At 37.1% G+C, this 254,072-nt stretch overlaps 17 protein-coding genes and 1 long non-coding RNA gene across 23 annotated transcripts in view; 8 read left to right on the top strand and 10 right to left on the bottom strand.

Moving 5' to 3' along the window:
* Positions 1 to 11,268: 11,268 nt before the first annotated feature.
* Positions 11,269 to 21,147, bottom strand: crispld1b (cysteine-rich secretory protein LCCL domain containing 1b). The gene is made up of 15 exons (XM_082174404.1): positions 20,987 to 21,147; positions 20,187 to 20,496; positions 17,564 to 17,682; positions 17,316 to 17,448; positions 16,300 to 16,415; positions 16,104 to 16,204; positions 15,088 to 15,249; positions 14,781 to 14,841; positions 14,629 to 14,695; positions 14,333 to 14,463; positions 14,195 to 14,238; positions 14,034 to 14,106; positions 13,831 to 13,900; positions 12,335 to 12,468; positions 11,269 to 11,986 (listed from the first exon to the last, which is right to left on the bottom strand). Exons 2-15 carry the CDS (start codon positions 20,442 to 20,444, stop codon positions 11,935 to 11,937), a joined length of 1,521 nt encoding a protein of 506 aa, XP_082030530.1. The 5' UTR covers positions 20,445 to 20,496; positions 20,987 to 21,147; the 3' UTR covers positions 11,269 to 11,934.
* Positions 21,148 to 22,750: 1,603 nt separating this feature from the next.
* pi15b (peptidase inhibitor 15b) lies at positions 22,751 to 27,439 on the bottom strand. The gene is made up of 6 exons (XM_082174397.1): positions 27,323 to 27,439; positions 26,900 to 27,195; positions 25,128 to 25,246; positions 24,749 to 24,881; positions 24,549 to 24,664; positions 22,751 to 24,389 (listed from the first exon to the last, which is right to left on the bottom strand). Exons 2-6 carry the CDS (start codon positions 27,164 to 27,166, stop codon positions 24,254 to 24,256), a joined length of 771 nt encoding a protein of 256 aa, XP_082030523.1. The 5' UTR covers positions 27,167 to 27,195; positions 27,323 to 27,439; the 3' UTR covers positions 22,751 to 24,253.
* Positions 27,440 to 40,713: 13,274 nt separating this feature from the next.
* jph1b (junctophilin 1b) lies at positions 40,714 to 58,399 on the top strand. 3 transcript variants are annotated; one of them, XM_082174401.1, is made up of 6 exons: positions 40,714 to 41,373; positions 44,029 to 44,791; positions 50,715 to 50,833; positions 53,911 to 54,572; positions 56,148 to 56,245; positions 58,173 to 58,399. In XM_082174401.1, the coding sequence occupies exons 1-5, from the start codon at positions 40,995 to 40,997 to the stop codon at positions 56,226 to 56,228; spliced, it is 2,004 nt and encodes a 667-aa protein (XP_082030527.1). In that variant the 5' UTR covers positions 40,714 to 40,994; the 3' UTR covers positions 56,229 to 56,245; positions 58,173 to 58,399. The 3 variants fall into 3 exon arrangements, with proteins under 3 accessions (XP_082030527.1, XP_082030526.1, XP_082030525.1); XM_082174400.1 differs by having other exon boundaries at positions 40,715 to 41,373; positions 58,014 to 58,399; XM_082174399.1 differs by having other exon boundaries at positions 40,715 to 41,373; positions 56,418 to 58,399.
* A 2,848-nt stretch (positions 58,400 to 61,247) lies between these two features.
* On the bottom strand, positions 61,248 to 70,690 carry ly96 (lymphocyte antigen 96). 3 transcript variants are annotated; one of them, XM_082174411.1, is made up of 10 exons: positions 70,443 to 70,690; positions 69,670 to 69,753; positions 69,407 to 69,529; positions 69,269 to 69,321; positions 66,063 to 66,119; positions 65,696 to 65,779; positions 65,344 to 65,466; positions 65,196 to 65,248; positions 64,795 to 64,947; positions 64,310 to 64,492 (listed from the first exon to the last, which is right to left on the bottom strand). In XM_082174411.1, exons 1-5 carry the CDS (start codon positions 70,564 to 70,566, stop codon positions 66,114 to 66,116), a joined length of 390 nt encoding a protein of 129 aa, XP_082030537.1. In that variant the 5' UTR covers positions 70,567 to 70,690; the 3' UTR covers positions 64,310 to 64,492; positions 64,795 to 64,947; positions 65,196 to 65,248; positions 65,344 to 65,466; positions 65,696 to 65,779; positions 66,063 to 66,113. The 3 variants fall into 3 exon arrangements, with proteins under 3 accessions (XP_082030535.1, XP_082030537.1, XP_082030536.1); XM_082174410.1 differs by having other exon boundaries at positions 65,696 to 66,119; XM_082174409.1 differs by lacking the exons at positions 64,310 to 64,492; positions 64,795 to 64,947; positions 65,196 to 65,248; ... (1 more) ...; positions 65,696 to 65,779; positions 66,063 to 66,119 and adding exons at positions 61,248 to 62,092; positions 62,714 to 62,766; positions 62,867 to 62,989; positions 63,125 to 63,208.
* Positions 70,691 to 77,408: 6,718 nt separating this feature from the next.
* On the bottom strand, positions 77,409 to 79,441 carry tmem70 (transmembrane protein 70). The gene is made up of 3 exons (XM_082174407.1): positions 79,097 to 79,441; positions 78,180 to 78,279; positions 77,409 to 78,024 (listed from the first exon to the last, which is right to left on the bottom strand). Exons 1-3 carry the CDS (start codon positions 79,295 to 79,297, stop codon positions 77,579 to 77,581), a joined length of 747 nt encoding a protein of 248 aa, XP_082030533.1. The 5' UTR covers positions 79,298 to 79,441; the 3' UTR covers positions 77,409 to 77,578.
* A 113-nt stretch (positions 79,442 to 79,554) lies between these two features.
* Positions 79,555 to 81,363, top strand: elocb (elongin C paralog b). Its single transcript, XM_082174412.1, has 4 exons — positions 79,555 to 79,679; positions 80,051 to 80,081; positions 80,263 to 80,406; positions 80,619 to 81,363. Exons 2-4 carry the CDS (start codon positions 80,078 to 80,080, stop codon positions 80,807 to 80,809), a joined length of 339 nt encoding a protein of 112 aa, XP_082030538.1. The 5' UTR covers positions 79,555 to 79,679; positions 80,051 to 80,077; the 3' UTR covers positions 80,810 to 81,363.
* Positions 81,364 to 82,034: 671 nt separating this feature from the next.
* Positions 82,035 to 86,498, top strand: ube2wa (ubiquitin conjugating enzyme E2 Wa). Its single transcript, XM_082174408.1, has 6 exons — positions 82,035 to 82,358; positions 82,917 to 83,008; positions 84,032 to 84,134; positions 84,238 to 84,393; positions 84,482 to 84,557; positions 84,689 to 86,498. The coding sequence occupies exons 1-6, from the start codon at positions 82,344 to 82,346 to the stop codon at positions 84,700 to 84,702; spliced, it is 456 nt and encodes a 151-aa protein (XP_082030534.1). The 5' UTR covers positions 82,035 to 82,343; the 3' UTR covers positions 84,703 to 86,498.
* A 7,873-nt stretch (positions 86,499 to 94,371) lies between these two features.
* Positions 94,372 to 97,252, bottom strand: rdh10b (retinol dehydrogenase 10b). The gene is made up of 6 exons (XM_082172552.1): positions 96,610 to 97,252; positions 95,702 to 95,937; positions 95,494 to 95,592; positions 95,231 to 95,376; positions 95,010 to 95,141; positions 94,372 to 94,925 (listed from the first exon to the last, which is right to left on the bottom strand). Exons 1-6 carry the CDS (start codon positions 96,908 to 96,910, stop codon positions 94,802 to 94,804), a joined length of 1,038 nt encoding a protein of 345 aa, XP_082028678.1. The 5' UTR covers positions 96,911 to 97,252; the 3' UTR covers positions 94,372 to 94,801.
* Positions 97,253 to 97,321: 69 nt separating this feature from the next.
* On the top strand, positions 97,322 to 100,829 carry rpl7 (ribosomal protein L7). Its single transcript, XM_082172553.1, has 7 exons — positions 97,322 to 97,387; positions 97,981 to 98,083; positions 98,205 to 98,371; positions 98,579 to 98,716; positions 99,908 to 100,017; positions 100,108 to 100,325; positions 100,775 to 100,829. The coding sequence occupies exons 1-6, from the start codon at positions 97,374 to 97,376 to the stop codon at positions 100,314 to 100,316; spliced, it is 741 nt and encodes a 246-aa protein (XP_082028679.1). The 5' UTR covers positions 97,322 to 97,373; the 3' UTR covers positions 100,317 to 100,325; positions 100,775 to 100,829.
* Positions 100,830 to 101,021: 192 nt separating this feature from the next.
* On the bottom strand, positions 101,022 to 120,259 carry kcnb2a (potassium voltage-gated channel subfamily B member 2a). Its single transcript, XM_082172551.1, has 3 exons — positions 119,989 to 120,259; positions 117,261 to 117,927; positions 101,022 to 104,682 (listed from the first exon to the last, which is right to left on the bottom strand). The coding sequence occupies exons 2-3, from the start codon at positions 117,834 to 117,836 to the stop codon at positions 102,784 to 102,786; spliced, it is 2,475 nt and encodes an 824-aa protein (XP_082028677.1). The 5' UTR covers positions 117,837 to 117,927; positions 119,989 to 120,259; the 3' UTR covers positions 101,022 to 102,783.
* A 10,335-nt stretch (positions 120,260 to 130,594) lies between these two features.
* Positions 130,595 to 140,189, top strand: trpa1a (transient receptor potential cation channel, subfamily A, member 1a; the record flags this gene model as incomplete). Its single annotated transcript, XM_082174398.1, has 27 exons — positions 130,595 to 130,717; positions 131,456 to 131,606; positions 131,710 to 131,885; positions 131,999 to 132,106; positions 132,402 to 132,510; positions 132,599 to 132,744; positions 132,843 to 132,979; positions 133,062 to 133,110; positions 133,182 to 133,281; positions 134,362 to 134,462; positions 134,642 to 134,811; positions 134,977 to 135,141; positions 135,279 to 135,393; positions 135,864 to 136,030; positions 136,111 to 136,201; positions 136,284 to 136,343; positions 136,413 to 136,508; positions 136,643 to 136,713; positions 136,788 to 136,941; positions 137,037 to 137,126; positions 138,147 to 138,316; positions 138,424 to 138,553; positions 138,657 to 138,839; positions 138,929 to 138,997; positions 139,093 to 139,197; positions 139,324 to 139,433; positions 139,551 to 140,189. The coding sequence occupies 27 exons, from the start codon at positions 130,595 to 130,597 to the stop codon at positions 139,765 to 139,767; spliced, it is 3,363 nt and encodes a 1,120-aa protein (XP_082030524.1). The 3' UTR covers positions 139,768 to 140,189.
* Positions 140,033 to 150,042, bottom strand: dnajb6a (DnaJ heat shock protein family (Hsp40) member B6a). 2 transcript variants are annotated; one of them, XM_082174406.1, is made up of 10 exons: positions 149,921 to 150,042; positions 147,822 to 147,907; positions 147,552 to 147,661; positions 145,314 to 145,370; positions 145,061 to 145,177; positions 144,801 to 144,950; positions 144,296 to 144,476; positions 142,268 to 142,338; positions 140,458 to 140,601; positions 140,033 to 140,371 (listed from the first exon to the last, which is right to left on the bottom strand). In XM_082174406.1, the coding sequence occupies exons 2-10, from the start codon at positions 147,887 to 147,889 to the stop codon at positions 140,304 to 140,306; spliced, it is 966 nt and encodes a 321-aa protein (XP_082030532.1). In that variant the 5' UTR covers positions 147,890 to 147,907; positions 149,921 to 150,042; the 3' UTR covers positions 140,033 to 140,303. The 2 variants fall into 2 exon arrangements, with proteins under 2 accessions (XP_082030532.1, XP_082030531.1); XM_082174405.1 differs by having other exon boundaries at positions 149,872 to 150,029.
* LOC309502148 lies at positions 145,377 to 147,639 on the top strand. Its single transcript, XR_014207172.1, has 2 exons — positions 145,377 to 146,592; positions 147,116 to 147,639. It is a non-coding gene; the product is annotated as an uncharacterized lncRNA (long non-coding RNA).
* Positions 150,043 to 176,626: 26,584 nt separating the features above from the next.
* Positions 176,627 to 181,920, top strand: shhb (sonic hedgehog signaling molecule b). The gene is made up of 3 exons (XM_082172453.1): positions 176,627 to 177,475; positions 179,083 to 179,344; positions 180,152 to 181,920. The coding sequence occupies exons 1-3, from the start codon at positions 177,167 to 177,169 to the stop codon at positions 180,829 to 180,831; spliced, it is 1,251 nt and encodes a 416-aa protein (XP_082028579.1). The 5' UTR covers positions 176,627 to 177,166; the 3' UTR covers positions 180,832 to 181,920.
* A 3,113-nt stretch (positions 181,921 to 185,033) lies between these two features.
* Positions 185,034 to 213,582, bottom strand: rbm33b (RNA binding motif protein 33b). Its single transcript, XM_082174403.1, has 11 exons — positions 213,510 to 213,582; positions 213,139 to 213,187; positions 208,863 to 208,936; positions 208,312 to 208,492; positions 199,093 to 199,210; positions 198,201 to 198,469; positions 196,317 to 196,565; positions 195,113 to 195,721; positions 190,689 to 190,844; positions 185,416 to 185,450; positions 185,034 to 185,294 (listed from the first exon to the last, which is right to left on the bottom strand). Exons 1-11 carry the CDS (start codon positions 213,569 to 213,571, stop codon positions 185,216 to 185,218), a joined length of 1,881 nt encoding a protein of 626 aa, XP_082030529.1. The 5' UTR covers positions 213,572 to 213,582; the 3' UTR covers positions 185,034 to 185,215.
* Positions 213,583 to 215,668: 2,086 nt separating this feature from the next.
* On the top strand, positions 215,669 to 225,726 carry cnpy1 (canopy FGF signaling regulator 1). The gene is made up of 6 exons (XM_082172270.1): positions 215,669 to 215,915; positions 217,043 to 217,151; positions 219,615 to 219,730; positions 223,230 to 223,439; positions 223,968 to 224,064; positions 225,204 to 225,726. Exons 2-6 carry the CDS (start codon positions 217,052 to 217,054, stop codon positions 225,242 to 225,244), a joined length of 564 nt encoding a protein of 187 aa, XP_082028396.1. The 5' UTR covers positions 215,669 to 215,915; positions 217,043 to 217,051; the 3' UTR covers positions 225,245 to 225,726.
* Positions 225,727 to 229,918: 4,192 nt separating this feature from the next.
* en2b (engrailed homeobox 2b) lies at positions 229,919 to 233,767 on the bottom strand. Its single transcript, XM_082173751.1, has 2 exons — positions 232,903 to 233,767; positions 229,919 to 231,069 (listed from the first exon to the last, which is right to left on the bottom strand). The coding sequence occupies exons 1-2, from the start codon at positions 233,372 to 233,374 to the stop codon at positions 230,753 to 230,755; spliced, it is 789 nt and encodes a 262-aa protein (XP_082029877.1). The 5' UTR covers positions 233,375 to 233,767; the 3' UTR covers positions 229,919 to 230,752.
* Positions 233,768 to 253,396: 19,629 nt separating this feature from the next.
* The window catches only part of htr5aa (5-hydroxytryptamine (serotonin) receptor 5A-a), a gene marked incomplete at its 5' end in the record, with an annotated part of 2,464 nt that continues 1,788 nt past the window's right edge, over positions 253,397 to 254,072 (bottom strand). Inside the window, one exon of the mRNA XM_082171818.1 lies at positions 253,397 to 253,830. Within this exon, the coding sequence (XP_082027944.1) occupies positions 253,495 to 253,830 (336 nt within the window). The 3' untranslated portion in view covers positions 253,397 to 253,494. The remainder of the gene's footprint in view (positions 253,831 to 254,072) is intronic.

The raw sequence follows: 254,072 nt of genomic DNA, 5'->3' as shown, positions 1-254,072 counted from the left end.
ATTCATACCAACACAACGCTTTAGGCTACGGTTGAAAGTAACTAACATCGGCAGGAATGGACAAGCTTCATTTTCATATAGCTTCCTGTACCGGTTCCAGGGTTTGTTTGTTGTTTTGCCCCCCTTGTGTATCCGTTTCCTCCTGACTGGCACTGTTACCCTGGGGCCTGTCTGTTTGTGATATTTAAATATCTAGGGAAAGGGGGATGCTGCCATCAAGAGGTGTGATAGCATCTCCGTGGAGGAATTAAATATTTAAGCTGCGTAGCTGTTATGCACTGCTGTGAGACCGAAGCGCTTTTGCAAACTGCACAGTTTTATGCGAAGAATGTGTTACGACTTTGTGCGAATGCAAACTGAACGAAAATGTGCAGAACTGTGTGGGCTAATAAAATGTATATCACAGTTGTTAGTCATCTATAAATATCACACAGTCAGTATATTTCAGACATAACTTTACTGTATGTCACAATGGCAAACTTGTTTAGTTAACTTTAATTCATTTTTAAATAATGAAAGCAGGTTTTCTGTCGTGATATACATGTCGATGTGTGGTCGACATTGGGGCAGGTCGGGGAAATGTTTGAAAAAATTCTTATTTATTAAAAAAAAAATTATAAAAAAAAAAATATATATATATATGGAGCCTGTCATTACATGAAGCATTGCAGTGTTTTTGATGTTTGCTTAGTAAAAAGTTAATAGTAATAGTGCAATGTTTCTGAAATTAATAAACAGAACATAGGCCTATGAAATCAGTCCCTCAAATGCCTAAGATTGTATCACATCAAATTATATTAAATTATTAAATTAAATATATAATCATAGTGAATATTACTATATAGATATATGTGTGTACATTAATATAAAAAAAAAAAAATTGCTTAACACTCATTTCACAGTGTCCACGCAGTGTTCAAATGAAATATATGCCACTGAACAGCTGTCTATTGCTATGTCTCTAAAGAATATTTGTATGCATCTTAAATGAAATTATCTTTTTTTTAGATCTATTAATAATTAATAAACAATAGATTCATTAAGAAATAATGGTAACACTTTACAATAAGGTTTGTTAGTTAACATTAGTTAACTACATTAGTTAGCATGAACTAATAATGAACTGCACTTATACAGCATTTATTAATCTTTGTTAATGTTAATTTCAACATTTACTAATACTTTATTAAAATCTTGTTAACATTAGTTAATGTACCGTAAACTAACATGAACAAACAATGAACAGCTATATTTTTATTAAATAACGTTAAAAAAGATGAACAAAATAATACAGTAACAAATGGATTGTTAATGGTTAGTTCATGTTTGTTAATACATTAACTAATGAACCTTATTGTAAAGTGTTACCGAAATAATAAAATTAAGGTAACATCAACGTACATATCCATGTCAAAAACAGATTAAGACATTAATTGCACATTTAACATCTACTCACAATCCATGAAAGTATGACTAAATGAGTGACCGTAAATAATAGTGTTTGAGATCTTTACAGGTCATGCCATTTTTAAATAAGACATGCAGAGGAAATGTGCTTGGGTCCCAAATGCTGAAACTGCCATTAGTTCAGGTGGTTACAGACAGGAAAACATGTCAACAACCACTGAGGGACTCCTGCCAGACATTTACCCCCTAGGTTTAATAGGCACACTGGTGCATTGCCATCCACAAATGCAAAAATCAGGTAGTGAGTAAATAATCACACAAGTCATTTGTGATTATTTTGGCTGTATTTAATGGACTGTTTGTGTAAGCAAACCTCAAGATTTTTCTAATCTTCAATAGCTGGCCTAGAATTGATTTACCTAATATGATATAGTGGACTAAGCAAACTAGCACAAATAAGAACAGAGACGAAAAGTGGAGAAATTTAAACTTGTTGGAAAATTTAGGAAATGCATTTGCATCAAAAGGAATGCAAAACTATCATCAGCACCCACAATGAATATATTTTGGAGCTGAACGAGTAGCTCAGCTGAACATCTGAGGTGCCACAGTGGGTCTATGAGGCCATAGGCGTCCAGTCTGTTGAAATGGGGTTTATTTTCTTTCTGCTTAGCTTAACCCCACTGGTTCCCTGTGGTCTACACTCACAGTTCTGCTGCATTTGCTCTTTCTTTGATTATCAGGAAGAAAGCAGTATATACTGTGCCAAACTTCCCTGAAGCGAAACGAAATTTGGCTTCTTCCACACAGACCAGCTTTGACTGTGCCCCCAGTGTCCCCTTATAAAGGGTTCCCTTGTTATCCAAGACTTTGATGAGACTAAATTTAAAGGTTGAAAACAGGTCCAAAAAAAAAAAAAAAAAAAGAACATAATGTTTCGTCAAGCGTATAGGTAGACCTGACAATTTGAGCACTTTCATTACATTCCTTTGTGGAACAAGCACGAGTGAATGCAGAACAGGTTATGACTGTTCTCTTTGGCTTTATAATATGAAACACACTGCAATAGATATCTGTTGCAAGGTTTCTTTTATGAAATGATGTGCAAGTTTGAACATTTCTGTAGTGCAGTCACGGTCGGCTTATAACATATTGCTTGTGGGATTGAGATGGAATAGTTCCAAACCACCCAGTGGGTTTCCTTGTGATAATGAATTATCACATCTGTAGAACAATAGGATTTTTGTGCTTAAGGCTAATTGAAATGAAAATTGCAATGACAACAGGAGGAAATGAAGTCAAAGAGTCCAGTAGAGGGCAGTGTTGCTTTTAAACAGCGGTTGGGAAGCAACTGAATGGCAATGCTAATACGTCCATTATGGGGAATGCTGACAGACCATCAGGAGTTTTACAAAATGTTTGGTGGCCACATTATGAAAAATAAAATAAAAGATAAAAAAAATAACATTAATAGATTAGGCGAACAGGTAGTTTGTGCTTGTATATAACACATATTTCGTCATATGTTTTCAATTGTAGCGTGAACACGTTATGCTAGATGAAACAAGCACTGGAGAACTGATCTGAATGACACAAACATGTCCAAATCTTATGTCCAAACATATAAAACGCATAAAAATATATGTATATTACTTGTGAGAAGCACTTTACATATAAATCAGAAGTTTATTGAATTATTTCTGTTCAGGTAGCCTATATCCTGACCTAATTATAGCCTACTCTGTCAACTTAATACAAAATAAATAATTTCAGGTTATATTAACTGGAAATGCATAAATCATGCATTTACATCAATTTAAATATGAAGACTGGACTGAAATGATGCACTCAGTATGTGTCTTAAACTCTTAAGAGGAACAGATCAGAAGGTACAATAATTTTGTACCTTCTAAAACTAATCTAAAACTGATTTTTACTGGCGTTCCTGCTGGTTGTGTGCCATGCTTTGATGCCTTGACTGCTTCACCTCCATCAGATCAAAACAAAGCTACTATTTTACACTCACCCACTGTCCACAATGGTTTATGTGTGAACGTGAGAAAAAAAAAGGTGAAATCAAATACCTCCTCCAAACAGAAAAAAGGTCAGAGATGACGTGGAGAGTGAGGATTAGCACCTCTCCTGACCGTATCATTAAGCAGTCCAGTTCTATAAGCAGCACCTCTTGCTGTTTACCCTTGGCGAAAGAAACCCCAGCACCCATATAAACACCACGACTTGGATGAAATCATGTCATCGCATGTGTACACACTGCACAGTGCACTTATGTAAGTATTGCACAGTCAGCATTCAGTCACAGGGCATATATTTGAAGACAGAGCAACACATCCACAGCAAAAAGTTTGTTTTCTGAAATGGTTAGTAAATCTTCTGCTGTAGAATAATTGATAGTGTGGTTTGAAATGCTCCCTTGCATACAAAATCTGTAATGTTTTGCCAGTGGTTTAGGACCTCACTAATTCAATACATGAGAAACCTGTGTGCCAGTAATGTTATAAGCAGTTCGACTTTAGGATAGTTTCCTATAGGATATTGTGGATGTCTGTTTCTGCCTCAGAGTAAAAGAAAAAAGGTTATTGTGATAAGTTTAAAATGAGAAAGAAAGTCACATTGTGGATATAAATTCATAATTGTGATGTATACATCATAATTTATGAGATTTACATTCATAATTGTGAGATAAAAAGCCATAATTATATGAGATAGTCACAATTGTGATATATAAAGCCTTAATTAAATGAGATATAAAGTCATAATTGTTCATTAAAATGCAGAATTGTGAGATGTAACATTACATTGTGAGTTATAAAGTCACAGATATGTAATATATACTCATGTTGTTGGATATAAAGTCACAATTGTGAGATAAAGTCACAATTATGATAAAGTCATAATTGTGAGATATATATTCATTTACATTTATGCATTTGGCAGACGCTTTTATCCAAAGCGACTTACATTGCATTATCATACATTTATACATAGGTATGTGCAATCCCCTGGGATCGAACCCACAACCTTGTGTTGTTAACGCAATGCTCTTACCACTGAGCTACAGGAAATCCTGATATAATCACAATTTATGATAAAGTCATAATTTTGAGATATAAAGTCATAATTATATGATATAAAGTCACAATTGTGAGATATAAAGTCATAATTGTGAGATATAAAGTCGCAGTTATTGGATTTAAATTCAGAAATGTGAGATATAACATCACATTGTTAGATATAAAGTAACAATTATGAGATACAGTATAAATTAGTAATTGTGACATTTTATATATATATACATATACATACATATATATATATATATATATATATATATATATATATATATTGTGAGATTTAAAGTTATAATTTTGAGATTTAGGCTAAAGTCACATTGTAAAGTCAGAGTCACAAGAAACAAAGTTGAGATTTAATTCATTTAAAGCAGCAGATCATCTATGTTTGTACTGCTGATAAATGTAAGAATATTGATGAATAAAACAACACATAATCAGTGCCTGAATTAATTCAGGACATTCTCATCAAAATGACCCACTGAGGCATCCAACCCAAACAAACCACTCTCTTTCGGTTGGCTTCACACAAGCTGACAAAAACGAACCCTCTGTCGTGATTTCAAGAGATGGTGTGTGCTCCTAATGAAGCAAAATATACAATTTAATGAAATTCATAAATATTAAGATCAAAATATAGGCTCGGTTGTGTGCTCAGGTCAGCGACAGGAGGGCACCAAGGGCTCGTGCCAAACGTTAGCATGCCTATTTTAGCCATGGCGGAAAATTTTCCTCAGGTTCTTCGAGGACATACAGTGGGGGTACAGGGAGTGGGCAGAAAGCTCTTTGCTTTACTACTGCTGTGTGAACATAGGGAAAACTTGCACAACCACCACACTGGCACAACCTCAGTGTGTGTGGGATCTTGACAAATACATCTTAGAACACAGCCAATATCGCAACCGGGAGGGGGAAACGCAAAAGATTTAGGGTAGTGAGAAACGGGAGGGTTGGCATAAGATGAGTGTGTGGGTGAAAAACACACACAATCCTCTAAGGCGAATAATATTTCAGCATATCAGCAAATGGTGTGGCCTTAGTTTGAAAGATTTTCAGAATAATTCCCTCTTTGTGTATAGAAACTATATGTAATCAAAATGACCCACACTTTCCACCCATCAGAAAGGGCATCAACATCTGCAACCAACATTTTGGAATCATAACGTTTCTCAGATCAAGTTACAACAGTTTTCCTGTAATTCTGTCCCATGCAAGCCCATGCACAATGTCTTATTTTCAGAAATACACTTACATGTATAGAATGAAAACATCTGGAACCAGATATGACACTTCTGTGGGTTAGGAGCTGGATATTTATGTATATAAGCACTGTTAAAAATATTCCATTATTATTATACAAACCAGCAATGCAAAGAAAAGCACCCTCATCACCAAGTTCCTGCTGTAAGTATGTTAGAATAATACTCATTAAAATCTGCTGTGGTGGTGAGCTCGCACACGGCCTCTGCAAGCTCTTATGTGAAGGTACTTATTGTCGACCGCATACACATCATATACGTCCACTCAACAGAGTGGCTTCTGAGGAATTCATATGAATGTGTGAGGCATTTCTAGAAACTGTCTTACAGTGAGCGGGCTGTGGATATCAAAAATGGATTGGTCACAAATAGACATCCTCACTATTCAATGCTGTGGTCATCTCTCTCTGGACCACTGGCTCTCGACTGGTGGGTCACAGGTTTGTTCTGAAAGGACTGTGTGTAGCAGGGAAAATCCAACGCTAAATACGAATAATGAAATGCAACTATGCTTACAATCATGCATAGTTAAGATAGGAAAATGGCCATCAAATCTAAAGGCTATATGATGGGCAGCAAGGGCAGGCTGCGTGACATGTCCTGATCTTTGAAAACTATAAACACAATTACACAAGGTAACAGAATATTTGACCCAGGCTTGGATTAATGTGGTTTGTGAAACCCACAATGTGTTTTCCGCTGTGATTTATTGGCTGCTGAGAGCATGAAACCATTGAAATTACATGTTGTGCAATAAACAGTTTTGGTAGCCTACTGTTCGGTAGGTTGTCATCAGATGCTCACTCTCCTAAAATATAAAGGCAATTATAAATGTTTTATGTATAAAGACACATTTAACTGATATTATAAATATTGTTTGTTATTATAAAGACTAAAACTATATTATTACTAAATAATATTGCAAATTTTTTTTTGGGTGCTTTTTACAAAAGCCTATACACTCACCTAAAGGATTATTAGGAACACCATACTAATACTGTTTGACCCCCTTTCGCCTTCAGAACTGCCTTAATTCTACGTGACATTTATTCAACAAGGTGCTGAAAGCATTCTTTAGAAATATTGGCCCATATTGATAGGATAGCATCTTGCAGTTGATGGAGATTTGTGGGATGCACATCCAGGGCACGAAGCTCCCGTTCCACCACATCCCAAAGATGCTCTATTGGGTTGAGATCTGGTGACTGTGGGGGCCATTTTAGTACAGTGAACTCATTGTCATGGTCAAGAAACCAATTTGAAATGATTCGAGCTTTGTGACATGGTGCATTATCCTGCTGGAAGTAGCCATCAGAGGATGGGTACATGGTGGTCATAAAGGTCAGAAACAATGCTCAGGTAGGCCGTGGCATTTAAACGATGCCCAATTGGCACTAAGGGGCCTAAAGTGTGCCAAGAAAACATCCCCCACACCATTACACCACCACCACCAGCCTGCACAGTGGTAACAAGGCATGATGGATCCATGTTCTCATTCTGTCTACCATCTGAATGTCTCAACAGAAATCGAGACTCATCAGACCAGGCAACATTTTTCCAGTCTTCAACTGTCCAATTTGTGTGAGCTCGTGCAAATTGTAGCCTCTTTTTCCTATTTGTAGTGGAGATGAGTGGTACCCGGTGGGGTCTTCTGCTGTTGTAGCCCATCCACCTCAAGGTTGTGCGTGTTGTGGCTTCACAAATGCTTTGCTGCATACCTCGGTTGTAACGAGTGGTTATTTCAGTCAAAGTTCCTCTTCTATCAGCTTGAATCAGTCGGCCCATTCTCCTCTGACCTCTAGCATCAACAAGGCATTTTCGCCCACAGGACTGCCACATACTGGATGTTTTTCTCTTTTCACACCATTCTTTGTAAACCCTAGAAATGGTTGTGCGTGAAAATCCCAGTAACTGAGCAGATTGTGAAATACCCGTCTGGCACCAACAACCATGCCATGCTCAAAATTGCTTAAATCGCCTTTCTTTCCCACTCTGACATTCATTTTGGAGTTCAGGAGATTGTCTTGACCAGGACCACACCCCTAAATGCATTGAAGCAACTGCCATGTGATTGGTTGATTAGATAATTGCATTAATGAGAAATTGAACACGTGTTCCTTATAATCCTTTAGGTGAGTTTATATTTCATATTGTTAAAAACTAGGTCTGTCAATAGAATGAAATAATCTTGAATAACCTCATGATTTCTGTCTAATATTTAGAATTAATTGAATAAAACTGTTAAATTGTATTTACATTTTTTTTTTTTACCTTTACACACATACATCGGGTCTTTAGTGACCGGGGACGTCATTCACACCACCCTCCTCCTCATTCATTTTTTTATGTTAGACATCAACCTTCTTAGTATTCCTCAATTAATTAATTATAAACAATATAACAAGAAAAATCATAAATGTTTGTAAAAAACAAAAACAAAAAAACAATGTAAGTATATTTTTTCTGCCAACAATAATTGAATCTTTGATGACTGAATAAGTGCCAATCACCTTTATTCCACAATGTGGCAATGTCTGATACACAATGATGAAGTGACGTTTCACTCATAGTTACCACAGGCAGAAAACAAAGAATAGGAAGTATCATCAGCAAAACTTGAAATGGCTCCGCCAATTACTGCAGAGCAAGTATTGAACGCAAGAAAATATTAGTGTCACTGTCAGGTGATGGATCTGGTGGAGAAGCAGCCAGCGATCAAAATATTGATTTTGAAGAGGTTGAAAATTAGAGGTTGAGAATATGTTTGAGATCACAAACATGAGCCAGATGCTGAATGTTCTGGGAAATAAGCTCTGACGAGGATTCTGCTCAAAGTGAACCCTTCCAAGCTCCAAAAGGTAACAAAATATGCTTTATTTGATTCTTCTGTAATTGTTACTCTAATATCAGGAGAGTTTTATATTATCGCGACAGGTAGAGATCCTTCCGTGTTAGATATAAATCCGGGTCACTAAAGACCCGAATATGCAATAATAATTGGCGAAACATTCATGCATTTAAGGGTTTGATATTAATTAACATCAGATGTTAAAAATAAAGAAAGTACTGCATTACACATGTGTATTTAATATTTTAAGTTAACATGGTGAATTTGGCAGTCCTAAAAATACATTTTGTTCTCTCAAATTTCTCTCAAAAATTCTCTCAAATTTTCCTTAGACCCCCTAGCACCCCCGTGTGGCCCCCAGACCCCTTTGAAAACCCCTGATCTAGACCGTAATCATGAATATAATTTAGTTAAGGGTCTTTTTCAGACTAATAAATGCTTAAGATAAATCATATTTCTTAAATTCATGGCAGTGAACCACATTATTAGGAAAAAACAGGGTATGCTCATATGTTTGGTGGCATAGTGATCATTATTCATTTTGACCGCAATATGAACCACAAAGATTTTTCATTACAGTTTATATGCATCCAGCCAATAGTCTGTTGGGTGCAAATATAAAATATAAAGTCACACTGTTTTCAGACCTTGGATCTAATCCAAGAACACATGAGCATGTGAAAGCTGTGTTGCTTCACACTCACTGCCCACGTTCAAAGGTCCACAACATATCTTGAGGATATATAGGAATGTGTTTGCTGGGGTTGACACTTGGGAGACTTAAATTGTCAATGTGAAAAAAATATGTAGAAAAAAACCTCCAGGAACAATCCCATTGTTTTTTTGTATTTGCATCACTGTGTGTGCAGAATCAGTTCTCTGATTGGAGTTCCATCCTCTGTGTCTTGAGTACAGACATGTCCTTATCCCGTTCCAGCTCCAGCTTCTGCCACACTGGCCTGTGAATTTTGACAGAGCTCTGATGCATGCCTCTTCTCTCTGGATACCATCATACAGATCTGCTCTGGTTCCTCCACAACACAGCTTCCATCTCCAGGTAACTGTCAACACGCTGGTGACTATTGTTTAGAAAGCTTGCTTCAAAGTGTGGGTTGACAAAAGATGGATGCAATGTGTAACTTCTATAGCAAATTGTTTTGCAAAAGCTGATAAATATAAGCAAGATGTGTGCTGTAGTTAACATTTGTGACCTCACAAAGATTCTTGACTACGGATCTTGTTTTTTATGTTTTCTGTTACAAATGCTTTTGTAGATAGATCAGTCATCATGACTTTATTCTACCATCAGAAGTCTCCAATAACGATTACGAAAAGAGTAGTGTTTTGCTGGTCATGTGATTTCAACATGGTGTCCTCCATGAGGTGAACATGCTCTATGTAAAATAAAACAGCTTTTTAAGGTTACTTTTATGACTGAAGTCTTATTCTCATAATGAATGTAGCCTACATCATTTTTCATAACACACACTATTGGGGTCAGTAAGATTTTTAAAGAAGTATCTTATGTTCACTAAGAGTGCATTTATTTAATCCAAAATACAACAAAAACAGTAATATTTTAAAATATATTATTACAATATTTTTATTTTATTTTTTACTGTATTTTAAAATGTAATATATTCATGTTATGGTAAAGCTACATTTTTAACATCCATTACTCCAAATCTTCAGTGTCACATGATCCTTTAGAAATCATTCTAATTGGTTGATTCGGTGCTCAAGAAACATTTCTTCTTATTAACAATGTTGAAAACAGTTGTGCTGCTTATATATATATATATATATATATATATATATATATATATATATATAATAAGAATCCTGGAAAAATGATTTATATATATATATATATATATATTTATATATATAAAATCATTTTTCCAGGATTCTTTGATGAAAAGAAAGTTCAAAAGAACAGCATATAATTGAAACAGACATCTTTTATAACATTATAGATGTCTTTACTGTCACTTTTGTTTAATCAGTTTAATGCTTCCTTGCTGAATAAAAGCATTCATTTCCTAAAAGAAAATATTAGGGCCCCCAAACTTTTGAATGGTTTTGAATGTACTGCTCATTTCTTCCTGAGTAAAACTTTTTAATAAGGAGAAATTTAATGAGTGCACCTCTATATGAACAAGGCAGGAACATACTTGTGATTTTGTGATAAACTAGGGTTCTAAGCCTGGAGGCAACGATCTTGAGAGAGCCTGAGAGGGCAGACAGGAAATGAGAGAGGTCAAGGTGAGTGACAGAGAGCCTGCTACTACCACTCAACCACATCTGTGCCTGACATGGAGGAAATGCACTCCAGGAAGTGAGATTAAAACCATCACACACACCAGCATTCACACAATGTCCTTCTTTGTCTGTGGTGCCGGTGCACTGCCAGCAGAAGTTGAGTATTTTCACATGAGGCACGTTGGGTTTTCATTCTTCAAGGTGCAGAGGCTCCGTCTGTGCTTTTCAGAGTCTTGAATTTGAAGTAACCTCACAGCTGTGTTCAGCCAACAATCACAGAAATTCAAATACATAATACATCAAAACTGGACATTTGTGATGGGACCATTGTGAAATATTTCAATGTACTTTCTCCGCAATAAGATGTACTCAAAATGTTATAGTAATATTTGCAACAGAAGAATTATGAGTCTAAATATCTTTATTTTAGATTGCATGATAATAAATAACACAAAAAAAGTCTCTTCTTTTCCATATTGCTCCTTTTGTGGTACATTTTTCAAATTCTTCTAAAGCAATAATGATTTCCTGGCCTGCCAGGTTGTTACAGTATCAAATTCTGAACATACGCAGCATAATATACTGTAAAGCGCAATACACCAATGAGCAGCTTCTGAACACTGATTAAAAAAATATGTTTACAAAAATATAAACTGTAATATTATATGGCCTTTTCAACACATTTGACATGTTCAGAGATTAACACTGTTTTGTTCGCATGCACAATTGCCTATTTTGTTACTTTAAGGAATGCTTAATATCTTTATGTGCTTAAAATAACAACATATACCTATATAAAACATACAAGAATGAATGCAATGAATAAAAACTGTATTTACAACTCGTATATACATGACATTTACATGCAGACCAAAATCATGGAGACTCAGTTTTCTCAGGACCAGATGGTGTCAAAGTCAATGTCTTTTTTTCCTGTTGAGGATATTTTTCGTGACAGCCCTGGCCTTAAATCCAGCCCAGCAAGACCAGCAAACCAAATGCACGGTAATTACCGGCTGTTACATTACCAAGAGCTCTATTTCTTTGCATCCGTCCTTGGAGGATGGTTTCAAATGACCGCAAACACTCTGAATGCTTTGCCTCCTGAGGGATTCTGTAGGCTAAATGGAAGAATAATGGCCAATATTAATCCAAATCCAGCAGGATAGAAATATATATGGTTTATATGCTAGTATGATTCATTAATCACTTCTTCAGATACTCATGATACCCTCAACATGCTATGTAATGAAGCAAAATAAAACCAGGCTGTGTTGGTGGTCTGGTTTTATTTTGCAGAAATGCAGAGTTTATAACATTACGGTTCAGCCACCCATGACATGATTACATTATCCAACCAAGCTCATATACAGGGATATTAGATAATTAGTCTGAAGACCAGAAGCCAAGAAGGAAAGATCATCTACACAGAAGTAGAAGCTCAAAAGCTGACTCAACACACTCAGTACCTCTCTGAGGTGATGCCATTCTGGTAGGAGCCCTTGTACTGCCTCCTTTTGTCTACAGGCATTACGTCCAGATAACCTCCAGAGTCGCTTCGAATCACCCCTGCGTGGATAGCTGCCCTGCATATACTGGAATTCTGCTCAGTGGGACAGAAAGAGGAGATATGGTTCATTTTCTACTGCAGTTGTAACAAAACAGTGACTTAATAGCCACTATATAGCGACCCAGAGGAACATTTCATTGCTCAGACATCGTTCTTTTATAGCTCAGGAGACTTATGTTAGTAATCAATTATGTTTAAGTATCAACTTTCAAAATTCCTTAATGGAAATAAAAGTAGACACAACTGAGACATTTTTTTTTTTTTTTTTACATATAATATTGGTATACAGCTATAACAAATAATATGGATAGTTTTAGTTAAATTAAGTTTTGGTGTCAGAGCAAATCTGAGCAGTTTGAAATCGTTTTTGATAGTTTACAACTTGTGAGATTGCTATGGTTTGTTTCTCAGAAGTAGAATCTGAGAAGCAGAAAATGTTGGTAAAAGTCTGTATTTGCTCTCCACTTCAACATTGCAGGCTAGGAGAAACAACTGAGATATTAAAAAAGATCTATCATATGTTTTTTTCAATGATATAATGGTGTTCTAATGTAATTAGAAGATAGCAGTGACTTCTTAATATGTATAGCAGGGCAGATAGTTGTAGAAAACACAGAATCAAAATTGTTCACATAACATCATTTTTGTGCTTAAAAACACAATGCCTAGGCCCTAAAAGCTAGCCTGACTACGTCAGACTTCCTACTTCCGCTAATTTCATTTCGCTCCTGTAGTCAGTCTGAGATAGCAGCCTATCTTTCAGTTTTCCACCGGCCTGAAAACAGCCGGGCCAATCAACGAACAGAGGGCGGGCTGAGAGCCGTGACGTAGACGCTGATTGTACCGTGGATGCGTAGATTTACTTCACATAATCTCCAAAAGTCATTCACAGCCATGTTCACTCCGGTATTTCGCTCGATGGTTTAGTTTTTGCATCATACATGCGTTTACAGTGGAAGTTAGATGCGGCTGAGCATGCGCATAACACACGCCATAACCAAACGTTATGTGATTGGCTTACGGGTAACCAATGATTTTAAACTTCAGACAAGCGCCCCCCCGCGAGAGAGAAAACACTTCTCTATTATGCCCTTCCAGACTCTGTATACGAAGCAAAGTGAAGTAGCAGAGTCTGGTATTACCAGGCTACCTAAAAGCAGCATCTAGGGACATTGTTTTTTCATTTCTAACACAGTGTCCCTAGATGCTGCTTTTAATTTAAGTGCCACGCTTTTTTTAACACGTATCATGTGCGAGGCACTTTGAAAGATACAAGATATGAGAGCTATAATCAAAGATGTCCATCTAGTGCATGTTTACATAGAAAAACAATGGAAAAGAAGTGTGATGGAATGCAAAAACATGTTCTGTGTGAAAATGGGCATGAAGACTTACATCTGAATAATAGCGGGTTCCGATTACTCGGGCATAGCTGCCATACAAGCAATTACGAGGACAATACAACCTGAAAAAAATTAAAAATAAAAAAACATCTTGTTAGCTGTTGCGTTATTAACGACAAAATGCTTTTTCCAAATTTACTACATGGTATCTTGTGTAATCGGTCAATAATATTTTTTATTATAAAGTAAATTCACCTGGGACAGTGCTGAACTGGTTTCTTGAAAGGGCAGAATTGGGCCACCGTAGTTTCACAATTAACTGCTTTCACTGGAAATCACAAAATATTTGTTTTTAAATTTCTTTTCTGAAACTCTAGCAACTTTATCTCATTATGAATGATCATCCGTGCACTGACCTGGGACATTTGATACGGTGAAGGCATTGGCACTCTGATTTTTCCTGAGGAATAACATTAATTGGAAAAAAATTGTGAGAACAGTGTTGAACCTACATCCAGCAGCATGAAACAAGCATGTTGGGTTCTATGACTTACGCCAGAGTCTTAACTCCGTTTTTGAAGGACTTTGAGAATCGTTGCCTTCTGCCCACTCTTGTGACATCCAGCCAGCCTCCATCATCATCTATTATTCCAGCATGCAAGCCGCTGCCACAGATACTGGATTGCTGGAAAAACAGCAACATTAATAAGAGAGACCCTGAGCTGACCACAATATAAAAATACAGAGCTGATAAAGTATAAATGTGTAACTGGAAAAATCTACTTGAAAATCTTGACAGTTGATGCCACATTGAGATAAAAATTAATACAAAGCAAATGTATTCACCTACCATGTCATAATGACCTGATCCAAATACTTTTCCATATTTGTACAAACAGCCTGGCGGGCACTCGTACCTGATTAAAGATTGACCAGTCATGAAAATAATTCATAGTAGCATGACCCAACCACACTGTTTAGTAACTGATGTGTGAATTATACCTGTTACAAGTAGTTCCTTTGCACTGATCACGTAATCTAGTATCACATGCTACTTGCTGAGCTGCAGAAAAATATATACAAACAAAGATGTGTTATCTATTTTCTGGTTAACCTTTAAGTAATGGGTTTTCATGTGCTAAATTAGGGGAATACGATTCTCTTTCTTCAATATTACACTGCTTGTAAACATACCCCAAGAGAATGTACATAGAAACATACATACCTTCTGATGTCGCCCAGCAAAGACATTACAGCCCCGCCCACTTTTGAATATCTTAAGTCAACCAATGAGCTTAAAGTAGCTTACACATCTGGGAAGTACTGATGACTTCATTCCTCTCAATGTTCTCATTGGGAGACGGAGTCGGGGTCTCATCCCGGTAATGAATGTCGTGGCTTCGGACTGGCTCTGGTTCGATATAGTTATTTTCCTCTGCCTCAGGGGTGTAATGATGATGACTGCCATCATCTGAAGAGAGCACAATTTAATTACTTTTTTTTTTTAATGATTTAAGACTTGCAGCCTTCACAAATGTTAGCTAAATATTGTTTTCATAACTAGTTTAGGGATGAAAATAGTTTAAAATGTTTTAATTAAATTAACTGCATAATACAGTAGTGGCCAAAAGTGATGTCTGGCCCAGGAAAATTGACTTATTATTATTGAAGTATTATTCAAAAAACGTGTTAAAGATTTTGTAAGCATATTGCATAGTTGTGCTTTGCGTCAATTGTTTTATTTGTGATAACACAATGAAACATGCCAAATTATGCAAACATCATTTTTGGCCAGGCTGTCATACAAAGAAATTAGGCACACAGGCAAAAACAAGAGAGAACCGTCAAAATAATAGCTGATTATGTTGTAGTAAATGTATGTTTTTTTTCTGAGAGGTTTTTGTTTTTCTATGCCTTTTGTTTTGCATAGTAAAATAAAAACCGTAGCTGTAGTTTGCCTTTTTTGCCAAATGATTGTATCAGATAAATACCTTAACCAAGTTTAGTGTTTTATTCTTCCCTCATATTTAAAATATAAAAAAAAAATGTTTTCCTAATTTTTCATTTTAACCCCTCCAGACATCTCTTTCAGCCATTACTATACGTCATGATAATGAATCAAATTGATCGCAATTAATCACATATCAATTTGCTGCCAATATAATTCAAGATAATTAATTGACATTGAATTGAAATTTGTTTATCTTTCTTTCTTTTCATTGTATTTTTAATCATGCTAAATTAACACATTATGTTACTATATTTAAATACGTAACAAAAAAAGGAACATTAAACATCAATTGAATAATAAAGTCAGTTTAGTACCTTTATAGCAGAGGTTGTTTCTGCAACCGCCGCCATAGCTGGGTGGGCAAGCAGAGCAAGGGGTCCCGTGCTTGTATGGTGCATGTCCCCACCAGTTTCCTCTGAGAAAAGGATGGCACAAGGCAAAAGCTAATAATAGTGCTTTATTAGAACTATGTCATATTGCAAATGGAAAAAAAAAGATGAACGTTCATACGGGGGAGAGTAATTGCAGACCAGATACACGGCTTTGGTCCAGATCATCCCCCATACATTCATGTTGTAGCACACATTGATGGCACAGCCAATTTTGCTGCTTGTGGCCCAAACCAGCTGTGAACAAATCATAATATAACATTTAATACATTGCATATCTCACACGCTTGATTGCTTGTACTGTCACAAAATGTCAACTATATTATCACCCAGCTCTAACCTGCTAAATACGACTATAAGGCATGAAGATATTAAGATATTATAAACATTAACTTTCCCCGCCATTGAGAGAATTTTCCGTCATTTATGACACAACGCTTCCCTGCTATTGACTGAAATTTCCGGCAATCCATGTTTTAACTTTTATACGGTACAATAAAAACACAGCGAAGAAGAATCAGACACAAGCAATAGAAGCATTGCTTACACAGGCCATCAAACATTAAACAGCATATAAACCAAAACTGCCTAATGTTACTGAATGAAATGTCGACGCAGGACGAGTTATAGACTGTGCAAGCTTTGAGGGTTTGATGGACTCGGATCTACTATATTTTAATCATTGTTCTGAATCTGATCCAGATGAATCCCTTTTTGTTCAAAATGTAGCTTTTTTTTTTTAAGTTATGTTTTTGGCCTTTTTGTGCCTTTATTGGATAGGACAGTAGAGATTTTAACAGGAAAGCGAGGGGTAGAGAAAGGAGCTCGAGCTGGGAATCAAACTTGGGTCACGGGAGGCACAGTTGCACTATGTCGGCGATAACCACAAGGCTATCGGCGCCAATGTTGTTGTTTTTTTAATGAAACCTACCCACATTCAAGTGTTGATTAAAAAAAATGGTAACAATGCTGGCAGAGAAAGAGTTAACATCATGTGTTTCTGTAAAGGTGCTTTGAAACAATGTATATTGTGAAAATACATTTGAAAAGAAAATTGACTAAATGTAAACTGGTGACTATTTTTCCTGCCAGGGTTTTGAGGATATTGTTGATTTGGTAACGTGAATGTGTTTTTACCTGTGTGTAATGCGTGCAGACCGGTCCAGAGCATCTGTAGGGGCAGTGAGGGTTACACTCTTGTGGATAGGGGTAACTGAAATCTCTCACCTCATCATACCAGGCTTGGACATGAAATGTCGGGGGTCTGTCTCTGAAGAAAATCATATTTAAAGATAACAGTTAATGCACTGTATAAGATCTGCATGAGATGCAATTGTTATTTGATGTGACCTCAATATTGTTTGAATCCATTTTTAATACAGCACCTGCCCCAGTGAGCTCCCAGGTTCTGACCAATCCGGGTCAGTAAGTGAGACGGTCCATGTTCCCAAAGACAAGTGTGTGCCCAGTGCTCAGCACTCCTTTCTAGTTCATTGTCCCACACCTGTAACAGTGTAGAAACACAAGCCACGTTCACAAAGCAACATAAAATAATGATCTGTCCTGTATTTGAGTGCTCAAAACAGTTTGGTTATTTACAAGAGGGACGACCTGTGAAGGTATTTTCGAGTGAATATAACTGTACTGGACTACTGTACAACATACACGCGCATCTAATTTGTGTTGCGTGTTTTCATGTGTGGTTTTGGTATTTTGCAGAGACCGAATGAGCTACGGTTTCACTGTTTTCCACCAGAGCTACTCCCATCAGTTTTGTGATAACATATACTAATACATAGGTTAATAGTAGCGACTTCAATACTGTACTGTATGTACTGTACAGGTTGAGTCACACCTGTTGTGAAATGCGGTTGCCGATCCCAAACACTGACTGTGTGAATATAGGTAACACAGCAGCTGAATCTGTCGTAATTTTTGCAGAAAAAGCACCTCAGAAAGATTTTCTGATAACATTTTTGGCATACGGTTGAACCTGCTTCTGTACGTCAATGCATGGTTGTTTCTGACCAGTAGATTGATACAAATCTACAAGTGGGGCAGTTGAAGTTAAAAACCATAAAGCATTTCTGTTTCACTAACTTGGGACAGAAGACATTAAACCTACTATTAAGATTGCTACAGGTTTAAACTGTTTTGTATGAAAGAAAACACAGTGTACTGTTCTGCACAGGGCTCTGATTATTTCAATACACAGCAGTTTCATTTAAAATGACATATACGTCGTTTGCTGCCCTGCCAGTGCGCTAATCTGTTCCATGTGTGCAGAGCTGGTGCATTCCATTCCAGCAGTCCTCAACAAATACTATTGCTGAACCACCTTGATCATTCTTTTATATTGCACAATAAATAAATAAAATATTTTTCATTTTAATCTAACTTAGATGCTACTTAAATTGCATTCCAGCTGTTTATGATGTTAATGCGAGCAGTATAAAATATGTCTTGTCGTCAACATGCACTTGAAATGTTTACCATTATTATAAATGTAATATCGGTCTTTAAGGCACATAAAAGCCTAGCAAGCTTTCTGAATATGAGCAGAACCAGCATAGAGATGCAAAGCCTGCTGGCATTTTATGTGGCCTTTGAGACCCATCTTGACATTGTTTATTTGTTGTGATGCCTAATTTGCTGTTACAGCGACCATCTGGGTGCATTCCAAGGGAGATATGCATCCTCTGTGACTCCCTCCACTTCCTTTTCAGAGTAATTACCCAGAGGACTGCACAGAATGGAGGTAGCTAATGTCTCCTCCCCTACCTGCGCCCCACACAAAGACACATTCTGTTCAACTTTGCTGAGGGATACAGGCTGGAGGCATTTGACAGATTTAACTCTGAATTGTTCAGAGTCCCAGAGCGCCACAGATGTTATCAACTCAAAAGTAATTGACTAAGAATGTTTTGAAACGGTTCTCTTACAGCTGATTGCAAGTGTCAGTCATATGGAATGATCCATGCGCAGTGCAGAGAAATTAATGATATATTGAACATTTAGAGTGTTCTATTCTATTCTGTCTTTGAAGTGCGAGTCAATATTTGCCTCCATTGCTGCCAACTGCAATGCAGTGGGAAGAAGAAGAAGCAGCAGCAGCAAACCATAGACGGTTCTAAGAAGAATCAGGTCATTTTTGGCCAGAAAGCAATTGAGAGGTCTGGCTGAGTGCCATATACAGTAGGTGAGCCACAGAACGTGGGAAGGAGAAGCTGCAGTTTGGCCTCCCTGATGGACCTGATGAACTATTTGTTGTAGACCACAAACTTGACTGTAGTTCAGTGTGTTTGAATGCATTTGTTCAAAGTGCGGTTATGGTTGGTTACCCAATACTGGTTGGCAGAGCCATCTGATAAATTTATGAGCCCCCTCATGACCCCACCAATGTTTAAATAGACTTTTAACTCCCAATTCAAAGGAAAAGTTGCACTTAACACACTTTTTTGTCTTTTCAAAGTCACAAGACAACTTATAGAAGGTTTTCACATTTGCAGTAGCCTAGTTTTTGAAATAGCCTACATTTGATATTTTATTCCGGTAGTTTGATTTAATGAAGGGATGAACGATATATTAGTACCATATTAGTTATGCGCCGATATGAGAGATTTTCAATTCATTGGTATCTGCCAATAATATTTGATATTAATCAGCAGATAATGTATATTTAAATGTACATTCCTTTTGCCATTATCTAATGCTCAGTTAAAGTTAAATCTACGTTTTCAACACTATAATAGAATGATGTCTAAAATCACTTGTACCATTGAGAAAACAATTGTTTTAAGTTTAGTGTTTTGTTTTTCATTTATTTAGACAAAATGATAATGGTAGTAGACAATTTACTTTTATTGACTATTTAGCAGGTACAAAGTCTGACGCTAAATTTCTGTAAGTCCTTCTGCAGTAAGTATATATTGGATCATGATAAATCGGTTGTAGGTTAGAAATATGATTCAGCAGGATTGTGACTGAGGGAGAATCATGTGATCTTACCATGTACTCCATGTTTGAGGCAGGGGGGTACACTTGACCCCTAAGCTTATTATGTAGGTCAAGAATGAGTTGCATATCACTTTGTGAAATTGCTCTCTTGCCCCTTGGCTTGGATTGCCACCACGCCTCATCCTTATCCATGTATTTTTCCAGGATGGCTTCTAAGTGGGTGGCATTGGGAATGACCATGGAAACCACCGTTTGGACAATCACAAGCAGCACAAACCCACTAAATAAATCTTCATGTCCACACTTCATGTTTCCTTCACATCTGTCAGCTACAAAATCCAAAGTGGTATCTGTCCTCTGCCTGTGAAATCAAAATAATTGTAATCAGATCTACATTTTAACGCACATAAATGTATATTTTTATATACATTTTTGTATTAAATGTATACATAATGTGGTATAACAGAATGACATTATAATTAGATTTGATTATGTGGATTGGTTCGCATGGATGCTCAGCAATAGATCAGTTCACAAGCCTGACTGAAAAGTGCAGTTTCAGCATTTTCACAACTTGTCAAAGACTTGTGTACGCCTTTTCCCACACACATGCAATATTTCATACAGTCGTGTCCTGCATTAAAACCAACCACACAAGTCTTTGAAGTCTGCATATTATCTTTAGCTATAGGCTATATATTATGAGTAACTCTAATGCTATCTCTTAAAATAATAATATTATTATCTTTACTAGAGTTACCCTTATAAAGTTTGTAGTAGCATCAATTCCTTTGACATATTGCAGAAAAAATGTTAAGTTTTCTTTAGACTGAAAGTAAGCAGCATTTTACCTTATGCGGTTCTGCGCGTGGACGTTTAGATCCGGTGTTGACCTACTGAAATAATGTTTCTCTGCAGTTTTTGCATTTCAAAAACACGAGCCCATCTGTTTTGATCTGCTTGCAAGTTTCTTTATGAATGAGTCATCATGGGTCATTGTGCGGCTGAATAATGAACGTTCAAATGTTTAAATTTGTGATTCTGCGTTTCTCATTTATAGTGTACTTTTAAGCCACGCCCACAAACACACCCACAGCACAGAAGCGTTTAGGTATATATACCGGTGCATTTGCCTGTATTTCTAGTAATTTAGTCAGAGTGGAAAATAATTATTTTCATTTGTGTTTCTATGTGTTTTTTAGTGTATGTTTTTTTATTGCCATAAATGCTTTTTAAAAAATCAAGACTGCCCAATCGTATGAAGATAGATCTATCTATCTATCTATCTATCTATCTATCTATCTATCTATCTATCTATCTATCTATCTATCTATCTATCTATCTATCTATCTATCTATCTATCTATCTATCTATCTATCTATCTATCTATCTATCTATCTATCTATCTATCTATCTATCTATCTATCTATCTATCTATCTATCTATCTATTTGACTTTTTGCTGTACAGTGTTGTGTATCTGTGTAATAGGCCAAACCAACACTAGATGGCAGCATTGAGTGATTTTTTAAGCCTTCGCTATATGGATAAAATTAACTGTGAAAACTCTCCATAAACATGACATTTGGGCTGGATGATTATATTTTATTACATTTAGCCTATAGCAAACTGATTTCCACAGCTTGAATTTTAATTTGAGAAGCTTTCTAATTTGTCTCATGATAATCTAGTATTTCTGGCAAAGTCACATAATAGGCCTTTATCTTAGTACTTTAAAGGGTATTCTTTAAAATGTGCACATCTGTAGAAGAGGTCATGCAATTGGTAAAGGATGATTTTTCTTTAGTGTGAAAATAAATAAAATAATGATTATTTCGATGTATCTGTTGGCAGAGAGGGCCTTTAGCAGGCCCGGTCAATGTATGCAGTGGTTTTGACCTATATTTTGCTGAGAGAGCTGGATTGTTATGTTTGTTATTTGGTGGTAGACATGGGGGAAGTCTTTCAGTTTTGTTTTGTTTTTGTGCTCACATCCACTGCCAATATCGAGGGTCTGCAAAATTATAAAAACAGGGGTATATTGTTTTTTTCCTAAGCAAACATACTATTGGTTTACCATTTCTAATATTTCAGCTTTATCAACATACAGAAATGCTGAGAATGTTTTCACCAGATCAGTCTTGCACAGAGATCAGGAATATTTTCAGGTGTCTGAAAACTATTATAATCGAGTCCTGCAGATTTGAAGACAGCTCTGAATTTTTCAACAGAAACAGAACAGAAAGGCATATATTCAAAGTAACACAAGAGGTTGACAAAAGAAGAAATAATGCAAAACTAAATCTGAAAAGTGGATGAGGAGAATCGCTGAAGAACTGTCCAGGAAAACTGGAACCATTTAGCTTCATGGACACATGTTTACACAATCCATAAAGTAATGCAGCAGTCTCTGAAAGACACTGAAATAATGTGAAGTAACATGTGCCAGGAAAATCTAAGAAATGTGTTTACATATGAACCCAATACATCTCTTGAATGTCACTGTGCGTTTGCAAATACAGTTTTTCAGTAAACTTAAAACTACCTTTGAATGACACTTATTTTCACACACATACAAAGCACCTTAAACTGTACCCAAAAACAGACACTCACAAGTAGTAAAGAATTCTTTATTTGTATATATTTTCAGCACAAAACACTAGAAACACTTAAACTACACCAACTGCATATTGGGCTAAATATAAACAATCTCAGTGCAATATGTGCTAGTAGTGCTACTGTATCTTGTGTTTAGGGAGATAAAATAACATAAGAGCATACAATATATATCTCTCATTTAAAAAGAAGAAGAACATGAAGAAAACAATACCGCTACTATGTGCTGGGAATGTATAACGAAAAATTCTCAATCTCAGTGAGCCACCAATTGAAAGAGCAGTTATGCTGGCACAAAATAATGCACTATATATCACTGTATATGAAATGACACAATCATAAATTGAATAGCTTAGATGCACCTCCTCTCTCCCAGAGAACTAAAAAACTAGGATGTGGAGTTTGGTAGAGGTCACAATCTGAGGTCATGTTAGTGTAACCATGGCAACATCACTGTTCAGCAAACATTACGTAAAAAGAAAAGCGAATCAAATTCAGAGTAGCAATCCTCGACACAGAAAAGCACCACTCCATGATCATTTATCATGAATTGCCAATTGATATAGTTAAAGCTACACTGTGTAGGATTTTCTCCCATCTAGCGGTGAAATTGTTTATGACTACCAACTGAATATTACTTTCTAGCCCCTCCCATTCCGAGGGCATTTTAACTCCTACGGTGGCCGTATTATTTCAAATCTGCCAGCAGTCGCGAGTAATCTCCCCCTCGCATTCGTCACGGCGCCACTGAGTGTAAAAACGCTTGAATTTCCAGGTATGTCCCTCTTTGGCTAATGTATTTTCAAGATGGAGGCGCAACATGGCTGCCGTCATTCGAGCGACTCGCTCGTATGTATTCTTAAATGGCAGATTCTACGCTTACGAGAATACTTGATTAGTTGGTAGAAGTAATTACACATTAATGAGCACATATCATTTTGAAAGAACAAAGTGTTTTTTTGCTAAGAATCAACTTCAAAAATTACACAATGTAGCTTTAAATGTAACACGCACACAAACACCATATAATATAACTAAACATGAGAACTTTACATAACCAAATAAAAATGTTGAAAATACATTCAACGTTATCATTACAAAAACCTCAGAGCGGTTTTTGCTACTGAAAATACATGTACAGCTATAAAAACAAAAAATAGCTTGAATGTTTTATGTCTAAGCACCTTGGAAAAACCCTGACGTAACGGATGTAAAAAAAGAAAAGTGTATAAAAGTGGAATATAACCATTCTTACATAGAGTGATCAGTACAGACTTGATCTGTGAACCAGAAGAAACTATAACTACTATCCATGAGCATCAATATGATGGCTGATCCTAAAACAGTCATGTTAAGATTGTATTAACATTAGCACCATTTCTGGAATCGATAGTATCACATACAAAAAAGCAGCTAAATCTGCTGTACAAAATGCATATATATTTAAAAGATATATTACACAGTACATTACTGTAAAATTGCATTAAACATATGACAGACAGCTTATTTAAACCAGTACATGAAGTTTGAGTTGATGGCAGGAAAGCACATGTTGTTGCTGCATGAACCCCCATAGCTTGGAGGACAGGTTGAGCATGGCACACCGACTCTGTAAGGTGCTTCGCCAATCCAGTTGCCCCTGAAAAATAGGATTCTTTTAAAAATATGCCACAAAGACAAGCATGCGTAACACTTTAGTCATGCTCTGGCATTATCAGACTAAGAATGGCACACTCTGTGCTCTTGTAGAGTGTAAGGTCTGGCTAGAGTCACATTAAAGGATAAAAACATGACTAACTTTGGGGAATAATTGCAGACCAAGTACGTTGCCTCCCTCCACACGGCACCCCACACTACCATATTGTAACAGGTTTGGATGGCACATCCGACTCTGTTTGATGACGCCCACACCATCTGTAACATTCAGAGAGCATCAGACATGCAAGTTTTTGCTGTTTGCTTAATCTGAATTATGACTTGCAACCAAACTCAACTCACTTGTGTGTAATGTGTGCACATGGGTCCATAACAGCGCATCGGGCAGCGGGGATTGCAGTCGCGCGGGTATGGAAATGCATAATCTCTGACCTCATCATACCAAGGTTTAACCAGCTGAAGAATGGAGCGGTAACTGGCAGGAGCACAATTTGGGCGGGTGGGGGGTGGGGGGACAGTATTATACACTGGACTGTATCCAAAACACAATTCTGGTCTGGCCTGATGCCTTGAGTCTTGTTCATCATTTGTAATTTGATAATGCTGCCAAAGTGACATTTTTAAGTCTTAAATGAGCACCATTCTTCTTTATTCAAGGAACACTAAAGATATGAGAGGTTTTTCTGTCAATGGCAAACAACTGTTCACCTGCAAGACTTACTAGCCAGTTCGGACTGAGAGGTTTTGACCCAGATATCTGAGAAGGTAAGGAGGTCCATGTTCCCAAATACAGGTGGCTGCCCAAGCTTCTGCTGACCTGGCCAGGCCTTCATCCCAAAGCTAAAAAAAGTATTAAAAACAGAGGTAATTGTGTGCAATAAAAAATATTATAATTATTCTTATTATTTTACATTTTTTACATTTGAAACCATGGAGGAAAGCATATAAAATCCATGTCAAATAGACATAAGATTAAATTGCCCTACTTTCTGCTAATGTCTGCTCTCTAATTGCTCTCGTGGTACTTTGATGTCATACACATGAGGTCTGCGCAGTGCCACTTCAAGTCAAACACACCTAGGCTGCGTCCGAAATCACATTCTCTTGAGTAGGCCTACTTATTTTGAATAAGTAATTATTTCACGATTACTAAAAGTAGGCCTATGTTCTATATAGTGTGTATGAATGTAATCTGGACGTTCTACATTCGACAAGTTGTCATTATCACGTGACCTATAGTAGGGAAGTATGAGATTTTAGGTGTGTTCGACATCGGCTGCGGCTGGATGTAACCGATCGGCGAGAGTAGCCGCGTGCAGGCGGGGAGGAGCTGCAAACGGAGACGTGAAGTCGGACACTTTCTGGTTCCCGTAGTGACCGCTCACGTGGTGTTTGCATACTTTACCACAGCTGCAGTGAAATAAATGCAATATTTGCCAAATAATACACAGATGTTTCATTTCATGAGACATGTTCATTCAATACTTTATGTACTGCTTCATACAGCGTCTGTTTGAACAAGAATAAAGTTCAACATAAGCAACTATCAATGAAGTGGAGTCTACGTTTTTTAAGCAGTTTTAATTTGATAAACATGACACAATATAACATGACAACGACATGAAAAGAGTGTTCACTGTTATAATAAACTGATTTGAGAGCATTAGAGGAACTAAAGGTGTTCGAATAAACACGAAACACACGTGATCGTTGTCATGCGGTGAATCCGGCCAATCGTGGAACAGCTGTGTCGTCATCAGCCCTCCTGCAGCCCAGTGCAGCCGCTCTTGAGAAGCTGCGCTGGCTGAGTTCTCCGGCTACTCTCGAAACGCTCTCGCGGTACTTTGATGCCATACGTCACAGTCACGTGGCGTCGGCGCTGTATCAAGTCGGACAAAATTTCTAACCGGCATGCACTGCTTCAAGTCAGCCGCCGATCGTTCTGCGCAGAGCTGCATGAAGTCGAACAAGCCCTTTGGATGCAGCCCTAGTGTGATGATCATGTGAACATTTAGTCACATGACCAGAGATGTTTAATCCCGTGTACGTGTGTGTGTGTGTGTGTGTGTGTGTGTGTGTGTGTGTGTGTGTGTGTGTGTGTGTAAATGACATACTTGTTTTACTTTATAATAGGCTACTTAATTGTAGTAATTGCAAACAAACTGGGATTAAACTGTTCTGGTCTTGTGACTATTTACACCACCCACGTAAAAATGTTTACATTAAATCAATATTTTATACTCGCAAATTCTGTGTAAAATAAATCAACGACTATTTAATACCCTTTAAACTCAAAAGTACATTTACCGGTGGGATTAAATGATTTGAAACTATTATAGTAAACTATTATTATATTTTATTGTATCCAGCAGGAGGAGCTGTCGGATGAATTAAATGCAGCACCGCATTTCAATCTAATCTGCTTCATTTAATGTTGATAGTGAGGGGTAAAATGCTTCATATTGTTTCTTTGGAAATGAGTAGGATGCTTACCATGTACTCCATGTTTGCTGCAGGTGGGAAAACATTCGCGCGCACCTTGTTGTGATAGTCCAGAATTGCTATCATGTCATCTTGAGAAATGTACCGTTTTCGCCTTGATTTGGGTATGGATGGCAATCCGTCATTACCCATTTCCGATTTATTGATAGTGAGATTGGTTCCGGTGAGCGTTTCAGTCGCATTTCTGATAATCCAAGCGCTCGCATCACTGGCTACGAATACAAGAAACAAATCGGTAAAAAAGTTGATGGTCTTCATCCCTCTTTTGGTGACTAATCAGTGATTATCTGCAAGTAAAATATGAACATTTACATGAAATATAACTGATACAAAGAGAGACACAAATATATATTTTAATTATACATTGTAGGCTATTTAAAAAGTGTGTGTAAGATTCCTGCATCAACATCGTACCGTTGAATCGTTCGTTTCTGAATGAGTGTGCGGAGCAGCTCTGTGAGTCTCAGTTATCCTGATGGAGATCTCTCATCCCGTCCACTGCTGCCTCTGGCTTTTATACTGTGCTGCTGGGATTCAGGAGGCAAGCGCAAGGTGCTCTGACTGCGACCGGTCACCTGAACACCAGAATGAGGCCAGCTCACTATCTTACACTCTGTATGCTACTGTTTTAATTGCAATATAGTGAACTTAATTTAAAAAATATATATAATTACGTGCTGGCTGTAGCTACATTATTACACTGCTACTTAACTAATAAATACATAAATAGACATTAGAAATATTTTTTGAATATAAATACTTGTATTAGCTTATTAGGATATAGACCGGGGAAAGACGGGATTCCAGGGGTGGATCTACAGTGTTCTACAAAGGCAATCATTCAGAAACAAGTATTAAAGGAAATATAAGCAGTTAATTCCAGACATGCTTGTAATAACACTAATTAAGTTTGCTATTAGTTGCACTGAAAATATACCATGCTACTGGATGCATTTTTTGTCTCCTTAAAAAAGACAAATGTTACAAAATCAATGTATAGCATAACCTTTGCGGAGACTAAAATCTTGTTAATAGACACAATTAACCTTTCTCAGTATGGCTAACAGCTTAGAAAGTCAGTGAGATATGGTTTTTGTATTATATATGATTTTCTTCTATTATTCATTATACAGATACACTTGTTCAGTGTTTGAGTCCAAAGAGCCCATTTGCCAGCATGTGTGTGGAGCCAAGTTAAGAAGCCCTTTGGAAGCATATCGTTTTCTTTGGCAGGTGGAAGCTGAGTAAGAGCAACGTGACGCACATACGACCCCACTCCCCCGTTAACTCTCCTCCCCTTTTCCACTGAACAGTGAATTTGCAGGTTTTCTTGGAACTGAGTGTTACTACTTATGCATTCTTTGGTCCAGAAGTGAGATTTTTACTATGTCCAAGAAGTAATTAGCCCTAAGTTAGAAGTTACGTTTTTGGGTAAAATTTTAAATTGGGTTAAATGAAGGCAATGCATTACATTATCTCATCTCATTGCAAATTTTCAGCTGCTTCCTCTTCACCAGGCCAAATGAGTGGATTATACCATAGATAGAGGATCTTATTGGGTCCCCCTTTTCACAGGACCCTGGTACATTTTCCTATTTAAAACTCTCAGTGATAGCCTTTATAAAATGAACAAATGTTATTTTGCCTTCACAAAATAGTAATTTGCTATAAATCAGCAAAACGGAAGCAAGTGCAGAGATACTGGAGTGACACTCATAGCTTGACTCTCACTCATAGAAAGACCCTAAAATAGAATAACCAAAGTATGTCATATACTGTATGAGGGACAAAACATGCTTAAAGAATAGAGAAATAATTGTAAACTGCATAATTTGAGATGGGATATTATCTGTGGTAAAAGATAAAACAGCATGCAAGAAACCAGATGAATAATGTGAATATCTAATCTTATGGATTTCTTTTCCTGTGCATAGTATTGGATTTTAAAGGAGGAACGATTCGGGCTGTTTAAGAATACATTTCACACAAACTGAGCAATGCAGTAAGATGATATGAAATGAAATCTTTTGCAGTTCTTCTGTATGTTGGCCTTAACCCAGTCTTATGCTAATTAAACCCCTATGTCCCCTCATTCATATTTAATAATTAATTAATATTTGATTATTTTACAGTGCATATTCACTTCTTGGACTGGTGCTGTTTAGCTGAAGAGTGGGAGCTGGAAAGAGAAGGTCTACTGCCAACAACCCATCAGTATCCTTGCTTAGCATTTGTGTGCTCCACCCAATGATGTTCTTACTAACTGGCAGCTCATAGTTACAGCAGAACAACTTCATTTCCCTGTGCCTTAGGAGGTAAAAACTGTCCCAGTGAAACTTCCAAATGACAAACCTGTAATCAGAGGTTCACTAAAGCCAATGGCTTCTATATATAACTATTGTTTATTTTGTTCTAAAAAGATTATTCGAGCGACCTACTTATGTGCCTTGTATTCTGTGAATTCTGCAGTAATAAAAAAAAAGTCCCAGAAAAGCTACATATAGCCATGCTTACTTTGCATTCTGAAAGACTGCTTTGTGCATATGCATCTTCATTACATGGAGCCATGCATTTCATCCCCACTGTTTACCATTATTTTATAGTCAAAATTCATTCACACACTTAAATCTACCCTATTTAATTAAAAAAATCCATGATGGTCAAAACACAATAAATACATTTAAAGAAACAAATGATCAAGTTCAATATGCAGGTGTGAGTATGAGGAGATCTTAGGTCATTAAGTCGAATGGTTCATCAAGATTCATTCAGTCTTTAAATCTTGAACTGAAAGTTTTTGGCTAGAAACACATTTGTAGCAACAACTTATAATGATAAAAAGAGACATACTATTGAATTATTCATCAGGGACCTATGAAAATCTCAAACAGGAACATTGTGTTCATTCACCTATTCACCATGCTGAATCGCTGATATCTGCTCATTTCCATCACTGAACAGCTCATATACTGACAGTTTATTGTTTGGTCACTTTTTTGTTGTAACAAGTTGTCCTCAACATTATTTCAGTAAAGAACACCTATTGTGAATGTATATGCAAATAAATGCATTTGCGAACATGCACTATCATTCAAACGTTTGGGGATGTGTGATCTGTAATGGTCGGTATGAAAATCTCCTTATTCACCAAGGCTGCATTTATTTGAGCAAAAATATGCTAGTAAAAACAGTAATTTTGTGAAATATTATTACAATTTAAAATAACTGTTTTCTATTTGAATATATATTAAAATGTAATATATTTCTGTTATGGCAAAGCTGATTTTTCAGCATCATTACTCTCCAGTCTTCAGTGTCACATCCTTCAGAAATCAGAAATTCTTGCAGCTCAAGAAACAATTATTATTATTAAACATTTCTTATGAATATTTTTGTGGAAACCAAGATTAGGATTTAGGATTCTTTAACGAACTGAAAATTTGAACAGAAATTTGGCGCGCTCACAGACATCTGAGAGACAGAGACGTGTGGTATCGATCAGCAACAGGTCATTTGAATGGTTATCAGAGACAAATTTACAACTTCATTTGCTATGAAGAAATATATCTCACTGCAACAGGGTGATATGTTCCTTGACAAAATGAAGAGATCATCCAAAATACATCCATCGAAAATACATCTATATCTTAAGCGAGCTTTGTTGCATACAGTTAGGGTGGGTGTTTATAATGTTACAATGATTTGTGACATAATGGAGTTGTGCAACATTTCTGTAGATGATGTGCCAAAACATTGTCTAGTTCAGGAGTCAAATTGTTGTTTGATCCCAAACCAATTTTTGTTGTACCACAAAAAAATACAATATTAGGTCATCTTTAACATGCTAATGTTCAGCTAAACATTCCCTCTCACATTAAAATGTATAAAGTAAATTAAAATGAAATCAAGTTTTTGACTAAATACAGTACCATACGCATGCTATAGGGCAGGCCTAAAATGCAACACTATTTTATGCAATATGTAACAGTTAAAAGGGTTCTTCGTCTGTCCAGGAGAGCTATCATTGTAAGGGGGGGAAGTACCATGACAGACATGACAGCTTGTAATAAAAAAAACTTTGTCACATGCACTCAAAGTGTGCGTCAGCCATGGCAAACATTCTTGTGTATCTGATATTTGCTTAATCAAATACATCTATTCTCTGAAAAATCTTCTGTTGCAGAATGTCAAAACATCTCTGACATCATTTTTTTGTTCTTCATTGTTTACTTGCTAACAATTGTGCTCAGAATAAACTCATGCTCAAGGATGACAGTGAAACTAGCAATTATGATACAAAGTATAAATAAATGTTTGCTTTTATTTTATTGACATTTTAAAATGTCAGAGTAGGGAGAGAAAATTTCCCCCTTAAGGGAACCTCCAAGCACAACAACTCTCTCAGTACTCCATAAAAGCACTATAGCTCAGATATGAAAAAAGAGATTAAAAACCTCCCTTTCTATCATGAGTCACTTAACAGAATTCCCTGGAACACAAAGAGAACAAACTTCTAATGCACTCTCTTAAACTGCAGTGCTGTTTATAGGAAGATGATCACATCATCATCTAAGATACACTTTTTTGGGGGGGCAATTTATTAACGTGTGAGGTTTATGAGCACTGTAATGAAAACAATTTCAAATGAAGCACATTAATGTCTATAACTGGGGTCAAATCTCATAAAGCATTATTGGGAGATCACCAAACAGCCTCTGGAGTCTCTATGCCGAAATTCATTAACACTATTATATTTTTCTTTAAAAGAGACATATGGTTCAGTGACGTTGGCTCAGACTAATGCTGTGATTAACTATCTGTTTGTTTCTCTAGTCCATATGTAATCCTTGATTTAATTTCTTACGGTTCATGCTGATATCAATAATGGACTCCTGTATTGGCTATCATTTTGTGACCCCCATGATGCAGTGCAATGTTTTTCTCATCAGGATTTTAATGGCAAATTAGATGGCCAAACCTCCCAGAGATGAATCCCACACAACCTCCAAAAATCATCCACATGTGGGAATCTATAATTAAATGAAGAAAATTAAATTTTTAAGCAATAAATTGTTAGTTTGTGGCTTGGCAATCTTGTGTCTTTGGCAAGACCAAGATAATGGTAGTCTAATCATGTGGAGAAGGATTTCACACATAAGATTTATTTACAAGACATTCTTTGTAAACCCAGTGGCCCCAAGTGTAATACATTTTTAGGCTACAATGCAGATATTGGTCAAATGAACAAACAGCATCTCTTCTACTTACTTTTAAAAACGGAATATTTCCGTTTGTAAAACTGATGCAATGGAAAATTGCTGCACATTATATTTCTGTGCAAACGAGCAAAGATGCAGTCACAAAGCGGCAAATCCGCTTGACCGACTTGAACCGAAATCTGCGATGGAAAGACTTTTGTCCTCACGCAAAACTCCTGGTCTAGCTCCACCTCTCTGGACGTCTGGGGTGGAGGGATAGAGTTGTGGGTAGGGTTAGGACAGGGTTAGGGTATATTCTAGCTCCACCCATTAGGCCCAAATTACATTCGCTCCTCCTCGCTGGACATCTAGCGAAGAGGAGCTAGAAATGACTGGATTTTGCCAGCGAAAATTCACCAACAATGATGATGAACGGTATTCAATTATCAACCAATTCATTATAAAACACTGGTTCATTCAAGGCAGAACACTTATTCAAAAGAAGTAGGCCTACCTACTCAGAGAATATGCAATTTCGGACACAGCCGCTCTCTTTATGAATGAGCAATTGAGTCATTTACTATTCAGCCAATTTGTTCAAAACAGATTCATTCAGAAATAAACAAGTGGCTTTATAAGTAAGTCATTGGGTCATTTGTTGTGATTGAATGGCATAGTTACATTCTTGTGATATGTCTGTTGCTTTACTATGTCAGAAGTTAAATAATTGAATCACAGTGTGTGTAAAACGCCAATCTCTTCGAGAGGCTGCTCGCTGCAGAACAAATGGGTGGAGCTAGACATCCAGTGAGGAGGTAATTTGGTCCTAATGGGTGGAGCTAGAATACACCCTAACCCTATCCTAACTCTGTCCCTCCACCCCATTAGACGTCCAGAGAGGAGGAGCTGGACATCATTTGACTCTGCAGCGAGTACCACTTAATCTCTTTAAGGAAAATACTAAAGGACTATAACCAGCATATCAAAGAGAACAAGAGGGCAAGATCACCAAAAACCCTGCAAACTAAAAGTCTTGAAATGAAATTAGGTTAATGACATGTACATGAAAAGGGCATGCAGGACCAGCTGCCTCGGTCAAGCACTGAATGTCTTTGAATGACCTTTGGGGCGATCCCGTCCTAAACCTATTGTTAAAAGCAAAGTGAGATTGAATAACAAACTGTATTGTTGGTGCTCTGGCCAGAACATTGAACAGTGGAAACCATAGCAGCAAGCACTTTAAATAAAAGTGAATTATAGTGTGCAGCGTGGACTAATGCACAAACTAATGTTGAATGTTGTAAAATGTCATGTTGCATCAAAGGGATTTTTAATGTGGTCTAGACCGAATGGAACAGGAGTTGTGCAGTTGTGTATTTTTTTTGCAGTGATTAAAGTGATGGTGCACTGGGCTGGTCAGTTGTCTGGTTTAGACAGGAAGTGGCAATGGCCCGCATTTTCAGTGTGGGAGGAACATGTGGACACTTGTTTTAAATCTTCCATTCATTACAACACCATATTTGAACCAAAATTATAGTGTAGAATTGTTTCCATATCTTTAGTGTTGCTCCAAAAGAAAACTTAAATGCATTGTAAATTGCTTTGGATTAATGTCAAATGCATTAATATAAATGCAAATGTCTGAATCTATCTCCAGAGCCTTTGGAAACATCATAACAAATGGGTTGCACTGTAGGTATGAATTTCAATGAGAGCATGGTAACTGTATGTGTCTATGAGTGTTCTTGTGCTTGTGTAACAGTTCTTTCTGCATTCCAACATCTTTTTTCTTCCTCAATTCACATGTATGCCAGGAGAGAAAAGAGCTCTCAGTACCATATATAGAATTACACTACAAAAATAGAACTAACAGGCGGCATTCAAAAACATTCGAACTAATGCAGAAGATTATTGCATGGCGATATCATCATCCACCACTACAACTGTTTATAGGAATGACACAGTATTATGACATGCAAAACCTATAAAATGAAACTATGACTAAAATGTAGGCTATATTATAAATTAGCAATACATTTCATTCTTATGCGTCAGAGACCATCAATGAAAAGAACAGTAACAGTCAACCCTTACTTTTAAAATGGTTTGTTTGAACAATAACAGCTGACATAATGGCAAGAGCTCATGTTGTACTGGTTGAAATCATAGTTTTAAAAAGGAGATGATGTCATGCAACCATGTTTTTCAAGCTGATACAAGGGGTCCGATAAGGAATAGCATATCAAATGTTCCCCTCCACCTGAATGATGCAATCCATCAGCACAACAGCAATTTATGACTACACTTCACAGATAGATTTTGTTTTATCTTTGTGTTGTGTATAATTATGGAAACATTGTGCAGTTCGCTTATAATTTTTGTGCACATGATGAATAAGTGTAAAACTTGACTTAAATTGGATAATGACCAACTGTATAGAGAAACAGCTCAGAGAGATAAAGACCAAAGACACAGGCAGATTAACCATATGGGCCATTTGGGCAAGTGCCCAGGGGCACCACGCAAATATTTTTTTCTCTTTTAAACTCTCAAACGTATTTCTAGGCCTATATAGACCCTTTCATCAGAACGTTCTAAATTCCCTGAATGTTTTGTTGAAAGTTTATTATTTTCATTATTTTATAGTTTTTTAGTTTTTGTGGACGCGCGATCTACCGCCAGATTCACACTACTGCGTGAGCACGCGCGTTTCATTTCAACGCCCATATTAGGCCTACACTAGCGTGTCCACTGGCACGGAGCAGAGCGAGTGTTTTCAGCGTGAAGCTAAACTTCTTTAGGCTATGAACTGAAAACGCTCACTCTGCTCTGCGCTAGGCTAGTGGAAACGCACCATTCAGATTCTGGGAGTGTGCTGTGCGGTTTCGCGTCCTTTCAATCGAAATTAAACTGCTTCGCAACGCTCATGTATGTGTGAATCCACTCCAGAGCATCTGCCTTGCACTTTCACGTTGTACTTTGCAAAAAAGTTGCACTCTAGGTGTCAGTGCCGAAAGCACACGAAAGAACGTCAGAACCCAACGTCAGACTGACGTCAACATCCGATGCATAGGCTACATAAAGTATTTTATGTGCCCTATTGTATATGTATGTATTCATACGGTACATGTCCACAGAATACAACAAATCTCACATTCACACATGGCAAAGTCCATGCCAGCTGTGCTGTATCAATTACATTGTTTTAGCAGGGAAAGAAAACCACTTGCGCACTTTCACTGTTTTTCTGAGATATTTGAGCACCCGATCTTTGACGAGGGGTTACTGTGGAAAATCCACTGCAATGTGGCACTGTCTTAGTATGTCATGATAAGACTTTTTTTATACTTCTTAACGCACAGTGGAATTTAAATATATTTGATATGCGTTATCTTCAGCAATATTTCTTTAGGCACATATAAGCACAGGCACTTTGTGGAACAAAGCGCCTACAAAGACACAGAGTGAACTGATGGCTTTATCTATAGGAATAGTCTGGCTTTGCAATGCACTCTGGGACATACTGGCAGCCTTGGTTTTGTCTTTGTTCCATCTAAGTGCTTAGCAAGTGTTATTGTTGGCTTTCTGTTCCGTTTCCCTCCCGTTTGAGGCCTGAACTCTCTGCAGTGCCCCCAAACAAATACAGAGGGCCCAGCCTTTGTGAGAACCACCATGAACTACTGCCTCGAGAGGCACGAAGCACGGTTTTAAATGACCAGCTGGTGTGCCCAAAGTGCTTTATTTTGTCAGGTGGCCATGTATATAAGAAAAATATTGTATTGGATAACCATGTTGGCAACTATTGGATAACCATGATGCAACCAAATTAGCTCCTGGTGCGAACAGTCATGTAAGCCAATTTTTCAAGTGATTATAAATGGTCATGTTTTGTTTATGACGCAGGGAAGAATCATTCAGCTGTTCTGCTGTAACCTACAACACACAAAAACTTCCCGTTTGAACAAAACAGAGATATGACTATTGCATAAAACAATGTTCTTATCATTAAATAGAGTTAATTTTTTCTTGTTGTTGATTGAACTTTACTCTCTCTTGCTTAACGCATCAGCTTTAGGTATAAGAATATGCGCTGTTGTTTTGGGGAGTGGTTCTTCTGTCTCTACTTGTTTATTTAAACACAGCTGCTGTGTGGGGGAAAGGACACTGACATCATAACCACGCTTGCCCAAATGAAACCAGCAAGAGGCCTACTTCACTTCATATAGTTTTTTTGAAATGATTGAAACAGTCATTCGGACATGGCAATAAACCAAATGTGTATTTAGAACCAATGGTTGTGTTCAAAATGAGGCATAAAAGAGGAAATCTGTATTAATAGGTTTTCATACTTCACAAAAGAGATGTACTGTAACAAGTGACATTTTCAGTCTATTCCACACGCAATGGGAAATGTACCAAGCACACAGGGACACCTTGTGGTGGATTATGGGAAAATGTCCTGAAGCAAGATTTTACTTTTCTTATTGGCCATAAAGCAATTATTTTGAACAATTAAATAACTTAAGCAAATTAAATAACATTAGGACAAAAATAATAGAATTTCACGATTCTTATGTTTGTATCCCCCAGGCAGAGGTGGATAGTAACAAAGTACATTCACTTGAGTACTGTACTTAAAGGGATAGTTCACCCAAAAATGAAAATTCTGTCAGTAATTACTCACCCTCATGTTGTTCCAACCCTGTAAGACCTTCGTTCATCTTCGGAACACAAATTAAGATATTTTTGATTAAATCTGAGAGCTGCATCACTCCTCCACAGGCTTCTAAAAGAATTGAAACTGGCTGGCCCAGAAAAGTTATTAAAGACATTGTTAATATAGTCCAAGTGACTACAGTGGCTCAATCTTAAGTTTATCAAGCGATGAGAATACTTTTTGTGCGCAAAAAGTAAACAAAAATAACAACTTTATTCCACTATTCATTTCCTTCTCTCTGGGCCTCGAGTGTAGCCTAGAAATCTAGACGCACCCTAGTGGCAGCAAAAATTATTTTGCAGCCAGGGTAGTCTAGCAACTCTCCATTGACTTTCGTGCTGGAAAAACCTAAATTGGGTCAGGCCAATCACGTCGTGTATAGAGTAGGCGGGGCGGGCTTAACATAATGACGACAGAGTTGCGACGGTTCCCTGCTACTTGAAAACAAAGAATGGCTGCTGCTGGAGAACAGTCTTTTGAATCGGCTTTGGCCGCAACTCTGGAGGACTTGGAGTTAAGTTTTTCTTTGAGAAAAGAGCAAAGAACGGCACTTAAGTCATTCTTAAAAAAGGAAGATGTGTTCGTAGTTTTGCCGGCCAGATTCAAAAGTTGAATCTATCAACTAATGTTAGCTCCGCTGTTGGAAAAAACGCTCTGGTTGGTTGAAGCGCTGTCCTATTGCGTGCAGAGTGAATTTGAAAGACAGCCGTTTATCCCGCCCCTCTTGAGCGTGTCTATGGTAAGTTGCCAGACCTAACATCTTGATGTAGGTCTGGCTTGCCAGGCTACCTCGAGTGAGTTCACGTAGTGTAATAGCGCAGAGCTTCTGTGTTGTACGTCACACGCATCACACACATGACCAGCGTCGGCCAATAGTGAGCCTACGTGTGACGTACAACACAGAAGCGCTGCGCTATTACACTACGTGAACTCACTCGAGGCTCAGAGAGAAGGAAATGAATAGTGGAATAAAGTCGTTATTTTTGTTTACTTTTTGCGCACAAAAAGTATTCTCGTCGCTTTATAAACTTAAGATTGAGCCACTGTAGTCACTTGGACTATATTAACGATGTCTTTAATAACTTTTCTGGGCCAGCCATTTTCAATCCCTTAGAAGCCTATGGAGGAGTGATCCAGCTCTCAGATTTAATCAAAAATATCTTAATTTGTGTTCCGAAGATGAACGAAGGTCTTACGGGGTTGGAACAACATGAGGGTGAGTAAGTACTGACAGAATTTTCATTTTTGGGTGAACTATCCCTTTAAGTACACTTTTTGAGTATCTGTACTTTACTTGAGTATTATTTTTTCTGGAAACTTTTTACTTTAACTTCACTACATTTGAAAGACAAATATCATACTTTTTACTCCACTAAATTTCTATCAAGGTCCTTGAGTAGAAAGTAGTAAGATCAGTCAGGGGATGATTTTGGTTCCAGGGGTTGCATTTTGGTTGGAAATGAAAGTCGGTTTGACGTCAGAACCCGACAGACGTTTGACGTAAGAACCCGACGTCAATCTGACGTCAGAACCCGACAGACGTTTGACGTAAGAACCCGACGTCAATCTGACGTCAGAACTCAACGTCGGACTGACGTCAAAACCTGACGGACAGACGTTGGATTTTGGTTGGAAATGAAAGGCGGGTTGACGTCAGAACCCGACGGATGTTGGTTTCTGATGTCAACCCGATTTTAATTTTCAACCACAATACAACGTCTGTCCAACGTTGGAGATTAACGTCAATCTGATGTTGATTCTGACATCAACCTGATTTTCATTTTCAATGTTGGGTTTGGTGTTCTAAATGCGAATTTTGTCATTGTTTTGGAGCACACTAGCTTATAGATAACAGTAAGGATAACATATTCATTCTAAAAGCCAAAAAACTTTTCATAGAGACTTTATATAGGGCACTATTTGAGGGAACAGCCATTTGGGTGTCCAAAACCATTGTGGATATTATTGAGTGCACTTATTCAATCTCACATTCAGTCCCACTACTGGAACTGTGTTCTAGAAATAAATTTGATATGAGGGTGTAGGGGCGATTTCTGACACAACCAATATCTGATTAACGTGAATATTATTACTAGTCTTCTCGACTAGATGTCATCCTTTTTTTCTTTTTTTTCTTGTTATTACAAAGGGGTCCCTGCCCCAGGATACATTGCCAATTTGGTGGTATAAATTAACTGAAAAAAGAATGCTTGTTTGGCAATGTGTGTTACAAAACCTACCCATCACACAAAACTTTCCACATTTTTACGTTTTTAAAAAGCCTTTAATATTTTTTACTAGTTTTACAAATGAGGACGTCTTAGTATTAGACAAATTAGGTTTTTGGAGATTTTGTAAGGTTTTGGTCACTTCTGGGTATAAATTTGTGCCCAAAACATAGTTAAGCAGGTACACACACACACACACACACACACACACACACACACACACACACACACACACACACACACACACACACACACACACACACACACACACACACACACACACACACACACACACACACACACACACATATGTGTGTATGAAATTTGATATGCAACCAAAAATACATACAAACTTGTATATGCATGTGTTTATATGTGAAATATCAACTTTTATCTGAATGTGAGTAGATTTCCCACTACAAGTGACCATGTTGTTTTTAAATGCTACCTACGAGCTAAACAAGGAATGTATGAATGAACACACCAGATCTAAATATTCACAACAAACACCCTTTCAACATGAAACCAAGAAATGAGACCTACACTTTCACTGCCTCTCCCCACAGCCTCTCAAATGTTTGTATCCCCCAGGATAGTAACTTACCACAGCAGGGGTAGGCTATGTACTTCTGCGTTCATTGTTTTAGTGTTGTTGTAAAATACTGTCCACATGGATCAGTGTTTCTATTCTGAGGACTGATGACGTTCTTTGTCACCTTTTGCATGGCACAAGTTCATTCATCTTTCAGCAAGTGTCTGACATCATCTGAGCATTCATTATATAAAGTGTGTTCAGATGGCACACGTGGGTTAAGGTTTTGGCAGTTCTGTAACCTAAATTACTTTGATGCCACAGAGAAATTATACATTTTCAGGATCTATTTTTGGCTAGAAGAGTGTAGTTGCCAATCACTTCCACCACTAAAGCTGCCATAAATCCACCCAAGCGTGGGCCACATCTGATCACAACGGTGGCCGGCTATTTTGTTGTGACAACATTACCAATGTTTTCTTTAGTAGTTACAATAAGGTAAGCTGCATAATTATAGACTTAATTGTGGACTAAACTGGTCTGACTGTTGGTGGGAGAACTTAGAAACAATAAAAGTCTATGCCAGATCCATAAATCTAAAGGTCCTCTTGCAGGCCATTTTGTCACAACAAATCTATCTATCTATCTATCTATCTATCTATCTATCTATCTATCTATCTATCTATCTATCTATCTATCTATCTATCTATCTATCTATCTATCTATCTATCTATCTATCTATCTATCTACAATTACAGTATTCAGTATACAAATCGTACAAATTACAAAAATACGGTGTATAGAAAATAATAAATGGAAAAAAAAACATTATAGAAAAAAAAAAGTTTAAAAAATGCGAAATAAAATAAAAGGGACGAGCTGAAAAAAATATGGAAAGGGAAATAATGTTATTTACTAGGGAAATAGATATTTACTAAATATGATTAAGCATTCGATTCTAAATCTGTCTGTCCCCCTTCTGGTCCTATTTTTGATCAAAAACTAAAACTTACAGGTTCACGTTCACCCACCCATAATGTGAAACGATGTGAATATGGTACAGCGTGAGGGCGGGCTTGTAGTACTGACGTCATCAGCTGGGTGTCTCTCGCCCGACTTTGGGCTCCTGTCTCCTCGCTCTCTCCCTCCCTGTGAAGCGAACAGGGGGGAGAGGATCATTAAAAAAAGCCAGGAACGGCGACAGTGACAGCGCCTCCGGCTCCGGCGCCTGTGCGCGATCCTCCAACACTCGCACCAATGCGCGCGCTCACCCATCTCCACCAGACACCACCACATCACACCACTGCGCCCGCAGTCTGATATTTACCCCCATTTTATTGTTGTTGAGCGTCCGACATACGACCAACCAACCATCGAGACGCAAACACTTTCATTTCAACCCTTCATCTGAATGACGGGCGGACGGTTCGACTTCGACGATGGCGGCACTTTCTGCGGTGGATGGGATGACGGAAAAGCCCACGGACACGGCATCTGCACCGGCCCCAAGGGCCAGGGCGAATACTCCGGGTCCTGGTCCAACGGGTTTGAGGTAGTCGGGGTGTACACCTGGCCCAGTGGGAATACATACAAGGGCTACTGGGCTCAGGGGAAGCGGCACGGGCTCGGAGTGGAGTCCAAGGGGAGGTGGCTGTACCGCGGGGAGTGGAGTCACGGATTTAAGGGTCGGTATGGGGTTCGCCAGAGTCTCAATACACCTGCCAGGTATGAAGGCACATGGAGTAATGGACTGCAAGATGGATATGGGGTCGAAACATACGGGGACGGGGGTGAGTTCAGCTAAACATCACTTGACCTATTTAATGTTCTTTAAAGTCTTGCGTATATGTGATGCTGCTGCTGCTGCTGAGTGAAATCAGGTCTCTGTTTTGTAATATAGGCTATCATTATAAAACTAAGGCCTCTTATGTATAATATAAGGATTCTTGTTTTGTGAAAGATCAAAGCAAGATTGTGCCTTGAGTTATTCCCAATGCCTGACTGTTAGATTCTGCCTATAAATCACGGTCTACAGATTTATGAAGCAGTTTGCCCATGCAGTTGAGTTGATGAATGGCGTATAACTGGACTGGTCAGCAGAAGTTGCTCATAGAGGTCATGGCTAATAATAGTTACATCTGCAACATGTCAAATGAAAGTTCTCCAGACTAGTAGACCAGCAGACAAACTCTTGTCTCAACTTATTCCTTTTGCAAAACATATTGTAACATTAAAGTTATGTGCCCTCATTTCAGTCACTGGAAGTTAAATATAGGAAAATGGGCATTTATTTAAAAATGAAGTTAAAAGTGTGGAATTGTCCACCAGTTAATTGAATTTATACTTCTTCAAACACCTAAAAATACAGTGACAATGTTTCACACATTACAAGTGGCATTTTGGTGGCTGTATATTTTACAGTTCATAAGCATAGGCTACTGTATATATTGTTAACTAATATCATGTTAATCTACAAATGTACTTGAATGTGCTTTGTATCGTAAAATAAACAGACAAATAGGTGGTAAAATAGAAGGCCACAAGATGAACTGAAATTAATTAAATAATGCTATAACATTAACCAAGCAACATATTATAAATCACAACAAAAACATAATTTTAGCATTAATTTGTGGTAAATATATGTGTTTTGCCTTGTAAAATATTATTGTTTTTACAATGTATATTTTAAAACTTTTTATTCTCAGAATTTCACTCTATAATTATTGTCCTATTAAATACACACATATATAATAATACATGTTATACATATATAATATAAATGTTATAATTAATAACATTACTTACAGTGTATGTTACCTGAATAAAATTAATACCTGATATTGCAACATCTTTAAAATAGCTAAATGTATAGTCAAAATGTATTTGCTTACATTAAGAAATTGGTTTATTAAATATAACTAAGTTACAAAGTGCATAAACAACATTACTATTCAAATAACTTAAATAACATTGCACAGTATTAGGCTAAGTCTTTAAAGAAGAAATTTTAATCCAAGGTAATTTGATATTTAGACAAGACTTTGGCAAGAACCATGAATTTTTCTTGAAATGTGGTGGCGTCAGAGAGTTAGGCCTACTGTCGAATTTATTAGGCAGGGTCACTAATTACCTCTTACTCATAACTCACTTTCATCTTCTTCAAAAAGTCCGGAAAGAACTGATAGCTCAGCTAGGCTGCTGAGACAGAGTGCTGCTGTGCACAGTATATATACCATAAGTCACTTCCATTCTGCCATTATACCTGTTATTTGAATATTAGCTTCTCAACATTGCTTCTCTTGAGGCAATGACATACGCCGAATGGAAAAAAGAAGTGTGATGTCCGCACACTGAAAGTAACAGCTCCAAACAACTTTTTATTGAAAGCGCAATGTTTCGACTATCAGGTCTTCATCAGACACAATGACATTCTTGACAGTGACATCCTTCTTTTTTTCATTATTGTTATTTTGTTGTCCTGCACCTGAGCCCAGTTAGGGTGCGTGGGTTGTGCTCACCTTTGTATTTTTGATTCTTCAAAGACATACGCATATCATAAGGAATGAATGGATAAATAAGAGTTATGGTTGGCTGGAGCCACAAACTTCACAACAGCTCAGATTACTCCCATGTTTTAAAATAGTGCTGGCTCTGCTGTTGAAGCTGTTAGGTCTGACAGGCGGGCGTATGAGATATAGGAGGGAGAGCTGTTCACTTCGTCAATTCACCGTCATAACGTGGATAAGATTACACCTGTATATTACTTGCCTGATGATAATTTATTCAGTTATAATCTGATATTTTTTTATTTATGCATTTTAGCACTTTGCATGTTTGCTGAAGATAAAAATAAAAAACAACAACAACAACAAACTCATTCCTAGACATGGTGGCAATAGAGAAAAAATGTGTGTTAGCATTAGTGTGTTTTGAAAGATTCTATTCACTTTTTCTTATGGTAAATTGTTCTTAAAATGATTTATCAATTAGTGTATGCTTCCCTCCAGCAAGCTGTCTTTATTCTTGAATAAAGATTTATTCTCAGTCTTTTAATAGATTCTTTTAAAAGATTTTAGGAAATAATAAAATAAGGTCTATGATTAGTACTTGCAGTTTAGAACTCCTTAAAATAGGAAATGGAAATACCATTCACTAATACTGGTGAATTCATGGAATGCAAATAAATAAAATATAAATAATGAATAAATTATTTATTTAAAAAAACATCTATTTATTTTAATTATTGAAATGTATCTAGGTCATTAGTTAATCTAATTAGCTTGGAAATATTGTGATGCCTCAATAAAAAAAAATCTAAACATTCCTTCAAAACATCAAAGCACCTAGACATGTTAGTTTCTCTAGTGTTTTCTTTTGTATGTAATCCCTGTATTATGTGTTATGCAATATCTAGTCTAAAGTCTCTCTAATCCCTTTGCCAGGTACATACCAGGGCCAGTGGATGGGTGGCATGCGACACGGCTATGGCGTACGTCAGAGCGTGCCTTACGGCATGGCCACTGTCATCCGCTCTCCGCTGCGCACCTCACTGGCCTCCCTCCGCAGCGAGCAGAGTAACGGCTCTGTCCTGCACGACCACATGTCCGACAGCCCCGCTGGGACCCGCGGGGGCTTTGTCCTGAACTTCCACAGCGACAGCGAAGTGAGCTCCGGCAAAAAAAAGGGCCTCTTCAGACGGGGTTCGCTGTTCGGGAGCCTCAAGCAGCTTAGGAAGTCCGACTCCCGCTCCTCCATATCCAGCAAGCGCAGTTCGGCGCGAAGTGACGCCACCATGAGCCGCATAAGCTCTAGCGACGCAAACTCCACCATTAGTTTTGGTGATGGAGAAGTGGCAGACGAGTACATGCCGACTGAGGACAACGTCGATGCCACCACGACCGAGTCGTACATGGGCGAGTGGAAGAATGACAAGCGGAATGGTTTCGGTGTCAGCGAACGCTCCAATGGGATGAAATACGAAGGGGAGTGGATAAACAACAAGCGGCATGGCTATGGGTGCACATTGTTCCCTGATGGGACGAAAGAAGAGGGGAAGTACAAAAATAACGTTTTGGTGCGTGGTATCAAGAAGCAGCTTATTCCCCTCAAAAACACCAAGACAAAGCAGAAAGTGGACCGTGCCGTTGAGGGAGCCATAAGAGCGTCTGCCATTTCCCGAACAAAAGTAGAAATCGCCACCTCAAGGTTAATACTTCTTCCAGATTAATCCTACACCACACTTTCAATTGCAATTGCATCTATTTATGAAAACATATTTATCTCACTCTCTTTCTGATCTCTTTTTTTCCTTTATCTTGCACATAAGACATAAGTTTCTACATCTAACTAACAGTTTTGCTCACAAGAATTACATTCCTCCAACCAACATAGCACATGCATGCTCTATCCCAAACTGTAAAGGAGCTAAATGCTGCTCATTCGCCCTCATGTGAATGAGTGAAACGCAGCAGGTAAGTGACCAGGCGAACAGGCAGGCAGCTATTGTGCAGAAGAGCCCCAATGAATAGTCTGTTTGCATGAGTGCCATCACATGCCCCCCGGCCATAGCTCTCATGCTGATCACATAATCAATGCAGAGCCAACAGCATGTACTGAATGGATGCACTGAATGAAGTCACAGAGGAATCAGGGGTGCCAGTCGTAACATTTATAATCATTTAAAAAATGTTTAGAGGAGTAATTGCATGGTACTGCTCATACGCCGATTAAGCATATACGTTCCTAAGAGAAGTTAAGCACAGATGTATCAAGCTCAGAGGAGATACTTATGTAACTTCATGGTGTGGTGGGATGTGCAAATCAAATTGCAAATGCGTTTTCAAAGGCGACGCTTCTTTCATACCTCTGGGATTGAATTACCATCAGTTATTTTTATATCTATCATACATAACACTTAATTATCAATTAAGTCACACATGGAATGATTAAGGGAATGTCCATTGCTGTTTTCTAAATGGCATTTTCCCACTTTAGATAACCACTAAAAGTTCATTTTTTCTCTTGTAATGCATTGACAAAGCTTGCTAAAGGCACAGATCGATTTTTGCAAGTTGAAGCAGGTTGTGAAGATCAGAGTGTGTTAAACAGGAACTCAATAATGTTGTGTGAGCTGAGTGGTACCTCTGTTTTATGTTAGGACATGTGAGCCTTTGTGCTAGTGCTGGCATGGTGTTGATTCTGAAGTTTAGGAAAGTTTTCTCACTTGTGATCTCCTTTCAATTTGAGACACACATTTAGTTATTCATTTTTGTTCTTTTCCTCAGACATTTTTTTCTCTCTCATGAAAGGTACCAGATAGTAGTAAGAATGACAACGTTATGCTTAGAGTGATAACTCAAAAGTCATAACCAAAAATGGACATTCTGTCATCATTGAACCCTCACGTTGTTCCAAACGTGTACTGTTTGAAATCAGTGAAACACAATATGTGAATCTTTTAAGAATATCCTCGGCTCTCTTTTTAGTATGGGTGAATGAGGGCTGGGGCTGTCAAGCTCTAAAATGGTATTTAAGCACCATAAATATCATAAAAAATGATCCATATTACTTATATGCTGGAAAACATTACACTCACCCCAGCTTTCCTTGCTGTGTTCAAAAGAGTTCAGTAGGGATGTCAGATTTGTGAATGAATTATTCTTTTGAGTCTGAGCTTTTCTGTGAATCAGTTGATTCAGTTCACAAAACAGATCTGAATGATACAGTTCAATGATTCAATGGTTCTCCATTTCAGATCTTTTTAAAGCTTGAAGGCTCCAGTCCTAATTCTTTGTAATTTCAAGAGCGACCAGTGCATTATTTCTCCTTTTTTGATTTATGAAGGAAAGAAAGTAATGACACACTATTCTTTTTTGTACTTCTTTAACAGTATTTACTTTATTGCATTTTTCATTGTTTTCTAGCTTGAACATTCTGCTTAGCTCTATTAATGCAGTTATTTACTTCTTTCTGTCATCACAAAAACCGTGTCCATGTCCTGTTCATTCATTACCATGGGCTTCTTTCTTATAGCTGAAAGAGTATGAATTTTAATGAAATCTGCTGTAATGAGGCTTGCACAGTCCATGTAGCTAATGAAATAGTAATATGTCCCAGAGCTACTGGATGAATAAAATATCTCAGTGCCTTTGAAGATTGTTAGGGAGAGAAGTGATAAGCCCTGTAAGGGTTCAGGGAATGTTCGGAGAGTCTGAGGCTTCAGATTGCCTTGAAGGAGTCTAGAAAAAAAGAGCGAGAGAGGGTTCTCCGGCTCTCCGGCCTGTGCTCTCTCACACATGTGCACACTGTGTCAGCACTGAGCCTGACTAAATAAGGCAAGGCAGGAGCTGGCTTCTCAATCGCTGACAAGAATATAGTCTTGCAGCCGTCACTGATACAGTAGCCAGTCTGCGTCCTGTTATCATCTGTTAGAGCACTCAGGTTTAGAGCCGTGTGTATGTGTGCGTTTATCCTGTCATCACAGACTTTCTTTTTAACCTGGCAATCATAATTCCTGCCAAAATATAATAGTTATTATTGTATACTGTATGTTATTTAGTTTCATTTTATTCAATACTTTTTGTTAATGACAATGGTGAGGAGACTGTGGAGACTATTTTGGTGGAAACGATTAATTATTTAATTTTTTTTGAGGTGATTTAAAAAAAAAAGTCGATTTTATGAAAGATCCTGCAAATTTGTAGATTTGGTCAAGGCTTTAACAGGCAGGATTACCTGAACAGATTAACCATCTTTCTTAATCTTCTGTTTGTCCTCCTCAACAGTTTATGTAGATAAATGTTTTCTTCTACTTTATATGCTCCGTTTTGTAGTGGTTTGATGACTGCCAAATTAATTTTATGTTGTAAAGTTCCCATAGATAGGCACACTTATGCTTGTTTGATGTCTGTCCAAGGCAAACATTTTGCATATGCGATTAATTAAATATGCTACCATTTCCAACGTTTAAGGAAGGATTTTTTAAAATGTTTTTGAAAGAATTCTCCTATGCTCACCAAGGCCACATTTATTTAAACAAAAATACAGTAAAAAAAGTGATAATATAATATAATATATAATTATTCTTCAGTTAACACATTCAGTTCATTATATATAATGAACTGGATGTGTTAACTGAAGAAGAATTATGAGATTAATCACGATAAAACATTTTTAGTGATTTGCAGCCCTCTAATGTGAAAATAACTTATCAATGTAGTCCGGCACATCAATGTGAATATCTTATAAACTAGTACTATAAGGATATGTACAGAAATGTACGTTTGCAAAAGCTAACTGGACAGATCAGAATCGAGACACGTGTTGAGTTGCTGTGAGCTCAAGCTGGGAGGATGTGCTCCTTTTCACATCTTTATCTGAGCTCTTGTGTGTGATAGAGTGGGCGAATGTGAGGAGACACTGCCAAATTAAAACCCTCAGAATTTCTGCAAGTGCTCCATCTGTCGCCTAGGAGATGTTCCCTGGCTCAGACTCCAAAGAATATTACATTAGGTCTATTAACGCCTAGAGAAGATACTGCTTATTACTTGGCTGACAAATAGAGAGTAGATGCTCTCTTAATATTATATTAATATTATACATGTCTTGTGTGTTTAAAGGAGCCATGCTTGTTTATTTTAAATAGTTTGGAATTCTAATCAGTAGTAAGTAATCATATTTAAAGGGACAGTTTACTCAAAAATGAAAATTCATGAACATTGACTTATTATTTTTCCTCCCATCTCATACTTTTTCCACCCGCATGTCATTTTAGGGCCTCCGTAGCATTGTTATACCAAAAATTAAGTTCATTTTCACTGATAATCTATACCACTAAATGTTATTGATGTCTTTCCACATGCATAAATGTGGCAACAATAGTAAATAAATGACTTTTGAAGATTTCATGTTTGGGTAAACTATTCCTTTTAAATTCCTTTTACATGTTTCATTTCACAATATGCACCACTGTATTGAGTCTGTAAGATTTTGTTTTTGAAAGAAGTCTCTTGTGTTCACCAAAGATGCATTTATTTGATAAAAAAAACAGTAATATTATGGAATATTGCAATTTAAAATAACTGATTTTCTATTTTAATATTTATTTAAATGTTTTATTTATTCTTTCAGCATCACTTCAGTCTTCAGGGTCACATGATCCTTCAGAAAATCATTCTAATATGATGATTTAATGCTTGAGAAACATTATTATTATCAACGTTGAAAGCGGTTTCGTAGCTTAACGTTTTTGTGGAAACCGTAATACATTTTCCTCAGTATTCTTTGAATTATAGAAAGCTGAATAGAACAGAAAAAAACTGTTGTTTTTTTCTTTCTTTACTATCACTTTTGATCAATTTAATGCATCCCTGATTAAAATGGTAAATTTAAAAAAAATTTAAACTGACCCAAAACCTTTGAATGTTTAGTTCAACCTTTGAATGTGAGCTGATCTTTGCTGGGATGGTTTGGGCAGAACCATAATAAAGCATTCATCTCGCTCTCACAGAGTATTAGAACTGCTTTTGCTCTATACAAGCGCCAGACCCTCAGTATATTTGTTTTAGTGCTACCACACCATGACATGACGCTCTAAATCAAGCTTACATTATATCTTCCTCCTATTTAATGTTTCATTTATCACCATTATTGCAATTCTTAGCAGAGGACCAGTGTTATATGTCTCAATTATACTGTGCCATGTATATACAGTGAGACCTTATTACTCAAGCTTTGATTTTTAAAAGGAAAATAGAAGGCTGGCTAGTTTAATTCATTCAGCCAGAGCTTTAGATTCAATAATTTACTCACACAGCTCTTCTTAGAATGTGTCCCGAAAGCTCCTCACCGCAGTTAAAGACTATGATCCCTTAAAAGCAAGCTTAGCATAACAGTTGCAGTGTGGATGGACTTCAAAAGATACTTTGTCTGGATTGGAATGTTTCATGACAACTCAAGTAACACTTTATGACTTCATTCATGTTAAGATTACATGGCCTGGTAAAATATTGGTGCAAAGAATACAAAAAAACAATAATGGTTAATGCAATTTTTTTGCAATGAAAGAGAAGATAGTATTAATATTCATATTTTATTCTGTATATGTATTGGGAATTTTTGAGTAGGACACTGCCTAAAAGAAGAACAGACCAGTTTGACTGATATGACTACCCCTACAAAATGTGTTCACTCTAGATGAAATGTTTAAATCAACTAAAAATAGGTTTGATGTCATGAGGCCTTTCAGTGCTCATGGCACTGCATATCTGTATATGAAGGCATTATACTGTAACATACATCTGTATACAAAACTGTCTTAACTGACTTACTAAGTTACTAAGTTATATTTAAACGTTTTGTGGATTAAATATGGAGTAGTTTGCTGTATGTTAAATATTGACACTATATTTACAATGGCTTTGGAGGCACCATAAAACCTTGTGCATATTACATTGATTTTAATGCTCTTATAGTGTCCTAAAAAGTGTATTTTTTTCTCGACAAGTCTTAGGCTATGTACTAGACCATTAATACAGAGACGGTTTGATCATTTATTTGATTTGAGCTTTAGTAGGAAAACCAGTGTTTAGAGTATAAATCTTTTGTAACATCACATTATGTCTTTACTGACACTTTTGATCAATTTAATGATCCTTGCAGAATAAAAAAAAAATATATATATTTTTTGGGATCCCAAACTTTTAAACTGTAATGTATGTTGAACACTGTAAAAGTGTTTATCAAATATTATCAAAAGACTGAAAAAGCTTAAGATCTTTTAAAATAAATATTTATATATTGCTCAGCCCTAGATATTTGTATATTGACAGAGGATAGTCTTGTACTCTTTCCAAAGTTTAATGCCAACAATTAGCTCAATTTGCAGCATCATTCGCTTTTTATAAATAGGAAAATGAAAGCAGTACACAGTATAGTAACTTGATTCTTAGCTTGTTAATGAATGCATCTTTGTGTGCTTGTTGTGAGCAGCTCTGTGGACTCTGGCCATGCAGCCACTGCAGTGGTGGTGACTGACAGTGCCAGGGGCAGTGTTAAAATGATGCACTCTTCTCCCATATCTTATCTTCCAAGCTGTCTGACTCCAGCTCTGTGTCTTTGCTTTACCCAGAACCGCACACGCCAGGGCCAAAGCAGAGGCAGCTGACCAGGCCGGTCTGTCTGCCAGCCAGGACTCTGATATCGCCAGAGCAGTGGCCAGAGAACTGTCCCCCAACTTCCATCAACCAGGTATCCCACCATCCATGCACACATTCGCTTTCTCTCATGCAGACACACACGTTTTATATGCCCTTTCACCCCTCCCTAATTACTCCCTTTGTGTCCTTGTCTTTGTGTCTGGGTCAAGTGTCTCTTTTTTCGCCTCCCTGTCAAGCAAAGAAAAAGAGAGCAGATGCAATTGCAAATGAGTTGTGAAGGGGAGGAATATAATTTGCATAAACTTGCTTCCCTGAGCCCAGGTCCAACTGCTTTAAATGCCTGCAAATTATTTAAGAAAACATTAGGGTCAAGAGGTGTATGCGTGACATTGACTGTTTATTTTATTATATAACATTTCATTTTTATCCTAACCACTGGGTACGAAGTGGTGGACAAAGTACACATCAAGTGCCTGAGTAAAAGTACAGATACCCTAATAAAATATTACTACAGTAAAAGTACAAGTACACATTTTCAGTTTCACTTGAGTAAAATGTACTTAAGAATTAAAAGTAAAAAGTACTGATCCATGAACCATGTTTATTATTTATTCTAGCCAGCACTAGTCTGAATAGTCATTAGATTAGTGCAGACTATAAAATATGTATTGATTTGCAAATAAGCAAACTTTTTATTATTTTACCCAAACCACTTATACACTAGCAAAACATAAAACTTCAGTATACTAAAATAAGTTACTGATAATTTGAGTATGCAAATTGAAATAATATACCATTGAGTAATAAAAAAATGTGGAAAAACTAAATTTGTGTAGCTAAACATGTGGCTACAAATACAATACAATGTACAGACGAGACACAGGGCAAACTACGTTAACATTTAAAGATGAACACTATTGCAAACATACTAGTTTATATCATTTGAAACTTGTACAGCAGCGGGGAAGATGCCTGGACATACATTTCAGTTATTTGACCTAAATTAACCATACAGACGGTGACATGTCCACATTGAAGAATTTCAATGGGCTTCAAAAGCTTTTTTTAGTAGATTTAGTTCACAGATAACTGACAGTCATGACCTTAATATGATTTAATTTATTGTAATCAATTTACAGTTAATTCGGCATTATAACTTACTTTTCACGCCATCAGTCTCGCGCATATTCAAGCGCTGAAGATATCCTGGTGCTTGGCTCATTTTGACTGGATCATTAAATCAGTGAGTTATTGATAAAAGAACAGCTGCAAGCAGATCAGTCCGGTTCACAAAGGAATTGTTCTGTGTGATTTGTGAAACAATTCATCAAGTTCATTGGAAAGAAACAGCTTGGTTATGAATCGGGCATCGCTTTCATGTCTCAGAGGGGGTGGTGTTTTTTTCAGTTTGAAATGAGGAATATGTTTTTTTGAAATATAGTAAAAAGCACAATTAAATGCTTTAGTGTGTAGTAAAAGTTTTGCGAAAAAGTAGAGATACTAGAAAAATATACTTACAGTAACAAAGTAAAAATGCTTTTTTACTGTCCAGTGTCCACCACTGTACATTAGCATTTGATAAATGTAACATGGCCCATGCATGTATGATTCATATAAAAAAATATCACATCAACCTCAGTTCAGGGAGGCCAGAGTTTCTTCAACCACTTTCTGCTCATATAAAGCCAAAAAGCCTTTGGCATTTGTCCATACATTACCAAATGGTTTCGGGATAATTCCCAAACACTCCAAGTGGACTCCTTAAATCCCCAACTCAATTGCAGGTCTGCATGGCTGGCCAGTGACATCTTTCTTATGAAGTTAAATGTATTTTACATATTGTGGATCACTACGGATACGGCTGTTCAAAACTATTCTTGCTTCCTGAAATCTCTACTTCCAGGATTCAAAATAGCGGCTGTCAAACATGGAATGCTATTTGTAATTGATTTAAACAAACAGTCAAACATGTTTATTACAGCAGTCAGTTATTTGCACAATAGCCAGTTTTGACAGAACAATCACAGTGGGATTAAATCTGCTATTTAGGGGGAAAATTCTTTATAAAGAGTTTTCCCCCCATCACCATGTCACTTATGCTCCGTCATTTTCAGTCTACATTCCAACTCGTGAATTGAAATGGAGACGATTCTTCGAACTTGTGTTGCCTGCACATGTTTTTTGTAAATATTGTCCAGGTCTAGTCAGGCTCATTCATTTTTCTTCAATATAATCTTTCTGCAGAAATCACGTCTTAAAAAAATTGGGATAAAAAAGACAAATATTTATATTAGTACGACACACTCATTTTAGTTTACAATACGTTTTATTTCACTTAGGCTGCTGCAAGTACATTTGAAAGCCACATTATGATATACAACCTTACAGACTTAATAAAAATCATCTTAATTCAATGCAGTGAGGCTGATAAATTCTCATGTGACCTGCAGGCTCTCCCAGAAATATTAAAATGATTTTCTTTGCCTCATCATAGCATCAACATAATGTTCTCAGGGGAACAACATGGACTGAAAGGGTCCTGAAATGTACTTACAGTTTGTTTGTTTTTTGAGAGTGCTTGTTGTCAAGGCTCTCCGCAGATGAGCTGTTCCACACTTCAGCTTTGTAAAAAGGCTGATAAACGGTGTGATTTATTCACAGTCTTAGCCTGGCCCTGGACACGATCCAGTGCAAGTTCTAGAAAGCCCATCTGTGTCAGCTGTGAGGCCACTCTGGCCATACCCGTGGTCTAGAGAATCTGGAGAATGACTGGAAGCTCAGACTTGAATCATAAAAGCAAGAGGCAAAGTTCTTAATGTCCATCCCTGTATATACACTAAGAGACTGAGACTTTGAAAATGTGAAATTGCATCTGTGCTGGCAGTTTATTCTGAGCTTGATATTCACAAGCAGCACTCTTGAGTATTGAGCATTTGAGCCGCATTTAGATCTATCAAGGTCTTTTTGTCAGACAGTTATAATTTGATCTTATTACATTTGGGTTTTATTAAGATTCAGATGTTGAGTCTATATAAAATGTAATAGAAATAAAACAAAATATTAAATTGATATAAAATACACATATTAAATAAAAAAATTATATTGATATCTAAAATATAATATAATAAAATATAAAACTAATTCTGTCTTTCTTTATAACTTTTTAAGGCCCTGACTATATCAAGCAGAGATTCTCCAGTGAGCCCATTGAGATTAAAGAAGTACCAGAAGAAAAGAAAGAGAAATCACCTTCAGGAAGTCCACACTTTTATCGCAAAGGCACAACCCCAAACCAGTCCCCTTCCCAAAGCCCCGGTCCTACACCACCTCCCTCACCCCCCCTCAGCAAGAAAAAGCCCTTCTTTAACAGAAGTGCCCCTAAAGCCATCAAAGAAAACAAGCCCCCTGCTGCCGAAAACCTGGCAGCGGGCGTCACCAAGGCTACTTCCAGGATATCAGAAAAACAGGAAGTAAAACAGGATGTAGTACCTGTAGCCAAACCCTCCAAGCCGCCGGCGCCGGTCGCCAATGCCTCCAGCCCTGGGAACGGTGAGCTGCACTCCCAGTATCATGGATACTTTGTGAAGGCTGAGGTGATGATTCCACCTGATGATCTGGAGGATGAAGAACACCATGTAATGCCGACTGCTCTTGCCAGGATGCCCCCACCTGCAAAGCAGAACCGTGCACCGACACCCAAACCAGTAATGGCCAAAGAGAGCAAACCCGAGCCCAAACTGAAGAAACAAGAATCATTGAAGCCAAAGAGCCTAGCAGAAACTAAGAAAGCCAGCATGGAAATTACTACTGACATTGTTGAGGAGGAATCAGTAAGTAGCTGCAATATGCATGACATTTATTGCTAAAATGACTATTCTTGACTGCATACTGAATAACATAACTGTGCTCTTTGCACAGTGTGTCGAAAATGTCATTTTTCACAGATGCATGATATCTATATAATCAATATTAAAATTCTATATTATTTATTTTAAAAAAAGAGATTTTTGAGATTTCCTAAAGATTATATTTAGCTGTGTTATTAATGTTTTAAAGAGTTAGGGCCCTATTTTAACGATCTGAAACGCAAGTATCAAACGCGAAACGCAAGTAACTTTGTGGGCGGATCTCGGGCGCTGTTGCTATTATACCGGCGGGATAAATGACTCTTGCGCCCAACGCAAATCTAAAATGGGTTGGTCTGAAGTAGCTACATTACTCATAGGTGTGGTTTGGGCGTAACGTGCAATAAACCAATCAGAGCATCATCTCACATTCCCTTTAAGAGCAGGCGCGTTTGTTCCATGGCGGATTGCTATTATAACGGCGGATTTGCCAGGCGCAGCCGAGGAGATCGACGTTCTCGTCAGGGCCGTAAAAGACAGAGAAGTGACATTGTATGGGGATGGGAGAAACCCACCCAAATAAGCTTCGGTTAAACAGGCGTATAATAATTTGGGTAAATATGTAAGCTAGATTTATGCCTATTTTTTCACATCTTCATGGACACCACAATGATTTCCCCCGTGTGGAATATTTTTCCTTGTAATTATGTATGGATTGCAAAAATGTCAGCTGCTGCATCTGTGTAGATGAGAGAAGGAAAGTGTATGCGCGTTGTGCACACGCTACATTATGGCCAAGCATGCGCCCTTAAAATAGCATCTGAACGTGCCACTGTTTTTTCTGGTCTGTGGCAGAATTGTTTTCTGGAACTGCAAAATAGCACCAGGGAATGTTTGCGCCGGAACACGCCTCCTCTTTTCGCTGAACCGCCCCCGGGAGCACAAGTTCATTTCCTAATTTACTGACGTGCGTCTGCCGAGGGAAAAGTCCGCTGTGCGTCGGGTGCAAAATAGGAATGAAACATGCGTCGGCCTACAAAGTCAATTGTGCTGGGAGTAAGATAGGGCCCTTAGTGTTTAAAATTAGTTTCAATTAGTTACATGATGGTAAAGGTATGAATAGTAATACTGCAATTAAATATACAATATTGGCTAATACCAATACATTAGAAAATATCTAATTTCGGCCAATAAATCAATATGGTACTGATATATCATTCATCCCTTCACTACTAATATGCACCCTTTAGGGGTAAATAAAGTACAAAGGTGTACCTTTTGGGAAGGGTAGCACCCCAGTGACAGCTTTTGTACCTGTTTTTTTTTCTTTTCTGAGATTGTATACAAATGATTTAGTTGTTAGTTTTACATTTACATTTATTTAAACACAATATTATAGAATTTAAATATTGGCCATTTATCAACCATAAAATGAAAATGATTATCGGCTTTTCGGTATTGGCCAGAATATTTTCAGTTGCTATTTGAGAGCAGGTGGCGTTTTGAGTTTCTCTACATTCAATTGCTAATCTACAGCTTTGTCTCTTGTTGGTTCTTCAGGGTCCCAACTCAATATTGGTCATTCTAGTGATGCTGATAAATATTGGACTGGCAATTATTTTTGTCCATTTTCTCACTTGACGGAACATTAAACTCAGGTAAGACTCTCGCACTCAAATGGAGGATTTTGCAGGTTGCCATAGAACCTGATCTTTGCCCCATGTCAGTCACCAACTAATGTAGTCTACCTTACTCTTGCCATGTAATTGCAGCTGTGCCTGAATGTTATTCAACATAATTACTTACCCTCTAACTGTTTCGACCCTTCAGTGAGCTCATGAAAACTAGCGGCATAGGCCCCTAATTCTCCGCAGTTGCGTCAATGGCCTTTAAAACAAAATGACGCCAGTCAGACTCAGACACAGGCAAAGGACTGGACGACTGGAATTAGAGCAAATCATGGGAGAAAGACGAAACCCGGACCATTCGACCTGAGCCAACCCAGTTCCTCTGGCGATGATTTGTTACTCGCTTGGGCTCTGAAAGCTGAAGCAAGCAGTCGTTGGGAAAGAAAAAGAATCTGCTGATCCAAGCCGTACCCAGTCAAGTGCATGTCCACCCCCGCTGCTATGGGGAGGGGTGGAATGGGGGGACTTAACTGGATATGTTCGGAGATGCACTTTTAGTTGACAGAAGCAAACAGCTGCCTTACTATTTTACCAACTGACGTTTTAAAGGGGAGATGTGCAGTGGGTTGCCAGTGTGTTTGGGCAGCAGGAGTGTGTACCAGTGTCCGCTTTCCACTTGGTTCAAAACACCATGCACATTTTGAAAGGGTCACTTGCCAGTCTTATTCCATTACCCATCTCTACAGCCTTGTCTAACATCTGCTCCTGTTTTAGGAGATTCATCCATGACACGCCTGTGCATGGTACTCGTTTAACGACTTTGTCTTGACGTTTTTCTTTCTGTTGTGTTCTTTTTTCTGCACCTGTAGCTAAAGATGATGAAAATATCTCTAGCCTGTTGTATTCTCATTCTCAGAAATCAAACTTGAAAATAACAGCACGTTACAGTTGTAACTTTAAGATGACATACTGAGAAAACAAAATCAAATATTATTTATTTAAATATTGGCTTTTGAAAAATGCAAGTACAGTGCGTGGTTTGATTAAAAAAAAATATATTTATTTGAAGTATTATTTTAAAATTGTGTGTATTTTTCTTAAAAAAAAAAAAGAATGGTATGTTTGTAGTATGTTTGACATTGTACTTACTGTAGGGTATAATGCATGGCTTTTATTTTTTGAGAAATGACTAAATGTTACATTTTGCACCTTTAATCTTCATGGCCTGATATACTGTGCCCTCTAACCCCCCACCCACCCCTACACCCCCTCGCTCTACCCCTTAACTTGACATGTGCAGAGCGGTACCTGCCTCAATATTATGCCTGCAAAATTGTGTTGAATACATTCAGGTCGACCCACTGGTTATAAATGCGAATGTAGAGATGGCTGCCTTTAAAGAATTTATAACAGTGTTATAGTTTACCTCAGACAATATGTGATTTTTGAAATGCTGTCTTAATTAGGAATTTTGTGGAAATCTGCTGTTATTCTCCATTATTTTAGTCTGGTGGTGCATGAGGATGTGGTTGCAATTAATGTGCACATGGTGCGTTTGCACCAGTATTTAAATGACAAATGTATACATATTAAATAGATATATTTTATATACAAAGTCAGAATATATTTAGTCAACAGTTGGACACTTAATGGCCTTGACTAAAATTACAGCACAGCATCTTTTGCTGATTGATTCGAACATCCTGCATGCGCGTTGTATTTGGTGGCCACGGATGTGGGGCTGTATGTGTCGTGTGAAGAATGAATTTCAGCAGTAACAGGCTGACTATTTTTACAGAGGTTTTGTCAGACTGCGAGAGTATGTGAGAGGGAAGGAGGAGGGAAGAGAAGAGCATCAGAATGGATGATGGCTTGTCATTTGACAAGAGAGATTAATCTTCAAATGTAGAACAGACTTATTTTTAAAGAATTATTTCTTTTTTCCTTTTTGTGGCAGGGGGAAACGCCATTGATTTACACTCATCGGCTATGTACATGGCTATTTTTAATTTGTTTGTTTTCTATTTCTGTTTATATTCCACCCTGACCTGATGCATATTAGATGTAATTAAAAGTTCCCCATGAAATTTGGCATTTGTTAAACAAATAAAGATTTTTGTCATTTTGTTTCTAAGCATCTTTTTACCAAGCAAAGTAAAAATTTCTGTATTAAAAAAAAAAAAACAGCAAGTATTTAAGATGTTTTGGTGTAAAACAGCATTTAACTCTTTCGTGCTGTCACGATTGAAGATCCAGCGTAGCTCTTACTGGGTCAAATTTACCGTACAAAACTTCACAGCGGAAGAATCCAGGCTGCATTGAAGTTTTAGGCTAAAAAGTTGCAGTAAATCTGTGTTAAAGAATAAACCGGGTAAAAAAAAAAAAAAAAAAGGACCTGCAACAGCACGGAAGGGTTAAATGCGGCATTTGAAATGGCTTTAATATGTCAATGTAATATCTTCACATTTTCAAACTCATTTGAATGTATTGTTTTCATTTTAAAGGTTGATGAAAGTTTTGATATGAACTGTCCCACACACCTTAATGACACTGAAACGTATATATGAAGAAATGTTTTTTGGGGGGAAATTATTGATAAAAATTGTAATTAAAAAGGTGACTTTGCAAAGTCTTGATGCATGTCCTGACATTATTTTATCCCATTTCATTGACCAGCACCCAGTCCAAATCATATAATAACCTATTATAAGTCAAAGAAGAGTTTTAAATGATTATACAGATTAATACAGACAATTATTAGACAGAGTACAGCTCAGACAGGGGGCTCCCATTACTGCCTCTCTAAGTGCAGGTATGCTTTATTTTAGAGTGGTCCTTCCCCCTCGGGTGTGAAAATTGTTCCTTGTCTAGAGGATTGCTTTGGTGATCCTAAGACCAAAATAGTGCGAAGCAGCTGCTGTTGGCTGGTAGAGGGTCGTATTTGAGCACCATGAGAGTTGCGCCAGCCTATGTCGTCTCTCTCCTCCTCTGAGCTCACTGGAGCGAGTGGAAGGTCACCCACCAGCTGCTTTGTTCTTCTCTTTTAGTATATGAACATGGACCCCATAGTGGACTACAGTTAATATAGAAAGAACCTTTAATAGAGGCTCGATCAACAGACATAACACTCGGAAGTTCTGTTGCTCATCAGCCACAGCCAATAGCGCCTAATCTCACGTGACATTTTACCTCAAAAACCTCCCGCTGACGCACGAACAGGAAGAGGATCACACAGAGGTACTGTATGTCACGTAGTCACATGACAGAGTCAGCCGTGTTGGTATTTCCTCCAATTTCAGTAGGCCGTGTCATTGTTTGCATCGTTTTTGAAAAAGTTCTCTCGCACAAATGGTTGAGACAAACTTAGAACCTGTGTAGTTTGAGAAATATTTTGGTGGGAATTGCCAAGGTTAAACATTTGTGGCATGTGAATGGGAGACAGTGAGAAACCTCAACCATCTCAATACATACACCGGCTCATATTTCACAGGTCATCACTTCTAAAGAAAAGGCTTGCGGTAAAGAGCCATTTATGAATGGAGTGGATTTTCTTCAGTGGTCTTCTAACAAGAAGCAAATTGTTTTAGATTATGCTCCAACATGTTTTCCCCCCCAAAAAAGTTATTAAATTGTTAAAGTAATTAACTTAAAGTCCTATCACAAACGCTCGAGGGCACAGACGATGATCATTCCTTAGTTCAAAATGACATGGAGTACATGTGACAAATGAAAACATTTTTGCACCTCAACTTCCCTTTTGAAACATACAGTGCAAAGTGGAGTTCCCTGATTAACCCTGTACTCTTAACCCTCCTTGCCCCCTCCCTGCCATTAGATCTAGATTGATAGGTCCCAAGGGTCAAAGCTGTGAGGTCAGCCCGTCCTGAGACACCTGCTCTCTCTTGTCAGGCCTGCAACACCCACACTCCCACTGTGAGTATGCCACCTCACACCCAACCCTCTTGACAAGAGTGTTTCCAGCACACATACTGTATATATTACACTGACAAATACAGCATCTGTCTGCTATGTGGTCATTTCACTTGTCTTTTGTCATATGAGGAATATAGGGCTGCAATTCTCTCTCTCTCTCTCTCTCTCTCTCTCTCTCTCTCTCTCTCTACTAAAAAAACCTTTTTGACAGAATATTTTGGTTCAGCAAGGACAAATTAAATTACAAAAAAATGACATTAAAGTCATTACAGATAGAATCCTGAAACATCCTGAAACTTATTGTATGCATTATTATTTTTAACTTCGATAATAATAATAAATTATTCTTTAGCACAACAATCATAGAATGATTTCTGAAGGATCATGTGACACTGAAGAATGTAGTAATGAAGTAATGATGCTGAAAATTCAGCTTTGCCATCACAGGAATAAAATACATTTTACAATATATTAACGTAGAAAACAGTACATTTTCTTAGTTGTTAAATTGTAATAATAATATGCAATAATACTAATTTTATAATGTATATGTGTGACCCTGGATCACAAAACCAGTCACAAGTAGCACGAGTATATTTGTGGCAAATGGGTCAAAATTATACATTTTTCTTTTATGCCAAAAATCATTATATTAAGTAAAGATCATGTTCCATGAAGATATTTAGTAAATTTTCTACTGTAAATATATCAAACATTTATTTTTGTGAGTGAATGCAGCACAATCGTGAACATAAATGGATAACTTTAAAGGTGATTTTATCAATGTTTCGATTTTTTTGCACCCTCAGATTCCAGATTTTCAAATAGTTGTATCTCAGGCAAAAATTGTCCTATCCTAACAAACCACATCGATGGAAAGCTTATTTATTCGGCTTTATTTCCAAAAACATTTTTACCCATGTGACTGGTTTTGTGGTCCAGGGTCACATGTTATATATATAATTTACCAAAAAAATGTCCACACAAGGACAAGGATTTTGGATACTGCCACCCTTGTCCCCATAATAAAGGGTTTAAGACAGACAGACAGACAGACAGACAGACACACAGTACATATATACACTAGTATATGCTTTTATAATTATTAAAGTACTTTATTACTTTTTATGTTTTAGAATAGTGGACAATCAATCAATACACACAGAAACACTTTCAAAAAGATATACTAACAAGTTATTCTCATTTACATTCATTAACATAACCATAACTTTTAACTTAATATATTATATGGTGACTCGTGTTTCTGTGATCAAGTGCCATAAGGTAATGTCTCACAAATCACATATTTAGAAGAAATGAGTAAGAGCAACTCTTGGTTGCTGGCAGACACTGTGAATGAAGCTGCCCAGGGCTCTTATTTTAACCTCCTTCATTTCAGTCTAAACTTCAAATAGGACGGCGATTCTGAATGAATGATAATACTCAGCAGCTGATGATGCGCCATTCATGAAGGAGAATCAAGTTCCTAATTGACAGACTGCTGTGCGGGCTGAAGGGGTGCAGTCTTTCCTATTTGGCAGAATCTAAATGTTATTTAGAATTCAAATGTTTGATACCTGGTATCAAAACAGTGTGCGTGCCACTTTTTTTAAAATGAATTTACTAGAATGACTAAGAACTCCAGAGCAATCATTACAGTGACGCTCATATGCATTAACCACTGACTTGATCTGCTCAGAAAACAAAACCGAAAATGCAGAAGAAATAATGACATCTACTTCAAAAAAAGAAGAACAAAAAAAAAGAGAAGAAGAAGAAGCTGTATACTCCATGTAGTTTGCCCTATAGTCCTCCCAGCTGTGGGACAAAAAAATGATTCTTATTCCCATCATTTTTTGCTTCTATAGAGACATTGAATTGTAATGTCACTTTGTTTCCAAGGTCATCAACAACGTTCACAGTCAGATAAATCTGATACTCTCCCTGGAAAGTAAAATACGGCAATCTGTTTAATTATAGCTTTTAATCGTATTTGTATTTTGTATTATTATTATTTATATTAATATTGTGTATATGTGAACCTGGATCACAAAACCAGTCATAAGTTGCACGGGTATATTTGTGGCAATAGCCAACAATACATTGTATGGGTCAAAATTATAGATTTTTCTTTTATGCTAAAAATCATTAGGATATTAAGTAAAGATCATGTTCCATGAAGATATTTTGTAAATTTCCTACCGTAAATATATAAAACATTTATTTTTGTGAGCAAATGCAGCACAATCGCGAACATAAATGGACAACTTTAAAAGCGATTTTCTCAATGTTTCGATTTTTTTTTTACACCCTCAGATTCCAGATTTTCAAATAGTTGTATCTCGGCTTAATATTGTCCTATCATAACAAACCATACGTCAATGCAAAGCTTATTTATTCAGCTTTCAGATTATGTATAAATCTCAATCTCATAAAATGTACCCATGTGACTGGTTTTATCATCCAGGGTCACATATTTTAATATACTTCATTTCTGAGGAATCAAATTAAAATAATACATCACATTTAAATTGGAGCGGATAAAGCATTATATTGACTGCTCACCTCAGGGCCATTAAACTTTTTCATGTAGAATGGTAAGGTTGCATGAAGTGTTTCTGAAACAAGGAAGCAATCTCATTGATATCCCGGCTGCATCACTACAGTATGCAGCTGGTAGATGTTAGATAATGCAGTAAACATTCTAACATGTGGTACCTCCTTTGATGATGTAACATATTTTGAGATCCTCACAAGGGACATCTGGCTGCTCGTGATCCAACCACTGCTGACCTTTGTAGTAAACATTGCCATGATAACCAATACGGTTGATTGTGAACACTGAAACACAAAACCAGTCAAATGTCATCATCTCACATCAAAGTTAGTTAAGCTATATCAATATAATTAATTAAATTAAACAGGGGCTGTTCCATATTATGTAATATAATCAGTATTAATCTTTCATAAACTTACTTGGGATTACTGTATAAGTTATAGAGAACAAATTCACTCCTAGAGAGCAGGGAGAAGCAGTCATTGACAGGTAATACAACGGTCCTGATGAAAGAGAGAGTTTTAATGAAAATACATCTCAAATACTGAATGTTGAGATATATATATATATATATATATATATTGTGTATTAATAATATGTAGGTTTCCAATTATATTTTTTAACTAAACTGTCAAAACTTTGGGGTCAGTAATTTTTTTTTACTTTTTTCAAATCTATATTTTTTTATTTTCAGACAGGACACATTAAATTGACCATAAGTGACATTAAAGACATTAAAAATATTTATATTTATTTTGAACTTTCTATTCATCAAAGAATAAATCTATCATGGTTTCCACAAAAATATTAAGCAGCACTGTTTTCAACACTGATAATAATAAGAAAGCTTTCTTGAGCCCTAAATCAGCATTAGAATGATTTCTGAAAGATCACGTAAAACTGAAGATTAAATGAAAATTCAGCTTTGTCATCACAAGAATACATTTCATGTTAAAATATTCTAAAATAGAAAACAGTTATTTTAAATTGTAATATGTCACAATATTACTGTTTTTACTGTACTTTTGATATGTACTATTAATATCTGTAATATTTGTTTTTACAAATATTTGATATTCCACCTACCATCAAATGTGTACCAGATAGTAAGATGTTCTGAGGAACATAATAATATTCTCTCTGCAATCACAGATGACACACAAGATAATGCAATAAAACAAAGAAAAGTAGAAGGGCACAAAAGCACCATATCTGTAATCATGAACAACACCAGTGGCCAAAACTCTCATGGTCAGAATGGTTATATACAAGTTGAGAGGCTGGGATTTAAACAGAACAACTATTCTGTAAAAAAAAAAGTTCTTGCTTTTAACAATGCACTGTAGTGTAATTTTGTAAAACACATTTGGTTTGAAACCCACCGCAGGTGTTTTGTTTGTGTGTGTGTGTGTGTGTGTGTGTGTGTGTGTGTGTGTGTGTGTGTGTGTGTGTGTGTGTGTGTGTGTGTGTGTGTGTGTGTGTGTGTGTGTGTGTGTGTGTGTGTGTGTGTGTGTGTGTGTGTGTGTGTGTGTGTGTGAACAGGGAACTGTTGAAAAAAGGAAGTTTGTCCATGAGATGAAATCACGAAACAATGTAGTGGGTACTGTATGTGCGTGACTTTATTCAGTTTTATACTTCAGCATCACAAACATGATGACATACAATTTCTGCAAATATTTAATGTATTACAATAGTCCACAGAAACAACAAATTGGTATTTCCTTTCTCCTTGCTGTTCACATGAGGAAGTGTGGCATCACACTGCTGGACTAGTCAAAACTTCTCACCTATAGGGAAAAAAAAAAGTTTATAAATCTCATTAGGTTGTTTTATATCAAACACAAAGACATTAGAACCATCGACCAGTGTATAATGTGTTTTTACAAGTCTGATCAAAGCCAGCCCATGTCAATTTTACTGCCATCAAAATGCCATTAAAACATTATCAATACTTTGAGATGGCTTTGCTTTAATGATTTATGAATATGAATTAACCACTGACAATCACTTGATCTTATCAGAAAACACAGAATGGAATATCTGCTCCAAAAAAAAAAAGGAAAAAAAAAGAGAAAAAGAAACAGCATACCATATTTAGCTTGTCCTACACCCCTCCCATCTGTTGAAAACTTTTGCTCATAACATCATGATTTTTCACCTGCCCAGTGATACTGAAATGGACTGTTTGCATGTTCTCAAGGTCATCAACAAATGTCAAATTCACATAAACCTGAAATTCACCCTAGAAGGCAAAATACATAAATATTTTTTTTTTTATCTCGACTTGATTATAAAGATATAACACATTGTTTATTTTGGAAAGAGTTAATTGTTAGTGTTGAAACCTAGACCGGAAAAAAAATGTTTCCTGTGGTGAAAATTTGTTATATGACATATATTATTATATCATTTTGCTATATATTTTTATACATCCCAATCATAAAAGTCATTTGTATTGGAAAAGATAACGCATTACTGTTGATTGCTCACCTCAGGGGGATAAAATGTCCTCACATAAATTGGAATTGTTTCATGAAGTGTTTCTAAAACAAGAATGTGGTCTCATTAGTGAGATTAATGCAGTGCTGAAACACTAGGTACTGTAAGGGATGTAGTAAAACAGTCTAATATGCAGTACCTCCTTTGATGATGTCACATATTTTAAAATCTTCACAAATAATATCTGGCTGCATGTGATCCAACCACAGCTGACCTTTGTAGTAAATAAGAGCATGAAACCCCATACGTGTGGTTGCGAACACTGAAGGACAAAACAAAGCAAATAAATGATTAATAATTTAAAAATATATATATAATTATTGATAATAATAATGATTAATAATAACTTTTTTATTATTATTAAGTGTACTTATTATTATAAATATTAAACAGGATAAGTTTTGAATTGTGAAGGGCAGTTCCATAAAGTAAACATTATTATGCATAATGTAACCAATATAAAGCATTCATCTTTCATCTTTTCAACTTACTTGGAATTACTGTATATGTTACATTGTATGAGGTCACTCCTATAGAGCAGGGGGATGCAGTCACTGACAGGTAATACAATGGCCCTGATTTAAGAGAGCATTGGCTGTTTTAAATTACATAACAATGACATCAAACAGAATCATGAAAAGAGATTTGTAACAACATCATTTGTAAAATAAGCAGTAATTAATACGTAAATTGAAATAAAAAAAAATCGAAAGAAACGTTTTGGGGAAAAAATCTATTTAAAAAAAAACATTCATTGAGTTTTTAATAATTATCACTTATCTTTTGCTGGTAGCTAAGGATCTGAGGTAGATCAAACTGAGTAAATAAGTAAATCATTGAAAAACAAAAAGATCTTACCATCGTAGCTGCCCCAAATGCTAACACTTTCTGAGGAGCAAATCAATTGTGTCACTGCTGAGGACATATAAGACAATGACACAATATGACAAAGAAAAACTAAAAGGTACAGATGCACCATTGCTGATCTCCTTTAATGAAACAAACCAGTGGCAAAACCTCTCCTTAATGGTTTCGTACCGTTTGTGTATCAGTCTTCAAATCATGATCTAAAAATAACAGGACACAACAATGCACTGCATTATTGTAAAACTTCTCTTTTGGATTGAACCATGATTTTGTTTCTGTTTTTTTCTGTCTCTGTAAGTAGCCTACCAGTAATTATGAGAACAAAGAACTGCTGGTAAACAGAAAGTAGTGAATGCAGAGAGTATGTAATTTAAATGAAATTTATTTATACTTCCACAGTTTCACAAACATACTAAAACCATTTCATGACTCTCCTCAACAGTCCAGACTTAGACAATTACTTTATTATTAAAAACAAATCGAATAGAAAATATAACATCTCTCCTAAGTCACACACCACAGAAAAGGTTATAAAATAAGAAATAAAATATAATATGTTTATCAATGTTTATGCTTAAAACATTAACTGTCTTAATAAATCTTGTTAAATACCATTCAAAAGTTAGGGTCAGTAAGATTTTTAAATAAACCTTTTATGCTCCCCAAAGCAGCATTTACTGTATTTGATCAAATATACAGTACAAACGTTTTGGTTACTTACATAACCTTGGTTCCCTGAGACATTGTGCAGTAGCTGACGCTATGGGGAAAGTCTCTTTCTCCAAAATACTGAAGCCTGATTAAATCACCTCTGTGTAACAACACAGACAAATGGCGTTTTAGCGCACCACAATGGGTATATAAGCCACCGCTGAGTGCATTTCATCATCATTTTTCGACTGAGGAAAGCGGAGAAGCGACCGCTAACAGTGCAAGCATAACACGGCAAGGGTATGCAATGTCTCATTCCCGTCCATCTCAGGGAACCGAGGTTACGTTAGTAACCAAAACGTCCTTTCAATAATGGTTCACTTCACTCGTGCCTGACTTCAGGCTCTGCTTTGGGCTGGGCTTGAGCAGATGCTGGCATCAGATTGACGGGCTGCTAGGTCGACCTGGGGCGAAGCCCTCCACTACAGAGCTGAAAAAGGCACATCGGAGAGACCGGGGAGTCAAGGAGGGCTGTCTTGTTGGCCACATTGATCTCTGTCAAGTTCAGCCAAAGGTGGCGCTCAAGGACCACCAGGCTGCTCATTGCGCGGCCAATTGCTTGGGCCGTCATCTTGGCACGCAGATTAAGGTCGGTCACGCTCCACAGCACCTTAAAGGCAGATGGATCCAGGCCTGACTCGTCCATAGACTGGAAGGAGTTTGGCCTGTAAAACCTGCTGGACCGCCATCGTATGGAGGGCGGATCCTGCTTGGCCAGCTGCTGTGTAAGCCCTGGCTACCAGGGGCGATGTGGCCCTGCAGGGCTTAGAGGGATGAGGGATGAATCATCAACAGATCTGACGAATTGGTCAGCTCTTCATGCACCTCTGGAAAAAACAGGTCTGGCCTCTGGTGGGGAGCTCGCTGGCAGCGCCCCGGGCTGCAGGAACCATTCATCGAGGCAGTTGCGGGAGGACTCAAACCTAGCAACCCAGACAGTCTTGGAGAGGACCCGACTGAGCTCGGAGTCAAGCCCAGGCCGGGAATCATCTGGCTTGTTATGTGGCAGGGTGGCGGAATCCTCAGCTGGGTTCAACCACTCCACTCTTCTGCATCTGAGGTGGCCAGGGACATGGGGAGCTGGCCTTCGCAGGTGAAGAGCACCGTAGAATCCTCTCGCTTTGGGGAGAGTGAGGCATGAGGGATCATGGCCAACTTAAGCTCACTCTGTCCCGTCTGCTCAGCCCCGCAACTCTGGTGCTTCTTCCTTCTAGGCTTTTGAAGGAGTGCCATGAGAATGGGGGAGTGTGAGATTCCTTTAAAGAAAGTGAACCACGAGCGGCCCAGGCAGGCAACACACTCAGAGTGCTCATCCGAGGGGTGCCCTGCAAGTGCCACAGTCTTGGCACGACATTTTGCAACAAACACTGCTGAATCTTTCAATCGAGAGTTTACTCGCTGGATAACTCGCCAGGGAGGGGAGAGGCATCGGCTTCTGCGAGTTCATTTCTTCAGTGCTACCAAGTCCTGGGTTTTTCAAATCTTTCTCCGTCAGTGCGAAGATCATCTCTTTACTGACTAAGAAGGAGAAGACGCCATTTTTCTGTGTAGTTACACACACGCAATTCAATCAGGCTTCAGCATTTCAGAGAATGGAACTTTCCCAATAACGTCAGCTACTGACGCAATGTCAAGTGAACTATTATAGAAAGGGAATTGACATTTTTTAACTTATTAAAATTTTAAAGAACTGTTTTCTATTTGAATATTTTAATATATATATAATTTATGTAATTTATTCCTGTGATGGGAAAGCTGCATTTTCAGCAGCCATTACTCCAGTCTTCAATGTCACATGATCCTTCATAAATCATTTTAATATGCTCGATTTGGTGCTCAAGACACATTTCTAATTATTATCAAATTATAATTTTTTTGTGGAAACCTTGATATATAAACCATTATAAATGATTTATGGTGCATCCTTTCTTAATAAAAGTATTAATTCTTTAAAAAAAATTCTTTCTGACCCCAAAATTTTGAACGGCTGTATAAATTTATCTTGTGTTTTCTCTTACTGTAAGTAATTTTCCATGTCTAAAACAAGAACTGAGCAATCATTACAGTGACGCTCATATGCACTGACGATCACTTGATCTGCCCAGAAAAAAGAACCAAAAATATGAATAATGACATATCCCTCAAAAAAGCAGAAGCTGTATACTCCATGTAGTTTGCCCTAAAGTCCTCCCAGCTGTGGGACAAAATTTTTATTCTTATTGACATCATTCTTTAATTCTATAGAGGCATTGAATTGTAATGTCACTTTGTTTCCAAGGTCATCAAGAATGTTTACAGTCAGATAAGTCGGATACTCTCCCTGGAAAGTAAAATAGCGAAATCGATTTAACTATAAGATTATGGCTTTTAATCTCATTTTTGTATAGTATAATATATAGTATATATTTTTAATTTTTTACGGATCATATTAAAATAATACATTGCATTTAAATTGGAGTGGATAAAGCATTATATTGATTGCTCACCTCAGGGCCATTCAACTTTTTCAAGTAAAAAGGAACGGTTTCATGAAGTGTTTCTGAAACAAGGAAGCAATCTCATTGATATCCCGGCTGCATCACTACAGTGCAAGATAATGCAGTAAACATTCTAACATGTTGTACCTCCTTTGATGATGTAACATATTTTGATATCCTCACAAGGAACATCTGGCTGCTCGTGATCCAACCACAGCTGACCTTTATAGTAAACACTGCCATGATAACCAATACGGTTGATTGTGAACACTGAAACACAAAACCAGTCAAATGTCATCATCTCACATCAAAGTTAGTTAAGCTATATCAATTTAATTATAAAGATTAAATTAAACAGGGGCTGTTCCATATTATGTAATATAATCATCATAAATCTTTCATAAACTTACTTGGGATTACTGTATAAGTTATAGAGTGCAAAGTCACTCCTAGAGAGCAGGGAGAAGCAGTCATTGACAGGTAATACAACGGTCCTGATGAAAGAGAGAGTTTTAATGAAAAGACATCTCAAATATTGAATGTTATACCCTATTTTGTGTCTTACTAATTAAGTGGGTTTCCAATTATATTTTTTGTACACACACTATACCTTTCAAAAGTTTGGGGTCAGTAAGAGTAAAAAAAAAAAAATCAAGGACTCATTGAACTGATCAAAAGTTAGAGTAAAGACATTCATAAAGATAGTTACAAAATATTTCTGTTTCCAATAAATGCTGTTCTTTTATATTTTCAAGACCTCAAAGAATCCTGAAAAAAAACTATCACTGTTTTCACAAAGATATTAGGCATCACAACTGTTTTCAACATTGTTAATGATAAGAAATGTTTCTTTGAGCATAAAATCAGCATTTTATAATGATTTCTGAAGGATCATGTGACACTGAAGACTGGAGTAATATTGCTGAAAATGCAGACTTTCCATCACAGGAATAAATTACATTTGAAAATATAATACAACAGGAACAGATATTTTAAATTGTAATAATGTGTCACAATGTTACTGTTTTTACTATATTTGTGATCAACGCAATGAAGTCTTGGTCACAAGAGACTTTAAAAAACATAAAAAGTTTGTGTTAATATATAATATATATATTTGTGTGTATGTGAGTTTTGTGTATGTGTGATTTAAAAAAATTAAATAAATTGATATTCCACTTACCATCAAATGTGTACCAGACAGTAAGGTGTTCCGAGGAACATAATAATCTTCTCTCTGCAATCACAGATGACACACAAGATAATGCAATAAAACAAAGAAAAGTTGAAGGGCACAAAAGCACCATATCTGTAATCCTTCACAACAAGAAAATGTAAGTTGGGAAGCTGTGATTTAAACAGAACAGCTATTCTATAAAAACAGTTCTTGCTTTTAGTAATGCACTGCACATTTGTAAAACACATTTGGTTTGAAACTCACCACAGGTTTTTTGTTATGTGCCAGTGGTTTTGTGAACAGGGAACTGTTGAAAAAAAGGATTTTTTTTAGATTAAATCATAAAACAAGCAGGAATGTAGTGGATACCGTATGTGGATGAGTTTATTTAGTTTTATACATGTTTAGCATCACAAACATGATGACATACAATTGCTGTTGTATTAATATATTAATGTATTTTATATTTTAATATTATATTTTATATTTTTATATTGTTTCAGTCCACTGAAACAACGAAATCGAATTGAGTCCATATCATAAAAGTCTGTTTGCAAAGCCTGTGCTGAAATTGCGACTGATTTATCAAAGAATCCACAGTGAAATGTACCGAATAGAAATACAATAATATATCATAATAATAATAATAATGTAATAATAATACTCAACTGAGTAATTCACATTATTGAAAATAAATAACCACATTCCTAGCATTAGGATCCTTTGGAAGGAAATGTTATTTTTAGTCCAGTGATCCTGTATCGCTCTTCATCATCTCACTAACACGCCAGTGGGCGGGGCCAAAGTTGCGATGATGAACTAGGTGTTGATCTTCTTCTTCAGATACTTATTTCACCTATCTATGATGTCATAAATGTCGTTCTCTGGGCTTGGTTACAATAAAAGCTGTTTTTGGACTAACAAGGAAGTTTTCCGTTCTGAAACTTACAGGATATTCTTATAGTATGATGACCTCTTAATATGTCAAAATCTGATTTCTTAAAGGTTGTATCAGCGATTTCAGGCCCAAAAAAGGCCCAAACATAACTGATCACATTCATCTAATCTTTCCTAACGATCCGCTAGCTGCCCGCCCCATAAGCAGGCCGTCAAAAAAACGCGTCTCTGTAGGCAGCCTAGGCTCTGAGATCCGCACACAAAAACAATTGGTTTCACCAACCACTCAAAACCAAAATAAATAGTGTTCCAACCAATCACCGACAGGGGATGTGTGTTGTGAGGTTTTGCACTCGTGCACGGCTGCACGCGAAGTCAGCACTAGCAGCTATTCACTTGTCCAGGAGAAACAGCGCAACCTCGGCGTCCGATTTAAAAAAAATTCAGTTCTTTAAGTTCTCTCCACCTTTCAAAAGCCTTCCCGATAACTATTCGTGTCTTGGAATAAACACAATGGTATTCCCTCGCCCTAATCCTCCTCCTCATCTTGGGGATTGACTCAGCCATGTTCAATTTATCTTGTTCGTTGATAGACGCTGGCTTCTTCTTCAGCTCCGACTAGCATGCAGCCGTCACCGTGCACGAGCGCAAAACCTCACAACACCCACCCCCTGTCTGTGATTGGTTGGAACACTATTTATTTTGGTTTTGAGTGGTTGGTGAAACCAATTGTTTTTGTGTGCGGATCTCAGAGGCTGCCTAGAGACGCGTTTTTTTGACGGCATGCTTATGGGGCGGGCAGCTAGCGGATCGTTAGGAAAGATTAGATGAATTTGATCATTTATGTTTGGGCCTTTTTTGGGCCTGAAATCGCTGATACAACCTTTAATTCATGACCCCTTTAAGCCCTAGTGTCCACAGTGGATATGTATAAAGTCGATGTCCTGTTTTGTAACATAAAGTCATATTTTGATTAGAAACCCTATTACATTTTCCTGAGAAGTTGATTTATGATAAACGATTTGAAAATTAGTCAGATTTAAATAATAATTACAAAATATTACCATATTTAAATTTAAATTACCATAGTGCTCAATTTGATCACTAAATTAATATCAGTCATTTTTAAAGACCAAGGAAAAGTTGTTGTCATGTGAAATCTCCAAACTTTTGGTATCGCTGAAAAGCCATGAATGGGCTCTTTACAGCACATATGAAAACTGTGACGTGTATGGTATCCGAGAAATTCACTAAAATATAATGTCCTCTGCAGTGGACAATGCAAAACAGCATAGAATAGTGCATAAGTACGCGAACTGGAAGATACTGTACATAATAACTTGAGGAGTTTTTCAACAAACTACTTATTTACTCTTACTTGAGTCATATTATTTTTAGTAGCCTACTACTAAGTAAATAATTTCTTAAGTAGCAGTCATTTTACTTAAAGGTACAGCTAAACTTTATTAAAAAATTAAATAAATATAAAACTGCATGCATCTTTGGAAGAACACGTAGGGATGTCCCGATCAAATTTTTCGTGCCGATCCAATCTGAGTTATTGAATATCGAGTAGCTGCCTGTCGATACAGAGTCCCGATCCGATACTTGTATTTTCCAAGTTATTGGTGCACACTTCAACTACATTAAAGTTATATATCAATTCAATGCATAAAGGAATATGCAGAGAGTTTTTTTCAAGGGCAGAGGCTCAAAATCTAAATCCAAATTTTTATATAATTTTGGAGATCCTGATTACAAAACTAAAAGAATCACAATTAAAAGCCATGTCCTAAGAAAACAAATATAATGTTCTCATTATAATTTTATGTAGCTTGTATGACAGACTTGTGCTGCACATGGTGCACTCTTCTTTTTTCAAGCAATTCAAAACTATCATGGGGAACAGTGCGCATCTGAAGTGTCTCAGATGAAGGAAATAATCCATTATTTATCTGCTTTAATATACCGGCCACATTTTCTTATCGGGCCGATAACGATAACATTAAAAATGAACATATATCAGCCGATACCGATATGGTGGCCAATATATCATCAATCCCTAAAACATACTCATTTTCACAAATACACACAGTAAAATAAGATATAAGATAGTATGAAAATAATGTCTTTAATAATATGAAAGAAATGTTTTAAAAGGTTATGACATGTTTGTGATGTTATGTTTTATGTTATTGCATCTTGCTTCGGACTTGACTGACAGACTGGCATTCTGAAACCGCAAGATACTGTCCGAATGCAATGATGTCCTACCTCCCTGTCAACATATGTATTCCCATAACTCCGCACACCCTGCACACGCAGATTGTTGAGCATCACAAAATAGAAAGTGGCTGTAAGAAAATAGCTAAAGAATTGAAAACCCCTATTTTGACCATCAGGGCAATAATTAAGAAGTTCCAATCAACTAAAGATGTTACGAATCTGCCAGGAAGGGGAAGTGTGTCTATATTGTCTTAATGCATGGTGAGGAGGAAAGTTTGAGTGGCCAAAGACTCTCCAAGGATCACAGATGGAGAATTGCAGAGATTACTTGAGTCTTGGGGGTCAGAAAGCCACAAAAAAAAATCAAACCACCCCTACACAACCACATGTTGTTTGGGAGGGTTTCAAGAAAAATCCTCCTCGCTCCTCCAAAAATAAACTCCAGAATATTCAGTTGTTAGACATGACTGGAACTTCAAAAGGGACCGGAATCTATGGTTCTTTTTGGCAGCAAACCCACCAGATGTGTTTGATGCAAACAGGGATAAAAAGTACCCCATGCCTACGGTTAAATATACTGCTGGATCTTATATGTTGTGGGCCTATTTTTTTGCTGGAGGTCCTGGACATCTTGTTCAGATACTTGGTATTATGGATTTGGTATTTAAATTTCCTCCACACTAGCAAATACCAACAGATAAAAAATCTAAACCTGACTTCCTCTGCTAGAAATCTTATAATGGGCCGTGGTTGGATCTTCCATCAGGACAACGGTCCAAAACAAACATCAAAATCAACACAAAAATGGGTAACTGAGCACAAAATGAAGCTTCTGCCATGACCGTCCCAGTCCCCTAAACTGAACCCTATAGAAAATGAGTGGGGTGAACTGAACAGAAGAAGCACCAACATGAACTTGTGAATCTGAAGGATCTGGAGAGATTCTGTATGGAGGAATGGTCTCTGATCTCTTGTCAATTATTCTCCAAACTCATCAGGCATTATAGAAGAAAACTCAGATCTGTTATCTTGGCAAAAGGAGGTTGCAAAAAGTATTTAATTACAGGGAGCCAATAATTATGGCCAGCGTGTTTTTGAGAAAAGCATTTATTTCATAATGTGACATTTTTAATGAAAGATCAAAAGGATAGGCAATGCAGATTTATTTTTTACAGCCATTTTTGATCATATTTACCAGGGGTGCCATTCATTCTGACCACAACTGTACTTGATATTATTAAAAACAAATCGAATAGAAAATATAACATTTCTCACTTAACATAATATATAAAATGAGGTTTCTGTTTACATTAACTGTCTTAACAAATTGTTAATTTTGCTGTCGGTTACAATCATAATTTTTCTGAAATCTTTGAAACATTATAAATGCTTACTGGATGTGTTTTTTTTTTTTCTGTATAAAAGTATTAATTCCTTCCAAAGAAAAAGTCTTACTAACCCCAAACCTCTGAACGGTAGTAAATTGATCTTATCCTTGCTGTTAAACTGCACTTTTAACAATAGGATTTTCTTGTTCTACAACCCTCCTCAAAAAAATCCATTCTTACTACCACCTTTTATTTCTATAGTGATGTTGAAACGTATTGTCAGCCTTCTTTCAACATCATCAACAATGTTCACATTCATGTAAATCTGATATTCTCCCTGCAAAGGAAAACAAAATAAATACAACTTTTTTCATAGCTTTCAAAGGATCATAGCTTGCATCCAAAGCAACAGTGCATGTGTATACATGTTCACTTAGAATCGAACACATGACCTTGGTGTTGCCATGCTATACCAGTTCAGCTACAGGAACAACTTATAAAATCTAATTTATAATAGAATGGGTACAACATTAGTCATGAAACCTCACCTGAGGAGTAGGTATTTTGCTTCTTTTGTGATAAAATGGACATGTTTCCTGCAGTGTTTCTGAAACAAGGAAGCACTCAAATCGATATCCACAACTGCACAATGAAAGATAAAGTGCAGTGCAGTAAACATATTTTAACATGTACCTCCTTTGATGATGTAACAGGCTTTAACATCCTCACAAGGAATATCTGGTTGTGTGTACTCTAACCATAGCTGACCTTTGAAGTAAATTTGAGCATAATATCCAGCACGAGCAGGTGTGAACACTGAATGACAATAAAGTTAATTCCAAATTTAGAAAGCCAGCTTTAATGGCTTTAATAGAAAGCTCAAACATTATTCCAAGTTGCATGACACATAGATTTTATACATAATGTAATGATTCAGAAGCATAACATTTTAATAAACTTACTTGGGATTACTGTATAAGTTATAATGTTCCAGGCCACTTTTGGAGAGCAGGGGGAACCGGTCACTGACAGGTAATACAACGGCCCTGGTTAAAGAGAGACTGAGCATTGACTAATGACAGAATAATGACATCTCAAAAATAATAATATAAAGAGTAAAATACCTTTTATCATTTTACAAAACTTAGTACACATGGGTGGTGTTGCTAGAGGTTTGATATCTGAGCAGGTAACCAAAGTGCTGCAGGTTTAAACTCCACAAGAGGTGATCCATGAACTTTAGCTATTGTGTCCTTGAGCAAGATACTTCACCATGGGTTGCTCTAATACGGTGCCCCTAAAGGGACATGGTGATGGGGGAGAAATGAGATGGGAGGAAAAATTATATATCAATGATTTTGCGTTCTCTCACAAAATGTTTGCGTTCCCCCAAGGAACTTTGCATTTGCTCGCAAAACTTTAGTATTGTAAATAATAAAGGTTGGAGGAAAAACTCTCTCAATGTGGTCCCACTTTATCTTCAGTATCCTTAACTATTATGTTCTAACATTTGATTTAATTATTTGATTCAATGATTTAATACTTATCGTTTATATACATGTTTTACATTGTACTTATATATTTTTTTAAATACCTGCATGGAATTACAGCTTAATTTCATACACGGTTGACCCTTCTCTTTCCCCTTAAACCTACCCATATACCACCAAACCAGTCCCTACCCTTACCCACATCACACCTCAATAGAAATACAACATAAACACAGCAAGTACATTTTTGTGTGATGCAAGTACATAGTGGTTAAAGACACCTAATATAAAGTGTGACCCAATGCTTTTGCGAATGAACACAATGATTCATGGGAGAATGCAATACTTTTGTGAGAGAAAACCATTGAAACTAAATATAATGTATCCTCCCATCTCATATATATTTCCTATATTATTTCCCTTTATGGGCTCCATATTCCATATGATAAGCTAAATTACCTAATTAGTTGTTTAAAACTTTTCTTTATGTAAACATCTGTGGAAATGTTTCTGTCTTCTCTTTTTCTGATAACGATTTGAACCACGAGTCATTAAGTTAAAAAAGTAATATCTTTATACAGGCTTTGAACTGACCAAACAGAATCATTTAGCATCATTTAACAGCACATTAAGAAAAAAATATTCAACCCACCTTCGTAGCTGTACCAAATGCTACAATACTCTGAGGAGCATAATAATCTTCTTTCTGCGGAGGCAGAGGACACACAAGGCAAAGCTATAATACAAAAAATAAAAACTGAAGCATACAAAAACACCATAACTCTTGTTTTCCTGAATAAAACTAATAGGCAGATATCTCTCCGTCTGAAATAATAACAACAGTTTTTTGTTTTAATGATCAAAATTATCATAGTGTCACACTAATAAATACTTCTGTAAAACATCCCCTTTCGATAGATAGGTCACTGATTGTTCCCCCTATAAATGTCAATGGTTGTGAGAATAAGGAAGAAAACAGAAGTTGGGCCACAAGATAAAATCATGATGCAGGAAGGATATTGAGATATAGATGTGTGCAGATGGTAAATATCCATTTATTTACACTTTTATACACGTTTCTACATCACAAATATACTGGATGACATATCATTCCTACAAATATTTAATACACAACAACAGTCCATTGAAATTTATACATCTTGGTTTCCCAAGCTAAATCGATCCAATGTTGGTGGACAAGTTAACTTTTATCTGGTTTGTTCAAGTCATCTGTATCAAAGGAAAAGGGCCGGTCGTAACCCATGAGGTGATTGTAATCGTTGGGCAGAGCAAAAAGCATTGGGTTGACCAGCATTGAGTGTTTCTTGGCGTAAAAACTAGTGAACATCCTGCTCACAGCAGGGATAATGACATCACTCTGATGGAAAACAGTCCGTTTCTCCACTAGAAGGGCACTGTAAGTGATGGCTGTGTACATGTCGTTCTCCTTGTTGTGGTACAGGCGTACTACATAGCCTTTGGTGATCAAGTGGAGGAGAACAGGAGTCAAAAATGTGAAGAAACCTATAAAGCCACAGAAAGCCACTTGCAGTACAAAGCTGTTCACACCAATGCCTGTTTTCATGAGGACATATGGCATCACACAGAGACTGAACATACTGCTGGAGTAGGAGAAAAACTTCACACCTACAACAAAGGAGCAGATTTAGATCATAAGGTTAGGTTTTAGAAGCTAACATTAAAAAAATCATGGCAACAACTGATAGCTATATCAGTTTGGTAGTTCACGTTGTGTTTTAAAAGTATAAATGATGTATGTGCTATATATGCAGGCAATTTACCGAGGACAGCTTTTCCCAGACTGCCTGTGTAGATTAATTCTCCATCTCCAGGCTGAACTGGTGAGGATGTATACCATCTAACAGCACAGTATGGTTGAACCTAAAGTACAAACAAACAAAGCAATTAAAGGGTTAGTTCACCCAGAAAAAAAGTTCATAAAGAGATTGTAAAACTAAAAGTCAAAATTTTCTGAAGAGACTCGATAGCTTTATATGATGAACAAATTAAATATAGGCTTTTATTTTATCCACGTGTAACTTTTTGAAGCGTCAACGTGATAATATCTCAGATTTCATTAAAATATCTTTATTTGCGTTTCCAAGATGAAGTAAAGCCTTGCGGGTTTGGAACAGCATAAGGGTGAGCAAATGATGACCGAATTTAAATTTTTGGGTGAACAAACCTTTTAAGTGTAACACTTTTGAACACTGAGATACTGTACCTGCTTCTCAATTCAGTGTAGACATTAACATTTTTTAGATAAGATTAAAAGTCAAATTAATTAATTTACATTAAAAGAAATGAATTTGTATTTTAATTATAGTTCATTTGAGATATCACAACTGTAACAGATTTTCAGGAACACCTCATTATAATAAAATAATTTATGAAAAAAGACCATACTTTTTTAAAAGCACATGCAGGACAATTTCCACATTTTTCTGAAATATATATATATATATATATATATATATATATATATATAAATAAAATATATAAGAATTGCTCAAAACAAAATAAACCAATATTTAAATTGAACATTTTATGTTTATACACAGGATCCATGTTCTTCTGTGCTAAGCCAAATTAATGATGAAATCTGTCCAGGTATAAACAAAGTGCAGAAACAATCGTACCATTTACATTAAGGTAAACAGCAAGCAAACGGCATAATTAAACGCAATCTACTATGTACCTTTTTTGCATGGGCTTTCAAAAATGACCTTCGGTTCACATGCAGCAAATTATCCTGCCCCTTTAACACTACAGCATGAGTGTGGCAAAAACTCCCACTGCTGTGTGATACCGGACAAACACCGACTTGGATTTTTCTGATGATCTGTTCTTGGTTTTTTGACAGACGCCGCAACCCATGCAAAATCCCAATCTGATACATTTTATCATGTGGAGTTTTCCCACTTCCTTAGGTAGCAAAATGACAACGCACCGGAAGCAATTTGATGCGCGAGCACACACGTGCGAGTTAAAGATTCGCAATCGATGATGAACTGTACAAAAACCTCACAGATGTGAAGAAGTATATATCTTTCACATCACACTTTAATGTCAATTCAACCAAAGCATGCGATTCTGATGTGATATTAATTATTAAAGCATATTGAGGAGGACTCTAAGTTTGTAATATCTGTAACGGAAGTGCATGGATTCTCTGCCTGACAATTGTTTCCTGTTGTCCGCACTGACAACAGAAGCAGTTGCCAGAAGATCATCGGTGAGAAACAGAAAAAAACTGCCCTGACCAGCTCAATCTTAGTGAGGTGAGACGATATATCTTGTATTTAATTATGATTATTTAATCTTGATTCGTGCGAATTCTGTCTCCTAAAATATGTTTTGGAAAAATACGATTTGTACATAGTGCTGCTTGAGCTAACTGGGAAGGAAACTCATTGCCTATGATTTACTGCTCTACATGCATGACCCAGACTGCATCAGGACTCGTGGATCGTTTTTATTCTTGTGCCTAATATTAATAAAAATATCAGTTTAACAATATAAATCAGATCACACACATATATATATATGGTTCTTGTTTGGTTTCAGCAGCCCTTTTCATGAACATTATGTGCGTTATTACTAACGCTACATTATTACGTGGTAACTGTTAATTTCTCTCTTCATATTTCAGAGAGAGAGACAAGGGAAGGCAGTAAAAATGGGTAAGGTTTTCTAAGTTTTTTTTTAAACAAATGAATTAACTACTTCTAGACCTAGTCATTTTGTGTTATTGGGAGAATAAACCATAGCCTACATTACTTGGATTAAGGGATATCTGTATGATGTATTTCTGTGTATGTTATGTTGGTAGTTTGAGTGTATGATCAAATTAATACATTTTAGATGGAGAAGAAAAGACCTATGGTGGCTGCGAAGGGCCAGATGCCATGTATGTGAAATTAATCTCCTCTGATGGCCATGAGTTTATTGTGAAGAGAGAACATGCTCTGACATCTGGAACAATCAAAGCTATGCTTAGTGGTCCTGGTGAGTATTAGTTACCAAAGGGAATGAATAAAATTCGAATTGCATCTAAAAATAGGATCTTCCTGAATTTTGTCCAACAGTAGTTATTCCACATATTCTTTAAATGTGACATTTTACATGTTGTAAGTGTGTATTGTATTGGTTCTTTATTTGTGTTTTATTTCATTGCAGCTTTAAGGTGATAGTAACATTACATTATCTCTGTTTTTCAGGCCAGTTTGCTGAGAATGAAACGAATGAAGTCAACTTTCGAGAGATCCCATCTCACGTTCTTTCTAAAGTGTGCATGTACTTTACATACAAAGTCCGCTATACTAATAGTTCAACAGAAATCCCAGAATTTCCTATTGCCCCAGAGATAGCGCTGGAGCTTCTGATGGCTGCCAACTTCTTAGATTGTTAAACATAAAAAAAGAAACACTCATATACACGTCTGGCTGCAGAATAAATATGAAAAGCAAATTATTATTGGTTTATTTTATTGCTTTTAAATACTTTAAGTTTGCAAACAGAGGTATGCTGTGCTGAATAAGAAAGTATAACAGTTTTGGTCACTTGTTCTATTTAACCTGTAATTGCTTTAAAAAATAAAGTTATTTTATTTTACTTTATTGTTTTAAGCTTTGACCCAGTATTAACTTACATCATTTCTGTATTGCAAAATAAAGTTGCCTGGAGTGATGAATTCCTATTAAATGTTTTCATGACTAGAGTCAACCAGACAGACATGTAGTTTTACAATGTATCTATTTGTCTTAAGTTCAAAATTCAGTTCTTCTTCTTCTTTTGGTTTTATGGCGGGTTGTGAACCAACTTCATAGGTACATACCTAAATGATAGATTTTGTAGATTTGTCATACCTTTTCTGCATGTGGATTCATCAGACAGAAGTCTTGTAATTGTCCGCAGTAGTCATTCAAAAGTTGTTTAATGAATAAATTCAGTTGTTCTTGAAAATATTTTGTTCATTCATTTAATTCTGCTTTGTGGAGATTATGTGCACTTAAACCTTCATTTTCAAATAGTGAATTCTCCAAAATAAGGGTTTAAATTGAACATTGTTTTTCTGTTCTCCATGGATGACTGCATCTACAAATATTTTTGAAAGTTAATAACATTTTGAAGGAGAAACACCACACTCACGAACAACAAGGTGCCAGACAAACAAAACTGAAGATCTCAAAAAATAAATAAAACTGTCTGCACACTTGAATCCTTTCAGCAAATTGAATAGCCAAGCTTTCGGTCAAACGACCATCCTCAGGGCATAACACCAAAGGATAAATCTAGATAGGTTTACTATAATAGCAAAGGGAGGTTATCAAACTTTAATAAAATATCCAATGATGCACTTAATTAATAGGCCTGTATTAAATATTTAAATTATATTAAATTGTATATATAACATTATATAAATATGTATTTAAAATAATATATTATTGGTCACAACAACAGTGTGACATTTTAGTGTAACCTTTTAACATTTTTATTTTTTCCAGTTTACATTTAGCTAAAATGGCTAGCTGAAAATGGGCAGGTTCCATCACGTTACCCCATATACACATTTTTTCCCTGTGTTATAACTGAAGGAATGTTAGATGAATTCAAGGTATGTACATAACATAATAAACTGACATTCAAAAATAACCCCACCATGAGTAATATTCGCTAGAGTAAAGTATAGCAACACGCTTCTTTCTCCCCCATTTAAATGATGCATGCGTAGTTTGCACATCACGTTACAACACAATTGTTTTGTTGTTTCTTATTAAAAGGTGTATTTTACACAATTTTAGCCTGTAAAAGAGGATTTTAGCATTTTCACCTGTAGTGCCTCCCCCTGTTTCAAACAAACTGAATGTTGTTGCATTGCGGTTCCGTGAAAAACCTGATTAGACGTCATTCGGCCAATCGCCTCTCTACAGGGGCTTTCCATCATGGCGTCTATGCAGGTGAATATCTCCCTTCATACACAAGCAACTATTTTCAAATAACAATGTAAACCATTTTTCGCATTTAGCTGTGACACGTACCGGGTTTCGTCCTGTGTCCCTGCCTGTGGTGATCTGAACACAGGACAGTCAGCTGTTTCATTCGTACGCACATTTGTTTACTTTGTAAGCTAACGTTCAGTCAGTCTGACAGCCCAACAAACTCTGTAACGTTACTGTCACATCACAGTTGTAGCGGTGGAAGACGATACTTATAATAAACGGGATGTGAAACGAGAATTATTATGTAGCAGAGTTCTTCCGGAGCTGTAAACAATTGCAATGGTGCTTAATCGCTAGTTTCTATAGCACTGCAAATCGTTTGTTTGACTAGCTCGTTGTTAGCGGTCTGCTTGCTAGTTGTATTTTTCAGACATTAGAATTTAATTTAGGTGAATGGTTTAAAACCACGCACACTGAATTAAAATGATGTATTAATAGTTTAGATTAATATTTTAGGAAGGCTGTCCTGTTTTTACTTTCAGTTGTGCCTTAACCCAAGTTATTTTCACTTCCCAGAAGCGATTACAAAAGGAGTTGATGGCATTACAAAGTGATCCACCTCCTGGAATGACACTAAATGAGAGAAGTGTACAGAACACAATCACTGAGTAAGTTGTGAGATGTGTAAATGTGCAGTCAGTTCAGTTGGATTATATTTGGACAGTTTGCAACCTTTCCTTAAAGTTGTTGACATGAAAATGAATCTATTTTCTAAATGCATGCTATAGATCTTATTGTGAACAATTAATCTGTGCATGTTTCTTTTTTTATTTGACCTTGTAATGTTTAATCCAAAATGTCATAACTGGATCTTCCGGTGAAAACAACAGACTTCTCTCTGGTGACGTTTGTCAGATTCTCCAATCATTTAGTCCACTTAAACCCCACCCCTGCAAGCGCACGCTTATCTTCCTCCACTTGTTTTGAGCAATGGCCACGTCTCTAAACCTATATATTTTTTTCAATTGTCCGATTTACTCGGATGTACATAACAATATGTAAGAAATAATCTGTCAATTCTTTTGTTTCATTTTCGACTTTAAATGGACAGTTCACACAAAAATGAAAATGCTGTAGTTTACTCACCCTCATGTCGTTCCAAACCCATAAGACATCATCTTTTCGAAAGCAAATGAAAATATGTTTAATAAAACCTGAAAAATGTCTGTCCCTCCTTTGAAAGTCCTTGTTACCAAATCTTTTCATAAAGAGAACATTTCTAAAGAGAAATGATTGCTTTATAAACAGATTTAATTTAGGCTTTTATTTACTTATAAATATTAACCTGCATGCATACATTGAGCACATCAAATATGGTAAACATACTTGCATGACCAAACCTTATTTATTGTTGTTGCACATTATTATTATTATTTTTTTTTTAATCATCAACGTTTTGGTGGAAAGGACTTTCAATGGAGGGACAGAAATCTCACAGGTTTCATTAAAAAAATCTTAATTTGTGTTTTATGAGTTTGAAACCGTGACATTAGGGTGAGTCAATGATGACAGAATTTTCATTTCTGGGTGAACTAACCCTTTAAACCAGTTCATTTCTGTATTTAATGGGTACATTATATTTATTTCAGTCAAAGCAATTAATCAATGATTTTATTCTTGTATTTGTCCAGGTGGTTTATAGATATGGATGGTGCTCCAGGTACTCTTTATGAAGGAGAGAAGTTTCAACTCCTGTTCAAATTCAGTGGTCGATATCCTTTTGATTCACCTCAGGTAAATTGTGAATCTCCTTATATATGGTGGTGTTTTTGTTTAGTTTTTTTGTATTTTTGTATCAAAGCTGAATGCTTGTTGCTAATAAATATTGTTTCTATAGGTAATGTTCACCGGAGAGAATATACCCATCCATCCGCACGTCTATAGCAATGGTCACATCTGTTTATCTATTTTAACGGAAGACTGGTCACCAGCTCTGTCTGTGCAATCTGTTTGTTTAAGCATTATTAGCATGCTGTCAAGCTGCAAAGAAAAGGTAAACTTAACTTTTTAGTTAACCAAATTGATAAAAGTGAAATTCATTATGGTTGTCTAATGAGCTGTTTTTGTTGTCGTTGTTTCAGCGACGTCCTCCAGATAACTCATTTTATGTAAAGACATGTAATAAGAATCCAAAGAAAACTAAGTGGTGGTATCATGGTGAGTGTATCCCATTATCTTCTCAATAACTTCTTTTCATGTGAGTTTGTATAAAAAACAGATATGATCAAATAACTTAGTTTTCTTTGCTCTGTATACTTATTTCTTTTTCTTTTTCTTTTTTTTTACAGATGATACATGCTAGTAGCAGCACCATTTTGATAAATAAACAAACTTTTCCAAGTGCATCAAGTACTTTATGACAGTCTTTGGGTTAAGACTGAACCAGCAGACCCTAGGATGGTGATTTATGTATGGATTAGGCATACACTTCTGCTGACTGCAAGAAGTGCATAAAACTGCAGGAATGTAACCCACCCGGCAAGTATATTTTGATGGAATCAAGATGTGGAGCTTTTTTTGTTTCTTTTTTCATTTTGGTTATTTGATTTATGTTGTAATGTTTTCTTTCATAAGCTTCTAAGGGTTTTTTCCATTTTTGCAATAATATCTTCATGTGGGTTTGGAAATAAAGGGATCATGACATGAGAAATAAAATTTGCATTGATATTTTGACATAGAGGTTTTTGTACCATTAAAGCATCCTAAAAAAGTTTCATAGCTTGAAATGTCCTCCTCATTATAAACAAATCAAGCTCAAAAAATGGCTTGTTCTGATATTGGGTGACCTGGGATGTCACATGGGCAAATATATTTGCATATGACTGCCTACAGAGCAAGAAATCGATGAACAGTTTATACATCACCGCACCATAGGCCCCATTATAATCACTGATGCTGTCTACACTGGATACAGAATACATGTGCCCGTTCACTTTCTGACATAGGCCTTCTCTACGCGCTTGTGTCTGTTGACAACAGGACAAATGGAAGAGTGAAAGAAGGTTCGCTCTGAGGCGTCCAGTAAACAGCTCATTTGCGTCTCTGTACAGATCTCAGCATCAGAAACAGATGGTTTATTTTAATGGTGTCCTGGATCATGTCAGAGGGTTATATTTTTGTTTGGAACATTTTCTTTTGTAGACGAGGCACAGTGTAATGAATAATGTTTTCAAAACACTTACTCGCGTGCAGTGGGTGTTGATACTGTTTCCTATGCAATGACGTTAACCAATCAAAACAGTGGCCGTTCGTTGACAAGCCTTAAAGGAGCCGCCCCTTAAAAACTTGTCATTTCGGGGTCAGAATGAAGGTTGAGAATAATAGTTTTTCGACATATATATATATATATATATATTTGTGTTTTTTCATGTGTAAAACACTTTGTTAACATTATAAGTGAACCTCGAGGAACATATTAAAATAATTTAAAAAAACATCCATGTCATGATCCCTTTAAAGGAAAACTACTGTAATGTAATGGATCAATAATCAAAAGCAGAGACAGATGTCTATCATTTCCTTGCTTGGTTATGCACTGTGAAATTCGAACAGGGCACATTTGTACATGAAGATTTTATCTGTATACTTAAAAACTATAGTTTCTTTAAAAACAAAACTATGCCCTGCACCTTTGGTCCTTGTCCCCTAATAAGCCATTTTAAGTTGAATTTTGTAGCTGGGTGTGGGGTTTAGGACTATTCTGATAAATGTCATATTTACGAATATGTACAGAGTATATGCAGTGTGTTGATCATATTACATGATCTTAAAGGTAATTTTGAATTACACAAAGAAATGCTTTATGGGTTAAGGTTTAAGCACTGGTTTTATAGATAGGCCCACATTTTGTGTAGTTAAAACAATAAATAACTTTAGATATAATCACTTTATCTTTTATGTGAAGCTCTATTTAGTTCTATTAAAATTGTATGTTTGATTTATTGGTTGTATCCTGCTGTGCTGGGTAAGATTCTTTTAAAAAGACAACTTTTTCATGCAGTTAGCTTTAGAAAACGTAAAGTTTGTCTTCATTGTTTTGTTAACTTTATTTAACTTTATTTAAAACAAATGTTCTTATTAAAGTAATATATTTTGAAATGCTGTCATGTATTTTAATTAGACTACTTTGTAAATGCATATTGTTTGACTTCAGATATTGTTTGAATAATGAAGTTCTCTTCAAAATTGTCAACAGACTGTGTTTGGTATAAGAGAAGTATGTAAATGACACACTTCACCATTTATGGTAGTTTGTGATTGAATACTGATCTGTCCACTAGAGGGAAGTACAGTAATGTCATGTAAGCAGTTACATCACATTCACATTCATGTTTGTTGCAGACACTTTCTCAGCAAAGCAGTAAACTACTAATCTACACAGGGTTTTTTTAATGCAAGGCTGCATTTATTTGATCAAAAATGTTTTCTATTTTAATATATTTTAAAATGTAATTTATTCATGTGATGACAAAACTGAATTTTCAGCACCATTACAACAGTCTTGATCCTTCACATGATCCTTCAGAAATCATTATAATATGATGATTTTCTGCTCAAGAATAATTTCTTATTGTTATCAGTGTTGAAAACAGTTCTGCTGCTTAATGATTATGATCAAGATTTTTTGATAGATGAATAGAAAGTATCTCTCTCTCTCTCTCTCTCTCTCTCTCTCTCTCTCTCTCTCTCTGTATATATACAGTAGTCAACATTTGAAGTGGATCAAAACCTTTCATCAAAGTTATACATGAATTTTGAACAATACCCGTTCTTGTCTAATGACAACTTTGATTAATTTTTTTGATCCACTTCAAATATAGACTACTATGTGTATATATATATATATAAGTCTTCACTGACACTAATGGAGTCTTGCTTTAAAAAAAAATATTTACAAATTTTAATGGTAGTGTATGCCTTGATAAGTCAAGTTCTGTAAGAACAATAATACTTTGTAAAAATCAGAACAATTAATGTATTAAAGCAAGTTAAACAGAATATAAATAGAATAGTTGGAGTGCTCTTTACTAAGTATTTTTGTTTATTATATTGCTTTGACTGAGGCCAGCGAAGAGCAAAATGGAGCCTGAATGAGTAACTGTGAAGATGAAGGTTATTTTTGGGAATTGTTTTCTTATTATTTTTTAAATAGTAGAGAATGAAGTCATGGGAACCAACAGTAGTTACAGTGTGATTAGGAGTTTACTAGTCATCAAGAATGATTTTAGTGAATCATCTATTCAAACTGAATAATGATAGTGAGCCATTTCATTTAAAATAAAAAAATAAAAAGTCTGGAATGTTTTTCTGAACTGTTTATACAGATGTGATTCTAAAGTCCTCTGTCTGATGAACAGTACAGTCATCGGTTTTTCTCTTCCGTCAGACGGAATTCCACTGGACTACGGATGCTTAGGATGTTCCTCATAGGATATCTGCTCTTTTGAAAAATGTCTGTGACATCATCACATTGGTAATGTAATGGTATCATCCAAATGAGCATGGTGGGAGTGGGAGTGGGTGTAATTTCCTGGTAAAGGGAACGGGATTGATTGTGGATCTGTGATCTCTCATGCTTGTTCATTTTCAGGGGAGTTAACAGAGCAGGTCTGAGCCTATTAGTCAGAGGGAATTTGGGGGAGCCTCACAGGGGGAAAAGCGGTCGGATTTTCGTGTGTCATTGTAATGAGTTGCCAAACCAACATTACTGAGATAAAAGGGCAGTGATGCAAATACTATGATATAAACTGGATTTTTTTTTTTTTATATATACAAATAAAATAGGTAATCCAAAAATGTTAAATTATATAGCGAAACTTAGATTGTTCTTAAGACTTTGCTGCAAACACCCACAGAGCTAAATAAGGTAGAGATTTCTCAAAGCAATTCATAGAGAATCAAAATAATCGTCAGTGCATAATAACTGATACAACAGATTCCAGTGAAAGCACATCACGAACACCTTACAATGAGCTACACATTGACCAATCAACCAATGCTGTCATCTCTAATTAGGGATATGCTGCATACTTTTTGAGTTTGTACAAGGGGCTCATTATTGCTTTGTGGTATTTAGGCTGGAAGTGGAGTTATCTAACAGACAAGTGTCACTTGTTGGCTTTTATTCTCTGAACTGTCAGTACAAGTTCCAGGTTGTTGTTAGGCTGTGACAGTTTAGTTTAGTAACACTGGTATCTCTGTCTGAAGTAAGATTACGTAAATGTCATTTTGATCATTTCATCACTTTCACAAAATTAAAGAGAGAAAAAAAATCATGATTCTTTCCTGTCTTTTTGAACTCTTTTGGTTACCACTTTGTAGTCAGGATATTCTGATAATAAACAGCATTATTTGCTATATTTAAATGGATATCCATTGTCAAAAACACTTCCTACTGTAAATATATTTCTGCAGCCGATGTGAACTAAAGACCAAACTCTAATGTGTGCTTATTCCTGATTTGACTATCACTGACAATTGAGAGAATCCCTTTTTCCCTCTGGCCAGAGGAACAAGTGAATGTATTTAGAATCAGTCTGATGACATTTGAATGTGATTCCCTGCTTCTCTCATTCCATTGATAAGGATGTCTGATATTTCTCTCCGATGGTCACTGGTATTTCCGCAAGTGAGTGGGCAAGGAAATACTAATTTAGGCTTTTCATTATGTAGTTACATCCATAAACAGGGGTGTTGGTGATAGGACTGATAGGGTGGCAGAGGATAATTTACTTGTACACACAATTAATGAACGAAAATGAGCTAAAATGAACTGTATTTTTATACGTTAATGATTAATAAATACATACAGCATGTATTTTCTTGTTCATTGCAATTTAACAATTTGCAGATTTTTACATTTAAATCAGCATTTCTGCTATAGAAATTATAATTCTATTATTACAGCAATGTTTTCACTGCATTAACTGCTGTTTTATTTTATTTTATTTATTTATAAAAATCATTTCCCTAAGGGGCCTTATCATTCTGTAAATAATTTTTATGAATTTTCAATTACATGATACAATTTTTTTCAGCCCATATTTTCACCTGAAATTATATGTGCCTTGTGAAAGTATTTGCACACCTTCATTTATTTCACATTTTGTTTGCTGCCTTATGTTAAACTTATGTTCACATCAATCTACACTCCTTACACCATAATGACGAAGCAAAAGTACATGGCAAGTATTTGTACTGTTGTACAATAAACAATTCTGAATAAGAGACAAATGTTCAGTTAGTGATTATAATGGTTTATTTCTTGCAAAAAAAGGCACACAGTCAGTCAGCAGAATGTGAGAGTGCACACGTGGAGTGGAGGCTCCCTCTCTCTTTTATATCTCTACTCATAACAGATAACATAGGGCCATCATAGCCAATTGAACCTTTCTCAACCTTATTAGGAAAATACATTATCACTTATAGAAAAATATAATGAATCCAAAAAAAACAATGAATAAAAACAATTTCCATGACAATTTCCCGCTTTTGATTATTATCTTAATCACTCACAAATATAATATATTTTTCCATATACATATTACATCAGACATGTTAGTCCTCTCGGTTTCAAAACATATCTTCACCCTGTAGGAAGAAGTATCCTCAGAAAGACTACTGTCATAATTATTGATTTATTTGTCATGCAGGTCCCTTAGGCATCCAAGGATATAATTCTGAAAATTCTATACTTTTTTATATTTGATACTCAACACTAGATTTCACCATTCTCTTCACTAGGCTTGATAAACATTAGAATAGACATGGTAGACATAACAATACCAGGAGCCCTATCACTAACACTGGCAAGAGTGTGTGACATAACCAGTAACCTTTTTATCATTAATTGATAACTAATACGGCAAATTTATGTTACTTCATCACATTTATTCTCTTCATATCCAATTTTCATATAAATAATCACTCTGAAATTTGTGAAAGAAGAAATTGTAAGGCTGTTTATTTATAAACAAATAAATTCAATCATTATTTCCACTAAAACTTAATATCTCTTTTGTTAAGCTTTCTTTTCAACACAGGACCCTTTACAGTCATGATAGCCCACATAAGGGGAAAAAAACATAAATGAACATAAACCTGAACTTTGTAAAATGTTAAAATCATTTAATCAAAATGATTTAATCATATGTATCAAATCATACAAATTGGCTGCCACTGACATCTGTGGTCCTCTACTCTTTCGATTCCTTTTCTCGCTCTTTGGGTGGAAACTTTCTACAGTGGCTAGCGTGGACCCAGCCACCTCTTTGCTTTCCAGCTCTTTCTCCTTCCCTTATCACCACAAAATCTCCCTTGAGCTACTTTCACCTCCACACAAATGTTAGACAGGAGAGAAGACATTTCTTTACAACATGTCATGTTCACACAATTCGGTTGATGGCACTCATTGTTTAGCCCCTTCCATTCCCATAAATGTGGATCTTCCAAACAATATCTCAAAAGGGCTTAAACTGGGTCTCTTCCTCATTCTCATATGCATTAGGACTATTGTCAGGGCCTTTACTTGAGCCCATCCTCACAGCATTTGGCCAATTTTTTTTTTATCTTTAAATTCTGCTCATGTCACTGCCTAACATTTTTCCCACCTGTGCGATGGCTTTGTAATATCACTTAACCCATCTGTAATGATAAAACACTCATTCCAGAGGTTAATAACACAATATACACACAATCACGACATAATATTTCCCCAAACACATACAAAACATACAGTGCAGTCCCCATCACACACATTCATACTAGACACACATGATTATGAACCGCTCATTTTCAAGGTTTGATCTTGGTAATACCTCTAAAAATATTTGAACTTTTAAAAACTTTTACATTCATTTTTGCTGCTTTATAACTACTTAGGGTTAGGGTTTACATGGTCTTTTAACCAGTTTCAAATAATTTATTTTCATTATTCATTTGTTTTTAGAAAAGTCAGCTGGGTTGTTTTGGTTCTAATACTGTATCCTTGCTTTGTTTTGTTTAAGCTTGCTTTAGCAGGGTGATAATAGACAGAAAAAGTACCATCCCTGCCTCCACTCAAGTCTCTCTCTCTTACTGCGCAAATAATCTTTTCAACAGCCTCATAAGACTGTAACTTAGACAGAGTGTAATATTAAATTCATTATAATATAGAACCTTAACCTTTGTTATCCAGACTTTCTCTTGAATCTTTAAAAGCGGTCTTCATCTTTACCACCATGTCTCGGAATTATCTAAAACTATAAAGACATATTAGTTTAATATTAGCACTTCTATACATTTTTCTTGCCCATAAAGCAACCAACATCGTGTTACTGTCTCCACAACAAATAATGACAATCACCTTTTTTCCCCAGAAAAAAAAACATTTTTGCTGCTTTATAACTATTCCTCTATCAAATGGTTAGTCTGCATGCGACGCAATAATATCCGTATTGTCTCAGTCCCACTTATCTCTTCTCACAGACAGCCTTATAACTTGCTCCTTCAATTCTTATTATATAAATTCTAGACATCTAATGTCATGCATCCAGGATGAAAAAGTAAAATCCCTTATTTTTTATTTTATTAAATTGTTTTCATTTATTTTCCCTACTTTCCTGCTGCATCAACTTTCTTTCACTACTTTCAGCCTAGTGACACTTAAAGTTCATTCTCTAGGAAAATCATAGAATTTGATTAACCCTTCAATACATACATGTATACATACATACATTACTCTCCTCATCAGACAAAACACCGGTGTATCACAGCTGCTTGTTTTACTGTGAGATTTTCCCATGCTGATTATACTGTGTCTGTGGAGTTATTTCGGTGTATCTATTGGACGTCTCCAATAGACCCTACACTGTAAAAAATGTCTAACCTAACCTCTCCAAGTAAAAATTTTCTAGTGACTGGTAACATCTAAAAAATGTTATTGGCCCAAGTGTAATTCTTGTTGCAATAGTCTGTTAACATTGGCTCAATGAGAAATAATACGTCAGACTAATTGAAAAATTTAGATGTAACCAGTCACTAGAAATTTTTGTCCAGTCCACACCCCACATGAACAGATTTGGTGCCCAACCTCGAGTTTAATTACACGTTAAACTCACTTCTCTACCAGAGACCCAGTCATCAGCATGGTTTAATATCCTAATTTCCCCAATAGATTTTTAGAATAATTTATATTTGTCTCTTTACCCAGTTCTTATAGTGCCACTTGAGTTCTTTTTCCAATTCCAGTGGTGTTTCTCCTGGACTCTCAATCTATTCGGGGTAGGGCTGAATCTCTCGATTTCAGGATGATCAGTCACTGTCCGCTCTCAGATCCAAAAGGCACATTCAAGGAATCCCACTTCTGATACCAAGCTGTTGTGGCAAATAAACAATAAACAATTCTGAATAAGAGACAAATGTTCAATTAGTGATTATTATGGTTTATTTCTTGCAAAAAAAGGCACACAGTGGAGGGGAGGCTCCCTCTCCCTTAGTTTTTTGTATGATGCGACAAAATTTGCGCATCTGCATTTGGTGATTTTCTGCCATCCTCCCCCCTTAGTTCCTCTCAAGCTCTGTCAGCTTGAATGGGAAACCTTCGGTTTTTCATTTTCAGGTTCCTCAAGAGATGTTTGATTGGGTTCAAGTCTATGCTCTGGCTGGGCCACTCAAGGACATTCACAGAGTTGTCCATACACTCTTGCGTTGTCTTAGCTGTGTGCTTAGGGTCATTGTCCTGTTAGAAGGTGAACCTTCTGCCCAGTCTGAGGTTCTGCTCCAGACTTCATTATGGCCATCTCTATATTTTGCTGTGTTTTCTCTGAGGAGAGGCTTGAGTCTGGCCACTCTGCCATAAAGGCCAGATAAGTGGAGTGTTGCAGTGATGTTTGTCCTTCTGTGAGTTTCTCCCATCTCCAAATATGATCATGGAGCTCAACTAGAGTGATCATCAACTTCTTGGTCACCACTCTAACCAAGGCCCTTCTCCATCAATTGCTCAGTCTGGCCAGAAGGCCAGCTAGTCCCTCCTGGTTGTTTCAAACTTCTTCCGTGAAGGATTATGGAGTCTACATGCTTCTGTGAACCTTCAGTGCAGCAGATTTTTTTTGTTTTGTTTTTTGTCTTCCCCAGATCTGTGTCTTGACACACTCCTGTCTCTGAGCTCTGCAGGCAGTTCTTTTGACTTTGTGGCTTGGTTTTTGCATTTTCAGCTGTTAGACATTTTATTGAAAAGTGTGTACCTTTCCAAATTAAATATTTGGAAGATATTCATTTGAATATATACACCCATTCAATTGAATTTGCAGAGGTTAACTCCACCCTAAGTGTAGTAATGTCTGCAAGCGAAACTGGAATGCTCCTGAGCTAAATTTCAAGTGTCCTAGAAAAGGGTACGTATGTACTAGGATCATTTCAGCTTTTCCTCTTTAATACATTTGCAAAGTTGTCACAAAACTGTTTTTTGCATTGTCTTCATGGTGTATGGAGTGTAGACTGATGTAAAAAAAAAAAAAAAAAAAAGGTAGTAGATGTAGTTAAAGTAAAATGAAGGGGTACGAATACTTTCGCAAGGCACTGTATTGCAAAGTATATGCAATTTATAATACTTAATATATTTTAAAAGGCCTGCTTTGTGCTTTCAACTGCCTCAAATATTATTAACAGGGTACATTATTACGGAGATTAGTTGTCAAATGCTTTGAAATGTTTCCTGCAGTTAAGTGCATACAGAACTGGGAAGATACCATTCAAAGTGGAGATGTAGATCATGGAAACAAGAAATGTACTCCTTTTCTTTTCCCCCCACATGGGTGGCCCTTGTATATTTCCTTATTTTCATATTATCTTATCTTTTCAAACTTTGTCAATGCATGACCGCATTTTAAGCATGGATTAAACCTACACCTTGTTTGCTCACCCAAAAAAAACTAAGTACCTTTTCATCACTTAGACCTTACTTTAATCAGGAAAAAAAGGCAACTGTACATGATTATAGGAAGACTGTTTATTTAACAATAAGCACTTATGGCATTCTCTGATAATCTTTTGTCAAAATCACTGGTGTTATCCAAATCAAAACCACAACAAGAAGAAATACCTTCAACACATGTAGTGCATTTTGTAGAGTTATTAGGAGGATAAAACCTCTAAAGTGACAAAGTCATAGAATGTTGAGGAAAGCAACAGTACACAACAAATAAAGTGTGAATACATATAAATAGGTGACAGGCCTTCTTATGCAATCTTACAGTAACACAGCATTTAATAATTAAGGCTAATCGCTAATGTGTTATACAGTTGTAATTCTTGCATTCTCAAATTTGACAGCAAAATGTCATCAGAAAAAACTTGTAATGTACAGCTTTCATCGTTCCAGAGGAACTACACAGATTTTAGCAGCACTGCTCAGTCAGAACCAGTTAGATTCCAGTCTTTGATTCATTGTTGTTCGTGGACTCCTTCCGTTGAGCCAGAAAGGGGTACATGCACTTATCAGCACCAATAAATCTGTACATGCACACAATGGCATCAAACGGCAAAATGCTGCAAGATATAAGAGATTATAGACCATTATACGTACACAGATTAAATAAAACAAGAATAGTATGACATATTACACTAACTTACGTTTTCATGAAAGTGACCATGTACATGATTCGTGGTGTGCAGATCATTGCTTGGTCTGTTAGTATGGCTCTCATGGCCTGTTTTACACAGTACTCTGGCTTTAGCGGTGGGAAAAGTGGAGCCATTTCTTTCCTGTTTAAAAAGATTGTAAGGGAACAATTATAATTAGAACTATAATTTATCATCAGAAGTAAATTAAAGATATTTAGTCAAACACAAACCTAATTTTGCAGCCTTCGAACATGCCAGTGTCAACTAGAAAAGGACAGACAAGCGTCATCTTTATTCCATCCTTATCAGCTGCTTTCAGTTCATGGCTCAAAGACTCATGGAAGCCTATGGCTCCAAACTTGCTTGCACAATAGTCCTACAACAAAGAGGAGAAACGAGTGGGTTACTGAACTTCAAAAGCATCTTTGCAACACAGTACATTACATATAAGATTTTTTTTTTCTAAGTGAGACTTTTTTGTTTGTTTGTTTACCTCCACACCAGCAGTAGTGAACAAGCCCAATGAACTAGCAACAGTTACAATATGTCCGTGATTCCGCTCCAGCATCTTGGGAAGAAAAGCTTTCGTAGTCTGTGAATATAAACATACACAGAATCAAAAGATGAACACAAATTGTCAAGTGTGAATAAAGACTGCACAACTTTGACATTAATGGTACTGATCAAAGCCTCATACTGACCCAGAAGTGAGAATGGCAGTTGACCATCATAGTCCTTTCGATAAGCTCGTCTGGACACTCAAGAAGATGACGTCCTGAGACAACTCCAGCATTATTGATTAACAGGTCGATGTTGCCCACCTCTTTGCGCACCTTTTCTGCAGTCGAATACACACTCTCGCGTTTACTAACGTCACAAAAATATGTGTAAACTTTCAGCTGGAACAGAGGCAACTCTTGAACACTGTCCGAAGACCCTGTAAAAAAGAAGAAGAAAAAAAGAACAGATTTGATAACAGAACAGTTTTGCAAACATTTAACCCCACTAGTAACAATTAACATTTATGTCTAAAAGGGTTGTTGATGTATTCACCATAAGTGTTAACTCAAAATAAAACCACAAAATAAATTTTACAAAATGACTCTTAATATTGGGTATTACCAAAGTCCTTTTAGGCCTTTAAGTCCTTTTATATAAACTGTCTCTGGTATTACTGACCAACTGAGCAAAACGCTGTAAATTCCCATCAGCTACTAGTAATAAAACACACACTTTAATAAAGTCTAAAACTTTTTAGAAAAGTAATTTGTTTGGTTTTATTTGGTTATACTTTTCCTGGGAAAATCTGGGATTAAAGTTGTTAAGAACTTCACTTCTAAAGCACTTATTCAGCTTTCTTAATCGTTTTCAACATTTTCAAATACATTATTAAAATCAAAAGTTGTATCGGTTAATAATTAATGAACTTGAGCTAACACGAACAGTATAAATATTTGTATTAACTAACGTCAACTAAGACTAATAAACACAGTAACAAATGTATTGCATTAACTAATATGAATTAATTGTACCGTATTAGCCTACAATAAAGAATCTTGTGAAAGACTAAAAAAATGGGGAAGAAAGGGTCGTTTACCACTAAACTCACCAGCGGAGGGGTTCATTTCTCGGTAAATTTCACGCACTATCTCTGCGGTCTCTTCGTTAGCCTGTCGGTTAATGTCCCACAAAACAAGGATCGCTCGTCTCCGGGCAAACTCCAATGCAAAGAACCGCCCGAGACCGCTTCCAGCACCGGTAATAACACACACCTGGCCCTCCACACTCTTCTCCCGTGGACGAATAAACCATTTACCACCGGCCAGCACAAACGACCAGATTATTTTAAAAGTGACCACGAAAAATTCAGTGACGATATTCATGATGTGCGCGTGCCGCTGAGCTTCCATTCGCTGAACTAAACTGACAAATTACAGAGACATTCAGATCAAACTGCAGATGTGCTCAAAGAAAAAACCCGTCGAGCAGTAAACAAAATCCGGACCCCTCAGCTTCCACGACGGGATGAAATCTGCCCATACCAGTACGGTTTCGTGGCTCTTTAAATATGATCGAACTCACTTGACTTCATAACTTTCCACGCGTGTGTCCGCCTGCTATGCAAAGTAGTCATAACTTTTGCGTCATATCTATATGCATTGTTACCAGCCAATCTACTTCTCAACATAATGTATTTTAAGAATAAAATATCAATTTAACCAGAACGTCTCTTCAACGTAAAATAAACACGGTATTATTTTTTTTAAATGCAGGCAGTATGTCTAGAGACCTAATACTTGACCGGAAGTATGAAGGACCTATCTTATAAGACCTCACCGCGCATGCGTAGAAGCCTCTTTTACTGTGGGGATAATGGCGGGTGAAGCGTAAGTTGGAAACTGTGCTATTTGAATCTTCTTCCATCGGTTTAAATATAGCTCATACGATATTGTTCCGAGTCTAAATGAGCAATATGTGTATGTTTAAGTGCTATGAAGGGGAAATTGGGAGTATCGGGGAATGATGAATCAATAAAATTTCATATGAATGTCGTGTAGTCTGCCGGGTGGAATCGGTTGAGCAACGTGTGAAAAAGCACTTAATATAGTAACATTAAAACGTGCCCGAATAAGTATTTCTTTACCAAAATATCCAAATGTGCTCTGGAGTTATGGAATAGTCTTCTTTGACCTAATATTTATTTATTGTCATTAGCTGCTAACTTCAAGCAAAGGCATGATGCTACATTGCTAGTATTTTTATGAAAACAAGCTTTAGTCTTAAGGTTGTGCTGTCATATATGTGCGTGTATATATGTATACGTATGTATATATATATATATATATATATAATATATATACACACACACAGTGCTTTTTTTTTTAACGTAAAGTAACGTTAGCTGTCATTATGATAGCCTGGTCTGCAGGCCTAATGTGGTTACCAGAGAAATGACAAATGTGCTACCATTTCTCATCAGAAAGAAGAAGGTTCCCTCAGTCCCCGAAAGCCTCTTGAAGAGGCGACAGCGATTTGCTGCCATCAGGGCCGTGCGTCTGAAGAAGGTGCTGGCTGACAAGAAGGTTGGTGGTTTAGACTTTACCTGCTAGCTTTGTTGTTTATAAACAGTGGTCAAGATAATCTGATGATAAAGCATCAATATAGAGCCCAAATTGAGAATGCATGTCGTCTCTCACCTATTAGGCCCACAAAGTCACCAGGAAGCTCATCTTCAAGAGAGCTGAAGCTTACCACAAGGAATACAGGGAGATGTACAGGCGTGAAATCCGCATGAGTAGGATGGCTCGCAAGGCAGGCAACTACTATGTCCCAGCTGAGCCCAAACTGGCTTTTGTGGTCCGGATCAGAGGGTAAATGTTCCACTTTCAAATGATCTGCCATGCTGTAGGCAGACTTCACAGATTGTGGTTAATGATGTTGCTCTTTTTTCCCCGTCTTATCGACCATGGTGATTCCTCTTGAAAATAAGCCAAATCTTCTGAAACCACCACTACATAGTATTACTTTTAGTGAAACTGTTTTGAAAGTTGTTGATGGGATACCTTTTCTATCCTCAGTATCAATGGCGTCAGCCCCAAAGTCCGCAAGGTGCTTCAGCTGCTCCGTCTCCGCCAGATCTTCAACGGTGTCTTCGTCAAACTGAACAAGGCCTCCATCAACATGCTCCGAATTGCAGAGCCCTACATTGCCTGGGGGTACGTAAAGCTGTGTTTTGGGTTGAACGTAAAAATTGTGATTGTCCACGGTGTATTTATAGCTGTCTTATGGTTCAAGGTACACTACTATTTGAAAGCTTCGGGTCAGTAAATTTGTTTGTCTTCTAAAAACAATCTTACTGACCCCAACATTTTGAACATTAGTGTATACTTGGCTCAAAAATGAAAGTTTCTCATGTTGTTACAAACTAATTATTTTTTTAAATCCATAGAACAGGAAAGGAGAATAGTTGTTGAATGTACTGGCTTCCCTTTTATATAATTAAAGTGAATGGGGACTCTGGCTTCCAGAGTCTAAATATTAGAGAGCTTTGATTTGTCATTACATTACATCATTACATATGACCAGTTGGCTTTGACATCAGATCTAACATTGACCCATTAAAGGTGTCAATTTGAATGCATTTTCTGTTTCTTGCTCAAGGCTATTGTGTTGGCTTCAGATGATTTTAAATATAGTGCATAATAAGAAAATCAATCATATGGGCTACTTTTTTGGTGGTGCTTTGTCCTGTCATTCCCCATTTACTTTCATTATATGGAAAAGAGTGGCTGTTATCTCAATACTTTTTGTTTTGTGTTCAGTGGAAGACCAACGGTTCACCCAAAGATAACAATTGTCATCAGTTACTCCCCTTCATGTCCTTCCAAACCCATAAGACATTTGTTCATCTTTGGAACATGAATGAATATATTTTTAATGTTTATATGTGTATAAAAGCCCTGTTTAATCAAAGTCTTCTGCAGAGATCATTTTATGATGAACAAATTTATCACGTCTCTTCAGAGGACTTGCATTAAACCACTTGATGTGATTATTTTTTTTTTACCATCTCTTTATAAACATTTGAACTGTCAAGTATTCTGGGTGAATAGACTAAAATATCTGTTTTGAAGATGAGCGACAGTCTCATAGGTTTGGAATGACATGTAATTGACCTTTTTAACTTTTGGCTGAACTATCCTTATATGGTTCTGGAAAATCTTATGTGAAATGTAATTTGTGTCACGATACAATGGCTGAATTTGGAACCATGTATCACTCTTACCATTTTTGTCATAGAAAGATATTGTGAAATTAGTAAAAGTGGTTCTGGATACAGCAACTGTCTCCTAATTGTATTAAAATGAACTTTACCTGCTTGCTGAAGTCCCATATTGCTTTTTCAGCTACCCCAACCTTAAATCTGTGCGTGAGCTCATCTACAAGCGTGGTTTCGGCAAGATCAAAAAGCAGCGCATTGGACTGACAGACAACTCCCTCATCGAGAAGACCCTTGGTAAGACCAGGCAGTGCACACCCTTATTGAACACTAGGTATTGCAGTAGTGGCGTTTTAGGATTCAGTAACATGATTTGCATATATCCAGGTCAGTGTGGAATCATCTGCGTTGAGGATCTCATTCATGAGATCTACACTGTTGGAAAGAACTTCAAGGCTGCAAACAATTTCCTCTGGCCATTCAAACTGTCCTCTCCTCGTGGTGGCATGAACAAGAAGACCACCCACTTTGTCGAGGGAGGTGATGCAGGAAATAGGGAGGACCAGATCAACAGACTCATCAGGAGAATGAACTAAGAACATTAGGTGAGCACCTGACTTAAACAGATGGCCATTTCTTTTTAAGTTTGACAATTATTTATTTGCATTTAACTTGTCCTTGCATATCATACCAACAATGTGTGTGATTCAGGTTATTAGATTGAAGAAAAGTGTTATCAGAGTGATGTTTGTGTTCTGGAATAGCTGTTACATTCGCTGTAATGCATCAAGCAACCTCATAGTAGTGTTGGTAATACTTTGTTCATTGTTAATTTGTGTATTATGTGGGCTGTTTATTGTATTTATTAATCTCAGAAACATGTCCTTTAGGCATTATTTGCTTGATACTGATGCTATTTGTTGTTGTACTGGTTAACCTCATAGTAGGATAGAGGCCTTTTGGGAGTGAGACCCATTTAAAGTAAATGTCAGGGGGGACCAACTGCCTTTCAAGTCAAATTTCTAATCTAAAACTTTTGTATTTGTCTCTACAGGTTTTTGGAACATTTCTGCTGTTGGTCTGTGTGAAAATAAAATCATTTACACAAACACTGATTTAGAGATTTATTTCTTGGCATCCCTTTATTGTGACACTTTAGTCTGCTCATGATATACTGTAAAAGTATCTCAATTGAGTTCTCAATTGCATCAAAAAGATGCTACAGCTGTGTCCTTTCATCACATCTAATGAAGCTTCTCGCTATTAAACCACTTAAAGATGAGGTTGAAGGTCTACTGATGTTTTAACTTTAAAGAACACGCTCGTAGTGTCCTGTACAAACATTTATTTGTTTAATGGTTCTAGGTATCTGGAACAATGCAGTCACTATTTCAAAGAAAAGATGTACAACTATAAACATCACATTGATATACAAACTAGGATCCAAACTTAATGAGGAAAAAAAAGTTTGATATATGCAGAAATGAAAGTCTGTTTTGGAATGTACATACAATAGTCAAGTTGTATTAAAGATAAATCTGCTCAAATCTTGTGCAAGTTGATGATCATGCAGCTTATTGTTCCTTTTGATTTGACATCAGCAAAATAATTTTTCACATACAGAAATATTAGGGCTTTCAAGATTACATAAAAAAAACCTGAGAACTTAATTGTATTTGCATATTTTACTCTATAAAAAGTAGGACTTTCTGTACAGACTTGTCTGAACCAAACCATAGATCTTAACGCCTTCTCATAAATGACTTTTTATGAAAAGGCACCGATTTGAATACTTCAAGCAGGATTTGTTCCTGCCTAGTTTGTTTTAAAAATCACTTGAGTATGATTAACATAACACAACTTGCGTACCTGTGTTTCTACACTATATGGATGTAGCAGATAATTTCTTGAATGTACAGTTAATATACAAATCATACACTCATTCAAGGTTCTACTTTAAACTGTTGACATCCATTGACCTCTTTGTTACCTGTGCAACGGTGTTGCACGTCAGGGAGAGGAATGTTAAAATAACAATCTTTAAATGTACAATATTCCCATCCAGTCAAACTGGCATCATACAGAAATAAAGTGCCATTTCCTTCATCCAGCAGAGGGCATAGTTGATTTACTGTATCATAGGTTTCCCTCAACTGATTCTGAATTGAAGGCAACTTAACCATCTTTCCATACAGTTTCACTGATGTGGAGAGTTGCCCACAGCAGTAAACATCCTAAACTATTTATTAAAATAATGTATTTCTAGGTTGGCTATGGCTCAACTATAAAGTGATGCAAATGGAAACACTTGAACTTGCGCTTCACTGAAACAGACATGCTCATTTAGATATCAGAATATTTAGTACTGACATGTTTTATTTTTGTTTAGAGTAGGTTTTCCTCTTGTATTACTTGCTCAAAGGGACGGTTAGGAAAAAAAAAGGAATTTGATTTGATTCACATTTGCAGTGAGAACTGAAAACTTTGTGTTGCTTCACATATGACCACTGAGGAATAATATCACTCAGCAAGAAAACATCAAATGAAGGCATATTTTGGTCAAAAATATTATTTCAAGTCAAATGCTGACTACCAATTTACACTGGTAGCACTTTGATCAGAACTATTAAACAAACCCAGCACAAATGTTACAGTGGTTAGTCTTTTTAAAAAAATGTGTATGCTTACAACATCTGCTCAGGGCTGTTAATCTACAATGAAGAATTTGTGGTCTTATCACAGTTGCCTGAATCAGTCGATGATCCAAAAGATATATGATTCAACTAACTAATCCTTCACATGGAGGGTCAAAATAATAATGCTAGAATAATAAGAGTATGTTTTGTTCTTTAATGTGTTCCCTCTGAATGAAGCTCCTGAAGTTGAGAGCAGACGTTGTCTCTCAGGATCTTTAAGTCAATCTCTGCGGCTATGCAGTTCAATAGTGTCGAAGAAAGACAAAAGTCCCCTTCACTACATCAGTTACTCTTTCTGTCCACATGCTTAGATGCATTCATTCTGTGAACATGTTGCACAGATAACATGTTAATGCATCTCGGCACATCACATGCTAGTTTCACATGGCGGTGAGCGACCTCCTTCCCCTGAAGACTTCAGAATATCAGGGGAAAGGAGGTGGTTGTCCACCTTCTGTCCACTTTGAATGCCGTCTTCCGCTCCAATGGCACCTACCGTTGCAGAAGCACAGTTTGGTGCACTTTTAGGGGACGTGGGAGTAACAGCGGCTCTATCGACGTGGTTTCTCCCTCTTTGGCTTTCAGAAGACGACAGGCTGAACCCTGGAGAGCTTGTGGCTCCATCCCCTTCGAAGCCTTTCCCTGGGGACCTGGGACTCTGCCGAGGAGAACCCACCAGCAGTAATGGGTCAGATACCGGTAGCTTTGGTGTCAGTGTGGCCGCATCATCCGTCACGACTAAGTTCAAGTTGGAAGCCCCTTCGTCTGCAGATTCGGTGAAGTTGACTTTGAGTCCCTTGACTTTGACTTGGTTTCCTTGTGGTGGGCTCCTCACGTTTTCACCGCTCGGATCGAAGCTTTGGTTCTCCTCGCCCTGTGACATGGTGCAGCTGTCTGACTTGCACTGGACAAACTCATAGAGGCCTTCTTTAATGATTGTGGTCGGCTTTGCTCTCTCAGGTGCTCGTTTCTCCAGGGAGGTGATCTGGCTGAGGTCGAGTGGCGGAGGAGCACGTGGATGTCTGGGCAGTAGCGCGCTTCTTTCGACCTCACTGATGTCTGTGGCACAGCTGGCGAAACTGTCCACGCTGGACACGCTTCGGATCTCAGTGATGGGTCTCTCTTTGATCCGTGGTTCACATTGCACTACCTTCAACTCCATCTCTTCTTCTTTACCAACTGTGCTCGCTTTGGAAGCCGAAGGTCCACTGCTGCTCATGGATGAGGCGGCAGTCATCTGGTTGTACATTTGCTCAAGGGATTTTGCATTTAGCCTCTGAGGGCTTGAATTAGGTTTGAATAACCGAACTGGAGAAGCCAACTGTCCTACTTCTTGATATTTTGCGTCACAGCCTTTGGAACCCAAGTCTGGGCTCTTCTGATAGTTCCAGCGACTGGGTGAAAGATGATTGTCTGCGCCCTTTTCCTCATTCTTTTCGATCACAACGTCCAGAAGTTCCATATTGCGAGTGAAGGCATCTTTCAGGTTCATCGACACGATGCTCCCGTTCCTCTTGGCCCTCTCAAGTGCTTCTCTTCGTTTGATTGCCTTCTCTTGTCGCTTCTGTTCTTTGTAGAACTCAGAGAAGTTGTTCACAATAATAGGAATGGGCAGAGCAATTACTAACACACCAGCGATACAACAGAGGCCACCCACTATTTTACCCAGGAGGGTTTGGGGATAGATATCCCCATAACCCACAGTTGTCATGGTAATTGTTGCCCACCAGAATGAAGCGGGAATACTTGTGAATTTCGTAGCATCTTCGTCTTTTTCAGCAAAGAACACAAGACTGGAGAAGATCATGATGCCCATGGCTAAAAACAATATCAACAGCCCGAGTTCATTATAACTTCTTCTCAGAGTGAACCCAAGAGACTGAAGACCAGTCGAGTGTCTCGCGAGTTTCAGAATTCTCAGGATTCTCATGATCCGGAAGATCTGAACTACCCTGCGCACATTCTGGAACTGAAGGACACTCTTGTTGGATTCTGTGAGGAATATTGTGACATAATAAGGGAGGATAGCCAACAGATCAATGACATTCAGAGGCCCTTTGAAGAACTTCCACTTGTTTGGAGAAGATAAAAAGCGGAGGATGTACTCCATAGTGAACCAGGCGATGCAAATGGCTTCAACGTGGGCCAGGTTTGGGTTGTCGTTGGACCCTCCGAATTCATCAATCACTTGTAATTCAGGCAGGGTGTTCAGTGACAGTGCAATGGTTGAGAGTATGATGAACAGAATTGATATTATGGCCAGAACCTGCAAAAAAGGAAAAAAAAGAAAAAAAGTGGTTTAGTGATGTGACATTAAAAGTATAAAGTATATATATATATATATATATATATATATATATATATATATATATATATACATACACACCCACAAGATATCAATATATGTATACAACAAGATATTCAATTAACACACACATTGATCACTGCATTTACATAAATCTTTTCACTTTTAAGAAATGTTTTCTCAACATTGCATCATTGCATATCTAATCAGCGAACTGAAGAACACATTAATTATTATTTGAATCGTCACTCAGTCATTTAACCATGTATTACTGTCTCTGGAAGGGATTTGTCTTTCAAACAAATATGCAAATTTACGTAATTTCATATTTACATTTTCATATTATAACTTTACCCTAATATATTTACTTGAAGTATGGATTTTAAGTTAATAAGTTAGGTCAATAATAAAATGAAGTCAATAATAAATAGTACTAAAAAGTTCACAGTTTTTCAGATGTCGGGTAATGGTCACATGACAGGTAAACAAATCTTTTTTTAATCTTTTTTAGCAAATGTAAAATTACTTAAAAGTAATCAAAATACATTAACAAGAAAACATGCCCTAAAATGAGTACTCTAGATAACATTTCTAACTATAATTTTGTCATTTTGTAATTTGGAATGAGCAACTGACTACAATTTGTAAGTAATCTACCCAGCATTACATATCAATATTATATACAGTATATATGATATGTCCAAATATAAGAGTGTCCAAATAATTGGGACCACTTTATGCTCACAAAGAATACATAAAACACACCATATCAAAATTTAAAATTCTTAAACTTATATTTGAAGTGTTGCAGATATTCAAAACATTAAGCTAAGAATGAGTGACATTTCTTGGAATTAATGCAAATGCTAATGAGACTGAGTGGGAACAGAAATGAAAGTGAAAAAGAGACTGTGCCCTCATCCTTATTAGGATAATGTGATCTGCATCGCCTGTTCTCTCATTCTCCTACTGTGCATCAATTCACAAATGGCTTTGACAAGACTTATTCATCAGCTACTTTGTTCGAATATGGAGGTTGTCCCGTGAGGTTATCTAAATCATCTTGCAAGGTAATCAAATAACACTGATCAGACTAAGAAACTTGTCAGGCTATTATATTGTGTTTCATTAGATCAATTTCCCTGTTTGCTGCATTACATGTGGAGAAAACATCACATTCTTTAAAAAACATATGTATGACAATGTCAGTCTGTGAACTTTGTCCAGGTAGACATTTTTTTGCAGGTTTTCGTGATATCTGAGTTTGAATTTCACTGTTTTTATTCATTTTGAAAAATACTGATTCTGTTTTTGTGCAAGTGAGATGAGTAAATGCATGCTCACTTTTAGTCTAGAACTACAACAACATAAAGTTCACAGTGCACTCAATGCCTCTGCACCTCATGATTTATCTCAACAAGGAGAGAGGTGTCAGTCAATAAATAAGAATACAAAGTAACTTTTTTGAAAAAGTAACTCAGAAATTTTGTTGTAAATTGAAAAGTAATGCATTACTTTAGTTACTTTGAAAAGTAATGCATTACTTTAGTTACTTTGAAAAGTAATCTGATTACATAACTCGCATTACTTGTAATCCGTTACCCCAACCCGATCTCATTAAATGCGTATCTATAGCACGCATTGTGTTTATCGTGCAATTTATACGCGAAAATTTGTTTTTACGTGCATATGATACGCACTGTAAACCCCTTGGGTAGGATTAGGGTACGTGCGTATTATACATTTGGGTAGGATTAGTGGTGTGGGGTACGTGGATATTACACGCAATAAAGTGCGTATCATAACCCAACATTGTACCTAACTGAAAAATAGTCATTGATCATGAGATGTTTGTTAATTGAGCCATTTGAACGTTTTTCCAAAAGTGCATTTACTAGACCATGAAGAGCTGTTTTTATTTTACAGATGTCTTTAACAGACTCTTTACACTGTCTTCAGACATTCATTTTTCTATAGCTATCCCCACTGTTGTAAAAGAAAACAAAAACAAGGCTTAAAATTGCTGCATGAATTATAGGCCTCTTCAAACGCCTTCAATGATACGAAATTGATTTTTTATTTTTTATTATGGCATCAGTCTCAAGTTACTTACTTTCACTTACTATTTTGAGTTTAAACTGTAAGTGTTTATGGGAAACTTTTAGATTATTGCACTGACATTATGTCCTTATAAATTACAATCTCATCCACAAAGATATAACAAACTATGATGTACTACAAAAGACACTGAGCACTCCTTCACTGGAACTGCATTAAGAGGGGATTAATAATGATCCAGGGTGGAGAATAAAACAGCTGACCTTGACAGTGTCCTGTCATTGTGGATGGCGCAAATACCGTTATGAAAGAGATCTCATAACACACTTTTACATATTCGGCACATTTGATCAACTTCTTCACGATATTACACCAGAATTGTTTGACAAATCATATTAAGTCATTCAAATTGTTCAAATCTCTTAAAAGTATATGATCCACAGAGGAATGGATAATTTAGCTAATTTCACACGATCAGCACTATAACGCAATTTGCCAGCCCACTATCCTTTACTAGAGTGCTTAATATTACAATGTTTAAGGAAGACTAAAGAGATTACAGGTTGATTCTTCCCTTGTGGGGGGAGGGGTGGGGGAAAGACTGAGTAACTGCTCCTAACCTTTCCATATCCTTACTATAGATAGAAACTCAATCCTATTACAATTATCCTGAAATGTCCTCTCACACAGACGACAATGTGAACACCTTTTGCAAGGTTCATACAGTTCTCAAACAAGAGTGAAAATGTGTTACAATGTTCCGATTACAACAATACCATTACGTTACAATGAATGCTCTTTAAGTATGAGTTTTTAGACAAGGTTAATTCAAAAGTCTTGTTGATGGCTTGAATAATGCAGGGTCTGAAACTATTTCTACACTTGCTACACCAATGTCATTTGTAAAACACTCGCTTTGTTGTCACTGATTACCCAAGTATTGATTGTTGCTAGAGCATGTTAAACAACTGGCGAGGCAGGCTAAACTAATGTCGGGGTCAAATTTTATTTGTACCCGCACAAATAAAAGCATATGCTTGCTGATAGAGGTGTTTGACATTGTGTAATGAAGTAGAAGTATAAGGAAAGGATTCTGAATAACCTCCAGGGAGGCTGTAATTGCCATGGCTTGACGCAGGGATTGTCCCCGCCAGGTAGGGTTGAGTAGCGTCTGGCTGTGACCAAGAGACCTAAAGTCCAGTCAGAGGTTGGCGCACCCACGAAGATGAGAGTAAAAAAAGAGCTGATTTTAATCCCTAGGGAAAGGGTTTCTGAGGTAACTCTACAGGACACGTTATATTCCACCCAACTGAGATCCAATTCAGTTCGCGTGATTTTTTAGGTATTTTTTTTACGTTCCAAACTCATTCTGAAAATAAAAAACGAACAATACTTCTAAATGCCACAGAATCAAATAACGCACTTCGTCCCTACGGAACAAACGTAAACTAAAGTTTTGTGACATCAGCAAGGTAGTGCCCTTTCTCTAAGACCGAGTTAAATTAGGGTTAGGTGACTTGAAGGATCTCTTGGTGCTTCCTGTGCTTCCCTATACGCATAAGCCCTGGCCTAATGCCAGACATCTCCCTGTGTTGAGATCATTGCACATGTAATCACGTTTATACAGATCCACCGATGAGGACAGTTAACTAATCCTCCTGCCTTTCTCCTTCAGTACTTATCGCTCCTGTCTCTCTTGTGTTGAGAACAAATACATGTGTCAGCAGAGGCATTACACTGAGGCCCGTATGACGTGCCTTGATATAAATGTTTTTTTTCCAGAACCTCAAACTGATTAATGAGCTGACCACGCAACACATTGAGCTGGGAATTCATGCCCTTCAAACTTAAAGTCAGAACATTGCTTGGATTTTAGTGTCGTTACACTTTTCTGACACAGCTGATGACAGCAGGGGGATTGTGATGTTTTCAGAGAATTTAAAAGTAGCTCTTTTTAATGGTTGCATGTATACATTGTAAAAATGTAATTTTAATAGAAAAATAATGTAAAAAAAAATACAATTAATATAGGTTCATTTGAATATTTATTTGGTTAATTGTAAGTTACTTTAATATTTAAAATTAACCTATATTTAATTGTATAATTTTTTACATTCTTTTTCTGTTAAAATGACTTTTATTTACTTTTAAATTATTCAATTTATTGCAACAATCAAAAAGAGCCCATGCAGATTTCATACATTTTATAAAATAGTTTACTTTTTGGAACAAACTAAAAACAAAGCATGCTAAAAACTTTTTTTTTCTTTTTTTTTTTCTGACAGCTAATATTGTTAATAATGTGATTTAAAAACTTTGTGTTTTTAAATCTCGCATTAAGACCCATCTTTTTAGGCAGGCTTTTACGTGAGTACTTTTATACTTGTATCCAGGCTGTAATAATGAGTATTTGTTTCATGTTGATTGTTTTATATTGTGTGTAAGGTGTCCTTGAGTGTCATGTAAGGCGCCTATAAATAAAATGTATAATAATAATAATAAAATGGTACAATAGCAGTTGAAACCAACATTATCGCAAACTATACCCAATGCATACTTGCCAAATAAATAAATATGTGGACATGAAATTTTGATATATGTTATCATTTCATAGTCTTCTTACCTGTAGCTATATAATTATTGAGCTACCGCTAAGAAAAAAAAATCAGTCCATTACAATGTACAAAATAACAAGAAGAAACCTGCAACAATATTACGGTAATATTAAAACTAAAGTACTGTTTTGACAATCGCAAACTGAGATGCAAGACGGCGTTGCATTTGCATGAAAGAAGAGAGCGTATCTGCGAAGGCATGCTATGGACAACGGCTAATATTATGAAACATCTGACCACTAGATAGCGCTATTAAACAGATTCGAGAATCCCAGAAAGGTGTGTAATAAATGAAAATACATAAAATACAAAAAAGTAATAGTAAAGAAATTTTACTGTACATCATATTTAAATTTCCTTTTATGGAGCTGCAGCATCCCACCGCAAAAGACCGCTAAACCAGAACATACTTAATTTTGTTTTAAAAACACTCTGTTTTTTAAGGTTTTTAAACAGTAAATCTTATGTAAACAGAGGGCAAAATGGGTCAAGTGAAATGTATTGTAAGACTGGTTTAGGTTTCTACTAGCGCTGCTTTGGTCCTTGAAACATCTGGCTCTTATGATGAGCTTGTACAAAAATATCTGGACGATTTTTCTCATTCAAATTCACTGCCCACAGAATTATTGTCTCGGCACTGAACTGAGGATCTGAAAATAATCACAAATAATACATATGGGGAAAAACTGAAGGCAATCTGGCCGAACATGAGGATTTGCCTTTTAATCTGCCTGGTGAGGTGGATTTACCTGTATTGCAAAAAATCTGAGATTCACATGCGAGTCAAAGTCCAGGAAAACAGAAAAATTAAGGATTTTTCTACTGAATATTTGGTAAAGCCGATTCATTTTTCAGACCAGCACCACGGACAGTTCCTCATCGTTCAAACCACTTATCCAGCAAACGCCCTGTGCTTCAGGATTTAGAGTGTTAAATCCATCTTCCTTTATCTGCAAACCTTGCTGGGATGCTCAAATGACTCAGTAATGTGTTCTCTCACAAACAATTACAACAGACCCAGCTTTCAGCTCTTCTTTCAGGAACATCCCAGCACAAACAATATTGACATCTACTGTTTGACAGACCCTTGTTCCTGTTTTCTCTCTGCTGAACTTGTTGAGAAACACCTTTCTAAGTGAGCAAACTTATAAAAACACCCTATTCTTTTGTCAAAGAAATTGAGGATTGAGGAGTGCATTTTGATACTGTCAATTAAACTGTTATGCGGTGTTAAACTCTAAATGAAGTATCCCATACAGCTCCTCAGAAGACACCTCTCTTCCAGAGAGGAATTGAAGGTTAAATTATTTCTGGAGAACATTGTTATCATTACAGCCATGACAGGAAGAAGAAACTCTGTCTGGAAACCCAAGAATGTCTTGATCGATACTGAAGGGTTATTTATAAAGGAGAGTCATGGGATCTGTTTGATTGTGTTTTTTTATAGGACAGGTTAATTTGGAGCCTAACTCCCACATTTGTCAAGTAGCTTTTGCTGAGTAAGAGACACTATATGATATCCAGTTCCTCCATAATGCGCAGTGTTGTGTCCAACACGCATGAAAGAAGCTGAGCTGAGCTACAAGATGACTACTCTGTTTTTGACAGTGTCTTTGCGTGCGCGGGGGTGGGAGGAAGCAGGATTTCATGATTATAGTGATTAGTCAATAATATGACCCTGATGATTGCTTGTGGTTTACAGGCTAGCCCTCAGCCTACCACTTACTCGTATGCAAAATCTTCAGCCTCACAAGTGGGGTAGGCAGGCAACCTCTACTTAAACACAGTGTAAAGCCTGCTATTCAGTCTGTCCAACTGACACTGTCTATTTTTAACACAATCTAACATATCTGCCCTCATACCAGATCCACGAGAATTTGCCCGACATTCGTCCCCCAAAATGGAAATCACAACTGGGTTCAAGGTGAGGTAGAGCTTCAGAGGATAAAACTCTAAGTCTTATCCTTTCAAGACTGGCAGTGCTCCTGCCCGTGGCAGGGTTTTAGCTCTTGTGGGTTGGGAAGGTGGAGCTAATAGCATGTATTTTGTTGTCAAAATGTAGGAATAGTCACGTCAAGTCAAGTCATGTCATGTCACATTTATTTATATAGAGCTTTTTACAATACAGATTGTTTCAAAGCAGCTTTACAGAGATAACAGGAAAATAATGCAAAAAAGTTTGTTTCCAGAAGAAAATAGCGTCACAGTCCAGCTTAAGTAAGTTCAGTGATGGTTCATTTTTGTTTTTAAAAAAGTTATTAATTTAGTTAATTCATATATATATATATATAGCCGCTCTGAAGTAAACCGTGATGTCATCGTCCAGCTCAGAATATTAAATTAAATGTTAAATTTAATGTCCCCAACTAAGCAAGCCAAGCCAATGGAAACAAAGGTGGAAAAAGACGACAGTGGCAAGGAATCAAAACTCCATCAGGTGGCAGAATGGAGAAAAAAACCTTGGGAGAACCCAGGCTCAGTCGGGGGGCCAGTTCTCCTCTGGCCAATGAACGAACAGTGTATGATTATGATTCAGGCAGCATTATAGGTCAGAAGTCAGATTGGTTAGGAACAATCAGAATATTATCCAGTTCCCTCTGGTTGAAGATCAGAGCACAAAGATGGCCTAAGAATGAGCATCATTAATACAAAAGAATGGGATCGGAGCTACTTTTACAAAAAAAAAAAGGCTTTCTACTTTCAGTACTATACCCTAAATGTATGCATATATATATATATATATATATTATTTTATTTTATTTTTTATTCCCATTGTCTGTTATTAATGAATATTCTCTATATTGATCCACCACATGTCATGTACTGCATCATTTTAGTAAGGATTCTTTCACAGCTCAAAACTGAGTCTGACTGGCAGATTCATCCTCCCCTTGTGCACCTCTGACTTTGGCTTTACATGTTGCCAAATACCACAAAAGGGAGTTTTGTTTCACCACAGCAGATAAGCGTCTAAAAAGTTTTCTAAGCGCTTATCAGTGTGTAATCTTATCAATAATCAGTGCTACACTTTTTGCCTTGTTCATAATTGTATGTGCATTTGAACATCCCTCTGTATGCAGTGTCTTTTAGGATTAAAGGCATTATGAAAAAGCATACAAAAATTGAATTCATTCAAAATGAATTGCTTTTTTGGAAGTTTAAATTAGGAAGTTATGAAATATCCTGAATATGAAAATGTGACAATGTCATACATGCTAAAAGAATACTAGACACACTACTAATGGACTCAATGCTTATTGATTGTAGGTCACGCTACATTAATAATTGGCTTTAACCCTCAATGAAGCTTCAATTACAGGATCAGATCTTGTATATAACTTCCACATCCACTAAGTGGGATTGTATCCATCAGAGTGGAATGAAAGGTGGAACTGTAGCTATTTTGTTTGTTCATTACTCAGATTAAAGATAAATCCCTTTAGGTTTTCCAGGCTTAACTACATAATTGTGTGACATTATGGGGGATGGAAACTCCTCTGAGTCGGCAGAGAGGCTAAAGGACTTGTTCCACAGTTCAACGCCCACGTTGGGCCTATGTACAGTTTGCTCCCTCTGGGTCACAAGCTCAGCACTTCCTTTTTGAAAGCACTGGATTACATAACATGACAATTACTTCCAATGTCTATTCCGATCTGAGGATATATCAACTTTGAATTTCATAGTTTTAACCTACGTCTGAACTCTCACATGGATTTGATTACTGAACCGGAAAAACGCTTTTTCTTTCTGATTTTTTTTCTCTTCTAAATCTGTGCACAGTGATAAACATATAGACAGTAAGTTCTGAAAAACGTTGTACCTTTAATGGTCTCTTTTAAGATTAAATGCACCATTGTTTTGCAAATCAGTTGTAATTGTTTTCAACACCATTTACTCATGTTTGAAATATAATTCAATTAAGTTGAAACTTAAGTATAAATGCCACATTAAATAATCATCTGTCACCTTACAGCACATCATTCTCATAAACATAGCTCTGCTCAGTCCATAATAATTGTAGACGAGATCAATTTACCAACCTCACTGTAAAAGTACATTGAGAAATAACATCTTTACTGAAGTGGACAAGGGGTGAATTGTTTTAAAATGATTAATGCAATCTCACTGTAGTTAAAAAAGCACTGGATGGAACCTTCACTCATCTTCACATTCACTTTGTCTGTTGACCTCCATGGCTCTTGAGGTGATGGCTGAGGGGAATTCACCAGGTATCTTCTTGCACCCAGAGTCCCAGCCAAAACCCAAACCTCTTTATTTAGTATCAGAACCTCCACTGACAAAGAGCTTTTCTTTCTTTTTCCCTTTTTCCCTCCTCCCCCCTTTCCCATCCCTGGGCTTTGTGCAGAGAATTTCAGAGCTAAGATCATAGAGTATCATGTCATGATCAATCACAGTAAATACACATAAATTATTCACACCACCGACATTTCAGAGGAACAGTGATCTCATCAAAACAATCTGCAGTGAACACCTCTTTACAAATTATGATATCTGATTAGATGTCTCTCATTGTCAAGTATGAATCCTGCAATTATTTGACATTCATAAAAATGCAATAAAATCTAAAAGATGTTGTGTTGCATTTGAAATAAATCTGCAATATATATTGCAGTGTGTGTGTGTGTGTGTGTGTGTGTGTGTGTGTGTGTGTGTGTTTGTGTGTTAAAATATCCCTTTCAAAAGAGATGCTCTACATGATGATTCACTTATTATGTGGGCCACATTGAAAGGAACATACATTTGAAATATATTTCCTTTGCAAAATTGTAAGGCACTTCATTTTGTATGAATTTCATTTTGTATGAATTCAACTTCATTTCATTTTCATTTCATCACTTCATTAGCAGAAATCTTGTTTAAAGAGTAAATGGAATGGTTTAACTACCAAATGAAGATATCGTAACATGTGAAATGAACATGGGAGGAAGACAAATTCAACCTCCTGAAGTATTAATTACCTTCATGTATTGTTATACTGTATTTTATGTTTCTTTGTGTTGCTTACTAAAAGCTCAGGATGTTTATGCATGCAACACAAATCAAGGTGATGTGACGGAGCTCTTTAAATTAGCTCGGCCTGACCATACGATGACCTTTTGAGAGGAACAACACTACGCAAGTCCTCTGAGATAAGAAGAGAATCAAGGGGAAACAAAATGGTTAAACAGGAAGGAAAACCCCAGATACACCAGATCTCCTCATCCAGCACATTAAACTATGGAGATGTCACAAAGTTTTTGATCTAAGAAAATAGCTGGTTTAAATGGATAAGGTTCATCTTCCCAGGCCATTCACAATATTCGCATTGGCATTCTGAAACAGCGGAAACAATGTGGAAAAGTGCTAATGCTCCTAATAACTTCCGCAGGGTGGAAAACTGCCTTCACTAATTGATTAACTGCTAAACACGTGACCACATTACACACTGTAGCCATAAGCCAGACAGAATGCCAGCAGTCTATTTGTAGGAGCAGACTAGGTAAATCACCAAAGGAGATTAAGTCTCCATTGCCTCCCAGAGAGCAGTGTGCTGACCACTGAACAAGCTACTGTTAGCTTTATCTTTACCACCTAGCAACTGTCCAGTTGCAAATATGTTATCTTTTGTATAGTATGATAAAAATAACAATAAAATGTAGGCTAACAGCTTATTTATAACAACTTATTTGCCATAGGCTCTGCTGAGAATTCCTGCTGCATTCCAAGCCATAAAGCAAAAAATATATATTTTCAGATATGAAATATATTTAAAAATAACAGGAATGTACTGAAACTGACATTGCAACAAAGTAACGTATTATTGGCGATATTCTGCCTGCAATATGCTATCAACATGCTTTGGGAAATACCTCCTCAGTTACACACCAGTCTTTACCTGCTCAAAATCCAGTGTCCAATAACCAAACCACTGAAGCCACAGAAGTGAAGGTCGAGGTCAAGGTTAGGAACCACTTGCCATTAATCTTGTAGCTCACATGCAATTAATTATGACTGGACCCCTGTAATGTAAAGGGGTTCACTCTGTTTTCCCCAAAACCCAGATCCAAGCATGCAGAAACTCAGAGTTGGATTAATTTCCAGACAATAAAGTGGGGTTTATTGAAGGGAACTGCTTTGTAATTTAATATACTGCTATAGATTGTGAGCGCAAGTCTGCCATACCATCTAAATGGGCTTGTTGCAATCCTGAGAGTTGTTTCCCATCTTCCAGTGATCACAGCAGTGATATGATAAACTGAACTAAGCTGAAGGTGATTTCGGTAAATACAAAGCTGCTTTTTGCCTGTCAGAGCAGACATTATAGCCGATTGGTGTAGGCTGAATAGATGCTGACTCACTCAAACGATTGACTGGCTACAAATCATTGTGGCAGTGACTCAACCTTCATCTTCCTCTCTAAGAGCAGAACGTGCAACTCCACCTGCCCAGTCCCGATCCCACATATAATGCTAAAGCAAATCTGTCAAATACAATGAATCAGAGCGAGATGATGTAGCTTTTCCTTTCTGGTCAGGTAACAGTTGTTGACAAATATGCCCAAGCGAACACATGGATGCAGTTTAAATTGAAAATGAGAGTTTACTGAACCGGCTACAGTGGGAATATTTATAAGGATTACCATTTGTCCTTTCTCTCCTCACTTTTTCCCCCTAATTTTCCATTTGTTTCTTTCCACTGTGTTTTTAGACATATTCCATCCGCCTTTGCTTTCAGTTACACTGAGTTCACTACCAGTTTTGAACCAAATGTTTAACATTAAATGTTTGGAATAAAGATCTAACATCTAGTTTTGTGTGGCATTAAAAAACACAAAAGGTAGTTAAATTATAATCTATAATGAATTTATGATTCATTTAATGAGAATGTTAGTTGCCATGATTGCAATGCTAACGTCTTTACTATAGCTATTACGATGCAAAATGTCATTTTTCAGGTGAGTTTAATCAGATGTATGAACTTTTTTCATTTATTTAAAATGCTTTTTTATTCACTCCTTGGAAAGACACTTTTCTTAAGAGCCAAAGGGTAAGAAAAAGAATCCTGTACATTAAAGCATTTCACTAATGGCTCCTCTGACTGCTTTTCCTGTCTGTATTCTGGGAAGTAGACGATCTGTGTATTGGGACTGGGCAGTGAGTGGAGACAAAGCATCTGAACAGCTGTGAAAAAGCCTTTCAATAATCTCAGCAACCTTCTACGGGGACAATCTACTAATGCGTAAGAAAATATAATTAGTCAAAATGTACTTGAAATTATATTTAAAACCCCATTTTTTATTTAACGGACTTATTGTTTTAATGATTCATTCTTAATCATTCTTATTTAAGATGTGCGCATATTACTCATCCATGCAGCATCTCCCCACATCAACAACAGCAACAATCTCGGATGGAAAATGCTGCCAAAAAGGTTTCACATACTGACATGCCGTTCCGTAAATCTTCCCTCAAGCAAGCTATATACCACAAAAATATGCCTCTTCTTTTGTGGCGTAAAAGCCTGGGCTAATATGTCAATCATGGCATCCGGGAAATGCATATGGGATGTGTGTATTTATAAATTCATCTTTGGGTTTTATATTTCATCACATCACTGCTAGCATCAGTCTCAGAGTTTTGCAGCCCAAACTTTACCCTTGAATTTGCCCCTAGTTATTGTAAGGCAAATTAATAATTCATTTCAAATTGAATATTTGGATTATCATTCTTCATTGTTTTTTATAAGTGCTAGTTTGTTGATGCTCAAAAAGAACATTCTAAGTGGAAATGTCAGAATGTGATCAATTTATGTGGCTATACTCTGATGTTTGGTACTGTGGGTGTGTGGGCCGCGTGCTTGCCCTACCTTGGCCGCCACAGAAGAGCTTGGTTTCTCCAGCAAATCCCAGAGCTTCTGCCTTTTGTCTGGACAGCAGCCCGTCTCCACCTGATCTCCGTCCTTCTCCCTGAGAGTTTCAGCCTCTCTTCTTAGCTCTTCATTCATCTGCTCCTTCTTCTGATGGTACCGTGCCTGGCAGCACGACTCCAGATAGATCTCATCGATGCCCCAGTAGTCAAGCTCCTGGCCAAAAGACAGAGCGCACATCTCTTCCATCATGTGTAGCTTGCCAGTCCGGTAAAAGTTTAAAATGGAGGAAAAGGCACCGGGGTGCCTGTCAAAGAAATACTCATTGTCATTTAGACTGTAGTCATCGCAGATCTCCATTAAGGTTTCATGAGTGTTGCAGTCTCTGAGTTTCCCCAGACGCGTTCGCGGCAGTCGGTCCAGGGTTCTCCATAGCACCTCATGGACCAGCCCACCAACATTGATCCGGACTCTTCTGGATCTGGCTTTCGTCCGGATAATATCGATGGGTTCTGGCGGGAGTGAGCCTTGTGGCCGTGAGACCCTCTGAGCCCCAAAGTTTGCCCTTTCAGCCATGACTGCTGCTACTCAAATTTTATGCTAATTCGGATGTCAATTAGGAGTACTATGATGAATCCACCTCAGACAAGGCCCTCCATGGTTGCACCTGAAAATAAAATACATTTCAGGAAGACTTATCATGGAACAGAAGAATTACTCCAATTACTGATTTTTTATTTATTTCAATAATTCACATGAATATGAATAGGCAAAGTAAAAGTGGACAATACATAAATAAAATTATTATAAATAATATGTTATAACATAAAAAAAAAAAAAAAGTATAATCATTGATAGATGAATAATAAATAAGAAACATTTTATGGAATTCAGGGCTCAGAACTCCAACACTATTATGACCTTATTTTATGCTCCAAAAAAATAATGAACCAATACATTTTGCAGGCTAAAACCAGTCTCCAAAAGCACACAGTTTTTGGAAAGGAAATGATTATAAAAGGAGGAATCTCTTAACAAGGGCCCTGCACTTCATTAGTTTGCAATGGGGTCAACATTTTTTTTTTTTTATCTTAAAATTTTTAATTCATACAGAATATGACTTAAACACTGCTCTGATATGACTTCTGAATAAAAAGTTTGACAATAATTATGGGGCTTAAAGAAAAAAAAAAAAAACGTCTAGGTGCTGTGAATAAAAAGAGTGTAGCCTACTGAACTACTAAAACAACAATTAAATGTTTGAAAGTTGTATCCACTAAATCAAAGTTCTTGTGGCATTACCAACATGTAGGAGGCCATCTTGTTGTCATGTGACAAGAACACCTGTGTGTGTGCGTGTGTCAAGGTCATTAAGATTTTTGTTTGTTTGTTTGTTTGTTTGTTAATTGAATATTCTGACATTTTTATGTATAGGTTTGTTTTGGAGTAAGATTTAGAAAACTTGATATTCAAAAATGTGTAAAAGCCTAATGATATTTGTTCAAAATCGTTGTCATAAAAACATGCTTAAAAAATATTTTTATGCCACTTAACATGACTATTACACCTTTTGACATTTCCAGAGTTACGAAATAGTTTCCCCCCCCTAAATATATAGCCTATAGGCTAAACGTTCGAAAAATGGTTCCAACCAAAATGGACACAGTAATTACTTTTCTAAGAACTTAGAACACAATTATTATTATTTTTTTGTGTGTGTTGTTGTTGTTTTAAATCATCTCGAACATGCAAATTCAACATAATGACAATTGCCATGTTCTTGTATAGCATTTGGATGTCAAGTAGGCTATACTTTTGGCTCTGAGGACAGACGCTAATGCGATTGAGTATTTAAGAATGGCTTGATGATAAATCCCGGTAGGACTATTTAGCGGGCTTCTATTTCCTGCTCTTAAAAGACTTCGAAACAGCCGGCTATTTAAAACTCCCTTCATGAGAGGAAACTATATAGGCCAGCATTTCATAATGCTGCAGCACTGCGATGTATCAAAAACTATAATGTCCCGTTGTGTAGTTTGCATTGCGTTAACACCCTCCCACATAATATATCCGCAGCTTTACGCTTTATCCCCACAAGGTTAAGTTGGTGTGCCCTAATATTACCGATATCACTCTGTAAACTTCGGAAAAAATCAACTCAACGGTGCACAAGATCCACGGTCAGGAGATAAACAAAACTACTATCGCGAGACACGTTTGTTATACAGTTAAAAATAAAGATAGTTATCATAAATTAAATATGCCTACTTTGTATATAGTCTAATAGCCAACATGCATTTTCCCATTATCAACTTTGCATTTCAAGCTGTTCAAGTAGGCCTACAATCATTACAGACTAATCCTTAATCAGAGAGGTAGAGTCTGTACTTTCCAGTGCACCTGTTTCAGGACAGCTGACAAACACTCGTTCACACAAAGGTTATTCGGTTCTTATCAAGAACCACTTGTGCTGTATAAAAACCTGAGTTGAGACTGTAAGTTAATGTAAAACCAATTGCATCAAGCTGCAAAACCCTTTCCCGTTGCTGTCAGGGACCTTTATTTGCGAGATTGAACACTTAATAGCTGGGATACGCTGAGAGCAGCAGAACTGTTCTGGCATCCCTGTCCGCGGAGTTTCTGAGCCCAATGAAAACAGTGCAATCTTACGCACAACGTATCCAAACGACCTCCGGTTCTTAAAGCGGATAAAGCAACGATATCTTACCTTCCCGCCGTTCAACTCTTCTTCCTTTACCTCTACAACCAAAAGGAGTCAATTAGCCTCTTATTTCCCTCTCCATCTGCTCAAGGGATAGAGGTATCAGTGGTACCCCTGCTGAAAGGGCAGTCGTTCCTCTTCATTCTGTATGGACTCAATTTCACAAGTAACTCGTGCGAATTAAGCAGAAAGACTAAGGTGGGGCGAGGAACCCCCGAAACTGTTGATTATTCTCGCCACGAAGCCATGCCCTATGTTTAAAGTGAAAAGCAGCGCGTATAAGGACTGTCACACTTAGCGCTTAGTGGAGCTTCGACTGAGCAGGAGCGCGCGTTGCATCACAGCACGGAGGTGAAGCCTAATTGGATTGAGCTGTACATCACCAAGGATAGCAGCAGCATCAGATCCCTCCGTCCCATACAGGAGTCAGTGTCACTGATCTCTAGCTCTCTGTCATAGTAAGTTCAAATGAGGTGGGGACATGACACAATGGAACACGATGATCCACATTTGGGAAAGGCGGAATAGCATGACAAGGAACTTGATATAGTTTGCGTGATGTATAAGATGATATTTAAGATTCTCTTATAGAACTTAATCAGGGATCACACAACTGAAAAGATTAAAAGATTTAGATCGTGAGAGACTTATTGTCTTAGATATAACATGCATTATTTGTATATTATATGGGCCATAAAGAATTGGTGTAAACTGCTGTCCGACAACCAAAAAACACATTTAAAAAGCATTCAAGTATTCAAATTTTAGATGTTTACTAAGATCCTTCTATTATCTATTGAATCCCACAATAATATTTAAAATATCAGTGTTTAATATATATAAAATCGTATATATATATATATATATATATATATATATATATATATATATATATATATATATATATATCTCCCTGAAGGCCAACACAGAGAGACTGAGGAGGAGCTTCTTCCCGCAGGCGATAAGATCTCTCAACCACAACACAACACAACACAGGACTAATAATATATTTTGCAATATCCAACACTGACTGGGTTTCCATGGTCACCCTGGACATACTCATGCACACTTTGCACTACATATTTATGTTTATATTAATATTTTCATTTATATTTTCATTTATATCTTCATGTCTATATTTTCATATTTTTATATTTTCATATTTTTATCCTATGGACCACTGCACAAATATATAAATATATCATATTTATATTTTCATCTATGGACCACTACGCAAATTACTTTAATTAAGACACCTATGAAGTCACTTTTTAAGCATATTTGCACACCAGAGCCATTTCAAACTTCTATACTTTTGTTTTTGACACATTTTTATTTCTATATTCATATATCTGTTATATTGATATTTTTTCTATGGTCAATGGCAGTCGTGTAAGCATTTCACTGCATATCGTACTGTGTATGACTGTGTATGTGACAAATAAAATTTAAATAAAATTAAAATTATATATATATATATATATATATATATATATATATATATATATATATATATATATATATATATATATTTTATATATTAATAAAATTGGTGGCTGTCCCGAACCCTAACCCCTAAATTTCAACTTGTGAAAATGATATTGAAATATATTTCATTTTTAATTCATAATTATTTTATTTTTAAATCATGAAACTTTATGTAAAAAAATGTGTCCCACATTTTCATGTCACTACCAAAACAGTGTGTGTTTTAGTCCATTGGCTGAGACTGATTTTAACCATTTTTTTGATCAGGAAATATTATTGTGTGCCTCTCTCTCATTATAGGTACCATCATTTTGAGGGAAATGTGTTCAAAAGTCTGAAAATCTGTGTGTAACTTTAAGGGACGTCAATACCAAACACATTTTTTCTGCAATTAAGCAAACTTTTTTTGGGGTGTAATTCCATATGTGTGTATAACTGAACGGTGCTAAGTAACCATGTGCTGGCTATCATCTTTGATCTGGGCTCAAAAGTATCTAAAATTATCACTACCGAAACAGTCACTACCGAAACATGTGGTGAAGTTTCGGTTGTGACATCATGTTTTTTTTTGTGTTATTCGATAAAATTTAGTTTTTGTGTGTGTACAACTGTTCAGAACTGTGTTAGGTAACCATGTGCTGGTTATCATCTTTGAACTAGGCTCAAAAGTATCTTAAGTTGTCACTACCGAAACAGTCATGACCGAAACATGCCATCACTGTTTTGGTAGTGACAAAAGGGAACACATAATCATTTATTTGGGGGAAATAAACAAAATTTGTGTACAGTTATGCAAATCATTAGTATCTTTGTATGTTTTAGTAGTGTTTTAGTATGCGAGATAAAATCCTGTAATGTGATGTGGTCGCTACCAAAACATTACTGTCACTACAGAAAATGTGCTGTCACGACCGAAACATGGATGTTTTGTCTAAAATAAAGTATACTGAATTATCAACTAAGATGTTATTATAGTATTTGATTCAGTGTATATTCAAACTAATGAATCCTTAACTTTGAAATCAGTATGATTAACTTAATGCCTTTTACAAAGAAAGATTGGGTTCAAAATACAACAAATCTTATAAATTACACTTGAAATATTGTTAAAATTGTAATTGTTATTGATTTACCTGTGAAAACTTTTTTTTTTAAATAGCAAAAAATATATTTACAAGGTAGATGTAAACAAAATATGAATAGGTCAATATAAGCCATTCTTTTTACTTATTATTGTGTTTCGGTAGTAACAAATTTGGGGAGAGGAAACATATTCCAAAACTTTCTGAAAATACAATATGATAATTAACTTACTGCACAATTACTAGAAATGTGTACCTTGGATATTATACAATTTGCAAACATGCAAAATTTGTGGGAAAATACCTTTTTTTCAAGACATTTCCAACTCTGACTTTGAACCAATTCTGTAGAATGGCCCATATAGTCTACATAAATATTATAGTCTTGGCTTGAATTCCCAGATAGATAGATAGATAGATAGATAGATAGATAGATAGATAGATAGATAGATAGATAGATAGATAGATAGATAGATAGATAGATAGATAGATAGATAGATAGATAGATAGAAAGAATTTAAGTGGTTAAACACAAGACCTCTATCACGGCCATTAGTTGTAATAAGACAGATTGGGGCAAAGTGCTGTATTTCAATTGGCCACTGGATGGAGATATGATCCTTCTCTCTCTCTCTCTCTCTCTCTCTGCACTTTCACACACCCCTTCACCCTCCCTCCACTACAATATACTCAATACTTCCTGTCAGCATTCTTCTTGACAACTTTAACTGAATGGGACAATAGTTCCTTTGGGATCCATGTCAAAAGAGAAACTGGCTCTTTCTCCCCCCTCCTTATTGTGCTTTCTGATCATGAACCAGCTCAGATGCAAATTCATTAAAAATACAGAGGATATGGTTTTATACCTGCAAACCAAACACTCCCAGCTAAATGAAGGTCACATGTAAACTTTTAAGAAGTCACTCTCAGAGAGAAGCAGAGAGTCTTTGTTAAAATTAAATAAATCAAACTGTGAAATGTTTCTCTCAAGTTAATAACTTTCTTGTAGTTCTGTACATTTTACAGAATAATGTGTTTCTGTAAATACCTGCTAATTGCTTAACTGTAAGTTCCCTTAACATAGTTAAAACTTATAAATGGTTTAAAATCACATCATGTCATTTTACTGTAAAATGCAGTATAAACATGATTTTGGAAGTCAAAAATAATGAATTATCGTACGAAGAAAAAACAAGTACTTTTACAGTAATTATTGTTAAAATTATGTCTTTAAAGTACTGTAAATGACACCTTATAATTTACAATAAAATACAACAAAAGGATATTTCTATAGAAGCCCCCGAGTGATTATATTTTAGATAAATGGATTTGTTTCTTCTTATTTTTCATATATTTTATGTAGGCCCACATTAGGGTGTTTTGTGTTACATTTCATGGTTAGATTTAACAAAACACTTTTTACAGTGGTATGAGATTGTTGACCATCTGGTTTTTTTTGTCCCTTCTTTCTAAAAGAACAGGCCTCTGTCATTGGGTTATACTGGGTCACTTGTTTTTTGTTTTGTTTTTTTGGGTCATTCTTGTGTCTCAAACTACCAAGCTAGACGGGAAACAGTTTAAAGCTTTCTACATTGTGCCACTAATGCCACTGGAACAAAACCGTGAGGCAGATGGTCACCGTCTGTCTGGTCAGAGAGGGCTCAGTCACTCGCACTCTCAAACTGTACATCACTGGTGCACCAATGGAATAAAAAAGATGCAAGGAAAAATGTCTTGGGTGTTGATTTTGACAAAATAGAGAGACAAACCTATTGTACCAATAACAATAGAACCAACTGAGGTGGTAAAGGTTCACCCAAATCTCTCACAACGCAGAGAAAATCAGAGATTATGGAGAGTAACAATACCATTTAGTCTCTGAAGAGAGAGAAAGAGCCTGTAATTAGTAAGAGCAAGATTAGTTGGCATGAAACACATGATGTAAATATAGATAAACAACTATGAAGTATATAAACACATGACATTATGTATTTTATATCTAATTGTGACAATGTTAATAATCAAATTTAATTATGAATAATACGTTATAAAATTATTATGTCAGGCTATTAGCATCAGGTTATGATTTGGGACTTCTGATGCTTCCATGTAAAGTCCTGGTGTGCCAGAAGCGCATGCTGTTCCTGTCTGCATCATGCATCCTGCTATTAGGTGCTGGATTGTCTCAGGAGGATCGGCCCTATTGATTTAGAGCTGAGTGCTTGTTCTTGTCCTGCTATGATTAGAGCCTCTGCGCTTTCCATCGGTCCTGCTATTTTAAACCAATTTCCCAAAGTCAGCCATACCAGCTACAGTATCTGGCAGTGGTATATCCCATTGAGAGGTTTGTCTTCCGATGGCGCTTCCTAAATTATTCTGAAAATCTCCCTTATTAGAGTTAGTCCCTTGGACCTTCAACACTGTGGGCCATGTGATTTCTGTTTCAATCAGGATGCTTGGACCCTGTAAAAATATAACACAAATATGCCTTTCATTCTTGGCAACTGAATATATTTTTGAAGGAAAATTTTTTTTTATGTAATTGAACAGAATGTACAAAAATAATGTCTGTGAATCAAAAAACTACAGTAGTTCATGATATTTTTCAGACAATTAAATGTGATAAATAATATGATGAAGTTCAGAATCCTATTGATTGTCTTAAGTGGTGATGATAATAGACAAATGTCTTTAGTTTTTATGGATCATACATTTACCTTTAGATCAGTTGATCAAAAACAAAACAAGCCTATTCCATTTCTTATCACACATCTGCAAATGTTTATAATAAAGATAAGATTAAATCCTAAAACTGAGAATTCTCAAGTAACTATAGCTATTGAAAAGTTTTACAATCATTTTAAACCTTGAGTATAGTAAAGGAACTGAACTGGACTATATGTGCAATCATGAGAAGGAAACTCTGAAGTTCAAAACTGTATATGCAATGTTTATTATGTTTAAAATGTATCTTCAAATCATTTTAGATATTACCTCCAATATTGGTTTTAAAATTCAAAAACATTTTATGACTTAGTGTCTCTATTAAAGCAAACATCTACATGTTACTAAACATCACAGGCTCGTAATTGGTAGAGCTGTTTGCTTCTGTCACGACCGCCAAGGTAATAAGCACAGGATCCAAAGTGCAGCAAAGTGAGGTGTTTAATATCAAAAGGGTAATCCAAAAAGCGAAATCCAAAACAGGCAAAGGTCAGAATCCAGGTAGGCAAATAACAAAAACAAGAAACGGACAAGGCAGGACAAGGCAGGACAAGGCAGGACAAGGCAGGACAAGGCAGGACAAGGCAGGACAAGGCAGGACAAGGCAGGACAAGGCAGGACAAGGCAGGACAAAACTCAGGCAACAGACGCGGTGTAACGTTAAACATTGATTCACAAAGAACACAAGACAAACAGGGCTTATATACATGAATGACAAGGGGATAACAAGAGACAGCTGGTGATACAAAATACAGACACCTGGGTGCAATCACAGACAGAATTGTGGGAGATGAAGTTCCTAGTGCAAGACACCGTGGGGGTAAGGAGGACATCTAGTGGGTACCCGGGGAAACACAACCAGACACTGTGACATGACCCCCTCTCTACGGAGTGGCTCCCAGACACTCCAAGACGGAACACAGAACAAACCAAGAGATCAGGAGGGAGGTAACACGGTGGAGGATCCAGGGGAGGGACGGGGGACCAGGTCCATGCAGGGGAACAAACACGGGGGAACTAGGATAAGACAGGGGCCAGGGAAACATGGACAATAGGATGGGGAAACAGGGGAAAACCAAAAGTCTCTCAGGTGGCCGGGGCCAAGCGAACAATCCATCGGGTGGTCGGGGCAAAGCGAACAGTCCATCGGGTGGTCGGGGCAAAGCGAACAGTCCATTGGGCGGCCACGGCGGTGAAGACCCCTCGGACGGCCACGGTGGTGAAGACCCCTCGGGCGGCCAGGGCGGTGAAGACCCCTCGGGCGGCCAGGGCGGTGAAGACCCCTCGGGCGGCCAGGGCGGAGAAGACCCCTCGGGCGGCCAGGGCGGAGAAGACCCCTCGGGCGGCCAGGGCGGAGAAGACCCCTCGGGCGGCCAGGGCGGAGAAGACCCCTCGGGCGGCCAGGGCGGAGAAGACCCCTCGGGCGGCCAGGGCGGAGAAGACCCCTCGGGCGGCCAGGGCGGAGAAGACCCCTCGGGCGGCCAGGGCGGAGAAGACCCCTCGGGCGGCCAGGGCGGAGAAGACCCCTCGGGCGGCCAGGGCGGAGAAGACCCCTCGGGCGGCCAGGGCGGACACTTTCCCCCGGGCGGCCAGGGCGGAGACTTTCCCTCGGGCGGCCAGAGCGGAGACTTTCCCTCGGGCGGCCAGGGCGGAGACGACCCCTCGGGCGGCCACGGCGGAGACGACCCCTCGGACGGTGGAACTGGCACCACCGGCTCAAGCACTGGAACTGGCACCACCGGAACTGGCACTGGAACTGGCACCAACAGCTCAGGCACTGGAACTGGCACCAACGGCTCAGGCACTGGAACTGGAACAGACTCCACCGGCTCAGGAACTGGAACAGACTCCACCGGCTCAGGAACTGGAACAGACACCACCGGCTCGGGCACTGGAACCGGCACCACCGGCTCGGGCACTGGAACCGGCACCACCGGCTCAGGCACCGGAACTGGCACCACCGGAAATGGCACTGGAACTGGCACCACCGGAAATGGCACTGGAACTGGCACCACCGACTCAGGCACCGGAACTGGCACCACCGACTCAGGCACCGGAACTGGCACCACCGACTCAGGCACCGGAACTGGCACCACCGACTCAGGCACCGGAACTGGCACCACCGACTCAGGCACCGGAACTGGCACCACCGACTCAGGCACCATCGGCTCGGGCACTGGAACTGGCACCACCGGCTCGGGCACTGGAACTGGCACCACCGGCTCGGGCACTGGAACTGGCACCACCGGCTCGGGCACTGGAACTGGCACCACCGGCTCGGGCACTGGAACTGGCACCACCGGCTCGGGCACTGGAACTGGCACCGGAACTGGCACCACCGACTCAGGCACCATCGGCTCGGGCACTGGAACTGGCACCACCGGCTCGGGCACTGGAACTGGCACCACCGGCTCGGGCACTGGAACTGGCACCGGAACTGGCACCACCGACTCAGGCACCATCGGCTCGGGCACTGGAACTGGCACCACCGGCTCGGGCACTGGAACTGGCACCACCGGCTCGGGCACTGGAACTGGCACCACCGGCTCGGGCACTGGAACTGGCACCACCGGCTCGGGCACTGGAACTGGCACCACCGGCTCAGGCACTGGAACTGGCACCACCGGCTCAGGCACCATTGGCTCGGGCACTGGAACTGGCACCACCGGCTCGGGCACTGGAACTGGCACCACCGGCTCGGGCACTGGAACTGGCACCACCGGCTCGGGCACTGGAACTGGCACCACCGGCTCGGGCACTGGAACTGGCACCACCGGCTCGGGCACTGGAACTGGCACCACCGGCTCAGGCACTGGAACTGGCACCACTGGCCCTGGAACAGACACCACCGGTCCAAGCGTGCGCGCAGCCCACACACACCACACGGCTGTGGCCATAATGGCCAGTGTCGCGGTCACTGAGGGCTCAGGAATAGATGTCACCGGCTCAGGCCCAGGAACAGGAACAGACACAGACACAGGAACAGACACTGGCTCCAGCTCAGGAACAGAGACTGGCTCCGGCCCAGAGACTGGAACAGACACCACCGGCTCAGAAACATACACTGCCAGCTCAGGGACTGGAACAGACACCACCGACTCTGGAACAGACACCACCGGCTCAGACACAGGCTGTACGGCCATCTTGTCCATGGACACCGGCTCGGTAAACGTGACGGGAACACTTTCGGCGGCGGCCATCTTGTCCGAAGACACCGGCTCAGCAGACGTGACGTGAACAGTCTCTGGCTGGGCAGACGTGACGTGAACAGTCTCTGGCTGGGCAGACGTGACGTGAACAGTCTCTGGCTGGGCAGACGTCGTGACGTGAACAGTCTCTGGCTGGGCAGATGTGACGTGAACAGTCTCTGGCTGGGCAGACGTGACATGAACCGTCTCTGGCTGGGCAGATGTGACGTGAACAGTCTCTGGCGTGACAGCAGGCTGTACGGGCATCATCTCGGACCCGTGGTCGAGGCCGAGAGGTTTCCTCCTCCTCCGCCGTCTCTGATGGTGAGTGGACGGCTCTGGACTAGGTGGAGCCCGCTGCAGGGGAACCTCTGGATCGATGTGCGGCCAGAACGGGTAATGGAACGGGATCTCCTCCCGCCCACCTCCACCTCCTCTGCGACCTCCGCGGGTACCGCGAAACTTTACCAGGCGGGTCCCCACGAAAGAATGTTCACGGGGGGGAACCTTAACCGACTTGGTTTGCCCGGTGTTCTTGCGCTGTGGCTCAGGGGAGTTGACCGCCATTCTCTCCTCCATAATCGGAGCCCACAGTGCAAAGCATTCAAAAATGCTCATTCTGGGTTCTGGTGCTGATGGTCCTCCTTGTTCCCCTCTGGCAGCGGGGAAATTGTGGCGGGCGCTCATACTGCTTGGATCCTAGAGGGTGAATCAATCTGTCACGACCGCCAAGGTAATAAGCACAGGATCCAAAGTGCAGCAAAGTGAGGTGTTTAATATCAAAAGGGTAATCCAAAAAGCGAAATCCAAAACAGGCAAAGGTCAGAATCCAGGTAGGCAAATAACAAAAACAAGAAACGGACAAGGCAGGACAAGGCAGGACAAGGCAGGACAAGGCAGGACAAGGCAGGACAAGGCAGGACAAGGCAGGACAAGGCAGGACAAGGCAGGACAAGGCAGGACAAGGCAGGACAAGGCAGGACAAGGCAGGACAAAACTCAGGCAACAGACGCGGTGTAACGTTAAACATTGATTCACAAAGAACACAAGACAAACAGGGCTTATATACATGAATGACAAGGGGATAACAAGAGACAGCTGGTGATACAAAATACAGACACCTGGGTGCAATCACAGACAGAATTGTGGGAGATGAAGTTCCTAGTGCAAGACACCGTGGGGGTAAGGAGGACATCTAGTGGGTACCCGGGGAAACACAACCAGACACTGTGACAGCTTCAACAACAAAAATAATCCTCTTTTAATTTGTTAGTTCTGCTCCAAATGAAATGTTTGAAATGAATAAAACAAGATTTTGTCATATTTTATACGGAGACACTACAATATTGTCTAGCTGGAGATGCTTTGGTTTTACAGCTCACAAATAATGCTTTTGATGTGGTCATGAGCTATAATGTCCCATGAACACAATCAGGGGGTTTATGCCTCTGCAGTCCCCACAGGAAATAATCTTAGACCTGAAACGGACCACTCTGATGCTAATGTGTAACCCTTTAACTCCTAAATCCTTGATTGATATTTACAAATCTCACAAGTAATGCTTCAGTTATTGAATTAGCTGAAAAAAAGAAGGTTGATGTAAATACAATATAATTATAACGTGTATTATACAGAATCACAATTATATCATCTAGTACATAAACCTTCATAATGTAATGTATCTAGTGGAACTTGATTCTCAGCCTCCATGAGCGTACATTTTTGATCTTTTCTAAGTGCCCGCAAGTCTCATTAGGAGCCGGCTGGTTGCATCAGAAAAATAGTAAAGGCTCTATCCCTCTCTCTCGCTCAGTGAAATAGTGTAATCTGATAACTAGGACATATCTAACCACACTATAAAAACCCTCTCACTAATAGCAAAGAAGCCACATACAAGCCAATATAGAGGAGAATCCAAATGGGTAAGAATGGGCCTCATCAAAAGCCTCTTCAACTTTTTCATCTCGTGTTGTTTATATCTGATGTTATGATGTTTCATATAATTACTCTTTAGTTTGAAGCTTGTGTGTTTGAAAGGCAATCAGGCAAAAATGTTTTAGAAAGGCTAACATCATAAGAAATAACAATAAAGGGCAAATTTTCTCTTGTTTTTCATGGTCCACTTACAGGATGACTAAAAAAGGTGCAGAAATGACACACATCTCCAAAACAGAGTCAAAATCTAGACAGCAGTCATTCGACAGTGTCATGGATGGGGACGAGAGCAACCAGATATCTGCAAACGTGTTTGAGGTACTCTGCTTATCTAAATTCACTCATTTATTCCGAAAGTTTGGAGTCAGCAAGATTTTGCAATGTTTATAAATGAAGTCTAATTTTGCTCAACGAGGCTGAAATTTTTGGATAAAATAAAACAGTAATGATTGTGAAATATTCTTACAATTTAAACTGTCTGTCTTCTATGTTAAAATACACTGACCGGCCACAAAAAAAAGTTGCTGAGTCTATGATTGGATAATTAATGCAGTGATTATGTTTCTATTTGTTTGGCACCAGTTCTTCTAACCCTAATTGGGAGTGTGTAGCTTTTCATTTTTTAAACAACCATGTAGGAAGACAGATCATGATGACAATGTCAAGATTCATCACGCTCAAATTGTGAAAGAATGGTTGGGATGGAGCATGAAGAAACATTTTCACACATGAATTGACACCTCTGAGACCAGACCTTAAATTAATCTTTGGGATGTGCTGAAGTAGACTTTACAGAATGCTTAACTCTTGCATTGTCAATACAAGATCTTGACCAAACATTTATGCACCTCTTGATGAAAATAAACTTGTCATTTCCATCATGAGGCACATACATATTTGGTCACGATCTTCAAGCACTCTGTAAAGTCTACAAATTCTGAGCAAATTCAGTGCCATTCATTTCAGGTGTGTTTAGTTTCCCCAGTCTGATGAGGACAGATTGTGCAGGTGGTCTAATGTTCCTCATGACTGAATTTTAAACTCTGTTGGTTTCAGTGGGCTAAGCAAGGAAACGCAGTGGCTCTGGAGAAGCACTCCAAGTACTTGGACATACGCGACCACATCGGTGCCAGCCCACTGCACTACGCCTCATCCAAGGGATACTTTCGCATCATCAGACTTATTGCGCAGGTCATAGGACAACAAGGTAATAGAGCCACACCTTTAGACATTTACTCAAGCTTGAATTCATGATAAAATATCTGTTGCTGTAAATAAAATAAAACAAAAAGTCATTTTTGACACCGCAGAGCTCAATGCCAGGGATGAGGAGGGGAATACCCCTCTTCACTGGGCCGTGCAGAAGGACCAGCCAGGGATCTGCTCTGTGCTGCTGACTCTGGGAGCAGATCCTAACATCCTAAATAACAGCCAGCAGTCACCGCTACATACGGCAGTCAGCCTGGGCAAAAATCTGGTGGTAGAGGTGCGTCATTCTGCTCATAAGATCCTAAAATAAAACACTAAAGCAACATACTTTAGGAAGAAACATACTCCTCTCCATGTAGCTAACATGATTATTCTTTTGGGTTTACTTAGCAACTTGTCTCACATAAACAAACTGATGTGAACCTGGAAGGGGACATGGGAAACACCCCTGTCAATTTAGCTGCTTCTTTGGATAACCATGAGGCTCTGGTTATATTGGTAAGTTGATTTTGATTTTAAATCAGTGGTGGGTGAATGTTAATTGAATTGAATAATTGAATAGAAACATATTCATTATATTCAAGTATGTATACATCTTGCATGTATCAAATCCATGTTCACCCACCACTGTTTTAAATTTAATTTAATAATAATATTAATATAAATAATCATATAATCTTATTGTACCACACACACACACACACACACACACACACACACACACACACACACACACACACACACACACACACACACACACACACACACAATCACTGTAACCTCTCTCCTCCAGAACAAACATGGTGCAAAGTTCTGTCATCAGAACAAACTTGGACTTTTTCCAATTCATGCTGCTGCTTTTTCTGGAGCTAAGAAATCCATGGAGGTCATCCTTCTGAAAGGTGAGATGTTGTATCACTGAACCTGAAACATTATATTACATAGATAGTACCTACAAATCCACTGTCTTGTATTTCTCCTTTTTCACAGGAGAAGAAGTTGGTCTGTCCATTGACAGCCATATAAACTATGTGGATAAATCTTGCAGCAGTCCACTCCACCTGGCTGTGCGTGGAGGGAATCTCGACATCATTAAACTCTGCATTGCATACGGAGCAAAAATTGATCAGCAGCAGGTAAAAGAGGATCTTGTCATGAAAATGAATACCTAGAAAGAATCAATTCTAATCAATTCAATTCTATTTTCATTTGTAACATATTTTTCTCTTTACAGTGTGATAAATCCACTGCTCTCCACTTTGCATGTAGTCAAGGTGCCATTGAGGTTGTGAAAGTCATGCTTTCGTCTTACCATAAAGTGTGTGATCTTATCAACATCACTGATGGGGCCAACCAGACACCTCTACATAAGTACTTCAGCTTTACACACTAAACAAGACTAAACAAGGCTAAACAAACAAACATAACTAACATATTTATTTTCCATTTGCAGAGCAGTGATTTTTGATCACTTTGAACTCTCTGAGTACCTTATATCACAGGTATGGCAAGTGCAGTTGTTAAATGAATAAACTACTGACAGTTACTGTAAACCCGGACATTATTGTTCCAGGGTGCTGACATTGACTTTGTCGACTGCAAAGGCCATTCTCCACTCCTTCTGGCAACAAGTTGTGGAGCATGGAAAACTGTCAGTCTACTCCTCTCCCATGGTAGGTAACCTTAATAAATTATTATTATTATTTATTTTAATAATGATAATAAGAGCTGGGTATTGACACACATTTCACAAAATTTCGATTCACAATGCGGTTCGATTCGGTTCTGATTTTTATTCAATATTGATTAATTGGGTTATGTATCAGTGCAGTATGGCTAATTTTCTCAAGGAACAAATATCCCTCAACTAATGCTGTAAACTCCACAGGGAACCCCAGTTAGTACATTACTATAATATTAAAGGTTATTATAGGCTACTTACATTTAAATTACACATAAGGACATTTTTATACTTTTTAATGACATAATTGCATTTCTACTTGTTTTTTTTAAATATAAACATTTTAACTGGTGGCTGTCATAAAAATATTACAGATTTATCGTACATACGTTAAGAACAAGTTAAGTAAAAATACAATGAAATAAAATGTTTGACATTTAAAAAAATTCTTGACATCTTTCCGCGGTTGAAACACTGATTGAGCGATTACACGAGACTTGATACAGATTTCAGTAAATTGTGTATTGTATCTTTCAACATACCTTCTGATGTTTATTTTGTGCTGTAACTTGTAGCAAAGCGGAAGAGATAAGATTCGATATCGGTTCATAAAAATGAGAATTGATCAAAATTGAGAAATCTGTCTTTTTAAACCCAGCCCTAAAATGTATTATTTGTATTATCATTTCCTATCAGTGGTTCTCATCTTTCCCTTTTTGACTTCAAGTAGACAACAATATTTGAAGGCCCCGCTCCTTTTTTTAATTTACAGAAATTAGGATGTTAAAATAAGTAGCCTAACTAAAATAATGATAAATTAAATCAAATTGTAGTATTCCAGAAATTTAGGGATGAATTAAACTAAGAAATATATTGATTTGTATTTGTTTCAGCTTATGTTAAAGCTTGTTTTGTCTTATTTTAAAACATTGTAAAATATACTTTGGATGTTTGCAGAGATCCCCTATGGGACCCGGCCTCTGGTTTAAAACCACTGTCTTACAATATTATTTATTATAATAATCTAAATAAGAATAACACTTACAAGCTGATGAATCTGTTTGTTTCATAGGAGCTGATCTGAAGAAAAAAGACACATCTGGATGCAACTTCCTGCATCTGGCCATCCTGCAGCCCAGGGGTCTGAAAAACCTGCCAACAGAGGTACTGCAGGTAAAACGCACAGGGCTGTAACCCATCTTTCACTGTAGTTCTCATTCCCACAGCTTTTTTATAGGGATTCAAAAGGAAAAGTCACTGCTGCCCTCTACTGTTAGTGTCATTAAAAAGAGGTAGAACTGTGTAGGAGATTGTGCGAAGTTCACCGTGAGGCTCTTTTGGTTTATCCACAGCACGCGAGTGTGAGAGAGCTCCTCAATGATGAGGATATTGAGGGCTGTACTCCTCTTCATTACGCCTGTAGACTGGGAATACCAGATTCTGTGAAGAACATGCTGGGATTAGAGGTCTCGCTGGACCAAAAGTGCAAACAGAAGAAATCTGCACTTCATTTTGCGGCCGAGTAAGTCTGTTGTCATTGTGAAGATTCAGAAATGGCAATAAGAAAACCGTAAAGAGCATTTGCCCATCTCCTCAACAAATTGAAGGAAAGCTGCAGTTATATAGGCCTACAGACAGTATAATAGCTTACTTGTAGTTATGTGCATCATTTTCTGTATCTGTTGAGATTTGGGAGGATCAACACATGCCACAGGATCCTGGAGATGGTGACAGACACCAGACTGCTGAATGAGGGGGATGAGAAAGGACTGACACCGCTGCATCTGGCGTCGCGTGGAGGTCACGTTAAAGTAGTTGAGCTTCTCCTACGCAAGGGGGCGCTGTTTCACAGGTACAAGATTGCACAATTCACTTTTTGTCAGAAGTTTAAAAAAACAACAACCCTGCTTTACACAGTTTCAACCTGATCCAAATGAGCAACGTAAAACTCCTAAAATCCTAATGCGAATCATGTATATATTTGTTTAGTGACTATAGAGGATGGTCATGCCTGCATCATGCTGCATCTGAAGGATACACACAGACCATGGACACTTTGCTGACATCCAACATCAAACTTCTAAACAAAACCGATGGAGAAGGAGTAGTCTGTCTAATTTGCTAAAACACTTATGACACAGCTTGGTCATAGCTACTGATTTACATTGGGGTCCAAACGTCCGAGAAGAGCTTTAATTTAGCATTTTAAAAATCTAATTGAATTTTTTTCTTGAATTTTTTTGAGTAGCAGTGAATGAGGCTGAATATTTTTTTCTGAATATTGTAGCATTTGGTTTGTCCTTTTTATTTCTTTACATCATGTGACACTGAAGACCAAGTAAAAATGCTGAAAATTCAGCTTTGTCATCACAGGAATAAATTACATTTTAAAATATAAAACTTATTTTAAATTGTAATAATATTTCACCATATTACTGGTTTTTTTTTATCACAATGGGGAGCAAAAGTGCCTTCATGACTTCAAAAACATATTTAACTAAACATGATTATTTGAGAAACACTTACATTGAATTTATTGCTGATGATGTTGCTCTGAATACTGATCTCTTACAGAACACAGCACTGCATCTGGCTGCTAGAGCAGGTCATGTGGCAGCAGTAAGACTTCTGTTATACAAAGGGGCCAAGATCGTCCTCAATAAGAATGATGCCTCTTTCTTGCACGAGGCTATACAGAATGGGAGGAAGGAGCTCACTAACACTGTGATTGAGAGTGACAGGTCAGCTTAGCCATTATTTTTATAAATATTAGAAATGTCTTTTCCAGTTTCTTCATTTATCTCATCTTTGATGAATACAGATGTGAAGAGGCGATGACAACGTTCAAACCAAACTCAGCAAAACGCTGCATTGTCATGGACATGATTGAGTTTCTTCCAGAGTCCTTTACAGTGAGTTTTAACTGTTGCTTATGCCCGGCACTTAAATTGAAGGTTTAACACTCTAACCAGCAAAGCAATGCAATTTCCCCAGCATCTTTTAGACACTTGCATAAGGGAATCAGAGGAGGATGTGAACAGCCCCAATTACTATGTAAGTTTCCTTTCATATTGAATGTTTAAAGTAACAACCTCTTCAACTAACACCTTGTATGTTCACCAGATTGAGTACAACTTCCGGTGGCTTCAGCATCCACTGCAAAATCTTAAACCAGACATGAAAAAAGACACCAACTACAAACCTCTTAGTGCATTAAATGTAGGTATATGTAGGCTATAATAATATATACTATATATATATATATATATATATATATATATATATATATATACGTATATTATTATTATTATTTTATTGTGAATGGGCATGTTCATTAAAAATCTCCCCTATAGGCTATGGTGAAATTTAATCATGTCAGCTTGCTAACCCACCCAGTCTGCAAGAAATATTTGGAGATGAAATGGTGAGTATTTGCTATTGTATTTGCCATTTTTGATGTCTCATCATCCTGAGTTTTTGGAACCCCTTTTTCAACAGGAATGCCTATGGGATCAAAGCACATCTGCTCAATATGACTGTCTATGCACTGGGGGTGTTTCCTTTAACTTATCTCATTGTGAACCTGAAGCCCACATTGGTCACTGCAAGAAATGTCACATCAATCAACATGGTCTGCACTTCCATGTACAAGGTACAATACTACTAAGGCAATTCATGAAAAAGATGTTGTGACACTATATACATCAAGAAAAAAAAACTGACGCAAATTCTCTTTAATTTACACAGCAATCCTATATGACAACAACATGCATGCTCTTGGTTCTTGTTATGAACATGTATGCAGTTGGGAAAGAGATCCTGCAAATTTTTCAACAGGTTTGTTTACGCTGCACTTACTATTGTCAATCTTACCTGTATTTTGCCCAAAAATAAATAAAAAATACATCAATAAATAAATGCAGCCTGTGAGGGAATCAGTCAGAAGCTCATATAAATACTGATCAAACCAATAAATGCTTGCAACCAACTTGATTTATGCATAGCTATTTATGATTATTATCCCGTGCACAGGTGATCTTGATCATTCATAAAGTGTTACAGCCTCGCAGCGTCATACTGTATGCAGACACTTGGCAATTATAAGCATTTAAACATGATATGAGTGGAGAGCTCTATTCCATCTAACATTTACTCACCATTGTTGTGTAGATTAGAAGAACTCCATCCTCCTTATTGTGGTAAATTCATATATAGCTCTCAAGTTTATTCGTGTGTTTAGTCAACTTTAATGTGTCATTTAATTTTTTGGCAAGATGTGAAAGTTTCTTTTCACCTGCTGTCGCAATAAAGTGATACTTAAAGCGGATATGCTTGAATGGTTAATGAATGATTGGTTATATTATGCGAAGAGGCAAATTTCATTTTGCTCCCTTTTCGCCCCTATTATGGACAGAAGCATAAAATGCTGCATTATTTGAATATTAATTCTAATTGGTCAGTGGAGTAGCTACACAAAAAAAAAAGATGTAATCCTTTAATGGAACGGGAAGGGAAGGGAATGGACCATTTAGTTTGTGAATTGTCTTTATATAAAATAATAATAATAATATATATATATATGTTTAAATGTAAGTTTAAGACTTAAGTTTAATATTAATTGAAATGTGTAAATCTTGAAAAAAGTACACTTTTTTTTGTGTAATAAGAAGCACGACTAGACTACATCGTTAAAAATAAATAAAACAAAAATATAGTATAATATCATATAATACCATTGTGAGGCGGCTCATCTTCCCTAGACTCCTCTGACAACTTAAATCTCTCCATTTATCAAATATTTGCATCCTGAAAGTTCAAGTATGCGCAATCATTTTAACCGTGGCTTGTTTTTGGAAGCGGTCGAATTATTTGCGAGATCCGTCAAACTACATGGACTGGTCCGCTGCGATCTGTGCTCTGCTGTTCGTGGTGCCGTTGCTGATGAACGCGAAGAGTTCCTGGCTCTGGCAGGCAGGAGCACTGGCAGCTCTGGCCTCCTGGATAAATCTTCTCCTCTATCTCCAGCGGTATTGGACTAGATGACAGTTAATACATCCACAGAACAGAATTATATAACAGAAGCATTACATAACATTTTGAAGGACTTACCATCTGTATTCTCTCATGGCTGTAGGTTTGAACGGATTGGTATATATGTGGTCATGTTTCGGGAGATCTCACGGACACTGCTGAGCATTATATTGTTGTTCTTCTACTTGATACTGGGATTTGCTTTGTCCTTCTATGCCTTGATGATCGAACAGGTGAGCATATGAGTGTTCATAAATCATTGTTAAAAATTTAAAAACGATTAATTTGGGAAAACTAGCTTTATTGCCCAATTTAAAATATGAATTTACTTTACAGCAACATTTTGGAAGGATGTTCCTGTCACTGCTGCAGACCTTTGTCATGATGGTTGGAGAAATCAACTACCAGGACAATTTCCTGAAACCCTACCTGCAAGGAGACCTTCCTTTCCCAAACTTGACATTGGCCATCTTTATTTGGTTTGTCTTACTCGTACCTATTCTTCTCATGAACCTTCTGGTAAGTCCAAAAGAAAACACAGTCTGAATTGAATGTAAAACAAGTCCAGTATGTCTTTATACAGTCAAACTCGTGTATTTTGAGTTCAGATTGGTTTGGCTGTTGGTGACATCGCAGAGGTTCAGACAAACGCATGTTTGAAGAGGATTGCAATGCAGGTGATTTCACTCAAACTCTCTAATATTGTGTCCTAATAAAAATAATAAGTCATTTCTCCTTAAAAACAATGGTTTACTGTCAATCTACTCCACAGATTGATCTTCACACTAATCTGGAGGAGAGGCTTCCCTATTGGTTTATGAAGCGGGTGGACCAGGTCATCATCAGAGAATTCCCAAACAGATGCTTCAGAGGAAAGGTCTGACAACACGATAATGCTAAGAATATGTTGATGTTTCAAAAGGCAATGCAACTGATAATTGTGCAGTAAGTTCACCTTGCTAATACCCAGCTATTAAGGCTGATTTAATGTGCTTGTGCACAGAAAAGATGGTTTTTCTGTGGGAATGAGGTGAGGAGATCCAGGACCCGTCTCAGTCCTACCAGCCACCAGTTATCTCCACTGGAACGGGAGCTAACCAAACAGAAATATAGGTAACACCAATCTGACTAATAAAAAACAATGTTTAACTGAACCAAGTCATTCAATTCAAGTCCTAAATTAAACCCAATAGCCCTTCATGTCAGACCATGTGCTGTGCAATTTCTCAGGCTGAAGGAGATATCAGAGACTATGGAAAAGCAACACAACCTGCTAAAGCTCATAGTGCAGAAGATGGAGATCAGCTCAGAGACCGAAGAACATGACGGACCCCCGGTCTTTCAGGAGCTGAAAGAGAAACTCCTCAGCAAGAGCAAATGGGGTCCGTTGCTCAGGGCAGTGACCGCCAGAAAGAAGCGAGTCTGCAGTTTCATAAAAACGTCATGAACACAACATTGTTTCAACGGAATTGTTGTATTTACTCATAAACTGTGATGACATGGCTAATATTTCTCAGTATGACTTTACGTTTGTACAACAATCAAGGCTAAAACCAAATACCAAGCATTTAGCATTGTGTCTACATTGGTTGAATTTATAGTAATAATAACCCAAAGGTAAAACCTGTTTTACTACTGGAAAAGCAAACTGGTTGTTCATTCATTAATAAATTGTGTGAATCATGCGAATAAGAAATGCTCGCTTGCACATATTTTCATTAAAACTATTCATCCTTTTTTATTCATTTGGGTATCAGTCACAGTTCTTCAGAGCAGTCATCACTTACTGTTTGTAATAATTGATTAGTAGCGGCAGAAAAGAAATGTAAAAAAAAATTTATAAATTGTAACTTTGCATCCAAAAAATAACAGATAAAAAACAAACAAGAAAACGCTAGAGTGTTTTTCCGACCTCAACACAGAATATCCACAGCTACAGTATGTCAGACTATCAGTACTACGAGTTCAGATGCAGCAACAAATTTAGGACTCTTTGGCCTTTTTGGTCTCTCCCTTCACCGTCATTCTCTTCCTCTTGACTCCAGTTTGCTCTGTTGGGATACATAACTTTTAAGTATCACAAGCATCATGCTTGAGCTCCAGGAATCTGACACGATATATAAAATTGGCTTCTGACCTTTGCCTGCAGTTTTATTTTGCTCCTCTCTCTGAGCTGACTGCCTTGCAGAGTGTGAGAAGGAGGAGGAGGAGGAGGAAGAGGAGTCAGGGAGCTCCTTCCTCTGTCTGTGACCCTCCAGCATGCCCATCTCCTGGGCTCTTCCTAGAGAGAGGGGTGCGGTTTAGTTTAGAAACTAATTAAATAAGTGTAATAATATCTACCTTTAATTTAAAATAGATATTTTGCAGACCTATTACACTATCTATTACCAGTCAGTTTTCCCCAAACTGTTTTGACGGTGATAATTCTGCACTATGCATACTATACCTCTGACATCCAGAGGTAGAGATGCATTTAGAGAGCATAAAACAAAATCACAAAACTTGTTAGTTTTGTTAGCCATGCATTCTGGTAGCACTGCAGCCAGCTTCATTTGGCAGGCGAAAGGCATCGATGAAAGGCAGTAAACAGCTAAGAAATGTCGTTCTACATAATAGAGAATAAGACAACTTTAACTGATAATTATCCCAAATTTAACTAAATTGTTTGAGACATTATCAAAATTATAATCATTATTTAATAAAAGTTACCTATCCACTCTTTACAACATTTCTTTATTTTTTTAAAAAGAAATTACACTTCTACTGATCACTTAATTTATTTGATTAATAATATTAAGAGTGTTGCATTATAGCACAGTTTATTAATGTACATTTAAATAGTTAGAAAGTTGATTAATACGTTTTCATTTCGGAATGTACATTACGTAACTGTACTATCACATGATATTTGTTAATGGCTTAAGAAAGTTACTATTCGAGGAAGATAAATTGCCCCCTGTCTGCATTGTTTCTTGCTGGAATATACTTGATCGATTATGATCTGCTTTAAGTATTAATGATCATCAATTTAAGTCTCATAACAATATCACTCACTCTAAACTCCAGAAAACGTAGAAGAATCTAATCATATTTTGTTATAAAAGAGTGTTAGTTAAACAAACAAGCTGCAACACACTCCCTTAATGATTGGATTTGGAGGAAAGTCAAAGATCAGTCTCAATTAAAGCAAAACTACATAGACTGCAGAGCTGCCACATCCCCAAAAAGGATGAAACTCATTTATTTAGGTTCAAATTATTTTACAAAGTACACAAAGTTCCTTGAATGGTCATAAATCAGTTATATTATTAACTCCGGTTCTCATCAGGTTATTTAGTAATAACATTACAACTATGAACAACATTTGTTGTCTTACATGCAACAATGAGGGAAAAAAAAACATTTTCATTAATTAAAAATAATAAAAATTGCATATCAGTACAATGGATCTAGCACTCTACCAGCATTTACAAATGTTAAACAAACGAATCAGACAAGTTGCCATAAGGTTTGAACAGCAAGTTACATACTCCAAATCCACACTCAGTTGGTAAAGTCATGCACAAAGCACAATTCTCTTTTCCTTTTAGCCCAAAGCACTATTCAAAAGGCAATGTGCAATCATGAGGACACAGCAACACAAAGTGCTAGCGGAAAGAAAAACTAATCTCACATTATGGTCCCAAATCAACGTAAAAATTACACGCATTCTGCGCAAAATACTGACAGTCCTCATTTATAAATATAAACCAAAAACTTGTCCAGAAACAACAGTCTAAAAAAGAAAAAAAAAGGGGGGAAGGGGGGAAAACAACAAACAAGCAACAACCAAAAAAACGCAATGTACAGACATCTGAACAACAGTACTAACATTGTTTGAGCTCAAGTTTGTGCTGAAAGGGCTCCATTATCTTACTTGTGTTCCAATCGCAGGAGCTGTTCCTTACCATTTATGGTTAGAGATTTTAACTGTCCATCTTCTTCCACTTCTACCCGTTCCTGTCCATTCTCGACGATTCTACAGAAACAAATTAAAACCACATCTATGAATTACAAAAAATAAACATTTGTAGGGTTGGGTATCGTTTGAATTTTAGCGATTCCAATTCTTATCAATTCCCATTTTCTATTCCAATAAGGTAATAAGCATTTTTATGCAGTTGCTGAAAAACACGACCAAAAATGTGCAGCCTAAAGAAAACTTACACAGGCAAAAACTACTAGCCTAACTAATGTAAATTAATAACATTATTAAAAGACAAGTAAAGTAAACAGTCAGTAAAAAAAAATAAAAACAACTGAACAAAGATACAAATGAATCAGTGTTTTAAGTTGTTCAGGTAGGTGGACTGCAGTCTTCACTTTATAAATAATATCTAGATTAATCCTAGTACTGGGCGGTATGAGCAAAAATCCATATCACAGTATTTTTCAACAGGATGCCGGTTTCACGGTATATGACGGCATTTTATTTTTTCAAGCATGACTGGGTGTTAACCATAGACTGTGGTGTTAACCGCATTTTCTAAGAGTTTAGAAAGAGGTGCCAGCAGGAGGCGCTGTAGGCATGTAAGAAACAGCGGTTTCCCCGGTAACGGCTGTACACAAAGCAGCTGAGCTCATAAACACTGCTTTATCAGGAAAGATAAAGATAAAGAAAGATTAAATGAAAATAACATCGAAACTTTTCTAAAGGCAGTCAGTTCCCCTCAAAGATACATTCATATAACAAAACCCGCGCCGTGTTTTGACTTTGAAACGTGCAGTGCTCATGTTTATTCAATGACTACGTTTACATGCAGCCAATAACCCGTTCAAAACCGGGATATTAGCAATAACCCGGTCGCGCACGGCCATGTAAACACCGGCAAAAACCCGGATATGCTCATATCCCGGTTTTTAAAAACCCGGATATTATACCTGGGGTACCCCCTTTCTAACCCGAATATTTGGTCATGTAAACGCGTATCGGCATATCCCCATCAAAAGGGACATTGATTTGTGTTCTGCGCATGTTCTTTTCGCAAGGAATCTTGGTCTTTTGAGTAGGGACGGCGCATACAGAAACCCGCGTGCAGTATACCGGAAGTAAACAAGAAGTAGAGGTAAACATGGCGAGACGCAGCACAGCACCACACTTTTGGAGCGAGGAGGAAAGCGCAAACAAAGGCGATCGCTATCTGTCCCGAACTATTCATTATCCGCGTGCTGCTGCTGTTGTTGTTGTCTTTGGATACAGGAAAAAGAATCGGAAATGACGCATATTGCGTCTTAAGGAAGTCCGTACGTCCAGACGCTAACCGTGCGTCGCCGTTTACATCGGGAAATTGTAAATTCCATGTATACAGGAGTAACTCTCTCTGCTCACGCATGTAAACGCGTTATTCCGAATGTTTCAGAAACCCAAATAGTGACTCTAACCCGACCATAACCCGGATATTGGCTGCATGTAAACGTAGTCACTGATGTCAATGCAAACTACAAATACATTTTCCATAAGGCTGTGTTGATATTGTGAACCAATGAATGGGAAACAAATTTGACAGCTATCAATAATAGTTTAACCTATCCATCTTCACCGTCATGCTTAGTAGCCTAACACATCCAGCTGTGCCCTCACCACAGTGCAGCAGTGAAAAGAGACACTCTCAAATAGTGTCGCGCAGCGTTCCGAACGTTGTTTAATCGTATTGCAGTATATTAAATATTCATATCATAACAAAAATAAAAACCAGTATTCGGTATGAACCGGTATACCGCCCAGCACTAATTAATCCTTTTGTAAAAGTTATTCAGTCAAGATTAGTGAGTGCTTTTTTTCTCTTTTTCTTTTGTTTTTTGATTAACATTAATGACACATATGGCAGCAGTATTTTGCCGGATAGGGTTGTAGGCTAGTTGTATAATATAAGTGGGATAATTTTTTTATTAATAATACGTTTTTTTCTTAAACGTATTAAAAAATGGGTGCCTACCTTTTTGTAGTGATTTTCCTCCCATTGATGAATTTAGTGGAGGTTGAAACAGAGCGGAAGCTGCCCATGCCTCCGCCTCCGCCTCCACCTCCACCTCCACCTCCACCTCCACCGAATGAAGTCGAAGAAAAGGAAGAGAAGCCACCTCCTCCTCCTCCCATATGACCAAAAGGCGTGAAACCTACAGTTAAAATAAAATAATATATGTAAATATATAACTTTATCCATAATATTCATGTTAGTCGGCAAACGTCTGCACAAAATGCTATGAAAACATGCTTAATGGCACCAAAAATACAATTTCAGTTTCAATTGTTGTAGAGTTGTCCTGAACAACTATATAGTCTTGAAGCCTGTGAAAGATATCATAAACCCTGATGTTTGACTTTTAGTACAAGTTTTACGGATTTTTAGACAGGTTTTAATTTTCAGCAGTTTTACGATTGCTGTTTTGCATCAATTGAAAGGATTTTGAAATGAAGTGGACATATTTGCAACACCTGACCTGCATCAAAAGATGAAAACCCTGCCCCAAAAGGTGGGAATCCTCCAAAGCCTCCAAAGAAGGACCCTCCTGTCCGGCTCCTGCTCATGCCCCGCTGGTGGGGGTGCCGCCGACCGCCACCAAAAAAGTCATTGCCAAACGGATCTCCACCTAAAAGATAAAAAACAAACAAATTTGCATTTAACATTTAAAGAAATGCCTAAAAAAACTGCTCTGCCATTGAATGCTCACAAAAAACAGCGAGGTAAATACAAACTTACCAAAGAAGTCTGCAAATGGATCTTGTCCACCAAAGAATTCCCTGAAGACATCCTCTGGATTGCGGAATGTGAATCCAAAGTGGTCGCCATTAAAGTGCCCTCTTCCTCCTCCTCCTCCTGTCCAAATGATAAAGTTACAGGTTTAAACATGGTACACTGACATCATATTGGCATATTATTTATATACATTTATTTAATCCAAAATAAGATTTTGACCAAACCACATATTACAAAAATATCACTGTAGTATTACCTCCACCTGGTGTTAAGCCTTCTTTTCCATACCGATCGTATAAGTTCCTCTTGTTTGCTGAAGAAGAGTAAAGCAAGAGTTAAGCAACTACGTTTTGTTCACCAACTCATAGAAAAGCAGAAAAATGTGAGAGACCAAACAGATTTATTGCACAGCAGTTGTCCATAATCTAGTAATTATATTACTCATGCACCAGACCTGAATCACACCTGGAAAGCACCAGACACACAAAGTGGAACACACTTCACAGTGGGTACAATATCATGAGTCATCGTTCATTTTTTGGAATTTTGAGGAAAGTCTGCCGTTAAGAGTGACAGCGCTAACCTCTGAACACAACCCCTCCTTCTGAAGGAGTGTCTCAAAAGTGCAGAGTCTGTGCAAGGCTGATAAGGCTGGGAGGGACATAATGGCATAGGAAATGTTTTACAAATGTTTGTTTAGCATGCGATTTTCTACAATTTGTGTAATCAGCAGTCACGTTTAGCTTCAGAAAAAACCCCAGCTGACTGTTACTGCTAGCACAAAGAGTAGGGGTGATCAATTCATACTGGACGTGACGAAAAATGAAACAAATGCAGCTATTTTAAGCTAAATATTTAAAATAAAATGCCATATCCAAAGCATATTTGTTATTACACTTTTTATTTTATTATATTATATTATATTATAAATATAGATTTTTTTTTTATACAATTTTTAGCTGTAAATTACACAGCAGGGCTCTTCAACCCCAGTCCTGCAGGGCCAGTTTTCTGCAGACTTACCAGTCCCAATTTAGCCCACCAGTCTGTAATTTGCTGAACACCTTAATTAGCTTGTTCGGGTGAGTTTGGTTAGGGTTAGAGCTAAACGCAGATGGACACTGGCCCTCCAGGACTGGATTTGAAGAGTGCTATAATATACAGTTTTAACAAGGCACCCTAAAGGATAATTTAATAAAAACATGTCATTTATACAGAAAACAAGATGCTGAGTTTCACAAGAACAGCAAAGTATATAGGAGTGTACACACAGGATGCATTCCTATGTTATTTTTGGGCCTGTTTATACCTGGTAACCAAGCGTTTTTAGTGATAGGATTTGTTAAAACCATTCCATTTACACTCGCCCACATAAATGCGTCTCCGCAAAACAGATATAAATTCGATCTTCAATTCCCGTGCTATACGCAAATTTAGTTAACTTCAACAGAACCAACAGATATGAGCTGCATTTTATCAGCTAATTTCAAGATCAAAGACCACAAAAGGAGAGAGAGCACTGGTAATATCATTAAGTTGCATTACTTTTAAAGGAGAACTTGGTAACTTTTTTAACTTAATAAAACTGTCTAGAAATCATTTGGATGGTTAAACAACCTGTTCTGGTGATATTGGTGACTTTCCCCGCTCCCCCCAGCGTTCCCAGGCGGAAAACCAACCTTGCAACTTGCGCACTGCCGTCCCGGCAAAGTGAAATTGGAAGTCTCGTGATAAGCGAGAACTAGAACGAGAACGAGCGCGAAACACAAATTGCTTTACGGCAATTCGACATAAACACACACGCATGTATGATGTATTACCAGATTACCCACCTCGGTAGACATAGCTCCACGCGATACAGTTGGCTTGCTCCGATCAAAACAAACGCACATGAGAAGCGGTAGAGAGGGGGAGGAGGCCGCCGCAAGTGAGTTTTTTACGACTGTGTTGTGAAATATACGCCCCCCCACAGCTGTAGGGGGAGCTCGTGGGGAAAACATGCGACAACAAAAGGGAAAATCAGCGAAGAAGTGACTAGAGTTCGCTAGAGTTACAGAGTTCTCCTTTAATGAAGATTATGCTGTGTTGAGCGCCTGCGACTTTCTTTCAGTTTCATTTGTGGCAGTTTGCTCATTTACTTGCTCGGCTACTCATCTGCGGCGATGCATGTTGCAGTAGCGCTGTCATATCGGACTATAACGTTCACGCTCTGACACGTTTATTTTGTAAACATTTTGGGAGGATTAAAATTTACACATGTGGTTTCAACAACCAGATGCATTTACACTTGTCCGGTTTTGTGGTTTGAGTGATCGGATTTTAATCCGTCTCGAAAGCGTTTCGGAGGGCCTTTACACCTGGTCTATTCACGATCGGATGGCTATGAGTAGATGCGTCAGTTATGGCCGTTGACTGGCCTGGACCTCTCTGACACATGCCCTGGGCCACCCTTATGGTTGAACCCTATTTTAGTCTGGTGATTGTTAAGACTTACCATCAGACAGGACTTCATACGCCTCTGAAAGCTCCTTAAACTTCTTCTCTGCGTCCTCCTTATTATCTGGGTTCTTGTCTGGATGCCACCTCAGAGCTAGTTTCCTGTAACTGTAAGGGATATACAGCATGACAAATGAGCCTAGACAGAAGAATTATCATATTTAACACCACTGGAAAAAAATGCTACTATTTTCTACAGCTTAATTTTGAATAACAAGCATTGTTGAGGATGTAAAGAGGACTAAATTAAACCAAAGATGAAGCTTACGCTTTTTTGATGTCATCTGGAGATGCATTTTTCTGCACTCCTAGAACCTGGTAATAGTCATCATCCATGGCCACAAACTACAATGGCTGGCGAACAAATGGGGAATAAATAACAACAACAAAATAATAATTAGCACATACCTGCAGGCACTTTAACGACTGTATCATATCAGATGCATTTCTACGGCCTCTAAATGATCTACAAGATTAAACTGCAGAACCTGATGTACACAATCTTCCACATGCCCTTTGCCCTCTGATTGATAGCTCAGTTTTAGTATGAACTATCAATTTTAGTACCTTTTAGCTATTTACCATTACAAATGTCCACCTTCAGGGTATGGTACATGTGACTTTGCTGTAATAATATCTTTAATGAATTGTATAAAGTAAATATGAGAATAACTTTTATATTGTTATTAATGTTTCAAGAGGAACATTTACTACAATCAAAGCACTGTATTGCATGGTGTTGTATTGAATTGCATTATAAGTTTTGCCCCCTCTCCCATGGATATATAAATGCCTCATTCATTCATTAAAATCCTGATGTATCGTCATGATACAGAACAAAACAAACAGTCTATGCAAAACTTTTAAAAAATATATTTTATCTAAAGGTTCTATCAACTTTCAAAAATGATTTCTCAGACTATTATTTCTTGTCAGACTTTACAGCTCAAGACATTTTCCACATCCTACGTGAAAGAGCTAAACATAAAGGCTCAAGAAGAACAAAGAAATAATTAATTAATTAATAAAATGAATAGACAAATCACAGGACGCTCAAATTTGCACAATGCCCTGTAGGCTATTTGTTCAGGACAACAAATGTAATCAAGTTGTCTAAAACCTTAATTAAAAACTTAAAAAAATAGCCCACGACTGACTGTACAGCCAAATTTACAAATAACATGATGACATAAGGAAAATCAATGTTAACTGCAATTTGACAATCTGCCTGTTACTGTAAATACAACAGATTTCTTTCAAGCTGAATTCATTGTTATATCTTAGTAATATATGAAAAACATTAATAAATAATTTAATATATGCTTGGTGAAAAAAATCTGGTGTTTGCATGTGTCCGGGCAAATAATAAAGTAGTTCTCGATCTGATTTTGATGTGCACCAAATTGAAATCACCCTGTGAGCCGGTCACATCACAGCAGCAACTGCTACTACCAGGCTGTTTTCATTTCAAAGCCATGATAGCTGCATGTGATGACCCAGAATCAAGCTCAGATCTCATTCATGTATGACAAACATCTTGGGGGCATTAACTGCATGTTAGATGGGTTTGTTTTCTCACATCTAAACCATCAGGGAAACTGTTTTGAGTGTTGTTAAGGATGTATGTGCAAAGTAAGAGACAGGGAGCTGCTAACAAAATAATAAAACATACATTTATGAAAATAAGCAATGTATTTTGGTGCAGTACAAATAGACAGCCACTGAAAAACACTGAATAAATGTAGTAGAGGGATAGTTCACCTTAAAAAATAAATAATAAATCAAATGTATTGGCCTTAATGTTGTTCCAAACCTGCACTTTCTAAAGTGGAACACAAAAGGTGACCATTCACTTCCATTGCATGGACAAAAGATGCAATGCAAGTGAACAATGATTGAGGCTGTCATTATGAAAAGCATAATTTTGCGTTTCACAGAAGATGGAACATCATCAACCAGATTCGGAACAAAATGAAGTTGAGTAAATAAACAAAGACTGTTCATGTCATGATCTCTTTAAAGCTACGCTATGTCAACAAGCTAACCAACCACGGACAATACTATTAACACGTCCAATTTATGTTCTATTTATGAATAATTAAAACCGTTCTTTTTTTTAACCCACATCAGACCAAAACGTCAAAACAACGATATACCTTGCTTTTATTCATGTTTCCATCTGGCAACCTTGTCATCTTTTAGATGAGCTAACCAGCTAGCAACAATGCTATGATCTGGCTAGCAGGAATTATTCCTATTTATCTCATAAAGAAAATCTCTCACGTAAGCTTGGCAAACATACTGAACGCTTAACATACCTTGTGTTTTAACTGCCAGAGGCAGCTGCTCTGTTTTTGGTCGACTAACCTCAGCCTGTGGGACGCTGTATTGAGCTGATGTGACAAGCAACGAAGCGTCCGGAAACAACACGAATCTTCTGGTTTTTGCGAGGATTTGACGTCACGTCCTGTTTGAGGTATTCAAAGCATTCGCACCTTTTGCTCCAGCTATTCGGACGGTGCTTTTTCGTTTTCGACTGCAGTATGAAAAATACTGGCGATATATCGCTGTAGAGTTATTCAACAATATTCAGCAATAATCTCAATCTCTCTCTCTCTCTCTCTCTCTCTCTCTCACTCACACACACGAATACAAAGTATGAAATACATAACAGCAAATAAGAATTACTATATGTCTGAAACAACAGAAAAAGTGAATTAAATAAATTAAATAAGCAATTTTTCTACTTAAACAACAAACCAGTTTATTTTCTGAGAGTCCACCGAGCCGTTGCAACACACCCATAAACGATAAATTACTTGAACTTATGGAGAGCTATATAAAATGCTTTTGATGACAAAACTCGATCACATAATTATTTATTTATTATTCTTTATTTATTTGTATCTAGCGATCCTTGGCGAGAGGCGTAGCCTAGCCTACTGGGTCCCTCTGCTGGCTTGTTTTTGCATTGAGCTTCGCAGGTGCACAGAGTTCAAATAATAGACACATTATAATAAAATAAAATATTTCCTAAAATATTAAAGTAGCCTACAAATATATTAATTAATTGCAAAATGTCCACAGCAGAGTAGCCTACTACGAAATACTTCACAGTGTCAATAATAACATAATGATGATAATAAGAATAAGATCAAATGTGTGCATAAAACAGAAGTTGAAGATTATTTGTGCCCGATTAAAAAAAAATACCTTTGTAGCTATAGTCTAGCATCATAGCATGGATAACTTTGATAGAACATAGAAGCAGGCAGGGCCGTAAGTAACCACCTTAGGCATTGAAGCCCTCCCACTCCACCCCAATAATTATGTGGCCCAAAAGTTTAAGGCTGGTCTGCCTCAGCGGTCTAACAGCGCTCGTCAGTGTCACAATGATCGAGATGACCAATCAAATCAAAGAAGGCACTATAGGCCAACTGTTCACTGAAGAGAGATGATGATGATGAGTGCAAATTCCAACGCAAATAACAGCGAACGAGTGCGTGGTAAGATTTAAGTAGCTTTAATATTTGACAAATGATTTACTATATAAAATGTTCAACAACCGACAGTAAAATCCAGTGAGGCAAACTACTCAACTTATTTAATGTCGCATTTTGAATGGCTATCATTTAGATAGGCTTCATGTAATTTATAAATCACTGTGATGAGACATTTTGCGTTTTCGACTTATTAGACATACATAGGCTACGAATAAGAGTGAATGTAGGCCTATGCATGTTTTTTTATTTTTATTAAATTGATTAACCTACTTCATAACTAAGCCTATAGACCTAGAAAAAATAGGCCTTCCATTTGACCATTAGTCTCCATTTCTCTCCATTAGTCCCAATGTTGAAGACATGGTTACAGCCTTGGAAGCAGGTGCTGGTCTTAAGCCTTGTCACTGACATTCACCTGTTTCTTATTAAGCTAAGCCTGTTAGTTGTTCAACAGCAAGTGCCCTGTCCAGACCCATCAATTAGAGCCCAGATGCAGCTAGCATGTCAGTGGCAAATGATGAAGTTCCCCTTGGCATTAATCCCGTGCCAGAGAGATAGGCCTACTATTAGGACGCTATCAGAAAATACTTTGGTAGTTAAATCATCCCATTCAATGTTTCAATATAATTTATTGCCATTTTGTATTGATGGCTTCAATTAAAACAAACTGGCTAGGTGACAATGCAGTTGTTATTTTGGCATTGAGAATTTATTTTATTGGCTCCTTTTATGCTGATATTTCAGTATTATTATACATGGGTGCAGCAAGCTTAACTCCATTTTTATGTCCGTCTGTTTTTCTTGTAGCCGTGTCTGCAATGAGGGGGTGAAATAAAGGAAGTGCTGCTTCATGTTAGCTACACATTCAGGCATGGGGTAAATGATGGTGCCCTGCTGTGCAGGATGAAGAAGCTTTAAGTTTGTGAAGTTCAGCCTGTTGAGACAACCCTTGGAAGAAACCATGACCTGCTAAATCACAGCCATACATTCTACCATCTCTCTCTCTCCCCCTTCTCTTTCTGTCCCATTTGTCCCTTCAGGATTGTGATGTCTAATTTTATCCATGGTTATTAAATAACAGTTCACGAGAAGGCAGAATCAGAGTCAGGTTGAATAATCGATCGTGCCACTCTGGCCGCTATAAATAGAAGTGGGCTAAGTGCTTCATCAGAGGGATGGAGAGGCCTGTGAAAAGACTTCACTGTGAACAAGGCTCAATGCCTTCAAGAGGAAAATCAGAAGATAAGGGTCAGGAGTCAAATTTGTTGATTGATGAGTGATATAGTGACATTAAAGATTATTTAGAGGAATATCATCACACTGGCTCTAAAGCAGCGACGTCTATTTAATCGTAAGTGTTTATTGCACTACAGAGGTGAGGTGAGTGTCACTGGCTTTAAAGTCATTTGCAACTTAACACCTGAACTACCTCACCTCACCACTTGAGGGCTTCACAACACCTCAGACATCAGTTTGGCAGACAATCATGGTTATAAATCACTGCACACCCAAACTTGGCTGGTCTTTTTCCAGCACATTCTGATGTACAATATTACCAGAGAGGATTATGCATCTGTGGATTCATCACTAATTGTTACACATTTTATTAAAGTTAATAAATGTTGTAGAAAAATGTTTTTATTTTATTTAATATGATCAATATGACAACGTACGTTGTTAGGTTGCTTTAACTCATCTAAATACCCTTGTAAAAGTACAAATGCCCCTGAAAATCAATTACAAGTGGCAATCTGAACAAATAAAATGGATATAGATTGGCATCTTTGATTGTCAGTAATCTCTAATCTTGTTTCTATAATGTGTGTTTAAAGAGGTATCAAAGGCTGCATTTATTTGATCAGGAAAACAGTAAAAACAATAATACGGTGACATATTATTAGAATTTAAAATAACCGTTTTCTATTTCAATATATTCTAAAATGTTATTTATTGCTGTGAAGCCAAAGCTGAATTTTCAGCATCATTACTCCAGTCTTCAGTGTCACATGACCCTTCAGAATCATTTAAAATGCTGATTTTGCTTAAGAAACATTTCCGAAAACAGCTGTGCTGCTTAATATTATTTATTGTGCAAACATAATAATTCTTTGATGAATAGAAAGTTCAAATAACTGCATTTATTTAAAGTAAAAACATAACATTACAAATGTTTTACTATCACTTTTGATCAATTTAATACATCCCTGCTGAATAAAAACGTATTAATTTCCTTCAAAATAATTTTTTACTGACCCTAAACTTCTGAACGATTGTTATTTTTCAAGTTCATGAAAAATATTTTCTTTTAATTTGAAGTATTGACAATCCAATTTTATGCTAAGGCTGTGTTATCATGAACTTGCTTTATGAATGATTCTCTTAGTCCTTATTCATGATTTTGTGCTCATTCACTCAGGCTGAAGCAGTCGAGCTGAAGGAGGAAATGATAAGAGAAGTCCTGCTGTTAATAGACAGCCTCAGATACATGCATTAAATTAACTGTAGTCACGTTCACATGCTCTGCGAAGCACTAATGGGGAATGGTTGCTTTTATTCCAGAGAGGAAATGGAAGGAACTGGATTCAGTTTTGTTAATTTAAACGATATCTCAAAACATATCTTTACTTTTCAGGTTTACACAAGCAAATAGCTGAGGACTAATTCCTATTTTGTGACCCAACACAACATTTTACCAAGTAGGACAAGGATAATACAGTTTATGTGCATAAACCATGTGTATTTTATCAGTTAATCACACAGCAGCCATACATCAACATACTAATGCATGAACTTTGAGCACAGAATGAGATAGAATTCATGAAAAGGCTGCAGCTGGGACTGAATGAAATGGATTAATCAACTATACACAAGATCTTGTGGTGTTCCACAGGAATCCCTTTTTAACTTCACTTGACAAGTCACTACAAGCATGTTCCTTGCAGAGAGCTTACAAGACTCAGCTCACAGTTTTCCATTAGTCATTTAGAGTCAAGAATCAAGTGATCTATGGAGTGATTTCAATGTGAATATGTAAAAAGGTTTCATTTGTGTGTAAACCTGTAAGCAGAGGGACAGTTACCTTGCCTGTGAAATCATCAAAGAGTGCAAAGTGACCTGGATCATGTACACATAGGGATCTCCAAACTTTGACAATCTTCTCTCTGGACTTTGGTGGCGCTCGCTGTAGCAGGCCTCCTCTTTTGGAGGTGCATTATTGATGGCTCACTCGGTGTTGCTGCTGCTTAGAGAGGGATACAGAGGCACTTAGGAAATTGAACTAGATGCAAACTTCATTGCACCAAACCTTTTAGTGATGTCATTAATTAACTGCATTGTGAATATAGAGTGTGTTTGGCAGGAGAGTGTGACAGCCATCGGCTGCTGGACTGACTGCTTCAACTGAAGCACTTAGACAAACACGCAGAGTGATGTCATCCAAGCAACGCACTGCTGAGAGTTTTGGGAAAAGTAGTTTTTAGTCGGCCATGAATTTACTATTGATTTGAAGCCAAAAATAAAATGATCCTACATTTGAAATGAAAGTTAAACCAAAAGCTACAGATAGACAAATAGATTAAGATTTGTAATATAATACTAGATATATTAATAATTATTAAAACCAAAGAAATGTCTATATTGAGAACACTTATATAATCAAAATGTATAGATGTATATAGATGTAAATATAAATAATAGATGACCGCAAAATAGAAAGAAAGAGGCAGGCAGACAGACAGACAGACAGACAGACAGACAGATAGATAGATAGATAGATAGATAGATAGATAGATAGATAGATAGATAGATAGATAGATAGATAGATAGATAGATAGATAGATAGATAGATAGATAGATAGATAGATAGACAGACAGACAGACAGACAGACAGACAGACAGACAGACAGACAGACAGACAGATAGATAGACAGATAGATAGATAGATAGATAGACAGATAGATAGATAGACAGATAGACAGACAGATAGATAGACAGATAGATATATAGATGGATGGAGACAGACACAGATAGATAGATGATAGAGACAGACAGAGATAGGATAAAAATTCTTGTTTTGCCATAATTTTGACTTTTGTCATGACTTTTTAAATCATAATTTAGACTGACTATAGATCTCAAAATGATCTCAATTTAGACTTTTTATGTCATAATTTCAACTTGTCATAATCATGACTTTATATCTCCTAATAATGATTTACCAAAGCATGAATTTTTATTATTCTTTTTTCTTAAACTTGAATTTTAAATTTTTGTTAATTTTATATAGCCATAATCACCAGATGCAAATGTTCTGAACATTTAATGCTTGTTTGAAGAACTTTCGGTTATCTGAAGGGCTTTTATTGGCTTCTCGTTGAAGAAACTCTCTGTTTGTCATAAAAAGCTTTCCAGTATCCCTGCCACTCATGGTTTCATGGGAAAGGTGATTTCGCTGCGGCCTCGGCTCTCACTAAAGGTGTTAGTTAGTTTACAGTCACATTGCAGGTACCTGTGGAAGGTGTGCTGTCCTCCACCCTCACATTGACTTGTTTCTCTATATCGTCAGTCTGACAACAGAACTGACACCCTCATAAAAGCCCTGAGCTTGTGAATTGGCACTGCTAGAGCTCCTTTCTGAACCTCCTTCAATCCCTCCTCTATCTCTCCCTCCCCTTTCTCTCCGACCTTTCTTCAGGCTCTGAATGCCTCATTTGATCTGACCGATGTTTGTTTATGGTCTGCGCAAATACAAATTGAGTTTTCCCCCCACCTTTTCACCAAAGATGTGAAAGAGCAGGAAAAGGATGTGCTCTGTTTGGTTTGCATGGTGTTCCATTCATTTGTAAATGGCCGTGGATTGGAGAGGCTTGTCCAGGAGCTGTGACAGTTCAGTGAAAGGACTTATCCACAAAGAAGAGATCCAACTAATAAGCAACTTCAGAAGGACTAATTGCATAAGGAATGCATTCGGCCAGATGAGGTGTGAGGAGGTACGTGTGTGCGCTCCATCCATCAAGCTGCCCCTGTGAAAGGAAAAAGAAGGGGGGAGCTATTCTTTGTGGGAAATTGCTGTCTTTCAACGTTATAATTTTCAAATGTGCACATCTGAAATGTTTATGTAAAAACACTACACCTTTTTCTTAAATAATAGCTTAGGGCAAGTGATTTTCAGTGTAATAATGCTGAATGAAGATCACCTACACCAGCTCATATGGACCATCTCTGAAAGCTGGAGAACCACAATCGACTCGGTACCAAGCCTCCACCCAAAAAACTGTCTAGACGTCTGTTCTATGACCAATTTTTGGTTGGTTTGTCAAGAGCTTTCCGAACAAGGAGGAAAAGCGCAGGATGGCAGGACCACAATGGGCCTGATAAAAGTGTGGAGTGGAGATGCAGCTGTTCAAATAACAAGCATGTTGCATCTAGGCTACGATGAGTCATATAAGCCCCTTATGGGATATCAACAGGTTCTGCCTCCCAGGATTTGCCTGCTGCAGTTGAATAGATGAAAAAAGGGCAAATACCTTAAACAGTTTCCTAAAGCCTCTGTGAAAAGCCTACTTGAGAGAGGAGAGGGTGGTCGGCTGCGTTTTAAGTGTGATGGGAAAGATCCACAAGCCTTCACCGTTGGTCCACACGCATGTGAATTAACTTGTCAAAGGATAAACAGAGAGATATAATTGGTGACAGACAAGCCACCAAGGAAGGAATTCTAGGTAAATGAGCAGTGTTTTTTTAACAGTTTTTGACGACTAAATCAGACAAAATGTTCGATAACAACACAAACAGTCCTTTCACATGATCAAGAGTTCAGCTTAAACGACAAACACTACACTGAAAACAATTAGGAAACAATGTTCAGTAACACTTTAGTTTAGGGTCCAATTCTAACTATTAACTAGTTGTTTATTAGCATGAATTTTACTAGGATTTTGGCGGTTTATTAGTCCTTAATAAAGCACATATTAAAGCCTTATTCTGCGTGACCATTTTCTTCATCCCTTAATCCTACCAAATTCCTAAACTTAACAACTACCTTACTAACTACTAATAAGCAGTTATTAGGAGTATATTGAGGCAAAAGTCATTTAATATTGAGAATTGGACCTTAATCTAGAGTGTGACCCAATTTTTATTCAGAAATCGCAAATAAATTTCACAAATAATTACAAAGAAACTGCAAGTAGTACATTGAATTAAAATTGGCATTTAGAGAGACTGAAATAGTATTTTCTTGTAAAAACGTACTCTAATAATCTGTTTGATTTACAACTACAAACAATAATAAAAAATAAAAAAGTACAACATGATCAATTTATTTATGACTAAGCAAATTATGTTCTTAATCTGAATAACAAAATGCTTTGTTAGACTGTTAAAACAGGGATCTTTCTGCTGAAAGAAAGAAAGTTACAAATTAGTTAATTCTGTAATAGTACATACTCTAAAAGCCCAACCCCAATGGGAAAAGCTTATCCATCACGCTCAATTCAAATCCCCCAGTGACTCCAATAAACATCTTTGGCTGGTAAAACAATTCAATCAACATCAACTGAAACATTTGTAACTCATTAGAAGAGAAGGTTTCCATGGTGCCTGATTGAACTTTTGACTGAATAGGAGAGCTAGACGAGTTTGTTGAATCCGGCTGGGTGACCCTCTGTTTGCTGTGCAGCTTTACATTCCCACAATCCTTCCCATGCGCCATCCTCCACTTTGATACAACGGCATAGCAACCGTGAAGACTGGCATTTTAGTGACAGAGACACAAGAGAGGCAAACACAAGATACAAGAATCTGCTACAGACAATTCTCAGTTCTCTTGCTCCCTCTTTCTCTCTTATGCCAGATTCATTTTTGTTTCCTATGACGTTAACTTTCCAAATCTTAAATTTTTTAAACGGCATTGCAACCTTTTTCACATTTGAGTTAGTAATCACTCAGGCAAATGCAAACCACAATATCCATCTCTGAAAGTGCCGTTAATAGTTGCACAAGCTTTTTTCATTGAAGATCTATTGATTTTTGCTCCGTGCATAAAATACTGTGGCCATAAATGTTTTATTTGCTATTAATAGTTGTTTCAAAATCTATTAACACTCATTCCTGAGAGGTTAACTTGTCGTAAAAACCAGATCAATGCTTTCTTCTCTTGCGTGAGGCAGAGGAATCATTAAAACAGGACTGACTGTTACTTTGTCATAAATCATCTTTACTACTGCTTGTGACCTGGTTTCTTCTGCTTCATTGATGACAAATAGTTATTGGCATGACAGAGAAAAAAAACATATTGTCAAATATTTATTAATCCGTCATGCTCAATGCTATGCTAGCACTGGTGGGAATTTGGATGCATTTAGACGTCCTAACGGCGGCCGCATTGTGCCACCTGCTATTTGCAGAGATGTTTCTGTTGGCTATAGATATTCCAAAAACGCAAAGTAATAAAAATGACCTCGTTAACAGCAAAAGGTTAATTCAAAAAGCGGTACAAGCCTCTCTGCTCTGAAAACAGCCCGGGGAGACTGATTCATAAAGATGTTAACCTGGCGATGACAGATAGCAGATCTAAGAGAGAGACACCTAATCCTTACATTCTTTTTTCTGTCTGTTCACATTACCATTGCCAGACTGTAATAAAAATCACAAAGTATATCAAAGAAACACTATGAAGATCAAAATCCAGAGCAACACGTGCAATTAAAATCGCAATAAAATAATTTAAAGGTTAATACTGACTAAATTAACAGGTTTACACTGCCATTCAAAAGTTTGGGGTCAGTAAGATTGTTCATATGTTTTTGAAAGAAAACTCTTGTGCTCACCAAGGTTGCATTTATTTGATCAAAAATACAGTAAAAACAGTAATACTGTGAAATATTATCACAATTTAAAATAACTGTAATATATTTGAATATATTTTAAAATGTAATTTATTCTTGTGATGGCAAAGCTGAATTTTCAGCAACATTACTCCAGTCTTCAGTGTCACATGATCCTTCAGAAATCATTCTAATATGCTGATTTGCTGCTCAAAAAACTTTTCTTATCGGTGTTGTGCTGCTTCATTTTTTTGTGGAAACAAAGAAACACTTTTTTTCTTCTTCTCAGGATTATTTGATGAATAGAAAGTTTGAAAGACAACCATTTATTTGAAGTAGAAATCCTTGTTAACATTATACAAGTCTTTACTGTTAATTTTGATCAATTTGATGCGTTCTGGCTGAATGATACTGTTAATTCCTCTCTTTCTTTCAAAAAACAGACAAACAAGCAAAACATCATACCGACCCCAAACCTTTGAACATTAGTATCACAACTTGCACTGTTTTTGAAGGTATAAAACTCTTATCCTTCATAGGCTGTTATTTTTTATTACTTTTACTGATCCAAATTGATTCCCATCCACAAGGTGACCCCCCAAAAAAAGCCTGACACCTGAATGGCCCTGTGATACGGGTGCAGATGAACTATGAGCGAGTGTTATGAGACACTTCAAATGACTGATGGATCAAGTCAAGTGACTGAGAGACTGGAACAGGATATTGTGGGTAATTATCAAGATCCATAAAAAGTTAAATATTACATCTGTCTAGAGATATTAATTAGGTTCACTATGGCTTTCTTTTACTTAAGGACAGAATAGAGTAAAATAAAATCAATACTGATGTATCAATCTCTTGTGAAATACTACAATAACAGGTAAGACTAATAAAATAACAGATTAAACTAGAATGCTTAAAACAAACTAAAAACGGGTCCAAATTCTAAGATGTCATTTTAATATTGATAAGATATTAGCATCAGTACTATTGTGATATTCATAAGCTATATAATGGACAGCGAGACCAGGCTCAGTGCCAAAGTTAAGCCTCCATTTCTGTTCCATATGATATGGCATATGACACTAATGGACAGAAAATGACATAAATGCATTCACAGTTTGTTTCATGATGACAGGACCGAGAGTGAAACACACCGCAAGTGAATAAAACATGCGCAATCAGATGGATGCCGGTGACCGAACGGAGGTAAGCAGACCAGGTTGAAAGAGTTCAAATGAACAGACGTGATGCGACTTCTGTGGATTAAATACAAATCATAAATTTTAATAGTAGACTTTGGTTTTACTTCATTTACTAAGTGCAGCATTACCTCATGCTCTCGTCCTCACAATGGATTTTCAATAAATCTCGGCACGCTCTAAATGATGGAGGGCTCTACATATCAAAAAAATATGACAGCACTTATTAGCCTTTGAGAAGTTATTGATCGGACAGTTTTGATTAATATTTTACGGCCTTCTGTAGCTTTGGTGCCCAGAGACAGTGATGAGGATTGGGCAAAGTTGCCAGTCCTATAGCACCTATGGTCCACAGCTTTCAAAACTACTTTTCTGAGACTACAAATACACCCTTCTTAAACTCACTCAAGATGACAACTTCTTTATAGAACAGTAATTTTGATGTCACAAGTAGCAGATAATACACTTTCAGTTACTTATCAACAGAGAATTATTGATTTTGACCAGACTCCCAAAAAAAATCAACACAGACCTGAAGAACAAAGCTGATGTTGTCTTAGCAAAGTAGGTGTACTTTACATTTACATTTACATTTATTCATTTAGCTGACGCTTTTATACAAAGCGACTTACAATTGCTATATATGTCAGAGGTCGCACGCCTCTGGAGCAACTAGGGGTTAAGTGTCTTGCTCAGGGACACATTGGTGTCTCACAGTGGATTCGAACCCGGGTCTCTCACACCAAAGGCATGTGTCTTATCCATTGCGCCACCACCACCCCTTTGAAAGTACAATAATTATTAAATGAAAATAGTTGTATTTTTTAAATATGCACAACTGTTCAAAAGTACATTTTTAAAGAAATGTATAAATTTATTCAGCAATGATTGATTAAATTGATCAAAAGTGACATGGATGACTTTTATGTTACAAAAGTTTTGTAATAAAGATTAGATTTTTTATTCGTCAAAGAATCCTGAAAAAAAAAAAAACCTGTATCACAATTTGCACAAAAATTTTAAGCAGCACAACTGTTTTCAATATGGTTAATAATAAGAAATGTGTCTTGAGCATCAAATCAGCATAATAGAATGATTTCTGAAGAATTATGTGACACTGAAGACTGAAGTAATGTTGCTGAAAATTCAGCTTCACCATCACAGGAATAAATTACATTTTAAAATATATTGAAATAGAAAACAGTTATTTTAAAAGGGAATAATATTTCACAATATTATTGTTTTTACTGTATTTTTGATCAAATAAATGCAGTCTTGGTGAGACTAGTAGTGTACCTGATGTTCTTCAGCTGTTAGTGCTTAACATCCATTCCTCTGTGGAGGTGAGAGGTCATCCAGTTTAGAGTATTTTGTCCTGCACTCTGATCCATGGGAATATGGCTAGAAAAAAGATTATGAAATAGAAACAAATCTTATTAGTGATCAGTAAGCAAGAATTAGGACTAATTCTTGTACACATTTCCCCTAAAATCCTCTTTTGTCAGTCGTTCTGTTCAGGGGCTTCGCACTACTCCTTTTCACAAGTTCTTTTAATGACTTCAAATTCCTGCTGATGTCAGAGCACGTATTTTAACGTTGTGCCTCACTGAGCCATTCACATGGTCAAAACCACAAAGATCAAAATGAGTGGCCAATGCATTATATTTTTGATAACAAGATCGAAAAGTCACATCAAGATCATAAAGTCCAGCTGAAAATTAAGCTAATTAGCCCTAGTGTGCTCAAAACACAATGTTTTTAAAGCACGGCTCGCTTCTCAGCCAAGCTATTGTGAGCATGTTGCAATTATAACTGCGTCTGTGAATGAGGCCGCCTCGTCTAATCACGTTTTAAGTAGCTTTGTGCAAAATGTGATCCCAACTAAGCAATTCCCTTTAACAATTCGCCATTGTAACATGTTTTAATATCATGCATAGTCCCTTTTCTAACAGCCTGAGACAAATCATGCAAATATTACAAAACATTAAGGAGATTCTATCCAAATCATGTTGACTTTGTACATTGTGCAGTTTTAAATCATGTTGCTCAGATTGCTTTATCACTTCTCTTTGGCATCCTTTTTAAAACGTGCATTCGAACAATAAATAGGGGGCATGATCGTGCTTCTGACTAATTCAGCAATCATTTTGGAGGCAGGCTTATTTATGTAGTTAAGAAGACAGAAGCTTTTAACTGCATTCTTTATCGTTTATTACATTCTTATCTTGTAGCCCTGAGGTCACATCTGAAAACCGCAACCATCGATCCCCTGAGATTCCCTCTTGAACATTGAAAACATCCTTTCTGTAACACTTTTTGTTCAGCAGTCTAAACATTAGACACCCTTTAGGAACTATATTGTTTGATCCTAAATGATTTTTCACCATTGTTCCATATTATTACCATTATTACTAGACCACAATAAAATATATCAAGGAAATGTTTCACACTGTGAAGATGTTTATCGGGAGCGTTTTGGAATGAATCATCCCTGACACATCTTTAAATATGCACACTCAGTTTTTCCTTATGTTTTCCTTCTGAACCCATAAAATAATTATATTAACTTTGCTATATAATTTTGCTTTGCTGTTGTTTTTGTTGGCTTGACTCTGCAAAACAGTAAGTAGCTCACTACCACATGAAATTATTCCAAGGAAAAGTGATCTCTAGGTAGGCATCTCACCATGCAAATATCATACCTTACATAACATCATAAGTCAGATTCTCAACCTTCCTGACCCAAAGATCACCCATTGTCCAACACAACCAACCCAAATGATAGGATATACAAGATATTTTCGCTATTTCTGTTGTAAAGATGACAAGGCTGCTTCTGTCCAACCAAATGTTCCTCAATAAGAACATTATTACAAAAGTTAGTAAGATGGAGGGAAAATAAATGTTAATTTAATATATTAATAATTTATTAAATACTTATTTTATTTAAGTTATCCTGCAGCTCCCTAGAAGTTTGATGAGGCCCTTGACCCCAGGCGTGGTGAATTGGTGAATATTGCACAAATTAAGCTTATTTTAAAATACACTAAGCAAATGTGCATGCATAATAATAATTTCTCAACAATTAAGTTTTCATAATTAAATAATCATCATTATGAATTCAGTAATTGAGGAGAAAACCATGTCCCTTGACATTTTAACTATCCCTCTTGCTTCCTTAAGATAGTTTGATTGTAATTTCTAAGGCTACAATTCTGCCTTCTGACCCAGATAGACAGAGGCAAGACTCAACATGGCTCTAAAGTTGTGGTGGATGTGAGAACTCTTGTTTAAAATCTTTAAATGGAAGTTTCTGTGACTGTTGATTTTAGGGCTGCTAAAATAAACGTATTAACACACGCAATTATTTTTTCATTTTAAAGCATAAAATATTTAATGCAGCATCCGTTTTTTCTGTCGTCCTTTGGCTGGCATTACATTAACATTTGACCACACTCTTATTCATGCAAATGGTTTTAAACCATTCAAGAGCGATAAGACAGAAAAGAGAACACAGTACTGGTGCGGTTCTGTGAATCTTCTGTCTGTGTGACACACACATGACATGCACACAGAAAGCCGCTTCAGACAGCGCTTGAAATGACAAACACACACAAAATTACGCCAAAATGCCCATTTTGTCTAGTATCCTCGCAAGCACAGTCTTAAATGAGTTAAATGAACGTAAAGAGTTGTGAGAAAATTGGAGTGCCAGATTCACATCATGTGTGGCAGGTCTTAAAGTCACAGCAGCCAACCTGCTTCTGTCTGTAATTAAAGGGATAGTTCACCCAAAAATGAAAATTCTGTCATTATTTACTCACCCTCATGTCGTTCCAAACCCGTAAGACTTTTGTTCATCTTTGGAACACAAATGAAGATCTTTTTTATTAAATCTGAGAGCGCTGCAACACAGGCTCATTGGAAAAAAGTACCTGTGGCAACATTTCTGAAAAACGCAAAATACGTACCAATACATACATATCACTGCAGTTTCCAACAGAAATGAACACTAGAGGCAGTAATACAGCAAGCACTTTTAATCCTTTTCATACTAAATTATGATTACAGGGGCGGATTATGGATTAATAAAGACTTATTTTCATGCGGCTCCGTACAAAATTATTATATTATGACCACAAAACACGTTTTAACAGTGCATGATTTGTCAACGAATGCATTGGAGTTCTCTTTCATAGGTTCACTCAACGCTGCGTAGCGATGACGCAATGGGAAACGCCCTTGGGGCGGTGCTGATTGTCTGAACCGTATAGAATCACACCAATTTATTGGCTGAGGGCGCAGGCGCCACCTCAGCAGCATTACGTCACTCACTCTTGATATAGTGAACGCGACATCTGCTCCTCAGATTTTCTTCAGAAGAAGAAGCGGTTTAGCTGGCCCATACTAGTTAAACGATTTAGTTTGGATGTTCTCTCTTTGTGCTTCGGCGACCACATATAGTGGAACTTGTTTCGTTCTCCTCTCGGTGAAGCACAATGGATCTGCGTCGTTGCCAGCCACAGTGCTCTCGCTTCATTGCAAGCAACGACCCGCACGGTAAGTGTGTGAAATGCCTCAGCCTGTCGCATGCTCTGTTTTTTTCACCACGGCATCTGATTCGGAGGATTTTGGGCTCGCGGCTGACACTCTCCCGCCTAGAGGCTAGGAAGCGAGGCCTTCTGCGGCCTACACTGAGCTCATGGACGTGATAACCCGTGCTACAGAGAAGCTCAACATTGAATGCCTACTAGCCTCGCTATTTTCAGTCCTCCAAGCTCTACGAGCGTTTTCTGCGTGGCCAATCTAATTCACACCCCATTGGAAGGAAGTTGCCATTTTTCAGAGATCTTCATTACGATATCTCAAGATCCTGGAACCGGCTTTTTTTCTCATTCTGCCAACCTCGCCACCTGTGATGTTTCGCACAGTTGCATCTGAGTCAGTCCCTTGACGCTGCGTCATCGGTATGCTTGAGTAGCATTCCAGCAGTTAAAGGAGTAGTTCACTTTAAAATGAAAATTACCCAATGATTTACTCACCCTCAAGCCATCCTAGGTGCATATGACTTTCTTCTTTCAAACGAATACAGTACAACCACAACTTTTTTGAGGTTCATACTGATAGTTGAAATTCACTGCCATTATAAAGCTCGGAAGCGTGTGTTTATTAATATAACTCCGATTGTATTCGTCTGAAAGAAAAAAGTCATATACACCTAGGATGGCTTCATTTTAAAGTGAACTACTCCTTTAAGGACACGCTGGCCACACACATTTTGAAAAACTTTAAAAAAACTTCCGCTCCATCTCGGAAGTCTAAAGTCTAAGCTCCCTTCTAAGCCCTGTAGGACCACTTCCAAATCCAACATGGCGGCTGGCCAGGCAGATTTGGCGTTTCATGCATAGGCCATTCTTCAGGCCTACCAAGCGGACGTCCTTAAGGAAATGGACGAGGGCGGAGGCCTGTCACCGGAAGCAGTCAAGGAGCTCTGCAGAGCTACTGACCTGCCACTGTGTGCGACTAAGCACATGCGGTTGGGCGCACAATGGTGGATTTGGTGACTGTTGAACACCATCTTTGGTTGAATCTCACTGATATTCGTGAAAAGGAGAAAGTCTTCCTACTGGATGCCCCTATCTCCCAGTTAGGTTTATTTGGAGAAGCGGTCAGCTCAGTGACCTTACCAGAAACATGCAGGCTTCTGCCAGGTCTGTCGCACTTGGTTCACCGTATGATCCATTTCGGATACACTCTCCAGTTCTATTGCAATCCTCCTTGCTTTGACGGGGTTCATCCCATGGTTACAAACAGCGCCCTAGTGGCTTCTGTTCTACAGCTGGAACTGATGTCCCTCCTGCTGAAGGGAGCGATAGAACTGCAGCCTTTTCTGCGCCCCATATGGGACCTACGCCATCTGAATTTTTCCCTCTACAAGGAAAATTAAAAAATGTAAAGACCTACAATGGCGCAGATCCGAACAGGGGACTGGTTTGTTACCGTGGACCTGAAGAACACCTATTTCCACATCGAGGTCATTCCATGGCATAGGAGGTTCCTCAGGTTCACATTTGGGGGAAAGGCGTACTAATATCAGGTCCTTCCAATTGGTCTGGCTTTGGCTCCACGGACGCTTCCAAGCGAATGGATGCAGCTCCGGCCCCATTGAGACTCTAGGGCAAAAGTCTCATTCTGGCTCAATCCAGAGAGTTAGTGTGTTATCACAGGGACGTCCTTCTCCACCACCTCCGGTCTCTTGGTCTCAGGCTGAATGCTCAGAAGAGCGTCTTAACACCTTCTCAACGGACCATTTTTTTTGGTGTCCTGCTCGATTCTCTCTCAATGCAGGCCTGCTTGGCCCCTGCTCGAGTTTCCAGTCTCCGTGCGTGCTTGCTTGGCCCGTTTCAGGCTTGGCCATCATGTCGTGGTGGGCACGTCACAGACTTCTGGAGCTCATGGCAGAAGCCTCTCCTGTGCTGCATTTGGGTTTGCTTCATATGAGGCCATTGGTTGATGAAACTCAGGGGCATTCACCCTTCTTGGTCAGCTTTCCGTCTGCTGAGAGTATCGCACAGTTGCCTTTGTGCTCTCTGGAGGTGGAAAGACCCTCTCTTTTTGCTTCAAGGAGTCAAGATGGGCGCGGTCTGCCGCCATCAGGTTATCACGACAGAAGCCTCCCTGACTGGTTGGGGAGCTGTCTTCAAGGACAGACCAGCTTAAAACGGTGTTTGGACAGGCGAGCTGCTCTCGTGGCACATAAACTGCCTAGAGTTGCGAGCCGTCTCTCTGGGTCTAGATCACTTTATTGTCAGGATGGACAACGTGGCAGTGGTGTCCCACATAAATCGCCAGAGAGGTTCGCGGTCATGCACCCTGAACAAGCATGCGTGCCGCCTCCTCCTTTGGGCTCAAGACAGGTTCCTTTCGCTGACAGCAGTTCACGTTTCAGGAGCCTTAAACCTTGCAAAAGGACTTCCTGTTGACAGGTAGCGGAGTGGATGCTGCAGATTTGGAGCCTTTTCGTCGAGGCGGTAGGTGGACCTCTTTGTGTTGCAAGACTCGACTCCGCACCTCCTGTGGTTCTCCCTGTCTCATCCGGCACCTCTGGGGATAGATGCCTTTGCTCATCCATGGCCGGATTTTTAATGTTTGGGAGACCATTGAAAACGCTTGTGCGCCTTCTACTAGATGACTGTTTTTCTAAGTGATATATCTTTGTCCACGTTATTTAGGCTCCATTTGCTTTGCCCTGTTTGGGCTTTAAAGGTGTATGTGGACCACTCTGGCCAGTGGCGCAAGTCCTCTCAGTTGGTTGAATTCTTATTCACATTAAAACATTGATCAGCAAACATAATCAGAAACTCAACCGAACCTGCTTGACGCGCGAGAACAAACCTCATTGGTTCTTGTGGAAGCTCAAACGTAACACATGAGAATGAACCTCATTGGTCCTTGTGGAAGCTCAAACATACTGCGTAAACACGAGAATGAACCTAATTAACTAAAACTGATCGAACTTTTTGAAGCTCCAAATTGGCAGTTGCATATAGGTGTCTATAGACAGTACAGAAAGCTCTCAGATTTCATAAAAAGATCTTAATTTATGTTCCGAAGATGAAGGAAAGTCTTACGGGTTTAGGACGACATGAGGGTGAGTAATTATTGACAGAATTTTTTCATTTTTGGGTGAACTATCCCTTTAAGGATAATAAAAGTAATAAATAAAAATATACATTTATTTAAATAAATAAATATTTAAAATATAGGCTACTGTCTTAATGTTCTTTCTACATTAATCTGAAGATTAAATGTGAAATTATTATAATATAAACATTATTAAAAACTTTAATGTTAGGTGCGATTAATTGAAGAAAAATGTGAGACTAATTAGTAAAAAAATTTAAATCGACTGACCGCACTAGTTAATTTATTTACAGTATTAGCATGTGGTGAAAACCTAAACTGTAGGTTTGTGATATACAGTAACCGTACAGGTAGGCAGGTACTGTTCAATCAAACTGCACTGGGCTAAAATGCATGACATGTTTGGTAGCAAACCTCTACTGAATTCACTGTTGGTGTAAAAAAAGCAAAAGCATCACACCGCAAAGGCTTAACGCATTGGTTTAACCTCAAACGGGAGAATTTCTAGCATTCCTCCTCCAGTTGTAATCTTCTTTCATAGTTGCTTGTAATTAGACTGAAAACACAGTATTAATCTGGAGGTCAGGAGATCTGTAGCTAATTTTTCTTTGCCAAAAGTAAAAGCGTACACCGAAAGAAAAGTTTTTCAACCCAAAACATATACATTTGGGATTTATCAATACCAACTCACAACACACTTTGGATTAGGGCCTCAGTTCTATTTCAAATACTATTCTTTTGAATTTTCTATTCATCAAAGAATTGTGAACAGAATGCATCACGGAATGTATCACATCTGTTTTCAACAATGATAATAATGTTTCTTGAGCATCAAATCAACAATTTAGAATGATTTCTGAAGGATCATCAATATCAGAATATACATACTAAAATGTTTTTTTAAAAACAACATTAGATAATTTGCGTTTATTTGTCTGTCACAATTTGAAGCAGCTATCTTGAGAGAGACAGGATTCAGGGCTGGCAGGATTGAGCATTCACACTCATTATCTTGGGCCTTATCGATCTTGTCTGTCTTTGCCACCTCACAGGATCCTTCCCCTCACCTTGTGGAATTACCCATCACTTTGTGCCAGTTGCCATAGCGACAGACCATTGATCCACTCCACACCCGAGGTACTGATTGATAAAAATGGCAGCTAATGGAAAGTCTACTCTTCTATAAATGAAACAGACCACCGTATTTACTTGCTCATCCATCCTATCTGCTCTGTGAATTATTAGAATACCATGGAAGGTTAGGTAAAAAACCTATAACCTAATAAACACAAAATTAACATGATTGTCAAATTTAATGGAGGTAAAGGAACAAGAGCAAGTGTCAATTCAATGAAACTTCTCTGTGCCTTTACCACAGACTGAATCTACACTGTAAAAAATGATATGATTAATAAGTTATGTCAACATGTTTTTACATTGCTATAACTAATCAAAATAAGTTAAGCAATTTTCAACTGGTTTTATGTAATACAAGATTAAGCTTATTTTTTAAGTCCGTTTAAAAAAAAATTACTTTAACATCCAAGTTGATTGTACTTAAGGCTAAACTTTTTTTCTTTTTACAGTATAGTGAGCTCACCTCTGTCTCCATTTAATTTAGCAAAGGAAGGTCTGAAAGCAAGTGCTTTACAATACGCACTGAATGTGAAGGACACTGGGGTCAAGTTTATTATCAAAAGGTCCTGATAATTATTGCAGGAAGGGAGCGACAGCATATCCAGTGGAACAAAACCTCTGTTCATTGTTGAGCGTAAAAAAAAGACAAAATTTGCGGCAAAGAGGCCTACTGTTTCTTGAGGCTTTCATTCGGTTCACATTCTAAGTATAGATTGCCCGTTGTCTCACCAACTAATTAGGGAGTATTGGACACATTTGTCTAAAAGTCCACTATGGGCTGCCAAGCAGTGTTCTCAATTACTGAGACATGTGAATATGGTAACTGCTTTCCTGTACAAACTTAAACTCCAGGAACCTCAGGCCTGAGGGGCGGAGAGGAAATTCTCAGATAGCACCTCAATCCTATAGTATTTGATTGTATTCTTCATTTAATAAACCATGAAAGGATGGAAACAGGAGGCGGCGTGGAATATACATTTTGTTCCTCAAGAAGGAACATTTCTTTATGCAAAAATCCTGCATTAGATAAAGACGGCCTCATAATTGTTTTTGTACTGTGTCAATCATATAAAAGTCATATATGATCACATACAAAAATGTAACTCGTATTTCATCATTATTCTTTTGTTCTTATGAAAACATGCAAATAAAGTGACTAAGCAAATCTAATTTAGGACTAAGAAAATGGTAGGATAATGTAGCAGTTCCAGGTCATCTCTGCCCAAACTTTATGTTACTGAGTCACCCGGGCGATGCTGGGAGGAAGATGAGTGAATTAGAGGGCTTTATTGGCATTAGAGCATTCATTAGTGGTAAGACCCGCTTTGGCAGAGAGAACAGTGAGCCTGTGTGCCAGGTGAATAAATGAATTGATATTATGCTGATTCACCAACAGAAATTCAGTTTCAGTGCTTCCATTTCACAAACATACTGCAATTCTAGAGGAAATCACTTATTAGGAACTCATTAGTTAATGATTTTTATGCTAGTTAGGTCAGAAATTCAGATTTTTACATACCATGGCAATTTTTTCACTGGCTTCATGACAAAATCTTGTACAGTTGTAATCAAAATTATTCAACTCCTATTGCAAATCAGGTTTATTGGCAAAATATACAGACTTTCAGCTGTTTGAAATGAACAAAAACAAAAGTAATGGAAATAGCTCAACACTACAAATGTTTCAAGTGGTTTCCCCAAATTCAACTAAAAATGCAACTTTTAATGACTCATTATTATGACACTTATGACATTTAATGACACACAAAACGCAGTCTCAAAATTATTCAACCCCTTCATGGCAAGCATCTTCAGTACTTAGTAGAACACCCTTTTGCTGTTATGACCTGTTGCAAACGAGATGTATAACCAGACACAAGCTTCTGGCGTTTCTGAGGAATTTTAGCCTATACGCTGATTTCACGCAACCGCCATTTTGAAATCGAAAGTGAGGCTCCGGTGGGAAGAACCCCGGAAGTAAAGATAAACAACAATGCCTTGGATTACCAACCTGAAGCTGCTGCCGCGATTTACACTATTGGATGTTAATATCCAATATAGGATATGTATATAGTTCATTCCTGCTTCTTTTTTTACATTCTGAATTATATATAAAAAAAATATTTTATTTATAAATGAATTTCACTGTATATAGTCTAAAGTATGAAAGAATTGTTAGAATTGACACAACATCATTAAACAACAATACGCCATCGCATTCACGACTCTCCTGTGATTAAAGGCGACACTTCCGGTTTTCTTCCCACCGGAGTCTCGCTTTCGATTTCAAAATAACGGCTGCGTGAAATCAGCGTATTCCTCATGAGCAATGGCCTCCAGCTCAGTAATATTCTTGGGTTTGCGTGCTGCAACCTCCTTCTTTAAATCCCACCAGAGATTTATGGTGTTCAAGTTAGGTGACTGTGATGGTCACTGTAGAATCTTCCAGGACTTCTTCTGAAACCAAGCTTTGGTGGAATTTGAGGTGTGCTTGGGATCATTGTCCTGTTGGAAGGTCCAATGACGCCCAAGCTTCAGCTTACTCACTGACAGCACAACGTTTTTCTCCTTGGATTTCCTGATACTTTAATGAATCCATCTTGCCTTCCACACGCTGCATGTCATTATCACTGGCATGAGTTTAAAACACGTCTTACTGTGCAAGCTGAAACCTCAGTGCCTGTTGCCACCAAGTCTTGCTGCAGGTCTTCTGCCGTCACCCAAGGGTTTTTCTGAACCTGCCTTCTCAGAAATCTGGTTGCAGCCGTTGAAAGCTTCCTTTTTCTGCCCTGGCCAGATAGTGTAACCACTGTTCCTTTAACTTTGAACTTGTGAACTATGCTTCCAACTGTGTCTCTAGGAACATTTTGTACCTTTGCTATCTTTTTGTATCCCGTTCTTTGTTTGTGAAGGGTGATGATATCTTCTCTTAACTTTTTTGGACCATTCTTTTGACCATATTTCTAACATGCAGTCAAACATGACACTCAACAAACCTAGCCAGTTCAAATATTTTATGTGTTCTGGTGCAACTAATGAAGCCCTTGATTAGTTGCATCGGGTGTGTTTGAGACAACACCTGCGGCCGGTTGCATAAACATAGCCATAATGTTAAGACAGTGTCTTAAGTTCTAGTATGACCTACTAGCAGTAGTCAGGGGCAGTCAGTCTTAGTTTTCGGTATCAAAGTAGGCTTATCTACGTTTTTATGTAACTGATTTAAAAAAGCCATGAACCGTCTTAAAGAAAATAAATTTGTCTAACTTGTAAGACTAGTCTTAGAGGTTTATGCAACCGGCCCCTGTTTTGCAGATTTGTGCTGTTGTGAAGGATTCCATTCAGAGGGTTGGATCATTTTGAGACTGCAGAAGTCATTAAAAGTTGCGTTTTTAGTTGAATTTGGGGAAACCACTTGAAGCATTTGTTGTGTTGAGCTATTTCAATTACTTTTGTTTGATTTGTTCATTACAAACAGCTGAAAGTCTGTACATTTGGCAAATAAACCAGATTTGCAATGGGGGTTGTCTGTGTCCGAAATAAATGTATATTTTCCATTAAAATTACTTTTTAAAATTAAAAATGTATTTATTTTTACATCTAACAGCTGAAAATGATACTGCTTTGTAACTTCTAGAAATTCATACACATTTTTGCTGGAATACAATGCTATTCAATGCAAACCTTTACTGAATGTTTATACAATTTCCAACTTATGATGATTCCAGTAATAAACCTTATCTATGTTAACCGATAATGGGCAAAATAATACATATTTTGTCTAAATAATTCAATAGTAAAACACTAAAGTAAAAGACTAAAATGATTCAAAAGTAAAGCATTAAAAACTAAAAAAATCATTTTGAATGCTAAAAGTGAATAGGCAACACTTATAAATAATTTAACCAAATTAATATAGAATTTTATTGTACGGTATGAAATATGGATATTCACTTTAAGATTTGCTAAAGATTACATTTAATAGTCTTATTAAATTATTAATCTTTTTTAAAGATTAACTTTAAGTGAGTGTTAGATGACAGCAAAGGTAATCTAAAAGCATAAATAGCTGTAATGAGCATGCAAAAATAAATATCTAAAATTGATCAGTCACTCTGTCAGTCAACACTGGCCAATAGTTGATATGGTACAGATATATGGCGCATCCCTACTGTTAACTGTCCCAAAACTCTTTCACAATGGCCCCTCCTTATCCCTACCTGACAAAGATAGTGGACTGTTCATTTAAATGTGGTAGGTACTGAATATTTGTAGCTGATAGAATAAAAAGAAAGCAATTGATCAAAACTTCAGATAGTTAAGAAAGAAATCATGCATGGGTTCAAGTCACGCAACCTTGCAAAATGAGGATGAAAATCTCAGAGCATTACTATGAGAATGACATTGCTTTGTCGCATTGCTCTGCAACATTCAAGAGGTCCCTGTATAACTCTGTAACCATTTTCAGAAACCACTACAAGTCTCACAACCAGATATTGGAAGGCCATAACATTTACAAGGGTCCGTCAAAACTTAAAACGGAGGCCTCCCATTAGTAAAGCCAGGTATTTCCTGTGGATGTGAATGGCCTTTTGGCCGACAAGAATAAACCATACCTATCTGAAACAGCTTAACTGGTCCAGTGACCCATCTGTCCACAGGTATTTTAAAGGACTAAAAAGACTGGTTCAAGTATGTCTTTCAGACCTAACCAGATGGATGGTCGGCACTGAGAATTTACATAAACCATGAAACAACTAAAACTGAGGCAGGGCTAAAAAAAAATCCAGCATTTTCAAAGGCCAGAGGGTTGAATACTCAACTTATAGTGGTTTCAACAGTTATTATAGCAAACTGCTAATCCTTGTTCATGTTTAAGCATATTGTGATGCAGAAAAATGTAAATACTATACAGCGCAATGCAATTTGCATTGCAAGCAACAACATAGCATACATCCAGTAGTCAACATTTGAAGTGGATCAAAACCTTTAATCAAAGTTGTACATGAATTGTGAACAATACCCGTTCTTGTCTTAGGACAACTTTGATGAAATGTTTTGATACACTTCAAATGTTGACTACTGTATAAGAGGGATCATAAAAAGGGATCATAAAAAGTGCATGCTATTTTTTATTTCGTACTGTCCTGAATAAGCTGTTTAACATAACAGATGTTGACATATAGTCCACAAAACAAAAAAAAATAACAGAATTTACATAAATTAATAATTCAAAAGTTGGCATACCCTTGGATCTTAATACTGTGAATTGTTACCTAGATGATCAACAACTGTTTTTATGTTTTGTGATGGTTGTTCATGAGTTCGTTGTTTGTCCTGAGCAGTTAAACTGCTTAATGTTCTTCATAAAAATCCTCCAGGTCCTGCAAATTCTTCAGTTTTCCAGCATCTTTTGCATATTTGAACCCTTTCCAGCAGTGAATGTATGACTTTGAGATGCAAATAATACAATAATTACGATATACGATATGATAATTCAAATTACAATATAATATTACAAAAGGTGAAAACATTCACTGATGCTCCAGAAGGAAACATGATGCATTTAGAACCAGGGGGTGAAAACTTTTTGAATTTGAAGATCAGGGTAAATTCCCTCAGTCCCTCAGTTGTCCTCAGTATGAAAAGATGGATCTCAAAATCATACAGTCACTGCTGGAAAGGGTGAACAACCATCAAAAAAGAAAAAAGAAAAGTTGTGGATCATCCATTAACGCGACAGTATTAAGAATCAAATGAATGTAAACTTTTGAATGGGGTCTTTTTTATAAATGCAACTTTTATTTTGTATTGTGGACTATATGTAAATGTATTCTATGTAAAATATCTTTTTCAGGACAGTACTAAATAAAAAATTATATGCATTTTGTATTATCCTTCTTATATGTTACAATAGTTAACATTTTGGAGATTCTGCAAGGTGTATGTAAACTTTTGGCCATACAGTATATATATACACACAGTTCTGTTCATAAGTTTGCATATATATGAAATTATATTAATTGAATCCAGTATTTATTCAATTGTGACACAAGGGACTAAGGGTGTACTCACACTAGGCGATCTGAACCGTGCCCGAGCACGTTTGACCAGTGTGATCTCGCCATACCATGCCCTGCATGGCCTGCTTGAAGAGGTAGGCTTGGGCGCAGTACGCATGTACTGGCAACAATGCCTAGTGTGAGTATGCCCTAACTAACAGAACTGATTGGCCAAACGGGCAACATGTAATAAAATATTGTCCGATTTAATGGACTGGCCAACTTAGCCTAACTTGTTAATGTGAATGTCTGTACTTACTGCAATGTGGAAAAGTTTGTCTTTACCAGAGAGAGCTGAGAATTCAGTCCTAACATTGAAGAGTCTGTTCATTAAAGCATGTCTCACTGAGAGCTTTCAGGATTGACAGCACTTGTTGCCAGAACAGCCAAATGATGCAAGGACGTCCTGTTCCACCATCATCCCATCTAAATCAAAAACAAGAATGGTTTCATCTCACAAATTGAACTTTTTTTTGAGTTAAGGTCACCTCAGCCTTTTAAGAGTGATTGCAGGACTATATATTTTGTTTAAAGAGGTCACTGAAGAGTATAAATGTGTCTGGCTGCGTAGTGGATTCTAAACAAATATGTTGGTTTATCTTTTAAGCTGAACATCTAAACATCATAAAATATCAAAATGATTTATTTGTATATATATTTATATATATTTCTGACTGAAGAAATGAAATGGCCACTTTACTCTATCATGGGACACCTGTTGCAGAACGGATCTCATAGTCTGAGATATCCTGTAAACAAATCCTTATTTTGTATACAAAATTGTGTATAGCTATATATTCATGTCACATAAATAAATTTGTTTTAGCAAATGAAGGTTTAGCGTTTAGTGTGGCTGAGTCATCTGTGGGTCAAACCACACAGAGTGGCAAGAGGGTGAGTTTTTGCTCACTCACATGCCAATTTTCAGAAGCTCTTGAAAGGCCAAACCAGGTAGGTGTTATAAATTCAGAGATGCACCATTTATTCATTTTGCCTATATGGAGAAAACAAACCCCCTCCGCAAAACAAAACCCCTTCAATAAGAGTCACAAAGAATATAAGATGCTGATATTTTTACTAAAGCAGCACAAACAACAGCGCATATCAGACTCAACAGCGCCAATCAGACTCAACACACAAGAAACTTTTCACCAGTCAAAAGTGCCTTATGATCATCTTGATGATGGCAACTTTTACTTTATTACAAAATTCGCTATTAGCATTATGAGGCAGACATAGTTTATAAAGGCAAAATAGTAAATAGGAGGAGTGGGTAATTTAGCCCACAGTCTAAGACTTTGGATGCCCTGATTATTCCCTACCAAAGACAAAAAGAAAACGGATAAAGATACAACGGCCAACAGTGTAGTTCAGCTTTTGGAACTGCGAGTGACTTACACTTCACTGTGCTGGGACTTCATGAAGTCTACACCAGCCTTGAAGAGAAGTCTGACTAAATAATAATAATAATAATAATAATAAAATTAGACAGTCATTATAAAGGAATGAAGAGACAGCACAAGAATATAAGTCATTTAATGTTTGTTTTTTCTTCTTTTTTTAAACAATTCTTCTTAAAATCATGGCCATGTCCAAGTATGTCAACTTTTGTACATTAACCTATAATCAAACAATAATAATAATATGTTAAGAAGCAGGATGCAGTGACTTGAGATAACACACAGTTTTGAAAAGAGGGGTAAAAGGTATTTTAAAGGGCTGATTTAAAATAATGCAATTCTGATGATATTTTTGTTTCTTTAAAATATAATTTTTATAACCATTTGTTATTTCTACTGATTTGAAACCGCTTCTAATAACATAATTTCATTGACATTAAACCTAGAGTTTACCATGGCAACGTGAGAATACGTTTGTGTCATTTCAGCAGAAATGAGGGAGGTATGGAGAGGAGACAGTCTTTGCGCGGATGGCATCATAGTTGGACGGCACTCCGTCAAGTCAATAGACTCCCTCCCCCTGCCATAGATTTGCTCTGTAATTCATATGGGTAGACTGCCTCTACTCATAAGCGTCTGACCCTACCTCCCGTCAAACTAAGTCGCTCTTTCGTCTCCCACTTAGCAGTGACAGCCAACCTCCAATGTGCTCAGTCAGTGGCTATCGAGAGCGGTCGTTATTGCACCTGCTTCGGTAGTGGTCGTTGGGTAGCATCCATCCGGCACGCGCGAGAAGACCCTGTGAGTGACTAAACTTTAGAGATCCGAAGAGATCATTTAACGTCATGGACGTAAGGCAGCATCTGAAGCAAATTGCTTGTCTGTGTTTTATCAGCCTGCTTCTGACGCCTTTTGGATTAGCCTGTGGTCCTGGTAGAGGTTATGGAAACCGAAGACACCCAAAGAAATTAACCCCGTTGTCTTACAAGCAATTCATTCCCAACGTCGCCGAGAAAACGCTTGGGGCCAGCGGCAAATACGAAGGCAAAATCACAAAGGATTCAGAGAGATTTAATGAGCTGATTCCGAATTATAATCCCGATATCATCTTTAAAGACGAGGAAAACACAAACGCTGACAGACTGATGACCAAGGTATGGACTCATGCGTGCGTAATTACCCGCACACTATCATAAATAATCGATCTCAATTTTTTGGCTGTTAAAATATTTTTGAATTTCCGATATGACTTTTTGGAGATTGTTAAAAACATTGATGTTGCATTATGGGTTCTTTAGATCAGCAAATTGGTTTTTGTGTTATTTAACGCACCAGAACAGAGCAGGGATGTTTTATTGCATAACTAGAGAATAAAAAGTTATTGGTGTAACTCTAATAAGTTCTTATATTGCATCAGGCTGTACAAATTTGTAACAGAACCTTTATTTAGGTTTCCAGGCACTTTGACAGCGCGCGGTAAAACTAAACTTTAACTGTTGACAATCCGACACAGCAGTGTAGGCTATAACATTTTCACCAGGCAGCTGGGCTTAAGTGATATTCTCAATATGAACATTAACTTAAGACTTTACATGGAACGCGCGAGCTTTATGTTTTTGTTTTTTTTACTTAAATATTCATATTAAATCAAAATGACTATTCGTTGCCCTGGAAATTCGCATGATAGTCTATCTTTGACATTAGTGCAAAATAAGCACCGTTGGATAATTTAGTGTTAGTGGTCAAAAACATTTGCTGAGCACAATTTTTTTTTTCTCATCAAGCAAGGCTTCTGACAGTTAATAACATAATTAAATACACGAAACACCCCGCCTCCATACATCGTAAGCATTGCGTAATATACTTTTTTTTTTTTCCTCTGGTCTGCCCGATCAATTAATTCGTTCCCTCAAGATCACTTCTGCGTGTCTGTTTATGAATACATCTCATGACCTGCTTTTATTGTCTGCTTAATAGAAAATGTGGGTCAGACGTGATCTTTGTCACTGATGTTGCGCGTAGCATTGGATAATACCGGCTCCCGTGGCGAGCGCGTTTTGTTGCATTCCACTCAGCTGCTCGACTGCTTTCTCTGATTAAAATGTTTTAGGATAATTACTTGAAGCCAATTACAAAACGTTTTCTCTCGCAATCTCCAGCATCAAAGTAAGCAACTTGCCCCAGTACAAAAATGCACATGTCCACAGTGCCATAGAAGATACTAGCATTTAATTTCAGCAGCATCAGCATTTAAGCGACTCATTGGTGGCAACGTCTCTGTAATTGATTACTGCTGCACATGCTGAGAGAAAGAACTTGAATTTTCAACTCCTCTCGGTTATCGATCGGTCGGTCTAGAGTCTGCGCTCTTGACCTATGGCAATAAACGATCTGTCCTTCGCACAAACTGATGTTAACTGTGGCTGACTGGCAGTTATTTAAAATCAATCTAATTCTGAAATGATTACATCAATTGACCAGTAATTCCTTTTTAGATGTAGGCCTATATTTAGCATTTTGCAAGAATTTTTTTTTTAAACACACAGAAACAACATAAAGGTCACTGCTAGTCGTATGCATATAGCCTACAAAAAAAAAAAAAAAAGTTTCAGTGATGACTTGGAGAGGAGGACCGAAAGACCCATTTGAGCATACTTTTTATTTATTCATATTTTTATCTCTAAACATTCAGTAAATCTTCTGACACTTTAAAAGGGTATGTATTATGAGTATTGACAACCTTCCTCTCTCACTCATTCAGCGCTGTAAGGACAAGTTAAATTCGTTGGCGATATCGGTTATGAATCATTGGCCGGGCGTGAAACTGCGCGTCACTGAAGGCTGGGATGAGGATGGTCACCATTCCGAAGAATCTTTGCACTACGAGGGACGCGCAGTGGACATAACTACCTCAGACAGGGATAAAAGCAAGTATGGGATGCTATCTAGGCTAGCAGTTGAGGCAGGATTCGACTGGGTCTATTACGAATCTAAAGCCCACATACACTGCTCCGTCAAAGCAGGTGAGAGCAATGCCACCATAGGCCTATCTGACATAATACATGCAGCTTATGCTATATAGATGCATCAGTGAAATATCTCAGTCTATTTATGTGCTAATGTGTATAATTTGAGAAACATATCCAAGAACTTCAGCAAATAGCCTGAAAAGATGAGGCATCATTTGGGGTTCTTCAGATTGCCACATTGGAGAACCTCTTGGCACTCTGTTACCTCAAACAGCCTGTATAAGGCTACTCAAGGAAATTAATATTTCTAAGTTATTTTGAGATCTTATATAAAAATGTTTAAATGTTTACAGGGTAATAATTTGTGAATATGGGAAAAAAAAGATCCTAATATGAAAACAATTATCGTTAACACATTAATAAATTAATTGTTTTCTAACCAAAAGCAGCTGAAATAACTGAAATATAATGACAAACCCTTACAATAAGTGTTAAATGCTGCTAATTGTAAGCATTTAACTGCATTTAACTGCTTACAACTTAAATGTAAGCATTTTAAACTGTTTACTGCGCGAATTGGCACGTTGGGATCTCTGCACCTGTGCAAACAGTTATACAAAACTAAAGGGGATCAAGGAAAAGCAAAGTCTAGGCTCAATTTAAATGACAATGTCTGATCACTGTTGTGTTAATTCAGGAGCCAGAATCACAAGACAAGCGTTTCAACCCTTGCTTCTTTAGTCTACACGAGTTTTGATTTATTTCCATATCAAAACCGTTTTCAATGATTTTTTTTCTTCTTTTTTTTTGTGGAGCTTTACAAATACATTCCTAAATTGTCTATTTTTACTTTTATCGCAGAAAATTCGGTCGCTGCTAAATCAGGGGGATGCTTTCCTGGATCGGGTACAGTGACACTTGCAGACGGGAGGAGGAAACATATCAGCGATCTTAAAGTGGGCGACCAGGTTTTAGCATCCGACGAGAGAGGAAATGTCTTATTTAGCGACTTCATTATGTTCATGGACCACGATCCGAAAACGAGAAGGCAATTCGTCGTCATCGAGACGTCAGAGCCTTTTACAAAGCTCACCCTCACAGCCGCGCACCTAGTCTTCATCGGGAACGCTTCAGCTAGTTTGGGTGTAACAGCGACATTTGCCAGCAACGTGAAGCCTGGAGATAAGGTTTTGGTGTCGGATGGCACACGCAAGACCCTCAAGAGCGTTACCGTGAAGAGGATTTACAATGAAGAGCACGAGGGCTCTTACGCGCCAGTCACAGCTCACGGAACTATAATAGTGAATCAGGTGCTGGCTTCGTGCTACGCGGTTATTGAGAACCACACATGGGCACATTGGGCTTTTGTACCGGTCAGGTTAAGTCACAAGCTGATGACGTGGCTTTTTCCGGCTCGTGATTCAAACGTCACTTTTCAGGAGGACGGCATCCACTGGTACTCAAGTATGCTGTTTCACATCGGATCGTGGCTGCTGGACAGAGACTCTTTCCATCCACTCGGGATTTCAGATTTAAGTTGAGACTGCAGCTATAGCTACAGTGTATCACTATGTGGACATCAGACTCAAATGTAGCCTATCTTTATTTTCTGTAAGAAAAGCCTTAAAGTGTTCACTCAATAATTTATTTGTATTGGATTATCTGTTTCTGAAAACGTAGGCTAAACGCCGATTCAAGCATGTGACCGTTTTTTGTGCATTTTGTGAAACATACAAGAGATTATAGGAAATAAGAGAAAACATTGAAATTACAGGACTGTGCAGTGAGTGTGCAACCGACTGTTCTGTTATATTGGATAGGCTATGCATAGGATGGCGCTCAAAAATTATATTTTTATACACAGATTTGTATATTATTAGATTTTTGACGGATCTAAAAGTATTTACAGAATCATATTTCGTTATTTGAAATAGTGCAAAGTACGGAAGCGTGGTAAATTTATTTAAACAGTTGCGATGTATCAACGAACTGTTCATGTTATTATGCCGATTATGTCACGTGTCATTGTTTTGACCACTGTTCCACTAACAGTTTTTTGTTTAAATGTAAATTTCTTGACAAAAGTACTCAAAATAAATTCATGGTACGAAGTGTAAATTATTAAACGACCTTCAGGCCTTGACTTTTAATTTGGGGTCAAAATGTATTTTTGCGCAAAAGTTATCTTGCCATTAAATATTTTAAAGATATTTTAAACAACTAAAACTAAAAATGCTAATATTTGTGTTATTTTCTTGAAATAGCCTAGGCTACTTTATTTAACAAAGTGAAAACGGAAACCGCTCGAGCAGCCTTCTGTTGCTATGGTTACCCCTGGGGGGAGCGCGACTTTAGTTCGCTACCGATCTAACGTTACTTCGTGGACTTTGCTCTGACTAACTTGTAATCTAACTTCACTAAATCGCTTGAAAACGCTGTTTACTTGTATGTAAAAATAGGTCCCCTCCCTCCACCAACCTCTCCATAATTCGCTCCCGCGCCAACAGTGGTAAAGGTATTTTTCATGTTTTAGGAATTGAAAAAACAATTCAGAATTTCGATTAGACGTATGTTTTATTTTTCCACTGACTAATCTGTGTTTTTTGTTTTTGTTTGAGGGGTTCAATAAACAAGCGCATTAAGTTAAGTTTGGGCTCATATTTTTGGAAAAGCAAAATCTCGAATAGGACTGCAAACCCGTAAATGCTGCAGTAGGCCTATAGACTTATTTAAAAAGACTAATTTCACAAATAGCCTTTTTGTTAGCATGAGCATCTGGCCAATGTTTCAGCAAGACTTTCGACAACCTATGTCTATTAATGTCTTAAGGTAAAAACCCAGATCAACAATTTCAAAGCCTTATAGGCTAATTAGTGTAGTCACCATTCTAATAACCAATAATTTCTGTTGCACTATAGCAGGAATTCGATATAGACTACCTACAAAATATGCATTTTGCACATGATGCTTGTCATGTCCACCGTAAGAGTGTGTAAGGCGTATGTAGTGCGACATCTACTGGGTCTTTACGGCTCTGACACACTGTGTGCTCCAGGTTTCCCAGGTTATGACGACAGGCAACATCAGCGCATCTTTTCTCGAGCAACAGAGGAAGTTTATCCTTAGGTTTGAAATGTTTTGAGACATTGCATTTGAAGCTTTTTAAAATATTTAAAGTCACCACCCAACATGAAGTGGGCCTATATTAATAATAATACTCACATATTACACTCTTAAAAGAAGAACCTTGAACAGTTGTTTTCCTTTGTGTAAAACATTTTAATAATTTAAAGAACCTCCACTAAAGACCCTATTGTGGAAAGGTTCAGTGGATGTGCCAATAAATAACCATTATTTTTAAAAGTGTATACACTCCTTTGGGTTGGTCAAGTTTGCATATTGAATGAAAAAGCCAATAAGATAGATACATTAACTACGATGCAGATCTAAAAGAAAAAAGAAAAGAACACCTTGTGCATAACAAGAATAAAGCAGTTAGCCTAATTGAAATGTTAATCCCCATGTAACCTTTGACATGATTGTTAGTGCATTTCCATGGCAGTTAGCCTGACAGATGTTAGGGCAGCACCAAATATATGCCTTTAAAAAAAATCAATAACTTTGAAGGCTCCCTGGTATAGTAAAATCAAGCGCAACATGACCAACATATTCCTAAAAAGTCTTGAACAATCTTGGAAGAAATATCAAGAAGTCTGATACTGTTTTGGTCTAGAAAATAGCCACAAAAAGGCTTAGTGAAGAAAAAAACACCACCGTTTCAACTGCACATATTGATAACATGCAAGGCATTATGTAGACGGGAATGGAGATGATTCAAAGGCCATTCAACTCATTATACAAGAGCTTATGTAGAGATGTGGAAAGGCTCATTCACGTAAAGCTCTAAAATAATTGAAAGCAACGAAGCTCAACTTTGGCACAAGTTCAAGCAGTGACTAGCTCAATAACACTGCCCACCTGAGTCAGTTAATCCATCAGACTTCAATCAGACACCAGGCACAAAACCTGTGATGAATGATGCAGACAGGCTGGGAGATACACTGGTATGCTGATCTTTTTCCCTCAACATTTTAGTCAAACAACATCGGTGGTAGTGGTGGGGAGGGGGACTCAAATTGCTTAATGAGAAAAGTAAGTAACATTTAAAGAGTGTTGCGAGAAGGATTGAAATTCCACTCACATTCTGCTTTTGAGGAGGGAGCGGTGTTGACTCTGTGTGGTTGAGACTTGCTGGAAGACACAAAAGGAGCTGCGTGGAGACAGAGGGATGACCTTGGGCCCGGCCCAGGTACAAAAGCACTGCTAAAGGAACATTCCAGGGGACCAGGAAAACAAACTAGCCCCTAATCCTCCCTCTATCCCACAGTCTGCCGGATTAGAGCAGGGCCACTCTCTGCAAATGTTGACATTCCCTAAGACAAGACGTTAGAGTCTTGGAAAATATTTCAGAATGCAACATTTGTTGCAAGCAAAAGACGGAGCACAATGGATGAGGCGGTCTTGCTGTATCTAAGAAGCAGTGAACCACGTATTCTTTCAGTGGTCTGTGTGATTTCAGATGGAAGGTATTCGTTCGTTCGTTCTTTTTTTGCGAAGTTAAATCAACATCTCCATCAGTGTTTGAAAACATAACTGAATTTATCAAAAACTAAATTCTCAAAATGTCTAAGGAATAGGATTAAACAAGAATTTAGCCTACAATTTTCAAACCACAATCACCTAAGAAAAAATGTATTGATACACAGAGCATGAAGCTCATCAAACATAACCATTTAAAAATCTAAACTAATTCTTAACAGCCTGCTTGAATATATTTATAGAAGTTATAAACAAAATTTCAACTTTAATGTCACATTTTAAACTGCTTAAAATATCTTCAAATGCTCTAAACATTTAAAAATTAAAGCAGAATTGATTAATGGACTGAAAAAGGATAAATCAATTTGGCCACTAGATGGTGCTAGACAGCTGCATGAGTCAAACCATGTGGCATAGGCAGGATTTTATCAGAAAGATAAAAAACATATGATATTCAATTGTTGGGTCATATAGAACTATTGTTTTTCAAATTGGTGGCTGATATTATCTCACCACCATTGACATATTTCTTCAATCTTTCCTTAACAACCAAGGAAATTCCACAGATCTGGAAGTCTGTATTCGTGGTTCCTTTGTTGAAAGGGGGCGACTCTACTTTATTAGAAAAATACATACCTATTTCAAAGGACTTTGAATTTGTATTCTGTCAAAACTTTTGGAAACTTTCATTAGAGAACAACTGACACAGTATCTACATAAACGTACATGTTCATAAACTTTTGTCTATCAACCAATCAGAATTTTGTTAAAAAAAAATAAACACAGCACCATTACGGCTGTTCTAAAAGTTTTAAATGATCTTGTGGGGTCCCTAGATGAAAAACACCACTGTGCCTGTCTCAAATTCAGTGATTTAGCTAATATTGTTGGGGGGAAATAGAAAACAGGTGTTTTGCCATTACTAGCAGTTTTCAACAGTCTATTCTCTCCATCATGATGCACCTTTGTTTTTATAGGTCATTTTTATCTGCAATTTCCACAGACACACAGCTTCACTAAATTTTTAAACATTTATGAGGAATAATGCATAAGTAAGAGTGACTGTACAAAAGTTACTCAATATAACCGTATCTTATATCTTACATTTTCTGCTAAATTAGATGAACAGCCACCCAGGACCATGCAAGTAGTGTTTGTTTTTAATGGAAACCAAGGAGCAAAATGTAAACAATTGCCAAACCACTGTCTTCAACAATCACAAAAAAAGGCAAATATCACATCCTAACAAAAATGTTGCCAAAACTGGGAGAAAACTGAAAATATTCTACTCAGCATGTTGTTGGATAGGGTTGGTCTCCAAGAGATTTAGCGGTTCAGTCTTACTATGAATTTGACACTGGTTTGAGCAGTAACAGGCTCTCTTCTCACACCGGAACTTAAGGGTCTATAATATCCAGGACAAAAGGAGAAAAAAAAGAGCATCATGGTATATAGTACCCAATACCACATAAACAAATATGATTGAAACGAGAACATGCTGGGAAACTAATATGGAGTCTACTTACATGAAAGCACTGCGTTCGTTTCCCCTGACAGCCACCTGTGTCAAAAGAAGGTTATAAAGGTCAGATCAAAGGTATGACCCCTGTGGGACACTCATTAAAAAGTAATGATGTCGGGCTGGCGCCCATTATCCCCTTCCAGTAGTGTACTCGGTCCATTTTTATAGGGTGACAGTGGGCCTGCTGCTTGTCAGGGTCAGTGGAGTTGTTGTAATGCTTGTGACATCATAAAACCGCCAGCTCATTAGAAGCCACTGAGAATCAATGTTGCATGTAATAGCCGCTCGTTTTAACATTCCAGGTAGCCGTTTGGTCACTGCAGGACGCTGTGGGTGGTATAGATCTTAACATCTAGCAAATACTTGAAAACGACTTTTGTGTAGATCCCATCCTGTCACCACGGATGTTGCTAAATGAATCACGCACAGATTGTTTCATTGATCACATCTACAATGGATTCAAACAAGTGAATGCTAAATACATTGGCTACTCTAAAACTCAAATTTGTACTTTATTTAACTTTATTTTTCAAAAGAAAGGAATACTTTCATTTTAGAAAGGATGGATTAAATTGATCAAAAGAGACAGCAGAGACTTTGATAATGTTTTGAAAAATTTCTATTTCAAATAAATGCTGTTCTTTGAATTTTCTATTTATCAAAGAATGAAAATATATAGCATATATAATATAATATATAATACATAATAACTTTTCAACATTGATAATAATAATAAATGTTTATTGTGCACCAAATAAGCATATTAGAAATGTATAAAACAGAAATAAAAAGTATTTTTAAACTATTATTTCACAGTATTGCTGTTTCTACTGTATTTTCAATCAAATAAATGCAGTGAAGCTGAAAGTTTTTTTTTAAAAGTGCCATTCTGAAATTCCCAGTCACTTGCTTTACTATAGTTTGTAAGAAATATTTAAAAATTAATTTCAGCTCTGAAAAGGTTTACAATAAACAAACAATTCAAAATAATTGTTTACTCATCAAATATCCACACCCATTAAATATCAGAAGTATAACTAATAGCATAGCAAATTGTCCGTCTTGACCTTTCTGTATTCAGCCTTACCTAGACCTCAACAAGTCGACCAAGACTGCCCTCTAGCGGAGCTTTATGAAATTATAAAATTAACTAGGATACGCAGCATCGGGAACGGCAATATGACTTCATAATGACTATTCCAATCACAACATGTTAAGATAAGTAAAAAAGAACATTATGAACACTAATCCAAGTAATGATAGGATTACAATCTTATGTAATAACACCATGATAAGTGATAGCGTAATTTCTACTTTCATTCAAAACTCATTTCTTAATCCTCATTTTATAATTATATTTTTACTTAATTAAATGAACAGCCAAGTAGTTTATCAGCAAACCAAATATAATGCATAGTGACAGCCACAGGGGGAAAAAATGGCTTAATCTGGAAGAAAGAAAACACACCTACTCACATACAAAACACATATGAAAGCTGTGATTCAGATGACTGCCATGCAAGCATTGCTCAAGGCAGTGCTATGATGCCTCTGTGTCAGCGAGTGAACAATCACCTCTCACTCTCTGTGCAGTAATGCACGACATGACAGCCGAACGCCTCTCAACCCCGTCAAGCCTTTAGATCCGCGTACACCAGGGATAGAGTCATACTGTGCTGACAGGCACATCAACAGACCAGGCAACAGCAGGTGATTGGCTGCAGTAAGGATGGGGAACTATGGGGGAATACTTCATCCTCAGAGCTTCCTACTTCCTGCTCAGTCATCTGAGGGGCTTGTGCATTACGAAGAATTACATAGCAAAGCCAAACATTTATTCGGTTTCCTCAAAACAGATAAAGCAGAAGTCAGATCCAGTAGAGAAGATGCTACATACTGTTAGGTCAAACGAGAGACTTTAGTAGACAGTCTCCACATCAACTTCCTTTCTAAAAATGTATTATTGTTTCATTCTGATAGTGACATTGTTTCTGTCTCTGCTTCTTTCGAGTTTAATCTCACGTGTGGCCACATCGTACCTGTCTTTCCTCGCTTGTCTTTCTTACTTTTTGTTCTTACTTCTTACAATGAACAATAAAAACAGCATTTAATTAATAAAGGGTAATTCTAATTTATAAATATACACTACCATTCAAAAGTTTGAGGTCAGTGAGTGTTTTATTTTCATTGTATTTTTTACAAATTAATACTTATTCAGCAAGGATGCATTAAATTAATCTAAAGTGTCAGATGTTTATAATGTTGCAAAAGATTTCTATTTCAAATAAAGGCTTTTGTTTTGAACTTTTTGTTCATCAAAGAATCCTAAAAAAATTATGTCAGTTTACACAAAAACAACAGTACAACTTTTTTAAACATTGACAATAATAAGAAATGCTCATTCACAGCATATATTAGAATGATTTCTGAAGGATCATGACACAATAGCTACTGAAAAATCAGCTTTGCCATCACAGGATTAAAATATATTAAAATAGAAAACAGCTATTTTGAATTGTAATATTTCACAATTATACTTTTTTCTGTATTTGTTGCATTCGACTTAAGAAAATTAATTACATATATGAATATATATATATATATATATATATATATATATATATATATATATATATATTAATGAGAATACACATATATATTTTTTTTTAATGTATTTATATATGTATGTATGTATATATATATAAACATAAACTTACTGACCCAACATTTTTTGATTGATAGTGTACTATTGGTCATTGTTAATTAATGTTTGTTGATCATACAATAAATAATATATTAGTATGCAGAGATCAACAATAACCAAGATTACTAAATGCTGTAAAAGTATTGTTCATGGTTAGTGCATGATACCTAACGTATTACAAATTAAACTTAAAGTTTTAACAAAATACGTCAATTAAGGTAGAGATAAAAGAGAATTAAAAAATAAGAGATACAAGAGCATTTAAAAATTGGACAAATTTTAGAAGACAAGGAGACAAACACCAAGGGCAGAAGAATGCAGTGCCAATCTTATGATACTGTACTGACAGCGTGTCATTAAGCACACTAACTTTCACAAAGGGGTTAAGCTGTTTCACAGTAAATTGCACTGATCGTATCAGCTTTCCAGGGTGAGTAGACGGGCCTGACAGTGAGTGGTGGAGTTGGGAGGGGAGCGGGGATTTGACCTACCTGAATGGGTCTTACTGACATCAGCAGGTTTTTCAGATGGACCCCAGCGGTTGATGAAGAAAGCCCTTCAACTGACACCAGGTCTGCAGCCTTGCCCATCCTCTCCCCCCTCTTCCCACTCTACCGCTCGTCTGTTTGCCAGGCACCAAGTGGGCACTGCCCATCTGGCCCTCTTCGACTATACCTCGCCCCTGAACAACAACCTGCAGCGAGCGCCAGGCGCACGCCGGGACGACCAATTTAGTTTGCCCTTCTGGCGTCTGCTGATGTTTCAATACGAATGAGATGCCTCAATGTTTTTTACTCTATTGACTAACAAAAGAATAGACCTTTGTGAGGTTAGATGCCATATTAAATTTGACACTAATGGAAATGAGGCTGTAAGGAAAGGACATACAGTGTGGTCAATGGATCTTAAAGACCTCAGTCATTAGATTTTTTTGAGGATGAAAATGAGGCTGTGTTTTTACAATGGCATGCACTACATAAACAGGAATCATACACATTTTTACCACTAAATTTCCATGACTTTCCCGGCAAACATTAATGACCTAATTTTCCATGAAAGTCTATGTATAATTGTAAAATAATAAAAATCCATGATCAAATGCATCATATCATAGCATTATTAAAATGAATAACTATTAATGCTATTTGTTTGCTTGCTATTTGTTTTAATCATAAGTAAAAGCTGCGACCTGTGCCAGATGTTACTCCACGCAAACGTCACGTGACTAATTGCCCGAATGCTAAGTATTGTAATTTGTTTAACCAATATTATCAAATAAACATATTCTATTTTACAGATATTTGTGAACAAATTTCTATGACTTTTCCAAAACTTTCTGGGTTTATTTATTTTTCCAAAACTTTTCAAGACCTGAAAATTGCTATATTAAAATTCCATGACTTCTCCAGGTTTTTCATTACCGTGCGTTAGGTCACATGTCATTTTCAAAACTCACAACTTTCAAAACTGTTATGAGTTTTTGTTTACTGAAAGGTTTTGTTTTTGTAATATGTTTCATTAGAAATTTGGCATGTTGATGAACAACAGTATCCACTGCACATTCCCTCACAGCCGTGCTTTCATTCCTGTCAAAACTATTAAATATGGTGCTACCCTGACTAAGGTCTATTGTCTTAGGTCACCAAGACTATCCGAATTTTACAAAAATATTTTCCCAGAGTTTTTGGAAAGACAATGTTTATGTTTTGTCAAACACACAATCCAAAAGACCTTTCACTGGGATTGAATTAAATATGGTGTCTACCCTGATTAAAGGTGCTGCAAAATCCAGTGATTTCAAAAGGAATCCACACAAAAGAGTGAACAAATTGTGTTCAGCAAGTGTTCAGTTTGGTAATGCAAATTTGCCACATTGATCAAGAGAAAACTGTTTGGTTTGAGTGTGACTCAGAGGGCTTCATGTATCAATAAACTATCGAAAATGGACAATTGACCTCTTTGGCCTGCAAAATATTGCCAACATTTAGCGAATGTGACCACATTAAGATTAAAATTACCCTTAAAACATGAGATTAAGTTCCATAGGCATACTTAAAGGAACCGTATGTAAGATTGTGGCCAAAACTGGTACTGCAATCACTTTCAAATTACTGTAGAGCGGTGTATCCCCTCCCCCTCCCCCCTGACTCGAGGTTGACAGATAGGCTACAGGATCCAGCAGGAACGTAGGCTGTGTGTAGCTGTGGTAACTAGAGCAGAGCTGGCAACCCCGATGCCGAAACACTACTGACTTCGTGATTGGTAGATAGGTGGAGGGTGGCGCTTCAGGCCAAAACACAACATGACAACATCAACATCAGTTGAGGGCTGCAACTTCACTTTTTAAATGACAATATCCTGGCCGGACTACTGTTGTCAGTGATATAAGTATTTGAAATGAACATGATTTCTTAATGTCTAGTGACATATCAGGGCCATTTTATGATTAATTGAAATACATTTCTTACATACAGCTCCTTTAACAGAAATAAGGAAAATGAGCCAGAGGGACGAAGAATAAAGTGCAGCACTCGCCCACGTTTACAAAAGGATAAGGGCAGAGACACATTTACCTTGTCATGGGGCTGGTTAGGGACAGATCCTCTCTTCTCATTGGGATGGTATAGCTTAAGCCCGTTTTGCAGAAATGAAGGTGGAAATGAATCAGGCATACTGAAGGTGACAATTCTGGCCTTTGTTTCAGTCACCGCTTTAGTCTCTTCACTCATCTGTGAAGAGAGATCAGAACTTGTACTCTACAATAATAGTCTACAATAACAACAACAAAAGAATAGGAATGTTAAAAATGGATAGGATCACATGCATCAAATACATCTGTACCTACATAATATTCTTAAAATAGTGTCTTAAACATGTCATTTTCATTTTGTTTTGTGTGAAATGTTAAAGATAATGTATGGCAATATTATTATGCCTGTCCCATTCTTTTCTTATCCAAAGTTTTATTCTGAGAGCTTTCCTGTAGCTCAGTGGTAAGAGCATTGCGTTAACAACGCAAGGTTGTGGGTTCGATCCCAGGGGATTGCACATACCTATGTATAAATGTATAGGATAATGCAATGTAAGTCGCTTTGGATAAAAGCGTCTGCCAAATGCATAAATGTAAATGTAAATGATAGAAAAAGCAACAAAAACAGACACAACAAACAAATGTGCGCTGAACATTTCACTTGACTAAAACTATATAAAAATGCATTTAAGAGGAAATTCAACATTTCTGAAATAAAAAATTACATAAATGCAATTAGTATTAATCTCTTTCTCTCTTATTAACCTCTTTTTCACCACTAATGGTGGAATGCAGGCCTAAGGATGGACTTGAACTCTCAGTGTATTTTTAGTCCACTTCCACGTGTCTTCCTGACCTTCCCATGCTGCATCCACCTTCCTGTCATCCTGCCGAGTGTCCCACCTCCCACCTCAGAGCTTAATGAGCATAAACAAATCAGGATTCCCTGCGACTCTCTCTGCTTCAAGTTCCGCACCTCTCTCGGCTGGCTGGGCCTCAATGTCACACCTGACCACTACACTGCTGTGAAAGCAGTGGGCATCCCCAGGCCTACAGTCAGAACAACTGGCCTACAGTGATGTACAACAATGGAACTCCCACAGACTATGTTATGATGTTAGACAGAGCATCACAACATTTCCTGCAGGACAACAGACCTAGACATAATTGATTTTTCCCACATGGTCTATGAGACAGTCTGTGGTATTATCAGACAATGTATTAGGGTAGTCAATATATATACAGTATATACACAAACACAGAATACAAATACCAAAAAAAGAATATTAGAGCAAATAATTTGATTAGAGCAATTCAGGTTTTAACCACCTTCAATATCTTCTTCAGCTACTACTACTGCCAAACAACACCTACTGAGAGCAGCCAATACAGAATGTGTAAACAGCCGCCAACACAACAGTTCGATGAAGCACAACAGAATGGAACAAAATGCAAGGTTCTCGTAATTAACTATGAACTATTAACTTTACTGCCACTATAATGTAATGTCTTTGAATTAGTTTAATTTGGGGGCAAATCCTTAGCAAATATTGATTTTGCGATTGCCATATCATGCAATTAAAGGAGAACTTGGTAACTTTTTTAACTTAATAAAACTGTCTAGAAATCATTTGGATGGTTAAACAACCTGTTCTGGTGATATTGGTGACTTTCCCAGCTCCCCCCAGCGTTCCCAGGCGGAAAACCAACCTTGCAACTTGGGGACTACCGTCCCGGCAAGTTAGAAATTGGAAGTCTCGTGATAAGCGAGAACTAGAACGAGAACGAGCGCGAAACACAAATTGCTTTACGGCAATTCGACATAAACACACACGCACGTATGATGTATTACCAGATTACCCACCTCGGTAGACATAGCTCCACGCGATACAGTTGGCTTGCTCCGATCAAAACAAACGCACATGAGCAGCGGTAGAGAGGGGGAGGAGGCCGCCGCAAGTGAGTTTTTTACGACTGTGTTGTGAAATATACGCCCCCCCACAGCTGTAGGGGGAGCTCGTGGGGAAAACATGCGACAACAAAAGGGAAAATCAGCGAAGAAGTGACAAGAGTTCGCTAGAGTTACAGAGTTCTCCTTTAATTCGATTACAAAAATTTGAAATCATTCTAATATGCTGATTTAGTGCTAAAGAAAATTTCTTATTATTATTATCACTCTTTATAAAAAAAATCTTACTGACCCCAAACTCCTGACCTGTAGTTTATTCATGCAATACAAACTGTATAATGCAAAACAGTTTAAGTATGTTAGCGCCACCAAATGGTGTGAACTAAACGAAAAAACTTGTTGCCATATGAATTTTCGTCCCCAGTGTTAATCCACACAAACGCATAGCTTCTTTAAAAATATTTGCTTTATATTCTTTTAGCTGATTTGGATGGGATAAATTAACCAATGAAACCACTTTTGAGCCAAGGAGTTCAGCAGTTTTCCAAGTTGGAAGTTTAAGTTCAAAGCTGAAGTTTAAGGGCCCAGTTTGAGTTGAATGACCAATAGAGGAGAGAAGAGTGGCACATCAGTGAGAAATGCAAATGGTTAGAAGTTGTACTATGCAAATGGAGAGGTTTTCATCCAAAATAATTATAACTCCGAATGTATGAGGACCAGTGAAATTAGACATTATTGGCCAGTAAATTCGCTGATACTTAGTTAAAGGGGTTTACTGCTCTGGAGCAAACTGTTTTGATGCATTGAGTGTGAATACGACTTTAGACCATATTATGCTACAAACATGTCCCAAGGACATCCCGAATCAAAGAAGCACAACCTGACGCAGTGAAACAGCGCTATCTGTATTCCGCTGCTCTCAGCACAGTGTTAAGTGATTAATCCCCCTCCATAGAAATCACAGCCCTCCATTACACCAATCACAGACTAAGCAGTATTATCCCGGGGTGACAACACTTGACAAATTCCCCACTCGCCTTCACTCCTGCTTTGTGTTCCCTGTTGGCACGCCTGCTATTATTCCTGATGAAAAATTAATTTCCCTTATCTGTGGCTAAGCTCTTCAATCCAAATCCGCCATACTAGCAACTCTCTATTTACAGGTATTAAGAGAATGTGCCCACACACACACACACACATTTAATGCCAGCAAACACACACCAAAGATTAATTGAACGTCTTCAGGGGGTGACATCCAACTCTGAACACCTGAAAGATACTTGATACTGGAGAGAGGGAGAGAGATAACATTGTCAGCGCGGATGAGACTGACAGCGAAACAATGTCCCTGGGTAGCATCTTGCTGATCTGTCTTTCAGCAGGCCCGCACCACTCTGTCAAATGCAACCTCATTGATTCGGCTGTCCGCAGATATTTCTCCGCAAAGAACCCCCCCCCCTCACCACCACAACCTCTATTAAGACTGACACCCTGTTATCTTCATCGGCCTCCAAAGCTCATGTGCCTCTCGTCTCAGGACAGGTTATGGAAAGGAAAGAAGGGAGAGAAAGGGCGGCTACACAGGAAAGACAGAGATGAAAGGAGAACGTTGTGTGATGTTGCATGGGGAAGATTGAATTCATATATGGGGCGAATTAAGGAGATTGTTTTGGAAGGAAGAATGATAGAAGGGACATTTTTTTTAGCTCTATATTCATGTGCATGTTGTCATACAATATTATATGGACATACAATTCATACTGTGGAAACGGCACCAAAATGTATTAACATGCTAAAAAAAGTTGAAAAAAAGTAAAAACTGGAAGAGGAGGAGAGCGATTATTTCAATACGTAATATATTACATTTATTTGATTTTATTTCTTAATTCAGTTTGGAAATTACGGATTTTATTTAATTCACTGAACATGTAAACATGTTTAATATTTGAATGTGTTGTTTGCAAAAATTAACTTAACAATTAACTTTACATAACAGCCATTTATGCTTTTGTTACAGAAATGCTGGACATACAGTACAGCATGATAAGCTAAATAAAAATTATTAGACTACAGAAATAAAAACATATGCATTATCAATATTTTAATAATAGTTATAATAGCAATAATAATTATAGTAATAATATCATGAATGATAATAATAACAATGATAATAATAATAATAATCACATTAAAATATAAACATATGCATTGTAAATTATTGTCGTTAACAACAAAAACAATAACAATAGCATTGTTATTCATCATCATCATCATCATCATCATCATCAAATCATTCATAATGCATACTTTTTGTGGTTTAATGTTTATTTAGTTATTATTGTGTCACTGGTGCAGAAATAAAACAATATTTAAAAATTGGTTCTGTAAGTAATCAGTAATCAGACGAAATAAACTGTATTGTAACAGCCTATAATAAGGCCAATATCAGTAAATCTCGAATCATGTCACAGCACTTGTGAGAGTTATTTGAGATTTTGACAAATTAATTCCTAAATAGCAGTTATATGTGGTAATTCATGTGGAAGTATAGTACTTACACCTGGGCAGAAGTGTTTGACCACTGTAATTTTGGTGGGAACAGGCCCCTCAGAAGTTGTCTGCTCCAATATCCTCTTGCCTCCTTGCCGAACTACCTGTGGATCTGCTGCATGGGCCTCGTCATTACTGTAATGTTGTTTCATCTGATTTGGGATTTGCTCCATCCCCTGTAACGTCACCCTGTCTGTGCCCCGCTGATGAGGCTGATTATGCTGCATCTCTGTTGCACGGCTTGATGGATTCCCTCGAGCCGGTGGAGCTCGTTGCCATGGCGGCTGAAGTGCGGGTGCTAAAAGCTGGTACTGGTTCTGCTGTGGAGGCAGAGACTGGAATTCCGGTTGGCGCTCCGGAACGAGACAGCGAGGGGGATTATGGAAGGGCTGCTGGTGCGAAACCTTTCGAGGGCAAGAATTCAGGATGCACGGCTGTTTCTGTTGATTTTGGTTGTTGTTCCAGTGTCCAGTGGAACTATCAGTTTGGAGGCGCTCCAGAAGCAGATGCTTCTTGTTTATGGCCCGCATAGATCGCATCCATTCCTTATGTTTGATAACCTGCTCCCTCAGTCGCATCTGCTTCTGGAGCCTCTGCCTGTAGAACACCTCATCATGCTGATCAAATAAAACAGACCAGTTAAGCAAATAAACAACTCAATGCTATAATCACAGCAAGCTTAAACATTTATTAGTACTTTGTTTTTATAATGAACACTTCAATAAAAATAAAATCATTATAAGGTGTAACTTGCTCTTCTGTTATTGCTTTAGGCGCAGACATTCTGCTAAATATAATTAAAGCATTTTTTCAAACAAAAATCCTTGCTGATATTGGCAAACGTCTGCTGTCTGAACATGACTGAAGGAGGAGAATGCAGATAGAAGCTAGACTGATTGATTTTCAGAGCAAGGCTTTGAAACAGCCCTGACAGTGGCTATTGATTTCCTCCTGACTGCATTGTTAGAGGTAATAATTGGTCTAATGAACAGCTTTCACACAGACTGCCTGACCTTGAGCATGGGGGTGAAAGGCTCTATTACCACACACATTTATATCAAAGTCCAGAAAAAATGAGAGAGAGACTCCTAGCCTTCAAACACATTGATTCAAAAACTGTGAAATGATGCTAAACAGTACAACACAGCTAATGTCTTATTCAACAAGGTTTTCATTTAATAAAGTTGTGACTGTCACAAACTTCACACTGACCTCTTTGTTGTTTGTCATGTTTAGCGGCTTTGCGGGACGTTTTTGAGTAGCTGGAGGAGTTTGGGGCTTCACCTTGACCTTCTGACCCACATTTCTTCCCACCACCCCTGGTGCTGGTGGAGTTTTGGCAGATATCTTAGACTTGGCACTTGCTGGCTGCCTTGCGGCAATGGGCATCCCCCTGGCAACAGCCATTGGCTTGGCACTCTGCACCATCCTGGCAACAGCTCTTACCAGCACAGCAGGTTTCTGAGTAGGATGGAGGCCGTTATTAGAGATGGATATGTGCTGCAGTTGGTAATACAAGCTCAGCCAGTGAGGCTTGCTGGATTAGTAAAGTTATATTAAAATTTTACACGTAGAGAAACGATGAGTGAATTAATGGGAAGATGACCTTTTTACCAAAAAAATATACATCTTAGAAGCACACTACAGTTCAAAAGTGGCATTAAATGCATTAAAATAATCAAAAGTGTAATTAAAGACATTTATAATGTGAGAAAAGATTTCCATCTTAAATAAATGTTTTTAACATTGATAATAATAAGAAATGTTTCTGAATGACAAATCAGCGTATTAGAATGGTTTGTGAAGGATCATGTGACTCTGAAGACTGAAATAATTGATGTGCTTTGCCATCACATGAACAGATTACCTTAATAATAATAATAATAATTATTATTATATATAAATTTTTTATATTTTACAATATTGCTGTTTTTACTATATTTTTTAACAAATAAATGATGACCCCAAACTTTTTAACAGTAGTGTCAAAAAAGATCAAAAACTATATTCCTTTACAGAATCTCTTCCTAACCATCTTATCTTAGTCAGGTGCAGCATTAAAAAACTCAAATTTGTAGTCTTTTAATGCTTTATACATCTAACAAAAATTTTAACTAAATGAGTTTCAGCTTTAAACAACTAAATTCCCTGGCACTACTGATGAAGGCAGATTGACACATTTGCTTTGTGATTGGCCACACTGAGGATGTTTTTTCTTTGACTGACAGGCAGAGGTAGAGTTTAAGACAAAGGGCATAGTACTTCCAAACTAAGAGCTGTTGCTTGATGACAATTCAATTGAATTACGGCATACTTTGACAAAGTAACGACGATTAAAATGGAAATAAAATCTGTAAAATTAGCTACAAGACTCAATGTGAGAATCAACATAAAATATCGTATAAACATGGCCAGCTCCACAACTCAATGGTGTACAAATAAATAAAGATTCAAGGATGACAAATAATACTTGGGTCATCTTAAAAGTGTGTATAGATACGTTTAAGAAAAAGGCCAACAGAAAGCTAAATGTAATGACCTTGATGTAGGAATGATTCAGCTCAGCCTCAGCCTAATGAAGCCAAACTGGAAACAGAGTAATTGCCCAAAACTGCCTAAAAACACTAGAGGGCAGCGTAGCCTATGGGTCCATCTGTCCATGAGAACAAACCCTTATTCATCCAAATTTATACTTTGAAGTGCATCCATGTATTTAGAGTAGACATTAAAAATTGTATTTACATGATATTAGCAGGGGGTTTTTTATGCCATTTTTCACACAAACCAAATTCAAACTCATGGTGCATGTATAAGCATCACAGCTTAATAAGTGGAAGTAATGTGAACTAACCTCTAGGCCACAGCTCCAACAGAACTTATAAACAGGGCAAATAGACATTTGGTATTTAATTATGAGAAGTACACTACACCTACAGATAAAGTAAAGGATCTAAAGAGTATTTATGGGGCAAAATACTTTAAGCATCACAAGAGGTTAAATAGCCTCTATAAGTCGTACATTAATCTGTCAAATCACAATTGCCAGAGTCGTCTCATAGATTGGAGTGGTCATTATGCTACATCCTTTAATATTACCTGTGCTTGTGGTCCAGAGGGAGCAGAAAAGGGACAGCCAGACAGAGCTGATGGATTTTTCGGGAGAGAGTAGTGGCCACGGTGGGGAGACCCAGGCTTTGACAGATCCGTGGGACCCTGCAAAGCTGGACTGGGCCTCCAGGGGTCACTCTCATATCCTGGAGGATGAATGGAGCCCATGGGAGCAGGTCCAGCGAGGAGCGGATTAGTGTCCAAGACTGAAGCAGAGTGTTGTTGATCAAACATATGCTGTCCTGGGAACACTGGCTCTTTGAAGGAGGGGTGAAACAAAGACAAAAAAAGAGGGGAAGTGAACATGCGGGTGCCATATTGCCATATTTCCGCTGATCTTATGTGACATCTCTACTTCTGTTTCCACCTTGGGTGTCTGACTGCATACAGCAGGTGCTGAGGATGGAGCAAAGGTCAAAGAGGCAAATAGACATTTCTATGTAATTCAAAACATTGTAAATACATCTAATTCACATTCTGTGCTGCTTAGTATTTTTGTGGAAACCATGATACTTTTTTTAAAGATTCTTTGATGAATAGTAAATTTAAAAGAGCATTTATTTGAAATATAAATCTTTTGTAATATTATAAATGTCTTTGATACGTTTCATTAATTTAATGTGCCCTTGCTAAATAAATTATTATATATTTTTTTTCAATCATTCTGACCCAAAACTTTTAAACACTAGTGTATACATTTAGGTTACAGGGTCCTAAAGTGTCCCAACTGTAAGAGCAGCACAGTAACAGATGGTTTGGTTAGAAAAAAAGAAAAGAAAAAAAGAGTGTGCACATCTAAGCATAGGCTACACCTTCCGAGACCGGATGTGTTTGCTCAACCGTCTGGAGCACTGTATGCAGTTGGGATATGTGGTCTCACCAGGACTGCGACAGGGTCTGGTGAGTGTCTCCGCTGGGACAGGCTGTCCCTTGCAGGAGTGTTTAAGATGACGCCCAGAGGGTTGAGGAGAGAGAACCTCTCGCAAGTCAGATCCAACCTAATACAGACAAACACCAACAACTGAGCACCGAAAAACACATATTCTGACATTTTATTCGAATAAACAATCCATGTAGACCACAGTGCACGAAAAAATAAATGACAGTGGTACATCAACATCTATAAATCTCTGGCATTTACTTTGACACTATGAAGAAAATAAAACAAAATTATTCTGCAGGTTTCTTTGTCATTTTATCACCTCTAAAGCAAATTAAGGAAGAGGAAAATAAAGGATAAAATAAGAATTTATATTTAAAGAATCGATTTTTTTTTAAATATTATAAATAAATAAAATAGAGAAACAATATATATATTGTTTTAAAATAGATTAATTCTTTTATTTAAACAGGATGCATTAAATCGTTGAAAAGTGACAGTTTATATTGTATACAGTTTATAAAAGACGTTTATAATGCTACAAAATATTTCTATTTGCAAATAAATTCTGTCCTTTTGAACTTTCTATTTATCAAAAAATAAAAAATAAATAAAAATAATCATAATGCACCAAATCAGCATTTAGACTGATTTCTAAGAGATCATGTGACATTGAAGACTAAAATAATGGTAAATGTCCTTTTATGTTTATTTTTATGAATTAAATATATATTTTTTTTTTTTTTTTTGGCAAGACAAATACAATGATTGTCTTCAGTATGCTCACATTTAAGGAGAGATTTAAAATGTTAGAAGAAACTTTTCTGGCACCCTTGCCATTATAATTACGCACATCTGACATAATTGCACCAAGCTTTTCAGGGGCATGATAACAATCATATTTCCTCAATATAAATCATATAAATCAAATGAATCCTTTCAAATAAAAGCTAACCACCCTGATTTCACATTTATCCTCTTAAATATCCATCTCGGTTCTCAAATAAGCCCTTTTCACTGTACTTCACATACAAAAATGCCACTCTTACCCGTGTTAATTACCTGATGCTATCGTTCTTAATCTACATTCTAAACCAGAATTGATTACTCCTTTTTTTTTTCCTCTTCTCCTTGGCCTGTGTGTGAATGAGATTCAAGCCAAGTCATCCTAAACAGAAAGTTAATCAGTAGCTCTATGCAACAGACTGTGGTTCAGAAATAACTGGCCATTGTGCACTTAATCAGTTCTCCACTCAAAAGGTCAGTTCCAGCCCCCCAGTAGGATTTAATTAAAAGCACTACACAAAAGCAAAAGCCGTTTGTATGAATTTGATAACCAAGCATGCTCTTTCAATGGCTAATCCTGCATTTACAGAGAGAGAGAGAGAAAGAGAGAGCAACGGAGCAGGAGGGAGAGGGAGAGATAGAGGCAGCCGAATCTCTCCAGGGTTGGAGCCAGGTGTGGATTGCACTGCATTCAATAACGGAGATGATTAAGAGGACAATGGGAGGATGTTTCATTAGAATCATGCTCTGCCTGTTGTCTTCCACTCTCAGTATTAGAATTGCCATTGAAACCGCACCGACAGAGAGGGAAGACGGTCATGCCGCTGGGCCTCTTTCCTGAAGGAGATGCTGTTGTGGAATCAGAGAGTCATAAGAGGGATGTTTGTATTCAGTGCACTCTAAATTAAAAAGTGCTGTAGGGCTACTGCTGAAGAAGGTCAAACGAGGGCAAAATTATTCACTTAAAAATAATTTCGGAGTTTTCTGCATAATTTATTGCAGGATAGGTAACTATTTAATAATCTAAATATTATAATATGCAACAAAAAAAAAAAAGAAAAGAAATATATCTGCAGCCAAAATCAAAACGGAGCTGAATAGAAAGTGCATCATTGTCTAAACTGAACTTCTATGACCTGGATTATTTGTGATGCGTTTTAACAAGACAGCGGTCTGATATTTTCCTTTTCACAAACAGCCATTTAAGTGACTTCTGACATCACTGAATTAAAAACTTGCGGGCAATCCACTGATCCATAGCAAAGAGCCTTTATCTGCCTCACTCACTATCAGAGCTGTCATTCAGCCAGTGCAAACAAACAGCAGCCAACCCATTCTCTGCTGCAATTAATGGAATTAATGAGATCTTTCACTGGAGGCAATTCATCCATTTCGATTCAATGGAATACTCAATGCAGTTGTAAAATGAAGTTTAAAATGATAGACAGGATTAATATTTAAGCACCTTTCTACACAGAAAATATTCCGTGCACACACACGCACACACACGCACACACACACACGCACACACACCACAGATGGGACCCTGCATGTACGATTAGGGTGTGATTGTATGATAATGGTATGATAATCGTGATTAATCAGATGCCCACTGGCAAATGGAAGTTTCCGGGGGGCATTTTGTCACTTGCATTCTAAACGGCATCATACCAAGCCTTGGCCCGACGACACTGCTGATTGGTTTAGGCTGAGTTGCTCTCTGAAGTGCAGCACTCGATTGAGATTCACATTTGTGAGTGGAAAAATACACACCACCACATCATGGGCACCCAGAGCACATGAACATAACCGGCTTGGAAAACAATTTTTGAAGAACAGACAAGTGTGCTTGGGTCAAACACCCAGACCTTGCAGCTAGAAATTGACCATAATTTTCTCCTCCTTTTCTAAAAAAATCAGCCCGCGTAATCATGTCAAATGTGCACATTTATGAAGCCATTTTTAAGGAGGCAACGACCAATGATTTGGAATTCATGGAAAGTAGCAAGTTGATTGATTAAAAGAAAACAGGATTACAGGTTCAGGTTAATTGACACAAACTCATTTCTTGACATCTAATGTGTAGAGCAGAACTAATTTGAGGAGAAGATATTTAGGAATTATATTTTGACATATTATAATGAATAAGACTTCAACTGAATAGAAATGTTGATGCTGGGGCATATGTACCAAGCCCGTGACCTCACATCCTATTGAGCATTAAGTCCCCCTCCTCCCTAGAAATGAAATAAACATGTGCCTAAAGCCCATATCAAACCTTTCCAGTTGCACAAGGACGACTATCAATGTTTACAGATTCAACTCAAACAGTGTTTAGCCAGGGCACTCATGATTAATAGCAGTAGAAAACATATACACAGCACCGTCTGTGAGCGCACACACACACACACACACACACACACACACACACACTGAGCGAGCAGCTGCTACTCCCTTGGATGCTCAAGGGAACCACAGCAGGCCGGGCCAGGCTTTGTATAGACATCAAGGGCACTGCAATAGAAAAGGATAATGCCTATTTGACACTTATTTCGGTACAGACACCTTAACTTCCATTAAAGACAGGAAATGGATTTACAAGCTATTAAAGAACATTCCAATTAATAAGGAGCTTTGCAGTTTAATAAAAAAGAAATCAGTTTTTTACTGTAATGACTAGAATATTTAAGAATATATTATTATTAAAATATATAATGTAATCTGGAATTGTATTATTGACAATAATAAAAATAATAATTTTAACATTATTATTATTAATAATGTATTTGGGAATTTGTTTTATTGACAAAAACAACAGTAATAATAATGATTTATATTTATAATAATAATGAATCAATAATAACAATAATATAAAAATCTAAAATCTAAACCCACAGAAATATTTATCAGCTCATTATTCCATTCACAGTAATAACAGCTTGATGAAATGAAAGTAAATTTGCGAAGCCCTCAGGCAGAAAGCGGCTGCAGGCCTGAGACTGACCTTGCCGAAAGAGGGCTCTTCTGGTCCTGGGGAAGGTGCCGATTGGCTCGAAGTGTTGTGGGGGCTCAGAAAGAGAGAGAGAGAGCTAGGGTGTGACTCAGGACTCTGAAGGGTTTGGTCTGTGGGTGGAACGTACTTGCCCGAGGGGTGCGAGCGGGAGCAAAAAGACCACGTTTGATCACATCTTCTAAAAGCAGTGTTTAATGATACTGTATACCTGTTACAATAGGGTCAGAGCTATATGATGTTCTTCTTTGAGAGATGACTTTATCAAATGTGATATCATTTGAATAAAGCCGGGCAATTCAGGACTTTACACCAACGACGCCAGCAGACAATAGGGCTGCCACTCGTGCTGCAGAGAGAGGAAGGAGGGGCTGTGATACCTCGCCTCCGCCTGTCTGTGTCTATTAATGCCGTGATCACAGATTACCGTGACTTCAGGACAGAAAGAGCAGGGGCTGAGAGGAACATGGAAAGAGAGACAGAAAGGTAAAGAAAGGGAAAGACAAAGAGAGGGCCTTAATACTTAAAACCTCTGGTGTGAGCAACCACCTGAAACACTTTTACGGACAAATACAAATGTGTCAGAGGGGAACTGCTCAAAGAGCAACAGTCAATAAAATGAACAGAGCATGATTAGAAAAATAGATTCATTTATACTAATTATACACTTCGTATTTATATTATTTTATCATTCAAATTATATTTCATAACTTTCTGTGACATGAAAGAAATTTAGAGATAAATATCTGTCCATTTAATATGCATGATGTTAATGTGTAGCAATATTTATAAAGCAATCTCAAAAGGCAACCTTGTAAGATCAGGCATCAGGTGTGCCGTTCTGAGACACTATAGAGGAGTTTACGTTAGAGCGAATGAAGACATCTGCAACTCCAGTCAGCTTTTTGCAGATGACATTATGCTAATGTGGAGCTATGCATAATTTACACTCACTCTACTCACTCCTGACATGTTAAATGAGCAGTTTCAGCCGATCCGACACCAGCAACGCTTCATTCAGCATTCGTCAAGGAGTCGAGAGGAAGAGGGAGAGGGCTTCATCATCAATTAAACAATTAGAAGGACACATTCGAACAATACCGCAGCGCTATCAGAATGTGCAACCACTGTCTTCTGCATTAATTAAATATTATATAGGGCTTTACAGTAATCGTCTAATGCAAAAGATGTTTTTACCACGTGAGAGATGCTAAATCCAAAGCAAAACACAAAGCTAATTTCGCATGATCGACTCAAAGTGGAAAACTGCCAAGTTATTTTGCATAATCCAAATATCAACAACAGTAAGAGGAGCAACAACCCTTGATGATTGAAATAATTTCGTAAAGCAAACTCACCAAGCTCACACACTCGCATGACAAAAAGAGCAATTTAAAAAAAAAAATCTATACATGCATACATATACACACGCTCATTCTTGCAGTTGCCAATGAAAATGCACAATTAAATGTACTAAAGTTAATACATGCAAATAGTTGGCAGGATAAGCATTTTATGTTTAATAAATTCATAAATTCCCATTGAGTGCTGGTCTGCTGGGACTGGGGGTGTGTTGATTATGTTAGTATGGAGTGTGTATCAATCCCCCATACTCTTGTCTCTCTATTAACCCCAAGGTCTTTCATTCCAAAGCAGAAGATCCCTGTTTACCAAAGCAGCCCTGCTTCAAGTCGATCAGTTCCACTCTGCACTATTCTCAAACAACCACAAAACATGAAGAAAAAGAACCTATAGAAAACATCCTGATGTGATGTAGATTGCTCACAGATCACCGCTGCCATAAAATGAACGGTGACAAAACTGTACATAAACTGCTGAAGAACTTGACCAGCACTGAAAACCTGAGCCATTGCCGCACTAATGGTCAGCAATGGCGGTTTGAAATCTATACAACAAGCATCATATCGAACCCTCCATTTTAACCTGTCTTCCTCTCAACAGGCTATGAATCAGCAATTATTTCCTTCACACTATGTGTCACAATCAATTTCACTGCTCTGCGTAACAGAATGGTTTCGGGTGACATCTCCAATCAGTAGGTAGGGAGCACATCCTTTTAATGGAAATAGGGTGCTGCACAGGGTCATAACTTCTGACAAAATGCAAATTACATTTGTAACATAAACTGAAATGTCAATTGAGCTTTGCTAGAGCTGCCCCTAAGGTTTTTATACTTGGAAATGTACAGTGCATGGTGTGCAGTAGATCAAGAGTCGAATGGTGAGAGAGAAATGGTTGTTTTAAAACCATTTAGGCTATTCATTTTCGGTTTCCTACATCTAAAAGTTGTAAAGGTTAGGTTCTCTTTATCGCTTCCAAAATGACAACACTATGAGTTTTTTTAGTTTTGGCCAACAAAGCACTCAAACAGAAGAAAAAAAAGCAAATTAAGCCCTGAATTTTTTTTTACAAAATAATAACAAAATGAACAGGAAACAACATGATTTTCCATTGGATTACCTTACTCTGTAAAGCTAGAATGGCGCATGACCAAGCATTAAAGAAAACTGCTGAATAGGTTCCAGAGCTAAAATTATGTCAGCTTGCATATCAAAACTGAGAAGTGACCAGAGTGCCGATGGGAATCCCAGCCCCCACAAGCACAACCCCTTCTTAACTTAAAAAAAAAAGCCCCCCGGTCCCTTTTGTGTCTCTACTCCTGACACAAACAATGCAGCTCAGAGCCACAATTGGAGGCTAACACTCTGTGCACAGAGACTGTAAACCTAACAGCAGACACCATCTGTACTGCAGGTGTATGTTTATGTTTACAGTTTAGGCTAACAGCATCTTGCTATTACATAGAGCGGTAGGTCAAAGGTGACAGACGGATCCAATTAGCTGAAGATTTAAGATATCAGCATCTATTTAGCAAACTAAATGGTTAGGCTGGCAGATGACAAGATGGATACCAAGTTTCTGTATCCTACAAGGAAACTGTTAGCATATCTAACAATTCATTTTTGGTTTGTTACAATAGTGGACTTGGACTTTATACTGGCAAAAGCGTAAACGTTTTTGGTTGTCAATATCATAACAGAAATACCTTATTTACCCACAGGTGTACTTGAGACCCATTACTAATGAAAGTGTCAGCTAATATGGGGTTACAAAGATAAAGTTAGCAGTATTTGGCTTGTCATGTGATGCTCAATATGGCGGCCACCACAAGGTAGGTAATTTCATTAGGTTTAAACTTTATTAAGTGGAGAAATTACTTTGCGCCTTTAAAATGCAGATCTCAAGTGTGAAATACAATCATTTGCAAAAAAAAACCCAACAACAACACTACCATTCAAAAGTTTGGGGTCAGTAAAACAATTTTTTTATGCTTTTTAAAGAAGCCTCTTGCAAGGGTCATCAAGGCTGCACTCATTTGAACAAAAATACAGTAAAAATTGTAATATTGTGAAGTAAGATTACAATTTAAATTGCCTGTTTTGTATTTTAATATATTTTAAAATGTAATGTATGCCTGTGATGACAAAACTGAATTTTCAGCATCATTACTCCAGTTTTCAGTGGCACATGATCCTTCACGAATCAATCTAATATGCTGATTTGGTGCTCAAGACATTTTTCTTTTTATTCTCAATGTTGAAAACAGTTGTGCCACTTAATATTTTTGTGCAAACTGTAATGAAATTTTTTTTTTTCTTTGATTCTTTGATGAATACAAAGATTCTTTGATGAATACAAAGTTCAAAACAGCATTTATTTAAAATAGAAATATTTTGTAACAATGTAAAAGTCTTTGTCACTTTTGATACATTTAATACATGCTTGTTGAATACAATTTCTTTCAACAACAACGAAATTTTTTTACTGACTAGACCACAAACTTTGGATCCATATAATTTTTCCCCCTTTTGAAATACCAAAACATAAAATAACTCTTTTTACTCCTGCACGAGCAGGGCTCGACAATAAGTACTGCCCGATGGCCCGGGGCCAGCGTCAATGATAGTTGACGTAGCTGTCCTTCCCTGATCGGACCAGTGCTGCAGCGTCACAAAAGTTTATCATTTGCACGTTTTTAAGCCTTGCCAGTATATATATATTCAAGTGCAAGAAGACACAAAAGAGAACTAAATACGGTGTGTTTGCACGGTGTGTGAGACTTTAGACCTACCTGAGAAGCACTATTTAAATTCATTTGTATGTTTGTTCTATTGTATTTATTTGTGCTATTGCTATTATTTTTTCTTATTTTATTACTGACTGTTTGCTATTCTTTATTAATTTATGAAATGTATATTGGTTAGGCAAGTAGTTTTTGCTGTGATATCAAAATTGCAATCGAGAATTGTGAAATTTCACTGGTATCTGAAATTTGGTGTCATAACATTATTTATTAAGGTTTAATGGGTCAAACACAATGAAAACAATAACTATTTTTAATTTAATTCATTTATTTATTACTTTTTTGTGGTGGGTCAGGAGAAAATCTTGGCAGGGCAAGTAAAAATCTGAACTACTGGCCCTTCAGACCAGTAAAAAAAAATCCTTAGCGTTGAGTCCTAATGTGTAAACTGGACAAAACCATCCATCTTTAATCCATCTTTATGTTGGCTTGCTGATGGTCACTGTAGTCACCAACTTCCTGCTAAAAACACATAACAGTGTTTCATCACAGGCTTTATGTTTTATTGATCAATCATCTGAACATCTAATCAGCTGACATTTGGATAGAGCTGTCCCTGTATCTGATTAACATATTCAATAGCATTACCATTGAATACTCACTGGGTTATCCAGTGACAGCTTATTTGACCTTATTTTGTATTGCTCTCAATCACTTATGAAAAGATTGTATCTCCTCCAACAATGAAAGGCAAGCCTTTATTCAGCAATGTCTTAGACGTCCTTGAAATAATGATACATTGACTTCACAACACGTACCACACCATTATTAGGGATAATCTCTTTCTCTGGTGGACAGGAAAACAAGAGAAGAGTATCAGTTATACCCTCCATATTTAAGTCACACAGATATCTTTTAAAGGGTCAATAATCTTTTCACCTACACAGGACGTTATCAGATTTGGTTTACGGCTTGATAGAAGCCTATGCATTATCTGAGGCTGATAATTGGCGGGGAGTCTCTCCTACAACACAAAGAGTTCTTTTCCGCAGGGATGCGGGCCTCAAGGTCAGAGCTCAGTTCTGCCATGGAGACAACAGGGGGGCATTACCTTCCACCAAACAAGCTGTCAGCACTAACTTTGTCAGGGCACAGACAAATAAACTGCTAGAGAGTGATAATAGATCTAATTTCACCTCCCTGTCACTCCCTCCCTCCCTCAAGGGAGACGATTCCAAAGCACCGAAAGCTTAAGGAGGGGAAGGAAAAAATAAAACGACAAACCAATGCTATCTAAAGAGATAAAGGGGTAACTCACTTGAAATTCATCTCCAGAAGGAGCATTGATTTCGATGTCTAAAACTTCACCAGGGTCCACCTCTCTCTGCTCTTCTTTAGGACATGTGGTTTGGTCTTCAGCAAGGTGTGTCGTTTCGCACACAAGGTAAGGCTTTGCAATCGCCTGCACTTTTGCTTTAGAAACACTTTCATCGTGACATCTTAAAAAAAAAACACAACTTGTCAAATGTACCACAATGCAAATATAACCGTGTTCAAAAAAATGTATTGATACATGTCCATTTTAATGAAGTATTAAGATTATTGGCCATGTCAGGAAATCAGTATTCTCCAAGTACAGCATCATAATTCTTGTTTGGAAATTTGCCAGATAAAAAAAAAAAAAAAAAAGAGCAAGATAAGGGCATTCTGTGAAACAACATTCCCATTATGTGCAATGTGCTTCGACAGTGTTTGCTCTGAGCAGAGCTTAGTCGAAACAAAGGCTCTGGGGCGCATCAAAAATCAACCTTTATCCAACAGTTCACCTATAGACCAGGTTGCTACAGGAAGAGGAAAAGTTCACCCTACCTCATAGTTTCGTTCTCATCATCGGTACGCAAAAGGTCATCGTTCAGCTCTTCATCTGATGTATCCAAGAGACCCTGATAAATACACCCTCAATTTAAGCAGGTTCCAATCAACACTTAGTGACTCATTCATTTGAAAATGGAAGCTGTTGAACTAACAAGACCTTATCCAACTTCTTGGTTTACCAGTCTATTTTGTGGTAATATTTCACATCTACCAGTACTGTGTGTGTAAAAGTCTAAGGGACATTAGTATTTTCACACAAAAAATGGTTTTAAAGGTGCAGTAAGCAATTTCTTGTAAAACGCTGTTGATGTTTGAAATCACCAGAACAAACACGCCCCTACCCAAAAGGATTACACCCCTATGTTGATGCCTCCACCCCCACATTCACGAACACGCTATGCAACACAGGCAACGACGATGGCGGGATCTGCTGTACCTGCCGCCCAAGGGTATGATGTCATCAATGAGTGAAAACAATTTGTGTTACTATGTTCATCCCTTCCATCCCAAAAAACAAACACCGTTTTCATGAACAGCTCCCTACATCCAAGTAACTAATAGTCCAAGTAACTAATATATCACACTTGTGACAAGATTAAGGGGTTATAGCAATCACTAAAAGGGGAAACAAAAGAAAAAATATATATTTTAGGAGTATGTTATCTTACTTTGGATTTTCGGACATACTTTGGTAGCCGTTACTTGAAACAGGCAGTGGAGGAAGTTTAGACATTCCAGGCTTATAATACTAATAATGCAAATGAACAAACAAGCGAAGATGACACACAAATATATATTCAAGCAAAAGACAGCATATCTTAGTTCTGTGAAACACAGCAAAACCAACGTTACTCACGTATTGAGAAGAAATAAAGCAACATCAACGTCTGTTTTCAGGCCTTCTCGTGAGTCGCACCTTAGGCTCAAGCTTCTCCGATATTAACGCGGGTCCTACCTCTTGCCTGATCATCAAAAAAACTTATTTTTGAAGTTGTATTCCCTTGGCCATTTCCTATTTTGTATTTAAATAGAATATTTAAATACAAATATTCTCTCCTCCCCCATCATGAGTGTATATGCCCCCTTACTGCTGATTGGCTACAAGTGTGTTTTGGTGCTCGGTCCGATCCACTTTTCAACAGCGTTTTTCAAGAATCGCTTACTGCAACTTTAAGCCAGTTATATATTTTGCTGTAGTGTGTCAGTAGGGAATATCAGTTTACATTTCCAAACGTTCCTTTTGCCATTAATTGTAATAATCCAATGAAATTGTGAAAGAGTCTGACAACCAAAACAAGTCTATATGATCCACAAGGAGATCTGGGGTCCGTTCTTTGTACCTCGCTTAATACATCTGAGATGATTCGACAGATGCCAGAGCTTCTAATCGTGATAACTGATCTCTGGCTAATTTGGTTCTTCAAACAAATTTGTGGATTTTATTAAAATATCTGGATTAAGTTGTCTGAGATTACCGCGCGTTCTCATGTTCCCTGAAGAGGGCACATATATATCGATACTCGAAACCATGATCAGCAATGCAGTGATTGGCTGGCAGCAAGACAGCTACGTAATGACATATCATATATTTAATATATGACATTTTATATGTGACAATTATATCATCATATATTTAAAAGACACCTGACGAAAAACAGGACGGATTTCTGGACCTTTACGAGGAAAGCGACCAAAATGATATAAAAGTTATAATTGATCAATGAAATGTGCACTGTTTTTTTGTTTTTTTTACATGATTCCCAATTTCTAGTATTTGTACAGGCTTTACATTTTATTTTGTTTAATGTTCTAATTAACAATTCATTTAATTTTATCTTTGAAGCAGATTTGTTATGTGACAGCATTAATTAAAGTTTGTAAAGGGTCAAGATCAAGTTATCTGCATCCCATGGCCTGCGCTGCATCAAGCCACTCCCATTATATCTGTCACCACTCAAATTAATGCATGGCTCAAATTAACTGTACAGCACGTGTTTAAGACTCCAATAAAATTATAAAGTAATTATTCCATCGCAAAATAAATCTCTCAATCAGTAAAACTGGCTGTGTAGTATATAGACTACACAACATTATAATTTTTAAATTAATTTTATATTATTATTTTAAATTACAATTGCCTCTGGTTCAGTAAGGAACTCTTGTAATAAAGTAGCAGTGGCTGGGACATATTTTAAGTATCAACGCCACTTAAAAAGAGGCAATCTAACTCTGTTTACATGAAATAGGCCTGCTCCCAAGCAGGTTTAAGCATACGAACCTGTTGCTATGACAGCAAGTTCAGGATGAGCATTGAAGAACCAAACAATCCAAGATCATGCCAAATCGTCAACAATCAAATCCAGCTAACCGAGTTAGCGACGTCTGAAAGAACAGACCCCTGATCTCACCATCATCGAGTCCATCTGGGATTACATGAAGAAACAGAAAAAACGAAGACAGACTAAATCCAGAAGAACTGCGGCAACGTCTCCAAGACACTTAAAGAAACCTACCTTCACAGCTACAGTACTGTGAAAAGTTTTAGGCACTTGTGTAAAAATGCTGTAAAGTGAGGATGCTTTCAAAAATAATGTCATAGATTTTATACATCAGTTAACTTCTATTAACTAAATCAAATCAATATTTGTTGTGACCACCCTTTGCGTTTTAAACAGCTTTTGTCCAAATACACTTGCACATAGTTTTTCAGGTAGCTTTGCAGGTAGTTTTCTTCAAGCGTCAAGAGACATTGCCGCAGTTCTTCTGGATTTTGTTTGTCTCCGTTTTTTTACTTCATGTAAATCACAGACAGACTCGATGATGGTGAAAAATCTCACTGAATTATTACAATTATTGGTAAAATGATACATACTGTCAAATAATCCAATTGAATACTTATTGGCATTTTTAAATAAATCTCACATCTGTGGAATACAGCATGCTTAGAACGTTAATAATCTAAAGCAGGGGCAACGTCGGTCCTGGGGTGCTTCTCAAAATCCCTCCTTGTCTCCTCTGTCCTCCATCCTATGACCCGGAAACCGATCGAGCTCAGCCATCTTGAAGGGCATCTCAATTCTCTAATTGCACCGCGAGGAGGCGAGGATTGAGGAGTAAGGAGGCTTCCTGAGGAGCTATGAGCGAGGATACACAGGTGTATCCTTTGCGGAAGAGCTTTTTTGACTAAACGTGATGCACGTATAAATTCTCCTCCCCTTTCACATCGGTCACAATCATTTTAATTTATACTTTACCTTTGCAGTTTATATAAACCACATATTTCAACAGGGTATATTTTTTATTATGAATTTCTTAAATAACCAAACTAATACAACATAAGGGCAAATCCTTTAAGCGCAGTTGATGACGCTATGAAGTGATGCTCGAGTGATAAAGTACTCCAATGTATAATAAAGCTTTAATTCGATTCCTCCGTCCTCATTTTCTTTCCTTGCAGCCTTCCCTCGCATCCTACAGGGGGTGGAGCTGAGACGCGAGGAAAGGAAGCGAGGATGCACAAATAAGAATTGAGAAGCACCCATGGAGTGCCGCTGCCCTGCAGAGTTTAGCTCCAACCCTAATCAAACACACCTGAACAAACTAATCAATGTCTTCAGGATTACTAAGGCTACAGGTAGGTGAGATTTTTTTTAGCATGGTTGGAGGAGCTAAACTCTACAGGACAGCCTGCACTCCAGGGCCGATGTTGCCCATCCCTGATCTAAAGTATATTGTTAAGCCTAACACGGAAGATAAATGCCAAAGAATAGATTCAGTTCTCAGTATGTACAAGAAAAATATTGATGCACTAAAAAAATCTTTTTGCAACTTTCTATTCAGCTAGTCTTCTCAGTTATTAAAGCGATGTGAAGACTTTGCAGTTCCATTCACTTAAGGTCTGGCCAATCCTCAAGAGACCTCAAACCTGTCTCAGTTAAGGCTATTTCTAGTAGCAAGGTCCCTTTATCCACAGAACACCTTGTATTTGTGCCGTAGGACACATTTAGCAGATAATATACCATTAGCTGCAAAAAATATAGGACAGCTGGCCCTGTGAAGAAACCACCTGTCACAATCCTGAGGCAGAATGTGACACCATCACCTGAGACCTGGCATCTTAACAGATATTTACTGCTGTTTATGAGCATGTCATACTGTGCTCTGAGAATGCAATCACTTCACATAGTCTTCAAGACAAGATTCAGAGGTCCAAGTGACTTAAATCTATTCAAATATAAGCAAGTGTTCTGGATGTGCGGTAAGCACTCACTTGTTTGGATGTCAGCCAGTCATCCACAAGAACGCCTTCTTCTGAATCACTTTGAAAGTAAAGAAGATACAGCAAGACCAAAGAGCCATTAATAAACAGTGATCATGCTGTCAACTACTCATCCACATTCAGAAATAAACGAGCTTTACCTAAAAAGCCCAATTATTAAACACTTTGAAATGTGTATACATCAAATGTGTACATGCTCTACCATGTTCATGTCTATATGGCAATGAATGTAAATAGTCTTGTATATAATACTAGACATTTTTATTTCTAGATAGTCATTATGTTTTTTTATTACAGCTTGGATAACACACAGTCCATTAGGGAAGGCCCGTTTAACTCAAAATTAGTTATAGCAGCAATACCTGTTCATTATCTGGAGCTTGATACTTCCCTCTGAAGGACCTCTCTCAGCCAGGTTTGTCATAACCCTAATTTTTCTCTGTGAAGAGAACAAATCAGTTTATTTGTGTTTGAACTAAAATTAAGGTGCGTGCCGTGGCACACCAAGTGTGGTTTTAATACAAGAAAATGTACCAGAGAACGTGCAATGCAGGAATAGGCCTACTAATAATGCCTTTCTGCACACTCTGCCTTTCTGAATACTGTATTTTTCAGAAATATATAAGCCCTAGGTGTTTAAGAAAACATAAACGTGCAATATTTTGGCAGTAAAATGATACACGCGTGACACAGCAAATAAATTTCCGTTGCGCATGCGCACTTACGCAGTACTCATTTTGAGAGAGGCGTATAGTTTTTTTTTAAATCCCGTTTTCGTTCCAGTTAATGTTTTGAGCGTTGCACTTTATTTATTTATTGTTTGTTTGTTTGTTTGTTTGTCAGTTGAAAGTGTCAAGAAACACGGAAGAGCAATGTTCAGCACTTACGTGAGTAACGACTCGAGCACCGTGAACCACCTACTACGAAATCTTGTACAGTAATAATAATATGGTGTGGTTTTAGACGAGGAATCCAATGACAATTTGCCTACCTTGAATATTTTCCATAATAGATGATACACAGCCTGCCTGACCTGATGTACACTAAAGGTTTCAAATGTGAAAAGTAATGAAAATGAAAAAGGGAGATATGCAAGGGATTGTGGGTAAAAAAAATTAACTACAACTTTTGAAAACACACATTTAAAATTGTGTGTGTGTGTGTGTGTGTGTGTGTGTGTGTGTGTGTATACTGGTCTTTAATTTACTTTAAAATATAATTTATTTATGTGATGCAAAACTGAATTTTCAGCATCATTACTTATAGCAGAGAATGTCTGCTTATAGTCTTCAGTGTCACATGATCCTTCAGAAATCATTATAATATGCTGATTTGATATCATCAATGTTGGAAACAGTTGTGCTGCTTAATATATATATATATATATATATATATATATATATATTTATTTTTTTGGAACCTGTGATACTTTTTTTATTAGGTTTCAGTGATGAATAAAAAGTTAAAAAGAACAGCATTTATTTGAAATATAAATCTTTTCTAACAATATAAATCTTTACTACCACTTTTGATCAATTTAACACATCCTTGCTGAATAAAAGTATTAATTTCTTTCAACAAAAAAAAAGAAAGAAAAAATTCTGACCCCAAACTTTTGAATGGTAGTGTAGGCTATATTGTTAAACAATATTTATATTTAAAATAAATTATGTTCTAATTCTTTTTTTAATTTTCTTTAATTAATCCTGAAAAAAGTTTCACAGGTTAATAAAAAATATTAAACATCACAACTGTTTCCAACATTGATAATACATCAGCATAATATATATATATATATATATATATATATATATATATATATATATATATATATATATATATATATATATATATATATATATATATATATAATTATAATTATAATTATTATTATTTATTTTCTGTAGTATTGATCAAATAAATGCAGGCTTGATGAGCATAAAATACTTCTTTCAAAAACAAAAAAAATTGTTCATCTATGCCATTGCCATACAAATTTACATAAAACAAACTTTTTATTGTAGTTTTCACAAAATAGAAGGTATAAGTTCCAACAATATTTAGATTTAATTTATTAATTTATAGAACTATGTTACCTTATTAACGACCTCCCATACAGCTTAACCATGATCTTGTCTCTGTTTACCCAATAGAAAACAATATTATATGTTGTTACTATTTTAGCACATGCAATTGTTAATTAACTGCAACAAATTAAGTACTTTAGGTATTTTTTACAAAAACAAAGAATTTTAAGTAGTTTTTTTGTTTGTTTGTTTTTTTACTGAAAACCGAATTGGCCTATTAGTTTATTTCATGGAATTATTCACATAACTAACAGGTACTAAAAACAGATGATTCCTACCAATGCTTGATTGACACTTGACTAGTGATATCTGGTCGAGTGGCGTCTGGGAACTTTCTCATCCGGGTATTTGATGTCTAGGCATTCTTTGCTCTCATTGGATAAAAGTCAGAATTCTGTGATTTCATTGGATGCCGCGGCTGTCAATTCTCATTGTGACCAGCAAGGTTGCTGGTCGTGGCAGCACGACGGACCGGCACGTAGATAGTCTTTGCTTTTTGTATAGGAAGAGCGTTTGTAATTCATTTTCAGACGGATTGTTGAGCTTTTGTGTACGCTACCTCGTATCTAACTTGTACCCTAGTTCGCCTCAGTTTGTTGTTCTTTTTTTTCTTGTAACAACGAAAACTTTTACCATTAAGTTAAGTTACCTCACTCACCTCTTGTTGTTCTCACATCTCAGGTAAGACAGGAAACACTTAATCGACTGCTCATGATGTCTTGATATAATGAATGTAAAATGACAGGTTGGCCACTACCCTATCCAGTCCTAAATATTTAAGCCATTTTAGTTCTTTATTTTCGATTTTTTGGAGGAGTTGCTAATTTATTCTCACACACATGAAACAGGTGCAGCTGGCAGAACACATGAACAGTTTTTGTGCACCGAGTTTTACTCGGAGTATTCAGAGCGCACTATTAAGGTGACACTCATTTAGACTAGTATCCTAACTCTTTTAAATGACAGAGGGGTATATTGTGATGAGTCACTGTTTTGGTTAGCAGAACATTCGTTTTAAAAAGGAAATTACGTAGTTGATGGACGAAAAAATAGTAGTGTTGATCAGTTGGAGGCGCCAGTTCATTCAGATTTTTTTTTTATTATATATTTTTTTTTTTAAGATTGTAAAGTCAACTGATTGTAGAACTTCAAGACCAATATGCATAGAATACACCTTAGAAACAATGTGTAAAAAAAAAAAAAAAAAAAAACTTTTTAACATTTTATATAATACAGTGAGGTGGAGTTATGTTATAGCATTATAGCCTACGTTTTCTGGGTTTTCACCAGTCCAACCATTACTAAAAATGCTTGTGTATTTTTTTAATTCTCTCTTGAGCGAGATGCCACATACTTTTTTTAGACCATTGTTATTTCCATTCAAATAATTTAGTAATGTTGACACTCATTGTCAGAGAAACTTTTTCAAATGTGTACTCATTGTAATTGTGGCATTTCATAGATTTGCTAGATTTGTTATCCTTAGTAGACCACTGATGTTTTACGCCATGTAATATATCCCATATTTTTGTCCAAGCGACCCTCTGAACACCAGACACTATCTTTAATATATGCAAAGCTGATAGACCCAAACCGTTGGCTATCTTGTGTGTGCCAATTTGGATATATTTGTATAATAGCTGAGTGTTTGCTTAAAAGTTAGATATTTTACACAATTATACAGTTTTTCACTCAAACTGGGATTTTTTTCTGTTTGTGATGTACTTTCAGTACAATTTCTCAGAATGTGAGTGTCTATATAAAATGGATTAATGCAATTTCCATTAATCCATGTTTTCCTAATTCAGGAGACCAGCATGTCACCATGGATTAAACAGGTTTGCCTTGTTCTTGTGGCAGTGTTCATGTTGCCCAGTTCAACAGAGTCAAAGAAAGATGAAGCATTGTACTGTTCAGGTGAGTTCATGTTATGTGGCTTTTCCACACACACACACACACACACACACACACACACACACACACACACACACACACACACACAGATGACCTGTAATGCAGGTGATGAGTTAGCTGGTCACTCCAACACACTTACCCAGTTTTTTATTTTTTCCTATTAGACATTTATTACATTTACATTTAATTTCCACTCTCTTTTAAACTGTCATCACCATGATTTTAAGTATTTTGTGACATTAGAGCAGATAAATGGGAGCATGTGCAATAAAAACTAGTTTATTCCGAATCATGAAGTAGTTTGATCAAGCAGTAATGGTTAGGCTAGCCGTACATATATATTTTCTTAGTGTCTTTTCCCATAATTACTTAATTCACATCATTATATTCAGCAATATTTTTTATAAATGGTTCTGTTCTGTCCAACCCCCCATGATTCTTATTGAGCAATTCTTCACTTAATTTGTCCATGAAATCTTTGACCTTTTGGAAAGACAAACAATGGCTTGCTAAATACCAAATGTACTAAATCTCTACTCTTGTGTTTTTTTTTTATTTTTTTTTTTTTATTAGTTCAAAGTGAGGCCATAAACTGAACAGGGTGAAACTTATTTGTGTTTCTCCTAGTGCAACATGTACAACAATGTTGTTTCGTTCAGGTTTACTTTTTTTTCACTGACTAAAATGCCCTGTAAACAGTTCAAATCTTTACCTATGTTTTATTTTTTTAAATATATTTTACGGCAAACAACCACATGCTCAGTGCCAACTGATTATGCTTGTTTAAAAAGTATGTCTGCAAAAAATAGCCTCCACTTTGAGATGAACTGTTAAGCCTGCTGAGTTAAACTTTCAGTAAGTAGAGCAGTTTTTATTCATGTGTGACCTACGTTACACCACTTGTTTAAACACTTATAATATCTGCTGCATGAAGTTAAAAGTATTGTTATAATTAAGAGTACTATTGATTTCCTTTATCTCGTCTTGGAAAAATTTGTTTAAAAATTGTTTAACGATTTTAGTGCATTTGTCAGCTTGACTTTGATATAATCAAAGTACTTGGAGTGAGCTCTAAATAATAATGAATATTTTTATATTGTTTTAAATTGGAGTAGATCAAGTTCACTTTTTTTTTTTAAATAGTCCATACTTTGGTCTCTTCCATAATGTGTTAATTACAATATGTATGTGTATATTTTATCACAACTTGCCGCATTATTTACTTTATTAGCTGTGTTTTGTTTTCACAAATTACTTGCAGTTTTTTAAAACAATAAAACTCAACATAAGTGTCGTCATATTTAAGGGCTAAATTGCATTATTGTTTTGTGCAAGTTTCAGTTGTTTGTTCCAAGCTGATTTAGATTATAGTTGTAATTACTTGACAGTATGAATATTATCTTCAGTACAAGTCTTTAGTCGATGGATGTTCTTTTACTGTAATTTCCACATATTCATTTGAAACATGTATTTGGTTATTTCACTTTTTTTTTTTTACTTGCCTCCAATTATAAATGTGTCTTCCAACCTAAACCGTTGTTCTAAATTTAGTCAAGCAAATATGTTTAATTGGTTAATTTTGTTGACTAATTTTTCAGATTAATCATAAATATAAATGTCATGTAGAAATCTTTTGAAAGGCCAACATGAAACCAACACTGAAACAATCTATTTCTACTGTCTTGTATGCGAATAGATTTCATTTCTTACTTTCAGAGGATTCCGAAGTTAATTTGTTTGGTGAATGTACAATTTAGATGTGTATTCCATTCTGGTCACATGGAAAGACTAAGATTATTTCAAAAAAGCCCTGCTGGTTCATAATATAAAATATTACTTGTATTGCGAAATAATAAAACTTGTGCTAGAACCAAGCTTTTTTGGAAAGTCAAGGGGTGCAAAGCTTGGCTCAGATAAAGCCTACTTTAAGCTCCGCCCAGGTTTGACAGTTGCCATGGAAATATAGCAAGCATGACTAAGCACCAGCAAACTCAAGATTTTACCAGAAGCATAGCTAGTGCATTTTTTTTGTTATTGCAATTTTTTCCATTAAAAAAAAGTGCACGCAGGTAAACAATTTTATTCATTGATACAAAATTTATTCTAGTTCAGATTATTTAACTACGAGCCATGATTAATAACCTAAGTTCATTAATTGTACAAGTAGGCATAGTAGTAGAAGCATAGTAATGTTGCTGTATTTACTGATATAAATACTGCTTTAAAATTGTGATGTAGACATATTTATTGCAGTGCGTATACAAAGTTTCTATTATACAAAGTTAAGGTTCATTCCTGCTGGAAATATTTTTACTTTAAGTATTTTTCCAAGATACAAGATATTGTGTTTGTTTTGTTAGTTAAAAAAATTAAGCCTTTATTTTATTTGATCTTTTTGTCTACCATTTGAGGTTTAAATGATTATAGAATGATTGCAATTAATTTTTTCTTTTCTTTCTTTTCTAGCCTGTGTAGCGATTGCAGAGGAGCTAAACTATTCAATCAGTCAAACTGATCCAAAAAAGATGATTCATGTTGGTGGATTCAGACTTAAACCCGACGGAAGTCTCACAGACAAAAAGGTGTGATTCAGTGTTAATTGCTCACAACCAATACTGCATCCAGTTTCGAAGCGAACTAGTTTTTCTGATTGACATTTCAGTGCTTGCAAGGCAACAAGAGAATTGTGTCAAAGTTGTTGAAACATTTAGGTTTTACACTTGGCTTCTGTGTTGTGCTCTGCACATAAGAATCAACCACTGTGCCGTATGAAGGCACAAATGAAAGAGACAAGGCCAATCGTTATTCAGGATGCAAATAGATTTAAGAAGACCGATCACCTTGTCTTTATGTAAATATTATCATGCCGGAGACATTTTAAAATCGATAAGGCATTTTGTTAACAAGTATAAAGTTTAGAAAATCCTAAATAAATGACAAAAATAGTTACAATTATCAACAAAACAACTTTTAATAGTGTCTGAATCAGTTGTAGAAGAGTAATGCTTAGTTTTTTTTTAAAAACTTCTTCGTTCACTTCGTTCAGGGTAATGCAGACAAGCAGCCTGGGGTTTGTCTTGCTCAAGAGCACAACATTGATGGTGATAAATTGTGAAAAGTTTTAACTGTCCCTAGGATAGAGCTTGTGTCCTTCCTGTTGGTGCCCCAGTTTTGCAGTCTTCACCACCACTACATTTACAATGAGCTATTTTGATTAAAACTCTGACGAATAAATGTTTGAAAATATTCTACGATTATACTTAAAGTTTTCCTTTTTCCTTAAGTACTTAATTGTATTTATCTTCGAGATTTGTGTATTTATTTAGTGCTTAGTTGCTTTTCTTAGCTCTTTAATATTTCCTGGTGTTTAAAAGCTTGTTCTGTTTACTTGAGTAAAGGGAGCCATTTTCACTGTTTCCTTCTCAACAGTGGTGTCAATATGTAAAGGTCAGACCCAATGAACTCTAAGCCCTGACCCCTGGTATCCAGGGACTGTCATTAGGTCCCTGACTCCACTATTGATTAGGGGTTAATCCTTTTTTGATTGTAACTGCTGCCTAATAACAAGTGTTTGTTCAGTTCTGACTTTTCCCCTCACCTCTCAAGCTATTTCAACTGAGTAAAATGTTTGTCAGCCTGAATGATGCGAAACATTAACGCAAGTAATGCTCTGCCCCAATGATGATAGAACTTCATCAAGCCTGAATTTTAATATGGATTCATGTACACTGTCTAGGTAAAAACAAAAACTAACATACAGGTATTGTTAGGGATTAGAAAGAAAACCTGTTAAATATTTTGTGTCTTGCTTCAGTGCAGTTGAAACAGTTGATTAATGAGGTACTTAATTTTTTGTTTCATGCATCTGTCTTTTTTCTTAATTTGTCATTTATCAGCTCATTGAGGTGAAGTCAGGAATTTGGGTTTTAATTGCATATTATGCTTTAAATTGCTGCTCAGGGAGCTGTAACATCATGATTTTGGTCAATATCAAGTTTTCATCTTTCATTCCAGATCAAGTGGAAAGCTAAGGGTGAGATTCTAGAACTCTGTAGCCATATGTAAAGAGTCCAAAGGAGAGCCTTAACTGACAGTAAAGCTGCCGCTGTAAACAAGTGATAAATGTAAAGAGTGAAACCGTTTTGCACTCTACATGTCCATGCCAAGTTAAACGTCAAGCATGTTTACTTATCGCACATAACCACCATGTGGTGCCGGAAAATGAAACCCGATCCTTGTCGACTTCTTCCATCTGACTGCTTTGGTCTTTGGTTCCTGATTATCCCATCTCTCTTCAATAATAAGAAAGCAAAGCAGAAGCAGTGTAGCAGAACTCGCTCACTGTTCCCTGAGAGTGGCTTCACTTAAAAATAAATGCTAATTAAAGCTCCCCAAATCCCTCCCTGTTTCTCTTTTCATACCTGGCTTGGTTCACTTGCCCAGAAGCTGTAGGTGAACCCCTTCGATGTGCCCCCATGTTTTTTGCAGATTCACCAAAGATAACCTTCGACGGCTTTTGCTAAAAGGTCATTTTATGTATAAATAATTACGAAAACTTTTGATTGGGTCCTATATCTAATCTATATGCTTTTTTTTGTGTATGCATATTCAGATTTTTTAACACATATTTTTTTTAGGGAATTAAGGCAGCAAAAATGCCCTGTGTCCCAAAACTACAATGATGCCTGGCTCTCCAATGGGAATTCAGTGAAGGATGGCATCCCTGAGAAGCCTTTTCTCTGCCTGGGCCGCCTTGCCCCCCCCCTCTCTTTATTCCTACAGAAATTCTTTATTGACAGCTTCTATTCAAACCCTTCAGACTGTTACGGGGAGGAATTTAATTCCCCACCATTTTCAGGATTGCATGATAAGGACTCGGCAGAGGATGCGGCACACAAGCCATCCTCTGCTAGATCCAAAGGCGAGATTTTTATTGCTTTTGGACTTTTGTGCATGAAAGAATCTCTCTTATTGTTCTCTGATGGTTAGCCTAAAGTGTCCTAAAGTTTAATGAGTTGAATTTAAAAGTGTAATTGGTGTAGATCTCAAATATGATAATCCATTTTTATGCTGAGGATGACATTACACCCTCATTGTTTAATAATGCTCAGGTTAAAAGTCCTGGTGAACAATATTGCTTTTTTTCATGACCCTGCATCGATAGTCAAGCGATCGGCTCCTTCGTTCAAAGATTTTTGCACCCATAGTTGTTCATAAATTGTCTTATCTTGCGGTCCATCCATCCGCATTCAGCTTTTTAATTAAAAAGATGGGGGATGTGTGGATAGGTTGCTGTCCTTCCATGGGACCTTTTATCTTATTTGTGACCAGATGGCAGTGAGCCACGGAAGCCTCTTTATGTCACCGAGCCTCACAAGAGTGGAGGGGGTAGAGACACCCTCATAATGTAATCAGTGAGACCGGAAGGGTCCATACTGTGTCTGAAAGGGGACAATGGGGTCAGGGATATATCTACATCGCAAGAAAATCCAGCTCATCTGCAACCTGTCCTCTTTCCAATAACCCCCTCGCCCCCAACCCCGCCAGCCTTTGACTTGCCTGACAAGGAAGACTTCCTGCTTTGATCATTGGAGGGTGGAAGAGATGAGCTGCCCAAGAGAACCAAAGGATGGGACTCCACTGTTTACCCTGCACTTGGCTGCTGTTGACAACTCCCCTCCCCACTGCTTACCCCCCGCTCTCCAGCCCTTTCACTTTCTCCGCCCCCCGTCACCCTTTCCCCTTTCTCCTTCCGGGGGAGGCCAAAGGGGCGGGAGCAGGGTGCACCTTGACCTGTCTAGACACCACAGTGTGTTTTTGTTCTGTTGCCAAGGCAAGGGGATCTACTTTTGCAACTTTGGAGATGCAGGTTAAAAGTCAGCGTCGTGGCACAGGGGATGTGTTTAAATGGGAACGGAAGAAAAAGGTCATCTAAGTGACCTCAGTGCCCTGTTATTTTTTCTAAAGATTTTTTTTATTTTTTATTGTTGTTTAAAAAAAAGAAAGAAGGGGTGATTTGATAACTATATCAACTTTTTCTACATTTTTTTTATTTTTTATTCTGAAATCTTTTTCCGATAGGTTCCTCTTGCTAGGTCCGAAACTCACTTAACTGAACTGCTGGAGGAAGTTTGCAATAGCATGAGCGATTATGCTCTCTATGAGGACCCGGACACCAAAGAGAAGAGCTACAAGAGATTTGCACCCAGAGGAAATGATGCCGGGAATTTTCCGGATTTCAAAAATTTTAAGTTTGATGGTCCAGAGAGTTCCAGTGCCTTGAAGTTTGCTGTGAGTATCAATTTTATATGTTTTTCATTGTATAGATTTGTATTTATTTTGATATAATAATAAAAAGATAAAAAAATAATCCTATAACAGTTACAAATCATATTTTATTAAACAGGTTTTTTTTCTGAAAATCCTTTGAAAACTTAACGTATTGCATGAATCATTGATACCTGTCTTTTTCCTAAACAAAATGAGATGGCTCTACAATAAATAATTTTTGTTTGTTTTTTATTATTTTTAATTTACTTTTTGTTATATTTGCTGTTCATTATTTTTTCAATTAAATACAAATGATCAAGGTCTATAGGACATGACTGAAATTATAGACCAGAGTAAAATGACTTCATGCCATTTGTCTGCTAGTTGCCCCGTGAACCGTCCAAGATGGCAGACTTGCTAGCACTATAGCACTAAAGATGGCTGCCCATTACTGTGTTCATGTGTTTTTACTGTTGTGAATGATTTCTGCTTATTTTCTATCAACATGCTCATAGAATGCTAACTATATTTTTTAAATGTATATTGCAGTGTGAAAGCATTGTGGAAGAGTTGGAAGATGATATCATCTCTCTCTTCGCCAGTGAGGCAGACCGTGCGGCTAAGACATTATGCAGTGAAGTATCAGGTATTTATGTATGATGTGATATACCTTCTTTTGTTCACTATTAAGCATGTTAATGCAGAAAACCTGAACCATAGTGTTGACTTGCTTTTCATAGTGCATTGTTTTCCAGATTTTGCTTTACACTTTTAGTGTTTTTCTGCATGCAAATATTAATGCAGTGTGTAAAGTGTTTTTTTTTTCTCTGTGTGCTTGACATTGAACTTTTTTTATTTTTTTTATTGTGTTTAAACGATTATTTCACAATTGTTTTTGTTTTTTTTAAACCAGATTGCAGACTTTTAACCCTATGAGATGTATTATCTAAATGTAGGCTTTTCCACACTATGCCTCAGACAATATTCACTGATTTCCTGTAAAATCTGCAATTCACAAACTTAGATAATAGCATTTTACTTTTATAAAAACTAAAATCTACTAGATTTTAAATCTAAATCAACTAAAAGTACTTAGAGTCTAAGTGGAATAGTGTTAAAAGACATTTTGCTAGAATGAAACTAAATGTAGAAGGCGATTTTTAAAATATGTAGCTATCTGAAATATCACTATTATTATTATTGTTAGCTAAAGAATGGGAAAGTGTACAGAAATTTGTTAAATTTATATGCACTATGCTGAAATTTCGTTTTCTTAGCTAGGATATGCATCTAATTTTAATTTATTCCTTCAATGCACTTAGTAAATTTAAATGTAATGCATAATTTTTACATTTTTAGAATAAAAAAAATCAGCCTTGCACCTGCCAGATTTAAATCCAGATTTTAAATCTTGGCGTAATGTTGATCTGGTTATGCAAGTAGTTTTATAAGAATAAGAAGTCACTCTGAAATAGTATTTCAGAAGTGTGTCTACTTAACTATATTTTTGGGACATTTATACCCAGAAATGACCAAAACCTTCCTTTAGGGACATCCTCTTTTGTAAATCTGGTATAAAGTAACAGGTTTATTTTTTTTAAATGCAGAAAGTTTTGTGTGATGGTTAGTTTTAGGGGTAGGGTTAGTGTAAAGGGGATAGAATATACAGTTTTTATAGTATAAAAATCATTATGCCTATGGAATATCCCCATTTAGATAGCCAAGTAAACGTGTGTGTAATTGCTTCAGTAATTTTATGCCTTGTTGTTTTCTTTGCATATCCAGGTCACTGCAAGAGCTCTGTTTTTCAGCACAGTGAACTTTAGTTTCACATCAGTGTCTGCTGAAGAACACTCCAAAACACGGACCAAAAATGGAGACACAAAAATTTTCCTTAAGTATGCTATTGTTTTGATTTTTTTTTTTTTTTTTTTACTACAAATTGTGATAATAAAAATGATTTTATATTAGTATAATTAAATGAAAAATGTATTACAAATGAATGAGTTTTCACTGCTGAGTAGTGGACACACTCTTCCACTTTAATTTTTACTCGGAAATTACCTGTATTTATACCTGAAATTACCCTTTTATACATACACACACATTTAATATGTGTGTGAAAACTAAATTTATGTTAAACTGATTGCCTTCTAATGGCATGTAATTTATATGTTTAATTCTATTATCAAATCTTTTTAACCTCCATCTAGTTTCAGTGGACTTGACATAGCAGTCACTGTGGTATTCTGGTGTAATTTATGATGGGTTCATTCTTGATAAAAGGAAATAAAATATTTCAAATACAGTGGTGAAATGAGTCATTTGTTTTTTATAATTGGCACACTTTTCCTAATTCAGAATGATTTGTCTGAAGAACTGTTAACTGGCAGGTTAGGTGTGACAGTAAACCCATAAGCTTTATCATCCCAAATCATTTCACAGCACAGTCTGCTTGTTTGGTTCTGATGTCCCATGTCTGTCCTAGTCGGGCTTTTGAACATGGCCGCTGGGTAAGCATGATGGCATGCCTTTCGCACCCTTCCCTCACAGCTCCCTCCATGCAGAACTACGCATGCGCCACTGTGGCAGCAGCACAGGGGCAGGTCCTGTTTTGGGAGAGTAAAGGAGCAAGAGACGCCATGATTGCTTAGCTCTGTGAGTTAGCCTGGATATGGGTGTCAGCCAAATCACTGAGGGGGAAAATGACACTACTCCCTGCTTTCTCTGATAATGTTGCATTGTTTAACACAAGTCTGCTCCCTACGCACAGTCGGAAAATGATAGAGATCACAAGGAAATGTTCAGGAATCTACAATGATTCCGGTTTCTTTTGGGAAATATAATACTTGGGTGTTTTATATTTGATCAGTTTACGTAAATGAATAATGTAATTATTGTACTGTTTACAATTCAATTTATAATCTGTAATTCTGCTTCTTTTTTTCCCTTTTTTTAAGCAAAATCAGTCCGTTTTTAGTCAGCCTAGATTTAATAATCTTAAGAAAAGAACTTTGAAAACTTTTTTGGAAAACCAAATAATATAATTTATTAAATAAATTATATTTCTACATTTTAATTTAATGCTAAAATTCTAAATAAAATTTTATTTTATTTTAATTTTTGCTAGTAACCTTGGGATTAAATGGCTAAAAGGCTTAAAAAAAAAAGAAAAGTTTTTGGTCCCAAACATGCTAGATCAGCTAGTGAAATTTGTAAAGAACGCCATCAAACGGCAAGTTCAAAGTTATCTGGTGGTTGAAGACTATTAACCGTCAGATGAATTTTGCTGTTCTTGGAAGATTGAAATTTTTCAGATCATTTGTTTTTCTTTCTCTTTTTTCGTGCTAAACTTAAATTTGATGTGAATGTAACTGGCCCCCTTCAGGAAACTGCTTGCTGTTTAAAAAGTTGGTTGTGACCTTACAAAGTAGCTTACTTCAATTGTTTATCCAGTTCTGTGTATGTGCTTTGAGCTTAAGTTTGACAGATCAAGTGTTACTAAGGTGCAGTGGGCTATGACTCCAAACAAAGGGAACTGGACAAGTAAACATCAATTTCCCATGCAATCAAAATGCTTTGCTAGCTTGAATGACTTGCCTGCCCTAGAGTGGAGACGTCCTCACTGAACGCAATGCTTTTTTTGCTGATCACATCAACTGGATGATTAACCATTTTGTAAAATTACCCCCAAGTCAGTCAGAATGGACCAGAAGTTCTACACATTGAAAAAAATGTAAGTGAAATTTGATCTCTCCCTTAAATTCGCTATAAAGTTCAACCGCTGAGCTGTGGCGTTAACTTGTATTCTAACAAGATTAAAATATATTTGTCCTGGAGATTAGCATACTTAAATCCTTTTTTGCTTTTTCTGAACTGGCAGTGTGCTTTGATCTGTGTTGCGTGGCAAGAGCCTGGCTTTGGCTTGGCCATCCGAGTGCCAAGTGTGAAATTGGCCTGATGTCATCCCCATTCTTCACCCTCTACATCTTTCACTGCCTTAATTATATTTCCGCCACAAAGCCCCAGCTCTTCATTGCATATTCAAGTTTGACTAGGATGCATTCAAAAACTATAGATATATGACTTCTTTGGAATGGGGACAAGATAGGCCTTTCTGTGATACGCAGACAAGGGAGATCAGCACCGGTCTATGTGTTTTTTGTTTGTTTGTTTGTTTGTTTTTTAAAGAGTGACTGGCCTCAGGAACCCAAGCCGTTCAGACTTTGGAAAGACCTGTTTAGGGAGAGGAAAATTGTGTGTGTGTGTTATCAAAGACAAATCTTTGAATAATTAATATCCAAAGCAGGGCCTCTGAGGTACTGCTATATCTATATTGGGAACTGGGATGGACATCAAACTTTTAAGCCGGCCTTTTGAGCTTCATATTCTATCTGTCCAGACAAGCAGCCAAAAGTTGGTGGTATGACTTTTTGGACAAAACAGCTTGAGGAAGGGTGAGATCCTGAGATTTTCCTGCATCCTAGATGCAGAGCTGGATGTGAGATCTTCTATTCTCCTCACACCATTTCATCTCAACTTGGGTTGCAGAAACGTTCTGTTGGTGTTTGAAATGACACCAATTAAAGCCATCCCTTTAAGAAATATCCGTGCAGAATTCAGAGGTGATGAAATGTAGGCGAAGTGAAACGAGCCACCTGCAGCTGTGACAGGAGGCTTTGACCTTCAACGGGGTCTCCCGGCCACAGACTTTATTCAGGAGCCTCGCTGCGCGTCTGAGCGGCAACTGCCTTTTTCTTCCCAGTGAAGCTCATCAAGTCAGTGGCCGTTGGGCGTTACTTCCACATACAAGCTTGGCAAGAATAGAAATGCAGATGAGATTCTCTGGCATTGATGAACAGGTCAATGCTGGGAATGGTTCTCAGAGATAGCTCGCCTTTTGTGTAGGACCTTTTTACTACGACTTTTCTTGAAATGTTTTCGTGACATCAGGTAGCCTAACACTGAATTATATGTGTAAAGTTTATTGTAAGGTTTACAAACGCAACCATACCAACGAAACCCCGTGCGTTATTTGCAGAGTTTAAATCAATACTGATAACATTTCAAATTAATTTTACTTTGGAATATAGGCCTATTTGCACAAAATTATGCATATATGTACTTTTTGGACGCTTTGGGTAACTTTGCCATTTAAGAGGTGATCACTGAATTCTTGGGTCTAAATTAGACGTTGTTGAACCAAAACGTGTAACAGTTTTTAAAGTCTGTGTTAAACTATTATAGGCTTATAAGAGTTACTTTTGAAGTTTTTTTTTTTTTTTTTTTTTGTCTGAATAGTTGGGCTTTTTATTTTATTTTATTTTTATATATATACTTTTATGAAATTTATGACTGAAGTTACATGTAGCAGCATTTGAACTCCCCCAAGTGTCGACATTTGGACTAAAGTTGGCTTTTAACAGTAGCCTATAGTTTAGATATTTTGTTGCAACTGGGGCAAAACCAGATGTGTATCATGTCCCATAATAATCTATATCAAAACTTTTTTCGGGTTTCACTATGTTTTGCGCTATAAACTTTAGGCTATAGGCTACCATCATACGAACTTTTACTTTTTTGTTTTAGCCTACATAATTTTGCTAACTTTTAATAGACTAATTGCTAAAAGTTTTCATGGTTTAATTTTCAAAAATGTTGTAGGCCACCGATAGCATCATCGTGTAGGACACGCAGTTAAGTTGTGCCAACGTGAATTTTATTCGTGCTTGTGCAGAGCGATTCCAACAAAATGATTGCGGAATCAAGGACAACTCTTTTGGTTGTATAGGTATACTCATTGTTGCATCCCACTGTAGGCCCTAGGTCTATTTTACCTTTACATTTTGAGATGGGTAAAGAACCTCGTGGTCTATATGCCCCGCCTACTTTTAGCATCTGAATTTGATTTAGTGAAAGTTTAAAGTTAAGTTTATGCTTTTGGTCATTAATGCAATGTAGTTAATGCCTGCTACTTGCCTTCTTTTCAAATATTTCTTTCCATTTGAAAACATTTATAAGCTTCTACATTTATAAGCTTCTACAATAAATCGTAGTGCCTTCCAGTTCTCTTTTCAAACTCTTACACAAATAAACGATGTAGGCTACAAATGATCTGTTTAATGCTACACTAAATATTGAAACTGATATGAAATAAAGATGGGGGGAAAAGAAATGAATGGGTTTACTTTTCATACATGCATATACCTACTGCAGATTATTTATCTTTTAGAGATATGGTTGTTTAAAATAGTTTCTTCTCGCGGTTTGCTAAAGTTCAGATATTTTTTTTCTAAATCAAGAGTGTTTAATTTACAAAACGTTATTGAAACGTATTGTGGAGGCTGACAATGCTGATGATGATCCTTCGTTTTCACAATATGTAAATTAGGTTTTTTTTAAGTAAAAGAACGAAAAAGAAGAAAAAACGACAGTTGCAGACTCTCTTAATATATTCACCGCTGTCAACATTTTAAATGGTAATATTCAACTTATTTTACTTCGGAATTTATTTTTATTTTTCAGCCAAGTAATGATTATAATTTCATGCGAAGCTTAAAATAAAAATAAAAGTCAGGGATGCTCCATCAAACGAAAAACTTGCCGGATATCCATTTGGGAAAAGAATATGAGAGAACTTTTATTGAACATTCCCAGCTAAATTAACAGACAGCAAATTAAGTCAAGTACTTGGATTAGAAGTAGTTTTGAGGTTTGCTGACTCATATGCATTCAGACGTCTGAACTATTTCCTGAAGATGTGAGGACATTTGATGTGTACCATCCTTGACGGATATATTTTAGACCATAGATCTTTTAAATACAATATACTGAATTATTTTAAGCATGATATGATGTTATGCAATGTTGTCTTATGTCATAACAACTCAAGTCAAAGTAAAACATTCATTCAGGACTAATAAAAATATACATGGAAACAAACATCTAGATCAGATAAAACATTTTTTTTTTTTTTTTTTTTTTTTACCATTTATTTTAAATCACAGTTGCCTGAATGCAGCAGGAAAAATCTTTGGACTTCAGCATGGATTAAACACGTTCACATGTGGCTCAACGTCAAGTGTCAATCAAATCGCTCCCCTTTTTTAAATAAAGAAGCGTCCTTTTCCTTGCGCACTCTCTGAAGTTTCAGTCCGTGTACAGCAGTGATATTAATTGAAAAGGTTTTACACCACCGTACACATAAAGTATATACATATAATATTGCAGAATCATATGATCTCATACATATAGTTTTCATTCGTTTAATGCTGGTATTTTGTACACTGGCCCTTGTTTAGAATTATTGCATTTTAGATGTCCTGTCCTTCACGTTAATCGCTGTCTGATTTGTCGTCCTTTGCATTTGTGGCGTGATTGTATAGTCCCTGTGCCATCAGGTGTAATGCAAGTGAGTTTTTGCTCCCCGTAGCTTTTTTAATCTTCGCTCTTTTGTTCTGAAACCAGATTTTGATTTGAGACTCGTTGAGGCCGAGTTCCTGGGCCAAAGCTTGCCTCCTTTGCTCCGTCAGGTAACGGTTATTCTGGAATTCATTCTTGAGTCTCTGGAGTTGCTCCGCAGTGAAGGCTGTTCTTGGACGCTTGTCTTCCTTGGTTGGATTTTTCTTCTTTGGTTTGCGGGATCTTGGTCCTGCATTTCAGAATATAATGAAAGAGATTACGTTTCGATCGTGCCGTAAAATGCACATATTAATGATGTATTAGCCTATTATCAGTATTTGCCTAATAATAGCCTAAAAAAATAGGCTGCAATAATACATAATGTTGTCTAATAATAAAGTGTTGTTTAAAGTTATAATGGGAGCAAGTAGGCCTATTCTTTCAGATCGAATGTTTCAAGGAGTCTGCTCTAGTTTTACTATGGGAGCATGGTGTAGTGGTGAGGGTGGGGGTGACTGCCAGAAAAGGAGGGGTGAAAGAGGTTTTTCCCTCTCTCTGTTGCCATAGGAACTACGTTTATAAGAGAACGTTTTTTTATAAACTTGCTACAAGAGTAGCACCTTTCGTTTAATGCTAGTAGCTTCCCCACTCCATATATTCCATTTTTAGTTAATTATTGGATAAGCTACTCCAATACACCCGCGTTCCGCGTGGCATGAATGCTGACAATAGATTGATCTGCAGCCTATGAGATGAGCCCTTGCTCGCACCCTATTTTCTTTGCACCTTTTATTTAGCTTAAGCTGATTTCTATAGCGTATATTTCGACTGCCATGATATGATATTAATCTTTTCACGTCGTATGATCGAAAATCAATTAGCCTTCGCATTAAACGTAGGCTATAGCCTATACTCTCAACATGACAAGAGGGTTATAGGCTACACCAAGTTAGTGTGACCTGTCCAAATATTCACAAGTAGGCCTAGGCTATAAGTAGTCGGTTTCGTTGTCTAAAAACTTTGGTCAAATTGTGTTTCCGGATTGCATATTTGAAATGTTTTAAGATTATTAGCGCCAGATTATAGTAGAATAGGCCTATTAATCAGATAAGTTTCGCCGTGACAACTTGCTTTGCTACTTTTTCGGAAGGCCGTTTTGTGCGCCATTTGAACTTCATTTGAAATTAGTTGATCAAAAATCAAATTTTTTATTATTAATATTGTCTAAAATCATACGAAATTTGGATCTATCTTGTGCCGGTTAGTACGGTAATAATACCTAGGTTATATTTATATCAGGAGCTAGTTTTGAAGAGATCTGATTTAGCATTTAGCTTCCGTGGTGCGTCCAACTCCATTGTCAAAAATATGCTAATTAAATATCAACAAAGACATCGAAGTAACAATGGCGCAAAACTACCCGTTATATTTAAAATAAATAAATAAAGGCAAAAATTTACCATAACTACCAATCTTAATATTGTATTTTATTAGGCCTATTTCTCCCTTTTATTTAACAACTCAAGAAATGTCAAGTCCAACATAAACGAATGGCTATATTGCACCATGAAACTAACATTGTTGTTTTTAGGGTTTTCAAGTGATTACATAAAACTACGCCTCTAAAATAATAAATAATAATAATCATAATCATAATTCGGATGATAATTACGGTGAAAAACAAATAGCCTACTATAATAGTAGGCTAGTAATAAAATAAAATAGTTGTACACACATAGATAGCCTACTGCAGCAAATATTTTTGTCTATTTAAAATGTTTGTAAATATTCGATTTTAAATCATAATAAAATTGTAGTTATTCCTGTTTATTTAAAAGAGAATAGATTCTACAAAAGAGAACTCCCTGACTCTTGGCGGGCCGTTTCACATAGGCTACATAAAGAACATTTGCTCTTCGTTTAAGTGCCCCATTTTAATCGACAAAATGTCTGTAATAGTTTACAAACAAAACTTTTGTTATTGTTATTTGTTCACTTTCAAGACAAAACAGGTGCGCACTTTTTGAGTAGGCTACATAAAAATAACTTTGAACAAAAAATAAATAATAAAATATATTCTTACCTGATGAAGGTCTGTCTGAATATCTTGTGCAATATACCCAAGCAGGCCAAAGCATTGGTTTGTTCGTCTGCCCAGCGTTACTTTGGGAGCAATCCGAATCTGAGCTTAAGCATTGATCTACAGTCTCTGCACGGGCTTTCAGAGATGCGTCTGCAGTAATATCAGTTTTTTTAGACGCGCTTACTGGGTGAGGGCTCGAGGTTCCTTCCCCGGACACTGGAGCTCCTACCTGTCCTGATCCGGGAGCCGATGGACAACGGTTCTCCCTTTCAACTATATTAATTTCGTCGCGTCTGGTTCCTTCTTTCCTGCGACCAAAGTCTGGTCTTAAAATGTTGTCGATGTAAAAGTTGGTGATTCTGTGAGGGAGTAGGTTTCCAGGAGCCTGCAACAGGGGTAGAATAGCCCTATTGGACTCATCGCCCGAATCCTGACGCTCCACATCTCTGTTGCTTTGATCATTTTCTTCCATAGTGAAACTCTCCAAATGTTCTTTTTAACCCCTTTCTCTCTCGCGCGCGCACACACACACACGTATGTTTGTGTTCCAGTTTTTTGTTGTAGTCTATATTTTCCTTTTTTTTTTTTGTCTCACTGCAAAGAGAAACAAACAGGAAAAAAGGACAAATCCTTTTTTCTGATTCTTTTGTCGGTTAAATACGACGAAACCGCCTTGTGTGCGTAGAAAGAAAAAACATAGTTTTAAAAATTAATCCCACAGTGTGCCCCTTGCAGTTGTCTTTATATCTACTTTATAAAACATACAGGCAATTTAATATATGCAGTATCAAAGCAGTAGACCTGCTCTAGTAAACAAGGAAACGCAAACTGGCTCTGGAATACTTTCACTACGGATTTTTGTTCTTATTTTTAATACGAGTCCCCCGGGTGACGTCGCAGTCCGGTATCCTAGACACGTGCCTTTGTCCAATAAATGGAGCGAAATTTTATCACATGACCCAGTGACTCTCGAGTAAATGACAGCATCCAACCTCGCCTTATTCTCAATACTTAAAGCGATAGTAGCAACGTTATTGCCCAGAAATGTTCAGCATTCCAATATTTTGCATTTTCAAATCACTAACTCCAGTCCCGAACAACGAATTATTTGACCAGCACATTTATTTGCCTGTGTGTGGAATCGCTATCTTTTTGAGCAGTCTCGTGAAACTATCATTTAGATCGCACTGGGGGAGGGGTGTGTTCAGTTGCACGTAATTCGGTGGTAGTAGGTCACACTCTGTCCAATTTCATAATTTCGTAGCCACATTATTCTACATTATGAATTGCTGTGCAATCACGGTAAAGTCAGAAGCCTTGGCCTAGCCTATATACGTACCTATAACTGTGTATTTAAGTCCGCGTAATTAAATTTAATTACGCACGCATCCATCATCACTCAAAACAAATATTTTTTATTGACCGTCCGTTTATTTTGTCAGAATTAAAGTTTAGGCCTACATTAGACTTTATATTTCTCGTTATCAATATAGCCTAAAACAAACCGCCATCATTTGAAATGTCAGTAGGCTGTGCAATGTCCCTATTGGTCTGGCGTATTGTGTGTTAATGTTCTTGTATCTTTTAAACAAGGGTAGGCTATTCGTGTCCAAAATATTTAGTTAAATCAATCACTTTATTTCATCTGTTTCGTGGAACATAATGACGAAAAGCAATTCACTCCAGTAGTTTTAAATAGGAGTAAATAGCTGGCGCTTCAAAAGAAACTAGCGAAGCAAGCCAACAGTGATCTTTGGAGCGTGCGTTGTGTCCTGGAGCGTCAAAATGAAACCAGCGACCACTTTGGAAGTGAGCTTATTGGGAAGTTTCAGGACAGGTTGTTGGCCTTGTTGAAAATCAAATTGACTAACAAAAAGACCATTTTGTGGTATTTAGCTAAGCTAGCCTACAGAATATTAGTAGAGCTAAGGTAGCCTACCCTCACTCTCGTGCTCACCTTTTTCTTTTCGTCCCTGGAGAATTGTGGACTAGCTTTTCGTTTTCATTTTTTACTTTACGGGACCCACGGCTTTATTTCATCACAGTAAGTTTAAATAAATCTATGTCAAGTCTATCTAGGCCTACACACTGTTGGCTACATAGACAGTTTACATGACCCAATCATTCATGTGATAACAGCTACATTTATGAAAACATGAATGCAACACTCAGTCTTTGAATGGAAAATTGACTATACTTCTTGTTTAGAATCGTGTGTGCATCAGAAGAAGTTGCTGACTTGGTGTGACGTCTGAATGTTAGGTGCTCGATCACGGTGAGCATTATCTGTGAGGTCATCATTGGCCACAAAAGAGCAGTCGTTAGAATAAAAGTGACTTTTATATAGCCTAGTTGATGAATAACACTTAAAGATCAAAAGTGTAGCCTTTAATTTCTGGGTACTTTGTGTACATTGGATGAATGAATAGATATTGCGCTCATTTTGCTTAGCCCATGTGGCTATGCTATACTGATAAGATATTCTGTTAGCGTAATTTCAAGTATTTTATTAATCTTTTTATTTTATTTTATTTTTTACTTATTTTAAGTTATGCAGAGACCTGTTATAGGGCACTTGCAAAAACTTGTATTTGCTGTAGTGTGTTTTGAGTAGGCTATGTTTTGTTTAAATTATTTATATTATATTATGGACACACAGACTCTGGGCTATAAGGCACGTTTGAAATTAGTATATATATATATATATTTTTTTTTTTTTCAGTTATGATAATACCCTAATGCATGTTATGTGCATGCATGTTGTAAGTGGCAATAACTAGTAGTTATTGCCTTCTCGCGCTCTCTCCAATACTTGTTTTAAAATATTTTCAAATTTTGTCAAGAATAAAGTCCGTAATGTAAAACCATATGAAAAATAATAAGAACTGGTGAACTGTTCTTTGTTATTTCCCTGTTAACTTATTATGTGTTAAGTTAGGCTATGTGCATTCAAATTTAGTTTTCGTTTACAGACAATAGGCTATACGAGTTAAATATGATGTTTATAAGGTATTAAAACTATGTTTGTTTTGTAAAGACAGGAAAACGCTGATAAATGAAGAATGTTTACTTCTAAATTGAGGTTTTAAGTCATTTTTGAAAGTAAAATGGTTAGCCTAAAATGTGACACTTTCCCAGGCCAGTCATAACAAAGATTGTTACAGAAACACAACACTTTTAAAAGCTGTCATATTGCGGCTCTGAGTAATTTGATGCACCTTTTTTATCCTAGAGAAAGCCTTGAGGATTAACACTCTTGAATCGCGTTGTCTTGGTGGTGGCTAGCCTACAGCCCGCTAAAAAACGTTTTACCATTTCACAAAACAGAAAATAAAAGCTTGTTCGTAGACTATTAAATGCAGCAACTCCAGTTCAGATTCAGGGTTGAGTCCTCGAGACTTTAACATGAACATACTTTAAATCTTCATGTGTCTTTAGTGTAATTAATTAATTGTAATTAATCTAATTTAATAATGCCTATCTCGACCTATTAAAAGTCGAACAAATATATAATATACTTGAATAGAAAGTAGAATAGAACGCTTTAGTTTAATTGTAGCTTTGATAAGCGTTGTCTTTAGAATGCGGTCCTTTTTGGGGTTTCCGAAACATTTACGAAAGTCTACTTTCTGTTTTTCCCCATTACAAAAGGTCGCAGAAGCAAAGAGGGATTTGTGAATGCGTGCAAGGGCTTTTGCCAGCTCACAGATCATAGAGCTCAGATCAGCACAGATGTGACCCAGTCAATGGATGTGATATCGGGCCTAGAACAATGCTGGGGTCACACGGGATCCCCCAGCTTCCTGTTGGCCTTTTGAAAACAAACTGAAGAAATAGGGGGGAAAACCTTGAGGGACTCAGAGGATGAAGATAAAGGTTACTGACCATTTCCTGTTTCAGACTGTGAACTTCTGATACACATTCATATAATTCTATTGTTATGTTCCGGTATTTCCACTGGTTTTAATGTTTGTGTTGAGCTTTTAAATCTGTTCATCATATCCTCCTGAGACCCAACAATGGAGTTTTTTCTCTGTAGAGGACATTATAATTTCTCTGACAACATACAAGTCACGGTTTTAAGTCATGGATGTCCTGTAAAGAGCACATTCAAGGCTTTGCAGTGATACCAAATGTTTGGAGGTGTAACCATGACTACTCCCTCTCCTTGGTCTATAAAAAGAACTGAATGGTCAAATGTAGCACACTTATGGAAATATGATCATATTTTGTAATTGTCATTTAAATCTGACTTATTTTCAACTTGTTTGTCAGAAATCAACATCTCAGGAAATGTTATGGGTTTTTTAAATCAGAATATTACTTTCTGTTAGGCTATACGAAACAGGGCATCATTTCATCCATGACCTCAGTAGATGACACCAGGACTTGAGTTTATAAGGCATTTTGGGTGACACAAGTGAATAGGGAAATAAATATCAATATTCTTATGAAATATGAGATATATGAAAATATTCCAAATTACTCCCATTATTACAGTATTTTTTTCATTATTGCCCCAAGAGAAAATTATGCAAATTAGATACAGTGTGCATTGCATAGAATGGGAATGGCATTTATGACAATGTTTACACGCATATTGCATAAAGTAAAATTGTATATCAAATCATTATGTTATATATTTTATAACAGCTGAGAATCATCTTTATTCACAGTTTGGATTTTTTAAAAAACTTGAAACCTAAAAATTGATTGATGAATGCAAAAACAAACCTATTCTTGTTTCAATATTTTTGCCTATTCATGTCTTTTCATGTTTCATGTCTTTTAGTTTTTATTAATAAATGGGTCCGGGTGTCCTTAGGAATTAAAGAAAAAATATTTTCCCCAAAATGTCTTCAGTTTGTTTCTTATGCTCCAAACAATGTAATGACCTATATATATATATATATATATATATGTGTGTGTGTGTGTGTGTGTGTGTGTGTAGGCCTATGTATGTAGGTTGGAAAATCTAGGTCTAAAAATTAACAAGTTTAAGTGAGTGTTTATTTTCATGTGAATAATTTTGTGTTTTGAAATATTACCAAATCGATTGCTATTGATGATAAATAGCATATCGAATATCGGATGTCCCATAGTTAGACGTATGACGCTATAAGTGGCTTCATTAGTTGGCCTGCATCATATAGATCAAACTGTATCATACTTAACAAATTAATGAACTAATAACTTGTTTTCACATGTTCCGGGCTCTTGGGATAAGTTTGATTTGATAAAAAAGCAATTACAACTTTGTTGTAAACAAATAACTTACAAAACACTTTATAGGCAAATCACATTAAATAACAAATCCCAAATGGAAGCCACAGTCGATTCTCAGTTATCTGGCAAACTTCAGATGTTTTAAGCCTCGCGGGATGACGTGGAAGGGGACAGCTGTTCGGGTCCCTCAGATATAAGCGACCTGAGCAACAGGTGTAGGCTACATCGGATGCTGTTCATTCAGTTATCCAAATCTCACATCAATGTCGAAAACGATCACTTTGCGCACAGTTGTTTTGGTTTAGGCTATTTATTTTCAGCAATGAAAAGTTATGCCGTGTCAAACTTTCTACCTAATAATCTTAGTTTATAGGATATGCTAACATCACATTAGCTATATTTATTCCTCATCCTCAAGTGACCTACTGAACATTTGCATGCTTTAAAGATCCACAAATATCTTGAGATCAATCTCAGGTTTGCCGAAATTATGAGACCATTTGCAATATACATGAAAACGAAAATCTCTTCAATATGCTGTTTATTGCAGCATACTTGGACTTGCCTGAGCCGCCAATCACAGATGAAATTGAAAGACACTGTTTTGCTAATTGTTCGTCAGACCGTAGTTTAAGAGGTCAGTTAAAACAAGCTGAGAATGATTTACATTGATTTTTTTCAAGAAATAATTGCATATTGGGGTTTGACATAATATGCACGTCAAGAAAATTGGGCTGAATAAAAAATGAAATATTATTTCAAAATTAGCTTTGTGTCTAACTTCTGTTGCATGGTTTCGTTTAATAAACCGCATCCATAAATTGTAATCATTTGTCAAAAGTTCTGCAATGACAAAACGAAACAGCCTACTATAGACCTCCGGTACAATGTTTAAGGCATGTGCTTTGTATAGAAATCTAAATGGTAGGCTACACAGTATATGTGGGTCTACATAAACATTTTTGAGAAAAAGATGTAATAAACTCAATAGGCTATGTGAAATATATATATAGCCTATATATTGAGTTTTATGAAAAAAAAAATTATAATTATGATTTTTTTTCATAAAACTCAATTTATAGGCTATATATTATTTTCACATAGCCTACTGAGTTTATTATATCTTATTCTCAATTTTTTTATACATAATATATAGCCTATATATATATATATATATATATATATATATATATATATATATATATATATACATATATATATATAGCCTATATATATATATATATATTGGCATAGGCTATTGAGTTTTTATGATATCTTGTTCTAAATATTTTAGTTTTTCCTAAAAGTTTAAAGTCTTGCGCGCACCCTTGAATTTATAAAAACATCATAACGAATAAAGAATAACGAAACATAACAAACGTAACATAATATTGTATCGTTTTTGAAACTGAAATGTTTCTTTCACTTCACCATTATCCGTGCAAGTATTGCCCTTTGTTTCCCCTCAGAATCTTTTCGATTTTTATTTTTTATTTTATTTCCCCCCTCGTGTGCATGTAGCCTATTTTGGAGAAATAAAGAGCACGACGGAGAGAAAAGGCAGCGTGAAAAGACCGTAAGAGTAAAACTGGGCGCCTCGAAATCCTTTCTCGTTATTGTTTTGTAAAAGTTTGTCATTGTGAATCTGAGGTCAGGCATAACCGACTGCTGCACAATAGCGGTAACGCTTTGTGAGCACATAAAATAGAAAGTTCCAGCCAGTCAAAAGCTGTGTTTTTGTTACGTTCTCTATTACCCAAGTTTAAAGTCATAAAAATATGTGACATTTAGGCTACATGAAGCTATATTAGGCTATTACAGACATTTTTCCATACGCCTTGACAGTCATTTGATCCTGAAGCGGGATATAAATGCATCTTATGCTATAGACTAGGCTACAACTCGAACATCTATATTAATGTATTTCAGATCAATATTCAGAAAAGCTCACAAGGAGAGGAAATGCTCTGTCTCCTTCACCCCCTCGTTCGTTTTGTTCTGTATAGACTACAATAATGACTGACCCAGATGCTAATAATATTGGTGAAAGGACTCAGCGAGTCTCAATGGGGAGGAAATGACATGGTCATGTCATTCATACAACATCACACCAGTGTCATTCTATGACACGAAGCCTCTGACAAACATTTCGATTTCATCTGTGACCACCAACAAACCGACTGAGTTGCTTCAAAAGTTCGTAAGTTTTTATTTTCTGTTTATCATGTTTTTTGTGTGTGTGTGTGTGTGTGTGTGTGTGTGTGTGTGTGTGTGTGTGTTTTTTTTTTTTACATGGTTGTTACATCAACAAAAAAGTTGTAAACGTTTTATAGCTTATAACCCATATAAAGGAAACACATTTTTTTTCTTATTTGTAAACTAAATTGGCAAAATATCATTATGCAAGAGAAACTTTGAGAATAGAGAGGTCATGTCGTTGGGGTCAGCTGGCTAAACTTGAACTGTAGATTACATTATTCATGATGTCCTCTCATGTTTGACGTAATAATAATTATCCTGAATTAAAAAAGATGTGGCATAATATATTGTGTTTTTTCTCTTGATGCAAGTTTAGTTATTCAATGCTTTTTGATAATGGTTAATATGCAGCTCTTTTGCTCGTCGTTAACGTTGCTGACAGAACCCACATAATCATTATATCAAGCAAAATAATGTGTTGTAATATAGAGGCTTGTAATTATTTTATAGCCTACCGTATATAAAAAAAAAAAGGTAAATTAACCACATTTCACCTAATTTACCTAGGATGCCATGCAAGGTTTGGCACTGTCAGAATGTCATTGGGGACGAGCTTTAATTGGATGTTGCACTGTGACATCACAAACCACCATTAAAGTAATCCCAGTAGTCTAACATGTCTCCGTAAAACTCTGCTGCATGGCTGGAAGAGCTCTATTCAGCCGTTTTAGTCTGAAATTTTCAAACTTTGACAGATAAACTGCTGTACTGTAAAAGACCCTTGTGCTACGAGTGAAGTAATAGCTTACAAAAGGCTGAGAACAAACCAGCAAACACACATACTGTAATTAGTCAGGATAGAACTGCATCATGAGGATAAAATCGTATTCAATAGGAAATACTTTTTAGATGTAATTTTGCATTATGACAACGCTGGACTTGTCTTCAGTTATGTATTTTTGTGTCTGTTTGATTGTCAAGTTTTAATAAAAAAATAAAATGAAATAAAAAAACATATTGGGCATTTCTTGGGAAGGATTCAGGCAAAACAAAGAGCGACAACAGACCAATAATTGCTTTCCTTGCAGTAGGCTATTTGTTTTTTTTGGGTGAGTTTAATAATTACTTCTGATTCTCTTTTTTTAAATAATTCCTCAAAGATATGAAGCCGTTTGATCAGGCCTACCTGTCGCCAAAGTGCCAAAATTAGCCTATAGGAAATACATTTTCATCTCATTCACGATTAATCTTAATTCAAACTTTTATCACATTTTCCGAGATCACCAAACCTCATTACACCTAATGTTTAAAGTGTATGCAAAATGGTGTCACTTGTAATACCATATGCATTTAAATTGGATATTAAGCTTGCGAATGAAATTAAACTTATCACTCAGATGTAAAATAACCCTGTAAAACAATGTTGATGACAGGTTTTGGAGCAAAAGTTCCACATCGCTGATTTATTCATCCAAAAGTTGACAGCTAGATTCTGCTATGTTTGTTTTTATGGTGGGAATCCATAAGAGAATGATCTACTTGTGGAACAGACTTTGCCTTTTTTTAGTGAATCGTCTCATTAAATCAATAAAACTTATTTATGTAAAGTTGTTCAGTGTTTTTTTTTTGTTTTTTTTTTGCGCTTTGTGTTCAAGGAATCTTCAAACCAATAACTATTGTTGAGTTCTTGATTTTCCTGGTTCTTGATATTTAAAATGTTCTTGCTTAATGTTTCCTGCGATCAACTTATCGAATTATGGCTATTATATGGAAACATAGGCTATTTAAAAAAATTCGCACCAACTTTTCCACCCCATACAGGCCTATAGGCTATATAAAAATGGTCTCATATGGAATCAGAGTTCTTTTCTTCTTTCTTTTTTTGTTCTAGTTGTAATCTTTATTGTTATTTTTTTTAACTCTATAGGTTAAATAAAAATCTTCAAAAAAAGTATTTCCAATCCACATCATCTCTTCCCTAAGTTATTTGTAATAGCCTATTTCAGCTAAATACTCCACATTTTAAATAATTTCATTGAATGTTTATCATTTTTAACTTTTGATATAAAGTTTTATTTAGTTTTAAAAGAGGACAAATGTAAAATGTTGCTTTTCAGCCTAATTAGCGTGATTACACAGCGTAACTTCGGTGACTTCAGTAAGCATGATATTTGCCAGCTGCAGGGAAACGCATCAGCGGTGCGTCGGCTTCATTTTCCTTTGTTGTAAAATGACATTATGCATTTAGGGATGTAGCCATGTTCATTGGTGGTTCAAGACCATATGTGTCGATGTTCTCATCTGTAAACCCCAAATCTCAAATTACGTCGTGTTCTGAATCTGAGCTCGTGCATGGCTGTTTTTGCCGTCCGAAAAAAAAAGAAACTTGTGAGAGCACTAATAGGCAATTAATGTAAATTCTCTGCCTGTAATCCTCGTGAAATTATAAAGACAGACCCATTTCTATTAATTTCACCTGTTAGATTAACATGATGTCAAAACAAGTCAAACTTGGGTAAATTGCTGTTAGATTAGTTCCATTCTGTAATAGCTTTAAAAGGTTTTGAAAATTTGAACTAAGTAAAATTTAAACATAGTCTAAACGGTTGAATATAATCGCGTCTTTATGGCATAAGATCAGTGACCTCAGCTGTGTGTACAGCAACTACATTTACTTTGTTTTATTCAGTTTGGAATGACACTGAACTGACCAAAAAAATCATCTGTGTACAAAGAAAAGGAGACCTTTTCACCCTACTTTCAGAAGTGCCATCCGCTGAAGTCCTGACTGAAATGTGAGCTAAAGAGAGGTGCACAGAGGGACAGGGATGTATCTCACTTATTAAAGGCTCAGCGGAGCTGAACGCGCCTCTTTAGACTGCTCTCTTATGAGATTCAAGACCCTTAAGCTTCTTAAGAACCCTCTCAATTGAGGATTTGGGTAATGGCCCTCTGCAAATGTTTTAGTGACAAAAAGTTGCCCGCTGTTCAAATGATTTAAGTGTAGAAAGTGTTGTTATTGGTATACTGTGTGTGTGTGTGTGTGTGTGTGTGTGTGTGTGTGTGTGTGTTTGTGTGTGTGTGTGTGTGTGTGTGTGTGTGTGTGTGTGTGTGTGTGTGTGTGTGTGTGTTTAATCAATCCCAACACTTTAAAGTGTACCTATATCTTAGGTCCTTTTACCATTCCTCATCTTCTTTTTCTTTTAATTGTTCATTTGAAATGATCCTTCATTGTGGCAAATGGATTTTTACAAGTAGCCTCTCAATTAATATTAACTAATTAAAGCTTACATGCATAATAATTAGCAAAATGCTGTTTAAAATAGTTTTAGATTGATTAAATGGTTTTTGATTGTAATTGTGTGTCAAATTAGGACAACTTGCTCTATGTTCTTCCAAATCATTCTAATTTTGACACTCAGCAGGACATGATGATTCTCGACCTTGACCTTATATTGAGTCATTTTTGTAGGTCAAAACCAGCATAATACCTTGCAGTATGGGTATGAAAATCTCACTCATCAACTTGAAGTATGTTGTTCTTAGGGATGACTGCCCTAATTAAAAACGTTGTCCCGTTTTTTCATTTAACTCTACTTATTAGCTCCCAATGTAAGTACTACTGTAAATGAACCCAAGGGGCATTTTTTGTAAGAGGCACTGCTGAGAAAAAGTGTGTTCCAGCAGGTCACTCTTTGGTTTTCAATTAATGTCATATTATTAAAGTATAATAGTCGTAATGATATGATCTCAATTTCTTTGGGGAGCAAGCCCTTGATTTAATTTTCAAAAACTGTTGAACCTAAATACCCTGTATAATTTTTCCCTAAATGATGTTTGATGAATTCGTTTTCATTTTATACAAAGGGAGAATGTTTTCATATCCAGTTGGACAGTTTTTTATATTTATGTTCATTAAAAATGGCATCAGATTTTTATAAGCTCTTTGTTGTTGCAAATGTAAACTTGCGTTACATAGTCTTACAAAAAAAAAGAGGAAAGCGAAAGAGGCTCTCAGTATGATTAATATATATATATATATATATATATATATATATATATATATATATATATATATATATATAAATTATCTTAAATGGCTTATGAACAATGGACTTAATGGTTTGCTATCATTAGGGCAGACTGAAAATTTCATTGCTAAACTGACCTAATAGCTCATAATTGCTATGAATAGTAATCTCTGTAATATTATTTTAATTAATTAGTTTGTAGCTCATGCTGTGTACTTTTTCACAGCTGTATTGTGAGAAAGTTAAGACAACTCTGCAAGCATTGGTAATTAGTACAGATTCATTATCCTGTGTTTTGCTATAAGAGCCTTTCAGCTAACAATATATAACAAAATTTTACAACGGTAAGACCAAACTATTCTCACTCCTCTGCCCCATTATAGTATAGTATAGTATAGTATAGTATAGTATAGTATATAGTGGTGGAACTCATTTCATTCGGCTCCATGAATTAGAGACACAATCCCAAATCTGCACACAAGCATGGTGACACCTCCGCACTCCTGGCATGTCAAAAGGCAGCCTGGTATCCTGGTGGGGTGTCTGTCTCTGGCTCTCTGTGATCTCCTACATACCCTGCAGTGACTTAAGCACCCCTACCATCCAGGCATCGCCCCTGCTGAGCCCCTCCTGGCTCTCACCCCACTTAATTACCAGATTGGACGAGAGACACCCATACTGTACCCCAGATTCCCTGTGTCAAACACTATTGTTCACTAAGTCTTTGGGTTAACAATAGATCTCTCAAGACTTGGAGAGGATCAAAAGTTCAGAGTTGTCTTATGATGTATGCCATAAATGACAGGATATTCATTTGTGTCCATTGACATTGTAATGCTATTGTACTGATTCTGTGTGTAGGAGAAAAGAGATGAGCTTATATTTTTTCATTACCTCAATACAATGTGCAATGTTCAGTCTTGTTTCATGCAACTGTATAATTTGCCAAGGACGGCAACTATGATGACCTCAAATATGGAATACCTTGCGTGGGGTATTTAGAAGTTTAAAGAACAACAAGACGCTGCACATGGAGAGGTCATGAGCTTTGTTCACTCCACCAGAGGTTTGTAACAGACTCTGTGGGTATAAGCTAATGTAGCAGAGGTAGTAAAGCTCGGGATGTGGGATCTGTTAAGTTTGCAGATTTTTCTTAAAAAGCTATTCAGGGTGGGAAAATCTGGCAGAGCTCCCAGAAATCTCTGAGCGAAAGGTTAACTGTCAGTATCCCAGCAGGCAGGAATGGCCGCCTCTCAGGAGGGACTTGCCCAGAAGGAGAAGGAGAGGGCCACTTGCTTTTGAGACTGACAGTGTGCAAATAGATAGAACAGTGTCTGGCCTGTGAGGGACGGGACAGGGAAAATGGGAGGTATGTGGGCGATGGTGTTTCACAGCAATGACAATCAGGCACGCATGTCATTTCCATAGCACCACAGTTCCTGAATAAAATATTATTCAAATTTATTGACAAGCATGATGTTTGCACAATGAAATGCACAGATGTAAACGTTCTACAAAACATTAGGTCAGCACTACAGAAAAATATAAAAATGACATTTTTTAATAAATAAAGTAATGGAGTAATGGATAAATAAATAGTGAGCCTTTTTAGCATTTGAATATGTGCAGTTCTTCTTTGGGTAAGATAGCTTTCACTTCTGTTCAAGGAAAATCAACAGACACACACACACAGAAATTTGAAGCAGAGGTTGTACATCACATGATATTTTCATCAGTTTTTAATTAAAGTCAATTTGATGTAATTGTTGTTTGTCAAATCCCCTGATATGCCACTTGTTTTTATTGCTTTGTGTCTAGTTATTCATAGCAATATCACATGAATGCCAAGAAATGAATATTTTATGCATAAATGCTTTAGGGATGAAAGTGGTTTCATTCCAAGTCCAATTTTGCTGCATTCCTTTCTGATTTAAATGATGTCAGAATATCATAAATCTCTCTTCTGTTTAGCAGTTGGTGATGCCAAAAGCAAAGTAATTAAGTAATACAGGATGATGGTAAAGATTCCAAAATGTTAATTATTTAAGATCTTTTTTAATTATCATAAATATTAATATCATGTCCAGCTTGTCACACTTTCAACATAAAGCGGATGGCAGCATATCAAGAGTTTAAATCAACGTTTAGTGATCTGGTTGACCGAGATAATATTCGCTAATAGGCAGAATACTGAATGCTGGCCTCCTGGTCTGAATGTGCCAACTTGCTCATCCTCTGGCTCTGATATTGAAATGAAGAGACTCATTCCTCAGAGGGTGCAGTGCCTCATTTCTTCTCCATGCTTTTTGTTTTCGCTCATAATTGGTTGGTGGTGGGTGCAGGCACAGATGCAAGGGATGGAAGGAGTTCCCATGATGTCGGAGAATGGGAACCTCTGTATTCTATCTGCAAACAGAAGCACGGAGTCCGGCCAATGACACCGGAATACATTTCCTTGAAGGTTACGGCGCTCATCCCAGCAGCAGTCTGGGCACACTAAGAGAGCTGGATGTATGCCAGCTTCTCTGTATGTGCTCTAACAAGATAGAGAAAAGGAGGGAGGGAGAAAAATAGAATGAGAGTAGGCCTAACTTAAGTGAGGGGGAGAGAGACCAATGACAATATATCTGTATTGATTACATATATACTTTCTGGCAGGAGGAATCCACAGTAATTTGATAAGGTAAGCCTGTAAAGAAGTCGCCTAAGTGAGAAGGTGAAATGCAGTCAAGGGCTAGTTGGTCATCCTCTGTGAAACTATACTTTTTCATTTTGTTTTGTATAGGAATATTTGTACATTACTTTGAAGAAACATCTCTGAAATAACTTTATTTTTTACCAAATAAATAGTAAAGTTGTGAATTAGTGGGTTTTTTATTTAATTTATTTTTTTACATTTATGGTTTCTTAATGATTCCCTCTCTTCTTGTGATAGGAGGTCTAAGGTCTATACGCCGTCGCTTTGATGACCATGAATATTAGGAAATGTCAGAACGTGGGATTGCGCGATTGACCAATCAGAATCGAGTATTCCAGAAGTGGTCTGCGAAGTTTAGCGAGCCAAATCCAGTCATTTAAAAAGAAATCCGCGCATTCAAGAGTTTTGCTTGAGGACGAAAAAGTTTTCCATGAAGATTTCGTTCATGTTTAAAAGGGTCCCGCGAGAATTTGGGTTGAAAGGGACTTCTGTATGCGCAGTGTTTTATAGGCTACATCACTAGGACTACTAGCCTACATCATTGGCAATCATTATGGGACTATTTTGCCCGCGAAATTTCACCAATGTGACCGCACCTTAATAAGGCTATACTTATTAAACATATTTACATAGGCCTATTTCAATACCAAAGCAGCTGAACCGAGCAAGGATATGCTATTATGCTTCCAAATTCTGTTATATGAATGTTGTCATTGAAATCAAAATATATTGAATTAACAACTTTGCTTAACAAGCCAAAACAGATCAACTCTGTCATGGAAAGTGTGAGCAAATGGCTTTTGGCAGTAATGATTTCATCATATAGGCTACTATTCTGCTTGAAATGTCAGCATAGGCCTATTATTGGCTGTCAGAGTTGTAGGCCTATAGCATAACACCTCTCAATGAGTAGGCCTATAGCCTAATCTGAATCAGAATTAATTCATCATGTCATAGTGTGTTATATTCTGCTGTGTTGCCAAGTGATTTGATCTGTCCTTCGTTAGATGTTAAACTTTAATCATGACTAATTTGTGCTGATGGAGGCTCTGGAGCTAGATTCGATTTCCCAAGGATCCTGTTTAAGTGGAATATGACATCAACTGCCCGTTTCACGATATAAAATGAAAGATTCTGAATTTTTCTCAGGATGTTTGCCTATAAATTAATGAAAACCTTCACACCAATTGTAAAATGTGGCCTGTATTCCAGAAATCAAAGCTTGTTCACAGATGTGATGGCTACACCTGAAAAGCAAGTGGCAAAATGTGACCACATGGGTAAAATTGGTCTTAATCAGTCTGTCACGCTGTGTCAGACAGTCAGGTAAAGGGATGTCAAAACCTAATTCTCTCAGGTCACAAGGTCCCATCCCTGCACTGAATCTAGCTGTCAATTAAATGATCTAATTATGCTTCCGATTGGATGCGTTTCAGAGTTTGTCAAGGTCTGTTAATGTTGATGTCTTTGATCATGTGACAACTATTCGTATGGTTATATGGACTCTTTGAGATAAAAATAGGAAATATACCTCAACCAAACATAAACGGCTATGCCATGTATGTATACTTATAATATTATTACCGTATAAGCAGTTGATCAAGTCTGTGATAGGCTTATTGTTTCACGTAATGGAGGGAGTGTGTTGTTTTGCTGTCTAGTGTGCCCTCATCTGGACAAAAAGGAGACAACAGGTGATAATTACACAACAGCTTTGGGGTTAACATTTACAGAACATGCTGGTATATTCCACCTTCAGTGTATGAAGCTCACTATGCTCAGAGTTATCTCTATTCAAAGTCTAGAATAGTTTCCACAGAAAAAAATTCTACCGTAGGTGTGACCAGGGCTGATTGTCCTATGGGTAAGTCGTCACAAGGCTTATAATATATACGATTTTGATTTTGTTTGTTGGTTTTAAACACCTAGCTACATATATATTTTACAAGGCATTTCTCCACTCTTCGGTTACACATGATCCTTTTTGTGGAAAACATGATAGGCCTACCATTCAATAGTTTGTAAAACAGATTAAAAAATAAAATAAAATAAAAAATATTCAAGATGTTACAAAAGATTACTATTTCAAAGAAATGCTGTTCTTTTGATCTTTCTATTTATCAAGGAATCCTGAAAAAAAATATAGGCTATAACAAAAATATGAAGCAGCAAAATCGGTTTTCAATATCATAGTAGGCCTAGCCTACTTATATGTATGTTTTTCTTTATATAATAATATGTATTGAACTGCCTGCACATAACCACTTTGCTGGCTGTGCTGTATTCTTGAATAGATACTCTTTAATCCTCAGGCAATGTGTTTCCCATGTATGTACACCAGGGGGCAGGTTTGCATAACACAGCAGCCAAACAAAGTTGCAATAAAGGCCTTGCAAATAAAACACAATCAAAGATACATACATTAATAGTCAGAATGTGTCCATTGCACATTTACAGTCATGTTCCAGTCAAAGTTATTGATAGAGAGTCGATGAATGTTGTATTTATGGGTACATTCACAGGGAATCAATTTTGTGATTGTCATACAATTATACATCATTTACTTATTAAAGTTCTGCAGAGTAGTTAAAAATTCAATCAAGTGGCAGTTGAGCAATAGATGGGAGTAAAAAAATTATCAATTACATTGTTCTTGTTTGAATTTAAAACCTAGACAATCTTTCTCATTAATCAAGCTATATAATATCAAAAATTATTGTGAAAGAATGCTTTGATAATAATTGAAAAATTAATTGCTTAATATCTGCAGGGAGATAACACTTTGCAATATATTAATGACATTGCAGTTAGATTGAGAAGAAAAAAAAAAAAGTCTGCATTGCTTGATTCCTCTCGACTGAAATGCTTTTTTTGTGTAATCTATTTTATGAGAGTTTCTTACTGATATTTTCCATCTCATACACATGTAATTGAGAAAATCTGGTAGTATGTCTCGTTTTGCATTTATCTTTTCACCAATCTTATATTTTCATGCCATTTTAAATAATACACAAACACTGCCAAATCAGAATATAATTGAACAGCAATTTAAGTTCTGAAATTTCACAAAAAACACATTCAGCTGATGCAACTGTCGCTATCGGGAACAATATATTCAAACCAGATCCAGATGAATAAACCTCATAGAACACAATAAAATATGAGTTTTGTGTCAGAAACAAAATGATATTATGCACTAGCCTACTTTTTGCACTACTTCCATTTCTGCTCTTTATGATTCCTGTGATATTTTTATTGAGCATCCTGTAAAACATGCCTTGCTGTGTGACAATAAAAAGTCTCAAATGTTTATGCATGACTAAACTGTATTATTGAATGTCTTTATATAGCAATAAACCATTCAGTTGCGGTCTGTTTCAAGATTTTTATGCAGTCAGATTATCTGTACAAACCAATGCAAAAATGATTAAAAATCAATGCAAAACAGAAAATATGTGCAATACCTGAATTTATTGACTTTCACTTAAAGGGATAGTTCACCCTAAAAGGACAATTCTGCCATCATTTCAACACCCTCAAGTTCCAAACCTGTATGAATTTCTGAAAGTCAGTTGGGTCCCATCAACTGTTTGGTTACCTATTCTTCTAAATATCTTCTTTTGTGTTCAGCAGAAGAAAGAAATCATACAGGTTTGGAACAACTCGAGGGTGAGTAAATGATGGCAGCATTTTCCTTTTTGGGTGAACTATCCCTTTAATAAAGGTTATAGATCCCATTAAAAAATAAACTTTAGTCATCGGCATCACAGAAAAAGTGGCGACCCATAATCTTCAGTGACGGAATCTCAGATGTGATATTTCAAAGAATGGATCTGACCTCTAGCTTTTTTCTCATCATTCAATAAAATATGTGTTATATTTGTTGGCGAAGATATCGTTTCCCAGGTTACCATCAACAATGCCATTTTCTTCCATCTCTTTGTGTTGTCTCTTTCTAAAGGCTGAAGAATCTGAACATTATTAAAAAAGTTAATTTCTGAATTCCACGAGTCCCAGCTCACTGATCTGAAATCACGACATAGCTCTCTGAAAACCAAAAAAAATTAAAATTGTGTGTTTTGTCATCCACTAAAAGACAAATTGTTTTAGATGCATCTGTCCTTGGTAAAGGAACAAGCACACCAGTGGTTCAAAAATAGATCCGTATTTTACATGCAGCTCATTTCATTCTGATCTGCCTGTTTTTCCCCTCCTCAGGTAGAAAATAATGAGGGCATTCGAATATTTGAGCCACACACTTATCAAATTATTATTTCATACCTGAATACCTGCAAAAAAAGGATCATGTATCTGTTTATTTCCTCAGTGAGTCAGATGTTTTACCATCCCTTCCATCTCTGCTAAAGGGGAAGGTGCCATTTAGGCAGGTGTCTCATCCATTATTCACGTCTCCCACGGCACCAACAATTTTCTTACCTGACACTTCACTTCAATTAGCCCTAAAAACGTCTCTTTTTTTGTTGCAGTGTGTTGCAATCTCAAAAGCACTCTACAAAGCTCCATTTGCAGCCATCTGGACATTTGGTCTGTCAATCTCTTGTCTCATGGATTTCAAAACACATTCTCTAATGTGTAAGTGCAGCAAGAAAGAACGAACAGCTAAATAAGATACAGATGATTCCCATGCACACATCTTAATATGAATACTCACAGCCAGAAGCATCTTTATTGAAGGTGAATGAGAGCATAGTATTAGATCTGAATACCTTTCAATGGCTGAATTATTTTCTTTAAGGCCCAAATATTAGACAATATATCTACAGCCCTTCATCTGTTCTTTAGTATTTTGATCAAGATTGCTTCTATTTATATTGCTATTTCCGCTCATAATGATGAGCACTTCATTTACAAGTGGGAGCTTCAGACACGGATGGGACTGAATGAAAATCCAGGCTCTTTACAGATGTCAAGTGGCCCAATATAATTTGCACAGACATTACAGGGGAAATAAGTGCTGTTGATCCACCATTTTAAAATTCTAAAAGCAGAGATGACTTCAGTCAAAGTCTAAATTACATAGCTACTCACTTCACAGTTGGAAAGGTTCTGGCTTGGTCATCAGCTAAAATTGATGAGAACATGAGAATCCAATAACAGTTCATAAATATTATCAGTGGAGCTGTAAAATAATTTCCATATTCATTCAAAACAGAGACAGTATGTCAAACTTATTTTATTAATTTTAACAAGCTATATCTTTCAGATTAACACACAACAGAAACAAAAAACATCTGTACCGCTCATTTGTGTCTGAATATGGCTGCATTGTAATCGGGAACAATAATAATCTACAATGAATAACATAAAAGGTTAATGTGTCCAAAATGATATAGCCTAACCAAAAGGTGCAATGTGCTTGTAAATTAAAATGTAACCAAATCCTAAAACAGATCTTAGTTAAAATCATCAATTACCAAAGGGATGCCAATTACCACATAGTTCTGGGTCTCTCATTAAATCCCATAAAACGTAATAATTCAATGGAAAGTTTGAAGTCAGAATTCGATACCCCAAAATAAATAAATACATGTTTTTATTCAAGTTAATATAAAAACATAAACATAGTTCTCGCTCACCGACTTAAATTATATATGTCTATTTTAACAGTTTTATATATACTGTTCAAAAGTTTGGGGTCTGTACAAAAGTTTTAATGTTTTTAATGCAAGGGGGCATTTATTGGATCAAAAATACAGTAAAAACTTGTGAAATATTATTCAAATTTTGAAATAAACATTTTCTATTTTATTATATATTCACATTATATTTTAAAATGTAATTTATTCCTGTGATGCAAAGCTGAATTTTCAGCATCATTACTCCAGTCTTCAGTGTCACATGATCCTTCAGAAATCACTCTATGCTGATTTGCTGCTCAAGAATCATTTCTTGATTATTAATGTTGAAAACAGTTGTGCAGCTTAATAGTTTTGTGGAAACTGTTGCTTATTTTCAGGATTCTATCAAAAGACCAGCATTTATTTGAAATAGAAACATTTTGTATAATTAAATGCCTTTACTGTCACTTTTGATTTAAAGCACCCTTGCTGAATTTCTCAAAACATTTCTAAAAAAAAAAGTGTTATGAAGATACTCAATTTATACTCATTCTATTGAAGTCACATAATGTTTTAAAATTAGTTCAGTTGAAACTAATGAATGTAATGTAAATGTAAACTGACTGTCAAAAGCCAGAACCAGTCTATATTCATTTAATGCAGGGAACAGACTGACATTTCTGATGAGTGTTCTTCACTGTTAGACACTGGGTCAATTGGTCACTTTTCCTGGCATTAAAAGCCCAGATATCATTCCGTTTATAAATCTGTGCTTTTTGAAGAGCTCAGATAACAACACTTCCCCAAATGGGTGGTTTAAACTGGCATTTGTGGCGAGGCCAAAGATTTCTGCTATCTCTCAGCGCTGGCGGGAGAAGAGATTCCTGAAAGCGTTATTATAGTTCTTGTTGAAGGCTGTGTAAATGAGCGGGTTGAAGAAGGAGTTGGAGTAGCCCAGCCAGAGGAAGACACTCTTCCATATCGGTGGAATGTGACAGGAGCACAGTGGAGTGATGAGCTCGGTGAGGAAGAAAGGGATCCAGCACAGGACGAACACTCCGATGAGGATGCCCACCATCAGAGCCGCTCGCTTCTCCTTCTGTTCTCGCCACGTCTCACTGTCAGTCTGAAATGTCACAGTTGCATGGCGGACCGTGAACACCATCTGAGGCTGTTGCCTGGAGGCCTCTTTTACCTGAGGGAACACATGTGTCTTGAGTGGATCAGTCAGAGCATAGATATGATCAAATAAACCACAGTACATAATTTCAACCTAGATTTATTTTATCAAAAATTTTTTTTTCTATAAAATCATTCAATTCCTCAATATTCCATGTGTCCTCATACAGCATATATGTGAATTTAATTGAATATGAACGTAATTTACATGTTACATTTTAAATATTTACACTAATGTTCAAAAGTTTGGGGTCTGTA

The sequence above is a fragment of the Leuciscus leuciscus genome (genome assembly GCF_965113295.1).
Source record: "Leuciscus leuciscus genome assembly, chromosome: 6".
Classification (NCBI taxonomy): Eukaryota; Metazoa; Chordata; class Actinopteri; order Cypriniformes; family Leuciscidae; genus Leuciscus; species Leuciscus leuciscus.
This window is presented reverse-complemented; position numbering and strand designations above follow the sequence as displayed.

Excerpts from the sequence above, each read along its gene's own strand:
- pi15b (XM_082174397.1), bottom strand. The coding sequence starts at position 27,166 with ATGAAGACCATCAACTTTTTTACCGATTTGTTTCTTGTATTCGTAGCC. Across the intron at positions 25,247-26,899 it reads CAGCAAACATGGAGTACATG|CTTTGGGATGAAGGCCTGGC; the intron begins GTAAGCATCCTA and ends TACTTTTTTTAG. Across the intron at positions 24,390-24,548 it reads GTCTGCAATTATTCCCCAAA|GGGCAACTGGATTGGCGAAG; the intron begins GTTAGTCATGTT and ends CCTATTTTTCAG.
- shhb (XM_082172453.1), top strand. The coding sequence starts at position 177,167 with ATGGACGTAAGGCAGCATCTGAAGCAAATTGCTTGTCTGTGTTTTATC. Across the intron at positions 177,476-179,082 it reads CTGACAGACTGATGACCAAG|CGCTGTAAGGACAAGTTAAA; the intron begins GTATGGACTCAT and ends TCACTCATTCAG. Across the intron at positions 179,345-180,151 it reads ACACTGCTCCGTCAAAGCAG|AAAATTCGGTCGCTGCTAAA; the intron begins GTGAGAGCAATG and ends CTTTTATCGCAG.
- rbm33b (XM_082174403.1), bottom strand. The coding sequence starts at position 213,571 with ATGACAAACCTGGCTGAGAGAGGTCCTTCAGAGGGAAGTATCAAGCTC. Across the intron at positions 208,937-213,138 it reads ACTGGCTGACATCCAAACAA|GGTCTCTTGGATACATCAGA; the intron begins GTGAGTGCTTAC and ends TGTATTTATCAG. Across the intron at positions 195,722-196,316 it reads ACATGACAAACAACAAAGAG|CATGATGAGGTGTTCTACAG; the intron begins GTCAGTGTGAAG and ends TTATTTGATCAG.
- cnpy1 (XM_082172270.1), top strand. The coding sequence starts at position 217,052 with ATGTCACCATGGATTAAACAGGTTTGCCTTGTTCTTGTGGCAGTGTTC. Across the intron at positions 217,152-219,614 it reads TGAAGCATTGTACTGTTCAG|CCTGTGTAGCGATTGCAGAG; the intron begins GTGAGTTCATGT and ends TTTCTTTTCTAG. Across the intron at positions 223,440-223,967 it reads CCAGTGCCTTGAAGTTTGCT|TGTGAAAGCATTGTGGAAGA; the intron begins GTGAGTATCAAT and ends TGTATATTGCAG.
- ly96 (XM_082174409.1), bottom strand. The coding sequence starts at position 70,566 with ATGGTGCTTTTGTGCCCTTCAACTTTTCTTTGTTTTATTGCATTATCT. Across the intron at positions 69,754-70,442 it reads TGTCTGGTACACATTTGATG|GACCGTTGTATTACCTGTCA; the intron begins GTAAGTGGAATA and ends CTCTTTCATCAG. Across the intron at positions 69,530-69,669 it reads AACTTATACAGTAATCCCAA|TGTTCACAATCAACCGTATT; the intron begins GTAAGTTTATGA and ends TTTGTGTTTCAG.
- rdh10b (XM_082172552.1), bottom strand. The coding sequence starts at position 96,910 with ATGGAAGCTCAGCGGCACGCGCACATCATGAATATCGTCACTGAATTT. Across the intron at positions 95,938-96,609 it reads AGAAATGAACCCCTCCGCTG|GGTCTTCGGACAGTGTTCAA; the intron begins GTGAGTTTAGTG and ends TCTTTTTTACAG. Across the intron at positions 95,142-95,230 it reads TTCGAAGGCTGCAAAATTAG|GAAAGAAATGGCTCCACTTT; the intron begins GTTTGTGTTTGA and ends CTTTTTAAACAG.
- jph1b (XM_082174401.1), top strand. The coding sequence starts at position 40,995 with ATGACGGGCGGACGGTTCGACTTCGACGATGGCGGCACTTTCTGCGGT. Across the intron at positions 44,792-50,714 it reads GTAGAAATCGCCACCTCAAG|AACCGCACACGCCAGGGCCA; the intron begins GTTAATACTTCT and ends TGCTTTACCCAG. Across the intron at positions 50,834-53,910 it reads CCCCAACTTCCATCAACCAG|GCCCTGACTATATCAAGCAG; the intron begins GTATCCCACCAT and ends TAACTTTTTAAG.
- tmem70 (XM_082174407.1), bottom strand. The coding sequence starts at position 79,297 with ATGTATCAGATTGGGATTTTGCATGGGTTGCGGCGTCTGTCAAAAAAC. Across the intron at positions 78,280-79,096 it reads TGAAAGCCCATGCAAAAAAG|GTTCAACCATACTGTGCTGT; the intron begins GTACATAGTAGA and ends TTTGTACTTTAG. Across the intron at positions 78,025-78,179 it reads TCTGGGAAAAGCTGTCCTCG|GTGTGAAGTTTTTCTCCTAC; the intron begins GTAAATTGCCTG and ends CCTTTGTTGTAG.
- en2b (XM_082173751.1), bottom strand. The coding sequence starts at position 233,374 with ATGGAAGAAAATGATCAAAGCAACAGAGATGTGGAGCGTCAGGATTCG. Across the intron at positions 231,070-232,902 it reads TTCAGACAGACCTTCATCAG|GACCAAGATCCCGCAAACCA; the intron begins GTAAGAATATAT and ends TCTGAAATGCAG.
- crispld1b (XM_082174404.1), bottom strand. The coding sequence starts at position 20,444 with ATGAAGTGTGGACATGAAGATTTATTTAGTGGGTTTGTGCTGCTTGTG. Across the intron at positions 16,416-17,315 it reads TCTGCACGCATTACACACAG|CTGGTTTGGGCCACAAGCAG; the intron begins GTAAAAACACAT and ends ATTTGTTCACAG. Across the intron at positions 15,250-16,103 it reads AAACAACCTCTGCTATAAAG|ATGATGGCAGTCATCATCAT; the intron begins GTACTAAACTGA and ends TGCTCTCTTCAG.
- kcnb2a (XM_082172551.1), bottom strand. The coding sequence starts at position 117,836 with ATGGCTGAAAGGGCAAACTTTGGGGCTCAGAGGGTCTCACGGCCACAA. Across the intron at positions 104,683-117,260 it reads GCTCTTCTGTGGCGGCCAAG|GTTCTGGCCATAATATCAAT; the intron begins GTAGGGCAAGCA and ends CCTTTTTTGCAG.
- dnajb6a (XM_082174406.1), bottom strand. The coding sequence starts at position 147,889 with ATGGATGATGACTATTACCAGGTTCTAGGAGTGCAGAAAAATGCATCT. Across the intron at positions 144,951-145,060 it reads TCCATTTGCAGACTTCTTTG|GTGGAGATCCGTTTGGCAAT; the intron begins GTAAGTTTGTAT and ends TTTATCTTTTAG. Across the intron at positions 142,339-144,295 it reads AGGAAAATCACTACAAAAAG|AATCGTCGAGAATGGACAGG; the intron begins GTAGGCACCCAT and ends TTGTTTCTGTAG.
- rpl7 (XM_082172553.1), top strand. Across the intron at positions 98,372-98,578 it reads TTTGTGGTCCGGATCAGAGG|TATCAATGGCGTCAGCCCCA; the intron begins GTAAATGTTCCA and ends TTCTATCCTCAG. Across the intron at positions 100,018-100,107 it reads CCTCATCGAGAAGACCCTTG|GTCAGTGTGGAATCATCTGC; the intron begins GTAAGACCAGGC and ends GCATATATCCAG.
- ube2wa (XM_082174408.1), top strand. Across the intron at positions 83,009-84,031 it reads GTACAGAACACAATCACTGA|GTGGTTTATAGATATGGATG; the intron begins GTAAGTTGTGAG and ends GTATTTGTCCAG. Across the intron at positions 84,135-84,237 it reads ATCCTTTTGATTCACCTCAG|GTAATGTTCACCGGAGAGAA; the intron begins GTAAATTGTGAA and ends TTGTTTCTATAG.
- elocb (XM_082174412.1), top strand. Across the intron at positions 80,407-80,618 it reads AGCTATGCTTAGTGGTCCTG|GCCAGTTTGCTGAGAATGAA; the intron begins GTGAGTATTAGT and ends TCTGTTTTTCAG.